Here is a 241,440-nt window from a genome sequence, read left to right as displayed (position 1 = left end):
TGTCTAGAGTTGTTACTAATCATAACTGAAATGAGGGCTACTAGCACTTTGATACAATGTAACAATATCAGGTTTGCATTAGCTGTGAATCATAACAGGTCAACTGCATTTCAAGAAACATGGCTACTCCTTACAATTAGAAACTTTTCAGTGAAACTTAACTTTCAACAGCTCACTCTTCTACTTCATGTTATGGGCAAAAGCATAAATTCCATTAGATTATTTTTGAATAATTTCCACATTGCTTGAAGCAAAACAATGGGATTTTAGGGTCATTAAATAAGCAGAAAAATTTTCATTTACAAACCTTTTTATTACTTTATGCAAAGAAGAATACAACAGAAACATGAGAAACACTATTAGTTCTCAAAGTTCAAAGGGAATGCTTTTCTACACTCTTCTATTGAAAAGGAGGAGAAAAGACTCCCCTAACTTGCCACGTATTTCTATTCTTTAAAATTTTCTTTATAGACTTTGGAGTTATGAAATATGTTGTTATTATTGTATCCATGTATGTATCTATCAGCATGCCAGTTGCTCAATAATTATTTATTTAAAATAATTATATCTTTATGCTTGATTGTACTGTGTCTTCATGAAAATCTTTTTTGTATAAAAAATGTGATTATATGTCTCCCAGTGTGAAGGTTGAATTATGTAATTTTTAAGTAAAATATCACTAAGAAGTTCATAATTATATCCACATTGTCCTGCTGTCCTATGTGAAAAATTATGATGTTGTTCAATACATAAATTGGATATTTGCTCATAATTATTGTCAAATCTTTGCAGTTAAGAATTGAATTAACCCTGATGAGGTACTTGATGACCAAACTATTTTTCCAATAAGTTTATATAACCAGGGATAACTATGATATAAAAGATTTTTAATATTATTTCTAAGAGGAGGTACGATAATAAAGGTTAATATTAAACACACAGATGTTTCATAAAAGTTATATAAAACCACACATTTATAGAAGTAAAAAATCAAAGCTTTTATCTGAGTCAGAATTTTCCTCTGCTTATGACTTAGAATAATAACCCCCTTAGTTTACAAATGATTATCATAGTCTGCAAACGTATGAGTTAGCCTTCTCTAAAATATTAAACCTTTAAACTATGCCTTTAGTTGACTCTTTCTGTTTTACCCAGCTGATTACCAAGGACTTAAGAATCTAGTGTAAATGATTTAAATTCTTAAAATCAATTCTTATTCAGAACATTTTATTCTATTTACAAGGGTAAACATTTGACTCATAAGGAGGTATAATCAAAGATTATTTGGCTTTCCTGGAGGAAAAGAGACATTTTGCAATAAAGTTTAAAGAGGAGGTTCTCAGTGATGAGAATGTTGAGGGACTAATCCACAGTTATATGCTAGACACCTACCCACCTTCCATTCCAGCCAACGGCCATGCACCATGTAACAGAGGAGAACTTGTTGAGGCATTCTCTGGTTCTGTCCTCTTCATCTGATTCTGCTTGTTCACCTGTTCCACTTTTCTCCACATTAACCTTTGTCCTACCCTCCAATATTGCAAGAGTAATATTATCCAACTCTATTAGGTTTTCCTTGTCTCCTGAAGTGAGCAAGTAACACATTCCAGAGCAAATGAATCTAAGCTCGAGAAAAAAGAGAAAGGAAGAGGCACTTCACAGTTTATACCCAAGAAATAAAATTGGAACTGCTAGTATGTCCATGATAGGACCCACAGACCTCTGTGCATATATCCAGAAAAGGCACAACAGTGTCGCTGTTTGTTCTATTTTTAGATATTTGAGGAATCTCCATACAAATATCTACATCGGTGGCACCAGTTTAAATTCTTATCAGAAGAGAAAGAGAATTACTATTTTCCTATATCCCTGCTAAGATTTGCTGTTTGTTTTCTTGGTGGTGGAAATTCTAATTGGATAAGATATCAAAGTAGTTTTCATCTGTATTTCTCTCGTGGCTAATGATATGAACACTTTTTAAAATATCTATTGGTCATTTGTGTTTTTTTTTTTTTTTTTTGAGAACTGGAGGTGTATTTTGCTAGTGTTCAATTTTTTTGCTGAGATATGTGTGTGTGTACATATATATGTATATGATGACATCATATCTATATACACATGTATGTCAATCCCCAATCAAATGTATAATTGAGACAATTTTTCTCTGATTCTGTCTCTTATTTTGATGGTTGGTTGTTCTTTGCTGTACAGAAGATTTAAATTCTATAAAGTCCCATTTATCTGTTTTAAGAAGTCCTTGTTCATGTTTATGGCATGAAATATTTGCCTTCTTTTTGTCTAGAAATTTCAGAGTTAGAGGATTTGGGTTAAGCTGTTTTATCCATTATGGAATTTTGTTCAGGATGAGACATATGAAGATAATTTCCACATAAATACCCATTGTCACGGCAGCATTTTGTAAAGAAGTTTTCTTTTTTTCAGTATTTTTTTGACACATCACTTTTCTTCTTTTCTGAAGGTAAGTAGTGACTCCATTGGGTCTTGACATTCTCTTTGTGTTGTGACATTTAATTGTCTGTCCTATTGCCCATTGTGAACCCATTTGAGCTGTTTACATGCTTTTGATTTAATTTCAGGAGGGCAGATGTGTTTAGAGATTTATCCATTTCTTTCTGATTTTTCTTTTTCTTTTTTAAGGCGATATAAGTAAGTTTGCAAGATAATTCTCCTTTAATGTATCTTGGCACTTTACTAGGGCCTGTTAGAGCAATTCTCTTCATTGCTAATCTTCTCTATTTTGGTCCTTTCTCTTATTTTGTGATTAGTATGCCTAGGGGTTTATCAAGTTCATTTATCTCTTCAAATAATTAACTTCTGGAAAGATTCTGTGAGTTGTTCATTTGATTTCCATTTTATTAAAACTTCCCCCAATCTTTAATAGTTCTTGCTGTCTGCTGTGTTTGTAGCAGGCTTGTTACTGTTTTCTGGGACCATGTGACTCATCACTAGAGTATTTGTTTCATGTCTTTCTGACTCTTTAATGGCAGTACTTACAGTTGGCAACTTTCCTTTTAGAACTGCATAAGCCATATCTCAGACACCTGAGGAAGTTATGCCATTATTGTCTATGCTTTTAAGGTTTTTAGAATGTCTTCAATGGCCCACAGTTCTTTCTGAAGTATATTGTTTTATTTCCAGCCACTTGTGTTGCTTCTGTGTGTATTCGCTGTTTTTCTCACTGCTGTGTTGATATGAAGCAACAAAAAAAGGATATCTTGTATTTTAACTTATTGTTATGATTCAGTCACTCTTGGCTGGGATGAATTACAGTGTATCTACAGTCAGCAAGCAGAGAGAGGAAGACTGATGCTCAGGTTCCTTTGTCTTTTTCTAAATATTTTAATTGTTTTATGTGCATATATGTAAATATATACAATACATGTGGTTGTCTATGGAAGATGGGCACTAGAAGAGGGCACTGGATCTCCTGGAGCTGGAGTTAAAGGTGGTTGTGAGCCACCCAATGTAGGGGGTGAAACTCTGGTATCCGGGAGAACAGTAAGCACTCTTAACCATGGGACTGTCCTTACAGGCCATCCATTTGTCTTTTCTGTTCAGTACAAGTCCTCTGCCCACAGAATGATGATATCCACACTGGAGTGGCTCTTCCACTCTCATTTAACCCAATAAAAAACACCGTCACAGACAGCAGGGAGGGGAGCTTACAAATCTCAAATGGGAAAGATTAACCTGCACACTGTGGGTTTTTTAATGTTAATTTCCTCTTTCATTCCTCTAGAATCTGGTAAGAGGGGTTATTTGATTCTTTTGTACTTTCAAACACTTGCTTGGCAGTCTACAATATAATTAATTTTAGGGAGGGTTCTATGAGCCATTATGAATAATGTATATTTCCTATGTGTTGGATGAAATATGCTATAAATATCTATTAATTACAGTTGAGTTATATTATAAATTTTGTTTTTCAGTTTTTGAGTTTATAAAACTTATCTAATGATAAGTATGAAATGTAGAAGTCTCTGACCATTACTATAATTATTATAGCAAGATTTAGCTGAAGTTTCAGTTAAGCCTTTTAGTGTTTGTCCTATGAAAAATTAGGATCCCTGAGATTCAGTGCATAAATATTTGCATTTGTTTACTTTTTAAATATGTAGTGGTCTTCATATTTCCCTGATGATTTTGTGTTTGAAATCATTTCTATCAAATATTTTAATAGTCATACCAGCTTTTTCTTGGCTTCTGTTGGCTGCATAGATATTTTCCCATCCTCTTCTCTCCATCTAAGTTTGTGCCTATCTGTGTCTCAAGGGGCCAACAATTCCCTTACTCATTTTAGAGCATCTACCATTGGTCTCAAGGAGAATATCTATGGCTCCCTCCTCCCATGTCTGACTGAGGTTGGAAGGCTGCCCCTCTAGCCCTTTCAGTTTTTTGTTTCTTAATATTCAGAAAATTTCAACATACTCTTACCATGACATGACCTAAATTATACAGCTCTGCACCTCTCTGATAATGTGGCCACATTCAAGCCTTATATACAGATTCATAGAGGTTCTTCCTGCTATAAATTTTCAACTTAAAATTATATATATATATATATATATATATATATATATATATATATATATATATTAAACTTCTCACCACTATCAGATGGTGTCACTTAGGGTTATGATACAATGAACTTCCAGGTAGACTTTTAGAAGCTGACCATAAATACAAAAAACTCAAAGAACTTAATGTCCGCCCTTTGTCATCTCAAGACCTATCTCAGAAAATGGTATTTTTTAGAAAGAGTTCTATAGGGGTTAGCAACATTTTTGTTACTCTTCAGTATTTTGAATCCGTCCTAATATTAACCATAGGTAAATCTGTCTTCTGTTGCAGAAGGAGTGTGTGTGTGTGTGTGTGTGTGTGTGTGTGTGTTTATACACCCTAATAGCACCCTAGAGAAGCATTTCTAGAGCTGGAAAGATAGCAAGTAAATCTCTAGCCTGCTCTATTGCACTTTTGTAAATATACAAAATGCCATGGCCAATAATATGTATGATCATCTCCACTCAGCTCTTTACTTTCTTCTAATAGCTTCCTTTCTTGCTCCATTTCTTTCTTTGCCTCCACTTTGTACTATGTTGCTTTTTTAAGATTACATTTGGCACTAAAATGACAGTTTGAATAAATAACAAAAAGTCATTTAGAAAGCCAGGAATGTAAAAATACTAGAAAATTCAAAGAGATATATATGCATATAGTTTCATGAAATAATTTTTTATCATTTATTTTTCTTTTTTTACACTCTAGATTTTATTATCATATAATCTGCAAATAGTGATACTTTTGTTTCTTCTTTGCCAATTTGTATCCACTTGATCTCTCAGGGTGGAAATCAACCAAATAGAAACAAAGAGAACAATACAAAGAATCAACAAAGCCAAAAGCTAGATCTTTGAGAGAATCAACAAGATAGACAAACCCTTAGCCAAACTAACTAAGGGCTCAGAGGCAGTATCCGAATTAACAAAGTCAGAAATGAAAAGGGAGACATAACAACAGAAATAGAGAAAATTCAAAAATCATCATATCCTACTATAAAAGCCTAATACTCAACAAAACTGGAAAATCTAGATGAAATAGGTGGTTTTCTAGACAAGATACCACATACCAAAGTTAAATCAAGAGCAGGTAAACTATCTAACAGGAAATATCTAAACAGATATCTTTCCATATCTCATAAGGAAATAGAAGAGGTCACTAAAAACCTCCCAACCTAAAGAAACCCAGGACGAGAGTAGATTTAGTGCAGAGTTCTACCAGACCTTTAAAGAATGGCTGATACCAATATTCCTCAAACTATTTCATAAAATGGAAACAGAAGGAACACTGCCTAATTTATTCTATGAAGCTACAATAACTCTGATACCTAAAACATACAAGGACTCAACCAAAGAAAGGGAACTTTAGACCAATCTCACTTATGAATATCAGTGCAAAAATCCTCAATAAAATTCTTGCAAGAAAAGTCCTCAATAAAATTCTTGCAAGTCGAATCCAAGAACACATCAAAACCATTATTCACCATGATCAAGTAGACCTCATCCCAGGGTTGCAAGCTTGGTTCAATATATGAAAACCTATTAATGTCATCCACTATATAAACAAACCCAGAGGGGGGAAAAATCACGTGATCATCACCTTAGATGCAGAAAAAGCTTATGACAAAATACAACATACCTTCATGGTAAGAGTATTGGAGAGATCAGGAATTCAAGACCCATACCTGAACATAATAAAAGCAATTTACTTTAAACCAACAGTCAATATCAAATAAAATGGAGAGATAGTTGAAACTATCCCACTAAAATAGGGGACAAGACAAGGATGCCCACTCTCTCCATATCTATTTAATATAGTACTCAAAGTGCTAGCTAGAACAGTAGACAACAAAAAGAAATCAAGGAAATTAATTTTTTAGAGTTACTCAACCTATATCACAAATACAAAATTTTAACTTTTAAGATACCGAAAAATAACAAATGCATATCTAAGGTCTCCATCTCAAAGATAATGCCCTGTGCTTTTAAGAGCTGTCAAACCTAAATTTCTCTGAGAATAGGATAGGTTATTTTTGTCCAGGCCTCAGCTGAAGTGTGAGTCACTTTGGTGTATGTATCTTGGGACTCCCAGGTGTCATTGTAATGGTTACCATTAATTGTCAACTTGAATAATCTGAGTGAAGAGTCTCTAGGAAACTGCCTTAACTGTGTTAACTGATACAGAAAGACACATCCACTCTAGTCAACACCATTTCATGCCCCTGCTCCTGAACTATATTTGTGGACAAAGTGGGCTGAGGAACAACACACACTCATTGGCCTCCAGTCCTGTGGATGTTTCCAGCTACTTCAAGCTCCTGTCACCTTGGCTTCCTCCATTATAATAGACCATAATCTTGAACTTTATGCCCCATAAACCCCTTCTCCCTTAAGTTATGTCTGTCCTATGCCTATCAGGAAAAGAAAGCAACAAGGCAAGAAACTAATACAGATACAATTTTCTTAAGGTTAAAAGGTAAACATATTTGAAGTATAATTGTCTTTTTAATGTTACTAATTCATTAGTCTCTTTAGTGTCCCATCAGTACATTATAGTATCAGTTTTCTTCTCAACTCAATATAAAATTGGGCCTTTTTCATTCCTGTTAAGATATAGTTATTTGCAGAGAGGGATCATGTTATATTTAAATGATTTGTCTGTCAGTCTCTGCCTAGTTCACTGCCTCGCAAATGTAGCCTTTTAAAACTTGGTTCCTTATTAACTAAGGAAGTGAAAAATCTCCGTTCAACACTTTATTTCATTTAATTTTTTAGGGGTTAGAAACAAAGTAAGATGAGGCTAATGTCCCAATAAGTATTGTTTTAAAGACTTATTTCTATGTTTTACATATGTGTGTATGTCTATGTGTGCACGGCACCTGGGTGTGAGTGCCAACAGAGGTCAGAAGATGGCATCAGATCCCCTCGAGCTGGAGTTACAGGTGGTTGTAAGACACCTAATGTGGGTGTTGGAAACCAAATGCGGGTCCTATGGAAAAGCATCAAATCCTCTTAACCATAGAACCACCTCTCCAGAAACCCCTGGTTGCACTCACTGCCGTTAAATTCACATAGCCTAGAATTTCTTTAAAAACATCTTGGAGTAATTGTCTATCACGTTGCTCCATGGACACATCTATGATGCATTGTTTTGATTGGCTTAATTGGTACAGAAGGGCCTAGCCAACTATGGGAAGTATAATCCCCAGGCAGGTGGTCCTGGATTGTATAAGAAAGCTAACTGAACATGAGTTTGAAAGCAAGCCAGAGAGTGAGCCAGCAAATGGCATTCCTCCTTATGCTTTAAATTCTAGCCTTGAGTTTGCCCCAATTCCCTCTCTACGATGAATTATAACCTGGAAATGTAAGCCAAATATTCCCTTTTCTCTCTAAATTGCTTTGGCCAGAGGGTTTTATCAGGACATCAAACTAAAACTAGAATAGTTAATACCAAAAAACTTTACAGTGTTTCCTATTTAGCTAGACATTATTTGAACATGTTTATGATCAAGAGGATTCAATTTTTATCCACATCCACCGAATGCAAGGAATATTTTAAGTTAAAAAATGAAGTTAAGTTTTAAAAAATAAACAAATGTCTTGTTATGGATAGAAACACTTCTTTGAGTTTACAAGCAGATGGAAAGAAGGCTGGTCTGGGCTGAAGTAACACATTCACACTGAGAAGAAGAGGGTATCGTCTTGCCAGGAGTTGCACATCATTTAAAGAGAAAATAGGCTCTCACAGGAAATGGCATTGGACACGTGAAAACTGATGGGCAGCAAAAGGCAATTTGAAACTCATGCTATGAAATAAATGGCAAATAGTCAAAGGACTGGCAAGGAAGATCCGAATCCCAGAGCAAGCATTAGTATCCCGTCACCTGTGAATTTGAGACCTAAACATTTTAGTTTAGATAGACATCTACAAAAAGTGTGTGCGCGCACGTGTGTGTGTGTGGGGGGGGGGGGTGGGGGGTGTTGCCTAAATGTCTGTCTGCACCACATGTGAGGTCAGCAGAGGGCATCAGATCCCCTGGAACTCTACGATCTGATAATTGTAAGTGCCCTACAGTGCTGGGAATACAATCCTCTCCCTCTCTCTTAACCATTGAGCCATTTCTGCAGTCTCCTTAACAAGTATAATTTGCATCGAAAACAAAGCGGTGGCGACGAGGCTGGAAAAATACGTAGTAACTTTAATATCTACGTGGAATTTGGGGAATAAGAGAAATCACATTGTGATAAAAATACATTTACCCTGGCCATGATCCGCTAACAGACGTGCCTCAACAAGGGCTGAGAGTGCTAAGAACTTCAAATGCACATAAACATTTGTCACCCTTGTTTACAGTCATTCTTGGGGCCTATGATGGGGACAGTGAAGCTAAGTTATGAGCACATGTAATTTACTCCATTGAAATGCCTCTGTCCTCTTTTCTCCCAACTGATAATGCAAGCTAATCTTCTTCTAGCATGTGCTGGCACAAGCAGCAGAAGCTAGCCAGTTTGCTAGTCTTTTAGCCAAACATGTGTTAGCGCCTGACTCACAGCTGCCTGCTCTGCTTGTTGCTCTCAGTAATAGTGGTGTTTCTCTAGCAGTGTAGTGAGTGGATGAGGCACTTACATTCTCTCCCTCTCCCTCTCCCTCTCCCTCTCCCTCTCCCTCTCCCTCTCCCTCTCCCTCTCCCTCTCCCTCTCCCTCTCCCTCTCCCTCTCCCTCTCCCTCTCCCTCTCCCTCTCCCTCTCCCTCTCTGTCTGCCTGTCTCTGTGTCTCTATGTCTTTGTCTTTCTCTGTGTCTCTGTCTCTCTTTCTCCCCTCCCCTCTCCTCTTCTTCCTCCTCCCTTTCTCCCTTCTTCCACACTCTCTTAAGAGTGTGTAGGTCTACTGCTATCAATAAAAGGAAATCAGACACATTTCCTCCTTTTATGAATTTGTATCCAAGACATCTTACCTCAAAAACCTGTGCCTGGGTCTAGTCTCTGAAGCTCTTTAGCAGGGCATCATCTTCCTCAGTTGCTATATCTCAGTAGGCCACACATGTCTGCTAATGTGTTACAACACATTATATAACCTATCCTATAATCCTTAAATCCTTCTTAGATCTTGTGTCTGCGTGAGAAAAGAAACCATGGGTCTGTGGTCTCTGAATCATACTATATCAAAGGTTGACAATTTGAGACAGTCACTCTAAAAGAAAACATTCAGGAAGATATTTCAAAAATACTACTAAACACTGTAAAAGTGAGATCTAAAACCAATAGAAAACAAAGATGATAAGTAAGTTGAGTGCCAAATCTTTATACCCGCATTCACATTTCAAACTGAAATTCAGTATTTACTGGGTAGGATTCACTTTAAATGCAAAACACAAAGTTGAGTGAATGGCTTACAGAAGCTGAAGTTTGTGCATCTTTCACCTTTTTGCAATACAGAGGGTCCAGAGAAGAGGGTGTGCTTTCACATCCTGAAGGGTGGGACTGAAGATTCCACCTCCTAGACAGAAAAGGCATCACTTTGCACCCTGCAGAGGATACAGGCCTAGGATTCCAATAACAACCTGAATGTTTCCAGGCTGGAGACTATCCCTGTGCCATTGAAACTCCATCTGTTACTCACAAATTAGAGTAAAATAAATAAATACATAAATAAATAAATAAATAAATAAATAAAAGGAGAGGGAGGAAGAAGAGACTGGATTAACCAGGATATGTGTGTTTGTACTTCTCAAGGCCTTTGTGGGAAGAGTGGCTGCCAGCTTCAACTCTCAAGAATGCCACAGTACAAAGTGTCTAACTGGTATTTCAAGTGAGATTTGGGGAGAGAAGCTACATAGGTAAACTCTGGGAAGCCAACCCTTCTGCAGTAACACACTTCAACAAATGTTTAAAACATGTGTTGATCCTTAACAGGAAGGAGTGATAGTTCAAAAGAGTTGTCAGACAGTTGGATAATTAGAGCCATAGAATTCAAAGAGATGGAGCTAGGGTGCAGCTGTTAGGAGCTCCTTGAAAGCGCCCAAATTCAGTTCCCAGAACCCACATGTCAACTCATTATGGCTGCAATTCCAGATCTAAGCGATTTGATGGTACTGGTCTTCCCTAAGTCATGTGTTCTTATGCACACAGCTACTCAAAGACATGTGATGAAACAAATAAAAATAAATATTAAAAAATAATTTGAAGAAAATCAACAAAAGTAAGAAAATGTCAACAAAAGCATAGAACAAATGGATATTATTACAATAAAACAAAATACTAAAATACCAGTCGTTTATAACAAGTGTATTGAAATTAATAAGAAAACTTTTAAACTAAAATTATGAGCAAAGATACTCTGGGCATGGCATGTACAAACAAAAATATAGTTAGTGTTAACTAGGCAAAGTAAACATTAAGGCAAAAATATGATAAAAGGGGATTTGTGCCAGGATTAGATGTACAACCCAAAGTCATAAACTTCTATAAATTTGAGAATATAATATCAAAACATAAACACTACAAATATAAAGAAACTGGATAAAGTTCAAATGTTAAACATGACCCTAAAATAATTGTCTCTATAAATCTATCAATATTTATATATAATACATTTGTATAGAGTGCAGTTTGTTCTTAAAATGTTGAAATATCTACAAAAAATTGTTAATTTATTTGGTCGTCTAGAAAACCTTAATAAATGTAGGCAGAGATATGATCAGACATTTTAACACTAGTTGACTAATGTTATTTCATACATGGCAGCAAAGTTCTACAGTGGCTATGATCATGAACTACAGAGCTAACCTTGTTTGCAGCCAAGGAAAGTTAAATATCTTCTATATCTGTCTGACCATCAAAGATATTAGTAAAATAATTTTTTTTTGTCTGTGCTTGAATGTTTGTGTGTGTGTATGCAGTGTATGTTCATATGTGTATGTGGATATACATGTGTGTGCAGTAGTACATGACATGTTTGAGTGTGTGTGTGTGTGTGTGTGTGTGTGTGTGTGTGTGTGTGTGTGTAGGAGGTTAGAGATCCACCTCAAGGCTCTTCTTTGGGTGTTTTTGTTTTGGTTTTTTTTTGTTTTTTTTTTTTTAAAAAAAAAAAAACTATTAGTTACCTTGGCATTCATCAAATTGGCCACATTGTGTGGCCTGTTAACTCCAGGTATCTGCTGTTTCCAAAACTCCATAGCCCCTCAAGTCCTGGGGTTACAGGTGGATTCCACTATTCTTACTTTTTCTTGGATGTTGGGATCCAAACTCAGATCCCCAAGCTTCCACAGTAGGCATCTTATTGACTCAGCCTTCTCTCCGGTCATAAAAATACTATTTTCTACATCATAAGGAATCTGGAAAACTAAATGATGAAACATAACCCAAATGTTTAGGACAAATTATAGTTTATAATATACACAAATAATATAAGTATTGTTCTAAAATTAACATGCATTTTTTTTATTTTAGAGTTGCTTTTATTATTTGATCCTTTGAAACCAAAGGCCACTTGACAAGTTTCATTCAGATACACCCAACCTGTGTGCAGTTTTCTTATCAGATAACATAAAGAGATATGCTCACCTAAATTCTATTATAGAATATCAAGATTAGTATTTTGCAGAATTATCTGAGAATATATTTTTCTCTTTCAACTAAAATAGATTTTCTCAATACAATATATTCTGATTACAATTTCCCCTCCCTCCACTTCTCCCAGTTCTTCCCTGATGTTATGTTTTATAACACAGTATAATGCAGAGGAGAGAATACCTTGGTGAGCCCATGCTGAGTTGTCCCCCTAATGAATCATGCCGTGCAACAGGGGTACTATAAAGATTTATTATGGGGGGAAAGGAGGGAAGCAGAGATATAGAAAGGGGTAGAGACAGAGAAAAGGGAAGGCAGAGAAAGATGGCGAAAGAAAGAAGAGAGAGGAAGAGAGGAAGAGACTGGGAACATTTGGGGAGAGAGAGAAAGTGAAGAAGGGAGAGAGAGAGACTGGGATAGGGAGTGCCATTCCTGGCTAGCTGGTACCTGGTGGCTATTGCTAGGTCTCTGTTGCTAGGTTCCAGGGAGGAGCCTAGTGGAATTTACTGTAAGCTAATATTTACCTCCCCTCCCATCTGGATATACTCCATTTCTATCTCTCATTAGAAAAGAGCAGGCTTCTAGACGATGAAAATAAAATATAACAAAATAAAATATAGTATGATCAAACTAAAGCCTTCACATCAAAGTTGGACAAGACAAACCAACAGATAGAAAAGAGCCCAAGAGAAGGCACAAGAATCAGAGACCCACCCATTCAGACATTCAAGAATTATATGAAAGCAATAAACTAAAAGCCTCAATCTATATGAAGAGGACCTGGTGCAGACCCATGCGGACCCTGTACATGCTGCTTTAGTCTCTGTGAGTTCATGCAAGCTGTGGTCATGTTCATTTACGGGGTTTTGTTTTCTTGGTGTCCTCTACTCTCTCTGGCTTTTACACTGGTCCTCCTCCTCTTCCTCAGGTTTTTACCGGAGCTCTGAGGGGAAGGAAAAAGTGCATACTTTTTAATGCTACTTGATTATAAACAAACAAAATATGAAGTGACATTAAATCAAAACAACTTCTTGCATTTACTTGTTTTGTATGGGCTCATGTGTGTGGAAGAGAGTATACAATGTCTTGGACTCAGTTTTCTTATTCTACCACATGGATCCCTAGGATTGAACTCAGATCATCAAGATTGGCAACCAATGCCTGAAAACTCTGAACAAGAGTATGTATATGAAGTGGGAAGGGAGAAGGGGAGATAGGGAAAATAGAGTAGGCAGACAGAACATGACAGAGAGATACATGACATGACGAGTAACTGAGAGGAATACAATACTTTAAAACCAATAGATGAAAGCAGCTATGCATACAAACAAGAAAAAAATGAAGAATTATGTTCTTATTTCCATGATAATAGAACTGAACATTCATTTTAGAAATTAAAGACTGGAGACATCGTCAAAAATTGAAAGATTTCTGTAACAAGGAGCTAGATGTTTGCCAAGTGGGGAGAGTTGCACTGAGGCAGATTTCAATTGCATGTGAATGTTTGTAGGAGCCACTTCAGAGAGTAGAGTTGAAAAAGTGCTACTGGTGTCAAAAGTCCTGGTCAAGGCAGAAATTAAAGCAATGTGATTACAAAAATCACCAGTATGATGGTTATTCTTTCTTGTCAACTTGGCTACATCTGGAATTAACTAAAATCCAAAGCAGAAGGGGCACACCTGTGAGGGATTTTTGCTTAATTTAAAGTGGGAATGTCCACTTCTAATCCTCATCTTTGATGTGGGAAGACATCCTTAATTCAGATCTTTGGACGGAGGAAGGGTCGCCTCTAATCTGACCCATACCTTCTGCTGCAAGGCTATATAAGGACATAAAAGAAGGAAGTGATTGCTGTTTGCCTGCTTGCTCTTGCTCTCACTGGCAAATCCATTTTCTTCACTGGCATTGAAGCCTGCTTCTTTAGGATTCTGGTGTATACTGAAGATCAGATGATATAGCCAGCCTTCTAGACTAAACAACTACTTGGTAATGGAAGCCATTGTTGGAGTAGCTGGACCATAGCCTGTAAATTGCACACACACACACACACACACACACACACAGAGAGAGAGAGAGAGAGAGAGAGAGAGAGAGAGAGAGAGACAGAGAGAGACAGAGAGACAGAGAGAAACAGAAACACACACAGAGAGACAAAGAAACACAGAGAGATTCTATTACTCTTAATACTCTAGAAAACCCTGACTAATACAGCCAGTAAATTGAGAAATACTATTTCTCAATTACTGAGTGTGATTATTAGATGAGAAGGAAATTAAACTTAGAGGTGGATATATTTACTGTATTTGGGGATCACAATGGGTACCAGAAAGGAAAATGTGAACAGTTGTGTAACACAGGGTCAAACTGGGAGGGAAATTAATGAAACCAGCAGGAGCATGATGGAAATGATGGTAGGTATTATATTGAAGTATAATCACATAACAATGAGCCAGAATGATTCAATGAGGAAATCTGTTGGTGCTTAAAAGGTATGTCAGGTTTTATCTCCTAATTATTAACTCACCAAGATATATCTCATTTCATACACTGTGTTTGCAATGCTGTGCTGGTACTTCTCCATCAGGAGGTAGAATCTAGGCCTTGGAACTCAGCAAAATTTTGCAATGGCCTCTTACAAAACATCACAGTGAATTACATATCCTGATTCTGGAGGCTCCTCACAAAAGTCACTGCTATACTTTGTGTATCATTGGGATTTGTCCACTCTGATTTAATTCTTGCCTTCAGAAAGACAGGAGATCAATTTTTACGGTTCTATATTTCTTCTATTAAATAAAACTCTGGGTATAATGTTGCCATAGCAGACTTCTATTATAAAAAATATACATTCAAGCATATGATTTATAACCATGATATAATCAATCCATTTTCAGAGAAGTAACGTCTGATATTAAGTCATTTATTAAACCTACAGAGATAATTTATAATGTTATAGTTTCAGTTCACTGGGTTTTAGGAAACCATGCATTCTGAAAACAAAATCCAATTTCTCTTTTTCTGTAAAATGAACATTAACCACATAATCAAAGCAATAAATTATGTGGCTGTGGGAACAGATGCTTCTCTTTCATTTGCCCATTTTTATCTTATGTTCTTGCCAAACGTAATACTTTCTATTTACTAGACACAGATTTACAAAGGAATCAGAGTAACTGTCTCATCACACTCAAGGAGGCTTAAGTGAGGAACTACAGCATCCAAGACAGTGCGAGGAGGAGATGGTGGGTAGTTAACTTCCTGTGAAGAAGTTATACATCCCTGACAGGAGTAATTTTTTCAACCCCAAGTTTTGAAGAACTAAAGACATGTCACAGAAGTGGTGTCATTTTTAGTTATCTTGGAATCTGACGAATTTGTAAACATGAGACATAATCAATTTCTCATTTGAATGTAACTTGGATTTGAAGATTTGAAATAATGATTCTTGGTTGCCTTTGCTTCTTTTCTGCATCCTTAAATTACTTACATTATATGCAATTGACTTAATGAGAACTATTCACGAATAGGGGACTTCATGGTCAAATTTCTTGGAAGACTGTTACATTCAGGAGGCAAAGCTTAGTGTTCTAGTCGAATGCCAAGAATGTATTATTTCCCATGTTATTTGGTTTGCAAGCTCTCGTGGAAGCATAATATCCTGGGTTTGCACACTGAGAACAATTGGATTTGAATATAATTAGGAAAGTTCACAGCTCAAAACAAATTGGTAAGGAAACAGTGTGACATCAGAAGCTGACTCTAATTGGCTGTGCTCTTTAGGAAGCAAAAGCAAAAACTGAAAACAGTTCAGAAATTTCAGTTGGGATGTTGGTTGGTGTCAGTTCATCTGCCTTTCTCCCAGGTGACCAGCTCAAGTTGTCCAACATGCTAGTGTTTGTTTTCCTGGGTAAGTGAACTGTGCTGCTACTTCTGAAATTGTTGCAATATTAACTCTTTATAAACTGCATGCTGTAACATCTAGCCTAAGCTTATGGGTGTATGTAATAAGAAATGCCAATTATGTTACTGACTTGTACTTCGATGTTATTTAGTGCTTTTGAGAAGTGTACATTTACCGGCAGTTACTTTTTTCTTACTAGATAGAATAACAAAATGTGACCATTTCATTGCTCATCATGTTGCTTCTAAATAACTTTGAGCTATATATTAAGATCTATGCAGTTCTTAGATGTGTAAGAATATCTTAAAAATAGAACTGTCCTGTATAGACTTACAAGTTAAAGGATGGCAAAGTTTTAACTGTTTAGCCTCAAAAGCAGATTATAAAAACTAGAGTTTTTATACACAGACTGACCCATCTACTTTTCAACCTTATGATTCAGGATCAGCTGAGTAGACCAAAGAGGCTGAGCTCAAGTTTTCTGCCTCTTGAGTAACATTCATGGCCCACAGGTAAAATGTGGGCTTAGCTCTCTTGTGTTGGGTTGTTATAAGAGGTTGGTCCAAATAATTTTCACTTAACAGGGAACCTATGAAAATCTACTTGGCAGATGTGTGATTGATGAAAGTTAATATTTTCTTCATGATATTTTAGAGTCTCTGTCTCAATTTCAGGATGAGGGATAATTGTGATCATACTGGATGTTAATAAACAAAACCAGAATATTTTCTTTACTATTGGCTACAGTGGTTGATGAATGGAGCTAAATAAGAGCCAGGAAATAATGTAGGTTATTCCAAATTACATTTTTTTTAAAAAAAAAAAAAAAAGGAAAAGCAAAATAAATCAAATCCAAGAAAATTAGCCAGGAAGTAAAAGATCCTTTGCACATTTTCAGTGTCTCTACGGAAATTCTTGTGTTGAGAGGTTTTGCTTCTTCTCATTCCTGTAATGTTTCCTTATTTCTTTATTAGTTTCTAGTATTTATAGCTTTGTTATAAAGATAAATCTAGACGTTTTCAATTTTTGCAGCAAGCAATATATCAGATTACACAAACGATATCACTTCCTCTTCAAGGTTTTCAGTGAAAAGGCTGTGGCCATTGCTTTTATCTTTTCTAAACCAGGTTGCATGGAAAAAAGGAAATTATTCCTAACATTGTTAGGACTGAAAATCTCTGCAAACTGCAAAGCTCTTCTTCAGCATTAAATAATTACATGTTATGATAAAGCCAATTCCTGTTGCCCAAAACAATGGGGGAAAGGGTGACTTTATTAATGAGTTTTATATATCCTTAAGAGGATGATGTAGTTTACAACATTCTTCGTCTTCCTACTTTTAACATAAAATTTATTTTTTGCTTAACACCAGTAGAATATTTGACAAATTTCATTTCAAATATTGAGCCATAAATTGTAGCCAGAAACAAGCAAGGCAGAGTAATGAAAGTGTTTGGATTCTTGTGGGCCGAATCATTAAGATAACTTCTTTAGTCCATTAAGTACTTCATTAAGTGTAGATTATGGTATGAAATTCAAATGGAATTTTAAACAAGAAGTAGAGAAGGAGAAAGGAAGTAAGGCACATGCAGGGGGGAGATCACACAGGATCACCACTCTGTGGAGCTGGGGAGAGTGATGTGAGTTTTCTAAGTAAGTTGTTCACAAGGTGGCATGTGACTGCAATACCAGCACTGGAAAATCCGAGACAGGGATTATGAGTTTAAAACCAGTCTGGGGTAAATGATGAGTTTATTATTAGGTTATACTATATATGGAAACATTGTATTCAAAACAAATAAATCACCAAAAGATAAAGTAAAAATAGCCAATAAATGCCATTTCCTTATAAATCAAGCGTTAACCATGAATCCCTAATTTAGTCTCTGGAGCTCTGAATTAGTGCAAGCCACCTTGTACTTTTATTGAAAAAATAGCTGTCTTGCGATGTGTTTGCCAACTTGGAGTTCAGGAGATACAAAATCTATTCTCAGCACCAAAATGGTAGCTTACTGTAACTCCAGTTCCAGAAGATGCAATTCCTCCTTCTGTCCTCTACAGGCACCAGGCTTGTACATGAGCATACATTCATACATGTAGGCAAAACACTAACAAAGATAAAAATAAAATACATTAAAAAAAAGAACTTTGAAAGAGAAAACTACCAATGAGCTAAACACATGGGCCTAGCCTCCCAGTGTAGAAACTCAAGAAGTAGTACATATGGCCCAGTCAATTTTCTTGGATTCTTCTTAGAAAACAAAGAGGTAACACAATGATTAACTTAATGCCTTACAGCTCCACATTGTCCCTGGTGATTCACAATTAACACCCTCTTTTGAAATAATAAAATGACGTGGCTCAAACAAAGCTTGTAGTTCCTATTCCTGACTCAACTGTGATTCTTAGACTTTTCTATTAATTGAATAAGCAAGTGTCTGTTTTGCATGTTTGAAAACAGAAAATGATTAGATTGTAAAATAGGCTCAATTCAGAGTGCTCTTTTCTTGGTTGTTTTCAGAAAACTCTGAAGATAACTTGTAAATATCTGGATGGGGTATTAGTTATTTATGTAGATCTTATCTGTTAAGCGTTATGTCTGATGTAAATCAACATATATTAGTTGGCTGCCTAGAGCATGCAATTATATGTCGAGAGTACAACCCTGAACAGCCCCTGTAAACCTGGTCAGAAAACCTAGAGAACATACTGTAGCAGCCAAGCCTATGGACACACACAGCAGGGCAAGCGATTCTACACCCTAGGGATTTCTAAGCTCCTAGGGAGACAAAAGAGGGATGTTTGCCCATTTTGGTTGTAGAGAAAAGAAAGAGTGAAGTTAAGAGTTCCTTAAACCATCGATAATGATCATAATCATTTAAATCCTAGAGGACAGGAATTAGTGTTTCCTGTAGACTAGAGAGTGGTCCACAGAGGGGCATAGAGCTGTAAGACTTCTGGGTTGTATGTGATAAGGAGTATGGAAGCCATTTTCTCTGGAGTCACGAAAGAGACAAAGCAAAGAAATGGCAGTGCTCAAAGTGCAGTACGTAGATGAGGTGACATAAGGAACCACTCGGGGTCAAACAAACTGGAGGGCAAGCAACTGGACAGAAAAGGACATCAGTGGCTCAAAGCACAAAGGCACAAATTTTGCAAGAATAGATATGGGAGAGTGAAGCTGAGGATGCATTAAAAAGTCCTTCATGAATTGTGTGCATGCCTATATTAATACAATTGCTGCTAATGACGTATGGTGGTTCACTGTAGAGGAGAAGAGATTGGAACAAGGTGGAGTAAATCTGCATCTGGAGTCTTATCTAGAACATGCAGATAGAGGAAATAGCTTTTCATCAGGCTTGGCATTGAAACTACATTAAATTATATATTAGAGGATCCTTAATCTAGATAGTTTACATCAAGCCATGAGAGAAATGGGATTCTCCATGAAAAGTGGAAAAAAAAAAAAAAAAAAAAAAGATTGAGGAAGGTCTGAAGACAGAATTTAAGCAGAGCACCAAAATGGAGGCAAAAGAGGTGCTCCCTTCTCCCTTCTCCCTTCTCCCTTCTCCCTTCTCCCTTCTCCCTTCTCCCTTCTCCCTTCTCCCTTCTCCCTTCTCCCTTCTCCCTTCTCCCTTCTCCCTTCTCCCTTCTCCCTTCTCCCTTCTCCCTCCCTCTCCCCCTGCCCCTCCCCCTCACCTCCCCCTTCTTTCTCCCCCTCCCCCTCCCCCCGCTTGTATAAGGTGACCTGGAAGAGACCATTTCCAGAGGAAGAGACAGACTCCAGACCAAAGAAACCATCAAAATAGCCAGAAATTGACAGATGAGACAGTCTTAAAGCATTGCATCTGATGTTAAGGAAGTGATTAAAGACTTTTTTTTTAGAAAATAATTTAGGGAGGGAGAGATGACTCAGGGGTTAAAAGTTCCTGCTGCTCTTCGTGAGGGTGCAAGCTGAGTTCCCAAGGCCTATTGAGCAGTTTGCCATCAGGGCATCTGACTCCCTCTTCGGGCCTCCATGGGCACCCACAAGCAAGTGCGTAAGTGCACATACACATAAATTAAAATGGATATCCTTTTAGAGGTTGTTATGATGGAACAATAGTAATAACAATATTGTAAATCGAGTAATAAACGGAAAGTGAGGAGGAGGCAAATAATAATCTTGTTTAAGAAACGTTTTTTAACTTTTGGGGGAGCACTTTTGAGACAGGGTTTCTCTGCGTAGCCCTGGCTATCCTGGAACCTACTGTGTAAACCAGGCTGGCCTCCAATGCAGAGATCCACCTATTTCTCCGTCCCAAGTGCTAGGGTCATAGAGAGGCGCTACGGTCCGGCATTACTTAAGAATCTTAAGCAGCATAGCAACAAGCATGCATGTGTAAGTACTTCTGTGGTTTGTGGACTCAGAATTCTTTGGTTATAGACCCGGGAATGGTAGAATTCAGTCTGGTTCCAGATGTGGGTTTTGGTTGGTTGATTGGTTGGTTGGTTGGTTGAGAATCTTCCTCACTGATTTCCACAAACTGTAACATTACAAACCTGTTTTCTTGTTATTGTTCTCACTGTTGTTCAAGCTGTGAGACTAAGCTCAGAAAATGAATCCTCTTCCCAAACAAATGATTGTGCGTATTTAACGCAGCAATGCTTGATTGATACAAACGGCTGTGAGCAGTCATGGAGAGCAGCGGAAGACACCTGCCTTGCTCCAGGTAAAAGCCCAGTGTTAAAAGTCCATCCAAATGATTCCCTTTTCCCAAGATAACAATGAGGTTTAATATTATCTTACAGACCCTTACAAGCTAAATTATTTTCACTTTAAATACCTCCACTTAATCTTGATACTCGGCTCATTGGCAGTAAACTTTGTTGCAAAACCGTACTCTTAATTATTAACGGGCCCTTATATAGTGACATTGAGAGTAGCTTTCAGCAAAATTTCAAATTATTATTGTTTTCTCTACAAACCCTACAATTATATGACTACTTCTCAAAACATGACTAAAATATTACAAATAATCTATCACTTTGATTATGTTAATTCATCCACGATGAAATAGAAAAAATATTTGTGATTGAAAAATTGTATTTGTACATTTATTTTATATACTATTTTCTATTTCTACTCTATCATGGACAAATTAAAATATTTTAAAAACTTGTGTAGTTGCAAACGTTCAAAGAGAGGGTTGGGATTACAGCAAAGACTATAGTAACTGCAAGAACATGTATGAAGTGAGTAGACAGAGGGAGATGACAAAATAAAGACTCAGTCCCACCTCAGCCTGCAAGAGCAGACTTCTGGTCTGGGAAGAGGCATCCAGAGGCCCAGTCACTGAGCATTCTGGAGGGTTCAGAAGATTGGTGACACTGTGTAGGCTCTGAGAGTTTTTGAGACTGAGAGGAAGGAGGAGGCCATGACTTAGCCACACCCAGAAACTGCTTTTCCAGATAAAAAGTGCCAGGTGGGAAATAAATGGAACCGCCTGATTTTTCAACTTCTGAGCACAATTGATAGGATTAGCTGCTCTCGGAATTCCATGAAATCTTGGGCCTGTTTTATGTCCCCCATTTTTTGTTTGTTTTGTTGTTGGGGCATGGATAAGAGTGATCTATGAATGTCTAGTATTTCTCAAACAGCAACAAAAGTCATCTAAATATTTGAGTAGCTGAGTTAATATTGATGATAGTATTTAAGCATTCTCTAAAAGTCAACTCTGCAACAGACTGATAATATAAACATTCCCTTAGTTCCAAAGACCTTTTATGCCAAAGACTTTTTAAAAATTATATTCTACCATTATGATAAATTTAATTCTCTTGGTTCTGTGTTTATTATAATTAAACATTTTATGAATATTGTACAAATTAATGAGAGATTAAAAAGGGGGAATGAAAATGTATTGCCTGACATACTGTTTCTTCACTCTACCTGTAAATATTTGATAATATACTGTTAGTCCACTCACCTATCCCCCACAGAGTGTTCTAGGTGAAAGGCAGTGGCAATGTTCTAAGGGTAGCAGGGTCTCCATCATCAGGACTAGAAGGATTCTACAGAATGCTCCAGAGAGCTTCTCTTCTCTGCCCTGGAGAGATAATACAAATATTTACATCCATAAGAGAATTACAATTATCTAATCCAGTGCTTATACATTTGCTCAGAACAAAACATTTTAAGAAGATATCAAATGTTAATAAAAATAAAACCCTATTTTTAATGATGAAATGTGTATCTACAATTGTTAAGGCAACTTTAAATGTTGTGTTAAAATATTATACTTAATATGCCATGAATTAGAACTAATTTATTTATGTTAGAATATCAATCTGAGTCATTTCCTGTAAATACAGTATTTAAGAAATTACTTGATAAGTAAAGCAGAGAGAAATACCTGCAAATATACAAATAAAATAATTAATTGTTTTTTTTTTAAAATAAGAACTGAAGAAAGATTTAGGGTAGAGGCAAGCTAATTTTCAACCAGAAAATGAAATGTTAGTAAATATAAATGACATTTTAATTCAACATCATTTATAAAATACTTTCTAAATGTCAGGAGAACTTTAACTTTTCATAAAAGTTTAGAATAAAAGTACAATATAATAGCAGGTTGTTACAGAAGAACAAATAAAACAGTTTAATAGGAAAGCTTAGACTAGACTGTAACCAAGTCACCCTGTGTAAGGTCAGCTTTAAGATTACTGAACAGCAGACATTGTCGTTCTACTGTATGGGAACATCACTTAAGATTCAAAAAGGTTTGAAGCATTTTGGAAAGCATTCTATGGGGGAAAACACTAAAAATACTTACTTAGTTTTAAAAGGTCCCTTCTAGAGACAGTTTCACGGCAGACTTCCCAGTATTGTAGCTCTTGTACAACTTGCCCTCTTACGTGATGTTCCCTGAGTTATAGACGCAGGAGCTGTGATACAGGTGTATCCAACGGGACTTGAGATCCCTTCTTGGGAGTGGAGAGATAACTCAGCAGTTACGAGCACTGGCTACTTTCCAGAAGACCCAGGCTGGATTCTCAACACCCACATGTCAGTTCACAGTTGTTTATACCTCCAGTTTCAGGGTGTCTGATACCCTTTTCTGTGCTTCATTGGCACCTAGGCAGGCATGTTGTACTCAGACAATCAGGGAGTAAAAACACTCATGCACATAAATAAAAAGAAGTAAACCTTAAAAGAGAGACTGAAGGAGAGCATTTTGATGAAGTTTGGTGAAAACTCTTATCTGTGGGTATAAGGATAAGATTTAGAATGTAATAGATCTATCAAAGTCATGGGAGAGGATTTTCTTTTAAGATCCGTGGCTTCATTAGTTGGGGAAGTTGGCTAGAGCACCAGGCTTGGTTTCTTTCCTGTTGAGTAGGTCTTCATTCCAATTAGAAAGCTACTGTTTACTGCACATTTACGAATATCTTACCAAAGTCTGATTATAAAATCGTCTCACAGAAATCTCTGTATAAATAGTAGCTGATCAATGGCTAATAGACATGTTAATGAGAAAGGAGGAGTCTCAGGGGATCACACCTCTGGCCAAGAAACTACAGGCTGCTGATAGGATGCTGAGAGAGGAGAGTTAGCCTCTCCTAGGGATGAGGGGTCTAGTTGGTTGACCAAGTGTCAGCTCTGAAAGCATGTTCACACACAACAACAAAGACTCAGCAGGTTGTATTTATATATCTGTGAAAACATGTACATATACATATATGTAACAATGATATAGATATAGATGATATAGATATAGATGATATAGATATAGATATAGATAGATATAGATATAGATGATATAGATATAGATAGGTTTAGAGTCTATAGATACATGTAACAATAATTAGGGAAGAAGAGACTACTAATTTGGGTGCGATCACTGAAAGAGTAGGAGGGAGGGGACTTGAGTGTAGTTTGAGGGGAAAAAAGGAAAGAGGAAAATGCTATTATTATATTTTAATTAAAATGCATAAAGATTTAAAAGAAGAAAAATGAAGCTGGAGTGGGTATATTGCTCCATAGTAGGGCATTGCCCTGTTATATAAGTTGGCAAATTATATCCCTCTTGGGAAGGTTGAGGGAGGAAATGAATGAGCTGACTTAGGTGGTATGACCAAGCTTCTGATACTTCCTGTTTCATATTTGTAGTTTTATTTTCTGCTTGATATTTGTAATCCCTAAGCATTGGAGGAATTCTTAGTAGTTACATTATCAACTTCTGCCCTAGATCCAGATGCTCTCATATTAAAACTCTCAATAGTAGATTAAGATTAAAGTTTGTAATCTATGTGTATTCAACAGATCCTAATGCATTTTGATTGGTTCAGTGTTAGAGGACAAAATATCGGAGCTCTTTGGAACTCTCTGAGTATTAAAGACCAAGGGGCCTGGTACTTTGAGTATTGTCCCTATAACAAACTTAATATTTACATATTAAAATGCATCCCATAGCCAATAGTATTTTCATTTATGGTTAAAAATCTTGGAGGGCATGGTTACTTTTATGAAGAACCTTTAGCAAAACAAGATAATCTCACTAAACTCATTGATTTCTTCGGTTGATATATCAAGAATCCTGTAGGAAGAAGAAATAACAATTCATATCCAGATTAATATCTTCAGTGTTATATGTGATTATGAAATCCAGGTGACTCCTGCAAGATAAATAATTTATTGCATTGTAACCGGAGTATCCAGTCTTTGGTGGAAAAAAATTTCCAATTTAAAGAATGTCTTTGTATGGATGACCTCTACTGTACAGTAAACAAACTTTTTGGAAAAAAGTGCACCAATAAGACAGGTAATATTTGTTGATCTAACTCTTTATTTTAAACCTAGATCCTACTCAGTCAATATGCATTCATTTGTTGTACATTCACTGTATTTAAATTGCTAACTTTTTAGTAATATGTCTGAGTTCAAGCAGGATATTAACATATGTTTATATTACGAATTCTGTTGTCTGTCTAACGCTGGCTGTTAAAAATAAATTGAATGTACATTCTTCTCTACTTCAGAACAGTATAAAAAGAATTGATACTTTCTCTTGCTTCACTCACTGGTCTAAACAGTATTATGTCTGCACAAGTCACTGTGGTGTGTGTATATGTATGTGTGTGTGTGTGTGTATGTACATTTGTATGTCTAATATTATAGAATTTGCTTAGTTTTTGTGGCACAAGTAAGTTTTTGCAATTTATTTTCTTTTTTCTGACTTATAGTTTTTATTCTTGGCATTTAAATACTTACATACATACATTTTTAAAAATTAATAGATTTTTATAGCATACAATGAAGAAGTTACTTTTTATTGGCTATTTTATTTACATTTCAAATGTTATCCCCTTTTCCCATTTCCCCCCCACCCAGGAACCCCTTATTCCATCCTCCTTCTTCCTGCTTCTATGAGAATGTGCCCCCACCCAAGCCCACACTCCCACCTCCCCACCCTCAAGTTCCACCATACTCGATGTCCAGCCTTCATGGGACCAAGGATCTCCTATCCAACCTATGCCCAACAAGGCCATTCCCCCCTATATATACAACTCAAGCTATGGGTCCCTCCCTATGTGCTCCCAGGCTGGTGGTTTAGACCCTGGGAGCTCTGGTTGGTTGGTATTGTTGCTCTCCTCATGGAGCCACAAATACTTTCAGCTCCTTCAGCTTCTTCTCTCTAACTCCTCCATTGGGAACCCCTTGATCAGTTCAATCGTTAGCTGTGAGCATTTGCCTCGGAACATGTCAGACTGGCAGACCTCTAAGGAGACAGCTATATCAGGCTCCTGTCAGCATACACTTCCTGGCATCCACATCAGTTTCTACCTTTGGTACACAGGATGGATACCCAGGTGGAATGGTCTCCAGGCAGCTCCTCCTTCAGTTTCTGTCCCACAATTTGACTCCATATTTGCTCCCTTGAGTATTTTGTTGCTCCTTCTAAGAAGGACTGAAGCACCCACACTTTGGTCTTCCTTTTTCATGAACTTCATGTGGTCGGTGAGTTGAATCTTGGGTATTGTAAGCTTCTGGGCTAATATTGAATTATCAGTGAATGAATACCATGTGTGTTCTTTTGTGATTTGGTTACCTCACTCAGGATGATATTTTCTAGTTCCATCCATTTACCTAAAAATTTTTCGAATTCATTGTTTTTAATAGCTAAGTAATACTCCATTGTGTAAATGTATCACGTTTTTTGTATCCATTCCTCTGTTGAAGGACATCTGGGTTCTTTCCAGCTTCTGGCTATTATAAATAAGGCTGCTATGAACATAGTGGAGCATATGTCCTTGTTATATGTTGGAGCATCTTCTGGGTATATGCCCAGGAGTGGTATAGCTGGGTCCTCAGGTAATACTATGTCCAATTTTCTGAGGGACCACCAGATTGATTTGCAAAGTGGTTGTACCATCTTGTAATCTCACCAACAATGAAGGAGTGTTCCTCTTTCTTCACATCCTCGCCAGCATCTACTATCACCTGAGTTTTTGATCTTAGCCATGCTGACTGGTATGAGGTAGAATCTCAGGGTTGTTTTGATGAAACTAATAGAAGAGAAGGTGGGGAAGAACCTTGAATACTTGGGCACAGGGAAAAAGTTCCCAAACAGAACACCAATGGCTTATGCTCTAAAACCAAAAATTGATAAATGGAACCTCATAAAATTGCAAAGTTTCTGTAAGACAAAGGACACTGTCAATAGAACAAAATGGCAACCAACAGATTGGGAAAAGATCTTTACCAATCCCACATCCAATAGAGGGCTAATATCCAATATATACAAAGAACTCAAGAAATTAGACTCCAGGCAACCAAATAACCCTACTAAAAATGGGGTACAGAGCAAGCTAAACAAAGAATTCTCAACTGAGGAAACTCGAACGGCCGAGAAGCACCTAAAGAAATTTTCAGCATCCTTAGTCATCAAGGAAATGCAATTTATTTTTTACTTGATGTTTTGATATTAGAGTTTGTTTGATTGCTTAGTTTCTATGTGACTCTATGACTTCTGTCTCTGGATATCTGTGTAATGTGCTGCTCTTAACATTTCCTGATTGTCTTTTAAAATGTCTTTAGGAGTTGTACTGATATTTTCCTTTTCATTCATGTATTGATAGTTTGTTCTCATGCACATGCATGTGCGTATTCGTGTTTGTGTGTGTGTGTGTGCACGCGCATGCACACACACAGGCGCATGAAAGCGCATGCTTTTTTATAAATTTGCCTTCCTTTTCAAGTTTCATTTTTCAATGAAAATGGCAACAAGTGCTCATCTGTGGATGAATTGCTTGTAACAAACCCCTTTTACATCAAGGTTCAGGGAATACTGAGGAAGAGAGAGGAGAAAGAATGTAAGTGCAGGAGGGTGGGATGGAGAAGTGTGAAATGCTGTCCTCTGGACAAGACTGAGCTGATACTCAGGTCAATCCACACCAGCTATGGGTGCCTGCTCAAGACTCATACAACACAAAGCCATTCAGCATCCCAGCATGGATAGGAGAGGAGTTCATGAAGCCCCACCCCTAGCACAGGAACTATTGGCATTTAGTGGTTAGTAAGGGAGAGAGAATCACCCTTGTTTAGAGATATTGGTGCTGGTAGTTTGTCCAGATCCTAGTGGATATTTCTATACCCGTTTTCCAGATAGCATTAATTTGACTCCGTGAATAAGGAAGAGTGTATGGAGTCTAGAGTAAGACACTTCGGTGCTTCTTAGGGTAACTTATAAGGGGTGGATATGCTCAAAACATATTGTAAACATGTACCAAAAGTTCAGTGAGTAAATAAAATATAATATTTTATAATTATAATAATAAAACATAATACAAAAATAAGAAAAAAATTGCCTCTGCACTCATTTAGGTCATTGGCAGCATCATTCTGTTTTCACATTAGATAAATTTGTTTTTGACAACTTTTTTTTTCAAGAGGGAAAAAGCAGGGCACAGCTGCAGTTAGGTCAAAGTAAAACCAAACTCCAACAATGTGACTAACTCAGTGTCTGACGTCTGGGATGTATTTGTATCTTCTGGCCTCCACAGAGTTTGAGAAGCTCCACACCTTTGCCACACAGCTCACCTTGTAGTCTAGTTCCAATCATACTGCTATCTTATGGTGGGCATCCCATGGTCTTAGCATTCCTAATATGCTGGGATGTCTGCTGTAACTGAGGCAGAATATCCACCAATAGATCCCTGGCTTCTCTATAGGGATTTAAACCTGCTACTTGTTGGCAAACCTCGGCTTCTCTCCATGACCCCTTCAATCTTCACACCTCCACATCAACAAAGGCTGAACTTTGACAAATGGCTTCTGGAATTCTCAACAAGACTCCATCCTAGTCACATGATGCCAAGCCTCAACTACTCTCTATGACTGTGTCATGCCTTCAAAACAAATACAAAACAAAACAAATATGTGGTAGTCTCTTACACATTACCAAGCTCAGCTGCCAGCATGACATATATAGCCTTTGCTCCCCTGAACCACAGCTTCTGTGCACTGGCCCTGAGGAAATACTTCTCAGAAGGTTTCACCTGAGTGATGCTGGTCTCTTGTTAATAACAGCTAATTTTTCAGCCCCAGAAACCAGTATCCAATGTCCTAGGAACGCTTTTCACTCCTTCAGTGGTGCTGCTCTCTTGTTGCTGCTGATTTATCAGTCCCAGCTGAACAAAACCACGGATTCTTAACTCAAAATATAACACAAAAAGGATCCAATGGCATCTTTGAAGGATCACTTCTATCTGAAACTTCACAAGCCACACTTCGTTGTCTGTATGGTTGTCAGTAGTACATGGCAAGCCCCCACAGAACAGGTCACTAAGCTCTGAGCACTCAATGGCTTTTCCAGCCCCAAATTATAATTCAATAATCTTCTACAATAATCCCACAAATACATGATCAGATCCTTCACATCAACATCCTACTCTCTGGAAACAATTTCTCTCCCAGTTTGCTTTTTGCTGCTGTAATAAATACAATAACCAAAACCAACTTGGGGAGGGAAGGGTTTATTTGGCTTATACTTTAGAGTCTATCACCAAAGAAATCTCAAAGAAGGGATATAAAAGCAGAAAACAAGAGAGTCCATGAAGGAGTTAGGCTTACTGGCTTCTCAACATACTTTCTTGGACAACCCAGAATTATTTGTCTGAGGATGGCACCATTCACAGTAGGCTGGACCTTCCCTCATCAAAGATTATTGAAGAAAGTGTCCTGTTGAGATTTGATCTGTTGCTGTGTATTGTAATGCCGAATTACCCGAAGGTCTAGACCTATATGTGACTTCTCAAGTTTAAAAGCTTTTGTAGTGCAAAACCTTGTTCCTTGATTTAAAACTATTGGCTAAATAAAATTGGCTATAGCCAATCACTGGAGGGATTAGAGGAAGATAAGTTTGGAATAACCTTGTTGTGGGAGAAAGAGAGAAGGGAGGAGGAAGAACGAAAGAGAGGAGAAAGCCACCATGAAGGGAGAGGAACCATGAGCACATGAACGGGAGAAATAACAAGTATCTGGTACACACTGGGGAGGTATCCAGGCCAGTAGTTAGAAGAGTAGTTACCCCACAGTAATTGTCAAAGCCAAATAAAATAACCGTAGTCTGAGTCTCATTTATTTGTAAGCTAGTTTGGAATCAGCTTAAATTGGTTGTATTATAGTGTCACACAAGCTTCCCTGTAGACTCTTCTGATGGGGACATTTTCTCAGCTGAAGTTCTCTTTTCCCAGAAGACTCTAGCTTGTGACAGGTTGACAGAAATTATTCATCATGAGTAGATTCAGATTATTGTAACCTCCAACATTATCTAATCAATCTCTCTTCCATCACAGAGAATTAACATTCTCTGTGAGTTTCTTTCTTCCATTCATTTTCTTTTCCCTTTCTTTTTTTTTTCTTTCTTTTTCTCCTCCAACTGAGTTTAACCTGAGTCATTTGTGTAACCATGGTCTTGGAACCATTTATTGGAGCCTCTCCTCAACATAGACCCACAACTGAAGATGATGGCCAGCACCTCCCCTGTAATCCATCATTAGCCAATAGTTCAGCAGGAGGTGTTGACCCCTGAACACCTTCCCATCCATGACTGTGTTCACAAGCTTAGTGTTTTGTAGGCTCATTGTAGACAGCAACACTCTTATGAGATCATATGTACAGGGCCATACCTTCTCCAAAGGCAACATTTCATAGCCCTTCTCCACATCTCTGGTTTGTACACTCTTCTCTCTCTTCCAAATGCTCTCTAAGCCTTAGGAGGAGGGGTATAAATGCCCTATTTAGGGATGAACACTTAACTGTCACTTACTCTCAGTGCCGCCGCAAGCAGCTGCCCATCTCTGCATTCAGTCATTAGAAAGAGCAGCTTCTAAAAATAGAGATGAGAGTGTATTTGTCTGTGGATACAAACAAACATTTGGTAATTGCTTATTTGCAGTTTTCTTTTTTCTCATACGAACATTCAATATTGTGATTTCCCCCTAAGCACTATCTTAGCTACAACCGCAGATTCTATTGTGGGATTTATAAAAGTTTAGTTCTTTCAAACTAGTCTTCTCTTCCATTCCATCACTCCTTTACTGTACAGTTCATTATGAAGGTTTTTAATTCTCAGATACCTGAGATTTCCTAGATAACTTTTTTGTTGATTTCTAGTTTAATTCTCGTGTTAGGTACCCTATTTAAAATTATCTTAATCCCTAATTAAAGTGAAAAATCCCAAGTATCCCTTGCACACTGTGCTGTGTTCTACATAAGAGCCATGCACTCATCTGAAATAGACATGAACACAGAGTACTTGACATCATAGCATAGGAAATAATTGCAACTTCAAACACTTCATAGAATTGGTAGAAGGTGGGTAAACTGGGATCAGGGGAAATAAAACAAAGCAGCAAACATTTGAGGAACAACAAATCCTTTGCTGTGCTGGATTGGAAGATGGAGAAGTGTCACAAGATCTTGTGAGAAAGAAACCAGATGCTATAAAACAAGGAAGCTCAACTGGTCTTTCAAAGAGATTAGATTTAATGCTTTGCTGTGAGGAACTTTTGTGTACTTAACAGATAAATGCAGAACTGACTTTTAAAAAAGAAAATGACACTTCTGGGGATTAGAAGAGAATGTAAAAGAAAACAAAAGTGAGAGGTCACGTGTTTAAACTTATGGGAGGTGACCCATTTCCAAGCTAACACAAGTGGGTCTGAGAATTATGAGATATCCTTTAGTGGAATTATGAATTTTAATCCTGAAGATGTGGTGACCAGCTGGCTTTGAGTGTGACACCATATCAAAAAAAAAATCACAAAGAGCAACACTTGCTAGAAAAACCTTACAGTTTAATTGAAGAACCCACAAGCTCTCAAGTTGATAAAGAACTATTCAGCACCAGTGCATTCTCATGACTGTAACGCCCACCCTCTCCGGCCTATCTCCCTTCCCTCCTTCTTCCTGCAAGTTCTTTCCACAGTTTATGGTCTTTCTTTTCCTTTCATTCTTTTAGCAATAGGGAGAAAAACTATGAACTATCACATTTCAAAAGCCAGAAAAAAAGAAGACAGAGAAAGCAGTAAATAGTTATAGGCATGAAAGAAAATCAGTCCAGCAGGGAGTGAAAATGATATTAGTTCTCTAATTACTGTTTTCCTTCCTTGTTTTAGGTTGCAAGTAGTCTTAGCTACAATCATTTGAAACATTTATTCAAATACTGACTTGATTTTTTTTTCAAGACAGTAAACTCTTAACTTAATGACCATCCTCATCCCATTTTTGCAAAATAGTATCTGGTAACATGTACACATACATTCAGAGAGGTTAAAAAGCACTTCACATGTAAAGACCATTTTCACAGAACAGAAATTTATTTAAAATTACAATGTGAACAATGGACAATCCAGGTAGCGTTGCTACCCACGTCCGACCGGCGGAATAAGGCAACGGCAACCATGTTCTTCTTCAAGCGGTTTATTCAGCTATCCCTGTACAGCGAGCTTCTTCTCTCTCTCTTCTCCTGTCTTCTCTCCCCTCCCCAGCTCCTGCAGCCCCTTATAAGCATTGCCTTAATCCTATCAGCAACTGCCATGAAGTCCCTGGTGATTGGCCATTCTCAATGATGCGAGCGAAGTGGGGTGATCGGGTAACCACACCTCTCAGTGCATACAACTCCATATATGGAGTTGTCTTTTCTCTCAAGCAATGCCTATGCCAAGCGCCACCTTGTAATGGTGAGAGCGGAGCCGCTTCCCACAAGGTAGCAGAACCCTTCCATCCTATGTGGCCTGAGGTGCAGGCCTAAAAGGTCTCTCAAGTGCATTTCATTATGGACTATTTGAGGGCTGCAGTTCCAAAAAGGCCCTAACAAACTGCCTACAATTCTCTTAGAAAACGTTCATGGCAACTGTGATCTCATCATTCTATCTAGTGCAGTCCCAGCACTCTCCACACACCCTTTGATTATTTATACTGCAGGGAAAAAATAAAAGCACCACCACCACCACCACCACCACCAACAATGACCTCTTTCTTTCCTTGGCCATCATCAGAGCACTCCCCAGTACATACACACATACACACCTACATTTTTAAGTTTGGGCAATTTTGATGGCTCCAAAGATTCCAGAAGAGTACCTGAAACTTGACAAACTATCATCAAACAAATTACATAATTATTTAATTTTTCAAAAAAAATTTGAACATTAAAATCATATGTTTATTCATAAAATAGTTATGCTTAATTTAATATAGAGAGACATGCCTTAAGCCCTGCTGCACATGGACATAAAGCTGAGTAAAGCAATTTAGTGGCTAATGTCATAAAGTAAATTAGATGTTTAGTAGGATCATGTAATTTAACCTGGTTTATTTCATATATATATATGATGTGTATGATAAAACAGATTGATATTAAGTAGATGTAAAGCTTATTACAAAATATTTAATGACTGATATGAGAAACTAATTACATGAGGACAGACTTCATTTACATATATTTTTGTGTGTCTAGTTTGATATTTGCCTTCACATTTTCTAACATTTTATTGAAATGTATATTATTTCCTAGTGGTTGTACTAGGTAGCAATAACACCAGTAACAGAATAGCGTTCCCCTTTCTTCATATCCTTGCCAGCATCTGCTGTCACCTGAGTTTTTGATCCATTATGATTGGTGTAAGGTGTTTGATTTGCATTTCCCTGATGGCTAAGGATTTTGAACATTTCTTTAGATTGTTCTTGCCATTCAGGATTTCTCAGTTGAGGATTAATTCTTTAGTTCTGTACCCCATTTTTAAATTGGGTTATTCGGGTTTCTGGAGTCTAACTTCTTGAGTTTTTTGTATGCTTGGATATTAGCCCTCTATCAGATGTAGGGTTGATAAGGATCTTTTTCAAATATCTTGGTTGTCAATTTGTCCTATTGACAGTGCCGTTTGCCTTACTGGAGCTTTTCAGGTTTTTAAATTATATTAAAAGTTTTTATATCATCAGTATATTACCAACGTCACACAAAATGAGTCTTCATTATTTAAAAATATACATATAAGTTCAGGCTGTATGCTTTATAATATTTAATCAGTCATTGAAAATTTGATCAAGCTGATAATCAGTACCAGGAAGCATACAAGTCTCTATCCACAAAACATCCAGTTTGATAAGTCAGACAAACATAACCTGAAGTCACTTTCATGGTTTGAGTATTACGTCTGCTGAGCCAACATATGTCTAGTTTTTCTTTTTTTAAAAAAAAAATTCTTTATTGGATATTTTATTTACATTTCAGATGTTATCCCCTTCCCCATTTTCCTCCCACCCAGGAATCCCCTATCCCACCCTCCTCCTTCTGCTTCTATAAGGATGTGCCCACACCGATGCCCCCACTCCCACCGCTCCACCCTCAAATTCCACCACACTCGATGTCCAGCCTTCATGGAACCAAGGATCTCCTCTCCCACCTATACCCAACAAGGCCATTCTCCCCTACACATACAGCTTGAGCCATGGGTCCCTCCCTATGTGCTCCCAGGCTGGTGGTTTAGACCCTGGGAGCTCTGGTTGCTTGGTATTGTTGCTCTCCTCATGGAGCCACAAACCCTTTCAGCTCCTTCAGCTCCTTCTCTCTAACTCCTCCATTGGGAACCCCTTGATCAGTTCAGTGGTTAGCTGTGAGCATTTGCCTCTGAGCATGTCAGACTCTGGCATACCTCTAAGGAGACAGCTATATCAGGCTCCTGTCAGCATGCACTTCCTGACATCCACATCAGCATCTACCTTTGGTGACTGCACATGGGATGGATACCCAGGTGGAGCAGTCTCTGGACAGCCCCTCCTTCAGTTTCTGTCCCACACTTTGACTCCATATTTGCTCCCTTGAGTATTTTGTTACTCCTTCTAAGAAGGACTTAAGCACCCACATTTTGATCTTCCTTCTTCATAAGCTTCATGTAGTCTGTGAGTTGAATCTTGGGTATTGCAAGTTTTGGGCTAATATCTGCTTATCAGTGAGTAAATACCATGTGTGTTCTTTTGTGATTCGGTTACCTCACTCAGGATGATATTTTCTAGTTCCATCCATTTACCTAAGAATTTTTCGAATTCATTGTTTTTAATAGCTGAGTAATACTCCATTGTGTAAATGTATCACGTTTTTTGTATCCATTCCTCTGTTGAAGGACATCTGGGTTCTTTCCAGCTTCTGGCTATTATAAATAAGGCTGCTATGTACATAGTGGAGCATATGTCCTTGTTATATGTTGGAGCATCTTCTGGGTATATGCCCAGGAGTGGTATAGCTGGGTCCTCAGGTAATACTATGTCCAATTTTCTGAGGAACTTCCAGACTGATTTCCAGAGTGGTTGTACTAGCTTGCAATCCCACCAACAATGGAGGAGTGTTCCTCTTTCTCCACATCCTTGCCAGCATCTACTATCACCTGAGTTTTTGATCTTAACCATTCTGACTGGTGTGAGGTGGAATCTTGGAGCTGTTTTGATTTGTATTTCCCTGATGACTAAGGATGCTGAACATTTCTTCAGGTGCTTCTCGGCCATTCTTTGTTTAGCTCTATACCCCATTTTTTAGTAGGGTTACTTGGTTGTCTGGTGTTGCGCGCGCCTCTCGAGTCCCCTTCGCCCGCGAAAAAGGACACGAGAGACAGTATTCGGGTAGTTACTACAAACGAGGCTTTACTCTGTATCACAGACGTGAAAAGACGAGGAAGGGCTGAAGGCACCGCTTAAATACACCCTAGAGTGACGTGTTCACTTCTGATTGGCTGTTCACTCATCACCCAATATTACGCCTCGGGATTGGCCAGTGACTTTGGCGGGCTTTCTGCCTTTGCAGCTGCACAGTTAATTGTTTACTACTGGGAGGACACGCTGCCAGCGCCATCTTGGAATGGCAGATTATACCACCGCCAACAGCGGCTTCCTACTTCTCCCCCTGTTTAAATTATTAATATGGAACAGCCTATTGCCTATCAAACGCAGTACCAATCAAGATTCGAACTCAAGCCCGATCAAGCAAACTCCATCTTGGGGGAATAAGCAATCAAGAGCTTACAGCCCGAAGATTCTCCCTTACCCTACCAGGTGCAATGGAAACAAGTCCTCTGGGTGCAAGGGCTAAGGGGATGTAAAGAGGAATTGACACCCGTCCCTGTGCAATGGAGTATAGCTCCCAGGAGTGCAAGGGCTTCCAACCTACTATTCAGGTACCACAGCTATTTAGGCAAGGGCTGGCTGGACTTAGACCTCTCATCGACCCAGTGCAATGGGCTGAACCCTTGGGGTGCATCTACTGAGGGTCTCAGTCATCGGCTACTTTCTCAGCCTAGATAGTCAAATTTCATGGAGAGATGCTTGCTCCAAGACTGCGAGTGCTTGGGCTATAGCGGCCTTGTCACGTTTTTTTGGGCTCTGAGCTTACAGACCAACCACCATGAACACTAATCCACAACATAGGGCTGCATCAAACAGGCCTATCCCCCCTTTTAAAAAGAAAGAAAGAAAAGGCAGAAGAAATTCAAAAAGTAAAATCGCCAAGGGAAACAGGGTCCATCCGCACTCCATCAAGGCTCAAAATCCAGATCTGCAATTGCTGTTGCACCTGGTCCAACTCCCCATTTCACTTCCCTTTTAAATAAGCAGAAAGATTATGGCTTTTTAATAAATGTATCATTCACAAATCTCAGAGGTGTAATACCTGGATGTGGGGTTGCTGACATGCAGCTTATTTGAACCACATCCGTGAGCTGCTCCACATGGGCTTGGAGCAAATCAACTCTCTGATTGACCAACAGAATGTCTGATATGCATCCACTTTCTGTAAAATGGTCAAATCCTCAGAAGTCTTTTCTGAGATTTGATTAACAACAGTAGCTGCTGTAACTTGATTAACCATGGCTAGGTCTAGTGATCTATTCCAGCATTGTGTTAAAAAGCACGTAACATTCTTACAATCCAAGATATCAGAATTATTCTGAACGTTGGATAACATAAAGAAAAATGGAGGGTCTACACACACCGACACCGGTTGTGCAGATATATTCCTAAACACCTTATTAATTTTAATGTTATTCAAATGGCTAGAAATATTAGATCATGTAGCCGAAACATTCTGCACTTCATGAAGCACACCATTCAACAAGACAAAGGCAGATATACCCTTTTTAACATTCTAAACAGTGGCTACAACACATAATTTAATTGTGTTGAAGCAGGATAAACTCAAGAAGATACACATGATTTAATTTAGGACTTGCATCCCTTTGAAAACAAACATCAAACAGAGGTTTAAATCCTCCTATGGTAAGCTTAAGATGAGGTTTTAGCCAAATAATATCTCTTAACAACTTTTAAAAATCACTAAGAGCAAATCAAGATTAAAAGTAAACCATTTTCTTTTGTATGTACACTCATAAGCCAGAAGATGGCATTAGATTCCCACCACAAATGGTTGTGAGCCACCATGTGGTTGCTGGGAGTTCAGCCTTTATATTTTAAAAGTCTAGCCTTTAACGGCTGAGCCATTTCTCTAGCCCCAACCTGTCTCAAATATTGAAAGACACTGTCTTTGAATCCTTTTTTGGAGTAACAAGTATTCTAAAAAAATTTTTAAAGCTCGTTATATTGGAGCAATGGCTTGTAGAAAAAACTTCTTTAGAAAAATCCAATAATACAGTATCACACAATGAATAATACACACCAAAAGATTTAACTTCTTAATTTTTTGTATTAAAGCAACAACAATATTTAAATATATAAAATGTAAAACAATTAACCATTTTCTGAAGCAATTATTTCTAACAAATATCGCTTCATAAGCTCTTAAAAATTATGAATAAATTTACTAACTGTAAATTTCTCACCTTTATCAGAAATGTAAAGGGAAGGTATAAAACATCTTTTATATCTATAAAATTCTATAAGCATTTACTGAAATGGCAGCTGGAGCAGGCAAGTTAGGCTGTATAAATCTTAAATTTGAACTTTATTTTGGATTAATTTAATAACCAATCTTTTTTAGTCCAATGAAAGTATCAGATAAAAGCCAACTTTATTCTCCAATAATTGTTAAAGGAATTAAAACAATTTGAACCATATTTTATCAGCAGGCACAGCTATACTCATGGAGGGAAGCAGGCATAATCTTAATTTCTGTAGCATAATCATAACTTTTAGCCCACAGACTGTTGTAAAGTCTTTGGGTTTTAGGTTTACCCCTCCTCACACAAGAAACAGTGAGGACAAAAGACAAATTCCCTTAAGCACATTTCTAGGGCCTGGTCTGAAGACCCAGAACAAAAGGGAATGCTTAACACCTGAGCTTCTACAGGCAGTCTGCATTGTCTTAATTCAAATGTAAATGTGCTTAACCTCTCTCTGCCTGCTCTCTGAGGCTTGGCTACATCGAATTGTGTGGTTTTGATTTTAACTTAAAACCTTAAATTTAAACTGTGAACCTTAAAAGACACGTGTTGTATCTTTTCTCTATCTAAAATTAACACCAAGTAAATTACCTTTATGCTATAAAGTTTTGCTGCCACAAAACCAAGTGTAAAATTTAATGGAAAGCTTGTAGCATTTATGACCCAGGCTGTCGGCAGATGTGCCTGAGGCCAGGGCAACCAAGTAACTCTCAATAGCTGTAAACAATAGGCAGTACTTCAGCATTTGAATATACTGGCAAGGGAACAGGCCAAGATCTAATTATGTCCCACAGTGTTATACTTATCGCCAAATGGAACTTCAGTATCAGGAGACTCAGAGCTGTAATCTTGCAACCTAGCTTCATTCTTCACAATCTGCACCAGCCGTGTAGGGACCCAAATTGAATTGTTTTCACCTGTGGAATAAGCACAAACAGCTTCCCTTCCCGGGCCACAGCAGGCCCTTAGCCAATCTTGTAGCCTCTTGTTCCTACGAGGGACAATGGCTGTACAGCATTCAGCTGTGGCATTTTCAAAGATCATCTGTTTTATCACTGGCATTGTTTGCTCTAAGCTCGCGGGGCACTCCCCGTGTGTCTGCCGGCGGTATGCCGTTTCACAGAGCAAACTGTCTCTCTCCTCTGCCTGCCTTTCGCGCCACGCTCCTTTGCTCTGGCTCTACCTTGTTGCAAGCTGCTGCAGGTAGCAGAGCGTAGACGCTTCTGCAACCGGTCTGACCCAGTCCCCGTCGCAGCGTCTCTGTTCCCACAGCCAGAGCCAAGAAGCACGGCAGGGGACCCTCGAGCCCGAGCGAGCCACTGGCACCGGGACTGAGTGACTTAAGATCTTTCTTAGTCTTATCTCAGAACGGCTATCCTTTGCACAAGCGGCTACTTCCTCCTTTATGCTCTCCTCCTTGGAGCTGCCCAGTTCTATGGAGTCAGGCTCCTTAATGCGGTGCAGGGGGGTCCCCCCGAATTCCACTCTCTCTCCACCAACCGGTGGAGGTTCCATAAGCTTAAAGAGCTCTGCAGTAGCTCTTGTTCCTTTTGAGTACTCATTCTCTCCAGGCTCTCTGGCCTGACCTCCAGACCCTTTGGCCTGATGCCGGCTAACACACTCTGGTTCTGGTATGCTAGAGTGGCCCTCTTTCTCACAACATAAATAAGTTAAAAACAAATGCAATGCAAGCAAGAGGCTAGCTAGTGGAGCGGCAGCGGTGAGTTTAAATCCGCTTGCCACAAACACCACCCCAGGCATATCTTCCAAAGGTGTACCTTGAATCCTGTAGTCTTTTAACCCGCCCGAAAACTTGGGGGCCTCCGAGTTGCCTTGAAACTCCCGGGTTTCGGCACCAGTTGTTGCGTGCGCCTCTCGAGTCCCCTTCGCCCGTGAAAAAGGACACGAGAGACAGTATTCGGGTAGTTACTACAAACGAGGCTTTACTCTGTATCACAGATGTGAAAAGACGAGGAAGGGCTGAAGGCAGGAAGAGGCACCTTTTAAATACACCCTAGAGTGACGTGTTCACTTCTGATTGGCTGTTCACTCATCACCCAATATTACGCCTCAGGATTGGCCAGTGACTTTGGTGGGCTTTCTGCCTTTGCAGCTGCGCAGTTAATTGTTTACTACTGGGAGGACACGATGCCAGCGCCATCTTGGAATGGCAGATTATACCACCGCTAACAGCGGCTTCCTACAGTCTGGAGTCTAATTTCTTGAGTTCTTTGTATATATTGGATATTAGCCCTCTTTCAGATGTAATTGGATTGGTAATGATCTTTTTCCAATCTGTTGGTTGCCGTTTTGTCCTATTAACAGTGTCCTTTGCTTTACAGAGACTTTGCAATTTTATGAGGCCCCATTTGTCAATTCTTGATCTTAGAGCATAAGCCATTGGTGTTCTGTTCAGGAACTTTTCCCCCCATGCCAAGTATTCAGGGTTTTTCCCCACCTTCTTTTCTATTAGTTTCAGTGTATTAGTTTCTGGTTTTATGTGAAGGTCCTTTTTCCACTTAGACTTGAGCTTTGTACAAAGAGATAAGAATGGATTGATTTGCATTCTTCTACATGTTGTCCTACAGTTGAACCAGCACCATTTGTTGAAAATGTTGTCCTTTTTCCACTGAACAGTTTTAGCTCCTTTTTCAAAGATCAAGTAACCATAGGTGTGTGGGTTCATTTCTGGGTCTTCAAATCTATTCCATTGATGTTCTAGTATTTATCACTATTGCTCTATAGTACACCTTGAGATCAGGGATGGTGATTTCTCCAGAAGTTCTTTTATTGTTGAGAATAGTTTTTGCTATCCTGTGGTTTTTGTTATTCCAAATGAATTTGAAAATTTGTTTTTCTAACTCTGTGAAGAATTGATTTGGTATTTTAATGAGAATTGCATTGAATCTGTAGATTGCTTTTGGCAAGATGGCCATTTTTACTATATTAATCCTGCCAATCCATGAGCATAGGAGATCTTTCCATCATCTGAGATCTTCTTTGATTTCTTTCTTCAGAGACTTGAAGTTCTTGTCATATAGATCTTTCCCTTGCTTGGTTAGATTCACACCAAGGTATTTTATATTATTTGTGATTGTTGTGAAGGGTGTCATTTCCCTAATTTCTTTCTCAGCCTGTTTATCTTTTGAGTAGAGGAAGGCTACTGATTTGTTTGAGTTGATTTTATAACCAGCCACTTTGCTGAAGTTGTTTATCAGCTGCAGGAGTTCTTTGGTGGAAGTTTTGCAGTCACTTAAGTATACTATCATATCATCTGCAAATAGTGATATTTTGACTTCTTCCTTTCCTATTTGTATCCCTTTAACTTCTTTTTGTTGTCTAATTGCTCTAGCTAGGACTTCCAGTACTACAGTGAATAGGTAGGGAGACAGTGAGCAGCCTTGTCTAGTCCCTGATTTTAGTAGGATTGCTTCAAGTTTTTCTCCTTTTTGTTTGATGTTGCCTATTGGCTTACTGTATATTGCTTTTACTATGTTTAGGTATGGGCCTTGGATTCCTGATCTTTCCAAAACTTTTACCATGAAGAGATGTTGAATTTTGTTAAATGCTTTCTCAGCATCTAGTGAGATGATCATGTGGTTTCTTTTTTTGAGTTTGTTTATATAGTGGATTACACTGATGGATTTCTGAATATTGAACCATTCCTGCATACTTAGGATAAAGCCTACTAGATCATGATGGATGATTGTTTTGATGTGTTCTTGGATTCGGTTTTCAAGAGTTTTATTGAGTATTTTTGCATTGATATTCATAAGGGAGATTGGTCTAAAGTTCTCTGTTGGGTCTTTGTAAGGTTTAGGTATGAGCATAATTGTGGCTTCATACAATGAATTAGATAGTGTTCCTTCTGTTTCTATTTTGTGGAATAGTTTGAAGAGAACTGGTATTAGGTCTTCCTTGAAGGTCTGATAGAATTCTGCACTAAAATCATCTCATCCCGGGCTTTTTTTGGTAAAAAGACTTTTAATGACTGCTGCTATTTCTTTAGGAGTTATGGAACTGTTTAGATGGTTTATCTGCTCCTGAGTTAACTTTGATACCTCGTATCTGTCTAGAAAGTTGTCCATTTCATCCAGATTTTCCAGTTTTGTTGAGTATCGGCTTTTGTAGTAGGATCTGATGATTTTTTTTAATTTCCTCAGTTTCTATTCTTATGTCTCCCTTTTCAGTTTTAATTTTATTAATTTGGATACTGTCTCTGTGCCCTCTGGTTAGTCTGGCTAAGGGTTTACCAATCTTGTTGATTTTCTCAAAAAAAAAAAAAAAAAAGAAAAAAAAACTGTTCCTGGTTTTGTTCATACTTTGTATAGTTCTCTTTGTTTCTACTTGGTTGATTTCAGCCCTGAGTTTGATTATTTCCTGCTGTCTACTCCTCTTGGGTGTATTTGCTTCTTTTTGTTCTAGAGCTTTCAGGTGTTTTGTCATGTTGCTAGGGTATGCTCTCTCCAGCTTCTTTTTGTCGACAGTTAGAGCTATGATTTTTCCCTTAGCACTGCTTTCATTGAGTCCCATAAGTTTTGGTATGACAAGCCTTCATTTTCATTAAGTTCTAAAAAGTCTTTACTTTCTTTCTTTATTTCTTCCTTGACCAAGTCATCAGTGAGTAGAGCGTTGTTCAGTTTTCACATGTATGTGGGCTTTCCATTGTTTTTGTTATTATTGAAGACCAGCCTTAGTCCATGGTGATTTAATAGGATACAAGGGATTATTTCAATATTTTTGTATCTGTTGGGGCCTGCTTTGTGACCAATTATTTGGTCTATTTTGGAGAAGTTACCATGAGGTGCTGAGAAAAAGTTTTATTCTTTTGTTTTAGGATGAAATGTTCTATAGATATCAGTTAAATCCATTTGATTCATAACTTCTGTTAGTTTCATTGTGTCTCGATTTTTCTCTTACTGATTTTAGTATTTTTTTCTTTGTTTTATGCATTTGATGCTATGATTATTATGTGACAGGAGAATTTTCTTTTCTGATCTAGTCTATTTGGAGTTTTGTAGGCTTCCTGGATGTTCATGGGCATCTCTTTCTTCAGGTTAGGGAAGTTTTCCTCTATAGTTTTGTTGAAGATATTTATTGACCCTTTACGTTGGGAATCTTCACTCCCTTCTATACCTATTATCCTTGGTCTTCTCATTGTTTCCTGGATTTCCTAGATGTTTTGGGTTAGGAGCTTTTTGCATTTTGCATTTTCTTTGACAGTTGTGTCAATGTTTTCCATGGTATCTTCTGCACATGAGATTCTCTTTTTTATCTCTTGTGTTCTGTTAGTGATCCTTGCATCTATGGCTCCTTATTTCTTTCCTGGGTTTTATATCTCCAGAGTAGTCTCCCTTTAAGATTTCGTTATTGTTTCTACTTCCATTTTTAGATCCTGGATGATTTTGTTTAATTCCTTCACCTGTTTGGTTGTGCTTTCTTGCACTTCTTTAAGGAATTTATTTTTTGTGTGTTTCCTCTTTAAGAGGTTTTACCTGTTTACCTGTGTTCTCCTGTATCCTTTAAGGGAGTTGTTTATGTCCTTCTTAAGGTCCTCTATCATCCTCATGAGAAGTGATTTTAATTCTGAATCTTGCTTTTTCTGTGTGATGGGGTATCCAGGACTTGCCACGGTAGGAGAACTGGGTTCTGATGATGCCAAGTAACTTTGGTTTCTGTTGCTTATATTCTTGTGCTTGCCTTTTGCCACCTGGTTAACTCTATTGCTACCTGCACTCACTGTCTCTGACTATAGACTGTCTTTCCAGTTATCTTGCTTATGTCAGAACTCCTCATAATCCAGATGTCTCTATGATCCTGTGATCCTGAGCTCCTAGGTAAAAGAACTCTTGGAACTAAGGCTGCCTCTGGGATCCTGAAATCCTGCTGCTCTAAGTGCAGTGGTTCCTCTAGGATGGTTTGGGATATGCTGTCTTCACAGAAGCCAGAGCACTGAGCAGATCTTGGGTGGCAGCTCTACCCCCAATCTCTAAAAACCCAGAGGAAGCAGGGATCCCAGGTGCTCTAACCTGGGCAGTATCTTAGGTAAGCAGACAGCAACATTCACACCAAACAGGGAGTAACTGGGACCCACAAGGACCCAGGAAGTCACTCCCTGCCCAGAGCACTGGTTCCTTCCAGTCTGGGCCAGAGCACTGAGCAGATCTTGGGCAGCAGCTCTGCCCCCAATCTCTAAGAACCCAGAGGAAGCAGGGATCCCAGGTGCTCTAACCTGGGCAGTATCTTAGGTAAGCAGACAGCAAGGCCTGCCCCAAACAGGGAGTAACTGGGGCCCAGAAGGACCCAGGAAGTCACTCCCCACCCTGAGCACTGGTTCCCGTTGGTCTGGGCCAGAGCACAGAACAGATCTTGGGCGGCAGCTCTGCCCCCAATCTCTAAGAACCCAGAGCTCTAACCTGAGCAACATCCTGTCTGTTCTTGAGCACTGAGCAGATTTTGGGCCCCAGTGCTTACCCCAGTAGTTACACCCACCCCACAAAGTTTGATGCAACCAAGATAATAGGAAAGACTTCAGTCAGGGACAGGGCAGGTAGCACCAAGGAGATACAGATGGCAAAAGGCAAGCACAAGAACATAAGCATCAGTAACCCAGGGGACTTGGTATCATTAGAACCTAGTTCTCCCACACTAGAAAGTCCTGAATTCCCCATATCACCAGGAAAGCAAGATTCAGATTTAAACTCACTTCTAATGATGATGATAGAGGACTTTAAGAAGGACATAAATAACACTCTCAAAGAATTTGAGGAGAACACAGGTAAACAGGTAGAAGCCCTTAAAGAGGAAACACAAAAATCCCTTAAAGAATTATAAGAGAACGGAACCAAACAGGTGAAGGAATTGAACAAAACCATCCAGGACATAAAAAATGGAAGTAGAAACAATCAAGAAATCACAAAGGGAGACTACCCTGGAGATAGAAAACCTAGGAAAGAAATCAGGAGTCATAGACACAAGTATCACCAACAGAATACAAGAGATAGAAGAGAGAATCTCAGGTGCAGAAGATACTACAGAAAATATCAACACAACTGTCAAAGAAAATGTAAAATGCAAAAAGTTCTTAACACAAAACATCCAGGAAATCTGGGACACAATGAGGAGACCAAACCTAAGAATAATAGGTATAGATGAGAGTGAAGATTCCCAACTTAAAGGGCCAATAAATATCTTTAACAAAATTATAGAAGAAAACTTCCCTAATCTAAAGAACAAGATGTCTATAAACATACAAGAAGCCTATAGAACGCCAAATAGACTAGACCAGAAAAAAAATACCTCCTGTCACATAATAATCAAAACACCAAGTGCACAAAACAAAGAAAGAATATTAAATGCAGTAAGGGAGAAAGGCCAAGTAACATATAAAGGCAGACCTATCAGAATTACACAAGACTTCTCACCAGATACTATAAAAGCTAGAGATACTGGACAGATGTCATACAGACCCTAAGAGAACACAAATGCCAGCTCAGGCTACTATACCCAGCAAAACTCTTAATTACCATAGATGGAGAAACCAAGATATTCCATGACAAAACCAAATTTACACAATATCTTTCCACAAACCCAGCATTACAAAGGATAATAACAGGAAAGCTCCAATACAAGGAGGGAAATTATACCCTGGAAAGATCAAGAAAGTAACCCTCTTCCAACAAATCCAAAAGAAGATAGCCACACAAAGATAACTTCACCTCTAATAACAAAAATAACAGGAGAAAACAATCACTGTTCCTTAATATCTCTTAACATCAATGGACTCAGTTCCCCAACTAAAAGACATAGGCTAATGGACTGGATACATAAATGGGACCCAGCATTTTGTTGCATACAGGAAACCCACCTCAGTGCAAAGAAAGACTCTACCTTTGAGTAAAAGGGTGGAAAACCATTTTTCAAGCAAATGGTCCTAAGAAACAAGCTGGAGTAGCCATTCTAAAATCTCCAGCCCGAGAACACAAAGGGGGGGACTCCTGGCTCCACCTGTATAGGTAGTTGAGGGTGGCCTTGCCAGGCATCAGTGGAAGTGGACAGCCTTGGTACCTGAAAGTTTGAATTCCCTAGTGTTGGGGAATTGCAAGAGCAGGGAGGTGGGAATGAGAGGATGGTGGGAGCACACCCTCATAGTAATTGGAGGGGGCAATGGGGTAAGGAGTTAGTCATCAGTGGAAGTGGAGGGCATAGGTGCCTGAAAGTTTGGATTCCCTGATGCTGGGAAATTTGAGAGCAGGAAGGCAAAAATGGGAGGATGGTGAAAGCACACCCTCATAGAAACTCCCAGAATTATATGGATTAGACATGATAGAGGCAGGCCACCAGAAGACTAGATTCCAGAATTCAAACAATTATCTTGATACTAAAATTTGTTTTGAGAATTGTATATTGCAGAATACATAGCCTTGGTGTATCTACTCATCAGGCAAGCTGAGCACACCTGCCCAAATGTCTGATGTCCTGGAATTCCAGCTGGATTCAGTGAAGACACAGTATCAGAGGCTTATCAATTTACTCCTCCCCCAACCCCTCTTCTAATATCTCAACACCCATAATCAGCTTGAAGAAGTTAATGAAGAGTCAGCACCCCTATTCCCTGGGCTTGGGGACTGAGGTGGTTAATATTGGGCTGTCTTTCTAGGGAAAAGTAGTGGTTTTGTTGGAACAGGGAGGATTAGCTAGGATTTATTGCATAGCCATAACTTACTGGTAGAAATATGTATAATTGTTATTAAGATGAAGTTATAATTTCTTCAATGGTACAAAATTTGCTTTGATTTCAAATTTAAGGGTTTCATTGGTACGAGCTTCTTATTACTATAAAAGTGAGATAAATATTGTTACTATCATAGGCATTGCGCCTGTATAACACATTTAGGAATACAAGGCTTAGACACAGTCCTTCTTTAACTTTTTTAACTTATTTGAGATGGTTAGCCTATGAGTTAAGGGCCTATAGCAAGTTCATGGCTTTGAGTTTATTGTTAGGCTGTTTTCTATATTTTACTTAGAAATAGCTGAGAGGAGCTAACAGACAACAGTCCAGATTGCTTTACATAAATAGTTGGTTTTCAAAACATCAGAAATCCACAGAATTGACGTTACAAACATTTCTGTAGTAATGCTCATTTTGATTAGAGACCTGTCTGCTCCTGACAGCTTCCTGTCTTGGATTCTAAGAAGAAATTGAGCATCTTTGGAGTTATTCCAATTGTGGTGAGTCAAGAATTGCCTCTTTCCATCTACAGACAAATCATTGTCCAGAAAAGGACACACTTGCAAAATAGTCGACTGATTATATCTGCTAAGACAAAGTAATCAGCCCTTAATAATTCTGCATCACTAGGTCTGTCAGATGATCCTGGGCCAGAAGGCTGAAGATCAGATGCTCCAACCTTTTGTAGTATAGGGACTGTCCAGGTGTTCAGCAGTCTCTATAAATTGGCTATGTTTTAGAAGCTATGTTTTGTGCTTCCCATAATTTCAGTTAACTCAGTCATTCTGGATTTCTGATGGGGTTGAAAACTTATAGTCTCATAGCCAATCCTTGCTATTTACTTTGAGAGAAAAGATTTGAGAGGATGGTGTTCAGCTGTCATTCATTCTAAAGCCAAGAAAAATAAAGCCTGGTTCAGAACTAAGTCTTTTATTTAGGAGACATGACAGAGGTTCTGCTTAGTCAACAAAAAGATGGACTGGGTATTAGGTCTATCTTGCACCTTACTTACATAAATTGGTATAGTTATTCTCTAACTATATTTTTAGAGAAAAGTTTTATTTTAACAGGAAGGGTCATATGTAGGAGGAGCTAAGGTGGTAGGAGTAAGGAGAGGAGGAGGAGAAGGAGAGAAGGAGCTAGGTGATGAGAGAGGGGGGGCAGACATGGAGGCAGATGTTCACATGTCTCTGCCAGTCAAAGATAGTTGATATATCTAGGTTGGGTATTAGGTTTTACTTCTGATTGATATTGAGCATTACCAAATTTATAAAGCCATTGGTTAACATTTAAAAAAATTGTATAAAAGCAAAAAGGAGAAGGGGGTATGGGATAGGGGTTTTCTATGGAGGGGAAATGGGGAAAGGGGATGGCATCTGAAATGTAACTAAAATATCCAATAAAAATTTTTAAAATAAATAAATAAATAAATAAAAGAAAAAGTAAAAAAAAAAAAAAAAAAAAAAAAGAATGCAAATGTCCAGGAGATGCTCACTGTGGAAGTAAGGTCAAGGATCTCAGAGGAAGACAAAACAGACACCAAAGCCCATGATAACTCAGAGCTTTATAGGGAAGTTGTCTTTCCCCCCTTCTTTCTATGGAATGAATATAATATGGGTCTATATAGACTAAAATAGTCTCCAATGGGTGAAAATTGCTAATTGAGAATGCAAAATACTAATTTACTTTATTAATGTATAAATGCAAAGTATAAATTATAAATATGTATATATTTTAATTTACCCTGTCTTATTTCATGTGCATGTGTGTGGATGGATAAATAGTGTATATGTGGAATTAAAGCTGTATAAGGAGCTAAGGGAAGTAGGAAGAAAAAAGTACTCATAAAATTTGTAAAAGAAAAATATAAGAAAAACGTCTGACCAACCCTTAAGTAAAGAAACTTCTCCAAAATAAAATGGAATTCATAAAAATTTCTATGAGAAAATAATATATTAAATTTACACATTTAAGTTCATTTAAATTTGTGTCAGTTATCAAAATGTAATGTAGACAAGAATAAATGAAGACAAAGTATTTATAAGAAAAACTCAGTCATAATGCTATGTACAGCCACAGTTGAAACTTATTGTCTCAAGTTTCCTAAATTACAAGTCATTTGAAATCAATTCCTTGAAATAAATTTCCAATATTTTTGAAAAATGGTGAAATAATATAAAAATGTATCTAAAGAGTTTATGAACACATGAAGATCAAAAGAACTTAAACTATTCTCTTACTGTATTCATAGAGGGCTCATCCCTGCCCTCCAATTTGGTGCCAAGGTCAAATGTAACCCAATGGTTCCCAAGGAGAGATACATCTTTACTGGCTATAAGGAAGGATGACTGTGTTGCAGCAGCAGAGGCTTGCCAGGAATCTGAGCACTGCACATTGCTCCATGAGAACTTTCAGAAAACCTGTGGCAGAGGAACAGCCCAATGTCACACCCTTAGCGGCCGACTGATGTGTGTGGGCCTAAGGCAGAGTCTCAGACAGACCGTTTTGTGGGACTGTCGGTGCAGTCTTCCTTTAGAAAGAGACTGTGTTCAGATTTGGAAAAGCTTGTTTGGAGACATTTGCATACAGGATACTCAAATCAATCAAATTCCCACCCTCAGTCAAGGCAACAGAGCCGGATTCAAGGAGGATATGGCTTCAGGTTGGTATTTAAAGAAAGAATTGAGAAACATTAAAGAGGACAATAAAAAGAGTTAACAAAAGAATATTTAATTTCTGATTCTATTTGTCATTTCTACCTTGAAGGTTATTATTCAATTTCTGTTGGGAATTAAATGTTTGTAAATCTCCATATCATGACAATGATCAAAGGGTATCAGGAAACTTGAAGCAAAGTGAACTTAATTCTTTGGCATATTGCCAATTAAAGGAAGAGGCAGGTGTAGTGGTGCATGCCTTCAATCCTAGCACTCAGGTGAGTTCCAGGAGAGCCAGAGGTACACAGTGAAACCCTATCTTGGAAATGGAGAGAGGAAAGAGAGAGAGAGAGAGAGAGAGAGAGAGAGAGAGAGAGAGAGAGAGAGAGAGAGAGAGAGAGTCAAGAGTGTGATTTAGAGTATGTTTACTTCCTCATAGTAAGTTCTAAACCCATGAGATAAAGGAGCAAATGAAACAAGAAAAATCACAGCTCTCTAGGTTCTTATATTCTCAAGTAAGGAGTTTCTCATGCCATTTTCCTCAAAACCATTGCAAAACAGGCTTGCATGCACAACACGCTCTGAGAACATTGCTTAGCAGAGAAAGCCCTGGAAACAAACACAGGGTTTAATGGAGAACCTGAAATGCAATGTGATTGCTACAAGAAGTTAGGTGTTTGTACAGAACACTGTGGACTTGAAGAACTCTCTTCTATTAAGGCAAGAGACTGATCCTTTGTCCTCCTCTGAGTGAGGATCTCTAAGGGATATGAGTGATGGCCCAGGTAATTCAGTGACCTGCTGGGTAAACACAATACCTGGAAATGTACCAGTAAAGGTAAGCTCTCAGTCAATGGTACTCACAACTGTTACAAGACTGTAGTGATAGTGCAGCAAAAATATGTTGGATGGTGAAGCAATATAAAAGTTGTTAGATTCTGGATATATGTTTGTATTCGTGAACCACATGGGAATGCATGAACAAGAGTTAAAGTTGATCCTACAGGTTTTTCAGGGCTTTTTTACTTTGTTAGTTTTTCTGATTGTTTTTGAGCTTTTTTTTTTTGTCACTAACTTCAATGATACCGTACCATTGTTATTCCTTCCAGTAATGTGGACAGTTCCTGGAAGGAAAGGCTTTAGCACAGGACAGAGATATCTAGCTCTAATACGTACATTTTTGAGTCTGCAATGTTTACTTGATATGCAAATGACCTCAAGTACTAAGTGTCAACTTTAGATGTGATTCCATGTAATCACATCCACATGAGATTAGAGTGAAAGATGAAAATTGTGTTGAAGATTACATATAGGAGGGAGAAAAGACGCACATGGGTCTTGTGTGACTCATTTAATTGATAAACAATAAAGTGATTACAAATTGATGGCTTGATGGCAGTTCTTGAATATGTTTAGTCCATAGTACACATTTGTCAGTTTGCTGTAAGTTGTAGTGTTTAACTGTATTAGTAAGTCTGGGTTTATATTTTAGAAAATCTGTATGCCTCACTAAAATCTGCTTTTTGTTGGTTGGTTGTTTGACTGATTGATTGATGTATTGATTATCATTTTATTTAATATGCTGTAGTAATATATGAATAGATGTCGGCTCTTAGTCAGAAAGATAGAAGGTTAGGGTCAAGAAGAAATGATTTTTGACCTAATCAATAGAAAACTAGAAATGTACAGTTACAAGCTGGTGCAATGCAGCATCTCTGAGGTTGGGACATGCAGCATTAGGAAGAACTTGCCTATGATTGTACAACTGTTTCTTTGCTGAGAGCTGATGAGCAAGGAGCAGAGACAGTCCAAGAAGTACAAGCATAGTCATGAGTGGATGTTTTTAGAATGAAATTCTGATCACAATGCTTTCTTTAACACTATCTGCACATGTCTGTTGCTTCTTGATTTTTATGTTGGCTTCAGTTATGTTTATTTCCTCTGAAACTGTGGGATGCCAGCAACAAGGATTGTATACCGCTATTCTCAAGTATGCCACCTGGTACCCAGTAAAAACCCAATTAATGTTTATGGAAGGAAAGATTTTGTCAATGAGAACTTCTAATTCTACAATTATGATTCCTAAGAATTTCTAGAGAATAAGATAATCAGGAGTAAAAATACTTTTTGAATCCCATTTTTACCTGATTTATGATCCTGTTGGTATGGACATTTCTTTCTCTCTTTCTTCCTTCTGTTCTTTTTTTCTTTAGATGCTATTTTTTTTTTTGCTTCATTGTACAATTGTACATGCTCTAGTGAGCAACATTAATTTATATTTTCAAGTAAGTGAATTCACAAAATAAAGCTTTTCAATATACTTGCATGATATTTCTTTACCTATCACTCATTAATTTTAAATATCAAGGGTTAAATACGTATAATACAAGTTTGTATGCATTTATCTGTATCTTCACATATTTGTCGTAAGCATTCTTAGCTTCTAGGAAATTTAGAAAACTCTTCAATAGTGAAATACTTTCTTTGTTTTCTTTCTAGATAACATGAAAAAGGACAATAAATATAAATGGCATCTAACTACTCCTTTGTATCATGGTAATATCTATAAACTATCATTTTTACCTACATTACAAAAACTGGATGTTATGATTTAAATGGTGTTGATTCTCAATGGTATGGCAGTACTAAATAATTTGTATGGCTTAAAAATAGCAGAAAATATGCAGCAAAACCATGGCATTCTTTCCAGTGATGATTATGAAGGCAACTGTTTAGCCCTTCCATCTTCTATTCTGAGAAATACATATTTACTGAAACCAAAGGTTTGGATAAATCATAAGGACATTTTGATTATACAACCTAAAAGGTTTGAAGCCAACTTTTTGTGTCGTGCCTCTAAGTGATGTCAGAGGTAGTAGTCATATATATGTTTTCATCAGGATGTAAGCATCTTCCTAGGCAGCAATAACTGTTTTAACCTTTGTTCAGAATTTCTTATCCACACACTCCCAATTAGTTGTGATAGAACAAGGATGATTTTGAGTCAAGACATTGAGCTCACAATAAGGTTCAATTTCTATTTCTGAAGAGTAAATGTTTGTTTTGAGAAACTTAGAGTCGGGGATGTTTATTCCCCTAAAGCTCCACTTTGGTCCTGTCCATTCCTGAACAATCTGGATCACAATGTGTATATAGTATTGATGCAAGATGATTCAAACATCGCACCATCAAGCCTTTAAAGAAATCATAGCAGCCTGGTACACTTTTGTACTCAGCTTGTGGAATCCCCATTGCTTTGTTTGCAGGTTCTATATGTATAACCCTAAGCTTATTTTTGTATGACCTGGGCATTTTCTTGCTTTCAGGATTCAAACAGATGCAGTCTTGTTTGGAAGTGACGGAGGCGTGTGTAGGGGATGTGGTTTGTAATGCGCAGCTGGCCCTTTACCTTAAAGCATGCTCAGCAAATGGAAATCTGTGCAATGTGAAACACTGCCGAGCAGCCATACGGTTCTTCTATCAAACTATGCCTTTTAACACTGCCCAGATGTTGGCTTTTTGTGACTGTGCTCAATCTGATATACCCTGTCAGCAATCCAAAGAAACTCTTCACAGCAAGCCCTGTGCACTGAACATAGTTCCACCCCCCACTTGCCTCAGTGTAATTCACACTTGCCGAAATGATGAATTATGCAGGTGAGTAAAAACACACATACCTTGCTTTCTTATTTCGGCACCTTATTTGTTATAGTCCAAACCTAACATCTGATCTCCTTCCATTGCTAGAGTTCCCACCATCATCCAAAATAGGGTAAATAGAGCCAGACAATTCACTTTGTGAATCTGTGGTACATGTGTGGTACCCTTTTTGAAATTCAAATGTAAAATGCAGAGCAGAGTTTTAGAATAAAGAAACTCACTATGTGGAACAGTGATAGCCTATATGTCATCTTTTTAAAGTTCATATTTGCTGTGTGTGTGTGTATGTGTGTGTGTGTGTTTGTGTGTGTGTATACACTCATACAGACAACAATATTTATGAGTTGGTTCTCTTCTTCCAACATGTGGGTCCTACGATTTGAACTCAGTTTGTCAGGATTTTTCAAATTACCTTTCATCCCTCATATATCTCACTGGTCCCCAATCAGCTCTGTAATTAGATTTTTTTCATTGTGATTATAGAATGTTTGTTGTTGTTTGATTTTTGTTCATTTTAGATAAGGTCTTTCTCTGTATACCAGGCTGGCTTTGAACTCACAATCCTCTTGCCTCAGCTCTCTGAGTACTGGATTAACAGGCATGAACAACCACACATGGCCTATTGTGTTAAAAAGGCTGTTAATTTTGGCAAGGTAACTCATTAAACTTCAGAATAAATACATTTTTTTCTCAAGCTGTGATCTGAGATGAATAAGGTAGTTTGAGTATGGTGCAGATATTCCCTGCATATTTGTGTGCCCATGACATAAAAAACGTACTCTTCCCACTTTTCCATCCTCATGTTATCTGTTATTGCCTGAGTCAGGGTTTCTAGTGCTAAAACAAAACACCATGACAAAAACATGGTTTTATTCAGCTTATACTTCCATATTGCTGTTTTTTAACTAAAGGAAGTCAGAACAAGAGCTCAAGCAGGGCAGGATCTTGGAGGCAGTAACTAGCACAGAGACCATAGAGTGGTACTGCTTACTGGCTTGCTTCCTCCAGGTTGCTCAGCCAGCTTTCTTTATAAAACCCACCAGCCCAGGGATGGCACCACTCCCCATTGATTACTAATTGAGAAAATAGCCTTATAGCTGATTCTTATGGAGGCATTTCTTCAACTGAGGCTTCTTCCTCTCTGATGACCCTATTTCAAGTGTTTTTAACTTTTATTAGCTTTCAAACCTAAAATATAAACAGAGACCCTCCTTTCTTTCTTCCTTTCTTCCTTCCTTCCTTCCTTCCTTCCTTTCTTTCTTCCTTCTTTCCTTCCTTCCTTCCTTCCTCTCTCTCTCTCTCTCTCTCTCTCTCTCTCTTTCTTTCTTGTCAGGCCAACTTTTAAATGTGGATTTTAAAACATAATCAAGACAAACAACCCTAATGGCTGAATTGCATGTTTGGAAATTAATAGACTCTAGTGTACAGTGTGGTTTTGTAGAGACAACACAACACCAACATGTCTGTAACGGACATGATCTTCATCATCCCTGAACCAGAGCAGTGTCACAGAAATTACAAATATCTGTCACTCACAGAAGAATACAAAGCATAGAGCAATAGATTGTGATTAGTAGTCAGAGGCCAGTTTTGAAAACAGGAGGAGTCATTAGTTTGTACAAATATGTGTAGTTTTCTTCTAATGCATTGAATTAAAACTTGCTCCTTTTGGATCTCTCTGCAATGCTTTGTAAATATATCATGAGACTAGAATGGGCATTAAAAAAAGATGTTTACTGTGGGCGATAAAACACACATATGCAGCAGACACACAGAGAAAAAGACCTTCTGCTAAGCAGAGTGAGGAATCCTGAAGCAAAAAAAAATACAGTCTCCCTGAGAGCTGAGATTTTTTTAAGCCTCTGAAGAGTTTTCCTCACTCAATTTAGGTTGGGTTAGTTTGAAGAAGTCTGTCATCTTGAAAAACTTCCACGGCCCCGTCTCCCTATTTATCTGCCTACCAGAGAAGGATCCTAGCCTCTCAAAAGGGAAGTGGGGAATGTTGTAATTCAGTTATAATATCAAAAACAAACAATTAAACAACCCCTTTAAGGATACAATAAAGAAGATAAGGATAGATTGAAAATGTTTTAATTTAAGGAATGCTTCCAATAAGGAGTGTTTGACCTAACTGGAGGAAATTACTGAGTTGGTCTCTTAACTTACTACCAGAGAGAACACAAAGCCATCCAACAGGCAAGATACTGCAATGGAAGTGCATGGCATCCTCTGAAGGAGTAGTGAAAGGGGAAAGCAACAGAAAAGAAAGCCAAGAAATTACACAGGGTGAGGTGCCAGGGCTTGAGTGCTACTGCAATGGAGGGCTCTTGCAGCTTTTGAGTGACATTATGGGCAGTCTACGTTCTCTGTTAAAACTTTCACTCTAGCTGCTCGCTGACAATCAAGATGTCATGTGCAGATAGTCATGCTCAGGAACCACAACTGAGCTCAGCATGGCTGGCTCTCTTTCTCTCACTGAGGTTTCTATTAGCACACGCAAGCTCATGTTTAGGGTGACTTTATCTTTCCATTTTCAGAAACACATGCTTATGTAGACAGTTTGGGGCATAGGTAAGCAATGCAGGACATGATGAATCTAGACTAAACTGCAAGGTTGTTTTTATAGGTAGTCACCACTGATCTCACACTAGGTCCTCTGCTTCAGCCTCCTAAGAGACATGGAATTACAGGTTTGTCATGGGTCCCTATGCCAGTTTTTTGTAGTTGAATTGGTGAGTGCGGGAATCCACCATCTGTGTCCAAGCTGGGTTGGACAATTGGCCTCAATAAGTCAATTAAAGGAGTCAAATTAACACTAGAAAACAAAAAGGAGACTTAGTCAACATGGTTACACTGAGAAGAGGAAAGAGTGCGTCTAGTGAAACCTCCCATCTCCAAGTATACCTTGAAGGAGGCTGACATAATATTAAAGCTTAAATAGCAGACCAAGATTTGAATGCCTACAGAGCTTCAATCAAGGTATCTCTCTGCCTATCACTGACCTTTCATTGTCTGGGCTTCAGTCTCACCCTATGAGATGATCTGACAGGTTACTAGAAATTGTGAAATTTCTTTCAGGGAGACATGTTCCCCAGCCTTAGTTCTTGCTATCAAAAAGAAAAAAATTCTCAAAATAATTTTATAAAGTCTATTCGGTATGAAAGCATGGAAACGGAATAAATTTCTCAGTGGTGGACAGTGTCTAAATGTTAGCTCCAAAATTACATGAGGTTTAAAAGTTCTTTAATAAATCTCTCAAGTAGTTCATATTGCAAAGTGTTGGGATAAAATTAGCCATAAGGGAAAATTGGTCTCAGGAAAGTAGAGTAATTTACAAAGTTTCACTATTTTGATTTTTGTTTTTCTTCTCCACACTCCCTATGTGATGCTTGAAAGTTCAAAGTTAGCTTTCCTTAATGTCTTGGAACCAACATCTCATTCTGCCCCAGGCATTTTCATTTATTTCATTAGGTAAGAAACTATCACATGTTAATGTGAAATCACTCTATCCATAGACTAAATCCAGTTCTTCACTCTGTCTTCTAGGACACACTATCAAACATTTCAGACAGAATGCTGGCCCCATGTGACTGGGAAGTGCCATGAAGATGAGACCTGCATTAGTATGTTAGGCCAACAAGACCTTACTTGTTCTGGGAGTGACAGCTGCAGGACTGCCTACCTAGGAACCTTCGGGACAGTCCTTCAAGTGCCATGTGCTTGCAGGAGCATTACACAAAATGAAGAAACATTGTGCATGATTTTCCAGCACATGCTTCATGGCAAATCATGTTTCAGTAAGTTGTCCAATTAAAAGATTGTCTTTTATCTATCTGCGTACCTACATATCATTTTCCACTATACCAAAATAAGAAAGAAAGAGAGAGAGAAACAAAGAAAGAAAGAAAAAAGAGAAAAAGAAAAAAATAATCCAGCCAACCTGAAACAAAAATGTTCATAAAAAATTTGTGTTTGCTATTTTGGTTATGTTTGGTTTTGCTTTTTATTTCTCCTGTATCAGAAAGTGATACGCTGTTTAAATTGATAAGTTAGTATTCATTATAGTTTACTGATTTAAATATGAAAAGCATAAAAGGCTTCATTTACATGCTGAACATATCAATTATTATTTGTTCTGTAAAAAAAATCAACTCCAAAACATTGGCCGAAAATCATTAACCATTTAGCTACTTAGCTGAACCGTTTTATACTCTGGCCTTGGGTGAATTGTGTTTTGTTTAGACTCCCTCAAGTACTGGCACTCACAGATACCTGAGGCTGGATTGACCAAGTGGGTATATTTAGCAAGCACTGTCAGATGGTACAGCATATTTCTCCTCTGGTGTCTCCTTCAGCAGTAAAGCCTGGTACTGTTACATGGTGAGGCAGAATTCCTAGTGACTAAAACCAAATATATAGGTATTTCTCAAGTATCTCCTGCTGTCATACTGTGAGCAGATCAAGTCATATGCCAATCTCAGGGTGACTTCAGGAGCAAACTACACAAGGTTGTGGATAGTCAAGATGGGCTCACCGGGATTGATAGATTTTTAAGTCTATGATTGAAGGTGTCCTGCTGCTGTGGTTTATTTTTCTGTCCCTTTGGGCTTTATCAAATCTGCTTATTAGCTTTTAGTACTAAGATGTAAATATATTTTAAGTTAATATTTAATTTAGGGAACTAAATTAAACTGAAATTTAGACACTGGCTTGATTGGAGATGAGTACACTGATACCACTGTCTTGAGATTCTCAAAAGTTTTGTAAAAACATCTCATAGATCAAAGTAGAGGAGCTTGGCGCTTCCTCTCATGTGTGTTTCTGTCTGCTGATATTCCCCTCTTGCCAGTGACAGGTAGTTTTCCAGAGCCAGCTGTTTCTACCTGTTACCCTCAGCCTTGCATCTGTTCATTCCAAAGGAGTTCCCTGTGTCCCTTGTTTCAGCTCCTTTTCCTTTTATACACTGACCCACGCACTTGGTCTGTGCTCTGCTGTCTGAGCATAGATCAGGCTTTTCCATTGGGCATCCACCACATCCATGCCAAAATTCTACAAGTTCTATTCATTTTAGACCTCAAGCCAACTTCTGATGATTTTTCAACATTTGCCTTATAGGCTTATTCAATAGGCAGTTCATCATGCTCAGGGATAACTCTATTCTAATGCAAGTCTGTATTCTCCTACATGATTGTATCCATGATGACCGTATTATCTTTGAGATGTCAGTACTCTGCTGGATAGTATAACCAACAGCAGAAGCTCCACACAGGATGGGTCCCTTTTACTGCAACACAGACTTTGTCAGCATTAAAAACAACCATCTAAGAAAGACTAGGTACTTTCCAGCATGTACATCTGATTTACCGTAGGGAACCAAAGTGCTTGTCACTCAGCCTCAGAACAAGGAAAGAATAAGAAGTATATAGCCTAGCCATATGGGAGTGTTTATTGTTTGATAGTGAGAGCAATGAACATCTCTTACTCACACCTGACAACAACTAATGGGACCATACATACCTTCCAGAAGTCTGGACATTATAGTCTAACTATGCATCAGAAGAAAGAACACTAGGATTATCAACCAACAGTTATACAATTGCTACCATTTACCGTCCCTCTTAACAAATATAAGGTCATTCTTGAGTTTACACAGAGAAGATATTTATACCTTTCCTAGAAAGACATCTCAAAGTTTTCCAAATTTCCATTCTGACACTAACTCAAAGTCAATTGTATGATATGTAATCCCACGTCCTGCCTTACAGTAAGCAAAGAAGGTATGAACAGCAGACTTTTCACTGCTATCTCATTTACTACAAATATCAAGTACACATACACAGAGAGAGAGAGGAGAGAGAGAGAGAGAGAGAGAGAGAGAGAGAGAGAGAGAGAGAGAAGGGAGATAGGGAGGGAACATTACTGAGTATAGAATAATGAGATCCAGCTAGAAAGCATAGGAAGCACATTGTAGTGTAGATTTACTAAATTATACCCTGGATCATGCATCTTCAAAGAACCACCTCCCATTTCTTCCATTTTGTCTTCTCCAAGGTTCTTTCTTCTTAGCCTGATTTTTCCAAAACCAGACCTCAGTTCATAGTTCTCCTTGTTTGGAGTACTATGGCTTCTTTGATGACTACGGAACTCAGATCAGACTCAGATTATCCATTTTTGAGAGACTATGTACAGTTTAACAATCACATGGTTTGGGGTTTTGCTGTTGTTTTACAACCTAATCAGGGGTTTCTTAGGCAATATAAACTCTTAAACATGTGCTAATTTTCTAATCTGTCTTCTTTTGCTTAGTTTCATGTGCCAAAAGACAAGTTCAGTTCACTTCTGGTAGAAAGGGAAATGAATTTGGTGTATTTCTAGCCAATCTCTGCCACTATATCTCCAACAAAATACATAAAGCAGCATCTCATAATGTTGATCTAATTTATTCATTATTATGCTGGGAAATACAAATTCATGTCTGAATATATCTGACACTCATAGAAGAATACAAAGCATAGAGCAATAGATTGTGAGTAGTAGTCAGAGGCCAGTTTGAAAACAGGAGGAGTCATTAGTTTGTACAAATATATGTAGTTTTCTTTCAATACATTGAATTAAAACTTGCTCCTTTTGGATCTCTCTGCAGTGCTTTGTAAATATATCATGAGACTATGTCATAGAAGAAAAAAAAAGGCCAACTATTCATCCTTGGAACTTTGTTCCCCATTGTAGTAACCATGATCTCTGGAACTCTTAAATATGTGCATGCAAAATGCTGAATAGAGCTCTGTGCTAGTTAGTTTTTGTCAACTTACCATAAGCCAGAGGCCTTTGGGAAGAGGAAACTTCAATTGAGAAAATGCCTCCATCAGATGGTCCTGTAGGCAAGTCTGTGGGACATTTTCTTGATTAATGATTGATGGGAGGGCTGAGGCTACTGTAGTACCACTCTGAGCGGGTGGCCATGGGTTGGATAAAGAACCAAGCCAGGGAGCCATGAGAGGCACACCTGTGCTCCTGCTTGACTCCCTGTCCTAACTTCTCTCAAAGGTAGACTTTTATAGAGATATACCACCCCAATAACCCTTTCTGTCCCCATTTTTTTTGATCATAGACTATATCATAGCAATATAAAGCAAACGTCTTCCACAATCACATTTTACTGCACAAACTGAATTTTGCTAGAGAAAAAAATGTGGTGAAGGTAAGGTACAAGGCAAAGCATTGCTAAGTTGCTGCTGCATCAAGGGAGACTAGTGTTTTATGGGAAATGTTTTGATTGTAAGAAGGAAAGAAAAACTCTATACCCAAAGTAAATATACATTTCAGCTACAAGGAATCCCTGACTCCTTTAAGATAGGACAATCATTTCATCAATGTACTGGTAGTCTGCCAAAATAAGGGCTCCCTACAGGTCTTTGGTGATGCTGGAAGACTTACCATTCGTCATTAGAAGGATCTCTACTAGCCAGCCTTAGAGAAAAGCAATCCATTCTGTGATACCCAGAGCTAGCTCCCATCCTTCCCACTATAGCAACATCACACTTCATCTCATGGCATAGAGAGGTTGTTAAGAGACCCTGCAGACTTACACTGTATAACCTATTAACTTCACCTTTGTATGGAGGGCATGTTGTGGTGGATGGAGTCTCCCAGAAATATCTGCCCACTTTTTACCACTAGCATACAGCCTTCCACATGCTGCTTCCCCTTCCCTTCCATGGTTACAAATTTCCATAGTTGTTCTTTTCATCTCATTGATCTAGAAATTAACCACCAACTGTAAGTTTTATGTCTAGCCACTTCTCTTTCTAGACAAAGCAAAATTGAATACCATGCGTGCCTGCAGTGAGGGCTTCTCTTTCACCCTGCTCTCTCGGGCTACCTCTGTGTTTGTGGTTTGTGGCAGATGTCCATGGACTACACCCAGTTTTCCTAGAACCAGTTACCTAATTGATCTGATAATATCCAAAGATATATTTCAAACAGCAAACAGGCTTTATGTGCACTGTGACCTTATTCCAAAGCACAAGAGGTGTGTTCTCTAGCTATCCTCATGTAGCTTACCAAAGACTGTACAGCACACTGAGAAAAACTTCCATGTATCAAGTGACTATTATATAGTAAGTAATGTATGTCTTCTAAACACATTACTTTAAAAACTATTGTTTGGGTTTTGGATTTAAAACTAGTCCATTAAATGGGCTTCCAGGTTTTACTTCTGGCTTTTTTTTTCTTTATACTTTACAAAACCATACATATTTTCAAGATTCTCTACTAAATGTTCACAGAAGGTAGTTGGGTCTCCCAATTTTATTTAGGATAAATATTCTGTTATAAATGAAGGCCCTAATAGGCCAAACACAACTCCAAGCCAAAGGGAATTAACTAACATCAAATATTTGATTCCCAAACTTGAATCACCCTCAGAAATATCTACAGAATTTCTTATATAAAACCAATCTTGTCCAGATAACGCAGACTGTAGCCAAGTTTGGGAGCCACTGATCTTCTCCATATGTGGAAAACTTCAGTCTCCTGTGTGAAGTCCAAGAGCCCCCTTTGCAAATAGTTCTCAGAGAACAAGAAAGGTCTGCATGGGCAAAAAGCCATGAAGCTCCTCTGGTGGCACACTTTGTCCAGTCCTCCCAACAACTATAGACACATAATAGTAACCCAACAGTGAACCAATAAATCCATAGAAGCAGGAACAAAACAACATATATTCTTTCTTGGTGGCTGCCCTGTCCATGAATGCAAGCGATATTTTCCCCCTGTTAGAATTAAAATTAAGATCCTCAATCTTTTATTTCATTTTAAGCTAAAAATTTTTAATTCAAGTTTTTAAGTAAAAGAATCAGGAGTTAACACACACAGGCTTCAGATGTTCACTACAATGAGAATATTGGCTGTCTTTATGTCCTAACACTGTTCTTTTGTGATCTACTTCTTTAAGTTCTGAATAGTAAAATGTATATTTCAATTTAATAATTGGATTCATTTCACCACTGCAAGTAAACCACTATCCAAACATGACTGTGTTCTTAAATTAATACATCACCTAAGCTGCCCATGTTTTCCCTGTGTCTACATGAAAATACAGATGGAAGAAGATTGTTTCCAAAGGATTTCTACACCCAGCTGGCTCTCATGAACTAGCGTGTACTTACATATTAAGTAAGGTCTTAGTCTTACAAAAAGGACCTTTCTGGCCACTCCATGCTCTAGCATTTAGTTTCATTTTATAGCCCCATTTCTTCCTCTGTCTGTCCATGCCTTCTCATAGATATCAAGATGCTAGTAAAAGTGTTTTACTTATCATGTTTGTGCGCATTCAATGGATACATGATCCATTCTTTCTTGACAGCATTCATCTGCCTCTTTCCCAGTGAAGGCTTGAATCCAGTATCCCGTTTCATCATTCAGTGCATTCGTAGACAGCCTTTTAAACCTGCCCATGTGTATGGAGTGGTGCATAACACATTGATGCATATTTTTCTGTACTGCATAAAACTGTGATCATTTTTAAAAGATAATTTAGAGACTGTGAAGATGAATTAATGAAGGCTCAAGCTCATCTTTTAAGATGTTTGTCTTAATTTTCTGTGTCATGAAATCACTGCCTGGCTGAGAAGGAGAATTGTACACTATAAATCAAACAATAAGCAATGGGAGAGACATTTCTGATTGCAATTCTGACTCTCTCTTTCTGTCTTCACTCCCTCCTTCACAAAAACACCACACACACACACACACACACACACACACACACACACATACACACACACAACTGTTTCTTACAGCCAAATATAAGGCAGTGTTCCAGGAACTTTATGTTAAGTTCTGTCTTTAAATAAACCACTTGAACTGGCCAAAACCACTGACTTTTTCTTGGTGTCTACACAAAACTTTAATTCAAGTTTAGTTTCCTTCAAATTCAGTCCAGGTGCTAAAATAGTCTTCTGGTTTTCAAGGAACATTTAACAGACTTTCTCTAGTCTATATTCATATTTATTATGTAGTCTCTAAGCATTCGAATATGTTGTATTTTCTGGATTAAAGTGGCTCCATGGTGAATTTGTAGGTCATCAAATTTGTAGACACTCACTTATAAATTTATGTTTTTCCCTTTTAGAACTCTGTGATTATTCCTCTAGGACCTTGTTTTTCATTATTTGAAAAGGCTTTGTGTGTTTTTTTTTTTTTTAAGATCAAGCATGTGTATTTTAAGTTAGCAATGAAAAGAATAATAAAAACAAACAAACCATTTCTTTAAAATGAGTTCAGTTACAAATCAATATAGAAACATATAACCATGATAAATTCTGTAAGTTTTGCCTTTTATGTATTTTAATTTATAGACTTAGAATTCCAAATGTTTCTTTGGGCTTGGACCTCAGGAGGAAAACAGTGTTTTTAACTTTTATTAGCTTTCAAACCTAAAATATAAACAGAGACTTTCCTTTCTTTCTTTCTTTCTTTCTTTCTTTCTTTCTTTTCTTTCTTCCTTCCTTCCTTCCTTCCTTCCTTCCTTCCTTCCTTCCTTCCTTCCTTTCTTTCTTTCTTGTAAGGCCAACTTTTAAACGTGGATTTTAAAACATGATCAAGACAAACAACCCTAATGGTTGAATCGTGGTTTTGGAAATTAATAGACTCTAGTGCACAGTGTGGTTTTGTAGAGGCAACACAACACCAACATGTCTGTAACGGACATGATCTTCATCATCCCTAAATCAGGGCAGTGTCACAGAAATTACATAGCTAACTCATAGGAAGAATCTGAAGCTCAGTGAACAGTAAACTTGAGGAATATGGGAATTCACAGAAAACCATAGGCTTGGGCAACTGTAGGCCACGTGTTCAACAAGGGCTAGACAGACAGACATTTATTGTATACAAAATTTTCCTCCAAATGTTAGTTTTGCCTGATACAAGGCATGCTGCCACTAGGGGACCATGTCTTAGGACTGAAGGTAGTCCCTCAGGTCTCATCTCCCCACTGTTGGGCATTTCAGCTAAGGTATCCTCACTGAGTCCTAGTAGCCTCTCACATCCCAGGTCCCCACACCCCCAGCTGTGAAATAATTACATTCACTCTCCTGGTCCTCTGGGCTTCTCTCCTGTCTCCCCCATACCTGATCCTGTTCCCCCTTTCCCCTCTTGATCCTCTCTCCCACTCAAGTCCCTCTCTCCCTCTGCCTCCCCCCAGTGATAATTTTGTTACCCCTTCTAAGTGAGATTGAAGCACCCTTACTTGGGTTTTCTTTCTTGTTTAACTTCTTGGGGTCTGCGGGATGTGTCATGGGCATTCTGTACTTTTTGACTAATATCAACTTGTCAGTGAGTACATAACACGCATGTCCTTTTGAGTTTGGGTTACCTCACTCAGGATTATATTTTCTAGTTCCATCCATTTGCCTACAAAATTCATGATATCCTTGTTTTGAATAGTATTCCATTATGTAAATGAAACACATTTTCTGTATTCATTATTTGGTTCAGGGAAATCTGGGTTGCATGAAAACAGAGCTGAAAGATCCATTGGAAACAAACCAGTCAACCCTGAATTAAGGGCCTGACCTGATTTCTCCTCAAAGTGGACTGACACCCATAAGGTTAAATAAACATTTGCTCCCCAGGTTGCTTCTGTTCATGGTGTTTATTGCAACAACATGAAAGCAGACAAAAACAGTGTGTGTGTTTGTGTGTGTGTATGTGTAGTTATTGTTCCTCTGTGTGTTTGTGTGTGTATGTGTGTGTGTGTGTTAGACTTGTTGTATTTATATTCACTAGACATATTGATCTATTCTATGTCTTTTTTGTGTCTTGACCTGTCTTTGGAATTAGAGCAATGGCAGCTTTAAAGAGGACATTCAGACATGATCCTTTCACTTCTAGTGTGTTAATAATTTGAGAAGTACTGGGTTTTAGTTTTATGAAAGTGTGGTAGAATTATGCTCTCAAGCCATCTGTACCTTGATCTTTTTCTTTTGTCTGAAGGCTTTTTGTTACTCTTTCTGTCTCCATATTTTTATGATCTGTTTAAATTGTCAATCTCCTCTTAGCTTAATTTTAATGCTTCGGATGTATCCAGAAATCCATTGATTTCTTTTAGCTTCTCAACTTAATAAAGCATACATGTTTTCAAATCCTGTTATCAATCTATCATACATGTTTTCAAATCCTGTTATAATGCTCCCTTACCAATCTATAATTTTACTAATTTGGATCTTGTCTTTCTTCATTTTGATTAATTTGGTTAAGGGTCTGCCAATTTTTTTCATAGAACTAGCTTTTAATTTCATTGAACCTTAGAATTTTGTTGTTGCTTTTGTTTTTATTTTATTAATTTTTGACTTGGTATTATTTCTTCCTATCTAGTAGCTTTGAGTTTAGTTTATCATTCATTTTTCTGAACTCTTGAGATACATCTTTAGTGCATTTATTCGTCTCCATTTGATTTTTTTAAAAATATATCTACTTAACACAACAAACTTCCCTCATAAAACTGCTTTCAGTGTGTCCTAGAGGTTTTGGCATCTTGGGTTTTTATATTCATTTATTTCCAGGAATTTTAAAAATTTCATTTTTGATTACATTGTTCTTTAGTGTTATTTAATCTCAATGAATTTTTTTAATTTTTAAATAATCCTTTACTAATGATTTTGAGCTAATTGAATCATGGTCAGGGAAGACACATGGAGATACTCCAAAAATTTTTGTATTTCCTGAGATTCACTTTATATTCCAGCATGGGATCTAGTTTATAAAAATCTCTATGGACTGCTGAGAAGAGTGCACATGGTGTGATGTGTAGTCAAAACCTTCTTTAGATATCTGTCAGCTCCATTTGATCTATGATATAATTTAACACCAAGTTCAGCACATACATGTTTAGAATTTAAATTTCTTCTTGGTTGACCATCCTGGTGATCAGAATGAAGTATCTTTTAGTGCTAGCTAAAGGAAAACTCTTAATTGAGAAAATATTTTCATAGGATTAACCTGTGGGCAAGTCTTTAAGGCATTTTCTGGATTGGTAATTGATGTGGGTGAACCTAGATCACTGTGAATACGGTCACCCCTGGCAAGTCGTTCTGGGAGGTATAAGAAAGTAGTCTGAGTAAGCCAAGAGTGGGAAAACCAGTAAACAGTAGCAGTAGCAGTAGCAACAGCAGCAGCAGCAGCAGCAGCAGCAGCTTGAGTTCCTGCCCTGACATCCTCCAATGATGGGCTATGATGTGGAAATATAAGAGAAATAAGCCATATTCTCTCTAGCTTGCTTTTGGCCATGGTGTTTAACCACAGCAATAGAAAACCTAACTATAAACATTGAATAATGACTAATGAAAAGAGGCCTTGACTATGAAAGTTAAAAGGGAGGGGTGTGTGGGTGATGTTTTGAGGAAGGAAAGGGAAAGGAGAAATGTTATATTATAATCTCAACTATAGAAACACACCCTCAAATTCAACCAGAAGAGACACTGATTGTGATTAAAAACTAATGTGGTGATACCTGTTTTGTTAAGTAAAAATAAGCTGTGATTACATCTTAGATGTACTCATTTTTAAAAAAATGCCATAAGCATGGAAAAATAAGATCTTTAAATTTCTATCTTTTTTGTTTTTTGTGTTTTTGGTTTTTTTGGTTTTTTTTGGTTTTTGTTTTGTTTTGTTTTGTTTTCCGAGACAGGGTTTCTCTGTGTAGTCCTGGCTGTCCTAGAACTCACTTTGTAGACCAGGCTGGCCTTGAACTCAGAAATCCGCCTGCCTCTGCCTCCCAAGTGCTGGGATTAAAGGCGTGCGCCACCACCGCCCGGCAATTTCTATCTTTTTTATTCTTTGAGAATTTTATACATTTATACAATTAAATGTAATCACATCCACCCACCTTTTCTGTCTTCCAACTTTCCTTGGATTTCTGCAACATGTCTACCTTCCTCCTTCCAATTACATGTGACCCCCCTCCCAGCCTTCATTTTTTTTAAAGTAACTCATTATTACTGCCCATTGGCACATGGCCATCCAACAGAGCATGGATGACTTTGATCTCAGAGTTCTCCTTGACTTTACTGTTCTAATGGATGAAAATTGAGATTCAGGCTGCAGAACCTTATCATCACTTGAGTGTCAGGACACTCCCTACAATGTTTCAGAAAATTGTGCAGAATATAGGCTTCCCATTGTAAAATTGGGCTTGGATGAGAAGTGCACCTCTCAGCTGGCTCATGGTACATGCTTTTTACATAGTATTTCACAACCTGAATAGTTGGGCATGCCGTATTTGCTATGGTAACACTTGCAGCTTTGACAAGACAATGTTGTTCTGGGGGCTGTCACCTGCATTGGGAACTTCACAATAGACAAACAGCCAAGAGAGTTTCCTCTCAAAGACTAGATCAAATTTTAAGAAAATTTACACCATTTCTTTATTTGTGTAAGAATACTTACTCTTTCTGATAACAGGGAACTATTAATTTGGAGAAAAGGGAGTCCACTCTTGCTAAGATTACCTCTTATTTGCCTTGCTTTTAAAATTATGAAAATCGTTGTAAATATTTTGTCCTTTCTCATGATAGAACATGCTTGTTTGCTTCTATTAATATATTTAAATCTACATTTCATATGTTGTTACAATAAACCTAGTATTTCCCACCTAAATGTACCTAAACTGTAGGGCAGAGCTTTGCCATCTGCAAACCCAGTGAAGTTTGCCATAATGTGCCATTATTGTTAGGTTTTGATGTATACGTTTGTGGATTTAAATTGGTGCCTCTTGGGCTTTACTTCTCAAAGTATATGCATAGAGAGCATGCTCTAAGCAACTTGAACCCAGGCTGTGTAGAGCCACAGCCTCTTTCATCTTCTTCTGAATTTTGGCTGTGAGAGGAAGCAGGTTTGCTTCCATCTTCTATCTTTGTTAATATTCCGAACAGATACTCCAAAGAATAACCTGGCACGTTTTATTTGAGGTCCTTTCAAAACTCAAAATTCTCTCAAGAGAAGATAGATGGAAGGGATAGCCAAAAGACACGTCCATTCCAGTTTGGGAAAAAATGCTGGTTTTATTTTCACCACTCGGTTTTCTTGCACACAAACGTTACCAATAAAAGCCAGCTGGTTCAAATTTTGTCTGCAGATCTGAAACCCAGTGAATTTGGCTTGGCTTCTTATTTTGCAGAAAATGTTTCACACAGCTCAAATCTGGAAATACTGAAGTATACAAACCCTCAACAGAAACAACAGGAGAACATCTGTCTCCAACCTTCACTTTTTTTCCCCAACTCTGCTCTTAAAGGCTTAGGTGTTTTTAGGGGAGAAGGAAGTCTGCCACCAAGCATGAAATGATGCATGAATCATCCATGACTACCTTGGCTGTGTGCTTATGCCAAAAAAGAAAGATTAAAGAGTTGCCACTGATGAGTGAGACAGCTCACATTTTGGCACCACTATAGAGGACAGAAACATTTAAGATCACGGAAGAATATAAAGAAACAAACCAAAACAATATTGTTGCAATTTGAACAATAACAGTCTTTATTATGTGAAGGCATTGTGCTATCTTTTCCATTTTCCTGCCTATGCTTTCATTGGCTTAATCCAGTCCCCTCATTGCCTGTAATTGGGAATGGAGTTCATGCCAAGCCTGCATAAGATAAGCAATCTTTCCTCTATACTTTCTGCACATCAGGGTTGTGTATGTGAAGTCATAAAAGCCATTTATTATAAGTGTGTGTATTCCTGGCTTAAAAGACAAGTATTCATGAGACAGCAACATAATAGCATCAGATTCTTCCCATAAAATACCACATGTGAGCATTTAATAGTTAACTACTCTGGCACCTACACTCTGGAAAATTATCTTAGATGGAGAACTTCTATGGAAAGGGGTGTTTGGTACTTAGAGAAATTAAGCCTCTTTGATGAGGCCAGTAAGAAACAAGTAAAGGAATTTTCTAGGAATCCATTGGTAATGTCAAGTAGGTTAATCTTCCATTAGTATCAGGATTTCCATATTTTCTCTTGGAGTCCTTTTCATGAGCCCATTAAAATCCTTACAACATTAGAGGGACATTGCAAGAAAATTCAAAAATCACTCTGTTACCTTGAAGGCTGTAAAGCGCTCAAACAGCTTTTATTCTTCTCGTTGGTTACTCTCAATCAGTGTTCCAACTAGATAAAACACTGTGGAATGATAGAAACTTCCATCAAGACCTGTGTAAGTTCTCAATGATGTCTCAACAGTGTGCCTCTATAACACTGACGCCCTTTCTTCATCTCTTTCTCTTCTATTCCTCTACTTAGGGTGAGAAGGGTTCTTCAGATGGTTGTTTGGTTGTTTGGTTAGTTGGTTGGTTGGTTGGTTGGTTGGTTGGTTTGGTTTGGTTTTGGGTTAGCACCAAGGCTGCCTAATTTTCCCCATTCTATAAGTTTATAAAAGTTGGGTTTCTACTTTATTGTTGCGTTGGCACCTGAGTTTGGTGGATAAAAGTCCCCAGAGGCATATGATAAGGACTTTCAAAATAGCTTAGTTATTTAAGACTCTAGAGTTCACTAGTTTCTGATGCTGTCTACTTTGGTTGGGAGGCAAGGCACTCTAACAAGTGGGAGGCCACATAAATCAGTTGACAAGGCTTGTTTCAAGGGGCAATTCACTGTACTACTCCACTGTGATGTGGTATAGGTTCTGCAAATGAAGATTTCTTTTTTCTGGTGGTGTTGTAAGTACCCAGGTCGCCATGAGTCAGCTCCTTTGTCTTCAGTCACTCTGTTTCTAGTACAGATCACAGTCTAAACCTTACAACAGCATTCTGTCTAAGCTACATGTGGTAGTTATTACCTTGAAAATGTACATGAAGCATGTGTCTACAGTCTTAATAGCTACTCCCAACACTTCTCCATGTTTACTTTGATCCAGTCAGTTTCCCTCACCGTTCCATTTCAGCATGCCTATCCTACAATGGACACATGGTCTCTTTTATTGTTTTAGTTCTTTAAATATGGCCTGAACAGAACTTTCAACTGAGTGCCATCTCCTGACTCAGTGCTGGCTTAGCTGTTGCTATCCCTTTATCTGATTATATTTCTCTACCAATTGCATTGCTTGACTCCTGTATTGAATAAACTTAAACCTAGACTGAGCAAAATGTTGAGGCCCGGCTGCCCCGTATTTGGCGGCCACTGTATCCTGGCCCAAGCTGCCGCTCCGGTCCATGGGTCAGGGTCCAGCAAGAGAGAGAGGACAGACTCGAAGAATGGAGAGAGACCAGACAGTGTGATTCAATCCCGTTTATTCTTCAGTCTCTCTTCTTCTCTCCAAGTCCCAAATCCTAAATTCCTAGTCCCTAGTTCCTAGTCCCTAGTGCCTCCAAGTTCCAAGTTACTTCTTCCAAGTTCTCTTCCAAGTGCCTGCTACCTAATGCTTAATTCCTACTCCAAGTTGTACTCCAAGTTGTACTCTCTGAAGTGTCTGATTCTCTCTCTATAGTCTGATTCTCTGATCTCTGTCTGCCTCTGCCTTTTATATCTCTCACTTCTAAGCCATGCCTTTTGGTCACACCTTTAATCATGCCCTTAGGTCTTGTCTCTAAATCTGATCTCTACACTTCTAAGTCATACTCTTAAATTACACACCTTTAATCTCACACACCCAAGGTATCTAATCCAAGATTATCAGAGTGTGCTCAGCTGTTGTAGGCTATTGTAATCCAAGTCTCATGTCAGGGTATATGGCTCAAGATGGCTGCAAAGCTGATAGCTGCTTTCTGCTAAAAGTTGGCCCCCAACACTAGACATTTTTCCCTGTCCCTCCCCTACACCCTCTGTCTTATTAAGAATTTTGACTTTACTAACTTACCATAATTAAAGGTTTCTATGACTTACAATCAATTTCTCTTTTTCTAATATTCTATTTTTGTGCCATTCATATATACATATATATGTATATGTGAATGTATATATATGCATATGTATATATACACATATATATGTGTGTGTATGATATATATATATATATATATATATTTAAATTTCCTCCTCTTTCTCTCGTCCCTCCAACCCATCCCATGACCCTTCTCAAATTCTCTCTCAAAAAAATAGAGAGAAAGAAACATGGCTTCTACTTTACACCCATACTCTACAGGATCATTTGTATGCTCTGCCGTGTTTAATTGTCATTATTGGCTAAAAAAACATTATCTTAATTTAATAAACTTGGTTTCAGAAGACTTAAAAGAAAAACAAAAATTAGTCCAAGCCAAAACATTCAGCAAATTAGAAGGAGGTCTTAAGTCCATGGTAAGACATCAGTGACTGGCCTCTCCTTATGATGTGACCTGTGTCTCTAACTCTCTTGTCTACAGTGCTATGACTTATATTTTTATTTCTAATTATCATTATATCTTTGTAAAGTTACATAAAGTAACAGGATATTTAAAAAATACAAATTACCTTGTAATGCAATCTGAAGTATTTGTGAAAAAGTACAACGTGGTTCTGACTGGAGGTGTTTGTTCTAAACCCTTAATGCTTGTATTCGTATTAAATGCCCTTTACAATCATTATTAAACATGTTCTAGAAAGAAACCTGTGGAAAGGTAACTAAAAGCCGACTGTCCACGGTTCTCATTCTCGGAACTCAAACTTCACTCATTTGCTCCATCTGAGAAGTTAGTGATACATGTGCACAGAACTTCTTACCTTTCCTGTTTTAGCTGTGGACTGTACCCTGTGAGTGTGCACGAGGCATGGGCGTGACTTAGGTTGGAGCCTTTAAGTGATAAAAGTCCAGTACTTTAAGGTTAAACAATTTACCTGAAGAGCTCCTGGGCCTCTCAGTGTACCCCATGTTTGATATAAAGACTGATTTTCTTCTTGCTTTCTTTCAAGTCTTCACCTAAATACTCATTAAGGGCCAGCTAGATGGCTTAGCACAAAAAGCGCTTGCTGCTTAGGCCTAGTGATCTGAGTTTGATTCTTATGACCCATATAAAATTGGAAGGAAAGAACTGGCTCTACAAAGTGGTGCTCTCGTTTTTATATGCACAGTGTGACTCATGTTCCTGCACACACATGCACACACACACACACATGCAAGCACACACACATACATAAATTAAAATGTTTTCCTATACAGAGAACATCAAGTCCATAAAGAATATCTTGATTGCACAAATTTTCTCTCTCATGGTGTGTATTTTGCTGTTTACATATCCTAAGTAATATTGCACTTTTACTGAGATACTGCAGTAATATTGTGCTCTTACTGAGATGCTGCATATTTGTATCTTTTTGAATCAGTACACAGGTTTTATTTTCTGTACTCACGCAAAGTTAAACTTCTGTATGTTGCATGTTTAGAAAAAATAAGGCACTGCCCTGAAAAAATATAATTTAGCATATAACTGACATGCTTCAAATAGAATCCCCTTAAATCTGACACCATGGATAGCTGAAACATTCTAGTTTTAATTGTGTTTAAATGTGCATTGTGTGTGTGTGTGTGTGTGTGTGTGTGTGTGTGTGTGTGTATTTGTGCGAGCATGGTTATGTATGGGAATGAAAAGGCATGTGAAAATCAATCAACCTTAGAAGTCATTCCTCAGACGTCATCTACCTTGTCGGGTTTGTTGTTTTGTTTTGTTTTAAGTATTTCTTTTATTATTGGTTTCCCATACAATAATCTTGAGACAAGTCAGACACTGGCATCTGAGACTTACAGGTTCACCAAGGATGGCCAGCATGAAAGTCTCAGGCATTTTCTTGTCTCTGCTTCCCCAGCACTGGAAATACATTAAGTTAGCACCACAGCTGGGTTTCTATATTGGTATTGGAGGTAGAACTCAGGTCTTTGAGACTGCACAGGAAACACTTTGCTGACTGAGCTGTGACAGCAGTTTTTAAGTTAGTTATTGCTTCTGTGCTTATTGTCACACTTGACCCTTCACCTGCTAATTGATCCCCTGATTTCAAAGTAAGAATGAATCCTAAATTTCTTACCCATATCTAGAGGTCAGTGTGGATACTGACAAACCTTTCCAAAGAAGCTCTCTTTTTGTATCCCATAGTTTGCTACACATCAGTAGCAGTGTGGAGTGAGATGGTTGATTTGTTTGGATCCAGGGACAGAGAGAATGGAATCCTGTGCAAAAGTGGCTAAGAGCAATAGAAATCATGTGGCAATTGTTTATATATATATGTGTGTTTAGTAAACAAAAAGACTTTAAATTAGTATTTACATGGAGAGACACATACTATTTTAATGTAGTGTCTTCCTGCTTCCCATTGACTGGTTAAAAAATAAGAATCTTCAATGTATATCCTATACTCACCCTTGTTGTGGATAGGACTGGCTTGCATTTTGATGCTAATTCCACTATCCAGGGAGTTGATGCAGACAAGGGGTGAATCCTCTTGTGAACCTTTTCTCTAACTTAACTGGTAAAATAAAAGCTAGAGCCAGTGACTGGGCAGTGGAAGGGAAGGTGGAGCTGAAAAGTTTGGAGGAGAAGAAGGAGATGGGACAGAGAAAGAAAGAGAGGAGAGACAGAGAGAGAGAGAGAGAGAGAGAGAGAGAGAGAACCCCAAAAGGAAGGAAGGAAAATGGAGAAAGAACAGGGTGATTCAGATTATGCGTGGCATTAAATAGCTACAGGCAGCTATGAATTTGATATAAGGGATGGATAATTACAGGCCAATTTGTAATATTTAGGTGGGTAATTTGTATTCTTATCTATAGGCTCTTTAATTATCATGTGGGCATCTTGTGAACCTCCATCAGCAGGAAGCAGGGTCAGATCTCCTGCCTTCATGCTCTTGGAGTCAGCTTACACCCCCATTCCTCATCTCCCCCACCATCTGTACCCCCATTATCTCCATCACCAGGCCAGCTATACTGTTACCCAGTCATGACGTGGAGTCTACTCTCCTGAGCACTTTAGCTGATGAGGGGATGTGCCAGTTCACCCTCTCAAGATCCCAGGGCCAGCTCTCCAGACTGCTACACAGGTAGTGAAGGACGAAGGGCATTACCGCTGCACCCAAGCTGCCCCATGACAGATGAGCGGTAGGATCAGCTCACTCAGTCCCCTGCCACCAGGGTCAGCTCCACTGGGCTGCCAGGGTGAGGCACAGGGATCATTCTCCCAGTGCTGCTGCCAGTGAGAGGTGGGCCAAGCTCTGCACAGCCCGTGGTCAGCCATGTAGTCCTTGGTGGATGCCTGACCGAGGATGTCCCCCATGTTCCCTAATGGTAATATGAGCCAAGAACATTGACCCTAGTCCTAACAGCTGTGTAGCTATGAGCCCAGACAGAACCTTCAGCAGCAGCTCTGGCTGGGACTTCTCCAGGACCTCAGGTCGCTATTCTCAACAGGACATTCCTCTCCACCCTTGAGTCTCCAGTTCCATCTCTCTTCATAATGCTTGAGTGGCTCCACTTCTCTTCCTCTCCCATCTGTCCACCTCTCAAATTGTGGTGGATCCTGATGCAGGCTGGCCACGACGCTGGTGGCTGCAGGGTAATATCCTCCAGCAAGCAGGTGCCTACGGCCTGCGTACTCAATGCGTTCGAGGGCAGGTCTGTGGGTGGCATAGCAGTCTGCAGGTCTGTCTGTCTTCCTCTTCTCACACTGCACTATATGGATGTAGGCAGGCCTCTGTATGTCTATGACCCACCCATACCATGAGGCATAAGGCAGGCCTGTGGGCATCTTTTCCCACCTGTACCTGTTGGCATGGTGGAACACAGGTCTCTGTCTTTCTTCCTCCTTCCACACCATGCTGCCTGGATTTGATTTGATTTTTTTTTTAATGTGTCCTAGGCCTAAAGCAGCTTTGACCACCAAGCCAGGCATCAAGCTAGGATGAACAAAGAACTGACAACTGCTCTGTCCTGACTGATAGAAAACCAAGACTACCAACAAGGCATCCCTTTGCCCATTGCCAGGGGGAGAGAACTTTAATTTTAACTAATGTGTTTCAGTACATTACATGAACACACACAGAGAGAGAGAGAGAGAGAGAGAGAGAGAGAGAGAGAGAGAGAGACTTGTATCATATAACTGTAGGTGATTTGCTATCTTAGAACATTTTTTTCAAACATTTTCTTCTAGCACCTTATAGTTTCTTAGTATTTAAAGGTAAACAGACATAGTGTTGCCAGGGAAATAGTTTGAGAATGCTACAAGTCTTCAAAAATACTGTGCCTTTTGAAGTCAGCTTTCTAAAAATAGATGGCAATAGATCCACTTCAGTAAAATGGCTCAGATTCTCTCAGAAGTTGCCTGATGAATGGGCACTTGAAAGAGAAGTCTGCTCTAGAAAGAGATGAGTAAATGTCAAGTGGTCCAGCAACAAATGCCATGTGTTTGATGAACAAGAAAGGAAGGGATGGAGGAAGAGATAGAGGGAGAGAGAGAGGGAGAAATAAAAAGGGAGGAAGGAAAGAAGGAAGGGAAAGAAAGGGAGGGAGGGAAGGAGAGAGAGAGGAAAGGAGGGAGGGAGGGAGGGAGGGAGGGAGGGAGGGAGGGAGAGAGGGAGAGAGGAAGGGAGGGAGGGAGGGAGGGAGGGAAGGAGAGAGGGAGGGAGGAAGGGAGGGAGAGAGGGAGGGAGGGAAGAAGGAAGAAAGGGAGGGTTATAGTAAAATAGGCAGGGAGAAGTTGTACTGAAATAGATCCATTAATTAATTATCAGGATTTTACTTTTTTAAGGGAGAAAAGCCAATGAAAATAATACATACCACAGGAAAAAAAAATATAGTTTTTGACCTAGCCACAAAGAAGCAAGCCTTTCAGAGTAGTGAGGCAAGGAGCATCTAGAACTACAATATCCTCAGAGATGCTCAAGACTTTAAGTGCCCAGAGAAACCAGCAGTAGCCCTTCAAGATAGAAAAAGCACAACAGCAAAAACTGAATTCAGATTGTGAAGTGGGAAGGAGACCGGTCAGTGTGGAGGAGCTAGAACCACGGAAGGAAAACAGTCAAGTTCCAGGTCTGGGCAGAAGGGGGCGCCAGCATGTTTAGAGACTCCTTTGTAGTATGCCATTTACCAGTGGCTCCTTGAAAAACGTGGTCTCTTTAAAACACAATGAAGTGGGTTCCTGCATCCCCAGGGATCATGGCAGTGATCACAGGACTTCGTTTATTGCCTTGCTTGTTCTTTGACTATTTGTGTCTTGCTTGTTCCTTGATTATTTGCATCTATTGTATTGCTAGTTCTCAACCTAGAACTGACCTTAATACCTGCATGTAATTAAAATGGTATAAAAGCAAAAAGGAGGAGGGGGGATGGGATAGGGGTTTCTGATGGAGAGGGAAATGGGGAAAGGGGATATTATCTGAAATGTAAATAAATAAAATATCCAATAAAAAAACTTAAATAAAAAAGAAAGAAAAACACATTAAAATAATCACTTGTGTAAAGAAGAAATCTTCAATATCTAAACATGAAGCTTCAAATTACTGTCTTCTGTCTCTCTTGCCCATATGCAAGGCTGAGTAAGTTATCCCATAAAGCAAAATCTTTTTGTCTAATTGTGGTTTGTAGGAAAAAGGTTTCCATGATTTAGTTCATCAAACATGGCAGGGACAAGGTTTTAAAGTTTTAACATTCGTACTTTCATACAAATCATTAGACTTATAAAAACAGTGGCATAGAATTGGATTGCTGTGATTCAATATAATATGAAACAAATTATAACAATTTGATAAAGCCAAAGTATAATTTTAAATACTTCAATTTTTTAAATACTTCAATTATTTTCTTTCAGATTACCCAACTCCTAATGTCAAAGACATTTCTTCATATGAAAGAAAGCATTCAAAAGAAATTGCTCTGACTGGATTCAATTCTCCCTTTAATGGTCAGTCCCTTTAATGAAAATAATGCTTAGTGTCTCTAAAATACAGTGAATTGAAAATTATTTTTTTTTTGAGATCATAATATGATCACATCATCTCGACTTCTCTATTCTTCCTCTAAATCCTCCCAAATACCCTTCCTTTTTCTCTTTCTAATTCATGCAATACATTCATTTAAGTATACATGGATATATTACTAATATAACATTCTCAGTCTGTATGTTACTTGTATGTATGTTTTCAGTATTGGCCATTTGGTATTGGGTAGCCAATCGTTGTGCCCCTTCCCGAAGACAAACATTCCCCAGCTCAAACATTCCTCAGTTGCCTATAGTTCTTCATGTAGGGTTGAAGCCTCCTGGGCTTCCATCAATCCACATTAACATGTCCAGTTAATTTCTAATCTTTTCTACCCAGGAGAACTAATCTATGTTGCTGTGTGCATGGTAGTTACCTGTGGAGTTCTCTTCTTGGGGATGCTCAGGCTAAGGTAGGTGAATGCAACTCAGAAGAGAGGGAGTGGACAAAATCAGGAACTTGGATTGAAGGTTGAATATAGCTTTATGTGGGATAAGTCTATAGACTTTCAGTCTTCTGTGTAAGGAAAATGTGACCGCAGGGGATTCGTTTTATATTGCATTGCAGGTACATATGGATTACGGGTTCCCCCCAATTATAATATTTATCAATCTATTGCCTGAATTTCCCTACAGCAAACTGAATTGTGCTGTTTCCAGTTCACTTATTTAGAAAACTGATCAACTCACATAAGTCATGTATTGTATGATTCAATTACATTTACCTGAACACATATCATTGTGGCTTCTTATACATTGAAAGGTTTTGTGCAAGTTTTAATAAATATTTACTGAAAGACACATTCAATGAGGTCTCATGCCTACCCATAAAAAAGTGCTACTGTCTGTACTCTCTGCAAATCTTTTTCCTTACCTTAGCTGTGTTCATTACCAGAATATGTTGATTTTTATAGTTTTAAATTCCCGGATTTTAAAATATTTTAACTTCTTTAATATTGAAAAATAAATAACCTGTTTACTTTTAATTGAAAAGGACAACCTCATGTGAAGTATCATGTTCACTTGCTCAATAATTATACATGTATGCATATGTATATTTAGTTTGAATAGCATATATCTTTATATGTGTTTCTCTTTGACAATTGACAACATATAAAAGCTTGCTCAGTCAACTGCACAGTGCATGTACACATATTGCTGCCCCAGAAGCAAGCTAAGAAATATAATTACAGGACTTGATAACTAGGCAGGTATTGTTAAAAAAAAAAAAAGAAAGAAAGAAAGAAAGAAAAAACCTGAAGTGGCGATGTAAACAGCTAGAACAAGAAGCCAGTAGATGGTGAATCAATGCTTTGCCTAAGAACACTCACATTTATTTATTTTTAAATGCAACAACAGTTTAAAAACTTCTTGGCTTCAATGCTTCTAAATGTTTAATTTTTTTCTAAACATTTAGTTTAACATCTATCAAAACCAATACCAAAGCAAACTGAATTCTCCAAGACTTTAAGAATTGTCCAAAAATATATTGTATGGATTCCAATGTATTTTTGAAGTCCAAATAGTTAAAATCAATATCTAAGGAGAGAATTGCACAGTTAATTGACTATCCTGTATATGGCTTAAAATATTCGAAAACACATCTCAATTATTCTGCTTGCTTTATTATTTCATGACAAGAACACTGATTTGAAAAATAAAAAACCATAGTTTGCTATCCCAGGAAAACCCATACATAGAAGGGATGGCTCTTGACCTTTACTTTTTAGCCACATACATCATACGAAGTTAACATTGGCTAAATGGGCTCAAGAGGCCTCACATACAAAAAGCCACCACACAGACAACATGTTGGAGTTCCCCATGAATTTGACATAATTTTACCTCTGTTTTTACTTGAGTAAAAGTGCACAGTTTTTCACTAGAGGACAGAAAGAGTGTTATTATTATTATACACAAAAACTTGAATTTACTCTAATATATATTTATTGATTTGATCTTTGGTTTTTGTGGCACTAGGGATTAAACTTAAATAGTCTGCTGCATGCTAGGCAAAAGCTCTACTGTTGGGTCACAGACTTGGTTGTAATGCATATATTTAAGATAAATGATTCATACTATTAAGTAAAAATTATTTTCCACATAATTTAAAACTGTGTTATGTAGTAAGAACTAGGATTTTTAAAAATTCCAAAATCAAAGGCATCACGAACAGAACAGAATAAAACATAATCAGCACCAAAACTTCCTTTACCCATGATCTAAAATTAGAGAATCCTCCTAACAGATTTCAGTCACATATACCCAACAGCCTGTATAACCATGTGGATACAAACCCTTAGTCCATTTGAGGAGTTTCACACATGTTTTATATTGTCATACTGTCTTAAAGTAAGTTTTTAAGAAACATATAGTTGAAAACTTACTTATGTGAAAATAGTCCATTAAATAAGATTATTTGGAAACCATAGTAAAATATATGATAGTCCTTAGAGAGCCTTAGAATATTCTACTCTTAAAACTTTATCCTCAGTAACTTCAGTATCCCTATCCCTCAACAAAGATGCCACCCTAAATATAAGCATGCACACTTATAAGGAGCTGACACTAGCATCTTAACAACTTCTCTTATTTCCCTATAGAATACCAAGTAAAGAAAGAGATCCTTCACCTATTGAAATGCCTGGAGGTGTCATCATTCAGTGATCACTATCAACCACAAGTCCGTGTGACTAACCAATGGAAAATTATATTTGCCAATAATCTGATTTAAGATAGATTTGACAATATTTAGCCATTATATATATATAAAAAAAAAAAACAATGCCCGGTACAGTAATACAGCATAATGATCACAGATCTGTTTTTTGTTTTCTTAAAAAAAAAATGAGTAAATACTTGTAGTGGTGTCATATGATAACATTTCCCTTAAAGGCAACAGGTGTCATGTAAAATGTGACAGTTTTGATGAAAGACTACTGGTACACATATCTTATAGGACGTATCATAATTAGTGTGTGCATTTTTCTGAACAATGTTATAGTTTCCCATTAAATTGTTAAAATTAAAATGCTAATGAGAATGTTGACTATATTTTCTATTTACATATTCTTACTTCATGTTCAATCAATAAACAAATTGGTAACATTGAACATATTTGGTTAGATGACTGCTTATAAAAATAAAACCTGACATCCTAAAAATTTTATAATTTAAATAATATTAAATTTTATTAAATTTTACTTTTTGTTTGGTGTGTTAATATCTGTAATTAGCATGAATTTAATCATCACAAAATAAAGACATACTTAAATTGCTATTTTCTGTAATTTTTCTATACTGCTACTTTGGACTGGTTTGTCATCAATATAATTGTGTTTAGAAAATATATTTGCCAATTAATGAATATACACTTTACAAATGCATATAATCATGTTGGCATTAATAGTTCAGCATCTTAAGGCTGGATAGTCACACAAAATGTAAATATTTAATAGCCCAAAGACACCATGCAAGTAATTAAAGATACATTTGCCATTGAAGGTCAGATATATTCCTCTTGCTTGGTCTTGTTTTTATTAAAGTGTCTATGTTAAATTAAACTTGAAGCCGGACGGTGGTGGCACACGCCTTTAATCTCAGCACTTGGGAGGCAGAGGCAGGTGGATTTCTGAGTTCGAGGCCAGCCTGGTCTACAGAGTGAGTTCCAGGACAGCCAGGGCTACACAGAGAAACCCTGTCTCGAAAAACAAAAAAAAAAAAAAACCAAAAAACAAAAAATTAAACTTGAACCTAACCCTTGGTTCAGTGCATTTTGGGCAACTGAAAAGCAATACTTTACATTTGAAATAAGGCAAGTAAGACTTGGTAAATCACAAATAACTGCAAAGGACTGCCCATTCAGCCTAGTGTGGGCCTGCTGCTGAGACAGTGCAGGGATTTCCATCTTCCAGCTACTGCTATTTAGTGAAGACTTGTTACTATCTGCAGAAGTGGAAGCACCTCTGCAAAGGAATGTTCTGAAAAGAATGTCAAGTTGCTTTTAGGAGTATTTTAGTTCAACAGAATTTGCTCAGGTTTTCCTGAGAAATTACCAACTAGAACTCAGAAAGGTATCTTGAGAAAAAGTTTAAGACAGAAGAGAATCGAGGATTTTTTGTCACCCCCAAAGCTGTGGCTCATATGTGCTTCTTTTTATTTTTTTAGTCTGCATCCTAGTGTCACCTTTATCAAAATTAATACAAGTTGGTGATAAGTGTATGATATCTTCTTTTTTATTTTTTAAACTAACCACAATGAGAAGCTTAGCAAACACAAGAATAAAATCTAAAGGACAGTGTCTGCAATTCTTTTAGCACCCCTATCAGACTGGTTTGCTCTTTCAGTCTCCACTGTCCTCAGAATTTAAGGTGAGAACTTCTAATGTTAAATATTTAATGGCTTTATGTCCCTGGTGGGAGCGCACACATCTCTGCACCAGGCCAAGAGCTCTGGATTTATGAATAAAAGCAGTGTTATTTTTAATATGCCCTAAGCTTGCTCAATGCCTGGGCTATTCCTGAACCTCCACGTGGCTAACACACTCTCCCCTCCAATATGATGAGTTATTATTTTCTAAAATCTATTCTTTACTTCTGTTACACCAGACTCAATAGGGGGAGTGGTGCCTTGGGGCCACTTTTCTCTGATTCTTACATGTAGCTTCTCTGTCTTTCACAGTTCTCCTGTTTGTATCTTCTTCCTTTCTTCTTCCCTGGTGATTCCTTTTCCCTGTCCTGCATTTTCTTTCCTGGAATCCTTGAAGTCGTGCCTCTGTCCACCTGTCCAGCCATTAGCCACTGGCTCTTTGTTGACCAAAGAACCAACTGTTGGCAGGGACCAAGAGTGGACATGCAAATTCCCACATAAGCACAAATCAAATCCCCACCAAGAAGTAGCTGAACTAGAAAATGTGGTACATTTACACAATGGAGTACTACTCAGCTATTAAAAACAATGAACTCATAAAATTCTTAGGCAAATGAATGGAACTGGAAAATATCATCCTGAGTAAGGTAACCCAATCACAAAAGAACACACATGGTATGCACTCACTGATAAGTGGATATTAGCCCAAAAGCTCACAATACCTAAGATACAACACTTAGACGACATGAAGCTCAAGAAGAAGGAAGAACAAAGTGTGAGTGCTTTGGTCCTTCTTAGAAGTATCAAAATACTCAACCAGAGCTCCCAGGGTCTAAACCTCCAGCCTGGAAACACAAAGGGAGGGACCCATGGCTCCACCTGTATAGGTAGTTGAGGATGGCCTTGTCAGGTATCAGTAGAAGAGGAGGGCCTTGGTTCCTGAAAGTCTGGATGCCCTAGTGTTGGGGAATGGGAGAGCAGGGAGGTGGGAATGGAGGATGGGTAGAGGCACACCCTCATAGAAGTAAGAGGAGGGGGGATGGGATAAGGGGTTTGGGGGAATGGGAGAGGGGATAACATTTGAAAAGTAAATAAATAGAATATCCAATTTAAAAAAAAACAGATAATGGAACTGGCAATTGTAGTCGAGCAGTTGAGACTTTTTGTCAACAGTTTATTATGGGGATTCCCTATAATCTTCAAGGACAAGGTATTGTGGAAGGGACCCATGGAACTTTAAAACAATAACTTCATCAAATAAAAAAAGAGGGAGGTATAAAGCCAAACACCACAAATTTATTTAAACCATACTCTTTTTATTTTAAATTTTAAAAAAATGAATGCCAGGAAACTTTCTGCTGAGTGTTTATGGCACCCTTCAACTAGGCATACATATGCCTAGGTGAAAAGGGAGGATCCACTTACAGACATATGGCATGATCCCGACCAAGTATCTAATATGGGGAAGAAAGGATGTTTGTGTTTTTTTCTGCAGGGTGCTGAAGGAGCATGGTGGCTGCCATAATGATTGGTGAGACATGGTGTTTCTGAGACAAAGAATGATGCTGACCTGTGAGCTTACTGAGTGCCCTGACAAGGGTGACTGGGAAGCTGTATTGGACATATGTTCCTGACCCACCTTTGCTTGCCTATATCCCAGATGAGACAATCTGCCTTGCCTAGAGTTTTTAGACCTTGTGGGACAAAGAATCAAAAAGAGAACTTATAATGACTTGTATTTTTCTTAAGGTGACCAGTTATTTGGACTCAATCATGTACTGGTCTAGAAATCAATCCAATATTGGAAACAACAGTCTTCATTTGGAAGGCTGAATCTGGATATTTTCAGAGACATATTTGGAAGTTAGCTGCAGTTCTCTATGATGTTATGATAGCAAGAGATAAAGTTGGGACAGGATCTGGGTTTCAAACAAGGGTTAATGCATATTTTAAGGCTCTTTTAATTGTAAAGCTAAACTTGGTTTTGTCTCTTCTACAGCATTTATTGTAAGTTATATTAACTGTATACTTTCTAATTGTGTTAGTGTGTTGAAACCTGGCATGTCTGTTACAGGGGTCTATCAACCAGCTTTTGTCTTACTGCCCTGAGTATTAGAAAACCTTGATTCGCTGAAAAATGCTTGAAAGTGCTGGAAGAAGTGAGTTAGGCTTTAAGCAGAAGCAAGAGGGTAGCAGGCTTGATTATTGCTGGTGTAACAGCTTTAATTTCATTAATTGCTAACACCACTGCTTCTGCAATAGCTTTAACACAAGGAGTTAAGACAGCTATTTTTGTTTACCATCTAGCAAAAAAAAAAATGTTACTAATGTATTGAGTGTTAGATGTTCGCATGCAGCTTAGAACAGACCACACCAGACCAAATGGTTCCAAGGGGTGGGGGTTATTCCTGAGATAGGGCAGAGATGAAGAGGAGAGAAGTAGAAGAAGAAGATGGAAGAAGAGAGCAGGGTCAGGGAGCTCTGCCTGTTTTATGTGGGCAATGACATAGCCTCTCCCAGGTAAAGGTGAGGTAGCCAGGTAAAGGGAGTGTATGGCTGTTGCCTTGGCAACGATGTGGAGGTTGCCTAGATGTGATGTCACTGGGTTTGAAGCCTGATACCAATATACCTTCCTTTTTCTTATTATAAAGAGAAGAAAAAAGGGGAGAGGAAGCCGATGGTGAAGGGGGAGTCAGGGTGCTTCTGTGTCTCTTAAGCTACTTACTGCTGTGTAGGGGCATAGTCCATTGTCAGGAGTAGCTGGCTTTCACCATCAGGGCCCACTTGATATCTGTGGACAGCAGGTGGTAATCCTGGAACAGGAAGTTCCCTTAAAATGGCATTTTTCTTGGAGGAACCAGCGAAGACCATCTTCTTTAGCTGTCAGAACATCTGGCCCCATCAGTTCTGAAGCACCACAGCTGGAATCCCGTGGGTCTTGTATGTAGAAAAGAGTGTCTTGCAGTGTAGGTAGAAGAAATGGTTGGTCCGTGATCCTAGCATATGTATCTGACAAGACCAATATGGGCAGCCCCCATAATCATCTGGCCAGTTTCTACAATAATCTTCTATCTGGTCAAAGAGAAACAAATGTAGAGAACATAATATTTAGATGGAACAACAGATATATGGATGATAGCAATTTGGATTGGTTCTTGGCATCCAGCTATGGGACAGTTTCCTGATCTTGTTTGGAAAGACTGTTTGTTATCTGTGGAGGTCTCTTGAACCTCGAATCTCCAGATGTAAGGGCTGACCAGGATGGAAACAAGCAGCAGGGGGAGGATGAGAAACCCATGTCTAGTCCAGTGAGGTCAAGCTTGGCTGCGGAGTGGAGCCTCATTTTCTGGGATTGAGGACAAGGTGGGTGATCTCTATGTCCTCTGGAGCTTAATAGAGCGTGGTCCTGTTACGGTCGACGTGTATGAAGAAGAGTCGATTTTAGGTGGAGGGATGAAAGGCTTGAGGTGAGACAGGTGGACCCAATGAGGGAGTCCCTTAAGTTTAGCAGCTCTAGGGGGTCACAGAATTGCCTTAAAAGGGCCATGCCATTTGGGAGAGAGGGGTGAGGGCCAATGATCTTGAGAGGAGAGAAAGACTTGGTCTCCAATGTTGACAGGCAGTGGACAGGAGACAGTGTGTGGTCGAGGTAGATGGTGGTCAGCAAAGTTCCACAAGAGAGAACAGAGGTGGCAAGGTAATGGGGTGAGTAGATGGTCTGGGAGAGAGAGCATTTAGGTGAAAGACCAGGAGTTAGAACTAGACGTTCATACATGACTTTAAAGGGTGAGATGAAGAGAGGCCACTTGGGGAGAGCTCGTAGCCTGAAAAGAGCCAGAGGTAAGAGTTTCACCCAATCAAGATGAAGTTCCTGTGACAGCTTGACAAGAGTGGTTTTTAAAGAGCAGTTAGTTCTTTCTACCTTACCTGAAGATTGAGGGTGGCACGGAATGTGAAAATGCCAGGGGATGCCTAGGGCCTTAGATAGAATTTGAGAAACCTGGGAACTAAATTCAGGACCATTGTCTGACTGGAGGGAAGTTGGAACACCAAATCGGGGGATGATCTCTTGGAGGAAGAGATCAGAAACTGTCTGAGCCCTTTTGTTAGTTGTGGGAAAAGCCTCTACCCAGCCTGAGAAGGTGTCCAGCAAGACCAGGAGGTACTTGGCATGTTTGACAGTGGGCATGTGGGTAAAGTCAAGTTGCCAGTCAGTTCCAGGAAGGAAACTTCTAGCCTAATGGGTAGGAAAAGGGGTGCTAGGATACCCTGAGTTGGAATCTGACAGATTTTGCAAGAAGCAGTGATAGATTTTAAGAAACTTAAGTCCTCAGGAGTAGGCTGTAGCTGGGTCTTAACAAAATAAGACAACGCTTGGCTGTTAGGATGAAAAAGTTGGTGAAGATAGGACAGAGTTTGATGAGTGTCAAGGAGTGTAGGTGGGGATGTGGGTTGCAGTGTAAGAATGTCCTGGGGAGGGTGAGATGAGTCTAAGCCCCTAAGGACCGAAGCTCTAGCTGCCTCATCAGCTCCATTGTTTCCTTTGTAGACAATAGAGTCATCCATTCTGTGGGATCTGCAGTGGACAATCCCAATGGCTGTGGGAGATGGGAGGCCTTTAGCATGGCCATAATTTGGTTTGCATTAGTTACTGATCTTCCTTTCGTAGTAAGTAACCCGTGCTCCTTCCAGATATCAGTGTGGGACAGGAGAATATGGAAAGCATATTTGGAATCTGTGTAGATGTTGAGGGATTGTCCCTGTGCCAGCTGGAAGGAATGGGTAAGTGCTATTAGTTCAGCCTGTTGGTTGGTGGTATGAGCAGGAAGGGCCTATGCCTCCACCAACTTGGTGTCTGATATTATGGTATAGCCAGCTTTCCTGGCCCCTTCATGTAGAAAGGAGCTTCTGTCTGTATACCAGGTATAGATGGCTTGAGGCAATGTGCCCTCCTGGATGTGTGAAGGATGAGGTAATAGTTCCTCTAAAGTTTCAGTGCAGGAGATAGGGAGTAGTTAGTATTAGGTCGAGGAAGAAGATTGGAAATATTAAGAAGTGGGAATGATTGAAAAGTGAAGGTGGAGTCTTCTATTAGAGCTACCTGAAGAGAAGGAACCCTGGAGGAAGGTAGAGTCTGTAAGCCTTTGTAAGTTAGGAGCTGTGACAGGTTGTGAGAAGAGAGGACAGTTATAGGTGATCCCAAAGTTAGTTTCTTTGACTCTCTAATAAGGATTTCAGCAGATGCTAAGGTATGAATGAATACAAGGTGCCCATCCCTGGATGATTAGATCTAGTCTTTTTGACAAGTATGCTACTGTTGGGGGCCAACTTTTAGCAGAAAGCAGCTATCAGCTTTGCAGCCATCTTGAGCCATATACCCTGACATGAGACTTGGATTACAATAGCCTACAACAACTGAGCACACTCTGATAACATCATGCTTTAGATACCCAGGATTTTCCTTGGGTGTGTGAGATTAAAGGTGTGTGAGATTAAAGGTGTATAACTTAAGAGTGTAATTTAGAGATAAGATTTAGAGACAAGACCTAAGGGCATGATTAAAGGTGTGACCAAAAGGCATGGCTTAGAAGTGAAACATATAAAAGGCAGAGACAGAACAGAACAGAGAACCAGACACAGCAGAGAGAAGACAGGTAGCAGGCACTTGGAAGAGAACTTGGAAGAAGTAACTTGGAACTTGGAGGGACTAGGAGCTAGGGACTAGGCACTAGGAACTCAAGACTTAGGACTTAGACTGAAGAATAAACGGGATTGAATTACACTCTGTCTGGTTTGCATTCTTCGAGTCCGTCCTCACTCTCACTCTTGCTGAACCCCGACCCACGGACCGGAGTGGCAGCTTGGGCCAGGATACAGTGGCCGCCCAAATGTGGGTTGGCCCGGGCCTCAACATTTTGCTCGGGCTGCAACATTTTTTGGTGCCCGGATGTGGGACTAGTGCGGTTCTCAACGTGCTACAGGTGCAAAAGATGGTCCCAGTTGGTGACCTAAGACTCCAAGGGCATATCCCTCTTTTTCAGTTACATAGAGGGAAAAAAGACAAGCCAGGTCAGGGAGATGCAAGGCTGGGGCCCTAAGGAGGGCCTGTTGGAGCCTTTAAAAGGGCTTAGTAACAGGTTTGAGAAAAGGTTCATGGGTGGAGCCTAATGCTGCTTCATATAAGGGGCAAGAAAGTAGGGAAAAGGAAGGAACCCAGGAACACAAAAAGCTAGCCATTCTTAGGAAGGATAAAATCTCTTCCTTTGTCGAAGGAACAGTTAGAGACTGAATCAGATTCTTTCTATCTAAGGTAATAGCCTCGTGGGTTGGGGTAATTATTAGTCCCAAATAGGTGACCTGAGGAGTAGACAGTTGTACTTTATAAGGTGAGACCCTGTAGCCTCAACTGGAAAGGAAATTTAGAAGAACAGCGATGTCAGCTTGGCTATTCTCTATAGAGTGGCTACAGAGAAGCACCTCATCTATGTAAAGTACAATCTTAGATCTAGGGAGAGATAAAGAGAGAAAGTCAGAAGCCAGGGCCTGGCCAAATAGGTGTGGGCTATCCTGGAATCCCTGAGGTAGAACAGTCTGGGTAAGTTGGGTAGAAAAGTAGGTGTCAGGATCTGTCCAGGTAAAGGCAAATATGTCCTGTGACTGGGCATCTAGAGGGATGGAGAAAAATGTATCCTTGAGATCTAGAACTGAAAACTGAGAAGTCTGTGAGGGGATAGTAGAAAGAAGTGTGTAAGGGTTAGCCACAACAGGATGGAAGGGAACTACTGCAGAATTAATGCGTCTGGGGTCTTGAACCAGTCGATAAATACCATTAGGTTTCTTAACTGCTAGTATAGGGGCTTTAAAAGGGGAAGAGGTAGGGTGAAGGAGTTTTTTCCTTAAGAGGTCAGAAATGATAGGCTTAAGTCCACTGAAGCTCTGGAGAGAGAGAGAGAGAGAGAGAGAGAGAGAGAGAGAGAGAGAGAGAGAGAGAGAGAGAGAGAGAGAGAGAGAGAATTGAGCTTGAGTGATGTACCTGGTAGAGTCCAGTAACTGGATGACAACAGGAGAATGATGTTTAGCAACAGAGGGTTTCTGGACATCCCAAACTCGGGGGTCCACCTGAGAAGCTGGTAAGGGAAATAACATGTTAGTGTTAGTAGGTTGACTGGCTAGAAGAAAGAACAGAGGAACTGCTGGCAAGCTTGGGTTTAGGCAAATTGGGGGAGCAAAGGAAATAGAGGCTCCTACCTTAGCTAAAATATCCTTTCCCAATAAGGGGACAGGACATGTAGGCACTACCAAAAAGGAATGGGTGAGATGTACAGCCCTAAAAATGCAACTAAGTGGGGGGTAGGGTCTGGTGAGGAAGGTAAGGTTGTCCTCCTACCCTGACAATAGGAAAACGCGAAGGTGAGGTGGGTCCCCAAAACTCCATCAGGACTGAGTAAGTGGCCCCAGTGTCCAAGAGGAAGGAGATGGGTCTTCTACATATCATAATAGCTACCCAAGGCTCCCTGCTAGTGATAGGCATGGTCAGGTCAAGAGAGCTCAGGCCCTGTCAGTCCTCCATAGACAATCCTATTATAAGGTCAGCTGAAGGGTTTTCTGGGAGTGATGTCCCTTTGTTCTGGGTGACATGAGGGCAATCGTCAGCCCAATGTCCCTTCTGATGGCATCTAGGACACCGTCCCCTTGGCTTGCTGGGGTTGGGGCAAACCTTCACCCAATAACATTGTTAACCACATTTATAGCTGGGGCCAGGTGGTCCCTGAGCCTTCAAAGACCAGAAGTCTTGGGTAGCAGCTGAGGCTGGTTGGATAGCCTTTGCCAGCATGTGGTATTTCTGTTTTCAGGCTTTCTCATCTTTCTCATGGTACACCTTGAAGGCCAGCGCCAAGACTTCTGCTTGTAGAGTTAGGGGCCCCCTCTCCAATTGCCTAAGTTTAGCTTTTATGTTGGGGTAGCTCTGGGGGGGGAAAAGTAGGTCATCTGAAGTTGCTTACCTTCTGGATTTTCAGGGTCCAGTTTATTATACTGCAATAAAGGCTTTGTAACACTTTCTAAAAACTGAGACAGGTTTTCCTGTTTGTCCTGGACAACCTCTTGGAGTTTCTCAAAGTTTACTGGCTTTAAGGCTGCCTTTCTTAGGCCTGCCAAAAGACATGTTATAATTCTATCTCTAGCTAAGATACCACCTGCAGATTTATAATTCTATCAAAAATCCTGATCAGAAACTGCCTCAGATACGATTGGATATGTTCTGTCTGTTTGATGAATCTGATCTGCATGCGTTTTTGCCTCTTCCCAAACTCACCTGTGTTCATCAGGAAGTAAATTGTTAGTGAGAATCATATGTACATCACGGAAAGTCAAGCTATAAGATTGAGTGATGTACTGGAACTCTTTAATAAAGGCGGAGGAGTTAGAGGTATAGGAACCCAGTCTGCTCTCTATTTGAGAAAATTCATTCAGTGAGAAAGGAACATGTACTCTGACCAGACCATCAACTCCAGTCACTTCCCTTAGAGGAAGGACAGATGCTGGTTTAGGTATCTTTGGAGAAGAAGGAATTGGAGGTTTGGCTTTGGCCTTAGAACGCATGATAGGAGGGGTAATGGTTGGTGCCAATGCAGAGTGATTAGAGTGGCCTGCAGCTGGCACAGAAGGAGGGGAGGGGTCTTGAGAGGTTGGGCTAGTAGACTAGGAGGTATCCTGGTGAGAAGAAGAAACCAAGGCAGCAGTTTGGGTCTTTGGCAGCATGGAAACTGGTCTGCGACAGAAGGGAGCCTGGGGAAGGGATCGCGGGCTCACCATCTTGACTACCAACTGCTAAGCATCCTGAGTAAACTGCTGTGAGAAGGAACCGGTTGTTCCTTGTCTTAATTCCTGCTGGTCAGGGTTGGCGCAGCACAATACATGACTTGAAACTGAAAATGGACCTCCAGACAGAGTTATTAATTTAACAGGCTGTCAAGCCAAGGACGGGTACGATTCTGCACAGAGCCTTACCAACCTAAGACAGAAGTACATTGCTTTTGATATTGCATATTTCACTATGGCTAAGAAAGGCATTCTTGTCAGAATAACCTAAGACAGACTCAGTCTTGTTTATGTGCTAAAAGGGGGAAAGATGTGGAAAGTTTTCAGAGCTGCCTGGCAGGAATCCGTCATTGGCCAAGGACAAGGAAATGGGCTGCTTGGAAAGAATCTGACAAGGGCCAAGAACAAAGAAATGGACTGCAGGCAGGAATCTGACATTAGGCTGGAACAGAGAAGTAATTTCAGGCAGAAATCTAAATCCTAGGCTAGAACAAAGAAAAAATTTCAGGCAGGAATTTAAAACTTAGGCTAGAACAAAGAAGTAATTACAGGCAAGAATCTAAACCTTAAGCTAAAATAAAGAAGTAGACTTCAGGCATGAAAATGACTTTGGGCTAGGACAGGGAAGTAGGCTCAGATATTTTAGTTATTCTGATAAGTCCTTAGAAACAGTGATCACAGGAGTGATCAAGAGACTCTGTTCATTGTCATCTGGTGGGTGTTCTTTGACTCTGTGTGTTTACAGTCTTGCTTGTTCCTTGACTATTTGCATCTATTGTATTGCTAGTTTCTCAAATTAGAATTGACCTTAATGCTTGCATGTAATTTAAACAGTATAAAAGCAAAAAAGGAGTAGGAGGGATGGGATAGAGGAATGGAAAAATGGGATAATATCTAAAATGTAAATAAATACTGAATTAAATTTTTAAAAAGAAATAGAAAAAGAAAAAAAAAGAAGTAGGTGAACTGAATGGTACTTAAATTTTCCAAGTTGTGCCCCAAATACCCCCTCTGAGGCTTCAATGTCTAATTTCCCAAGTTATTCCCTAAATGCCTCCCTGCGGAGTCAATGTCTGTTTATGTCACACTGACTGCACCCCAAGAATAAGCTAGCAGAATGCAGTCTCCGAAGTCTCCCCAGTAGATAAAACTATCGTGAAATGTATGCACTTAATCACATGTTTATAATATTCTATTGTGAAGTGTATGCACTTAATCAGATGTTTATAACACTCACAGTTTTCTACAGCCTTCTATAAAAACTACCACATGGCTTTAATAACAAAGCCTGAAGTGTTATTTAAGAAAGATTGGCACTCTTAAATATAAACATACAATTTCATAACATTATGAAATTTTTTCTGTCTCATTCATGTAATTATATTAGTATATGAAGTAGAATATATGATTTTCTGTTGAGTGTAATGAATATCTGGTATTTTCAGTTTGTTATTTCAGCAGAAATAACAAAGACATAATCTGATAAAATATTTTCTAAACCTTTTATATCTAAAAGCAGCTATAAAAATTCTCTGAAGTAAAATATCTTTTCTTAAACCTCAAGTTTGCTTTGGATTTATGCTCTCAGTGCAAATTAAGCATAGTCTTTGATTCACAAGTTAATATTTTTAAATAAAACTGGCATATGTTGTGGAGAGACACTTTTAAAAGGATGACTGTATCTTTTATTATGTTCCATAAAATTATATTGACTAAAACTCTATGTACATAGGATTGTAAGATTCAAATAGAATCAATATTAAAATATTTTAAGTTGTGGTGGTGCACATCCTTAATCTCAGCACCCAGGAGGTAGAGGAAAGCAGATCTCTGAGTTCAAGCCTAGCCTGATCTACAGAGAGAGTTCTTGGACAGCTAGGGCTACACAGAGAAATCCAGTCCCCACAAAAAGTGGAATTATGTTGAATTTTCTGAGTTATGTTATGTGATTAACTAGTTTTTCATCAACAATTTAGTGAAGCAAATACATTCATATATTTGGTAAATGCTTAATTATATGCATTGCATTCTTTTAATCTTTTAAAAAGTGTGATTGTTGCTTTTCTGCTGGAACAAAAGAATAGGTATAAAGACAGAACAATTATCCAGAAATATCAAATGCCTTAACAGTATAACTATGTTAGTGAGATTTCAGATAATATCAACTGAGTTATTATTATTATTATTTATTATTATTATTATTATTATTATTATTATTATTATTATTATTAGCTATAGAAATGGCTCAGTGGTTAATAATACTTGTAGAGGACATGGGTTAGGTTCCAAGAATAGACATAGTGATTGACAAACCTGTGTAACTCTAGTTGCTAGGGGATTCAATGCCCTCTTCTGGCCTCCAAGGTTATCTGATACACATGTGGCACATATAAATACATGTATGTATACATACAGTCATACCAACAAAATAAAATAAGTAACTTTTTAAAGGATACATGTATGTATATATGTATGTATTCTACATGAATTATATATAGTTTAATTCTAACAAAAATTGTTCACTTTTCTATTAATTTTATTTTCAGAGATGAAAATTGGGCCCATGTTCTTACATATTCTTTTTGCATTTTTAATTTTTTGTATTTTTTAATTTTTATTACTTTTTTTACAGTCCAGTCATTAATCCCCTTCTGGTCCACCCTCCCACAGTTCCTCATCCCATTCTTCCTCCTCCCTGTCTCCAAGAGAATGTACCCCGACCCTTGCCAGGCCTCCCCACTCTCTAGAGCCTCATATCTCTAGGGTGTTGGGCCTGTCTTCTCCCACTGAGGTGAGACCAGGCAGTCCTCTTTTCTATGTGTCAGAGCTCTCAGACCAGCTCTTATAATGCTTCCTGGTTAGTGGCTTAGTGTCTGAGAGATCTCAGGGATCCGGGTTAGTTGAGACTTCTGGTCTTCCTATGGGGTCTGCCCCCTCCTCAGTTTATTTCAGCCTTTCCCTAATTCAACCATAGGTGACTCCATCTTCAGACCATTGGTTGGGTTTAATTATCTGCATCTGTCTCAGTCATTGTATGGTCTCTCTGAAAACAGCCATGCTAGACTCCTGTCTGTAAGCACACCATAGCATCAGTAATAATGTCAGGCCTTGGAGCTTCCCCTTGAGATGGATCCCAAGTTGGGCCTATCACTGGACTTCCTTTTCCCAGTCTCTTTTCCATTTTTGTCCCTGCAGTTCTTTTAGACAGGAACAATTCTGGGTCAGAGTTTTTGGCTGTGGGATGACAACCCCATCCCTCTACTTGATGCCCTGTCTTTCTAATTGAGGTGGACTCTACAAGTTCCCTCTCCCCACTGTTGGGCATTTCATCTAAGGTCCCTCCTTTTGAGTCCTGAAAGTCTCTCAACTCCCAGGTCTCTAGTACTTTCTAGAGGGTCCCCCCCCTTCAAACCCTCCCCCTCAGAGGTTGCATATTTCCATTCATTCTACTGGCCCTCAGGACTTCAGTCCTGTTTCCCTCCCACCCCATACTTGATCATGTTCTCCTTCCCCCCCTCCCCTCTCCCACCCAGGTCTCTCGCCTCTGCCTCTGCCTCTGCCTCTGCCTCTGCCTCTGCCTCTGCCTCTGCCTCTGCCTCTGCCTCTGCCTCTGCCTCTGCCTCTGCCTCTGCCTCTGCCTCTGCCTCTGCCTCTGCCTCTGCCTCTGCCTCTGCCTCTGCCTCTGCCTCTGCCTCTGCCTCTGCCTCTGCCTCTGCCTCTGCCTCTGCCTCTGCCTCTGCCTCTGCCTCTGCCTCTGCCTCTGCCTCTGCCTCTGCCTCTGCCTCTGCCTCTGCCTCTGCCTCCCATGATTATTTTCTTCTCCCTCCCAAGTGTGATTGAAGCATCCTCACCTGTGCTTGTTAACCTGTGAATTTTATCTTAGGTGTTCTATACTTTTCTTTGACTAATATCCACTTATTCATGAGTACATCCCATGCATATCCTTTTGGGTCTGAGTTGCCTCACTCATGATATTTTCTAATACCATCTATTTTCCTGCAAAACTCACAATGTCCTCATTCTTAATAGCTGAAGAGTATTCCATTGTGTCGATGAACATTCTACTACTGAGTTACATACCTAACCCTTTTTATAGAACTAATGAAAATGATAATGGCTAAAGGCAGTAAGCAACTTCTCAAAGAATCATGGTTTTAGATACCTAGAATTACTAATTGAATAAAGACCTATCATATTTCATGATATTCTATTACTGGAGCCACCAATAGTTCCCACAGCTTTAATTATGAAAGATTTGTACTTGCAAAATAAATAACACTTATTTCTAAACTTCCTTTCATGAGTTTCTATCTAAATTAGTGTATACTTTTAACTATTAATTAAGTACTTTTACTTATAAGTAAACAACTTAAGCAATAAGAAATACCTATTATTTTCTCTAACAGAATCTCAAAGCCGATGTCATCAGAGGCTAAGCTTTTGTTCTCTGACAATTTTTTGGTGAAAGAGTTTAAATTTAATTCGATGGATTTAATTGAAACTGTTAATACATATGAATTAATGTGTTGAAATCGTTCTGTTCTGATCAGGATTGACCTGATCCGAAATCATCTGATAATAGCAGACATAAGTCAAAGTGTTTTAGCAAGGGCGACAGGAGCAGCTGCCACATAGGCTGTTTCAGTTGCAGAAGTCAAAATTACCTTGACCTAGAAAATAGATTAAATGGCCATAGAGTAACTGGATCAGTTTGGGTTTAGTTTTATTTTTCATTTAATTATTTAAAACCAAATAACCCACATTAGGACAGGGTTTCTCAGCCTACAAAGGAGTTTAAGGTCTGGCAATCCAGAATTTTGTTTTCTGTTTCTCAATAAATATGTTTTGCCTACTAGGAAAAGAATGTTTGTGTTTTGCACCAGCAAATGCAGTACCACTTTTAGCAAAATCTTTCAACAAACATTGGAATTCTTCATTCATCGAAAGGAGGAGGTTCTTCTGTCAACTGTCACAATGCAGAACACAAGAGTAGTGGCAGCTCACTGCTCCATGGGTTTCTCTTCATTCTGAAAGCAGCATTTCACGTAAATGTGCTAAGACTAGAGACTTGACCTACTAGCTAGATGTATTCACCACAGGAATGCTGAAAAATGAAGGGATAAATGCTTTCCAGATAGCAATAGCAAATAATATAGAACAACAAAATAAGCTTGGAAATGCTAAATCAATCATCTTACTTTGAACATTCTCAAAACTCATCTTTAATGCTTTCATTATTGGCATATTACCAAAAGTAACCTATTTTTGCATCCCTTACTTACAGTACCCCAGAATAATTCACTATGTCAAAATATCAATACATAGGTACATTGTATATTGTTTAAACATATATTTGACATATTTGAGGATATATATACACATATATATATATACATATATGTAAATATATATGTATATATATATACATATATCCTCATACATATATCATTACCATGTGTAGGGTGTTATTGTGATCTACAACTATGCTATTTGACAGTACTACAAAAGAACTACTTACACTCATCTAGTGGTAACTGAGTGCCCATTCATCAACCTCTCTTTTCCTTCTCTCTCCCAAATTTACCCAGCCCCTCATAATCACAATTATACTCTTAACTTTAATGAGATCAGCTTTTTTTCTCTCAAATTCTGCATAAAAGTAACATTGTGAGGCACATATCTGTCTGTCTCTGGCTTTATATACTTAATGATATCCAGCCCAATCAATGTGACTGTGACCACCAGAATATCATCGTTTCATGTCAGAATCATGTTCCAGTGTACATAACGTACTACATTTTCTTTATCTAGAGATTTAAACACAAATTACTTTCATTTCTTGGCTGATGGGAACAATGCTACACCAAACAGTAAAGTGTAGGGTTTTAGTGATGGTATATTTTGTTGTTGTTGTTTTTGAGAAACTAATTTCATTTCCTCTGAAAAAATCCATTTGTGATATGAAATGTATTATGTATGTGTTCTATTTTTAATGTTTCAAAGGACCTTTACTTGTTTTCCTTAATGGTCATCACCAATTTAACTACCACTATTTAGAACATGTTTGTTCCTCTTTGTCCACACACTCATGAAAACTGATATTTCATCTCTTTGATAATAGCCAACTTTTGTGGGTAACACGATGTTTCAATTAAATTTTTATTTATATTTCCCTGATGATAAAGATAATTTTATGAGCCTGTTGGGCATTTGTATGGCTTTAAAAAAACTTGCTAGTTAGATCCTTGACCTTATATTTTCTGTTATTATTTTATAATTGTGTTGTTTGAGTTCCTGATGTTAATATATATATATATATATATATATATATATATATATATATTCTAGATATTGTTGTCAAATGTTTTGTTCACAGTCCTTGAATTGTGTCTTTAATCATCTGAGTGGTTTCTTTTAAACTTTGTAATTTGATGTAGTAATATTTGCCTATTTTTGCTTTAATTTCTATGCATTGATGGTTAGATAAAATTTTAAATCAGTATATACTTAATGTAGTATGGAATCCATAGGAGGAATTTGCCTAAAGCATATGAGGTTATGAAGTATATTCTACAAACATACATAGGCCGTTCTGTGGTTCTTCAGCTTCAATCCTTATAAAATTACAAGGACAGGTGGTTAAACACATCCCTGGTCTCTACCTCCAAAATTTCTGATTTGGTTCTTCTGGAATGGGTGAGAATTTGCTTTTCTATAATATGTCAACACTCCTTCTCTGGAGGCCATTGCAAGTAGATCTCAATTCTTTATGTTCATCTTAATATTCTGACTTTTAGACTTTCTGATATCCTCACCCTTTCCCAGAAATTATGACTAAATAGATACATCATGGTCCAGAGTATTCATACATTTTTGATTCCCTGGTCCTCTGTTAGCTCTCTAAGGAGTGAAGCAGCTACTTTGCACTCCTATGGGAAGTAAAATTGTCAGTTATTTCCTGTGTACTGAAACACTATGCAGTCTTTAGTGAAAGCCAAATTCAACTTCATTCTTTGTTTTATCTTTCTGTCTGTCAGTGTACCAGCCCCATGTTGATTTGACACACAAGCTGCACATGGCTTGTTGCTGAGAAACAAGAAATAAGAAAGTCATATGCTGGAAAGTTTCTTACACTTACCTAGGTGTCATTGTTGTTCCTAATTTCTTCTTTGGACCAGAAACCATGCTAGAATCAACCAGAAGTGGGGTTCTGATGACAGGGGCCAGGGATTAGTTGTTGGGAAGTGATGCGGTCAAGATATTAAAGTTGAACTTCAGACCTATCTTTTTTATGCCCCACTCTCTCTGAGGGTCAAGGCACCTTTTTTGTTTGTGACTTTTCTTGCACCATACCTTTCACAGTTTCACTATTATAACTTTCAAATTAGAGTGACAACTTCAAGTCTACAAAAGTTGGATCATTAGTGGTACTACTATAGAACATTTAGAAAACATTTGTTCTTTTTCGAGACAATGCCTGACTTTAGACTCTGGTGCTTCCATATGTGCTTGAAAAGAAAAGCATTGAACTCAAACTTAACAATGATTGCTTTATTCTCAGACTGGAGTCAACCCGTCTCTTCAGGAATGAGTGCTGTTCCCTAGCTGGTCCTGAAGCTTGAGAATAGCATGATTTAAGGAAACAGAAATTATACATATACAGTGTCATACACGGTTTAAGATGGTCCATTCCTTTTCTTTTACATGCACACAGTGGTTCAACTAAAAATTGGGTTAAATAGTGACTACTTCAATCAAAAATTAATCAAAATAAATAAGTAAATAAGAACAAGGAAAGTCAGAAGAAGTAGGAGTTGAAAGCAAGTCAGAAGAAAGATAAAAGAAATAGAATTCCAGAATCTCAGAATTGTGAGTCCTTTTCTCTCTTTTTATCTTCTGTATTGTCTCTACTGCATAGAGAAGATAAGAGAGTTCTTATTATCACAGATATCGTAACAAATTTGAAAACATAATTTTGTCCCTGTGTGATTGTGGGGGTCTCATTATTATTTGCAAGTCATTTTTGATGACAGCCACAGCTCAGACAAGACAATCCTAAGTCAAATGATTTACCTATATTAGACTCCACTTCTGAACAAAGATAACCAATCTATTAAATCTAGCTCTCTGAACCCTCTCAACGTTAAATGTTTTGATTCTTTTTAATAAATACTCTCTGTCTATATGATGGATATTGATTCTACCGTGCACACAAAGTTTTCTTTCTTGTCAGAAATCTGGAACTCCCCTGCATCAAAAATCACTTTGCACAGATTTACATTTTAACTTCTCCACATATACATCCATGTGCATTTGTTTTCTCCCTAGTTTGTAATGGCAACTCTGCTAATACCTGTATAAATTGTGTAGGTTGGGTTATTATATAGTTATAAGCAATCATAAGCTACTAATGATTTTTAATAATAACAAAGCTGGAGCCTGCTGCTATTTTCTGTCACGACACCACAGTTTCACTATTGGTCAGTTGAGATCACTTGCCTTTGCCTAATCAAGAAGGCTCAGGTTGATAAAATGACTGACCTCTGGAAATGAAAGCCTATGACAATGAGCATGTTTACGTTTAAATTTCTCATCCAGAAGGAACATGTGTCTTTCTATTCATGTCTCATTGCTCAGTACAATTCCTATGTTTACTTAAATCAGTGAGGATGGGAAATGGACTCCGGGGAAGCCCCAGGGATAATGGGGGAATAACATGGCAGTTTAACAAAATAGGTTACATTTATTTAAGTAATTACTCACCCTGGCATTCTTCCAAGATGCATATATTTAATATACATAAGAGTTTTGTTTGGCATGTACTAAGTTTTTCCTTATTTTTTCAGATAAATAACAGTGAGCTTAGAGAGACTAAGTCATGTTTTTAAAGTGATACAGTTGATAAGGGATAGAGCTGGGATCGAAAGTAGATTTTCTGCTCAGTCCAGTCTCTACCATTTATTGCACTGAATGTGTTCCATGATCTCTCCTGGGATGAGAAAAAGACCACACTTTTAAATATAAGAAACTGATAAATAGACAAATGGTTTCCATTACCATGTCAAGATTAACCTTGGTTTGATGGCTCTGGGTTTCTTCTAGCTCTACTTAAGAAATCAATTGCCCTTGGCCCCAAAGTCGCTTCTAATAGCAAGTAATGTCCTCTCACTGGGAACAAATTAACTGTGTGCAGCTTGTGTAAACTTATCGGTAAGGACTTTAGAAAAAAATGAAAAATACGGGACCAACTGGCATGGGTCAAAGAGTTCAGTAACTTTTGAAAAATAAAAATTATGAACACAAAGTCATTACATGTATAAAACAAGATCAAGGGAAGGCGTGAGGCCAAACTTATTTGTCTTCCAGCCTTCTTTATATTAAATCAAAAACATTCTAATTTATCCCATCTCTGACTCCACTGTTGTTGGACAGGTAGTTTTACAATTGCTGGATCTCGTTTCTTTTGCATAACCTCTTGCTTTCCCATTGCTATTTGCCAGTATGAATGATTCTCTCTTTCATTTTTTTTAGTTTTATTTAATTTTATGTACATGAGCATTTTTCTGTCTATATGTATGTGTACCACATTTATGCCTTGTGTCCAAGGAAATAAGAAGAAGGCATTGGATATTCTGGTACTGAAGTTGTAGACAATTGTGAGTCGCCATTGTGGTTGCTTATTCTCTGGGAGAGCAATGACTGCTCCTCACTACCTGGCCATCTCTCCATTCTGGAGTGATGATATCTTATACTACCACTTAGAAATGCTAGTCAAACAAATTTTGAGACATTGTAATTTACCATTCTTGTGCAAGACCAGAGAATAGCAAAGACCTTGCTTCATAGAGCTGAATGTTAAGAAGCTATGATTTAATTACACAGATACCTTTGCAAGTTACCAATCATGAAGACATTAAAGCATTTGAACACTATATTCAATTTGACTTTTTATTTGGTAACCTTAATTGGACAGAACAGTAATTTCCAAATGTAATCATTTTGGTTGGAATGTAATGGTTAATTTCTACTCACTATTACAAGGTAAATTAGCCTTGATCATAGTCGTTCATTCTTGAACAATAATATAGTAGGAGTTCAGAAATGTTTTTTTTACCAAGTATAAAAACACATTTGAAGCCCCTTTTTGCATGCTTTGTTTTCAAATCCCAAATAAAATACATGTCAAATTTCAAATTTTATTTAAAATATATTTACAAATGTACATAAAACCAGGAAAGTATTTGGTTGGTTAAATTTTCTTCCATCTCTCATTAGAGCTAAAAATCATTTTACTAATTCTTTTAAAAGTCTACCTATGGAATAAATAAATACCATCCAACATTACCACAAAAATAACCTTAAAACTTTCTGGTTTTCAGAATATATAACCATGTATTAAACATAGCTTTGAATGCATTAAAATATACTACACAGTCTAGCATAAAACTAACAGGCCTTCAAACAGGTGGATAACATAATTTTCTTTTTCCTAATGTGTACCAGAAACTAAATTGCATCTTGCCTACAATTGAAACCCAACCATTCAGTTATGGTAAACTGCCTTGACAGGAAGTTTATCTTAAGACTTATGTAATCCTTGCCTCTTGTGTATCTTGATATTTAGGGAATATATTTTCTGGGGAGAACATATGGTGGAGCAATCTTTCAGGTTACCTGTTCTGACCCTGAGTTTGCATCACGGGAAGAAAATATGCTTCCAATTAAAATTGTCCTGTGGGAATCCTATTCTTTATGAATTCAGGGTGAAGAATAGCTAAGGAGTCTGGTCTGTGTCTGACAGCTGGTGCAAAGCACCTCGAATCAATAAAACTCTTATTAATTCTATCCTAAGTATTTGCTATTGGTTCATATGGACACAACTCTAAGGGATAAAAAAGCTGTAGATTTGGGAGTTTCTAATGCAGGCTATTGTAGGGAAGAATGTTAAATATTTCCACTGGCATATTCACTGATAAAAATAATGCCAACTAAATAAATAATTGCATACCAGAAATTTGTACAACAAGAATCATAAAGAAATTTAAAGATATAATTCCTCTCCTTAAGCCATTTTCTAGAAAATACATCAGACTTTGAATTAAGACTATGTAACCTGTGGCAGAGATGAGTTCCAAAATATTTAAACTCACTTTCATATCTGATCTAGCCATCCATAATAGTCCTCCCTCTTGACTGAGTCCTGCTGAGTTCTGAGTCTACAAACTGTTTTGCAGGTAAAAGTGTTCTAAGAAAATTTATATAGTTTTGTTTCTCTGCCCCAAGAGTAGTATTTAAGATTTTCCTCTGTTTTTTTTTCTGTCACCCAGAACAAAATAACACAACACAAAATCTTGCTAATTATTCACTGTTATTCACTAGTTTCCTATTGTAGGTCTCTATACTCTATTTTCCTGGTACATGTACATGGCCAATAATTGCGTGCCCCGTCACTCAGTGTTTGATGGTCAGAAGGCTATCACTAGATATAAGCACTCAGCCTGAAGCCTCCAAAACTTGGAGCTAAACTATACTCTGTATTGCTTTTTCCCCAACTTGTGCTGTGGTATTAGTTGCAGTAAAACCTGACTCCTGTAGAGATTAAAGCAGATAGAGTTCTCATTAGCAGCTAGTCAACAGGGAGAACTAAACACTGTCTTATTTATATTTGGTAAGTCCTAAGAAATTGCTATATTTATGAATATTTATAAAATAATGGTGTCATTTCACATGGTAAGGTGAGTTTCTGGTCATCTTTTTAATTTATACCATTTTATTTGGATAATACATGGACAATAGGTCAGACTCGAAAGTTTCACTCACTGATCACATTATAAGAGGTTTGGGGCTCTAATTGTAACTCCAGACTGTTTACCTAATAAATAATTCCTAGCAATATAACTTAGAAGTTTCCTATTAGCTTGAATTTACCTATCTTTCTTTCATCATTTTCTTCTGTCTTTCTGCCACAAATGCCTTCTGTGAATTTTCTAAAATGTATTGTGCCTCTATCTTACAGGGGCTCTTTGTATATGTGTTCCCCTCACAAGATAGTCTGTGCCTCTTCTTCTCTGCTTTTTCCATCTTATTCTTCATTAAGACTTCCTCTGAATCATGTCTTTAGAATGAACATAACTGGTGCTGGGTTTTGTACCATGTACTATGAAGTCCTTCACATCACCTCATAAATGTAATCTTATTTGAGAATAATTTCTATGATTTCCCGACTGCCATTTTACAGGGAACTATTAGTTATTTTACTAATTGCTCCAGCTCCAAACATATGGCCCCTATTTATCACACTTGACATAGTTGTTTTGCAATAATCCAGTTTCATCCACTCCCACACATAGATTTTTAATTTTGATAGGAGTAACGATTTTCTCAAGACAAAACGTTTGAGTTTGTAGACTAAACATTGTGATGTAATCCAGTCATGCTCAGTTACATTCAGGGATCCCTGGAAAGCACAAAAAGATAGATGCAGCTAGATAGTTACCATCACCTCTATCCGTGAGTGTGAAGGGAAGGGAAACTTTAAGCTGTAGTAGTTATCCTGCGACGATGAGGAGAACATCTAATGATGAAAGCTAACTTGCTTCCAAGATGACATTACAGAATTGTGTCATCACCCACCAGAGCACAAGGAGGCAGAACTGCTTTCTTATTGGATCTATTGATAAAGAACACAGCAGATAACTATTCCAAACCCAAAATGGCTTGACTGAAAAAAAAAAGAAGTATCTGACACTGAGTTTTGTTGGTGGGGGGCCCTCTCTGTAAGATCTTGCTAAGAATGCCTCACCGACTTCAGACCTACTCAAATGCATGTTTTTCTCTACTTGTGCAAGTCAAAGAAGGCAACCCCAAACTTAGACTATGCCACTTTCCAAGCATTAGAGTTTCCTGTCAATAAAGTTAGGGACTACAACACTGTTCTTTGTAGAAATTCTATAACTGAGGAAAAGTTTTAATTTGGATCTGTGCTCAATTGAATATTTGTTAAATTAATGAATAAAATTATGTATTCTGAATTGTCTAGTCAAATAATAGTTCTGATTTGTAGTTGAAGTTCTTCAGAGACAGGATGGCTAGCTCAGCGGTTAAGAGCACACACTTCTGTTGCAAAGGAACTAAATTTGGTTGGCAACACTCATGTGACAGTCACAACCATCTGTAACTTCGGTTCCAGAGACCTAACTCCTCTTTAGACAAAACCCGTTATCCACATGGTCCACATACATAAATGCAGCAAACAGTCATGACCAGAAACTTTTTGAAAATTTTTTCTGTTGTTTTATAGGAGAATAAACTTGTCTTCAGCTTACTGACTTGCATGTTAGACATATCTAACAGACTCCAGAAATTAGATATATCTAGGATGTTAGTAAATTTTCTTGCTGACATTCATGTCTTCACAGAGATAAAATAACATGTGAAATGAAATATGCCACATCACAGGTTTACAGAAATAAAATGGTCTTAAACTGTTGAGGATTTACCCCTACATATCTCAATATTTACTGAGAATCTTACTAACTAAAGCTTATCATAACATTCACAGATAAATAAGATGAAAATTTTAATTTATTTCTTCATTAATAAAGACTGCAGTATAACTATTATAACATAGAAATCTTTATAAGAATCAGTGTGAGTACATTGATAAATATTATATTATATATATTATAATATGATATATATTGATATAAATATATATTAATATACAATAATATGATATATAAAATATATATTGATATATCAATGATATATAATATATTATACAATATAATTGATATATAGATATGGTAGAGTCTCTGTATTTGAAAATATTAGAAAAATATTATAGGCACAATAGGCAAGTGATGAGGGAGGAGATTCTTACCAGCACATATTCCCAAAGGAAATTCTTGAACTTGTTGAGTTGCATGCAAGCCATGCAGAGGGCTCCATGGTTGCAATTTCCTCATTGTTACTCATATTGGGGTGGGCTTTATAGTGATTCATCTTCATTTGAGTCATTCCTGCTCCTGTATTTCTCTATTCATGATCTTGTTAGTTATCTCAATAAACTCATTGGTTCACTAACATGGACTTTGGTACAATCATTATATTAGCCTGGTGTAGTTTCCCAATCTAGAATAAGTAGGTATGTGTGCATGTGTGTGTGAGAGAGAGTGTGTGTGTATGTGTGCATATGTGTGTGTTTGTGTGTGTGTGATGTCTCTCTATGGAAATTCTAATATAATTTCTAACAGAGCCATGAAGAGCAAAGAAAATGTCTACATGGCTAAGGAGACTGTCAAATAATCACTAGTAATTCATTTGACAGTCGACAGTGTCTATCTACTCTCTTGCTCATCTGCCAAAAAATAAGACAAATTTACCAATATTTTGACATTTCCTGGGTCTGGGGAAATATAGTTAGTTTTTGTTTGTTGGTCAACTTGACACAAACCAGAGTCATCTAAAAAGAAAGAATATTAGCTGAAAAAAATGCCACAATCAGATTGGCCTGTAATCCAAGCCTATGGAACATTTTCTTGAACAATGCTTAATGTGGAAGGGCCTATCCCATCGCTCCATCCCTGGACTGGTAGTACTGGCTTCTACAAGAAAGAAAACTGGGCAATTGAAAAAGAGCAAGTCAATATACAGTGTTTCTTCAGGGTTTTAGTTTCTTTCTCTAGGTCCCTGCCTTAACGTCCCCTGAAGTTATTCTTGATCACATTTATCCCAGCAACAGCAAACAAAGACAGATATTGAGACGTGTGTTTGATGCATGTTTAATCAACAAAATTCTTCTAAAATTCCAAGGCAAGTTATACTTTCACAAACTCAGGAAAAGGTTTGCTTAGAATGCAGAGCTAAGTAAATGAACATTAACTGAAGATACATAATACAAGCACACCAACTGAAAAAGCACACAATTTTGTGTTTGGAGATAAGTTGTCTTTTGGAGAATTTGGCAATCATTTTAAAAACAACCCAGCCGTCACATAAAACAGAATGGAAGATGGTCTTTTATGAGCAGATAACCTCTCTGAGGGTAACTCACAGTAGAGTAAGAGGTTCTCTTCCAAGAATGAGCAATGGAAGGGATAAAAATGATGATACTTAATATTTATTGATCACTTACTGTGTCAGGCACTTTGCCAAATACACAGCATTTTTTTATAAAATCACTCCAATAGCTATATAAAAACTATTGTTTTGTGGGAGGTTTTTGTGTGCATTTTACAGGTAAAGGAAGTGACATTTAAAGACATTAGATAAATTTAACAAGGCTATATTGCATTGAGTAAAGACTGAGACTAAGAATAAACTGCTTGTCTCCAGAGCCTAAAATCAGGTGATTCCAAAGAAGCCCCATAAACAGCATGGATATATATGGTCCATGATGGTTCCTCTCTAACTGTGAAATTTGATTCCCTCTTTCTTGGGATACCTTGTTTTTCAATTCCTTTGTGTCTATTCCCACTTATGTTTTTAGTTTCATATTCATTTTGTAAACATATCAGACATCGTGGTCCTCTACATCTTAAAGTTATTCTGATTTCTTCTGTGATATTCCCATTCACAGAGCCTTATGTGCAGTAGATATGTTGTAGAATTATTGGATGAGAATTATTGGATTCTTGGGCACCCAAGAATCAGTTGTTCTATGCTTTCTTGGCCAATTATGGCTTTCTATAATGGTCTCTGCTGCAAAGAAAAGCTTCTTTGATTAGAGATGACAGCTATATTCACCAGTGGGTATAAGGATAAACATTTAGAATGCAGTTAGGAATTATGCTGGTTTAGTGGAAGTAGATAGTTCTCCTGTAAGGTCTATGATCATACTAACCTGGGGATAGTTGGCTAGTCTTCCAGTACCAGACATGCTTAGCTCCTATTGAATATGCCTTAAGTCCAATTAGACAGCCATTGTTTACTAAAATTATATGAGAGACACTTACACACATTTATAGTTATCTTTCAATGTTTATTATTGTTGTGAGTCATTAGTGTCCCAGTTCAGTGGGACTACTGGTTGCTTCCCTCCCTTGGCAGTTTCCACGGCATCTTCTGGTACTGTAAAAACTAGTTCACAAGGAAGAGGTTTCCAGCTCAGGTCCAGCTTGAATCCTTCATGCCCTGGGTCTGAAACCCATGGTGTTCAGCAATAGGAAATTACCTTCAACCTCCGAAACAAAACCAAGATCAACAGAAGTAACCTATATTGTTTTGGGTATCTCTTGGATTCCCCTAACCATATGACACTGAGCTGCATTCCACTGTGTGTATGTTCCACATTATCGTAATTCATCTACCACTTAAAGGACATTTGGATTATCTTTAATTTCTAGCTATTGTGAATAGAGCAGTAACACAGCTGAGCAAGTAAAATATGGTGTCCCTTGGGCATATATCAAGAAGTAGTATATGGATCATATGGTAGACCTATTTTTAGCTTTCCAAGAAGTCTCCATACTGATTCCCAGGGTGGCTGCATCCATTTTTAATCCTACTAACAGTGAATGAAGTTTCCTTTTCCTCTTATCCTTGTCAATATTTTGTGTCATTTCCTGTGTTGATTTTAACTATTCTAACTAGAGAAGGAGAAAACACTGAACTTCTTTTGGTTTGTTTTTTCTAATTGCTAGAGATTATGAACCATTTTTGAGGTATTTCTTGGCCATTTATATTTCTTCTGTTGAGAAGTCTCTTTTCAGAACCATAGCCTGTAATTTGAATGGATTCTTTTTTTTCTTGACATTCTTTTTCAGTGCATCATTCTTCAACATTTTCATAATCCTCTGTCAAGTGCACAGCTGGCAAAAATTCTTTCCCACTCTGTGGGCTTTCTCTTCACTACATTCCCTTAGTGGTGCAAACACTTTTCAGCTCTCTGAGGTCGCTTGTCTATCCTAAATTGCAGGGCAATTTGAGTCTTAGTCAAAGTCCGTGCCTACACCTACCTGTATCTGTAGGGTCCTGCCTAAGTTTTCTTCTAACCAATTTGGCATTTTCAGGTTTTACACCGAGATCTCTAATCGACCTGGAGATAATGGTTTTAGCAAAGGGATAGTCATAGATCTAATATTATTATTCTACTTCTGAACACCCCATTTTCCCAGCACCATTTGTTGATGATGCTGTCTTTATTGTATTGTATATATTTGGTTACTTTGTCAGTTATCAGATGGCTGCCTGTGTATTCTTTTTAAGGTCTTTTAATTTGTTTCGTTTGTCTATCTGTGTCAGTACCATATTGGTTTTCTTGCCATGACTCTGCAATGTATCAAGAAATCTAGAATGGTAATTAATCCAGCTTTACTTATTTACTTACTCAAAGTTGTTTGGCTACCCAAGAGTTTTTGTGGTTCCACATGAATTGTAGTATTTTTTGTTTGTTTCCATAAAAAATATTCTGGGGATTTTGTTGAGATTGAATTGAGTCTATAAAGGTCTTTTGGAATTGAGTCTGTAAAGGTCTTTTCGTAAAAGGTAATTTATATATATATATTATTTCTACCAGTCCATAAGTTTGAGAGCTCTTGATGTTCTTCTAGTATTTTCTCACTCTATTCATAGACTTTCCACTGTAGAGTTTTTCAGCCCCTTGGTTAAATTTATTTATAGTTATTTAATTTTCTTTGAAGCTGTGGTGAATGTGTGACCATGATCTCATTTTCAGTGTCTTTTATAAGTTGTTATTGGTGTGTAGTCACTTTGCTGAAATTGCTGATCATTTCTAGAAGTTTCCTCCTGGAATTTTGGGACATCTTATTGTAGTATCATACCATCTACAAACAGGGATAGATTGACTAATTTATTTCTTATTTTTATGCTTTTATTTTCTTTCTGTTGATTCATTCTCTCTCTCTCTCTCTCTCTCTCTCTCTCTCTCTCTCTCTCTCTCTCTCTCTCTCTCTCTCTCCAGTAGTGCTTCTTGCACTGTACTCAAAATGAATGAGGAGAGTGGGTGGTCCTTTGTTGTTCCTTATTTTAATGTGATTTCCTTGAGATTTTGTCTATATTATTGGGGTTTAATCCATCCAGTTCTACTGTCTCTAGGATATTTATTATGAAAGCATTTTCTTTTCTTCAAAGTTTGCTGCATCATCTGTTGAGATGATTATAAGTCCATTTATTTGATTTACTAAAACGGTGACCCATTCCTTACATCTAAGGGATAAAGCCAACTTGATCATAATGGGTAATCTTTTTTATATATTCCTGTGTTCTATTTGTAAGTATTTTATCAAGGACTTCAAAATCTATGTTCATCAGGGATATTGTTTTGTTGTTGTTGTATATTTACCTGGTTTTGGTAGTAAACTAATACTGGCTGCATAAAAAAAAAAAAGATTGGAAGTACTCTTTTTTATGCTTTAATTTTTATTTGAGTAATTTAAGATGTACTGTATATAAGTCTTTTTTGAAAATATGAATAAAATTGTATTCACATAAAATTATATTCATGTATCTTTCATAGAAAATATGAAAATATAATTCTGCTAGAATCCATCAAGTCTGGACTATTTTTAGTTGGATTGCCTTTTATTACTGTCTTACTCTTTACATTTGTTATGAGCGTTTTTGGTTGGTTGATCCCCTTCCTGGTTTAACTTGTGGTTTGGATGAATCTAGAAATCTATCCATTTCTTTAAAATTTTTCCAACCAAATGGAATACAGGTTTTTAAAATATTCCCTTTTAATTATATATTTCTTTGGTGTCAGTTATAATATTTCCCTGTTCATTTGATCTGTTAATTTGAATCATCTCTTTGTTCTCTTTTTCTTTCTTTTTACTTTCTTGTTTTTCTTCCTTTCTTTCTTTTTACTTGTTTTCTTTCCTTTCTTTCTTTTTTCTTTCTTTCTTTCGTTTAACTGTACCAAGAGCAATTTGATTTTGTTTAACTTCTCAAAAAGCCAGTTTATAGATAGATTGGTTCTTTTGTTTGTGGTTAGTATGATAATTTCTGCTCTGATTTTTATTATTTATTGCGATCTACTGGACTTGATTTTGTTTTGTTTTGCTTTGTTTTTTATTGTTTTTGTTCTTTTTGGTTTGTTTGTTTGTTTGTTTACCTCCAAACTCTTGAGTTACATCATTAAGTCACGTATCTGTACTCTTTTATTTTCTCATGTAGGCACACACAGGTCAACATTCTCCCCTTAAGGTAACTTTTATTACGTCTCTGGGGGCTTGTTATATTGTGTTTTAGTTTAGTTTAGTTCCACATTTAATTTTTTTTTTATCCGTTCATTGTTCTATAAAGAGTTGTTTAATCTCTATGGGTTTGTGTACTTCTTAGAAATTTATTTGTTTTCAATTTAAAGTTTTATTGCATTAGGATCAAATAAGATGTGTTTTATTTCAATTTTTATGAATTCTTATAATTTGTTTTATGCCCCAGTGTGGAGTGTATTTTGGAAAAGAACCTGTGGGCTACTAGGTAGAGTGCATATTAGTTGGTATTTTGGTAGAATATTCTATAGATATCTGTTAGGTCCATTTGGTATATGTCACTAAATTCTGATATTCCTCTTTATTTTTGTTCAGATAAGCTGTCCATTGAAGAAAGTAGAGTATTAAAATCACCTACTACTGATAAATGAATGTTATTGTGTTTTTATTTTTAATAACAAGTTTTTTAAAAATACTTATAAACTTTATTATAAATACTAGTAAATAAACAAAAATCACACATCAAAGTTAACCAGATTCATAGTTTACACAACTAAATGCACATCTATACAGTTAGAACATGTACCTGAAATGATAAATGTGAGGTATCACATTAAACTTTATAGTTTCAATGTCTAATGTGTTTTTGCAATTATCTACCACTGAAAACAATAATAATAAAATCTATGACAGAATTAGAGCTAGAAAAACAATTAGATGCATGTTCCCATTCATATCTTAGGTCCATGAGCTAGAGTCAATCCTTTTCATCCCTTGTATATAGACTTTCTTGTTCTCTTTTCTTCATGTTATATCATACTCAGGTGTACACTTGTGTATATGTGACCTTAATTAATATTGGTCTATCCATTTTCCTACTGTTTTTTAAATTCATTTTTATAAAGCTGAGCACTATATATGTGTGTGTGTGTGTGTGTGTAATTATCCATTTATCTGTTGATAGACAGTAATAGAATTTTTATGAAATAGAGTGCTAAACTACTTTATATTCTAACATATGGAATCTATTACTTTGCTTAGTCTATGGATAGAATATACACCCATCCAAAATTTGGCTTCTATGAGCTGATTCCAAGGTCAGCCAGTTCTTCTAAGGGAAGCACCTGGAAAGTACAGACCTTGCTGCTTATATTTCTTGCTCCAGGTCACAGCACTGCCCAGAGAACGGAGACTTTCTACTAAAGCTGAGTGTTAGCACTCCCTAGTAAATGGCTTTCAAACAATGATGCTTGAAGCTTCATTCCAGACAAGCTGAAGCCAAATACTGGGGCTAACATACAAATATATGTGTATTAACCTGCTCCCTCCTCAGCCTCCTTAGTTAAATCTGTCGTGCAGTTTGGAATGGGACCACATAATAAATTTGTCTGTACATCAGCAACAGAGAAACTTAATCCTGAAATACACATAACTGAAAATGTCGGACTGATAAGGTCTGGAAACCAAGTTATTAACCATATTAATAACAGATGGCATAAAAGCCTGCCTTTTCCTTAATAATACACACAGTAGTTGTTTGAATAAATGTTGCAAGGTCAAGTTCCTTGTTAACAGAAAGAAAGACTACAGAGTTTGGTTTTAACTGGCCTAGCAGAAATGAAGATAACCTAAAGAGATACTTGTATGTTTCAATCTGACTATTAGATAGCTCCAACAATGGACCAGAAGAAACGAATTTTCTGAGGAAGTTCTTGCTGGGAGAGGTAAAAGGCACAGGACAGAGGAAAAAACTGTCTCCAAGAAAGCCATGTTACAAGGTTCTTGCACCTTCTCAGCCGCTCTGGAGGATAAGATTAAATACCTAAGAATAATGGGTCGGACCACACCTTGACCAGTACCACTTACGTGCACATTTCCCTAGCCTTCTAATTAAGCCTCAATCTTAATCAGGACTCAAAATGTATACTAGAATGGATCTCTTTGTCTCTTTTCCTAATGTGGCTACATTGATTACATTCTTTCTTCTGCACTTCCTTCCAATTTAGTTGTTTTCATTGGCTTCTTGAGAATCGGTTGTTGAACTGGTTTCTCGAGGTACAGAACATGAACCCCAAGCTTGGTAGCATGAAGAGGAAGCTGGTTAGTTGCTAGCTGCAGCTCTTGCTCCTTCTGCACTTCAGGAAGATTTTGCACCACCAAGCCTAGACGTTGGTTTTACTGTCACTTGTTTCATGCTGAACAATTAACACTTTTAAGAACTTGGACAAGGTGGGTACAAGGCAAGTGAACCATAAAAATGCAAATATTTCTCTTAAATTTTTTATTTTCTCTAGTATTCTTTATATTGTTTTCCTTCCTGGGCTTTGTTTTATTTTCTGTGCTGGGAATGGAACCAGTGCATTCTAGGCAAGAGTTTAACCAAGCTCCATTCCTAGATGCTAATACTTATTTATTTGGTTCTTTCTTTTTAATATTTTTGTTTTTAAAGATATATTATATATGTATATTTAATTTACATTTATGAATACACTCTCTTCATGCACACCAGACGAGGTCATCAGCTACCATTACAGATGATTGTGAGCCACCTGTGGTTGCTGAGAATTGGGTTCAGGAACTGGAAGAGCAGCTAGTCTTAACCACAGAGCCATCCCTCCAGACCAATGCTGATATTTAATAACAATTCCTTCAATAACAATTCCTTCAGTGCACAAATACATCCATTCATATATATATATATATATATATATATATATATATATATATATGATAGTTTCTTTATTTACATTTCAAATGTTATTCCGTTTCCCTGTCTCCCCCTCTGGAAACCCCTATTCCATCCCCCTTTTCCCTGTTTCTATGAAGGTATTCCCCCATACACCCACTCATCCACTCACTCACCCACTCATACACTCCTACCTCCCCGCCCTAGCATTCCCCTACACTGAGGCATCGAGTCTTCACAGGACCAAGGGCCTCTCCTCCCATTGATGTCACCATAGCACATATTTCCATGAGAATTTCTTTACTGATTGCTCCCAGATGCTTTATTTGGTCTTCCCTCGTGGTCTAGTCCTATGGAATAAACATCTTTGGAAAGGGCTTGTAATGATACGCTCGCTCCTCAATGAAACATGAGAGGAAGTTTGGAAGGGTGTAAGTGTATACTGTCTTTTGATAATAAAAAGTCACAGGAAAAGAAAAGGCCCTGCACATACTGCAAGCTGTGTGGCGTGCAAGGCTTGAAGAGTTGCAATGAGCTTGCACTCTTAAGACCCAGTGTCTGAAAGTGAACTACACCTTAGGGTGCGAAGGGTCCTTCTAACATGAATGAGCCACTGAGTTAAACGCTGGTGGAATAGTAAATTCTGAAGATGTCTCAGATAAATGAGTTTTAAAATGTATTGTTTCAGTTTTTTTCTGCTTGCCTACAGTTTAAAATATCCTGATGTGGACCATCATGGTATAATATGTGTGTGTAAGTATATTCATTATCCAAAAAAAAAAAAAAAAAAAAAGACGGTTTTGTCTCCCTCTTCTCTTTCTTTCCCTTAGTCTATCCCCTCCCCTGCTTGTTTTCTGTGCCCCCTCCTCTTATGTCATTCTTCCCCACTCTCTTCACCTTGGGGCCCACCCCATTCAAGCACAAAATCCATATCTTCTAGTCCACAAGAGCAAAAGGATCAAGGATATTTACTGGAATCTTCCTTGTTCATTATTGTAATTCATATCTGTTTTATTCTGAGTCTTTAGTTTTTACATATTTACAACCATGAAAAGAACAACAGGTATAATTTACTCAATGCTAAATCTGTTCACTCATATTGTGAATTCCTCCTTTACAAGATATAGTATGCAGAATTATTAAAATTGAGAGCATACATGTGGAAATTAAGAGCCATATGCATACAGCTAAGAAAGTCTTTATTATATTTTATAGTAAATAAAATACTAAAAACTTAAAAAGAACATTGAATTCACTAGAAAATTACCAGATTAAATTTGTTTGCTCTGAGTTCGTGAACATGAGATTTACAAAATTTGTAATTTTCAGAAAGCAAACTTCTTTCTGCTTGTTGGTTTGTTGGGCTGGAAGATCAAACCCAGGTGCTTACACATCCTAGGTCGAGTGATCAACTACTTACCAACAGTCCTAACTATAATAGAGCAGCATTCCATCTCTATGATAAAACGTACTTCAAGTTACAGGATGCAGAATAGTCTTAACTTAGGGATAGATGTGAAGAAAGATTATTTTTATTCACATTTCAATAAAAAGTTATATTTGCCTTGTCATTCTTAAGCCTTTCTAGGTAAAACCAAAGCAAAATGTGGTATCAAAATACGTGTAGGTGAGGGGGTTTGTTTTGTTTTGGGGTTTTCCAATGAGTCATGAAATGACTGAAAGTTTTCCTGGATAGCTGAAATAGTTGAAAAAATTCTTTTTTAAAAAAATTAAGACAGTACTATTAGTTTTCACAAATATCTCAAAAACTCAGTGCTCCATGTCTCTGAGAGGGAAAAATCAATTTTGCTCAGAAATGAAGGAAGAAGCACATTTGCTGTGCTGCTGCCTCTCGGCACCCTAGTCGGCAAGAGTGATGAGCAGGGAGACGGGACTCAGGCAGACCCACACCCTAGTCTGCAAGAGTGATGAGCAGGGAGACGGGACTCAGGCAGACCCACACCCTAGTCTGCAAGAGTGATGAGCAGGGAGACAGGACTCAGGCAGACCCACAATTAGATGCTGCTTTGCTGCCTCTGTGTCATCCATATTCCAACCTGAGTCTCCAAGCACAGACTGCTTTCAATATTCTAGAAGAAAAGCATGCTGTAACAAAACCTACTGAAGAACCGTGTTACAATTTGACAATTTGGAGTCTTCCATGGAAATTTAGGTTTCTTTATCAACCTGTATGTTTCCATTCCAATGTTTCCTACTATAGACCTTCAATGACATTTTACTTCTAATCAATATCCTTCTTGTTTTCTGGTTTTCAAATTAATATTTTTACTATTTTCTAGGATGTCTATGCTATTTTATGTTAACGGATGTTTTACCTGCATATATACCTGTGTCTTGATTGCCTGACTAGTTCTGCAGAGGCCAGAAGAAGCCATTAGATTCCCTGAAACTGGAGTTATAAATGCTATTAAATCACCGTATGGGTGCTTAGAATCAAATCTACGTCCTCTAGAAGGACAGCCAGTGAGCCATATCCCCAGGCCTTGATCTTTAACGCATTAATTTTCATTATCCCTGGCAATGTTTTCTGGCACTATAGATAATATTTCTGTCATTCAACTTTAAAATAAATATTCTAAAATCAAATAAAAAATAAACAGATATAGAGTACAGTAAGTCAATGAAAACAGACTTTTCATCAGTTAAAAATTATATTAACATTCTTAAAAATCACAATAGTATTTCCTTGGGCAATTCAAAAGTAAACTAGGTATTAAAATAGACCAGGGTGTTCTTATCAGCCTACTATCATTACTGTCCCTCAGACACCAGATTAAAAACCATACAATATAGTTTCTCCATATTTAAATAACACTGTGGACTTTTTCTACAATTGATTAAATGTAAAACACAGCAAACTGGATGCACAGAACAAACATGGGAGGTATGGTGTGCTTTCAGGATGTGGCATCTTGCCATTGACCACAGCATCTTGGAGCTCAATAAAGTCATCGAAATAGTTAACAGATGTTAGCCACACTTGAAATACAAAAGTTCTATTGCTAAAAAATATGTTGGGTCAGATGAAACTTTGGCTCTTAGTCCATAACTTAACAAACTTGGCAGATGGAAAGTCGGGATCCAGGGGAAAGAAAAAAAAAAACCACAACTTCAGGGCCACACACTCTGCATTTTGCCGAGGCTCATAAACCACTAACCATGTGTACCCTGCAGTAAGGTAGCTTGAGGAGGCATTAACACAGCACTTGATACTTAGAGAAATCTGAAGTCAATTTTCAGTTCTACTCAGCTAAAAAATAAAATGATTTCTGTAAGAGCAAATGAGCAGGCTTTGTTTACCTCCAGACGTGCACCGGGGTTAATTCCCAGCATTCAGTTGAACAGATGCCTTGTCTTGTCCTCCTTCTACTTCATGATCTACCCACCCAGTGGTAATCTTTTCAAAGCATATCTCCTTCCCTTGCTCTTTTTATTAACTTCCACTTGAGAATGAATTGGCACTAATGACGCTGTGATGAACCAGGGCTGGAATGGCTCTGCTCTCTCTTAAATCATAAACTCATTCATGTCGAGCTTTGAAGGAGGCTTGTGCGACTTTAGAGTTTGTGGTTTTATTCACTGCCTTGCAAATAAACTCACCAGCTTCCATCACTTTATGGAGATTCACACCCTGGAAGAGAAAACAGAAGACACCAGGTGGGATGGGGATGAGAGTCAAGAAAAGAGAGGGGAAAAAAGGATGAAGCGAATTGTTTTAATCTCACTAGTAGTAGGTTAACTGTTTAAAATTAGGGAACATTTTGTTCATCACCAATTCACGGTCAGCATTTATTTCCATGAACTATGTAGGTTGTGTTTTAGGTCTCTCCACTTTATTAAAACATAATATGTAGAAGACACCTTTGAATAACAGTACAATTTGCAAACATATCAAATGTTTAAGACGTACAATCGTAGAATTTGAAGAAAGAGAAAATAAAGTAGTAATGGATTGGAGAAGTTTACAGTTAGAAACTAAATTGGGAAAAATGATGTTTTCATTATATGTGAAGAAACAAACTGGGTAAGTTTATATGGATTCCCCAGGAAAGATGAATGCTTTTTTTTAACCATATGCAGAATTGTGACATAGTATGAAATGGGAACCTGTAAGGCAGATAACATGAACAGTATTTAGTATAATGGCACCTACTGTGCCTGATGCTTTGTACTGTCTGATAGGAAGTCTAAGAGCAACGGAGGCTTAGGACAATCCATGAAAGATCGTAGTTAGTCTGAAGGCCAAGATCAGGGCACGTTCCTCATCTGTGGGCCTTGGAGTAACAGTGTTTTGCCCAGTACTCTTGCTGTGATGTGAGAGACACACTGTGGGAATGCCCACTATATATTTGTCTTCACACAACATCTCTCATGCCTTTGTATCTTTCTTCAACATGAACTAGAAACTGTGAGGACTAGTTCAATTAAAATTAATCTTTCCTAGTAAACTGCTACTAGCTGTTTTAAATAGTTATCAAAATCTGATTTCCTCCTAAAATGGATAAGAGTGTATTTCACAAAGCTTTCTATAACCTGTTCATCTTCATTTTTCTTTCTAAACACATTTCAGAACATCTTTGTTATTTCTCTTTTTAATAATGATCAAGAAAATATTTTGTATAACAATTCTTTTAAACATTTTTCTTTCATAATATAAACATGTTTTCAGGGTAGCACCATTCTTTTTGATTTGTGAAAATTGTTTTTGTCATGGAACATCTGAGTCAACATTTTAATTTAAATTCTTAATCCAATGTTATCTATATAGTTTCAATTGCCTTACATTTCTGAATTAAATCTATTAAGAATTTCATGGAATATTTTAGTTGTTAATGTTCCTCTAAACATTGTACAAATTCCATTTCTAACAATTATGCATTGATAATATGCTAGTATATCAAGAAAGAATTTTGTTTTGGTCTTTTTCTATTTTATTTAACAACTGATATGATTTTAAAATATTTTATTTAATCAAATCACTTATCAGATGTCTGAAAAGCAATATGAAATGTTGTGAGGTTTCACATAGATAGTATATCTATTTGTCTCCATGAAACTTACATGCTCCTGGCAACTACACTCATGAATACAAATTTCTGTATTTGTGGAGGTTCATGGAGCAAGATATGCCCAAGTGTTTAAAAAGACCAAGGAACTCCTGAGGAAAGAGTAGAAAGAATGTGCCGGAGGAGAGTTTTTGAAAGTACAATTATTTTTTTTTAATTTTATATTTTATTTACATTTAAGATGCCATCCCCTTTCCACATTTCCCCTCCCTAGAACACCCCTGTCCCATGCCCCCCCTTTCCTTTTTAGAAAGTACAATTCTGACTCATGTTTTATGTGGTAACTATAGTAAGAAGTTATGAGAGGCACTGCAGATAACGAAAAGCAAAGCAAAAGGCCTTAAAAACAGTAGCACAGTACATGTGGAGGGTGAGGAGCAGGAGAGCCATGGTACATGTGGGTAACAATGGGCAAACCAGTCACCAATACTATTTGTAATGGAGAAGGTACCAACAGGCCAGAGTGTGTTATACAGTAAGCCTTCTTTTGGAGGAAATACAAGCTCCCTGGTAGGTGTTAAAGCAGAGGCATTGTATGTGTATCCTTTCAGTACAGAGAGTCCTGTAGTAGTGATGGACTCAAATGTAATTCGTGTAGGAGGCAGTCATTCATTCAGCAGAGACAAGTCCTATAACTGCTTGCACTTGGTAACCAACTGGAACTGTGATCCATAGTGACTGTAGTGCTCCTCAACCTGCAAAATTCTTAGGGTAGCATTTGGATTTTCTGGAATTTGGCTTTGAAACCTAAAGTTACAGAACACACTGAACACTGGTTGTTAAATAAACTTAATTCAACCATCCATGTTCCAAGAAAGGTTCACTCTCTCTTCCTTTTCAGTCACTGCCTTCTAAAACAATAATTAGGCCACTGTGTAAGTAAACTACTACTTTCATAAACAGAGGATGAGCAATAAATGTTGTTGTTTTTAGACAACAGCTGTTAGTCTTTGATGCCAGGTAAAATGACAATAAATATTTATGAAGCATCTCTATGTTAAAGAGACTGTGTATTAATGAGCTATAATTGCATTTTGGCTTCAAAGGAAGATAGAAGAATAAACAATGTCCTAATACATCTCTAGGGAACATGAACAAATAAAAGTACAGAATTTGGGGAATCACCAGGATCCATAAAACTTTGCCTGGGGTGTAGACGGATTCCAGGAGTGGGCCAGTTGGCTTTGCCTTACTTTCTAGATGAAATGGGGCATGATGGAAAAGACCACTCAGAGTCACATGAGAGCAGTGAAGAAGAAAGAGGAATTATAGGTAAGTTGGATACCATGGACGCATCAGTGTAATTACAGTAAGACTGGAAAGGCAGGAGGCGAGAGAGGCAAGTTTCTTCTGTAAGCTAACTGATGCTTTTATGATTTGGGTGTCCAACCATCTCAGAATAGTTTTCTTACATTTCCTAGTTTCCCATGAAATAGAATCTCCCCTGTGCTTATAGATTTTGTTACTAAGCATAAAGAAATTACTTGCAGTAGGTGCATGCAAGATGTACATTTTCAGGTACTTGCAAAGAGGCTCTTTGAAACCCAGGATCTTACTGTCAAGTTTAATTGACCTTTGCTCTTCCATTGACTATTTGCAAGGTGTCAGGAGCCCCAGGCCAACAGAATCCCGGCCTGACTGAGGATCATTCCAGCTTCTCTGAGGATCCACACTAAAAGCAAAACTGCAAAATCAAAGCATTCTAATTGCAAAGACACGAGCTCTTGCACGTGTCTTAAATAGGCAAAGTCAAAGCGGATAATATGTGAAGACATATTTCTAAGTTCACAAAGCTTTATAACGTGGAATAAGAACACTCTTAGTAATGTTGCCACAGCAATAAACACATGCAAAGGCCCTGCAACACTTTCATTTTAGTTTCCTTCTGTACAATAATAGAGCAAATAGCAAATGTGTAATAAGACTTTGATTTCAGCTGTTTTTCAAGTTTGAGAATGTAGTTCTATTTGAACATGAAAAGAAAGCATGGGTTTTAAAGCTACGTTATAAAGAACTTACTGTGTTGAGTCCCATGCCGTTGAGCATATATATCAAATCCTCAGTGGCGACATTCCCAGAAGCACCTTTCGCATAAGGGCAGCCACCTAATCCGGATACAGCAGAGTCCACCACACTAATTCCCATCTGAAAAATAAAGCTCAACAGCTAAGGCATGTTCATGTATGAAACATGAGTCACTCATTTCTACTTAACCTGTTGTGAAGAAACAGCAAACAAAGTTTGAGCATGCTATGTGACACAGTTAGCTAGAGTCATCCCTGGAGAAACAACTCTTTTTCTAAGTTTGTCTCTTAGACCAACAAAATCTCTGCTAAAAGATCTTTGCAGCTGGGCCAGTACTACACCAAAATTTAAAAGGTAAGGTTTTTGTCTGTTTGTTTATCCCCTGTAAGAGCACCGCTGGCATGGTTAAGCTTGCGGTATAGTTAATTCATCTCTAGTTTTATATATTTTCTAATTTCCACATTTATCTTTAAAGCATTCCAACACTACAGCTCAAAATCACAGCCACAGAAGACTGAGAGTTGGATCTGGGACTTTGAGATGAGATTAGTACTTGCAAGGGTTTTTTTTTTTTTTTTTCTTACTTAATTTTTTATTGGATATTTTATTTACATTCCAGATGCTATCCCTTTTCCCCATTTCCCCCCCACCCCCAGAAAATCCGTATCCCATGCATCCTTTTCCTTTTTGCTTTTATACACTTTTTAAAAATGTTAATCAAAGGCTTTATAAGTTTGGTAATGTTCAAACAGAAGTGTAACCCAATACTCAACCTAGATATATCAACTATCTTTGACTGGTGGAGACACGTGAACATCTGCCTCGATATCCTCCCCTTTCTCTCTCTTTCTCTCTCTCATCACCTAGCTTCTCCTCTCCTTCTTCTCCTCCTCCTCTCCTTACTCCTTCTCTTTCTCTTGGTACTCCTCCCACCTTAGCTTCTCCTACATATCACCCTTCCTGTTAAAATAAAACTTTTCTCTCAAAATACAGTTAGAGCATAATTATGCCAATTTGTACCAGTGAGGTACAAGATAATCCTAATACCCAGTCCATCATTTTGTTGACTAACCAGAACCTCTGTCATCTCTCCTAACTAAAACACTTAGTTCTGAACCTGGCTTTTTTCTTGGCTTTAGAATGAATGTCAGCTAAAGACCATCCACACAAATCTTTTCTCTCAAGGTAAATAGCCAGGATTGGCTATGAGGCTATAAGTTTTCAACTCCATCAGAAATCCAGAATGGCTGAGTTAACTAAAATTATGGGAAGCACAAAGCATAGCTTCTAAAACTTAGCCAATTTATAGAGACCACTGAACACCTGGATACTCCCTATACTATAAACGTTGGAGCATCTGATCTTCAGCCTTCTGGCCCAGGATCATCTGACAGACCTTAGTGCTGCAGAATTATTAAGGGCTGATTACTCTGTCTAGGCAGATATAATCAGTCAACTATTCTGCAAGTGTGTCTTTTTCTGGACAGTAATTTGTCTGTAGATGGAAATAGGCAATTCTTGCCTAGTGGCTGTCTCACCACAACTGGAGTAACTCCAAAGATGCTCAATTTCTTCTTAGAATCCAAGACAGGAAGCTGTCAGGAGCAGACAGGTCTCTAATCAAAATGAACATTACTACAGAAATGTTTGTAACGTCAATTCTGTGGACTTCTGACGTTTTGAAAACCAACTATCCATGTAAAGTAATCTGGACTGTTGTCTGTTAACTCCACTCAGCTATTTCTAAATAAAACATAGAAAACACCTTAACAATAAACTCCAACCCATGAATTTGCTATAGGCCCTTAACTCACAGGCTAACCATCTCAAATCTGTTTTAAAAAGTTAAAGGACTGGGTCTAAGCCTTGTATTCCTAAATGTGTTATACAGGTGCAATGCCTATGAGAGTATCGATATTCATCTCACTTTTATATCAATAAGAAGCTTGTACCAATGAAAACCTTAAATTTGAAATCAAAGTAAATTTGTGCCATTTAAGAAATTATAACTTCATCTTGATAATAATTGTACAGATTTCTACCAATAGGTTATGGCTATGCAATAAATCCTAGCTAATCCTCCCTATTCCCACAAAACCACTACTTTTCCCTAGAAAGACAGCCCAATATTTACCACCTTAATTCCCAAGCCCAGGGAATAGGGGCGCTGACTCTTCATTAACTTCTTCAAGCTGATTAGGGGCGTTGAGGTATTAGAAGAGGCGGGGGAGAGTAAGTTGATAAGCCTCTGACTCTGTGTCCTCACTGCATCCAGATGGAATTCCAGGACCTCAGAGGTTTAAGCAGGTCTGCTCAGCTTTGCAAGGGGTTTGTGGGACTAATTTACCTACCTAATTCACCAAACTTTCATGGGAACAATATTTTACACATAAGACTCTGGAAGTAAAGGGTATTTAAGAGGCAAGGTGTCCGTCTCTTTCTACAGCAGTTCACAGTCCCTGCTCCATGCTAACTGCTGTGTTGCACTGCTGTGTTGCAGTTGTAATGTTTTGTGTACATTACTCACAACTCTCACTCATACAAAGACGTTCGTACCATCCTCACCTCACCAGGAGAAACCTCAGGTTTCTTGGACGAGTGCATAATCTGGTGGAGAATTTTCTGTACCCCGAGAACACCCGCTCTGCTTGTATCCACAGCCTCTGGAAGCTGCACATTTGTGTAGACTGGGTGTCTGGACTTGGGGTTTCAGATACAAAGATTTTTATGTGCTGATACTATGAAAGATATATGAACAATGATGTCAAGAAAAATCCTGGGCATCAGCTCTTGATAATATAAAAAGGGAGTTAGATGGCCCATTCCTTTGGAAAACTAACAACTTGATAATGAGGGCTGCAGAAATACTTAATCAATTCTTCACCCCTTACACTTTCCAGCCAATCTACTTAGTGGAATTTAACCCATCATCTAAAAACAGACAGAAGCATCAATAGACTTGAGTACCGAGCACCCATTACAATTACCTATAGTCCCTTAAACGTACTAGTGGTAAACATTTCCCCAAACTTAATTAAACCAGATATCTAATCTGAATGGGTCCTGCTATAACTTTGAGCTTTGCCTAGTGAGTTTCTGAAGGTGGACTCCTTATTCACCTCGCTCCTTTCAGTCTTGGGCTTGTACCTGTTTTAATTTTAGAGATGTTCTATTCTCTGAAACTCCAAGATGCTATCCATATGTGAGGACCAAACACTGATACTAGGAAAAGTCAGAGGGCCGTGGGAATATTTGAAGTTGAAGAGATTCAAGGTTGAAAAGCTTGTGAGGAGCTAAGGAGAAATAAGACATTATTTATCATCATACAGGTTGCTAGGCAGGCAGCCGCCTGCAGGTACCCATGCACATGCCAGCACATATGGATCACATATAGGCAGACACAGAAACACACATAGACCAGTGCACCAGCCTCATGGAGTTAGGCACATAGGTCTACAGACAAGACACCTCTCGAAAGTAGAGGTGATGGTCTCTGACATCAAGATCGTATTTATAGAAAACACAAACACAAAGTGACATTCTGCCAGGAATAGTTATATAATGGATTGCATTGATGTTTATTTGGTGGGGTCAATCTGGTATAAACCATTTTGTGATGATTCAAAGCCCTCCAGATGGCTACTATTAGGTATCATATCCACTACTATACAGCCACAGTAGTGCCATGTTGTCCAAACACAAACTGGACCTTACAACCTTCTGTTCCAAACACCATAGCTCTTTCACATTTCAAGGAAAGTGGCTTTAGAAAAAAAGAACTCAATTGAAGGTAAGATAGCAAACTCCAAAGCTTCTAGTATGGTGGGGAGAAGCAGCACCCGACTAGTGTGATGGGAGGATTGTAGCATCCGACTAATGTGATGGGCGTAAGGAAGCATCTGACTAGCCTGTGGATGATTCACTCTTGGGGATATTCTATGAGATTTTCCCTAGAGAGGTCTCACACACACACACACACACACACACACACACACACACACACACACTGAAATATTAAATAAATGACTAAATAAATACATAATTTTAAAAGGTAAGACTTTAGGAACTGAAAGCCAACAATAATTCCCAATAGTGGGAATTTAAATTTAAATTTTATGATGAACAATTATTATCAATATCCAGTATCCTAAAAATTCTTTTTCTTAACTTTCTATTGATTCTTTGTGAATTTCACATCGTTCACCACAATCCCACTCATCTCCCTGTCCTTTCATATCCACTCTCCACTTTTGTGACCTCCCCCTATAAATTAAATAAAATAATATAGAATTTAAAAAGTCATAGTAGTGTGTCACAGTGTGTCACACAGTCTAACCTTTTGTTCATACATTCTTACTTTCAAATGTACATTGCAATGAGTCACTGGTCTGTTTTGAGGCCTCTGGTTTCTGCTATTCTATCTACACTGGGTCATCATGTGATTCTTCTAAGATAATTTGTTTCCCTGTGTCATGGAGATTCTGCAGCTTCGGATCTGAAGGACTGGCCCTTCCATGCCCTCCTTTCAGCAGATCACAGACTGGGTAGATGTTGGGGAGGCCCAACTCAAAGTTCCAGAACTGGGCCTGGGAGGTAGCTCAACTGACCAACCTGCCAGCTCACCTGCAACTGCATCATCATGGAGAGCTCGCCAGCACTGGTCTAGCTAGTTCACCCAAATGCCACAGCTGGCAAGGGGCAGAGGCAGCTCTCCTGCTTTCATTTCCTTGGGGCTGTCTCACCTGCACCTATGCCACCAGGGCCAGCTCTACTGTGCTGCCCAGGTGAAATACAGAGTTCACTCTCCAGAGTGCTGCAGCCAATGAGGGCCAGTGCCAGCACTCAGGTCCTTATGACCTCAGGGCCAGCTCTCCCACCTGCCACAACCAGAAATTCTTTATCAAGGACATCCTGTCTTGAAATATCTAATACATCATGTGTAGATAATTAGATGATTAAAATCAAATAAATATATGTATTACATCTATGGAAACATTATCATGTTTTTATGAAGGAAATTTATAAAACAATTAAAATGTCACACAATAAGGAATTTAAATTGTGTCTATAAAATTGAATGATAAATGCTACAGAAACTTGATTAGGGGAATGAAGTTGGTGTTGAAATGGTGTGCACTATAAAGAGTCATGATACCACTTTCTTAATGTGGTATCATGTGTGTATCTTAGTGATACATACACCAACACGCTAACAATATTGGTAAGCATGTACAGTGTGGTTATTCATAATTTTTATTTCAGTTTCATAAAGCCAGGCTGCTTCTGAACTCTACTTGTAGCTGCATGTGGCCTTAAACTTCGGATCCTATTCCTTTTACCCCTCAAGTGCTGGGATTCCAAGCAAGTGCCACCCCTCCTGATTTTATGTGATGCTGGAAACGGAACTCAGAAATTCTGACCTGTAAGTAGGTCACTCTAACAACTAAACTACGTTCATAGCCCACATATAATCTTTTTCACTTTAATTCTGCTTTTTTATTTTCAGTGACTCGCAGTGCTCAGTGCAATTAAGGAGATAAAACAAAATAGTTTTGTGCAAACTGATTAGTCAGGGTACGATATTAATAAATACATGGGGATGATATTAAACAAAACCGCTGACTTTTCCAATTAACGTTATTTTACACAGACTTGTATCTTAGGAGTCTATGACTGCAAGGATGACTCACAAAATGTTCTAGGAGAGACAGACATACTCTGGGTAAAAGGTGACCTGGATGAGGTTGCTTGCCATTTTTCTAGTAATCAGATTAGCTCTGGACACAACTCTCAGGAACCTTTAACCACAGAGTGGATCCAGAATTTAAGTAAGCAATTTTAAACAGAGTCCATTCTTCATATTACCTGTGAAGAGAAATAATACAGATCCCATACTGGGCATATCAGCACTCATCTTTAATCCTAGCACTCTGAAGGAGAGGCAGGTAGATTTCTGTGAGTTTTAGACCAAATTGGTCTACATAGCAAGTTTCAGGGTAGTAAGGCTACATAGTGAGACTGTGTCTCAAAAAATCAAGTCAAAAGAAAACAAACTCCCTCAAGTATTTGAGGCCACTGAGATGGCACATCTGGTAAAGGCATTTGCCACCACCCTGATTTTGAACCCTGGTCCCACATGGTAGAAAAAAAAAATCCAAAAATTTGTTCTCTAACATGTGTGCCACAATAGATGAACTGCTCCCTCAAAATAAATGTAATTGGGGCTGAACAGATGGCTGGGGGCTAAATGTGCTTCTTATTCTTCCAAAAGACCCACATTTGGGTGCCAAGAAATCTACACTGAGAAACTCATGGCTACCTATAACTCCAGCTCCAGGAGATCAGAAGTTTGCTTCTGCAGCTTCTGGCATACAGACACGCTCACATACACATAACTGAAAATTAAAAAGTAAAATTTGAGGGGCTGGAGAAACACATCCGTGGTTAAGTTTACTGCTCTTTCAGAGGACACAGACTTCGTTGCTAACACCCAAGTCAGGTGGCTCACAGGTTGTAACTCCAGCTATAGGAGTTCCCAGACACACTCTGAACTCTGTTGGCACCTACACAGACATGGTACACAGAAATTCTCACTGACACACATTTATGAATGAATAAATAAATAAATAAATGACTGTAATAAATTTAAATACCTTAAAAAACTATTTAAGAAGATCAACATGAATTTAGAAACTGTTTGATGTCATTCCAAAGTCCTTAATTCTCAATTATATGTACTGTCTAAATAATTCTCAATTATATGTTCTGTCTAAATAAAAAAGCTTTTCAATGGGCAGTTGTGACAATCTCTATTTTCAACTTGGTGAGATCTAGAATTACCCAGTAGCCAAGCCTATGAAAGATTATGCTAATTAAGTTTATTGAGGTGGGAAAACCGACCGTGGGTGGCAACACACCATAGGTTGGTGTCCTGAACTGGATAGAAAAGGAGGAAGCGAACTGAGCTTTCATTGCTTTCCTCCCTAACTTTGAACACAATGTGATCAGCTATCTCGGCTTCCTGTGGCTATGTCTGTCTTCCCATGATGTGTGCCAAGATAAACCTTCTCTTCTGTTGCTTGTGCCAGGCATTTCCATACAGCAACAAGTAATACTGTAATGTTATCTAAATATTAGATATACTCTCTGACAATAGCCAAAAAGTAGAAACAAAGTGTTTATCTCTGGGGAGTGGATTAAAAATTGTAGTGCATATGTACAATGGAATGCTATTTATCAGAAATAAAATGGCATTGTGTCATTTGCAAAAACACAGATGGAACTGAAGATCTTTACAACAAATGAAGTAAGAAAAAAAGAAAGAAAGAAAAAAGAAAAAGGCACAGGAAGACAAATGCCACAAGTTCTCCTTATATATGTGCACCATATACAAAAGTGAGTTTCATAGGACAGGACAGTGGAATGGGGTGAGTGGGGGTCAGCTGGCTTTGATCAATGGCAGCAGGCTTCAATTAAACAGGAATTGAACTATTTCACAGTATGTGATTACAGACAATGATGGTAAATGCCACATATTAAAAAGACAGGAAAGTGATTTTTAAATTTTAAATCATAATGATGAGTGTTTGAGAAGACAGATATACATATTGTGATTTTAAAATTATACAGTGTTAGTCCATGGGTGGAGGCACCTGTCTGTAAGTTCAGCCCTCAGAAGGCAGCTCATAAACTCTTTAAACTACATAGAATGACTTATAGCAAAAGGAAAAAAACAAAAATCACAATATGTATCCACATATTAAAACATTACATAGTACCTCATAAGTACCAATTACATATATTCATATATATGTAAGACATATGTATCTTAAAACATATATGTGTGTTTAAGAATAGAAATAAATATTACATTCTTTTACTTCTCCAACGTTACTGCAGAAATTTCTAGTGGTATGTATAACAAACACATAGACAAATGGAGAACAAACTAGGAAAAAAAGCATTATTTGCTCTGTTGTTTTTTATAAGTAGAGGGAATGTGTTTATAATTTATGACTAAATTCTTATCATTATGTGTAGTTGAAAATAATGCACGCACAGACCACTTTATCTTTACTTCAGAAAAATGAGCATTGGAACACTGTCCTGTCTATCAGTAAACACAAAGCTTCACTTAGGACAAGTTCTTGATGGGTGGATGTGTACAAGGATGTGTGTGTGTGTGTGTGTGTGTGTGTGTGTGTGGTAGTAGTAGAAGAAGGAGGAGGAGGAGCAGGAGGAGGAGGAGAAGGAGGAGGAGGAGGAGGAAGAAGGAGAAAGAGGAGGAGAAGGAGAAGAAGGAGAAGAAGGAGAAGAAGGAAAAGAAGAAGAAGAAGAAGAAGAAGGAGAAGGAGAAGAAGGAGAAAGAAGGAGAAGGAGAAGAAGGAGAAGAAGGAGAAAGAAGAAGAAGAAGAAAGAAGAAGAAGAGGAGGAGGAGGAGGAGGAGGAGGAGGAGGAGGAAGAAGAAGAAGAAGAAGAAGAAGAAGAAGAAGAAGAAGAAGAAGAAGAAGAAGAAGAAGAAGAAGAAGAAGAAGAAGAAGAAGAAGAAGAAGAGGAGGAGGAGGAGGAGTAGTTAGTAATAGAGTAGTACACACCAAATAAGTACTTGACTTATTTTCATCACAGAAGCAATGTCTATCTTGAGATGAACAGCCAGCCACGTGGTGGCAGTGTAACATCAGAATCCCCCAAGTTCATGTCTTGTGTTCACAAGCCACTGTGTCCCAGTCACAGTGGATGCCTAATATGTAATACAATTCATCAACTAAACAACTTTCTTATGTTCAAAATAAATGTAAGACTAATGAGGCTTCAGAATTCACAGCTAACATATTCTTTATGTATTTGCTTACTTCTTCCTCTGACTTGAAACATTTATTAACCAAAATCATGACATAGCCAAAACTAGACATAAACTACCAGTGCTCGAGGAACTTAAGTTAAACATAAAATTTATTAACTCCTGTGTCCTGTGTGCTAAAAGGTAACCTACTGGAATCCAAAGAGAAGGAATTTTCCCAGGGTCCCAAACACAAATAAAGCAAAGCAAACTAACCAAGAATATTCAGTGGAAGCATCATTATTGTCCCCCATCCAATCTTTTCTCTTACAAATCAATAAACCCCATGGCCTCACTTCTGATTTTTCACCCACTTGAGTTCTGCAGATCTGTGAAAATTTGATATTAATAGCCCTTTCTAGAAAGTAATAAATGGGGCAAGATATATTATAAGCATAAATAAGGTATATAAGGTAAATTCTGAGGCATGCTAATTTTACAAAATACCAGATGCTCAAACCATGCAGACATACTAATTAACTATATAGACATACTAATTAAAGAAAGGTTTATCCATAAGTGGTGTTTAGACATAATCCCCAAATATATGTGTGTTTACATAATAGAAGTATAACAAGCAACTTTAAAAGCTTTCTATTCTGTTTTCAACACATCCCATGTAGTCTAAAATTTTAGTTATTGAAGTTATTAAAGTCTCAAGGTACACTTAACATTTTGGTAATGTAAATTTTTTGAAAAAACGGTCAATTCTTTTGTTCTCTAAAAACTGGCATCCTTTTAAAATCTACACAATGTTAGATTTAAAACACTATTTCTAATATTGAAAATTATTCACTTTGGATTAAAATTACCCAGGGCTAAGTGTTCATACACTAACAGGATAAAATAACAGGACTGTACTCACTAGACAAGGAGAGATGGCTTAGCAGTGAAGTTCCTCTTCCAGAATCCATGCATTTAGAGCCCAGCACCCACGTTGGTTGGCTCACAGCTGCCTGTAACTCCAGCCCAAGAGGATCTGATATCCTTTTCTGGTCTCAGGAGCACAGATGCAACACACACACACACACACACACACACAGACACACTTAAAATATATTAATTAAAAACTATCCCCATGTTCTGGTCATTTAGCTCTTCATTGTGTTCATCATAGCCAGTGTTCTCTCTAGTGGATGGCTGCAGTCACCAGTTTTATTATTTCTCTATACTAATTCAAACATCACTAATGTATCACAGCATCCTTTTCAGTAAGCCCAGATCTTACAAAGAAATGCTTCTCAACCATTTAGATTGTTAGTCCATGTTGAACTATGGTACCCCAGACAGAGAACTTGCATTTGTCATGTGAAAATGATGTCATACCATGACAGCCAGAGAAGATAAAGAATTGGCACATATGAATAATACTCAATGTTTTGGCCAACTGATATATATCAGTAATAGGATATTAGCCATTCTATGTGCAGGCACGCATGTATGCATCTACATGTAGAAATGAATATGATCATCACTAAAGCTTCCATATAACGGACATTGGATTTTGAAATAGAATTTCTTAAACTCCTCTTTTGCTCTAGAAATGTTATATCATACTTTCACTAGTCATATTAAAATACATTAGTCACATTGAAATAAAAATTAAAGAGATTAAAAGGAAAATATGTAACAAGAAATTTGACCATTTTGGTTAGACTGAGAAAATATCAAAGATATTAAGAAATGTTTATTAAAGCTTACTTTTCACAGGAATTGTACAATTCACAATGGAGAAAGCTCCAGAGGACTATGTGAAGTGGCTAATAACACATGTCCATTTGATGGATGAGGAAACTGAGGCTCTAGAAGGCAACTGGTATGTGCCACTTCACATATTTAGAATGAGACAGAGAAAGAAAGGGCCAGTTGTGCACTGGGGCTGATAGAGTGGTTCACAATCGTCATGAACTAAGGGACAGGCCCTGACAAACCCCTTCACCCTCATCCTTCTCTGACTTGAAATACCACTCTGGGATGTGGAGTGAGCTGAGAACAGAGTGCTGACAGGTAAGAAAGGCACCTTTCCTTGGGAGATTCCCTTCTTCTTAGCAATGTCTTCAAGACATTCCAGGAAAAACCCACTTGCCCCACTTCTTGTAGTTCTAGGAGGACAGCCCAAGAAAATCTCAGAAGACGGTGACACAGAGTTGTGCCCAAGGTCAGACATTCTTTGTACTATTTCTTGTAAGAGTAGAAACCAGTTCTTGTTTAAGTGTACAACAAGGAGAAAACAGTTAATAATTTATTAATGAAGACTAGTCAGTATGACACAATACTTTCAAAGAATATTTAATGGCTTTAGTTGATTTTTAAAGAAATAATAGATAAAAGAACAAGATACTCTGGTATTTATTTGCATCTCCAGACTATAATAATAGTAACTAATAATAAATATATACTATATAATTTTACATAATATGTGTTATATATAAATATATATAATATAATTGTATATTATATGTTTTATACTAACATTATATATAATATATGTTTTAATATGTAATGAAAATATAGTAATAATAACTCTGGTATATAACTGTTTTCTTTATAATAATTACATATCACAGGTACTTAGGGCAAGTGGTCCCTATTAGTGAACGTTTACTCTTTTTTTGTAATTTCCTTCTTCTGGCAGTACAATAACTACAGAAGTATTTTGATCTAATTCAGCCTCTCACTTACTGGATTCAATTCTGTCTATGATCTCTTTGAGAGTTACCTATTTTCTTTTTAAAACTGTGTCTATTGAGTGTACACAACATTGAGCTGGATGGCAGTGCTTCAGACATATACATAATGTATTTCAAGCATATCTAATTCCCTTCATATGCCTTGTCCCCTCGCTGCAGAAGCATTATCTGCTTTTTTAATTCTTGAATGAATCTCTTTATTCTTCATCCACCATCCATAGTTTCTAGTATGTTAATATAAAATGGCTAGACCAATGTCCCATCAACACAGAATTTTAATATATGCATGGCTTGAGTTAATAGACAAATATAGGTATATATACCTGAGCTTCCATATTACTAATTCCTAAGTAATAACTAAGGTTCAGGCTGCTAATAAAGACATCAGAAGCAAGAGACAGACCTGACATTAAAAAAATCTCGTATGTCAACACCAAGATGTTAGCAAATGCTACTTCCTGACTTGTACATTTAAGAGTCAAAAATAGTCCAAAGTTCTAGCTTGAGAATTTCTGTGTTCTGTGCCAGAAAGCCAGCATTTTCCTTTGTGAACACACAAAAAAATATGCATTATTTCAAATCCCTAAAGGAAAGTTACTGCAGAAAAAAGTTTGGACACCCATAATCTTTTGACCTGACTGTGTAAGAATTAGTGTCATTGTAGCTTTTCACCAAACCCTGTTTCGTCTCCTTTCAGGATCCAGCTACACAACAGTACTTAACTGGGCTTAAATGTGTGAGACTGCCTGAGCAACAGCATATGAGCAACTCAATATGAGCCATTTCTCAAACAAGTGTTTTCAGAAACTGTATGGCTTTTGCCTTTCAAATAATCAAATGTGGATGACATTGAGGCCTTCAGAAATGGAGAGCCATGAGCAAGAAGACACCCGGGTTTCTCAACGACCATGTGAACACAGAAATATACAAGCAACATAGGGTAGATAAAGCCAAACATTGTTTGGGCCATTATCCATCTTGATCTGTAGTATGATATAAAGATATCCAACTAGAACACAGTTACTAAGTTCCTAGCTACAGCTGCCTTTTGACTCATTTCTTTCTATGCCCTACATTCTTGGTCTCTTCCTTTTTTATGGTTGCTCTTTTGTTAATTGGCTAATTTTTGATTATGTTTTGTCTAGAATGCTAACTTAAGATTTTGACTTCTAAGTTATTTTGTGGTTGCCTGTTGCTATAATGCCCTTCTTTGATTACAGTTACCTTCTAATAATTGTCTCCGTGGAAAACCCTCATGGCAGTTTGCTTTGAACTACTTTGTGTGTCCATTACCCTACTTTTCACTTTTGCATAGATTGTCCCATAATGTTAATTCTATTTGTGCATGTGCACACACATGTGTGTCGTGTGTGTGTGTGTGTGTGTGTCAAAAAAAAAAGATGAGTTATATAAAGAGAACACTACAAACCAGAGTAGGAAGTTTTCCCTAAACATTTACAGTACAGTGATAAAAATTATCCACTGGTTTTCTGTCATTGACAGGATCTGAAATAAACAATGTCAGAAACATTATGGCAGAAAGGGGAAGAGCTGTCAGTAGATTTAGAAAAGATGAAGTTGGCATAAAGCCCTGCCCCTTAGTCAAGAACCCATTCACAGTGATAATGGCTGGGAGATAGTTCTTTTCAAGAGAGTGGTGCTGACTCATCAAAGGCAGGCTCCATGCTCAGGCGTAGTTGTCCAACACAAATTGGACTCCACATTTTTAGTGATTCTTTCTTTTGATTTGTTCATTTTGTTCGTTTTGAGAGAGAGAAAGAGAAGGAGGGAGGGAGGGAAGGAAGGAGGAAGGCAGGAAGAGAAAGAGAGAACCTGAAGCTGGTTGGACAGGGACAAGGGACAAGGGATGGATAGGAAATGGGTTATGAAATGGGAAAGAAAATGATTTTTAAAAGACTGTATGAAATTCTCACAGATTTAATAAAACTATTTTAAAAATAAAAGTCTGTGTGACATGTCTACCAGGCAGAGTACATGTTATGCAGAATGGTGACAAGAGTCATGGGAGAAGTTGCCAGTGGCATCTCTAAATGGCCAGAAGGAAGATCATGGAAGGTATTTAAGCTAGAAGCCATAGGTCATGTCCAGTTTAAAGAATGGTGCCATATGTAAAAAACATAACAGTTCTTATGACTAGTGACCATGGAACAGGTATGAAGATGTCAGGTAAATTAACAGAGAAAATGATTCTTTGGGGCACTGTGGGGCAGACAGATAAACGTTCATAGTGTAAAGCAGCAAGGCTGCTGGATCTCTGGAGAAAAGTAAGTGACCAAACTTGAATTGACACTTCAGAGTCCAGAAAAGATTTGACTGTCTCATTCTGACTCTCTGGCACTAACATTAGCCTCAGCCTTTCTTGACACTACTCACAATACTCCAAGAAAGGTAGACAGCTATGTAACTGTGTGAATAGCTCCTGTGGGGGACCATGGCATGCTTCTCTAATGATCTAAAAATTATCACAGTTTTACAGTCAGGTGACAGCAACCCCAACCCCACCCTCCCTTTCACCCTCCCCTCTGCCCTCCCATCTCCCCTTTCCCAACCTCACCCTCCCTTTCACCCTCCCCTCTGCCCTCCCATCTCCCCTTCCCCAACCTCACCCTCCCTTTCACCCTCCCCTCTGCCCTCCCATCTACCCTGCCCCAACCTCACCCTCCCTTTCACCCTCCCCTCTGCCCTCCCATCTACCCTCCCCCAACCTCACCCTCCCTTTCACCCTCCCCTCTGCCCTCCCATCTACCCTCCCCCACCCCCACCCAGTGCAACTGCTCAGGTGATTAGCTGAGTTTAGGAGGATTGAGCTGCTGCTCTAAGAGGCTGCAGGGACCACAACAGTTTCAGCTAAGGGCTGATTCAGAACAGGCCTTGTTTCTGGCCTGGTTCTGGTAAGAAGTAAATAACTTCCAATTCTGAAACAGATGCTGATGTGAGGCCCCCTAACACTGAAGCTTCGACCAATTGCCAATAAACATAGGCAAAAGACGGAGCAACAAAGACGGGAATTGATTAAAGGAGAAAGATCTGGAAATCCTGTGTTTTGGATAGAGGGTAAATAGTGCTACCCATATTGACAAACAAGAGCGGGCTTATGAGACTGTGCAGAGCAGCTGTCTGGAAGAAGTCAAGGCAGCAGGCAATAGATCAGCTTGAGCACCACTCTATTATACCTGCACGATATGACGTAATACCTAGAAAGTAAGTATAGGACTACAATCTATACAAACTCCCAAGTGCAAGTGTATCTGCACATGGGATAACTGGGGTTGATCCAGTTCACAATGCAACACTATATCACTATGCGTGTGAGCATGGAAAAAATAAACAATTCATTTCATTTTACATGTTCAATACCTGCTTTTCCCCCCATGGACATGAACCATATTTTCTTAAATATTCATTCTCATCAAAATGGGGTTTTGGAAACTGCTCTGTAAGTAAGTGTGTGTGTGTGTGTGTGTGTGTGTGTGTGTGTGTGTGTAATGTGAACTAAAGTTGATGACTTTTCAGTTGGGGCAGTCCTATGTCCATCTCAGATTTGAAACAGGGCAAAAAAATATTTTTGAGATCTCTTATGTAAGAACTGCAGTTCACAGTTTTATGAACAAGCAAAGAACTTCAGCCCTTAGCAAAAAGGACAGAAAGCATTATGGCAGAAAGACATAATGCTTTCTGCCATAATGCTTTCAGAAAGACAGATATAATGTCTTTCTAAACCAGAAGTGAGCCTTGAGCTTTTCAGCCCCTGAAGCAGCCCCACTTTTTTATTTATAAACTGTATCTAATTAAAGCTGTATTTGGTGCTTTCGGCTACTCAATAATCTTAGGAGAGTAGCTGCAATTTGTTATCCAACTTGCATAATTGAAGAAATTCAGACATACGATGTTTAATAATATCATGAAAATTGCTACCTGTTTGATAAGACGTAGCACTGATAGTTCAGGACTGAGTGAAAAGATAACTTCCCAGTCTCTGCTCTTGTCTTGTGGACCTCCTTCAAGAGGATTCCAGGAGCCACTAGAGGGTCTTCTTAATGCACTGCTTCCATTTACAGAAGCACAAGTTGATTACTGTTACAAAGTGCAGTCCCTAACACATCACTAAATCAATGTTCCAAGTGAACAGATATGTCTTAAATACAAATAAGCACTATACAAAGCTGAATGTGGAAGCTTACAAGAACAAAGGTTTTGAGAAACACTGGTAAGATGTGTTGGACAGTTTGCAGTAGAGCAGAAAGGGGCAGCAAGAATAAGTCTGGTAAAGAGTCTGCCTCTAAGCGGGCTTGGGGGGAAGTTCAGCTAAGGAAAAGAGTATCCTACAGATTGGGAATGGATGAATTAAAGACATAGATGATGAGTAGAAGACTTTAATCAGATTATTGCTGGACGATTCCACGGAGAATGAAGTACAGTCCTTACTCAGGAGGTCTTTTCAAAAGGTATGAGTTTTACCCTCTAAGGAATAAGACAATTGATGGTTTACCAGCCCTTGCATCACCAATAGCACTGTTTTAGTTCAGTCTCACTAGCAAGAGAGCAACAGTGACTTTAACAGTGGTTAAAGAGTGAGCTGTGTGTGACTAGAAATAATAGCTGAATAGTGCAAGGTATTGTTGGACCATTGATGGTGAGTATTTAAAACGAAACAACTGTCAAAACCCAATTTTTTAGGAATAAAATGGAAATAAACTTGTGAGTTAAAATAGTGTATGAATGAATGAACTGGGACTGTCACTAACAAACCCCTTATGGTTTGTAGCTCAAAAGCTAAGTCCAGCAGGATGCGCTCACTGGGGTAAGGTACAGAAGCCACTCCAGTGACTGAGGTGGAGTACATTCTCAAACGTTAGTACTCCCTCCATTGCTGAAATACAAAAAGATAATCTAAACCCATAGAAGGAATCACTTCCATAATGAATGAGGTCATCAACTTTGAAATAATGTCCTGCAAATACTGAGATGAGTTTGCTCCATCTATAAGTTACTTCTCTAGTGCTGTGATAAACACCATTACCAACTTGAGAGGAAATGGTTTATTTGGTTGAGATGGTCCCTGACACAGTCCACTGATCATGATAAGACACACAAGGCAGGAACCTGAAGGAAGGAACTGAAGCACAGCCATGGGGGAATGTGTCTTGTTTGCTCCTCATGTCTTGCTCAACTTTATAATAGAAACCAGGATACCTGCTTAAGGGTGGCACCTCTCCTACACCAATCATCAATCTAAAAATAGCCACAAGCAATTTGATGGAGGCATGTTTTTTCAACAGAAGTATTTCTTCCCAGACAACTCTAGCTTTTTTCAAGTTGACAAAAACCAACTGACATACTCAGAGAGACCTAATTTTGTAATTAAGTCACAAAATTGTCAAATAAATGCAATAAAATTCAAACATTAAAATATTCTGCTATTAAATCTTAAGACAACAGAATTACTCTGGTATATTCCTTCCTTAACATATGAAAATATATTAGATCAATACTAAACAAAGACACAGTGGCTTCATATAAAGACTAGATAGCACACAACCATGATATCCAGTGATGAAGAAAAAATAATGTTATCTGCTTACAAGTAACATTATGCAACTGAGCAGATTATTCTTATGTATTTAGAAATGTTCATGTATATACATATGCATATATGTATGTAATAGCAACTAATGAGAAAAAAGACCATAGATCTGAAAGAGAATGGGGAGACATACATAGGAAGGCTTGGAGGGAGAAAAGATAAAAATAATGTAATTATATTATAATCTCAAATTATATTATATTATAATCTCAAAAATAAAATAATATTCATAAAGAATAAAGTTATTGACACCATTATTTAAAAAAAAAAAAAAACATTGCTAGCTGGGCAGTGGTGGCACACACCTTTAATTCCAGTACTTGGGAGGCAGAGGCAGGCAGATTTCTGAGTACAAGGCCAGCCTGGTCTACAGAGTGAGCTGCAGGACAGCCAGGGCTATACAGAGAAACCCTGTCTCGAAAAACAAACAAACAAACAAACAAACAAAATTCATTGCCAAAGATTCTGACTTAAGACAGCAAAATTGATGTGTTTTCTGTCAAGGTTACCAAATACTTCTACATTTAAAAAACTTCAAGGTAATATCTAACAATTATTTTTATAATTTATATAACTTTAATTCTTCTAAAAAAAATACAAATGCTTCTTTAGTTAATAATGGAACCATAAGCAGACACACATTTTTAGGTCTTAATAACATATAGCTACTTCTTTATATTTGCCTTATTTAGCTTGGTCAGTTTAACAGGAAAAAAAAAAAAAAAAACTCACTCATAGATTATGGAAAAAAAAAAAAAAAACCCTAAAAAACAAAACCAGGTTGACAGCTTAATCTGGGCAAGAATACAAACTAAATATCTCAGTATCACAGCAGAACAGGAATGATGCTTTCCATATTTCAACTCCCCAAAACCAGGCCAATTGTCCCCAAGAGTTCTTTCACGCTCATTCTTTCTCTTCTCTGTAGTTCCAGGAAATTGACCAACCTCGGCAAGCTGCATTCTGCAAGCTCCTGGGTCAGAAGAGGGCTTTTATAGAATGAAGGAGCCAGAATATTGTCCTCACTCAGTGCTATTGGTGGTACCTCCCACAAAATTCTAATGTCTAAAATGTCTGATATTGACTCTGATCAGGCTGAGGGTGACCCCAGTTCCTTTCTGGAAATTCTTGATATTTCCCTCTTCTTGTCTGAGAGTCCCACTGATCACACAGTAGAACAAATGTAAGAAGCCCTGCAGGTTAGGCTGGCCAGGGCAGGCTCAGCACCTGAGGAAGAATGCCTCCTCAGATCTGTAACCCTGCTATGTTGCTGGCCTTGTTCTAATGGAAGCCAACACCCTTGTGCTTTCTTCATTGTCCGTCACACTGCTTTGCGTTTCTCCCAGCACTAGAGCCCCCTGTGTTTAGATGTTTCCTCATTTCTGGCAACATTGAAGAGCTAAGGGTTCTTTACTAGGATTGCAATCATGGATATTTTTTTTCTGCTTAGCTCTCATCAAAGTCAGATGACAGAAATGAGCAACATGAAAGGGAAACGCTCCATCATCAAGTAGGTGAGCTTTAGCCTTCCACTAATGTGGACCAGAAAGACCTGTAGCTCACCTGCAGAGATGGCATCCGTGGCTATCCTCTGAATTTATGGTTTTACCTTTTACTCAAAGTAATTCATAGTAAACATCTGTGCTTGAAGGACAACTTTTCTGCCACATTTATTTAAAAACCGATTAAAAAAAAGATTGTCCACTTATTTTCAGCTAGTATATCCTGTATTTATCAGGGCCCAATAAGATAAAATCTCATAAATTTTTAAGAAAACCGTGAAACTGGTCCTATCTTGAACCCCATGTGCCAGTTACTGAAGCCAATGCACTAACATAGAAGGTCTGAGTGTGCTGAGCCATGTCTGCCTAGCTAGAAATTATCAGAGAAATAGGGGAAGATGGTACAATATGCAGGCTCTCACAAAGGCACATGGTAAAAGTACAGAGGAAGAACTTTCTATAGGGAGATACAATTCTGAGCAATCTGAACAACACATATTTGCTATATATTTGAATGTGTGTGTGTGTGTGTGTGTGTGTGTGTGTGTGTGTGTGTGTGTGTGTGTATTCAATATAAAGCTCAACACCAGGAATAAATTAGAGTTAATGTCTCCGGTATCTTAATAGCTCTTACTTTTAAAGATTAAAACAGTACTTAGTAACCAATAATGTTGAATATTGTTTCTATCACTTAACAGATATTTGGAGTTTCTACCACATGTGCATTGGTAGCTATTATAGAATACACAATCTGTTCTGCCATATAGCTAATATTATAGTGAGAGAGAAAACACTTCAATAGTTGTCTTAGTTAGGGCTTCGATTGCTGTCATAAAACACCATGACCAAAAGCAACTTGAGGAGGAAATGGTTTATTTCTTACAATTCTCACAGGTCACACTCCATCACTGAGGGGACTCCAGGTAAGTACTGGAGGAAGAAACGGAAACAGAAGCCATGCAGAAATGCTGCTTACTGATTTGCATCATATGGTTTCCTCTGCCTACTTTCTTATACCATCCAGGTGTACGGGGTAGCACTCCTACAATGGGCTCAGCCCTCCCACATTAATGATTAATCAAGAAAATACCACACAGCCTTGCCTACAGGCCAGCCTTATGGAGGCCTTTTCTCAGGTAAGCGTTCCCCTTCTGAGATATATCCACATTTTTGTCAAGTTGACATAAAAAGACACAACAGCTAATCATCAAGATGATAAATTGATACTGGAAAATGTTTGATAAAGATGAGTTGCTATCAAGGGCACTTTTTTGATGAAGTATTTGAGTTGAGTTCTGAACAAAACCAGAGAGTAAGCTCCTAACCAATATGAAGTGACAGTATCACCTGTAAAATGAGCCAAGTCGGAACTTGTGTCTTGAAGGGGAAAGTGTTTGGTGATCTTAGAGTGTAATGAGTAAACAGCTGTGCCTGGAATCAAGGGAAACGGGGATCAACTACTGCAAAACAACCCCAGACACACAACAGAGCTGAATCTTCTGGAAAAGCATTTCTTAATGAAGTCGGTATCGTTTGTGCATCAGTGTAGAGACCCAGCTCACAAGTCTTTCATTGATAAGAATGAATATGTCAGTATCATTGTGAATGAAGCACATCACAAAGGAGTTTTCTCTTTGACAGGAGACACTATTCTGAATAAGTAAGATATGGTTACCAGGGAACTTACAATGGAGTCAAAACCCAACAGAAGACACTGACCAACAGGGCCATATTTATGTTTATTTTCACATACAATATATTTTAGATTTTTTTATAAATAATAAAAGAATTTTAAGAATATCAGAAATGAACTCACTATATTTACATGACTTCCACCTTACTTTCTGCCCCTCTGATGTTTCCCTTTCCACCTTCCCTTCTTTTGTGATTGTTAATGTAATGCATATGCATACAGAATTGTGTGAATGTATAACATACTGAGTGCATTTAGTGTTGTATATGCATACATGGGTGTAGGGTTGACCACTTGGAATTGGAAAACCATCAGGGTTCTTTTCCCTGGAAATAATCCTAGTTTTTCCTCTCTCTGCAGCCAGTAATTGACTGTAGCTCTGTGTGTAGTGCTGAAGAATTGTGAAATTCTCCCCTTTCCTTTGGATAGTTTACTAGTATAGTCATTTTACAAGTCTTTTTTACCAGGCAATCAAGTTTTTATGGATGCAGCATTCCTGTCATGTCTAGAAGACACTATGTTGCCCCAGAAATACTAGTCCTGTGGCTTTTACAATCATTCCACTCCCACATATTTTACATTACCTGAGCCTTAGGTGTATAGACTGTGTTATAGATCTTCTAATTGGGGCTGGATACTACAGTCACTTATTCTCTGAATTTTAACTGGTTGTGGACCTGTACTATAACCTCTGTCAGCTGCAAAAAGAAGCTTCTTTGATAAAGGATGAAAACCACATTTATCCACAAATATAAGGACAAATGTGTTAAAAATAGTTTTACACACACACGAAAGACAGTAGTAGTTGTTTCTACTCTAGTGTCCATGGCACCTCCCGCCATGGGTTGTTGCACCCATGTACATGGTCTACAGTACCAACCATGATTTCCCTCTTGTTGAACAGGTCTTTAGTCCAATTAGACTGCTGTTGGTAACCCTCAAGACATAAGTACCACTACAGCACCACTGAGTACCTTGTCAGTGCCGGACATGATCGTATTCCACGGGTATGTACCTGAGCAGGACTGTGGATTACTTTTCTCCTGGCAGCTTGCATAACATCTTTGGATATGACAACTAGTCTTCAAGGAAGAGGCTACCAGGTTAGTTCAGGTTGATTCCTCCAAGTCCTGTATAGTATCTTCAGTAACCAGGTCTGAACTTCAAGTTCTGGTAGTCAACCTATATTGTTTGTGGGTCTCTTGAACCAACTTAATCAAAACTTGAAGGGATGTTGCCTTTCTTGCCACTGGAGCATTTGTTATAAAATCTGTAGCTCTTATGGTAAGCATTTTCACTCTGTGTGGTGAAAGTTCACTAAAATTATAAATATATACACATATATAAATAATACATAATTTTAAGCAAGCTTATAAAATAACATTTCTCTATAGCTTTTCAAACACCCATAGCATTTTCTCTTCTTTCTCACTCTCCCTTTGTATTGCACTTCACTTCTCTAGTTTTTTCCTTTTTGTTTTAAATTGGTTATTTTCTTTATTTACATTTCAAATGTTATCTTCCTTTCTTGGTTTCTTCCCTGAAACCCCCATCCCATCCCTGTGGGGAGCCAACAGAAGGCAGTGATCATCCTTGCAGCCATCTTGAGCCATATACCCTGATAAGAGATTTGATTACAATAGCCTACAACAGCTGAGCACACTCTGATAACATCTTGTTTTAGATACCCAGGATCTTCCTTTGGGTGTGTGAGACTTAAAGCTGTGATTTAGAGCCAAAACTTAAGGGCGTGACTTAAGGTGTGATTTAGAGATAAGACCTAAGGGCATGACTTAAGGGTGTGACTTAGGCGAGTGGCTTAGAAGTGAGACATATAAAAAGCAAGAGGCAGACAGAAGAAATTATTAAGTATTAGGCACTTGAAGTAGGCACTTGTACTCGAGACAGGCACTTGGAAGGGAGCTTGGAAAGAAGCTTGGAACTTGGAGGCACTAGGGACTAGGATCTAGGATCAGGACCTGAGACTAGGAAACTTGGACTAGAAAGAGAGACTGAAGAATAAATGGGATTGAATCACACTGTCTGGTCTCCATTCCTCACTCTGTCTGTCCTCACTCTCTCTCTTGCTGAACCCCAACTGGAGCAGCCTGGGGCAGTTCGAGCTCTAACAATTTAGCCCCCAAATAGCTAACAATTTAGCCCCCAAGGCTTTTGGCAGTGCAGGTTCCAACATTGACAGCTCGACATTTTGGCCCCCAAATGTGGTGTAGAATGGTTCTCAACATTTTTGGCACCCAACGTGGGGCACCTCGGGCTGCAACATTTTTGGCCCCCTCAACACATCCCCCTCCCCTGCTTCTATGAGGGTGTTCTCCCACCCTCCCACCCACTCCTACCTTCCCTGCCCTCAAATTCCCTTATACAGGGCATTAAAACTTCATGAGAACAAGGGCCTCTCCTCCCATTGATGCCCGACAAGGCCATCCTCTGATACATAATGCAGCTGGAGCCATGGGTCCCTCCATGTGTACTCTTTGGTTGGTGGTTTAGTCCCTGAGAGCTCTGGGGGTTCTCTTTGGTTGATATTGTTGTTCTTCCTATGGGGATGCAAACCCCTTCAGCTCCTTCAATCCTTTCTCTAACTCCTCCATTGGGGACCCCATTGAGGATGCCCAATGGTTGAATGTGAGAATCTGCCTCTGTATTTGTCAAGCTTTGGCAGAGCCTCTCAGGAGACAGCTATATCAGGCTCCTGTCAGCATGCAATCTTGGCATCCACAATAGTGTGTGCCTTTGGTGACTGTATATGGGATGGATCTCCAGGTTGGGCAACCTTTGGAGGGCCTCTCCTTCAATCTCTGTTCCACACTTTGTCTCTATATTTGCCCCCATGAATATTTTGTTCCCTTTCCAAGAAGGATTGAAGCACCCACACTTTGGTCTTCCTTCTTCTTGAGCTTCATGTGGTCTATGAATTGTATCTTGGGTATTGTGAGCATTTGGGTTAATATCAACACTTACCAGTGAGTGACAACCATGTGTGTTCTTTTGTCGTTGGGTTACCTCACTCAGGATGATATTTTCTAGTTCCATCCATTTGCCTAAGAATTTCACTTTCCTCCTTCATAACACCTGCATCCTATGAACTCTTTTTCTAAAACACATTCTTACCTTCCCTTACAGTCCCTTTCTACCTTCTTGACTCCCATGGTAACTTCAGGTTATATACTCAGGTAAAGGGGTCTGGAGCTTGAATATACAAATAGAGGTGAGCATGAGTCTGCTTTCTGGGTCTGGGTTGCCTCAAGTAGGGTACCATTTTCTAGCTCTTTCTATTTATCTGCAAATTTCCTTGTTTCATTTTTTGCAACTAGATAGGATTCTACTATATATGCACACATATATAATTGTATCTGTCTACCTCACATATTCAGTATCCATTCAACTGAAGAACACCTAGGTCATTTACATTTCTGTGTTGCTGTGAAGAGAGTGGCACAAAACACGGTTGAGCAAGAGTATCTGTGGTGGAATAGAACATAGAGTCTTCTGGGCAGATGCCAAAAAGTGGTATAGCTGGGTCATATGTTGCATCTACATTTACCTTTTTGAGAATTCACACTGTTTTTTCAGAGTGGTTGCAATGGTTTGATACTCTACCAATAATGGATGACTGCTCTCCTTTCCCCTCCTTTATCACCGCCAGCTCTTGTCAGTAGTTTTTGTGATCTTAGCCATTCTGACTGAGCTGAGATGAAATCTCAGAGCAGTGTGATTACTACACCCTTCTAGATATTTCTTAGTTATTTTTATTTCTTCTTTTGAGAATTCCTTGTTCACATCTGCCACCCATCATGTAAAAACAATATTGTTCATAGTGCCATGTTTATTTAGTTTTATTTATTCATTTGAGTTGTGACACTCAAAACTTTTAATAAAAATTGTTCTTTCCTCTTGAGGATCAACCAGTGATTCTCATTGATTTGTTTTTGTTTTGTTTTGTTTTGTTTTGTTTTGCTGAGTCAGGGTCTCTCTATGTAGCCCAGGCTGACCTCAAACTCTCCCTGCCTCTGTCTGCCTAGTACTAGTGTTAGGATTTGTATCCTTGTATATGCTACCATGCCTAGCTGATTCTCAGTTGATTTTAACTTTCTTTTGTTAGAAAATAAATCCATCAGCTTAGCTACTCATTACATAGATAACAAATGATTGTTTATTAGCAAGCAAACATTTGGCCTAAAACTTCTATCACTGTATTTGTTTTGGTTTAGTTTGCTTTGTTTTAAGCAGTAACTACACTGGGTGTCTGTTCCAGATTCCTTTTCCTAGGAACATCTTTGCATTGCAAGTTACTGAATTGTCAAGGTCAGGACAGTGATCAACACCACCACTTTATACTGTGGGGGATGGAGGCTTTTGAAAGTGGTCCTTACACAGTCATCAATAGTTTTCAGAATATAAAACCAAGTGAACGTAAATAAACACCCAACAAAAAAGCACACACATTTCCTTTGACGAGTATTTCCCATGGCTATTGTTCAGGAATTCTTTTACACAAAAGTCCTGTTTGGGTTCAGTATTTTGTTCCACTTTATAAATTTTGGCAGAAAAGTTGCTCTGTGGAATCACAAAATCCCTGGGTACTCAAACAATCCTAAGTAAACGAAACAATGCTGGAAAGTTTACCATTCCAGATTCCAAGACATATTCTAGAGTCATTTTATTGGATTGTTTTCTTGGTGCTTTGGGGTTTGTTGTTGTTTGTTTGTTTGTTTGTTTGTTTAGTTCTTTTATACTCTAAGCACTAATCCTATGACCGATGCCTAACTAACAAAGATTTTCTCCCACTTTGTAGACTTCCTTCTCAATCAACCTGTTATTTCCTTTGCTGGACAGAAACTTTTTAGTTTTATGACAGTTTCATTTTTATTTGTCAATTGTTGGCCTTAATTCCCAAGTAAGTGGAGCTCTATTCAGAAAGTCCCATTTGTAACCTATATCCTGTAGTGTTTTAGAGTCTTGGGTTTCATGCTGAAACCTCTGATTGACTTGGAGTTTGTCTTTTGTGCATGTGCAAGGTGATAGACATAGATATGGATCTAATTTCTTTCTCCTACATGTGCATTGTGAACGGGAGTTTTTCTATGATCTCTTTCTCAGCATATCTGTCTTTGGTATACTGAAAGACTACTGATTTTGTAAGTTACTGTTTGGATACCATGAAACTTTGCTATAAGCATAGATTATTTACAGTTTTCAGGTGGCACTGTTGGGCTTCTTATACATAGTGTCATAGCATCTGCAAATAGGATGAGCTCACTTCTTTCCCTATTGGTACACCCTAAATTTCCCTTTCTTTTCTTTTTGCTCTAGCCAGGCTTTCAAGCACTGTATTGAAAAGCAGTGGGAATAGTATCCAGTCCTGTCTGCTTCCTGATTTTAAGGTATTGCTTTGAGTTTTTAGTCATTTAGGATGATGTTGGCTGTGAGTTTGTCAAATATAGCTTTATTTTTTACAGGATCCTCCCTCCATTTCCTATATTCTCTTCGGTGTTTATCATGAAGATTTTTTTTTTTAATTTGTCTAAATCTTTATCTGCATCTGTGGAAATGGTCATAGAATTTTAATCTTCAAGTCTACTGTATAATTTGTTTAATTTATCAATCATGTATGCTCACCCATCTCTGATTGTTGTGGGTGATTATTTTTATATATTTGGGTACTATTTTTACATGTATTTTATTGAGAATTTTTGCATACTTCACATACAAGAGTGAGTGCTGCTAAACATCTTTAGATGTCATGGGATTGTCTCTTCTGATTTTGTTAAATAATCATGCAAAGTATGAGTTTTCACTGTGGCAGTTTTCACATAGGGCTTGTTTTTGTTGTTTCTCTTCTCCCTGATCTCCATCCCCCATCACTTCCTCCCTTACATCTTGTATAGTCTTGTCCATAGAAGATATGACATATAAATGTTACTTGATTAAAGTAAACGTTTTAGGCTTCTAGTAGATTATTCTCCTAATAAAATTTTTGAATAGTTAGAATGTATTTCAAGACATGGGCTTGAGATGTAGGGCTCCATACTTCTCAAGAAAAAAAAAATCTTCTAAAACAAAGTTCTAAATGTTTAGAAGGCATGGTATCTTTTAAGAACCTGCAGAAAACGTTACACATTCTTCTTCATAATAAAAAAAAAATGGAGAGAGATACCTCACAAAATGATCTAGGTGAGACCAGTGATTGCTTGATCATCTGGCAGCATGAAGAACAGCTTCCAACACTAGGAGAGAAAATCAGGAGGAAAGACGCTTCCAAGAAAGTCTGACTTGATTTATCCATGTTCTGTGACTCAAGTATATGATATCTTCAATAGTAGCATCTTAACATCATGTTCTGCAGGATACCCAAGAGCAATGGCAAAAGGCTATGGGAAGGCTATGGAATGCCACTGGCCAACAATTCAAAAAGAAGTAATCCTGGATTCAGGATTGTCTGTTTGTTTGCTTGTTTTTCCAAGAGTATGGTGTCTAGTTGGTGTATTGTTCTTCATTGTAGATAATTCTGTTTAAACTATATTATATATGTATGTGTACATATTTAGCATGTGTGCACATTTAGGAAGAATCTACAGTAAAAGGTTTCCTTGTGGCTATTTCAAATGGCCTATATCATTAGTTATCTCTCTCCTCGTTTGCTCCTCAGCTCTGCCTTCCAATTCTCAACTCATTTAATCCCTCTTCTTCCTATTTTTTTCCACTTTTTATATCACTGTATTTTATCTGAACTTTCTTGAAAAATCTGAAAATCAGTGGGGAAAAATCTGGAAATATATTTACCCCATAACCCATCTATAACTCTTTGGGACTCATACCCCCAAAGGATTCTTGACCTCATCACAGAGACACTTGGTTATTGTAATACTCATTACAATAACCAAGAAATGAAAACAGAAATGAGTATTACAATAACCAAGAAATGAAAACAGTCTAAATTTCCATTAGCTGATGGTTGGACAGTGAAAATGTTGTCTATTGACACAATGACATATAATTCAATTCTTAAGAAAAGATGAAATTATAAAATTCAGGGGTAAATGAATGGGACTATAAACAACCATACAAGAATGCTCAGACCCAGGAAGACAAGCATCACATTTTCTGTCATGTGTGGATGTCAGCTTTGAACCTGTAGATATGTATGTTTCCACTAGAATACCCATAGAGGCTAGGAAACTAGTAAGGAGTAATGGGAGAGAGGAACCTAACACTGCTGTTTTTTAGAAAGGATACATTATGAAACTGCTTCTACACATAGAGGAGTGCTGCCCTTATGTTTGATCAAAGAAGCTTTTTTCTACACTGGCTGACTATGAAACCAGAGACTCACATGTGATCAGAGTGATAAATAGAAGTTACTCATGAGTGCTTAGTCCTAAACAGGGCATGTAGAATACCTCCTCTGAGGCTCAGGAAATGTCACAGAAAAGTATGTGAAAATAATTCAAGATTCCAAAGATTAAAAAGGAGTGTAATGAACACTGTCTTCTAGAAATGGCTATAGCTCTCAGAAACTCACAGGATTTGTAGTTACGTTCCCAAGACCCAGCCAAGACTGGACATGTCAATACTCAATCATGGATGGAGAGGGGCCCACAGAGCCCTATACCTTATGAAAAGCTATTCTTTGCATATAGTCACCTTCCTAAATGGTGTGGCCACTGATATGTTGCTCTTGCTTATGTGAACAATCTACACCCATGCCATTCAAGCAGTCCTTAACACAACATGTTACAAGAATTAAAATGAAAGGACAAGGGGTAGCTTTTAGGAAGAACAAGTTCAGTGGGACCAGAAAGGAGACAGGAAGATAATGGGACATAAATATGATCAAAGAGGTTTTTATAAAACTTATGAGAGAAAAAATAATACTAGAATAATAATTTTGATTCCTAATTGTGCTTTACTGCTTCCTTTTCTTTCTATTACTTTTTAAAAATTTCTAAAATGCTAAAACCCTACCATTATCTATGATTTTTGTAATGACATTTATGAACTTATTGAGTTTAAATGTTCATTAACAGTTCTGAGATACGTTTTGTAAGCTCTAAGTAGTCCTGAATTAGTTTTAGTTTAAACAATGTTTGATCATGGAGGGGTATTAAATTTTAAATACCTTTCTGTGTTTCTTAAGCAACATTTTCTCCTGTGATCTGTTCATTCTGATTATCCCAATATTAGATATTATCTTCTCTCTCATTCATTTTGATATAAATCTTACTTGCTGACATGGTATCCATCATCAGTAGATTCTACTTGCAACAGTTTTAACATTTGTTTCCTTAAAACTATTCCACACATTCTTTCACATACATATGCCCCATTTATATTCACATGTTGTGTCATATGATACAAGATCTGCCTGGTTTCAAAGTCATGGCAATCACCCTCTGTTGCAAGCACCACTGCCACTGCCAATGATGAAAGAAAACTATTCTATATAATGTTTTTGAGTCCTTACCTCTCTGAGGCCCCACATCCTACTTGATCGATTTATAATGAGTGAGGTAGATATTTGACTATGATTATGCCTTGCACATTTTATTATTTTGACTAATCTAGAACATTATAACCAGATGTGCATGGAGGAAATTAGTTCTAGGGGAAGCTTGACAAGAAAAAAAATACATAAAATAGTCTCAGCTGAGTGCAGTGAGTGAGACACCAAATGCCAGAGACACTGGGGCCCAGTTTGTTGAGCTGAGTTGACAATCTGCCACAATGAGTTTGTTTGGCCATTTAAATTTCCATTCCCTCTGGCATGGTAGTAAAGAACTGTGTTTCTCTTGTAGCAGTTTACAACTGGATACATGTGACAACCCTTGATCACTATCCAGTCAGGCACTCATGCTGAAGGCATGAGACTCAGCCCTGTTTCTGTCTGTCCTCTTTCTGGCTTTCATACTTAATCACTCATGAGATCTTATTACTACCACATTAAAACACGCTGTCCCCTGTGTTATTGTAATATGTTGTTGATATGCTAAAGTCTTCCATCTTATTTGTTTTGTTCTATGCTGTGTAAATATATCTTCTATGGATGTGTTAGAAGAGGTTTTCTGTTTGTTTGTTTGTTTGTTTTCGAGATAGAGGTTTTCTACAATATGAGTCTAACATGCAATCATCTACTTCCCCCTTAAAACCCTTTGTGGTTTTTAGACACCTGAAAGATGAAGTTCAAGATCATTATCAGTTAACACTGACGCCAGTTAGGATTTGGCACCAGAATATGTAACCTCACTCATTGTCTCATGTTATGTATGTTTATTCTGTAATTTGTCATTGTCCTAAACTGTATGTTTCAGCAATGCAAAATTTCTTCTGATTCTCTCACAGTGCTCTTAATTTTCTTGCTTAGAATCCCTGCCTGTATCAACGAGTTTTTCCTTAACTCAAAGCATTTGCTCCTTTCCAACGAGTGATGTGACTCCGAGGGATGAGCTCTCTGATAGGTTGTCCAAATGCCAAACTGTCATCCCTAAACATGTGGACATACAAACTACACTAAAGTGAGTTGTACTTATAAATTTATAAGCATATTGTACTTAACAATAACAATTAAACAATATGAGTCCATAAATTTGAGAAGCAGTTGGGACATGGGAGCAGTTAGATGGAGGAAAGGAAAGGACTAACAACAAAAATAGAGTTCTCCATGTACTAAAATTAAAAAAAAAAAAAGCAACTTTATCCTTTAGATTCAGTGCTGACTTCAGTAGTCGGCCTTCCACTAGAAAGGCAAATGATATTCTTGAGTGTTATTATTGATTTCAGTTATGGAGGCAACAACTGAGAGCTGGAGAATGCAGCCAACGGCAAGAAAAGCTAACAGTCCCAAATGCTGTTACTATTTCAGCTTTACAGATGAGGACAAACAGGGAACAGACAACTTTGATGGTCTGTCCAAAATAACAGAGTAAAATATTGATCTTAAATGCTCATATTTTAGAAGTCCTTCATTTAGCTATCATGTGACATGTTGCCTTTCAGAGGCTAAAACCCAGAAAAACAGTAACAGAAGGGGTAAATATCTAGTTTGTCAGAAATAATAGATATGCTTTATTTGCTTTAACTATTTATACATGTATTTCTTTATGGATTGATTTGTTTTATCTAGACATCACAAATGATTCTTGGAATTGTGGGGGGGCAATCCCTTGAATAGTATGTTTATGGTGGGTAACTCTATATGGGTCTACATTCATTGTCAGTATTTCTTCTGTAATCCCTTTTTCTGAGCTTAAATTCATGGCGGTTGTGGTTAGAATATAAAAATTTCAACACATATATTCATTCTGAAAAGAAAGATCTAGTGACAGAAAAACCAGGAAAAGACTAAAGAAAAAAAATCCAGAAACAATGGGAACAAGGAAACTTGAAAGGAAAGATGACCCCCAAAGGGAAGCAGTCTGAGTCCTGACTGAGCACAGAAGATGGGAAAGTGGGACGCTCTACTGGCCTGTTTTCTGTTGCTATGGTAATGCAATGACCAAAACCAACCTGGGGAGAGAAAGGTCTGTTTCATCTTATAACTTCCAGGTCACACTCCACCATCACTGAGGGAAGCCAGGGAAAGTTCTCAAGGCAGGAAGCAGAGGCCATGGAGGAGGCTGTTTACTGCTCTGCTCACTTCACTTACTTGTTCTACCCGGATATGGCACCAGTCACAGTGGTCTGAGCTTCCCCTCATCAATAATTAATCAAGGAATTACCCCCTGAAGACTTGCCTTCAGGCCAATTTGGTGGAGGCAGTATTTCAACTTATTATCTGTCTTCTCACATGACTTTAGCTTGTGTCAGGTTGACAGAAACTAATCAGCACAAACAAAAAGTTTGTACCATGGTCTGTTTCACTGTGGTGTAGTTTTATGCATCTTTTAGGGACTACAAGATATAAATAGCTTCTAGAAAGACTGCTGTTTGTTTAGAGACAGAGTGATTAATACATGCTCTTGCAGGTTAACATATTCATACCCCAATATATCTATACAGTGATCCTAAAGTCATTTATCAGCATTATAAGATATATGACTGCTTCTGTTATTTGATTTCTTGATTATCTGAAATGTGTAATACAATGAAGGAGAGAAGAGGAGGCTCTTGATCCAGCATGGAGGGCAAGTAGAGGGAGGGAAGGAAGGGGGATTGAGGAGACAGGGGATGAGAAAGAAGCAGTTATTTACCACTGTTTGCTGATTTTCACTGGCCAAGTGGAACCAATGTAACAGTGAACAAATTATAAAACCCACGTGTAAACAAAGAGCACAGAAATCTGCTCAGGCTCTTTCGTCAATGCAGGTACATATTCGTATTTTGGTACCATTGGGAAATAAAATGCTATTCTGTATTCAAATGCCATTAAGTTATTTACAACTAGATCTGGAAGTTTCATATTTATCATCATGAAGTTTAAAGCCAAATGTCTCTTGTTCAGGAGCACCAAAGATTAACAGATTAGAATGTTTTCCACATGTCCATTTTTATTATCAAGAGAATTTTAAAGAAGTTTTCCAGCTTCCGCAGCTGAACCAGATGTCAGGGGATTCCTGGGAGAGATGAAATTGGCAGAGTAGCCTTCTCATAACCCCAGGGTTGTTTTATCGGGGGTCAGTTTAATGTCTAAGAGCCATTTGTTGCTGAAGGCTATAAAGTTTTGGGGTCTGATCTGCCACAATTAAAAAAAAGAAAATCTGCTGACTTGCGAAACCAGCAGTATTTCTTACAACTTTTTTCACACAGCGCTGTAATTGATGCTGATGTTGGCGTAAGAACAGTAAAAGGTCTCGTTTCCACTGCATGTTTCCGGTCTCTCGTTTCAGAAACATCAGCACAGAATATTTCATCAGCCACAGATTTTGTTGTTCAAACATGTCCAAAGGGCTCTATTTACCCGGTTGGTTCCCTCACTGTGGTGCTCAAATGGGTGAAAGATCCAATGGATACTGACTAAAATAAATTTCAGGGTAAAAGAATGTTTTATTAGATTTTAATTGATAGTTTGGTTCAGAAAACCATGGACAGAAGTCCAAATGTGGTTATAATGACGTACCTTATCCTCTTTTATCTTGAACTCTTAAATTTCTGTTACTTTAATTGTGAAAACATATTTTTAAATAAATGCACATGTTTAAACATAACTAAATGAAGCTACTTCTACTCCCTGCACAGTCTGAATAAATGGAGCATTATTAATACTTTGGATTTTCCTGCAAGCTTTGTTTGGTCATTTACTCTTCTCCAGAAAATTCTAGAAATCATTTCATGTATTTCCATAAAGTGTCACACTTTGAAATATTTGAATTTTTGTCTTGTTTGAACCTTTATAGATTGGAGATACCACTTTCTATGTTCCTTTGAAGTTTCTCCTGACATGTCTTTCAGCTCATTTATTCTCTCCTTGATTATGTTCAGTTACTGATAATCCTGACTAAAGCACCTTCATTTCTGTTAGTGTGGGATTGTCTGTCTTCTAACATTTCCATTGAACTATTTCTTGGATTCTGTTTGTGTCCTCATAGTCCTATTATTTCACATATTGTCTATGTCTGCTCTGAAGCTGAGCAACGTATGAATCATATCTAAGTCTGACTTGGTGACTTTTATATTTCCATAGCTGTATTAGGATATTTACATTACGATAGCAACTATAGAATCTGCTTTTTTAAATGACACAAATTTTATAGATTTTTCAGTAAATAAAAAGATCAACTTAGTGAAAACTGTCAATTGCTAAGTTTTCCAAACCAGGAATTTAATCTTACCATTTATTTAAATCCTAGTTCCCCACATACTATCATCCTGCCTCTCATAGAAAAATCATTGCAAGACTAATGCCACTTTTTGAAATTTTCATGGCAGTATAATCATAAATTCATTACTTCTTCTTATATTGATTTTTGCTGTTAAGAATATCCATATGTCCATATACCCATATATGGAGCTGGAGAGATGGCTCAGCAGTTTCGAGCACTGGCCGCTCTTCCATAGGTCCTGAGTTTAATTCCCAACAACCACCTGGTGGCTCCCAACCATCTTCAATGTGATCTAATGCCCTCTTCTGGCATGCAGGTGTGCATGCAGATAGAGCATTCATGCATAAAATAAATAATAAATCTTAAAAAAATCCATATGATATTATGAGCTTTTATGTGCTGTTCTCATCTACTGTAATCTTGTTATATTTTCTGATTTTAACAATTTTCCTAAAATCTCTTTGGAGGTTTTGAAAATACAATTAGGATATCTGGAATGATAATTATTTTACTTTATCTTTTTCCAGTCTATGTCTTATACTTCTGTTCTGGTTAGAATCCCAATGTTAATAATCTCAATGATTCTTTAATTTTTTATTGTTTTCATTAAATTTTTTCATATTTTATATTTTGATCATATCTGCCCCCAACTACTTCCAGATCTTCTTCACTGCCATAGACATCCAATTTCATGCTCTTTCTTTCTCTCCCTTTCTCTATTAAAAACAAAACAAAAATGAAAATCATAACAAACAAAAAAGGAGTAAGACAAAAGCAACACAAAACAAAAACCAAACAACCTCCCTCCCTTGAAGTACATTTTGTGTTGGCAGCTACTTCTGGCCAAAATTGCGCTGGATTGTGGATGATATACTAGTGACACTCCATTGGAGAAAATTGATTTTCCACTCAGGTATCAATTGCAAATAAATTCTTGGTTAGGACTGAAAAGAATGCCAATGATTTTCCAAGTCATTTGAGATGATCATAAATCTGTTTCCCTTTATTGAATTGACATATTATGGTGACTGATTTCTGATTATCTCTACTGATGTATCTAAAAATGTCAAATGATTGTAAGAGTCAGAATAATAAAATGTCTTCTGAAACAGTCTTTCATAGAAACGGCTACAAAGAACAAGACCTGAACAATTTCAATATCAATAGACAGGCCAATGTGGAAGGAGAAAGCATGTCATGGCATCCCTATTCTAACAAAGAACCACAGGCAAACAGAGACTGCCGAGAGATGGAGAATTAGCTTTTCCAAGGATGAGTACCTTAAGTGGCTACCCAATACAATGGTCAGTCCTGAAATCATATGCATATAAGCAACACTTTAAATAGACTCAGCAGGTTGTATTTATATATTTATGAGTGTGTGCCTGTCCAAGAGACAGGTTGAGTGAGAAAATGGCAACCCAGGGCAAGGATACTGAGAGGGAATTGCCCTTTCAGAGGTGAAGGGGAGAGGAGGATATGGGAGAAGGAACTCTGTGTGTATGGGGGGAGCAGGAGGTGGACAGCATTTGTGATGCAAATAAATACATAAATTTAAAATAAATACATTGGTAATGAAGAGAAGAGTACAGTGCCTCATGACTGTATAAACATCACACCTCGTTGGAGTCTCTGAAGACTTCTTCTAAAGTAACCATTTTTCTTCTCAGGGTCTGGGGACATGGATCAATCAATAGAGTGGACCAGGACTTGAGTTTAGATCCCTAGTGCCACATAAACCCTAGACACAGCAATGTGCCTCTCTGTGTGACCACAGTGCTGAAGTCGAACTCAATGACCTGCAGGCTCTGAAATATTCTGTATTAGAGATACAGAGATACGTGGAGAGCAAGCAAGGGTGATAACTGAGAATAGAAGATAACAAAGAGGGATCACAGTCCTCCACCGGTGTACTCACATATATATTTGCACACCTATGTACACATATACATACATATAACATACACACAGAAAGAGACATACACATATAAAGAAGACAGGCAGAGAGAGGTGGAAGAAGGAAGGGAGGAAGAAAAAGTGAGAGAAGGAGGGAGGCAGGGAGGAATGGAGGGAGGGAGGGGCAGAAGGAAGAAAGATAGGAGGGAGGTGGGGGCAGAGGAAGGGAGGGAGGAAAACTATCTAGGAAATACTTTACGTATGTTTTATTTTTCAGTGATATAAAACAAACTTCAGATCATTACTGGGTAGAACTTCAGCTTGATTTCATTGATTTTTCTGTCATATAAATGATGTTTAGCTAATTAACACTAGACCATGCTTCATTCAGACAAGCTTCCAATAGCACTTTACAGGCCAAAAGGGGATTCCATCTCGGATCTGCTCTTTCCATGAGAAATTGATATATTCACTATACTTAGGGGGAAATGTGCCTCTAGGATATCATTCCTCACTAGTATCTTTCTACTAAATGCAGATCTCATCCCTCCTCAGAGTAGGATTTATTTTGTTTGTTTATTTATTTATTTATTGGAGAAGGAGAGTGTTGCAAATACAACCACAATATAACTCCTGCACCTAAGACTCGGGGAACATTCTGGAAAAGAAAGCAGAAATTTGCTAAGAACCAGAGGACCAAAAAGTGTCTGAGACTGTAACAAACTTGGCTATACAAGGCCTAAACCATTCTAACGCTGGTTGATATCCTAGTGTAGGTGGAGCCCCTCGAGAGGAAAGGCTACAAGCTATGAACTGCTGAGAGTAGGAGTCACTCTGCCTCAGGATGAGCTCCTGATTTGTGATCCAATACCAAGTAATTGGCCCAGAAAACATATGCAAGCCACACTGAATTGTCTAAGGCTTGTAATTTTATGTTTATTGGACTGGTATCTTGGTGCTAAAAATGATTTACTTTGTGAAAAGGTAAAATCCATGCTTTATTGGATTAATCTAATGGTTATTCTTTTAAAGTCATGCTTTCTTATAGCTGAAGCATGTACTAATATTCTGTTTTCCACATTACTTGCAAGGAGTGTTCCAATATGTCTGTGTAGAAAAGAAATAAGTACTGGAGAATTTGCTCAGTAGTTAAGAACATTGGCTGCTGGTTCAGAGGACCAGGGTTAGATTCCCAGGACCCACATGGCAATGCACATCTGTGTGTAACTGCAGCTCCATAGGGGGTCAGAGGCCCTCTGTTGACCTCACCAGTTATTACACATAGGGTACACAGACAGAGAGGCAGGCTAAAAACCTCATAAATGAGAAATAACAAAATAAGACTTTTTAAAAAAAAGATAGATACATTTACAGAACAGAAAATCTATTCTATAGGCTCTGACTTTCAATTGAAAAGAGTAAGTATGGGTTATATAAATAAATGTCTCCTTCAAGAATGCTTACATTCTTGAAGTAAAAACATTTTTTTTAAATCATGAACCTTATTTAGTTATCTATAGTTACTGTGAGAGCAAATGAAAAGGAAACGAATTTTCAAACACACCCTTTAAACCTCATTTATTTTTAACCTCATGTAATTGGAGTCTTAAAAATATTTCCCACATCCTACAGGGAAAGATTTTTCCCAAGAAACTTCTCAAGGTATTCATATGCTTAATATAAATACTTTTAATGTTTTGTTTATAAATAAGCTAAGCTTAGTTTAGAATATTTTAGCTTCATTATTTGGATAATTTTCTCATAATGTTTTTCCTAGGTTGACAAACTATTTCCAGTCCTGATTTGAATAGGTGAAAGTAATTTATGATATTAGAAGATGTCCTTACAGTACAAAGAGCAGACCTATTTAACAGTATCAGTAAAAGTTAAATTCAAAGCGGAAAGGCAGTAGTCAGAGAGTTCAGTAATTGCAAGTCATACACTCTGGAATCCCTCCCTGGAAGCAGCCAAACGTTTCCAGTTGTTTATAAATCCTTTTACTGTGGAATGGACTCTTCAGTACAAATTATTTGTGTCAACTGTGATGAATTATTGTAGGTTGTTCACTGAACTAACAATATTTACTGAATCCCTTCTGTGACAATCTTTATCCTGATACAGATAAGCCCTATGAGGCACAACCATGTTTTAAAGTATTAATTTGTACTTTTATTTATGTGTATGTGTGTGATGTGTAAGTGTAATCCATATGTGTTCAGGTGCAAGTGGTTCACCAGGACCTGGAGTTACAGATGGTTGTGAGGTGTCAAACAGAACCCAGGTCCTCTTTCAGAGCATCAAATGCTCTTGAGCACCAAGCCATCTCTCCAGCTACATCATTTTCTTCGGTAATATTTTTACTTAATTATATAAAATGTGAAAGTCATATTAATGTGCTTATGCAGTAATCAAGTTTTAACTCATTTTATAAATTTCAGTTACACTGATTTAATTTTTAAATATGTATAAACACAATAGCTGCCTACTAATGAGTTTTCATATTATTTTTCATAGTTTTGTCTAATTCTGGGGTACTATACACAATTATTCAAGAACCATGGAGATTGTAGCAGCTTGTGCAATCATGAGTTAAATTTGATTTTGTTTTGTTTTTACCAATTAAACAGTGTGGAAGCCTCAGGTGGCACCATATACTGTAATCACACACTCCAGAGGTGGAGGCAGAAGGATGAGGAATTCCAGATCATCTTTGCATATTTAAGAAGTTTAAGTCTAGCCCCTAGTAAAAGACCCAGCCTGTAGCATATTCCTGGAATTCCAACCCCGGGGAAGAAGAGATGGGTGAATCCCTGGGATTCAATGGGTAACCAGTCCCATGGTTCCTTGTGAAAGATCCTGTCTCAAAAACCAAGGTATAAATCAAGAACATGGGAGGTAGTTTGTTAGTGCCCTATTTAGGAGAATAATAATGCCACATAGAAATGTAATCCTCTCATACTTTATTTCTTCAAGACCTTTACTACACAGGGATATTTTTTGTATCTGTTGGATCATCATTGAATCTTTGGATTAAAACCAACTTAATGGTGGTACACAATGGTTTCATTGTTATATTGACTCAAATTTCCAAGTATTTCATTGAAATTTTTTGTATCTATTTCCATTACTATAAATTGCTTATCCTTTCTGTTTGTCATTATCAGTATTTTCTTTTCTTTTGGAGTTTGAGAACATTTTCTGGAAAAGATTATATTGGAGTTTGTTCTCTGGAGATCTGGTAGAATTTGGCAGTATATCTATCTGTTCCAGGAATACACTTGTGAAGTTTTTCGTTACTACTTTAGCCTCATTATTTGTCAGTGACTGTATTTGGTCATCTGTATTCTCTTGGTTCATTTAAGTAGGCCATGTGTGTTTGAAAATTCATCTGTATTCTCTTCAATTTGTTGAAATAGTCCAAAATTTTCTCTAATTATCCTACTTTCAAAACTCTGTATAATATCCTATAATTTTTTTCTCTGATTTTATTAAGTTTTCTTTTGGTTAGTTAGACCATTCATCAACTTTGTTATTTTCAAAGAACAAACTCTCTCTTGCTTGGTCTTTTGTATTATTAAGTACTTTTATTAATTTCTTTATAATTACTTTATTAATTTCTGCTCTGGTCATCATTAGTTCTCTACATCTACTGAATTCCTGTCTGGCTAGTTTTTGTCTAGTTCATTTTTTCTAAGACCAAGAGTATATCACTAGTTTGTGATTTGAGATCTTTTGTTTAAGATACCAAAACACAGATATAAAAATTTTCTACTTACAAAGCCTTCATTATGTCTCATAGATATTCATAACTCAACTTTTCACTTTAATTTGATGCTGAGATTTTTTTAAAAATTATCATTTCTCTCCTGGTTATATCACTAGCCAACCAATTATTCACAAATATGTTGTCCAATCTCTCCATTTTCTTTTTGTCTATCTATCCTTCTATCAGGATTTATTCTTACTAAGCTTTCCTGGGTGTGACTCTGTGTGTGTGTGTGTGTGTGTGTGTGTGTGTGTGTGTGTGTGTGTTTCTCTGCAGTGTTGACTTGCATGTTGGTTATTATTTTCGCATTTTTTTCTTTTAATAATGAAATGTCTTTGTTTCTTCTTCAGTTTTTAAAGTAAGTTTTCTGGGTATAGCAATGGTGATTGGAAGCCTTGATATACAGTAGTCTCTTTTTCCTTTGCCTGAAAGTTTTTGCTGATGTTTGGTGTCGCTCTGATGGATTTCTCAGGACAGCACTCACATCTCACAGCTCTCTATACTTTTCCCCTCTGCTGCACACTTAGAATTTTAACAGTAAGATGGTATGGAGGAGTCTCTCTTGGTCCTCTTTAGTAGGGGTTCTGTGTTTGACCTTTACTTACATGTCCTACCCCAGGCAATTTCCTGCCCTTTGCAGTGACTTTCTACCTCTTTATGATGTGTAGCTGTTCTGTCACCTCCTCCTTATCTTCTATAGCTGTTTCTTTCTCTTCTTGTAATATAGGGTCTCCTTTGGCCCAAAGGAAGCTTCTCATTTACCATCTTACCCCTGTATCCTTTTCTTGCTGGTACATCTATTTTACTTAGCTGCCTTAAATGTATCAAATAAATGAACAATATCTAAATGCATGTAATTACAAAATATATTTGCTGCCCAATGCTCTGAACTATGGTCTACTATAAATAAGATGCATATTAAATGTTAACATGGTTGGCGAAGGCGGCAATTGCAATGACTGTCATGAGTTTGCCAACCAACTGCACCATTATCAAGGAATTCTTGTGGAAATTCTGTGACTTGTCTCAGTATTACACAATTACACCCTTTGTAACAAGTACAAAGTGAAAAAGAGGAAGGCTTGGCTAGGTAGTAGTGGAAATTGTTTTAAATCCTCTTTGAAAACCACATAAACCAATTACATTAAGAAAAACTTGTAGTTTGGTGGCATTTTAACATGGTTTTGTAAGAGTCTACATAAAACCATGAATGCTTTTGATGTAAAAATTTGGTTAATAATTTAGTCTTTCTAAAAGAGAATAATAAACATATGGAAAGCATTATAAGGAAAGGCACACTAGCTAGAGGTCTATTAAATTTAAGGGGAAAAAAAAGCATGTAGTATTTCTTCATGAGAAATGTTGGGCTTTCTGCTTTGTTTCTATGCTAGCAATTAACATAGAAGTGCTATTTGTAGCATTGGGTCTTATTTGTTTTACCCTGCTTTACCCAATTATGAAGGCTCAAAACATTTTAATGGAGAAAAATGAGCAATTGTTTTATATTAAGTAGATTAACCAATTTGTTAAACTGGTGTTTTATTTGGGGACTTGGGGAATATGAAACAGGGTAAAACTCGGCTTTTACATAAACTTGGAGACAAGTATGTGGGGCCATGTATGTTTCTTCCATTACTAAACTGTTGTACACTCTATCACCTCATTCTCTTGCTCTATTGCTTTTGGGTAGGTATAAATATCACACACTTACATCTATAATCAGAATATTTTCTCTACATTAAAAAATCTGATAATTATGAATTATTGATGTCTACATACCCATGTGGTTCTATGAGTTACATGTTTAAGTAATTAAGAAAACACAATAAAACCTGAAAATCCAAGAAAGGTTCGTCTACCAACTGACTGGATGTGCTTTCCAGACTGAGGGGGACATTTCGTTTATGGCTCCCATTTGTTTCCTACCACTGTAGCCAAGTTTCTACTTATTACATGTCTCCTTGCCTTAATAGTAACTTCTAGTTTGGAACACTGCAAACTGTTTCTCTTCCCCTAAATGAAAACAAATGATATCCACTCTACATATACCACAAATTTTACTAGAAACCACTTCAAAGATTCCATTAAAATGCAGTATAGCCCCTGCTTCTTGAAGCCAAGGTTAGCCATGTTTCTTTCCTAATGAAGCTGAGCTCTCTTGTTTCCCCTACATTCAAACATTAAGGGTTTTTTCCCTTGCTATTTAAATTTAAACCTGCTTGTTTTATTGTTGTTACTGCCATATTTATTAAAAGGTGGGTTTAGAAATTATCTCTAGTAGGCTTCTCTTTATCCAAGAGTAGAACCCACATGTGTCTACCCAACACCATACCTGCTTGTGTTCAATGAATTTAAAATTATAAAAGACTTAAAGATTGTCTGAAATATTTATAGTTTCTAGAAAGTGGGAGCATATGTGTCTTCCTTCAGTTTTTAATATCTTACCTATCTGTATGTAACCCAAAGCCAACTTGACACGTACAGAAGAAGGGAACATCTAAGATTTTGAAGCACAAGTGTCCTTTGCCCACCTCTGCATTTGACTATTTTCTAAATTGTTCATTTACGGTGAGCTCTCAGAACTCACAACATGTTTTTAAATACACAAGTTGTTGTGACACTTTTTACCCATGTGTTTATGCTGAAGCCACAAATGAAGGTCTTAGATAATACAGAGCTGGAAGAATACCCCTGCTTTCTCAGGCCATCTTGCTTCCCTCCTGCCTTCTGCCTGCCATATTTTGAAAAGAGATTGTATATATGGAAAAAGATACAACAGAAAATATCATCACAGGTTCTTAGTTTTTTGTTAACTACCAAAGAAACTGATAAAGGCTATAATAATCACATCTTCTCTAACACACACACATACACACACACACACACACAATTTGCAAAGAGCTTAGCTTAAATTTAAAAATAACATTCCTTCAGAATAGACATATTATTAAAAAAAAACAGGTACCACTGTCTCACAATTATCTTAAAGTAATTCATTTGGTTTGTTTTCAAATTCAATGTAAAGCCAAACTTTAAACTCACATGAGTACTATGAAATATGAAATTTTATGATATATAAAGAGACATTTTCTATTTATTTTCAATTTATAGTCAAAGTCATGAAAAATAAGCATAATTATCTTTCTTGTATGGGGGTGAATTCTGTTGTTGTTGTTGTTGTATACCCTTGATTGAGAGTGTGGTCTTTTGAGTAGTCCTGGCTGCATATAGATTTTTTTTTCAAACTTGTACAGTGTCCCCAGTACAGTATTCCAATGTTCCCCTAGGTTTCAGTGCTTATCTATGAATGGGAAACTGATCAAGCTCCACCTCATCTCTCCAAACTATTTACCTCAGTATTTTTTTTATCTTCTTGAAACATACACATATTCCCTACTGGGGATTATCACTTCTTATTCTGTAGGTTAATTTTGACAAGTACATGTATTATGACATTCTGAGAAATGCATTGGGAATAAGTTGCATCACCGTACATCAAACAATGTACGCATACAAACCCAGAAAGGATCACTACATGGCCTCTTGATTCAATAAATTGATTAAAAATAGTAGAAGGTTGCACTGGTCCTCAGTATATTTTCTTAATAAGCAGCAGAAGAGAAGTAAAACAACATTTGGGCTGGGGTTACAGCTTGGTCTTAGACCATTGGCCTAGCATACATGACCCTGAATCTGATGGTCAGTATCACACACATGCAAGAAAAGAAAGGAAAGAAGGAAGGAAAGAAGGAAGGAAGGAAGGAAGGAAGGAAGGAAGGAAGGAAGGAAGGGAGGAAGGAAAAAGAAAGAAAGAAAGAAAGAAAGAAAGAAAGAAAGAAAGAAAGAAAGAAAGAAGAAAGAGAGAGAGAGAGAGAGAGTAAAGAAAGGTAGTGGGTGGGTATAAAATGCATAAAACAAAATTTTTACTTACTATGCCTGTCAATATTATTGTATAAATATATAACTACATATACAACTCTGCAATATCATTATAAGTAGTAAACATGATGTTGTGGTGTATTTTCATATAATTAGCAATACACATTTGCTACCAGGAACTTAATAGCACATGGCTAATGCATCACATTAAGACGCCATGATGGATACCAGATCTCTGGAGACAGTAGTTTTTCAGGACCAGTATCACTAGCATCTATATAATTTATCATCTGTTTAAATATTATTAAATATTTAATATAAATACAAAAACAATAAATATTATGTAGCATATGACTATAATTCTTCAGATATGCTTTCTTAGCAATTAAAATCAAAATGCATATAAAAATTGTTTAGTACCTGAACAAGCGGTATTGCCAGGCAGAGACTAAAGATTTTATTGTCTACATTCTGAAACTTCACAATATAAGCCTTTATCCCCAATGACTAAGCTAACATCCATAGAACAATAAACATGGTATATAAATAATTCACTATTCATAATTTGAAAATATAGAAATAAGGAATAAATATCAGGGTAGAGAAATGACCTTAGGAACGTGCTCTAGAACACCTAATGCGAAAAAGTGAAGCCGGACACAGAACTCTGAAGGCTTGCCCAGTACTCACTCCATTGTTCTTGAAACTAGACGTCCTAGGAAGGAAACCTTCTAAAGTTCCAATATCCAAAAATATCATGAGACAATCAAATATATAATACAAAATAAGCTCTTCCTGCTATTTCTAAACATCTGTCGATAACTGCATACTTCAAAACTATAAAATTAAGCTTTACAAACTGACCTTCACTCTTACCAAAAAACTGTAACCGTATTATCTTTAACTGTCATATTTTTAACTGTTAGGATATCAAATTAATTTATTTTTTCACAAGACTAAGAGTATTTTAAAATAAAATTATTTAAGTTTACTCTTTAGATAAATATACTCAGAATAGCACATAACAGTGATTCTTAATACTCCAACATTTTAGATAGCTTTCTTTAATGTATAATGGAATCATTTGATTAAAATAAACAAAGGTTCTATTAAAAGTGAGGTTGTGGGATCTGTGGTACAGTGCTTGCCTGACATGTGTAAGACCCAAGGGTTAATTCCTAAGAGTGCGTGCACATGCACACACAAAATGAGGTTTCAAACATTAAAAGAGCAATCAAATTATCAAAAGATCATTCATTTCATGATTACCATAGTACATGATTACCATAGTGCATCCTACCGTTTTTACTTCTCAACATATCATAGTGTTCAACTCTGTTAAACTTTATAGTTGAAGTATACAGGTATTGAAATTAGAAGCCATAGATCTAATAGAATTGATACTTTAGAAATAAAAGACCAACAACTTGACCTCCATTTCCTTAAAATATCATCTAGCATTTGTAAATATTTCCTGTGAGTATGCTATGTTTAAACATATTCATAGAATCTTAATGTAAACTATATAATACATATTATTTAACCATTACATTTGCATTTGATAAATTCATCTCACTGAAACTCTCAACATGCTCATGTCACAAGTCAGTATACACAGCTACAGCATAGCACACTGCAACTACAGATACCTGAAGAGCTGTTAGGATATTTGCCAGGGCTTGTCCATATGTGTCATGGCAGTGAACAGCAAGAGCCCCTGGAGGGATTTCTTTCATGACACTTTCCAACATCCTCTTCATGCTGCCTGGAGTACCAACTCCAACTGTGTCTCCCAACGAAATCTCATAGCAGCCCATACCATACAGTCTCTTTGAAACCTGTGGAAAGGCAAACTCGTGGTAAGACAATGAAAATAAGAAGCCACCAACCCTCTGACTCCTAAGTAATTGTCATTTGGTGTTTAAAAATACAATTATGATGAGTTTGTCTGTGGAAAACTTATGCTTTATTTTTCTTTGGTCCTCTTTTATGCTCATTAAATTGTAAGCCCCACATTAACATTTTGAATGAAATTACTATTATTATCTTGTATGTTCAAGTTTGTCTTAGAGTGCTACCTACTTCACATGTACACACCATCCACCTATCTGTTCTAGTGCAAGCTGTAATACTATAGAGATGAGGTCAATATTTCTCAACTTTAACTGAACAGAAGCACTGAAGGTCTACATTAGAGTACTCTTTCTCTGGGCATTATACCAGAGGCCAAGAGACATCAGCAGCAATTTCAGCTCTGGCACCTTTAAGAAGCTTAGTAATTGGAAGAATCACTTAACATTCCTAGCTTAAATGCTCTATCTTGTGAAGCGACACATGTGAGGTAAATGTCAAGTTCTTGTCAAGCTTAATGACCAATGCCACAATGAAAAAAGTGATGTGTCCTTATGAGGATAGCATGTAATTTTGACAGGAATTCTGGAATCAAACAAGTTTGGACTTGACTACTAGCTCTCACCTGCACTAGATCCTGGGTTGATCATGAGATTAGTCTATTGCCGCTTCAGTTACTAATTTGTTGAATATAGACAACAAACTGTCCTCATATTTTTTTCTTGAATGTTTTTTAAAGCCTTGACAGTTTACTTTCAAAACTTACAACAGTCATGACAATGTTAAGAGCATACTTGGCTGCAAAAAAAATATAATAAATAAAAGATTTTGTCATTAATTTGTTTATTAAACTTATACTTGTCCAGGGCCACCTTATTTCAGGCACTGTGTCAGGTGAGAAAGCAAATTTAACATGGCTCTTGTAATCTTGGATACAAACGAGGACCAAGTTTTGATAGTATCATGGAGATAAGCACAAATAGAGCTAAAATAAGACTTTGGACAAAGAAGCAAGTTCTACATTATGTAGTAATAGATACTGGACCCTGGTCTAGAGCTGTCAAGTGGGAGGCAGTAAGTGCATTAAGATAAAGTAAGCTTGAAAGGGGTGAGAGAGAAGGATCTGAAACATGTTTGAGAAATAAATACACACAAAGACTAGTGGGTTCCAAACCACCAATGTATGAAAGGCAAGGAGCATCTGAGAGCAAGAAAAAAAGTCAAATGTACAAGAGAAGGCCACAGAAGAGAAGAACAGAAGCATAAAGTGTGAAAAGGGGTGAGAGTCTGCAAAAGAAATCAGAGTTTCTAACAGTCATTTAAAAAAAAAAAAAAGAATGAATTAGCAAAATGTATTAGGCTATCACAAAGGATCTGCAGTAAGGTTGCCGATCATGAACTTTTAATACTTCTATCTGTCTGAGAGGCTTTAGCAGCACTCTAGTCATTATGTTAAAAAGAATAGGAGGATGAAGAAGAGGAGGAGGAGGAGAAGAGAAAGAGGAGGAGGAGGAAGAGAAGGAGGAGGAAGAAGAAGAAGAGGAGGAAGAGGAGGAGGAAGAGGAAGAGGAAGAAGAAGAAGAGGAGGAGGAAGAGGAGGAGGAGGAAGAGGAGGAGGAAGAAGAAGAGGAGGAGGAAGAGGAGGAGGAGGAAGAGGAGGAGGAGGAAGAAGAAGAGGAGGAATGTACAACTCTTCCAAGCTAGATCAGTGAAACAGGACAAAAGAAGTCTGTCATCTGCAAGAAACAAACATAGGTCTTGGATGGCCCAAAGTCAAACCCTTGAAAATATTCTTAAAAAAAAAAAAGAAGATATAGTGGTCTTTGCAGATTCATAACAGGACCTTGGAGATAAGTAAAACAATATAAAACCTAAGCTTCATCATTTCCTAGTGCATTTGCCTCTATGAGCAAGGAGCTTTTAATATAAGAGATAATGAGATAGCCTTCTTCAGAAATGTCTTCGGTGAGCTTTAGAAGTTCAGATGAGAATTCAAGGAGGAATGACTTCAGCTGGACTGAAATTCATCTACATAACTTGGGGTTTTCTAATAATATCACATTTACTGATTCAGTGTTGTATTAGAAAATTCATGAAAATGTATAACCCTAGCAAAAGTTTACTTTAACAAAATTCATCTACAAATAAGTTTCTAAACTAATTCCCAAAGAAGAGTATTTGGTATTCATTAGGACAAATTAATGGTAAGGAAAGAATTATAATAAACAGATTCAATAATCCAGTAGGCAGATTCAATAATCCACTAAGCAGATTCTTAATGACTATAATCTACTGTCATAAATTTCTATCATAACAACAACTTAGCATTATAATGAAAATCACAGATGAACAGAAACACTGAAACACATACTCTGATGTTGGTACTAAAGAATGAAAGTGCACAACTGTCTGCACTCTGATGGGAAGTGGGAGAGCATTCTTTTGGTCAAAATCATGTACAAGCACCAGACAGAACTTTTATTCTGTATGTCTGTAAGCATCCAAATTATAAGACTCAGTTATCACCTACCTTTGGGAAGGTATAGTCGATAGGTTTATGTTAAAAGGAAATGACTAGTTATGTAAACAAACATATCCTCATTGAAAATGTTTTCCAGCCATGCTTCTCTTTAGTTTCTGCTATTGAAATTAAATAAATAATAAAGAAAACTGTCTAAATTTACAAATAATATTCTTTATGGTTACCAGTATCCACAAAGACTGGAGATGTATCTTACTTCTGTGACTTTTTGTGGTGTGATGCTTCCTTCATATGGACAGCCCAGGGCACAGGACACATACCTATATTGAAAAATACAGAGCCGTATGATATGTCAATCATAACCAAGTTTACATTTTAAAAATGAATAACAAAAAATACACCAAGCAAAATTATTTTACACTTTTACTTTATCCTTCAACTAAACAAAAATTATTTAGGAGCATTTAAAGGTAATTCAACCTTTTAATCTATCAAACAATTAATACTTGATAATATTGTTTGATGATAGTGACTAAAGAACATTATATGGACATGTTTATACTATAGCAGTAGTTCTCAACTTGTGGATTATAACCTCTTTGGGGGTCAAACAAACCTTTCACAAGTTTCACCCAAGACCATCCAATATATCAAATATTTATATAACAATTCATAACAATAGCAAAATTACAGTTATGAAGTAGTAAAAGATAATTTTGTAGTTCAGGGTCACTACAGCATGAGGAACTATATTAAAGGGTTGCAGTATTAGGAAGGTTGAGAACCAATGTACTATATAGCATCGTATGAATATTCAAAGCAGAGAACACTAGTGAAATGTACATTTTTATTTAGACAGTTATAAATTCAATGTTTAAATAACCAAGTCTTTAGAATTATATAGAGCTAGCATGCAGAAATGAAGTTTCTCTCCATGCATCTATCTGAAAGTTTTTACTACAAGTAAGATATGGTCATGATTCCTTCCCAACCCCAAGACTTATCCACCACCTCAAAATTCATTTTTGTTTTTTCATGAGTTTATCTAAATTGCTCCAAATAAAAGAATATCTAATGGGGTTTAAGGTTCTGAATAAAGATAAGTTTCCTTAGCAATTTATTACTATTTAAAGATGGTGATTCCTTTCCATAATAAATTATCAAGCTTTTGACAAATCTACTGAAATTATTTGAAGTTTATCTCTGACCCCACCTCATCGAACCAGGTGGTGATGGTGCAAGCCTTTAATCTCAGCACTCAGCAGAGAGAGGCAGGGAGATCTCTGTGAGTTTGAGGCCAACATGGTCTACATAGTGAGTGCCAGGACAGATAGGACCACAGGAAAAAAAAGTTGCCTCAAAAAAAAAAAGGTAGGTAAGTAGATGAAAGAAAGAGAGAGAGAGAGAGAGAGAGAGAGAGAGAGAGAGAGAGAAGAAGAAGAAGAAGAAGAAGAAGAAGAAGAAGAAGAAGAAGAAGAAGAAGAAGAAGAAGAAGAAAGAAGAAGAAGAAGAAAAAGAAGAAGAAGAAGAAGAAGAAGAAGAAGAAGAAGAAGAAGAAGAAGAAGAAGAAGAAGAAGAAGAAGAAGAAGAAGAAGAAGAAGAAGGGAAGGAAGGAAGGAAGGAAGGAAGGAAGGAAGGAAGGAAGGAAGGAAGGAAGGAAGGAAGGAAGGAAGGCAAGCAAGCATGACCTGCTTAGTGGTCAGGAGTACAGAAATCCAAATGAGGAGACAAGAGTGGTGGAAGGTGAGTCTGGATGTCTACAATGGAAGCCAGACTTTGAGATGATTCAAAACTAGTTTGGGGTACTAAAAAATTTAGGTAAGGTCCTGAAAAATCAAATTTGTTTTATAGAAATCTAGTTTCATAAAGTTTCTGTCCAAAGGAAGGTTGGAGGTAAAAGAGAACTATTGATGTGTTTGATGAATTTAAGCTACGATTTATTAGAAAACTTGGAGTGAAGTTTCTAAGACTTTGAAATAAATCAGGTACACACTGAGTGGGCTAGTATACATGGTTTCTTTAATGTAACCCAATTTGGGGCTATCAATAGGAATAATGTGAATAAAACTTACATTTGAGAAATGAAATAGATAAGCTGGTTAACAAGCCCAGCACACAGTTCAAAGACAAAGAAGAAAAATTCAAGTCCAATTTATTGGAAACTGGGCTTGCTCTTCCAGTTCTTATGCTTTATGTAACATTTTAGATGCTAATTTGTTCAACTATTACCAAGTTATATGAGAAGGAAATGGCATAGCAATGGAGAAAGTTGTAAAACAAAGAGAAATGTCCATCCATATGCAAAAAAGTAATATGCAAAAACTAACTGATTATATTCATTCTAAGCCCCAAACATTGAGATGTGACTTAAATATAATACCTAAGGTGGCCAGTTGTATATTTCCTTTAAAATGTGCTAAATAAGGAAAATAATGCCAATAAACAACAATAAATTCAATCTATCAAAACAAGCATCTCATGCTTCCTTAGCTAGTCACTAGGTCATGACTATCTACTTGTTCCTACAGCTTAACTCTCAACATTTGTATTTTCACTCATCTCTCCCTAACGACCTTCCAAGGTATGCAACAATGGCACAAAGATTATAAAAATAATCAACCAACATCTGACTTGAATTATAAGGCCCAGTCCATGAGATGGAACCCATACCAGACTCTGCTTGGGTGACCAAGAACCTGAGACTAGAAAGCCTAGGAACCTGGAATAAAATCAAACACTACTCTTCTAACTAAAAGAATGTAGCAATAAAATGACTCTTACTGACATTCTGCTATACCCATAGATTAGTGCTTTGTTTAGCCATCATCAGAGTATCTTCCTCCTGCAGCATATGGGAAAAAATACCCACCACCAGATATTTCACAGAGAGTGAGAGACTTGGGAACACTCAGTCCTAAATGGGCTGTCTCCATCAAATCCCTCCCCTCAGAGCTCAGAGAACCTTGCAGAAGAGGATACAAAAAAAGAGTGTAAAAAACAAAGGGGATGGGGTTGGAGAGATGGCTCAGAGGTTAAGAGCACTGACTGTTCTTCCAGAGGTCCTGAGTTCAATTCCCAGCAACTACATGGTGGCTCACAACCATCTATAATGCGATCTGATGCCATCTTCTGGCATGTCTGCAGACAGCTACAGTGTACTCATATAAAACAAATAAATAAATAAAACAAAACAAAAAACACCCAAGGGCCCTCTAAATCAATATGATCCATGCACATATGAAATCACAGAGATCAAGACAACATTGACAGGGTCAGCAAAAAGCCTTTGGGTATACATTTTAGCTTTTGGTTTAATGGTTTTATAAGATTCCTGAGTGTGCAAATTGAGTGGGTCTCTGTCTATATCTGATTGTGTGTGAGTGTGTGTGTGTGTGTGTGTGTGTGTGTGTGTGTGCCCATGCACACTCAACTTTTCTTGGGTTATTTTTCTTCTGTTTGTTTCCCATTTCAATGTGCAAGTTTCTGCTTTATCGTTTTATTTTATTTTATTTTATTTTATTTTATTTTACTATTATACCTCAGAAGCCTGTCTGTTTTCTAATGAGAGACAGAACATAGGTGGAAGTGAATCCAGATAAAGGAAAGATGGGGAGGGACTGGGAGAACAGGAGAAAGGTGAAACCATAATCAGGACATATTATATGAAAAAAATATCTATTTTCAATAAAAGAAAAAAAACAAAATAAAAGTTCTAAGAAAAATCAAACTCGATAGCACATTCCTATACTCACAGGAGGCGGGGGAGAAGGGAGGGAGGCTGAGCTAGAAGGAATGCTACAGCTTAAGGTCAGCCTGGGCAACTTAGAAGAGACAGAGCTATACAGCAAGACCTTGTACCAAAATCCAAGAAAAATAAGTCAGTGTGATAGATAAAGTGACTGTCATCCAGCCTCAGCCACCTGTTTTACACTGTTAGGATACACACACTTACAGGAAGGTATGAACCTCTAAGTAAACACTGTATACATGAAAAGTAGCAGATGTTTGAGTTTTAGTTTTCTGTACCATATTTTGGTAGCTAATTATTTGTTGTTTTGTTGCAGCCCAAAGTCTAGGCTTGTGCTTAATGGCAAAACTTAAAAAGTGACTTTATAAGCAGCTTCTGCTAATAGGAAGATAAGAGTGTGTCCACCAGAGTTCCTCCGAGGGAGACTGTCCGGTGGAAACCATTTGGTAGTCGGTTGGGAGCAGCCCTGCCTGCAACTCACTGTGCATCTAACAGAGAGCTCTGAATACATAGACTCATTGCCCTTCGAAATAAGGCTGCCCCCACCTGCAAGGTCAGGACCATGATCCTTGTGGCATTTGGCCTCAGGCAGCCAGGACAGGACACACAAACTCTGCAGCATGATTTAAATAGATGGCTTGGCTAATTCAGGTTGAAGGCTGAACGTTTTTGAAGAAATGTGCTGGGCTATAAATCATTCCTTCAAGTGAAAGTTAGGAGAGACTGTCCTTCCTTTTTGGAAGTTGGGGAGTTTGCTGTTCTAAAGGCTGTGAGCTCTACAGAACTAAAGAACCAGTTGAAAAACAGTTGTGCAGCCGAACTTCTTTACAGTGAGTGTCTTTACTAAAGAAAGCGATCACAATTATCTGTGATGCAGTTTATTTGAGAAGCAAAACAGACTTGGTTTAGAATGTATTTGGTTGATATGTAAAAAGGTTAATAAAGACCACACTCATTATGGCTGGCCTCATCACCTTCTAACTAGCAGTAAATATTAGTCACTTTGTATAAACAAATTACTGAAATAAAACATTATGTCTCATAATTGTCTTTGTTTTCTGTACCTAAATAAAATCTGTTCTTTTATTATTAACTTAATTATTTGCCTAATTCTTTATTTCACTTTCATTTTTTCTAGAATGTGGAGGAGAAAGCAACAGATGCTATTCACAGATATATATTTTTGCATTTTGTAGTCTTTTAAAAATAGAAAATTAACTTAGGCTTCTAATAAAAATAGAGAACTATACTCCAAGCCTCAGGTCAGGCATAGCAGAAAAATGGCATCATGCTGGCCCTATATAGATACTTCATGCTTCATGCTTGAGAAGTGGAGCCTCGAAAATTTTCATTTTATAATACACATTTATAAGCGCATAACACGGTGTGCTATAGAAAGAGGACATGGAGTTGAAAAAGGCATACAGAGGTGAGGAGGTAAGGGGATTTGGAAAGAAAATGGGTTAATACTATAATCTAAATTCAGTGTGTGTGTATGTGGGAGTGTGTGTAATTCTCAAATCATGAATAAAATACAAAAACAAAACATAAAAATAAAGTCATATTTAAATTTAGTGAAAAGTTAGGGAAAGAAATAGATTCAAGTACTCAATTGAGAAACATACATGTTAAAATTTATATTTCTAGAGATTGATAGTCCTCTGAAAAGTCCAAAAACAAACTTCAAATTGAAACCAAGAGAGAGAGAAAGGGGGGGAGAGGGAGGGAAGGAGGGAGGGAGAAAGAGAGAGGGAGAGGGAGAGAGAGAGCACTGTGTAGCCTGTATTTGTCTACATTGCAACTCTACAATAAAATATCCACGATAATCCAGTGATTTGATTTCATGGTGAGTTTCCTTAACTATCCAGTGAGTATTACTGTTCTCAACCTTCCTGATACTGTGACCCTTCAATATAGTTCTTCACAGTGTGTTGACCCCAACCATAAAATTATTTTCATTTTTATTTCATAACTATGACTTTGCTACTATTATGAATCGTAATGAAAATATCTGATATACAGGATATCTGATATGTGACTCCTGTGAAAAAGACATTGACCCCCAAAAGAATCAAAACCCACAGGTTGAGAACCACTGGTCTAAATATTCTTCACATTTTGAAAAAGACAAAGGTGTTCATATCCCCCTTTTAGAGATAAGAAAGACAAAACTACCTTGACTTTTTAATTTGAAAGTTTATAGAACATCTCTCCTTTATATTTGATTACATAATTTGGCCTTAAGATAGACATGCTATTATTTTATGATGATGGATATGTATTATTTTGTCATCGCTTTTTTTTTTTTTTTTTTGCAAGTTCTTCATGTGAAAAATAGCTATGCTCCAAAGGCAATTCAATAGTAAACCATGGTAGAAATTTGGGAAGATAAAATACAAAAGAAAACACATAGTATATTATGGACCAAGTCTGGTTGTTCTTTAAATGACCCGCTTAATTCCAATCATTGTAAGTCCTATCCCAAAGCCAAGCATATTTTATATTGTTATTGGTTTTAAACTTGCAGTGCTGGGATCACTAAGCCAATCCTCTCTCTTATTGATTGGTGACTCGTTCTGCCTCTATGGATTTTGCTCACATCAACTAAGGGAATTATAAGGTACAGCTAAAGTCATTCCCAGCATGAATTTTATATTCATCATACATGAATAATTACATAATTGTTAGAAAACAAGCTACTGTCTTACTTCAGTAACAATGAATTTATTGCATTTTTTTGGTATAAAGGAACAATTCCAAATCTATGCTTCAACTGCTGGTCTTGAAAACAAGCAAAAACAAAGGCAGATTTTTCCACCTTCCTTTGACTCCATTACCATAATGGCCTCCACATCTTCCTGTCTCTGCTCTCCACTACTGTTTTCTAATTGTTTGCGCATGGATCTATTGCAAGAGCCCCAAGACAATTCAGAAATGACAGTACATTTCAATTCAGGCAACCATGTAAACTCCTGAAAGAGAGTTTTTGATCATCTGACATTATTTCCCCCTCTGTTCCCCTTAATGGGATCTCCTGTAATGAAAGTTAGTGATGTATATCCAAAGCAATGCAGGTTGGTTTTTTTTATGAAGTGCCAAAGAGTGACGATATGATGGGTATCTCAGATACACCTGCATTTACAGAAGCAGTTCCAGTTTACAGACACATGTGAATCTTATGCAGCAGATAACTACATCTGGATAAGTAAGTTTTAATGTCAGATTCATATGCTAGATCCCCTAGTATCAATGTATCCTCATTCCATGGGCTAGAAACATAGTAACAATTATTAATGAGATATAATTACATTAATGATTACTATAAACAAATATGGTCCAAAAGCTGTGATATATATCATTATATATTTGATATATATATATATTTTTTAAAACCACCAAGGTGGCTTATAAGTAAACTCCAAAATTAGATAAAAAATGAAATTGACTTGGGTCTTATGAGCACCCTCGCACTGGGATGTCCATGTGTCTTGCAGAGCTGATGACCTCCTCAAACCTTCCCATACTTTCTTCAATGGAGCAGTTAATATTCTTCTTGCTGAAAGATTCTGAAGCAGCACCAAAAACTGCTATCTCCGTGGCTCCGGCAGCAACCTGAAAGATACAGTTGATAGCCCAAATCAAACAAGTTTTTAGAGTCTTGTGTATGATAGCAGAAGACGAGAAGATAGACAACTCAAACGAATGCCTAGGTTCACGCATAACCTTAAAATTTAAAGCCAGGTTCTTCTCATTTTGCTACTCACACTGATATGAGATAGAGAAGCATTTTATGGTAACAAGAAAATTCCACAAACTACAATATTTTTAAGAATATGAGATGCATAAGACACAATGATGGTGCTCCAGTTAATTCTGCCTTTCATTATGTTATTCTCAAAACACTTTAACCATAATTATGGAGAAAAAAAAAACATGTGTGCCCCCACGAAAGCCTGAATTTTTATAGAGAACATTATTTTGAAACCAAAATAATATTAAAAGAGAAAAAAAACTATTTCTGGTTCTCTTTTCTTTCTATAATCCAATAGAGAATGCCTTCCCAATTTATCACTTAGATTTTGCCTCCAAATTTCACTGTAGTTCCTAATTATCTGGTCTAGTGTTGTGTACTTCCTATCAAAGCCGTGTGTTTATGTGACTATGGTGCTTGTCCACCTGCTAGTCCTTAACTCTGAAACGATAACTGAATCAACTCCACCTGTCCCCTTTTTCCTTCTGTTGTGCTTTTAGCACCAACAGTGTCTGTAGTAATATGTTTGCAATTGTCAAGCCCTCTAGATTTCTAAGATGCATCCATAAGGCTTCCTGTTAATGTCTCATTCACTGTCTGACTAGTTTTTACATGTTCTCTCTGATTGTCTGTTAATACCTCAAGAAGGAAAACATGATTTATCTTTCTTTTAACATTTAGAAAACTCTTTTGTTCCTCTGTTCAAATGTGGATATGAATTCTCTAAAATAAGTTTTCTACTTAGTAAGTAAGTATTTCTACTAAATACTTAGTCTTTGCCATTGATATTAAAACTTTGCCTACATTTTTTGTAATCTGAAAACCCTTGCAACATTATTGGACTTCTATTATGAATGCAGCACAACAAACTGGTTTGCCATTCAGTCTCAGGCAGTTGTTCAGTTAGTGAACCATGCTTTGATTACAAACTCACAGAACTCACAAGCCAACATTTATTCTATTGTTTAAAGACTGTTAGGACATTCCCCAAATATTTTCTCCAAGATGGAGACCTTCACTTCTTTGGGAAGATATCATTGCACCAATATTATTTTATTTTATAATGTTATAAAATTATGTCAAATCAAATGAAAGATAGATGTCTCTAACAGCACATACATGAAGAGGTAATGCTTTGAATAGATTCTTCCAACCTCAACTTCATGAAGCATAGTACCAAACACAGAACCTAAAATACTGATTGACATAAGGATATATAGTGTCATGCCTTTGCCATGAACATATGTAAAATACAGTACATTACATTTTTACGTAAAAGTAATGTGATTCTTCTTGTGTGTGTAGTCATTATAACTCTTATCTAAATCACATAAATCCCAAAACCACATAGAATCACAAGAAATAAATCAAGAAAGGGATAAAGAAAAAAGTCATTTCAAGCAGATGCAGTGGCAGTGATTAGTTTTAGTCTAAGAGAAGAGCCGACAGAAACAAAAAGCTCGTGGGTCTTGACCTCTACATGTCCCTATTAGTTTATAAGCAGATTAATTACATATGAAGACTAGTTGATTACCTATTGCAGCATTTTAACATTTAAAGATCTTCAAAACAATAAAGACAATTCCAGAGAAAACTTCACACTTACAGCATGCTGCAAACCCTGAAGATTAGGTATAAGGACAGGATAGCGAACTCCCGGATGCCGATGAATGCCACGCATCACTTCAGCATGGTCCGCCATCTTAAACACATAACAGTCATATGTAACACAGAGACGAGCAAGACATCAAATACATGATTGGCCTTCTGTGTAAGTTATCGCTACACATAAAACATATGCTATAAATTAATGTCTTACATAAGAGTGTTCACATGTAGATAAGGAAGACTGTCGTAAATGGATTACAGCAAGGCATGGCCTTACTAGTTCACAAAGCAGGATCTGACTAGGTGGGTGAGTGCAGAGGAACAAGATTTTCACCGTTTTCTTGTAGTCATTTGGTAATCCAAACATCAGGCACTCATGATAGTATGGAAAATTTGAAAGGCAAAACACAGTTTTTTTTTTTTTATTGTCACACAAAACTTTATGCCTAACTTTTCAGTGCACAAAATTTTACAATGTTTAAGAACATATAAATTGTATGATACCATTAAAATCATTTAACAAGTCTAGAACTAATAACCAATATTATTGGGATAGCATACATGTTCCAGTTAGTAATGGTTGAAATGTTTTATGTAGTAGCATCATATGATTGCTATATGTTCTTATATATGAAGAACTAAATAAACAGTGCTGGGAACAAAATTGAACCACACTATCAAAAGTGTATTTTATGAGTCTACAAAAAATTAAATTTGGATGAAAACTGGAAATCTACAAAGTCAAAAAATTAATTTCTTAACACAATAATGTAACACTAAGATCTCATAGGACATTACCATGTGTTATAATGAGGACTACATATGTAAACATGTGGGTGCTTCTGGGATACTTGATGTAGATAACCCTCTTTCCTGTTTTCCCTGTGAGTTGAAGCATAGACTATGTGTTCTGCCAAGTTTTGAAATATACATCTGTAATGTGCATAATAGACTGTCCATATTAAGAACTATGAAGTATATGCAACTAAAATATATGCAACTAAAATAAAATACCATGGTATAAAATGTGTATAAAGATAAGGAATTCATAAGGAATGGAAAATATACCAGACAAGCATGGAGAAAGCTGTGTTAACAGACACCAAACCCAAACTACTGCCCTCAAATAACAGTAGAAGGATAAAATTATTAATCCTCTACTCATCTTTTTATCATGATCACATATTGTTTTAATTAATAAAAGCAAATCAATAAAAATATAACTTTTTGTTTATGCACACACATACAAACCTCAAAGCTCACCCTTAGTGACACACTTCTTCCAACAAGGCCACACCTCCAATCCTTTCAAATAGTACCACTCCATAAGCATTCAAATATATGAACCTATGGGGCCACTCTTATTCAAATAACCATATAAGGGTTCGGAACAAATGTTGAACAAATGTTGGTATGAGAGTACAGAGAAGTTTAAACATAATACAGACTCTTTACTAAGAGCCTGAATGTGATATATTATAGTTTTTATAAAGATCAGCCATGATGATATTTCTGGTTTCTTCTACTTTTCCAAGTTCTTTCCCCTATTGATGAAGATATAGATTATATTCATTTCCTTGAAGCTGGGTAGGCTGTGAATGTTCTGAACCTTACTTTATAGTGGCCATTTTTTAAATGTGGTTTCTGAAAGTAGGTTGTAAAAAGAGCTAACATTTCCCCTTTAGGGAAAGACACTATGAAGAAATCAAATGACATGGAAGGGGAAATCCCAAAATCACCTATGCAGTGGCCACATCAAGAGGCAGCCCCTCATGTAGAATATACACAAAGATGAAGAGAGGAACTAAACCAACAACTAGGGTCTCCCCTTATATCTGTGAATAACGCAGCCTTCAAATGATTCTAGCCAAAAAGAGTTCAGCCATGTGGCTGTGATCCTAGACATCATGGAATAAAGACAATGTCCCCGTCATGCCCTGGTTAAACTCCCAATCCATAGACTTGGTGTAGACAATATATATTTATTTCTACCACCTACATCTCAAATAACTCCTTACATTGGAGTAAAAGAACAATTAAAAATGGATACGGTGAATTAAAAAAGAGGATGTATGTGGGGCATCAGTGAAAGTGGTCATTTGATATCATGCTAAGAATGTAAAAAAAAAAAAAAAAAAGTAGGGACCATACTCTGTGAGATGCCTTTGAATTCGGTTTATATTAGTCAAAAACTATTAATTTATCTTGAAGGCCAAATAGAAATCCACACAGAAGGTTTTCAAGTAGAGAGAAGATTGGAATAAATTCAAAATTACAAATGAATCCCAGGAAGGTATTAAAGTCAACCCATAGAGATGGGAGGCAATTCTTAGCCAAGTCTGAGAATCCAGTAAGTCATGAATGGTCTCTGCTGTAAAGACACAACACTTGGCCAAGAACTCACTAAGAAAAATTACTAAGACTAACATAAAAGATGTATTTCACTCAAAAACTTAATACATACTATTTCATAGCCTTAAAAAGAATACATTAATAGTAAAGATGCTTTAAAAAGACATTGTGGCATATTATTATCTATATATGTAAATTACATATACATTTATAGTATAATATATTATATGATATATACAGATATTATACACATATGCACATATAATACATATGCTATATAATATAATAAATATAATATATAAAAATTTAAGTCCATTCATGCATATACATATATGGTTTAGATAAATATTTTCCTATATGATCTACAATGCTCTTCCCAAGAGCCAAGGACAATATACCAAAAACTACAAACAAGCCATGAGAATCTCCCTTCAGAGTTTTAGGTCAAAGTTGTCCAAGAGGGTCCCAAAACATTGTAGGATATTGCTGTTGCCATTGGTTGCCTCCCAGAGGTTGAAGGTAAGTCCCTATTGCTGACCACACTAAACCAATCCTAAAGAGTGAGGATTCAAACTGGGATCATATCTGAAAGCATCCTTCTTAAGGATTAGCTTTCATGGTACCAGAAGGTACCATGGAAGATTTCAAAGGAGGAAAGCAAACAATGGTCCTACCTAGCTATCGTGCTTACAAACTAAAACAATAATGAGCATAGAATGATATCCCTAAGGGTAGGAATGATATCCCTAAAGGTACAATGGTGGCAAACATACTTTGGTCATAATGAACAGCCCTCTGACTTGACTTTAGGCCAGCTGAACAAGAGTGAACTCATGCCTGGTACTGGAAACCAAGCCATACGTATGAGGCTAGTGAGGCCATGGATCTTGGAGGAGTACCTCCAAATACCACTTTACTAAATCAGCATAATTCTTAATTACATTCTAAATATTTATCCTTATGCCCACAGACAAGAGTCAGTGTGACCCCTTATCAAAGACATGTCCCCTTGCTTTCTACAATGATCAGATAGAGATCGTTGTAGAAAATCACAACCAAAGTATAGAGAACAAGTGACCATGAAGTTATAATAAACCATATATAAATTGATTTTTTAAATTGTAAACATATAATTTATCCCCCAAACATTCATGACTCTATTGTATCAATTACCACATCTTGTCAGGCAGTCCAATACTGTAGTATGCAGGGTCTACAGTACTAGACATGCATTCTTTCCCATAGAGTGGGCCTCATATCCAACCAAAGGGCAATTGATAATCCCCAAAACACTCATGTTACTGTGGCAAGATACCAGTACCCTTATCTATCCAAACAGTTCAGTATTGTAGCATGCACCATCTAAAGCTAGATTTGACAATTCTTCTCCTCTAAAAACCCACAGAGCAACTTATGCCACCAAAAAAACGTTCTGGCACTTAAAAAAATATTGTCATGCAAAAAAGTAATTAACACACAGTCAAATCCTGAAGAAAAATATTTTATGAAGTGATCTCCAACATTCAACTCAGATTTAAAAAGATTATCATGCATAATTTACGATGCTTTCATAGTTTTAACATTTACATTTCTGTAACTTAATGAGTTATTTTTATCACTAAAAGTTAACATTTGTTCCCCTACCTAAGTAGAATCTTGTATCATAATTATATTTTGTGGAAGAAGGTCCTCCAATTTCATACACTCAGGAAGGAGGCTCCTTAGCAATGGGTGTTAGTGGGTCAATAGTATCTCTAGATATATCTACTTATTTCTCTCAACATACTATCTTAGTTTTTTCCAGGATACAGGCTTATACCTATGAACATATAACTGTCCTTTCTCCCTACCCACTAGCATCTTGAAGCATTTACTTTTGCTCACCATCAATCCAGAACAATATTCAAATCTCATTGAATGGAAAGTAAATAATGCTAGACACTATTGTTTAGAGCCTCTGCTGGCCAGGTCTGCCAGCGGTATTCTCTGCATGCAGGAGTACAGTAAGAAAGACAGACAGATAAGACAACGTGCAATTTCTTCAACACCTGCCATCGATTAGTGCAAAAACATAAATGATGTGCTTTCAGACTCTATAACTCAAAACTCAATATGAGCAGTAATTCCTCTTAAAGGTAACATTTGGAAACTTGGTAATGGGGAAAAAAATGAGACTCAAGTGCTTCCTGACAATCCTGGGTGAGGGTGCAGTAGGCAGCTCTGAATAGCACCATAGCCTGGGTCCTATAACCATGTCCCATTCATAGACGCCTAGCACAAACCTCATCTATCTTAGGCTCGGTAGCACAGAGGAAATCTTGGTCTGCTTGAAGAAGTAAGACACTCTTAATAAATCACAGCCTTACAATAATAAACACAGGAAATCTCTGGAAAATTGAACATCCTTTTTTTTTCCCCTACCCAATACCCTGCTTGGCTGCCAAAGCTAAAACTGTCTGACACCATATTCACAAAACTTAAGTCCAGAAGCCTTAAAACTAATTTAGTCTGGTGTATAATTTCCTGTCCTTCTTTGTTCAACTTTACCTCTGTGTGTGATGGACCTTTACAGTGCCCCCTGTGGGAGGGAATGTCCACGTGTCTCAAAATCTTCCACCACAACTTCCCCTCCTCTATCCTTGTGAAAACAAGAGATGTTAATCATAATTCATGATGTCTACAAATATTCATTTTTATATTACAAGATAAACATCACCTTCAGGAATGGATTTGTGGGTTTAAAACTGTAACACTAACGTCTTGGTGGGAAGAAATGAAAGTTTCTTTATCCAATAACATTTCCCAGTTTGGGAAGATAAACATAGCAATTATACATTAGTTATTCTTTATTAGGGTCAATGCCTTTATAACTACCTGCTTGTTCCTCCAATATTAAAAATGTCATGTTCAGAACATCATTCTAAAGTAGGGGCAAAATGTCTCTAAGCTCCCAGAATAATTTTCCTTCTGTGCCTGTGAAAATGTGTTGTCTCTCATGTATTATTCCTTTGTTTTATATTGCCACTGTTGTAATTTCTCTTGCATGGAAGCATGAGCAATTTTTAAAAATAGTAGAGTAAATTGCTTTCAATATGTTTTGTTAATAGAGTTTTGTATCCTTAATGTTTTAAACATACAGCGCTGTGGAGAGCTACAGAGGAGAGGGTAAGTCTGGGTTACTAGGTTAATAACTCACTGCCAGTCAGACATTATCAAGAAGAAGGGCTATGACAAAAGCAAGGTTACCATAGAAAGCATTGCTGTTGCTTGTAAGCTTGAAACTTGGATACAGCATGGATGCTGGAGATTTTTGTTTTAGTAAACAATGAAGGCAGAACTTTCAAGGGTGCCAGCTTACCCAATGACAACACATCAACACATGCTAATTACATGGTTCTACCAGATTGTAACTCATTTATAGATGCTCACCTGTTTCTTAAATTTCTTTTTTCTGTTGTTATTCATTTTCCAAGCAATTGTATTCCACCTCCATTCACCTTAGCATCATAATTACAGAGTTGTGCCTAGAGTCTAACAAAGAGCTCTATATAGTTTTTAATATAGAAAAAATAAAAGCATTGAGTGGGAGAATGAATAAGTGGAAAGCTTCCAACACAGAGAGAAATAAAAGCACCTTGCCAAATCATACCAGAAATGAGTAAAAATTAGGTCTCAGATTTTTCTACTTCTTCCTCAGAAAGTACAAGTTAAACAACAGACATAATGGTATTCCCAAAGTAGAGGAGGCTGGAGGACATGGAGAAGGGACGTGTGTGTGTGTGTGTGTGTGTGTGTGTGTGTGTGTGTGTGTGTGTGTATGTGTGTGTGTGTACACTTATATTTAGAATACTGGGCCATACATACATTTCTTTCTATATACCATAAGCAGATAAAATATACATTGAATCAATCTAACTATAAGTAGTATTAATGCTGGAGTATGATTAGCATCAATTTACTTCAATATATTTGTATTTCAAGTAAAATGTAACTATAACCTATAGTCTTTTCCAATGTCAAATTTGAATTTGTCTAGGATAGTTATTATGTTAATATCATTTTTCAAAAAAAAAAAATACTCTGCATTAGCAATAAAAGCCCTTAAAATCCACAGCTCTCATAGAACATTCTGTTATTCTAAGAAAATTTCATCACAATCATCTCAATTATTACGAATCTGCCACAGTAAACCAGAAGTGCCCAAGGTCCTTTTTGCCAGATTTCTTGACCACATTTTGTGTCTCCCACAGCTCACTGAACCTAGATTGCTCATCTGTAGACTCTCAATGGAGGCCAATCATCAAAATAGAATAATCCAAAAGGAAAAAATTTAAAGTCAAAAATCAAATATTTCCGAGACAAAATATACCTCTACTTGGTTTTTATCTTTTGCATAGTATTACAGACCTCTAAGATGTCAACACATAAAAGATAATTGGAGAAGGCCAAATGTTACGAGAACATCAGTTGCATGGACATAGGAAGGGATGCATTGAGAAGTGTAAGTGTTGCACTGGAGGCACGTGCTGGGAGAGTGAAATTATTAAGGCTCCTTAAATACATGTATGAAACTGTCGAAGAATTTGAAAATGCTTTCAATTAGATGCAGAAGGGTCTTTTAATTGTGACTAAAATGTTTTTGAACATTTACTTCTATTCTTCATGTCTAAACACAAAAATTTTGATAAAGATAACCAATTCAATAAAACAACATAGGATGAGATACAATGTTTCATTTATAACATTTCATCCTGGTTGCTTTTATCTGTTTAAGGACAAACCAACTATAACTTGTTAATGGAAAGGTAACCAATCAAATTAATTAGTTATATTATTGAAAAGCAGAACACATAAATTTTTCAATGGAATACATTTTAGAGGAAAGGGAATAAGTACCTAAACTAAAATGGATTATACCTCTGCTTAAACACTTAAAATCTAAGTAATGACATCGCTAGAATGCAGTCTGCTTTGCTTTTCCTTTGAAACAGTAGTAAAAGTACATTTTAGACAAGAAGTTACTATTTAATGTTGTGTAATATAATAAAGTGTTATCAACATTTTTTCAATATTTATTAAAGATTAATTGTAATCAAGCTTAAGGGCAGAAAAACAGTATCTTCTATCTATATCAACTCTGTCTAAATTTGTCCATATTTTCCTATCTTTCTGAGACAAACAAGGGAGTTTTGAAATTTTTGAATAGGTTGCAAACAGTTGTTTGCCCTGTACAACAGTATAAGTTAATCAGTGGTTTCAAAACACACACACACGGGATTGCACAGTCCTTGCCACTTCTGACACAGGAATATTGTAATTTATATCATCACTCTTGAAAAAGATGTGCTAATGCCCATTGATACAGAAATAACAGTGGTGTGGGATAGAAATGAAATTCATGCTAAGTAACACAGTAGCTACCATAGTATTCATAATACGATCTTTTCATTCAATGGGGAGAACTGCATATTTAGGTACATTTTAAGGTAACAACTTGTGATAAACAAATTTTGTATTAACGAAATGACACTAAAGTAATGCTTTTCATTTGGGGGGTGCATTGGCTTTAGTAGTTAAAAGAAGCTTTACTCTCATTCTCTTCCCTTCAAAAATAAGAGATTCTGTGGTAATAGTGTGTTAAACTAGGTCCTGCTCCTTGTGTCTTATTCTACATTGGACTCTTCACAAAGATGTTGGAGTGATTCTCAAGTGAGTGATTCTCAACCCTCATTCTCTCCTCTCTAGCTTGGACTGTGTGTTCAGACCCAGTCCGGAAGCATTAGGATCCTGCACAACAGATGTGGTGATGAAGCCTACGATCCACCTTCAACAGTTTCTCCCTAGTGTCTGCCTTAACTGAAGCAGGTCAGAATGAGCAAGGGAAGCAAGGGATGGACTGTGGAGGCAAAGACTTTTCTTCTCATTTTACAAGCACTGAAGCAACATGCTTTCCTTCACATAGCCACCTGAGTTGTTTTTTAGGTAAAACAATTTTAGAAAAGGAACTGTGCTGCAGTGAGGGAAGGATAGGAGCCAGTACTTACCAGGCCAGGGCTAAAGTAAGCGTTCTTTTACATTTAGGGGTTTTAGATTGCAGACTTTGTTCCTCTGTTGTCTGCATTTATTTTTTTTTATTTACTACTATCATAAAGCAAATACTTAAATGATTTCTAGTTCAATTTTTAAAATAAAACTGTGACAGTTGAAAAATCATGATCACAATGACAGTTCCTTTCTCACAAAGCCACACTTAAGGAAAAAAAAAAAAAGTGGTGTCTTTCTTCTTTGAAACTTGGTGGGCTTTATAACTGCCTCAGCTAATAGACAAATCAATGCTACATAGATTACAAGGCTTGGCTATAAAAGGTATATCACTTGTGGACCACTAAGCATCGTCTTAGATGTCTAGAAAGGACCACACCATGGAGGACCTCATAGAGAGTTCGGAGAACAGTTAGAATAAGTAGTGCCCAGCCAATCCCTACTGCCTAAACTATTGCAACCTTGAGTTCTGCTCTAACCATCATCCACTCCATCTTACTACTAGTCCCTAATAAGTCTCTGGAATACCTAATCGAGTCGTAACTGAATCGTTTATGTTTCAAGGACACAAGCAAAACCAAACGTTATTGTTTTAAGTCACTAAACTTATAGAATATTTCTTATGCACACAATGGAAACCTGTTTGATTCAGCTGTCAGAGATTATGTGATAATTTACAGGTGTATGAGTACATGCATGCAGAGACATTTGCATACATAAAATATATGACATGGAGTACATATTCAGTGAAAGAAACACATTTGACCCATTAAAACAATCTACAGGGTCTGTGGCTTATGCATTAAATGTTAGACTGAAAGAACAAAAGGCATCTGTTGTTTCCATGAAGGGCTACTGTTGCACTGTAGCACCAGGAAATAGGTGTTAAGTTCACTGGAATTCACACAGCACAATTTCTCTCATTTAATTGCAATTAACATGTAATATCATTTACATTATATCAATTATCATTTACTCCTGCCAAGAGAACAAATAATGACAACACAGATGTATTTGACATGTACAGAAAACCAATACGCTCATGTAAATTAATAAGCAAAATCTATATTGTCATTTAGACCCTGCTTCTAAGGAAAATATACCATTTGATTACTTCATATCAATCTTTTTTCTAGAAAGGATGATTGATGTGTTATAGCAGCAATGCCAGTTTAAAAGGGGGGGGGAGACTACCTCAATACAGTTATCCTTGGTGATTGAAATGTTTGGTTCCTAAAGCTGTTTGAATTCATTAAATAGATCTATATCTGTTACAAAAATATGTGATTACCGACTATGATAATAACAATGAATCACAGGTCACAGTAAGGCTTTGACTTCCTTGTCAGCATCTAGCAACACAATGCTAAGCAAAAAAAAAAAAAAAAAAAAAAAAAAAAAAAAAAAAAAAAAAAAAAAAAAAAAAAAGTGTGATGCATGCAAGTGCCCTTTGCAAAGACTTTGGGTTAAATGTTTCTTTCCTATAGTCTGTCAGTCTATGCTTTCCGATAACACCAGGGACTCCTGGGTAATATCAAGGACTCCTGGGTAATAAGATAAACAGAGTAACACCAGAAAATAGGAAATATGGCCTTAGTTAATTTGGCCAGGATGCCTTTGGGAAATGACATGGGTTATGTGATATAGACCATAAGCAGAGTGGACATCCCTTCATTGGACTCATCCTGAGATACTTTCTGTTGCCTGGACACATAACCATGTCCATCAGCCAGCAATTTGGAGGTACCCTGCCCCCTCTCTTTTTCTCTCCTTTCTTCTCTCTCTCTCTCTCTCTCTCTCTCTCTCTCTCTCTCTCTCTCTCTCACTTTCTCTCTTTCTCTCTCTCCCTCCCCTTCACAAAATTATTATCTACCTACCATCTTACCATCTACACTCCTTATAAAGAACATAATGACTAAAGCAGACTAGATGCAAAACATGTGGTCTCTTACATTCCACAAATGCAAACTTAAACCTGGTTTGTCAATCTAGTAACTGTACTTCCATTTCAATAAAAAATGATTTGTCCTCCACAGTAGGATGAACATATGGAACAGGGCTCCTGCTTGATGTGTACCTTGATCCTACTTTTAAGTGTTAGAGTGACTAGTAAAAAAAAAAAAAAAAAAAGAATGCTACAATCTTTCATGTACATTTTTTTCTACTCTTGTAAAGAAAACTCACTTTTATCCCTTTAGGAAGTCTTCTTATCCATGTGTTTCAATAGGTAAAACTTCATCTCATCAGGGACAAATAATATGTATAACTGACCCATTGCATTTGCTATATCTATATCTACCTAGATATAGATATAGATATACTCAAATATATATCTCAAATATATATATGATATATATCAAATATATATACATGCTTAATTTATTTTCATTTTCAAAGTAGCATTCATTTTAATCATTCATATGAATAAAAACATAAATCAAAAGAGTAAGTTAATCTCTGACACAAAAATTTAGTTCACTTTAGAAATTATGATAGTTACAATATTTTAAACAGCTTACTATTAACAGGCTCATTCCAAATGTACAGGAAATCTGTTTTTAATGTGTTTTCTTTCTCATGCTATTGTGTGTTCCATCTAAGTAAGGGGCTGCCCGGACTAATTTCAAATATTCTTATATTACATGTCACTCTAAGGAAATCTTTTTCCAGATAAGTTATAAAGAAAATGTATTTCTTAATGGCAGACATTTTATCATCTGTGATCATTTAAATTATAGGTGTAGGATCCTGTTTTATATGGCACCCTGCTACTGCGGACCTTTTCTTTAAGCTATTTGAGTTAGACAGCTCCTGCCAAAAAAAACAGTAGGAGGGAAACTGTAAAAAAGCTTTAAAATACAAAAAAAAGAAAGAAAAAGAAATAAGTGAAGAAGCAGCAATCTAAATATTAACTGGAGGACTATTCCCATGACCTGCGTCTGATGCAGAATCAGCACCAGTGAAGCACAGGACTTACAGAAAGCCAACAAGACTTCATACATTGTCTTTAGAGACAGAAATACTTCAGACAACACATAAGCAGTTGCTATACCAAATTTACGGAATGCTAATCTCAGACAGTATTTTAAAGGTCGGTACTACATGATCTTCTAGAATGAGAATGAAAGAATTTAAAAGAGAGTTTTCAAATGTAAGTGCGGTGAAATCTAAAACGGACATGCAAAGGCCAAACTACAAATGTGTGTGTGTGTGTGTGTGTGTGTGTGTGTGTGTGTGTGTGTGTATCCATAAGGCTGCCTAAGGGAAACACTCCATGTGTAATATAAGGTAGAGCAGGGCTACTGTGACTTTGAAAGATTAAAGTTTGTAATATTTGTCTTTGATTCAGGCACACTGCTCTTTTGTGGCTATGTGATTTATTTAAATCACTTTTCTCTTTAGATACATGTAACCATATGAGGCTTAAAATGAATACATACTAATAAAAGTCATGATGGAAAACATTATTGAACACTAGTCAGGAGGTAAGCCCTATGATCATGCACACACAGGAGCTATTGATGTGACTGACCCTTTGTGGTTACCCACAACATCCTGTACTGCGGGCATATGTGCTAGGGTTTCTAAGGTTCAGAGAGGTTAAATCACTTACTCAAATGCTGAAACACTGTGGATAGCGAGGGCATGATTCTAGAACCATCTCTCCTCATCACAGATGTCCTCAAGAGCTATGTGAAGCAATTCAGTCAACTTATTTAATGTTACTTTGGGTTTAAAATAGGCTCATTAATTTTCAATAGGCTAATCCCAGATTCAACTTGGGACCACATGCAGAATAAATTCTGTCATTTTATATTCCCATCACTTGATCACTTGTATTTATTTAAGCAAGGCCAGGAGGCATGATCCAGTTCCTTCCTATAGAGGCTTTTATTTTCTTTTCTCATTATTTTTTTATTATTTTATTATTCTTTTTATTTTTATTATTCTTGTCATTAGCTACAAGAGAGTAAGTGTGGCCTTTTAGAAATTGCTCTATTCTCATTCTTTCAGATGTCTCTGTGAGCATCATAGGTGGGTCTGAAGAATAGTCTATAAATCAATTTTTATTATTATAATAGTATATTATATATATTATATATAGTATAATAATATAATAGTAGTAGCATGAAGTTATGGGTATCATCTTATTAGGAGAAAATGTTTTGTATGCAACTTTTTTAAATTACTGGGAAATTATAGAATTTTGATAATATCAAGATTTAACATCTGAAATGAAATTTTAGTTAAAATTTATTATTAATATTAGCAAGACGTTTTTACTCTCCTGTTGTGATTGGTCAAGTGCTGCTATGTATTTAAATGCTAAATATTGTATCCCAAGATCTGCTTTCCCGAGGAAGAGCAAATTCTCACGCACACCAGCCTTTGTTGTGTAAACCTTGTCAAGTTATCTGATTGGTTTATAAAGATGCTGTCTCAGGGTTTCCATTCCTATGAAAAGACACCATGACCAAGGCAACACTTATAAACACAAATATTAATTAGGGCTGGCTTATGGTTTCAGAGGTTTAGTACACTATCACCATAGCAGGTAAACTTGCAGCGTCCAAGCAGAAATAGTGCTGGAGACGGAGATGAGAGTTCTGCATCTTGATGTGACAAAGGCAACCAGGAGAGACGCATCCTCAGGCAGCTAGGATGAAGCTCTCTTTCACAATAGGTAGAGCCTAAGCACAGGAGAAGACCTCCAAAGCCCAGCTCCACAGTGACTCATTTCCTCCAACAAGGCTACTCCTCGTAGCAGTACCACTCCCTATGGGCCAAGCATATTCAAACCACCACAGATGCCTATAGCCTAGGCTGGGCAGAAGAAAAGTAGGCAAAGCTGCGGTTCCTGGGCTTGGGGTATCAGGTAAAGACCATGAGGAGAGAAGAAAGGAGGAAGAAGGAAGTTGCCATGGGGTAGCATGGACCATAAGCATGGGGCCATGAGGGCTGGCCTGATGAAGCAGGTACAGTGCAAATGGAATGGATGCAAGGACTTATGGAGATTTTGGCAGGGGAAGCAGACAAGATAGCTTAAAGGGTAGATACCTGTTGAGCTGTGGTGCTTTAAAGTTTATTACAAATCTAATGGTCTCTTTGTCTTTTATTTGGAAACTAAATGGTCTAAAGTAGGGTAGAAACCCCTAATAGATACTTAAAGGCAACAAAAGAATATAGCAAACCCCTATACCTTGTGGAATCACAATAACCTCTACATTCTTCCCAGACATAATTAAATATATAAAAAGCATGAAATGAGCTGTAAACACAGCAACTTCTTTAATTCTTAAAGATGATAAAAAATCTCTTGCAGTCCCTTAAAATCAATGACAGCTGGTGAAATATTGTTGCTTCAAAAAATAATCAGGAAGCTGAGCAGTGGTGGCGCACGCCTTTAATCCCAGCACTTAGGAGGCAGAGGCAGGCGGATTTCTGAGTTTGAGGCCAGCCTGGTCTACAGAGTGAGTTCCAGGACAGCCAGGGCTACAGAGAGAAACCTTATCTCGAAAAACCAAAAAAACATATTTATATCAAGTAATCTGTTTTCCTAAGGAGGATATCTGTATACTTAATTATATGATAACAAATATACAAATAAAAGGCAGGGTTGCTTACTTACTCAAGATAATTTAAAGTAATATGTTGCCATTCTTTCAAGCTGACTGATTCACTATTCATTTCACAGTGATTTTACTGTATACCTACCTGCTATGACGTAAGCAATGAGGACGATAATTAAAAGAGACCGACATTATCTTCATGACATTTACAGAACAAATAGCAAATGATCAGAGAAAACTTATAAATATATAAAAAGTCTATGATTACAGGTAACAACAGTGACTTGAAGAAAAATCACTATCTGACGAGAAATTAGAATAACTCAGTAAAGAGTTGGTAATTACTAACCACATGGTGTTTTCTGCTACATCAAATGCATCCCAGCCGAAAGGACTCAGAGTTTTTGCCATTTCACATCATACTGCTAGAACTGCAGGAAAATACTGACATTGAGAGGTAACTAAGCAAATGTATGTATAAAGTGCCCTGTATGACAGTACCCGTGTCTAAGTGCCAGGAAAATAGGAACAAGAATCAGTTCAGGTTAGCTGAAGTTTCAGCAAAGTGAATTAATTGTATTAATAGAGCTCAGGGTGACTAGGAAAACTGGAGTCACATATACAGAGACTTGAGTGTGGATTTTCCAGGGTTTTTTGGTGAGAGGGAAAATTTTAAAGCGTTAGAGTGTGTTTCTCAGAGTTGATATTCCTGGAAGCCTATTTTAGTCGCTATAAGTAAGATATGTACGGAAGGGAAAACAATGCTTATGTATTCCACATAATGAACTGTAGTATCTCCTGGTTTTGTGGGTTGGTAATACATCTGTGGAATTGAGAGGGTAAAACAAGTATACAATATAAAGGAGATTAACCTTTTGCACATTTATTTGTGTATATTTTTGATTTGCGTGCGGTGTGGGTAGGTGTGAGGTGTGCATGAGTGTGCACATGTGCATAGGTATGGGTATGCGATCACATGCAGGAGTTAGTTCTCTCCTTCACTATGTGGATTCTGGTCATTGAACTCAGGTTGTCAGACTTGGTGCCAAGTTCCCTTACCCACCAGCCATCTTACCAGCCCCAGAGACATTTTATGAGCTTTCCTCCACTCTCTGGACTGTATATTTAAGTAACCTCCCCATAAATTTTCTTGTATTAGTACTAAGGTTGGAATGATATACTCTAAACAGTACCTACATCATCATGAAAGACTCCATCAATGGGCTAATGAGCTTGTGAGAGAGGACAGGAAATAGTTTTCTTCCTCATTCTTCTGTCTGTCATATGAGGAGGATAGAGTGTAAAAACAAAGATATGAAACTACAAGTCAAGGCTTCATAGACCACAGATCTATCAGCATCCTGATTTCTGATTTTCCAGAGTCTAGAACCAGTAGATAGACCTCTGGCATCTGAACTAGCTAAGTCTTCCATTACTGCAGCCATAACTAACCAAGACAGTAACTGATTAGGTATAAAAAGCAACCCCTTGGAGAATCCAGCACAAGATTCTGAGGAGAAGGAATCCGATAAGCTCTTGGCATAAAGCACTATGTGGTAGTACTGAGCTTGAATTTGACTCTAATGACATAGAGATGTCAGTGTTAAGTCCAGTTGAAGTTTATCAGAAAAAACAAGCCTTTTCTTCCTCAATGGAGCAACTGTTGGTGTGAGAGACACAGTAAATGGGGAGAGTTTGGGCAGGGAAGAGCAAAAAAAGTAGAGTGTCAAGGGAATCGAACTTCAAGCAGAAATGAAAACAGAAGAAAAAGAATAATTAATATGAAATCAGCTGACTAAAGAGAGCAGAGGATAATGTGAACATGGGGATGGGGTCAGAAGTAAGCAACGAAATGAAGGACAGTGTGGGGTGGGGGATTGTGAGAAGCACCTGGGTGCTTGGTCGAGCACAAGCTTGGAACCCCAGAACCTTATTGGACGGCAGGAGTTCAGCACTGCTCCCAGACCCTGGTTCTTTTCATTTAGCTTCAGCCCTCCAACAACCCCTCCCACAGAGAGGTCTATGGCCAACAGCCATGGAGGAACAGGCCTGAGGCCCTAGAAAGATTTACATACTAATGAGGTACCTGAAGGCCAGAGGGTGGAGCCAATTAAGCATTCTTCCCCAGCTCCTCCCCTCTCTCTCTCCCTCCCTATTTAACTCAGGTCTGCCCTGGATTTTGGGGGAGGTGCATCCAGATCCATCCACCATCCGCCATGACATTAAAGCCTGTAAAACCCCATGGACTTTCTCGTGTCATACGCATGCTGTGAGGAGCCGTAGAGAGGCCTTTAGTGAGCCACAGCCGCTATGCCTAACTTCCTCGTGGAGGAACTCTCAGCGTTCCCAGCCACCCAACCCACAGCTAGAGGAACTTTCAGAGCTCCCAGCAGCCTTACCCACAGGACAGGGAAGACACTCAGGGTCAGTGTGCTATGACACTGGGTTAGGAGGGATGAGGCTAAACTGGTCACTAATTACTAACTAAGCCTCAAAGACTATAATCAAGTCTCAGAATTAATGAGTTTTGTTCAGCATCTGAAATTGTGAACAACACTATAGCACCTTTTCATTTTTAATGAGACAATTGTAAATGACTTACCTTCTCTTTTGTGTGTCTCACACATTACATGCCAGCAAATGTGAATGACAGATGACAAAAACGAAGAATTACCTCTACGTTGCTCATCTGCTAATGTGAAATTCTATCGCACTTCAAGATTCTTAGGTTAGTCGAAATGTCAGCCATAAATGGTGACCTCAAGGCAGGCCCCAAAGTTGCTATTCAAGAGCTTTAACCTGTATTCGTTATTTTGGATCCTATGTTTACATATTAGCATATGAGTGCAGGTTACCTTTTAAAAATAGCTTAAAATTATATTAATTCTTAGAGAACTTCAATTAGTATATCAAAGGTTTTCCAAATCCTATCAGAATATGAACTAATAGTTTATAATATATGGAAATTATTATATCATATATATAAGATATAATAATAAATATATATATATATTTAAAATCTCACAGTGTTCACTAAACTTAAACATGTTAAAATTTATAATTATAGATTTGAATACCTGTGGTACCCATCTGGAAGACACAAAGCTGGTTACTTCTATTACAGACAGGCCAGTTTGGGAAAGTTGATTGATGAATTCAATTTTTATATCTGTAGGAACTATAACCTAAAAAAAAATCATAAAACATATTACATAAATGAATTGTAAAAAAAAAAATACTGAAACATAAAATATTACTTTCCAATTGAAAGCAAATACATTATGATTTAAAATACCAAACAGGAGTTAACACAAATATTACTTAAAATATAAAACTTATGCACCATTAAAATGTTAAGGAATTTACTATATAAAGGCAATATAAACCTACCTTTTCATTCTGCAATCCATCTCTAGGTCCAACTTCTACTATTTTCACATATTCAGGGAGTCCAGATAACGGGGATGCTTCCTAAAATGCAAGTATGAGTACAAAGAAAAAGATATCAATTGGATTGCCACACTGTAGTGGATTGAATGAGAATGTCCCTCGTGGGCTTGAATATTGAAACACTTGGTCCCCCCAGTTTCAGTGTGATTTTTGAGAGATGAAGCTTTGTTGGAGGAAACATATTAATAAAGGCTGGGAATTCACAGCCTCGTTTTACATTCAGTTCACTCTCTTTGACTCAGGGCCTGCCCCAACTCCTGCTGCTTGCTATTGTGCATCATGATGGACTATTTCCCATCTAAATATAACACCTTGGTTATTGTATTTTATTGCAGCAATAGAAAGGTAGGTATCTAATATAGTAGTTGGTACCAGAGAGTTGGCTGTTGCTATGAAGAACCATACTAGCCATGGGTGGTGATGGTGGCGATGGCGGGGGTGGGGTGGTGGCAGCAGTGGCAGCATTGGTGGTGGAGAAACGTGGAAGACTTTGGGACTAAGACCTAGAAAAGTGGTTACATGTTGAATGTAGCAATTAACGCATTATTCTAGCAGGAGCCTAAAAGACAGTGCTGAGGGCAAAGCAAATCATAGGGTCCGCTTGCAAGAAGTTTAAGAGGATGCAAAGACTTATTTTTAACAGAAACTGGGCTGTAGGCCATTTGTGTGCTATTTTGGCAACGAGTCTGGCTGTCTTTTACCCATGGCCTAAGAATTTAACTGAAGCTAAATTAAAAAGTAATAGGCTAACCTTTTGTCATAAGAAATTTCAAGACACTGTAACACTGAATCCCTGCCATGACTGTTACTGATAATGTTTATTCAGGTCTACAATGAAGCGAGAACACATGGGGCAGAAATACACCAGGATGCTTCATGTTACACCCAAGGCATGAGAGGTTTCCCGGCTCTGCACTGGAATAAAGGGGAGGGCGCCTTCAGAGAAAGAACTCATGCAACTAAGCTTCCAACCAGTGTAAGAAAACCTGAGGAAATTTTTTGAAAGCAGCTGAATTAAAATTGGGGCTGCTAACATGATTGGGGGGACCATGGCAGTGTTGTCCCCATGGCTTTGGTTTTAGAGACATAAAGTATTCTTCCTCTGTGGAAATCCAAAGTCATGGATTCTTTCTCTGTGGTTTCAGAGAACCAGTAAAGCCAGGGAGCATATGGCAGGAGAGTCCCTCCGTGAAGGTCTTTAGAAAGCCATATGCTTTGAGAAGCCATTGCATGAGGCTGAGGAGATAAAGCCTGAGCCGCAGTGAAAACCCCAAATGTTGAAGGTTTACAGGGCCATGGCCTGTATACCAAAGATGACTGCAAACAGCGAGTGCAACTATCCCCAAGAGAGATATATGCTTCAGACAATGGAGCCGGAAGGGCAGAACCATCCAAACCGTTTGACCCCAGACATGAAACTACAAGATTTGCTAGGTTTTGGTCTTGCTTTGATCCAGCAATTCCTGACTATGACCCCATTCTTCCATTCTGTATTATCATATGTTTTAACAAAGGTAATATGCTTTTAATTTAATGAGGAATTATACTTAAGACATTGCCTTGAGTCTCTAAAGAAACTTTGGACTAAATGCACTTGAGTCATGATGTGGCCGTGAACCCATGGTGCTCAGGGAGGGGAAGGTCATGGCTCAAATGAAAATGTTCCCTCTTGGCTTGGCTGTTTGAACACTTGATCAGTTGGTGGCACTGTTTAAGAAAGTTGGGAGGTGTGACCTTGCTGGAAGAATTATGTTACTAAGGACAGGCTTTGTGTATTTATGTCCAGTTTGCTATCTCTGATTATGGCTTGTAATTGGGGATATAAGCTCTCAACTTCCTGCTCCTGCCTCTACACCTGCCTCTTCTTTGTAGGTTCCTCACCACAATGGACTCATTCTCCACTGGAACTGTAAGCCCAATGAAACTCTTCCTTCTTTAAGTTTCCTTGACTATGGTGTTTTATCACAGCAATAGAAAAGTAACAAATACACTAGGTTATTTTTTATTAAGTAATTACATTCTGTTAAATAAATTCTAACTCCACAAAGTTAAAATAGTAAAAAAAAAAAAAAAAATAAGATACAACCCTGATATATCATTTATACTATTTGTAACATGGAAATAATTCATTTATTATAACTTTGTGGTAGGTATTATGATTGAAATTACAAAGGTCAATTTCTTTTGAATAATTCAATTCCATTGTTATAAATCATTAAAAATCATTGCAAACTATGTTACAGCCATTAACAACCAAAATGAAGAACTCAAAGTAAGATAGTGTCTGGAGGAAATGACATTTTAAAAAATTAAATACAAAAAGAAATAAGAAAATAAATTATTCAATATGTGGGCAAAAGAACCTAACATTTTTCAAATTAAGAAGCATAGATGTTCAATAATATAAGAAAAAAAAAGCCTGTTTGACAACCTTAACCTGAACCACAAGGAAAATTCAAATTAAAACCATACCTCAAGTCCATCTTAACAAAGTCAGAATGCCTATCAAGAAAAAAAAAATAAGTTTGGGCATAGCTGCAGGAAAATAAGAAACATTTATGTACTATTTGGTGGAATTTTAGTTAGTCCAGACACTGTGGAAACAGTATGGTGGTTTACTAAAAGGCTAAACATATAAATACCATATGTTCTGGCTAAACCACTCCTGAATACATACCCAAACGAATCAGTGCCAACTTACAATATAAATACCTACATAGCCAAACATATTGTGGCAGGCACTATTTAGAACAGCCAAGTCAGAAAATCACTCTAGGTACCCAATGACAGATGGATGGAAATAGAAAATGTGATCTGTGTATTTTATTCATCCGTAAAAAAATATGCTATTTTTCAGAAAAACAGATGCTATTCCAAATGAGCCAGCTTCACAAAGATAAATACCATGTTTTCTTGGTTATGTAAATTTAGTGGGGAGGGGTAAGGTGATAGTACTGTAAGATATGGAAGAGGGGGGTAAGGAAGATAGGAAGAGAATCAAATTCTAACATATTATATACATGTATAGAAATACCATATCATCTCACTACTTTGTACAATTCATATGCATTACTATAAAAATGGGTTTTAACCACAAAGAGTCAAGCAATAAGCCACTGCTAGCCCCTGAATTTGAATGTGGGTTCGGTCAGTACTTTGACTTATGCATAGACACCTGAGTCTATAGAGGAAAGAAAGAATGCTGTTTGCTTCTTTTCCTTCTCACACATCACAGCTTCCCAAGAAATGCTACTTACTGACTGCCACTCTCCAAACAGGACCCAAAGCTCCTAATTACCTAGCCTGCCCTACTTTCCCTCCTTTTTCCAGCTGAGACAGCAAACTGTTTAGATTCTGGAGTCTCTGGTCCTATGGACCTAGTTCAGGAGAAGTATTACATGTATTAATAAGATATTAGATAAGTAGTAATTGATAAGTATATGTATTAATAAGCATACTGGAAGATGTAAATATGCTTAATTAAAAGGTTAACATCGGGGCTGGAGAAATGGCTCAGTGGTTAAGAGCACTGACTGTTCTTCCAGAGGTCCTGAGTTCAATTCCCAGCAACCACATGGTGACTCATGACCATCTATAATGGGATCCAATGCCCTCTTCTGGTGTGTCTGAAGATAGCTACAGTGTGCTCATATATATAAAATAAATAAATCTTTTTAAAAAAGGTTAACATCTAAATAAGAAAAATTAGGCTTTCTAAATTTCATATAAAGCTTAAGTGAGATGAAAGCTATATGTATCACACTATGTAAGCATCAAAACTGACTATTTCCAAGCTGAATGTGAATAATTCATCATCATGTCTTCAAACAAGTAGATAAAATACACTTAGACATTCAGGACTTGAGCTTCCAACTATTTGGTTTTTGTCAAATACAGTCCACTCAACCAATTTACATACTGATTCTGTCCCTGTGATGACACATATATTCATGGGAGAGATGGCTACTTGTTTAAATATATATTCATATATAATTTCATATATGAGTGTATTGAGATTAGATTATTCCCACCCATTCCTCTCCCACCCAAATCCTTCTGCTCTACCCACTCCCTCTGACTTCATAACCTCTTCTGATGTAATTACTGTTGTTATACACATACATACACACAACCTACCGAATTCAACTTGTGTTATCCACATGTACAAATGTCTACATGTGACCAGCAGAATAGAATGCTCATCCATGAACAAAAACGATTCTCAGTATCCACTGGATTGTCTGTATAAGTCTTTATATAGGAGTGCAGCCTTGTGAGATTTTGTTCCATCCATGTTGGCATGTTAACTGCTGGAGCTATTGCAGATCTTGTGCAGGTGACCATCTTGTTGCAATTTCATGTATGCAACATCCTTGTCATGGTCATCTAAATTTTAGGTGTAGGGGTATTGCTATAGTTGTCCCATTTGAGAACTGAACAACACTGTCACTTACTCTCTGCATTTCGACTAGATATGGATCTCTGTACTTGTCTCTGCATTCTGAAAAAAACAACACATCGTTTTTGAGGGATGATACCTGCCATACTATGGCTATGAGTGTAAGATTTAAGAATGTAAGTTAGAAATTATAGGGGCTTGGGAATAGTAGATTCTCTTCTAGAGTCTAGCAGCCTCTTATCCCGCTCCTTGGGTTAAAACAAAAGCATATTCATATAACATAACTGGGTTTTTTAAGAAACTAAATTTCTCACCATGTTTCTGTGTGTGCGTGTTCATGCGTGTGTGTGCATGCATGTGTGCCTGTGTGTGTGTGTGTCTGTGCATATATATGTATGCATCCATGCATGTGTGTGTGTGTGTAAAACAAGGGAAGACAACAGAAATGAATGAAATTCGACATAAAAACAATAAACATATGAAGCTGAAAACAGCATTTTCAATGTAGACATTTAATAAAACATCCCACAAATCATTAAAACATGTTTGAAGCTATAAAAAAAGGGAAAATGTCAATGCACTTATGAAGCCGAGGTTGTATATACAAAGTTCTGATCTTTAAATGGCAATTATTACCTAGTTTCAAGGAAAATGTATTTTGTACATTTTCATACATATGTACATTACATAGAAACTTAATAAAACTATAAGAAAGTAGACAATGTGATCTCCAGCTTTTCACCACTGTTATCAGAGTATTATTTAGTAAGATAAAGATTAATTGTTAGTTAAAACCCAGAAAGAAATTCTTACTGGCAATATTTTCAAAATTACACTTTTTGTTTCCTTAGTATCATTGCCAATAAGATCTTTCTTAACCTGTACACAGCTAACTTTTTGATGTCACTCCCAGATTTATTTTGGAAACCATTAAAATGACTGTCATAATTTCAGACACACAAGTTATCAAATTGATTGAATTACTCAATTCATAATTTAAATTTATATTCTTCTGACAAAAATACTGTTCATCATGCTGCAGTTATACTATCTTTTTTGTATAACAATGGCCATTTAGGGAATCAAATAAAATATGTGTGTCAACCTTCTGGTTTCATAATACTGTTTCTTATGTATGATTAAACTATTCAGCCACCTACCGGATCTGTTTAAACTTTCGAGAAGTGTTTCCAATTGTAATGAAACCCACCAAAAGATTTGTGTGTAATGTTTATTTCTGATGGCTGAGACAAGTTAAGATGTGTGTTCATGTCTTTTCAGGATCACAGACATGCATAAATATGTTCAGAAAATAACAAGCAGGGTATGGTATCTGTGATACATAAAATAACAAGCAGGGTATTGTATCTGTGATACATAAGTGGGTGGGAGTTTGTTACAAAGTGCTATGTGTGAGACAAAATGTTGACACAAATGATAAATATGCTGAGAAAGAGATCATGGAATCACCTCAAAAATTACAGTATCTAGTAACAAAACTAATGAAGGATGTCAAAGACATCTATAATGAAAATCTTAAATCTCTAAATAGAGATAGTGAGAAAGATAGCTAGACATCCCATGCTCAGAAACAGGCAGTTGATATTAAGAAAGTGACAACTCAATCAACGCCATTTAATACTATCTCTATCAAAATCCACATGACATCCTTCACAGAAATAGAAAAAGAACATCCTAAGATTCATGTGGAAACCCACCCCTCCCTCCACGCCTAAAATCCTGGACAATAAACCAGAGAAAAAAAGAAAAATACTGGAACCATTACCACACCCCAAATACTGATTAAACATCTAGTGAAGACAAAACCGTATGCCACAGCTTGGCCAAAGAATACTTATTTGGATGCAGAAGTAATATTAAAGGAATAACTATGGTTTAAAAATGTCTAAAACAATGCATTAGCCATTACATCATCCGATTTCAATAATACTAGTGAAACAAGCCCTAGAAACTTCTTGAAAATGTTGTTAATGTTGGTTATATACTGTAGTCATGAAAAAGTATAGACAAACACCTTTATACATGAGCTGTTGTACAAATGCCAACAACAACCCATTTCATTATTCTTCTCTCCCATTTTCTGCTCAAAATGAGAAGAAAAAGAATATTCAGGAGAATGAATCAGGAAGATTTCAAGTTTTGAGGCCAATGGAGCAAATTAACAAAGTCCTGTTTCAACACTAAAAAAGAAAAAAAGAGGTGGGGGAGGAGGAGGGAGAAGGAGAAACAGGAAGAAGGGAAGGAGGGTGGGAAGGAGAAGGAGGAGAAAGAAGAAGGAAGAGGAGGAGGAGGAGAAGAAGGAGGAGATGACATTGAAGTTGTTTTAGGGAATGTTAACTCAGTTTTAAAGCCCTAAGCTTACCATGAACAAGACCCTGTTTTCAATTCTCAGCTTGTACCACAGGAAAAAAACAAAATCAAAGGGAATGATATTGGCAATTGGCCCAAACTTCGTGGGAAAGATTTATTGAAGTTATGGTTGTGACCCATGTAGCCTGGTGCTTAGTAAAGAGTTAACACGTGATGTATGTTGTCACTTGCTTTTAATAAAAATAACCTGAAGATGGGACGTTTCTAAATTTTAATATTTTTACAGAAAAGTTAGCATAAATGGTTTTATTGTTCATTGTAAAACATACTCATTGGTTCGAATATTTTTAACAAGATGAATCATTGACACTGAAGGTAGATTACCTTAAATAGAGTTCTTAACCACAGTCAAAATAAGTTATGGTAATTATTCAAGATCTTTTGGTAAATAGCTCAAAACCTTTGGAGATATTTTGGAGATATTATCCCATCTGCATCTTGCCAACATTTTAATTAGCCTTCAGTGCTGACCCTGTCGGCTCCACCCATCCTGTTCCACCAGGCAATGCCAACCTCAGACTGAGCCTCTGAGCTGCCACAGAGGGGAACTCGCTTCAGCAGGAAGGAAAAATGGAAACTCAGGTTCAAAGCCTGGCTGAATAATGCCACATATGAACACAGGGCCAGTTACTGACTTGCTGGAAACGGTTTATGGAAAAATGCTAATTTAAAAGGCAAATTAAACCCATTAACGATTGTGACTGGCAGTGACTGCTCAGAGGCAAGAGTACCTCTAAGAGCTCTATAAACACGCAATAATGTCGGGGAGAGTTTCTGCTTCACTCCACAGGTCTTTCTTCCAGCTTGAAAGCGTAGTTTTAAGTACAGATAGAAGAGGTTTGTTGTTTAGTCTTGTCAGTGTGAGCGTGTGAGCGTGTGAGCGTGTGTGTGTGTGTGTGTGTGTGTGTGTGTGTGTGTGTGTGTGTGTGTGTGAATACCGATGCACAGATGCCACAACATGCTATGGAAGTCAGAAGACAATCTTGGGTGTCTCTGTCTTTACCTCCAGCCTTATGAGGTTCTTTCTGCTGTCTGCTTTCATGTACTCTAGGCAAGCTGACCCACGACCTCCCAGGGATAATTCTGTCTCTTGCAGAAATGCATTATCAAGCCTGTGTTTACGTTGCTCCCACTGATTCAAACTCGCGTCCTCATAATTCCACAGCAAGTGCTTTGCCCACTTGTCAGGCTCTCCAGTACAAACTCTAACTTTCTAAATGCAGAGCCTCTTGGGATAAGGGGGATTTAGATGAACAGCTATTCAAATGACCCACAGCTTGGGCACAAGGGACCAGATCAAACCTTTATGCAACCCAGTTGCTCACTATGTCATCGTTATGGGGAGAGATACTTATTCTAAAGGCACTGTGGGTAATGTCCCAGAAAGGTTTGTTGGTCTCAAAACCTATTGGAATCTTCAGAAAGCACGTCCCATAGAATTCTCATATTTTAGAAGCCATGGAAGACACTGTGAACAGTCAAGCAGGGGAAGAAGGTTGGAGCCACGCTGAGAAAGTGATGCCCATGCCTGTGGCCCTGTAAGCACAACACTCAGCAGGGAGCTCATTTGCTCAGGCTTAAGGTTTTCAGTCAGAAACTGAGTCTTGGGCCCTTCCTCCATAACTGTTCCCCCTAAAGCTTACCCTGTCTTAGTAAACATATTTTTAAGCTGTCAGAATATACACATGAACTTATCACTGATTGATTCTTTCTTTCTCTGGAAAGCCACATATGGATTCTTTATAAGTCATAGTTATGTTTTCTTAGAAACAATTCCTTATCTGCATTCTTACAACACAGTAGCAGGCTCTCTGATTCCACTCTTGCCAAGTCTGCTCTGGGGTATGGAGCAGCCTTGCTAGTGTTTCAAATCACATCACTGCACTCTTCAACAACTCCCATAACTCTATGAGAAATCTAGCCTTTGCCATGGCTATGAATATGCCCCCATGATCTTGTGTCTTTTTGAGCACCTAACATCTTCTCCCAGTCGCTCTTCACCTGACATTGGCAGATGACACTTCCGTGACACTGAGTTCTCTGCTGTTCATGAACACTTGAACATCTGTACTTCTCTGTTCTTCTGCTACATCTCTGTGGCTCACTTCCTTAATCCTAAAATCTTGTTAGAAATCAATACAAAAGGAATAATGTATAACAAAGAAACCCCTTTCTACTCCCTCCCATCCTTAATCACTGTTGTCTAACTTTCCTAAGGAAACGAGCAGATGCCTGTTTACCTTAAATACAGTACCAAATTACACAAAGGAAATGGTTCCAGCAAAGGTCAGGGTGGTAAGCCACTGGGTTTATTTAGGTAGTTTACAATGGAACAAAGCGTACCATGGACTCTGACTTACACCAGGCAACTTCATCACTGAAAGTCCATCCCTTGAAGGCAATGGCTCACAAAAGCCGCATGCCTGGAGTCTTCCTGCTAACTCACAGGCAAAAATCTCCTCTCCCGGACATTGTTACCATTTGTATAAGTACCAGGAAGGGTCCTTGCCAATTCTGAAAACTGTAAGAGCTTCCTGGGCCTTGTAACAACAGCAACTGAAAGAATGAAGGGTCTGGTTTGGCTAAGAAGCCATTGTGGAAGGTCTAGAGGTACCATTCACAGTTGGGAAACCAAGGGATGAAAGCCAGGGCTCCTCTTACCTTCTCCTTTAAATCCAGTCTGGCAGTGGATCCTCCAATGCTATTAAGCTAATCTCGGAAATCTACTACAGACATGTACAGAGGATTTGGTCTCCAAGGTGATTCTATACCTCACCACAGTGACGGTTGATGTAGACCATAAACTATAAACTATCGTACCTAGTCAGCCTCACTTACTTCCTGTCTTCAGAGACTCCTTCCTCCCTCTGGGAGGAAATGTCTCAATGTGGAGAAAATGGCTGCTTCATTCCAGCACTCATCGACTATTAGTGTGTTGCATATGTATACCTTGTTGGTCGGTTGGTTTTTCCCCTAGAATGGAACTCATGTAGATATGCCCACTTGTTTCAGGGCACAACCACCTCTTATAATAGTCTGGCATAAAGAGGCATAAAGAAGATCCTCAGTAAACATTATAAAATAAATGTATGTATCCCACCCAGAATTCACAGATGTGCAACTGTTTAATAGTTATATAGCACAGGATGTCACTTGGATTTTAAAATAAAAATCCATTACTCACTGGGAAAGACAACTATTGCATATTGTGGGTCCAAGGTGACCCACAAGGTGAGCCTTGGGAAACACTTTGGATGAGAGCTGTGTGATATTGAAGCCTTAAAACAAGACCAGGCTGAAAATGTATTTTCCAAAGAACAGGAAGTCCTATATCTAAGTGAATATTCTCGTTTCAGTTGTGAAGGTTCTGCTAAGCAGAGTGGAGTAGACATTATAAAGGTGATAACATACCAAAATTTTCAACACTAAAGTTCTCCAATCTTACCACTCTGCAGGATCACTTGAAATCAGAGAGGGTAAATAAGAATATCTAACCTCTGGACACTGCAACATGATGCTGTTATCTGCAAATATGTCAGGCCACAGTCACAGGTTCCCAGAACAGATGCTACAGGTTGAGCATGCCCTGAGGGATGGCTGTTGTCGCAGTTGGCAGAATGGACTGTGGCATCTCTGGGCGCTCATAAACTCAACTCTTTCATTTATTCCTTTGGGACACCTTGGCGCATAGGAGGTCTCTTTCTTTGCATAACTTCTAGATGACACTGAAATAGCAATAGCTATAATATATGGCAATAAAGAACACAAGCAGGGCCAGGCGGACAGCAGCCACATCACAGCGCTCACAGAAGAAGGTAGGCTTTGAGTTAGAACAAAATGAGGGGGGTGATAAGGAAGGATGCCAAGCTACACATTATGGGAGAACAGTCAGTGCAGTGTTCTTGAATTGACTGGAGAAAAATGAGCCCAGGTGCTAACTGTTCCAAGAAGAGCCAGAAGGCAAGGATTAAATAGAGGAGCAGTAGGAAGGATAACTTAAAATATTAGGACTGCAGGTTTTAAGAGGACCCAGGAGAAAATTCTTACTCCTGGGCAAATTCAAGTTAAGGGTGGGAGGGAGTCAGGGGGATAGGAGCGACTTTGGAGATAGAATGAGGTGGCCTGAGGTACTGGTGGTTGCATTATCTCTAGCCATTAAGGACGGACAGTAGGGGAGCTGGGTCGAAACAGTGAGACTACAAATCAGGAAGTTATAGAATAACTTGGTAGCACAGATGAGAGTGCTTCAGGGGCAAGACGAGACCCTAATAATATAGGTTTTAATCCTAAAAGTAAGTCTCCTGACTCCTCGGCTTTACCCAGCAGATGTGTATCTTAGATTCTGATTTCCTCTAGAAGTTTAACTGTGTAAAATGCATACAAAGTAAGAATATTTATGAGAGGGAAATAGCCCCAAATGTAAGAAAAAGTAAGTTGTTAAATTTATTTAAAACTTACATCTCCATTAAACTCTTTTCCTACCTTCCCCAGAACAGTACTAAATATTTTCCTACAGGAAGCTGCCTCACACTTTATAAAGTTAGATTTGGTCCCCCTAATGATGCCAACATTTCGCTCTCTCCGTTTTATTTACAGGGTCTCAAGACTGAGAACTCACTTATAGACACTAATTTATTCTAAACATCCTTATAAAAGTGCCCCCCATTCTAACTTTAAATTACATTGCTGTTTTACCCACTTCCCACTAATGAGTGTCTGAACGTGAGCACCTTTGTCTCACTCACTCCCTCTAACATCCAGCCGTGGCCAAGACAGCAAAAAAACCATGCTTCAGGTTGCCTAGCAACATATCTGTGTCTCCTGGCAGAAATTGTCAGCAACTCGTTATGATTTTCAGTGACTGTTACACTGAATCTCACTGACTGGCTCCTCACCTGGCTTGGCTTTCTAACAACTGCCTTTCCTGGCCCTCCTCATTCTAATTAAAATGTGTGTTGTGTTTCCATAGCACTTTGTGTACTGCCGAGGTTGCTACCGGCTTTATTATACAGTGCTTTCCAGGTGGCCTATTTCATTTTAGACTCGCCATATCTTGAACCCCAGAGGTGTCTCTAATGTTGTAAGTGTAAACAGGCTGATGAGGGGTGGTCCAGGGGCCACTGCGTTTAAATCACTCTTAAATCATAGCATGTGTATTTTTTCATTCATTCCATGTAAATCTAAATCCAACCCTGTTTAAATGCTCTCTCCACATACTGGGAAGTAGGGGGCTACTCGATCAATTATGTTGACTGTACAAAGCACAGCTGGTGCCCATTGTAAAGACTGTGCCTAATTGTTTCCACAACTTTCTGTCCTAAGCAAGTTAACAAGAGTACACAGAGACAAATGTTTTGCAGTTTGTGGTTAGTCTAAAGGATTCCCACCTCGGTGAGGATGTGGGAGGAACCTAGAAACACCAGACATGGTACAGATTCCTTAAAGAGAACATCTGTGGGGTGTGAACAATCACTAAAGCAGCGGGTTTAGAAGGAGAGAGCAGGGCTAGCTGGAGGCAGTGGGGGTATCTAATCTTGGACATAGAGAAATGGCAAGTGATTATATTACTTAGGGGTGTGTTGGGTTACCAACTAAAGTTCCCTTTTCTGTCAGAATTTATTTAGCATGGATTTAAATTTAAGCTGCAAGTTAAAAGGCACTGTCTGAGAGAGGCTGCTGTGTATCCTGCTGTTTGAATATAACTACCCACCTACATCTGGTTGTCCAACGCAGATTAGCAACCTTGACCCTTGAAGTGTCTTTATTTTTTTTTTTTTTTACTATCAATTACATTAAATTTAATAAAGACTAAAGAAGACACAGTTAATCATATTATAACATGACTCTGGCCCTCCAAGAGCACAGAGATCCCACAGGGTCACAAAGTCAAGGTATCTACATACAATCTATGCATATGATTATGAGCAAGAACAGTCGTAAAACCTCCCATTCAACAATCCTTCATCCCAGCACGCGAACACCCTAGAGACAGAGACCCTGGCAACCTCTGCATTTCCATATGTCTAAATTTCCAGAGGAATGTTATACACAGGGTAAACTGTAGGGGAACCTGAAACAAGAGAATTGTTTCCAGCTCTGCCTTGCCCCAGATTTGATTCTTTTGTCATTTTATTTTAATTTTTTTGGTTTTTTATTGAATATTTTATTTACATTTCAGATGCCATCCCCTTTCCCCATTTCCCCTCCCTAAAAAATCCCTATTCCATACCCCCTTCTCCTTTTTGCTTTTATACAATTTTTTTTAATGTCAACTAAAGGCTTTATAAGTTTGGTAAATGCTCAATATCAATCAGAAGTGTAACCTAATACCCAATCTAGATATATCAACTATCTTGACTGGCAGAGACATGTGAGCATCTGCCTCCATGTCTGACCCCCCTCTCTCTTTCTTTCTCATCACCTAGCTCCTCCTCTCCTTCTCCTCCTCCTCTCCTTACTCCTCCTCTTCTTACTCCTCCTCTCTGTACTCCTCCCACCTTAGCTCCTCCTACATATCACCCTTCCTGTTAAAATAAAACTTTTCTCTCAAAATACAGTTAAAGCATAACTATACTAATTTAAGTCAGTAAGGTGCAAGATAGACCTAATACCCAGTCCATCATTTTGTTGACTAAGAAGAACCTCTGTCATCTCTCCTAACTAAAACACTTAGTTCTGAACCTGGCTTTTTTTTTCTTGGCTTAGAATGAATGTCAGCTGAAAACCATACTCTCAAATCTTTTCTCTGAAAGTAAATAGCAAGGATTGGCTATGGGACTATAAATTTTCAACCCCATCAGAAATCCAGAATGACTGAGTTAACTGAGATTACGGGAAGCATAAAGCATAGCTTCTAAAACATAGCCAATTTATAGAGACCGCTGAACACCTGGACAGTCCCTATACTACAGAATGTTGGAGCATCCTATCTTCAGCCTTCTGGCCCAGGATCATCTGACAGACCTAGTGATGCAGAATTATTAAGGGCTGATTACTCTGTCTTGGCAGATATAATCAGTCGACTATTCTGCAAGTGTGTCCTTTTCTGGACAGTATTTTGTCTGTAGATGGAAAGAGGCAATTCTTGTCTAGTGGCTGTCTCACCACAACTGGAGTAACTCCAAAGATGCTCAATTTCTTCTTAGAATCCTAGACAGGAAGCTGTCAGGAGCAGACAGGTCTCTAATCAAAATGAACATTACTACAGAAATGTTTGTAATGTCAATTCTGTGGACTTCTGATGTTTTGAAAACCAACTATCCATGTAAGGCTATCTGGACTGTTGTCTGTTAACTCCTCTCAGCTATTTCTAAAGGAAATATAGAAAACCTAACAATAAACTCATGAATTTGCTATAGGCCCTTAACTCACAGTCTAACTATCTCAGATAAGTTTAAAAAGTTAAAGAAGGACTAGGTCTAATCCTTGTATTCCTAAATGTGTTATACAGGTGCAACGCCTATGATAGTAACAATATTCATCTCACTTTTATATTAATAAGAAGCTCATACCAATGAAAATCTTGAATTTGAAATCAAAGTAAATTTTGTGCCATATAAGAAATTATAACTTCATCTTAATAACAATTATACATATTTCTACCAGTAAGTTATGGCTATGCAATAAATCCTAGCTAATCATCCCTGATCCACCAAAATCACTACTTTTCCCTAGAAAAACAGCCCAATATTAACCACCTCAGTCCCCAAGCCCAGGGAATAGGGACGCCGACTCTTCATTAACTTCTTCAAGCTGATTATGGGTGTTGAGATATTAGAAGAGGGGTTGGGGGAAGAATAAATTGATAAGCCTCTGACACTGTGTCTTCACTGTATCCAGCTGGAATTCCAGGACATCAGAGGTTCCAGCAGGTGTGCTCAGCTTGCCTGATGAGTAGATACACCAAGGCTATGTATTCTGCAATATACAATTCTCAAAACAAATTTTAGTATCAAGATAATTGTTTGTTTGAATTCTGGAATCTGGTCTTCTGGCTGCCTGCCTCTATTATGTCTAATCCATATAATTCTGGGAATTTCTATGAAGGTGTGCTCCCACCATCCTCCCATTTTCGCCTTCCTGCTCTCAAATTCCTCAACACTAGGGAATCCAAACTTTCAGGCACCAAGGCCCTCCACTTCCACTGATGCCTAACCCCTTACCTCCCTCCAATTACTACGAGGGTGTGCTCCCACCATCCTCTCATTCCCACCTCCCTGCTCTTGAAATTCCCCAACACTAGGGAATCCAAACTTTCAGGTACCAAGGCTGTCCACTTCCACTGATGCCTGGCAAGGCCACCCTCAACTACCTATACAGGTGGAGCCATGAGTCCCTCCTTTTGTGTTCTCGAGCTGGAGATTTTAGAATGGCTACTCCAGCTTGTTTCTTAGGACCATTTGCTTGAAAAATTGTTTTCCAGCCTTTTACTCTAAGGTAGAGTCTGTCTCTGTAGTGAGGTGGGTTTCCTGTATGCAGCAAAATGCTGGGTCCCGTTTATATATCCAGTCCATTAACCTATGTCTTTTAATTGGGGAAGTGAGTCCATTGATCTTAAGAGATATTAAGGAACAGTGATTGTTGTCTCCTGTTACTTTTGTTATTAGAGGTGAAGTTATCTTTGTGTGGCTATCTTCTTTTGGATTTGTTGGAAGAGGGTTACTTTCTTGATCTTTCTAGAGTATAATTTCCCTCCTTGTATTGGAGCTTTCCTGTTATTATCCTTTGTAATGCTGGGTTTGTGGAAAGATATTGTGTAAATTTGGTTTTGTCATAGAATATCTTGGTTTCTCCATCTATGGTAATTGAGAGTTTTGCTGGGTATAGTAGCCTGGGCTGGCATTTGTGTTCTCTTAGGGTCTGTATGACATCTGTCCAGCATCTTCTAGCTTTTATAGTATCTGATGAGAAGTCTGGTGTAATTCTGATAGGTCTGCCTTTATATGTTACTTGGTCTTTCTCCCTTACTGCATTTAATATTCTTTCTTTGTTTTGTGCACTTGGTGTTTTGATTATTATGTGACAGGAGGTATTTCTTTTCTGGTCTAGTCTATTTGGCATTCTATAGGCTTCTTGTGTTTATGGGCATCTTGTTCTTTAGATTAGGGAAGTTTTCTTCTATAATTTTGTTGAAGATATTTATTGGCCCTTTAAGTTGGGAATCTTCACTCCCATCTATACCTATTATCCTTAAGTTTGTTCTTCTCATTGTGTCCTGAATTTCCTGGATGTTTTGTGTTAAGAACTTTTTGCATTTTGCATTTTCTTTGACAGTTGTGTCAATATTTTCTATGACATTTTCTGCACCTGAGATTCTCTCTTCTATCTCTTGTATTCTTTTGGTGATACTTGTGTCTATGATTCCTGATTTCTTTCCTAGGTTTTCTATCTCCAGGGTAGTCTCCCTTTGTGATTTCTTTATTGTTTCTACTTCCATTTTTATGTCCTGGATGGTTTTGTTCAATTCCTTCACCTGTTTGGTTGTGTTCTCTTGTAAGTCTTTAAGGGATTTTTGTGTTTCCACTTTAAGGGCTTCTACCTGTTTACCTGTGTTCTCCTCAAATTCTTTGAGAGTGTTATTTATGTCCTTCTTGAAGTCCTTTATCATCATCATTAGAAGTGATTTGAAATCTGAATCTTGCTTGCCTAAGATATTGCCCGAGTTAGAGCGCCTGGGATTCCCGCTTCCTCTGGGTTCTTTGAGACTGGGGGCAGAGCTGCCACCCAAGATCTGCTCAGTGCTCTGGCCCAGACCAGAAGCTCTTTTGTCTTTTTAAATTTTGGTTTCTTTCCATTTCTTCTACGGTCTACCACCATCAAAGCTGCTACTCTTTCTAAATCCCACAAAAGCTTGTTTCAATCCTGTTACAATATGAAAGAGCCATGCATGATCTTGGTTATGGCAATGATACCACAGGGTAGCTCAGAACAAATATGGGGGCTGCAAGAAGTTCTAGATGTTTTGTGACCAATGTACCCACATTTTAACAGTTTAGAACCCTTGAAGTTTTGACTGTTCAGACCTATTAATAAAACAATCACTCTGAGGGAGAGAGAATGCTAGATTAAGGTGTGGAAAAATGTTTAGAGTTAAATTAGATTCTTTTTAAAGGGCCAAAGTTTTGTTCTTCAAAAACTTATGTAACAAATACTCATAAATAATCCTCTGCTTAACTATCCCAGTCACTCTGTCCCTGCCTGTGAAAAATTCCTTTTACATTTCCTTATTATCAAGAAAAAAAAGCTGTGGGTCTCTGTATTCATTCCCACCATCTGCCAGAGGAGACTGTCATGGTGATTGGGGTAGGCACCAATGTATGACTATAGCAGAACATCATTAGGAATCATTTTGGCCAGTCATGTTTGGCTCTACCCTAAGTCTCTAGGCCATCCAGCTTCCGGTCTCTGGACATCCAGGTATTGTCAGGCATGGATTCCTTCTCAAAGCATGAGTCTTAAGTTAGACCAGTTATTGGTTGGCCACTCCCACAATCTCTGAGCCACCATTGCCACAGTACATCTTGTAGGCAGGACAGATTGTAGGTTGAACCCAAGAAGATGGGGAGGAAGTATTGTAGGTACCAGAAGGGTCAAGAACACAAGGTGAACACAGCACACAGAACCAACTAAGCAGGGCTCATAGGTACTCATGGAGACTTAAGGAGCAATCATGGAGCCTGCATGGATCTGCACTAGGTCTCTGCATACATGTTATGGCTGTTTAGCTTATGATTTTGTGGTACTTCCAACAGTGGGAGTTAGGGCATCTGACTCTTTGCCTATTCAGGACCCTTTTTCTCCTAGCAGGTTGCCTAGTCCAGACTTTATGTGAAGGGTTGGGCCTAGTCTTGTTGCATCTTGTTATGCTGTGTTAGATTGATATCTCTGGGCGAACTTCCTTTTTCTGAAGGGAAAAAGGGGGATCAGTGGATCTGGGGAAGTGGGGGGTAGGGGAGGGACTAGAAAGAGTGGAGGGCAGGGATGTATTATTTGAGAAATGAATGAATGAATAAATAAACAAACAAACAAACGAACAAAGAGGCACCTGGAGATTTGCCATAATGATCATATGACAGAAGCTGTTGTGAACCTGGCTGGCCCAGAGTCTCCCACCACTCACACACCAGCAATCTACTATTTGAGAATGACTAAGAATGAAGCACAATCATGTTAATTCTTGAATTCTGTGGCAGGATGTAGATGTGTCTTTTTTATGATCTCTTTTCCTACCACTCAGCAAATTAGGAGGGACCTAGTGAAGAGCAGGAACACAAGGAGGAGCCTGGGTCCAAGAATGACCGCATCTTCCACATTAGATTTGAGCAGTAAATCATCTCTGCTTATTAAGATGCAGGCTTGTGTGTCACACAAATTAGATATCATGGCTAATTAAAGGTGAGCATCAATAGTGCAGTGACTAAGCATTATATTTTCAAAATCCTAAAGATCAAAGGACATTCTAAAAAACTGCTAAGAGCAATGCCTACAGCCAAAGATACCAATTCTATGCCATCTGTTAAAATTTTTTCATTTTTCCAAGATGCTTCAGTGTCTGTCATCAAGGACAAAAACATATTCACGGGCAAACTTGATTTTGCTTTTAAAGATAAATGTAACCTTTCAGGGGAAAAAATTGTTATTATCTCTTCTTCTAATTTAAAGGAAAATATATCCCTTTATTCACTAATAATCTCGTTTGTCCTCTTACGAATGAGACTGGACAGGAAGGCCTGATGGACTTTTCACAACAGAAATGTTTGCTTGAAGTAATTCAAAGCAACACTGTTGCATCATGAACAAGTTAGTACCAAACTACTGCTAAACCAAAACCACTCACTTGATCAAAGCTTTGGGTCTCCGTTCTTAAAGCCTGAAGCTCTGTTAGGGTTTTAAAGTAGGGCCAATATAATTGGAGAAGACTATAAAGCTTTACAGGAGGATGTCTTTCCAGTTTAAATACCGTCTCCAGTGGCCCTGAATAACTAGACATCATCACTGCTCTTTGCTTTTCCAAAATACCGATTCCCAGTGCATTGTGCGTTCTGTGAGTTTATGTTCTCTTTCAAGTGATACCTACAAGCTGTTCTGAAAAGCATCCAAGTCCCATCTTATAAATTCCACTGTGAGCTACAGTTCACTCCAAGTTTTTTCCACAACACCCCCATTCCACGTTATATACACACCATCAGTGCTTCCTTCCCGCCTCACATCCTAACACCTTCATTTAACCACCTCTTAATCATTTGCCTGAAAACTAAGCCTGCAGTCACTTATTGTTTCCTTCCAGATGCTGCCGTGGAATGGCTCCCAGTAGACCTCACCTAGAATTCCAGCCATGCTCATTTGGCTGTGCAGACTCTGATCCCAGCGCTCCGAAGCTTTTAAGCACTTTCTTTCCAAGAAACCTCACAGCTAACACCATTATTTCCTCACAAAACATCGAACATCTGCAGACTGAAGCATCAAAACAGCAAAAAGTTTTTGCACAATTCTTCTAAGCTTGGATGAAGACTTTATCAGCCGTCCTACGCTATAAATCAACATTCTTTGCAGTTTCTAGTGAATAAACCATAGTGGCAGATTTCAACTTCCTCTCAAAGGAATAATTAACAAACATGTACTTGCAATTACTAATTAGTTTTTATGTCTCCCAGCTAAGTGACTAAACCTCCTTTTGGAAAACGTAAGTTTTACACACCATCAGTTTTCTCTAAAGTTCAAGTTTATTCTTTGTATATACAGTTGATTTAATTGAAGAAATAAACTAAAATATTCCACTGAATTGCTTCCTTTAAGTACATACTTTGTAAAGCTTACCAAAATTATTTATTCCTAGAAGACACTGATAGAAGTAACAACAATTATAAGCAATCTATATTATCTTACAAAAATTAATTATGACTCTGGACTTATTTATCCTATAATCTCAGTAAATTAAGACTCATTTTAGGAAATAGGACAATAAGACCAAATCAAACCTGCACCTCTAAGTACCCAGCTGTTTCCTGTGTAGATCATAATGGTTTTTAGTCATGGGCTTTTCAGATTGGAGTTCTTAATATTTAGTATGCATCTAAATCTCCTGCAGAGTTAGCTAACCCAGCTTCCCGGGGTCAGTTCCAGAGATGATCATTCATTAGGTCACACTGTGTCCATGAAACTTAATTTCTAATTAGCTCACAGAGGTGATTCCAACTGTGATCAGAGTCCCACAAACTGAGAAACAGAGATGTAGCTTAAGCCAACTTTGTAAAAAATGTATGATTATGCTTAAGCAATATCCATGAACTGAAACATCGATTAAACCATACTATCAATATAATGTAGCAAAAATGAAAAATTAAGGTCCAGTGTTTACAATAATAGTAGACTCTATACCATACTTTAAGTAACACTGTTCCAACTCTTCCACTAAATGCTTCATTTTGTTTACCAGTGTGAATGAAGTCTCTTTCTTCACTTGAAATATGCCAAATGTGTCCTCTAAGAACTACACCAAATTCTTTGGCAATTTTAGAAAAATCAAGTTATTTTTAACATTTTCTACACTTCTTTCAAGTATATAATGGTATTTTAGTAGTACTAATACTAAAATATATGTATATATGTATATATATATTTATATACATGCATTATATATAATCAAATTATATATATAATTTGATTATATATATAATCAAATATATATATATTTATATATATTTATAAATATATATAAATATATATATATTTGATTATATATATATATATACAGTTTTCTGTAATATATATATATATATATATATATATATATATATATATATTACAGAAAACTGAAACACACAAAGAGACACTATTACTAATGCTAAATACTTTGCAGTGATAGAGGGAGGTTGACTATCCAGGAAAGCTCTCAGGATTAGCATCCACCATCATATATCCTACTGTCCTCAGGGTCTTTGTTCAATTCTTTGGAAAGAAAAAATTAGAGTACCAATACTCAGCTTACACAAGTTTGGTCTAATGTTAGTAAGAGTGGGACCTACTGCGTAACGTCACTTAGGAACAAATCAAGTAACTTGAAACAGTTGTTTGGCAATTTACTGAAATTATGTTTTGAAGACCAGGAAAACAGACTAAGTAATCAACTATAAGGTAAATGAAACAGGTAAGAGGGGGGCACTGTAGAGAATCTATGGTAATTGATGCCTCCAAATGCTATCTCCTATACACCTGCTTTTAAGTAGTCTATTTCAATTCTTATTGTATCAATCACATACATGAATGTTGTCAATTGTCTTAAGACATAAATTCTCAATATTAGAAAGTCTATCCTTATACGTAGCCATAAGTATCAGTGAGTATATATGTATATATATATATATATATATATATATATATGTATATATACAATATGCTAACAAATAATCTCATATTTACATGAATAAATAATAAGCAATAAATGTCTAGCCATGCAAAAAATAAACCAACTAAAGTATATAGACTTTTGACTAGTAGTCAGGATTTTTTATTAATAGCTAATAATTTGTAAATTAATTATCTACAATAGTTTTTATATGTGCTGTTAAAGCACAAATGAAAAATAGAAAAGACACAATTTATAGACCCAATAATAGCATTCCATGCCACAGCTGTAAAAGAGCACACGTGTCAGACATCCTCTGGTTTTCTGACTTTCAATTCCTGTAACTTGAAGGACCCACAGAAACTGCACATTTTATGTATGACAAATAACATTAATTTTTCACTTACATTTAATAAAATGTAATTGCTTTTAGCATAACTTGGTTTATTTATTAAATAACAATATGACTGTAATAACTGTTCTCAGTGCTTATGATGTGTTCTCCCTAACGGAACATGTCCACAGCTACATGGGGAGTTTACACACAGGAAAAACTAGTTGCTCTGCTTTGAGCAACTAAAGATCCTGACAGAAAGCTTTATGAAAACCATCAAATAGGAGCCCCTGTGAAGTAAATGATTAGGGTTATGTGTTTATTCTCTACTCCCAGTAGGTTGAGAAGTTGCTGAGCTCCTGGGCTTGCTTTCTGACCAGTGGTTCTCAACCTGTGAGTCGTGACCCCCTTCAAATGACCCTTTCACAGAGGTCACATATCAGATATCCTGCATATCAACTATTTACATTATGGTTCATAACTGTAGAAAATTACAGGTATAAAGCAGCAACAGAAAACAAGGTATGATTAGGTGTCACCACTACATGAAGGACTTTATTACAGGGTTTATACAACACTAGTTTAGACAAAGAAAGCCCAACGGTACCAGCTATCATGAGGTTCAATTTTGTTCAGAGTCCTGGATGAGCGTCAAAGTCTCCTTTGGGGAAGGAGAGGGAGGAACCTCTGCAGCATGGGAAGTCATAACCACCCCAACACACATCATTTCCAGCAATCTTCAGAGAACCATTGGAACAAGAGGGAAGAACACGAAGCCTCATGAAAGTACATTCTGAGATCCATTGATTCACGGATTTGTCAGGATGCACCTGACATGGGGTTCCTGATTCTTCTTGGTTGCAGCTGGAGACACACTGAAGACATGACATTAGGGGAGACTTTTGGACTTTCGCACAACTGTGCTTTGCCATCTTTTAATTCTCATATACTATCTGTTATATCACCTATCGTGTAATTTAGTTTCACTGTGTTGCTTTTGTGTATATAATGACAAATGAATGAAAGTTAATTATAATTAAACTTTAAAATATCACAATAATACCCACTTCCGTATCCTGTAGGTGGCTGAAATTCATGATTTCATTCTAAACGCTAAGCTTTGGGTAACCTCTTAGAACCATGGTTCTCAACTTCCCTAACGCTGCAACCTGGTGATACAGATCCTCATGTTGTAGTGACCCCCAAGCATAAAATTATTCTCTTTGCTCTTTCATAACTGTAATTTTGCTACTGTTATAAATCATAATACAAACATCTGATACACAGGATATCTGATATGCAACATCTGTGAAAGGGTCATTTGACCCCCAAAGAGGTCATAACCCGCAGTTTGAGAAACTCTGTGGAAGAACAAAGATTCAATGGTTAAAGAAAATAGATTTTTCCAACCTCTCCATGAATTTTAAGTTCTCTATATAAGAATTCTGTGATCAATATCAGGAATAAGTATAATAATATATTTCATATATATTCCAGCTTTATAATGACTGAGTCAGCTGAATTTTAGCTATCTATCGAAGAACTAATGAAAGATATATAAAATTGTCCTGTAAATCTACTTGCTCTTAATGACACAGAATAAGCCATTTCTAGGGTCAGAGTATTGTATTCAGCCATGTCTCTTCAATCAGTCTCAGGATGGAAATATTGGTTCCCAAAGTGAACTAATAATGAAAGATCAATAGCGGTTTCATCCTAAGCATTTGTAGTCAATGGGGGTTGTTTAAAAAGTAACACATCTGGCTGCTGTTTTTTAAGAAAATCTTCAATAATAACTATTCTGTAAGAGCGGAAGTCCAGAAACTTGTGACTGGGTCACTGAGAAGGACACTACCTTCTCAGTGCTAGCCCTACTTGTCAATTCACACTGCCAGGATATGACAGATGTAAAAGATGCTGTGCAGCTGGAGATGAGGTTTAAATGCAGTGCTTCCAGGTTAACAGCCTGGGAGGAGATTAATTAGCTCTCAGATCCTCTATTGCTTAATCCTGGAAGTGAGAATAACAATATGTCTTTGTAGAAATCATATATGATATTTAGAAAAGCTATTGGAATTACTTCCATTATCTGATAGAACAGTTATTATTATTATTATATAATTACAGAAGTTTGTGTCACTAATTTCTAATATTTAATGTATCTGCCATTTTATTGCATACACTCTTTGATCTGTTACATGTAATAAATCAGCTGCAAATCCACGACAAGCATGCTAAGATATACTACTCCCGTATATACATTTTGATTAGGACAACTGACATTCAATTCAATAAATCATCACTATATCTTTCCAATTAAAAGGTCAACAGCTGAATAAGTATTTCAAAGAGCAAGCAGATTGGTTCTTCTCAGTTGAGTATTTATGCAAGCTTTATGTTGCATCTTCTTTAGCTTAAGTTTTCCTTCCATATTTGCTAGAGCATACATGCAGCGGAATTATATTAAATTATATATTAAAATCATGCCATAAGGGAATGAGGGCTAAATGATAGCAGACATTCACGAATGAAGTCCTGAAGCAGTACATCTGTTTCTCTGCAGGCCTTGGAAATGCTGTTTAAACACAGACTTAAAGCTTAGGCAAACGGAGCGCCAAATTATCTTGTAGTATAACATCTAAGTGAGTCCACCACTTTCTGGACAATGTTAAGGTTAGAGCCATTCCATATCATTTTGAAAGTCAGAGAAATCTTGGCCCCTAAATCAAAACCCTCAAAGAGGAGAAATTGTGTCTAATGAAAATAAGATTCCTATTTTGACTTCAACATTAACCTATGATCAGCTTCCATTTCACAGTGAAATGAATACATATTGAGTGAAGAATTTTAAAAGCAAATGCCAGACTCTGTACACCCAGTGGGTTACAGATGGAGAAACGTGGTGGCAGAGAGCCACTCTACTTCCTTTAAAGTCCAAAAAGCATTTGGAAGGAAACCCCAGAAGAAAAGACGTCTGACAGACAAATTCTCTGGGGTTTCCAGCAGCCTTGTTTGCCAAGACTCCATTGCTTGTTAATAAAGTTCAACAAAGAGACTTTATGAACACTGATTTCTCAGAGTAAAGTATGCATTAAAGAGCTTTATAATGCACTTGAAGTTTCCTGTCATCTGTCCTTCCCCACTTCACAAATCCAAAGAATTACAACTTAGACTCACAACCAAGAGGTGCCATTTGCTGTGTGTATCATCAATGGGATACTGAGCCCAAGCCAGACCAGAGCTTAGCCTTGGCAACAAAAAAGATGCTCAACTCTTAGGATAGCACCTCAGGTTCTTCACTGTTTCTCTTCTGGCACAAGGAAGAGGAAGGGGGAGATAAAACATTATACACTGTATCAGTTAACTCAGTATAAGCACCACTATGGAGAAGGAATGAAAAACTAGACCCCAATTTTTCTGATCTTCACAACAATAGCCACAAAAGGAGAAAAGGGAAACAAACTTTGGACTTCTATTGCACTGAGACTTAAAAATAAGTAGTATGTGAAAATTAACAAAAAAAAACCTCACAAATTCTAGCTTAAAATGTACCTAGTAATACACGACGATAATAGCAATATATTTAATAATTTATAAATATATTTTCCCCACAAAGGAAAGAACAAAAGCAATTATCATTTAAACCATGGAAGTCTGCTGTACCCATCAAACACAAACTATTTGTTTCTGTAAACACTTTAATAAAGGTTTGAAAAGTTAGGTCCACTAAATAACAGAAAGAAAAATAAGACAACACTGAGACCACTAAGGAGCTCAACCCAGGCTCACAAAAATTAGACATTTAATATAGAGATATCTTAATCTATTTAACCACATGTGGTAAGAATTTCTGTGTTGATGTAAGATAATGAATGGGACTGGTAAATATGTCTCCTACAAATGGGGGCTGGCAAGAGAGGAGTTAAAGTGTGTTGCAGTACATACAAACTATGTACAGCATTAATATTCAAAAACCAAAACAGTGTCTAATCTCAGTTCAAACTAAAATCACAAAATAGAGCAAGCTTTAGAATTATCATTCTCAACTGTTTTCTTTTAGTATTCCTACCCAGTTGTAACATCTGTGACTCAGAGCAATGACCAGCATGGAAAGATATCCTATCTGTAAGGGTACAATAATGGTACTCACATATTAGCAGTAACAACATCTGTCTAAGTGGACTTGCAGCCCACTGAACAGAAAGAAAATCATGCCTGGTGCTGGAAACCTAGGCAACTAGGTAAAGCTAGTGACATCATGGATCTTAAAAAAGAACTTACTACTACCACCTTACTAGACCAGCATAATCATTCTAAAACATATTTTAATGCCTACACATAAGTATAGCTCTCACCTCCCCCCCCCACACACACACATTAGAGAAGCTTTTCTACATCAAATGCAAACCATTTATGAAAAAACACAACATCTACAACATAACTCCTGCACGTTCCGGAAATGTATCACAAGGGGGAACAAAAAGACTGTGAGACCCAGAAGGCCAAGAAGTCTACTGTCAAGCTATGTCTCCTAGAAATGGCTGCCTAGAGCAATGACAATATCAATAGACATGCTAAAGAATAAAGGGATGGGGGAATCACAGAGGGCTAGACAAATGACTATATGCAAACCAGGCAACTAATGACTGTCTAGAGAGAAGTAACCCCTCCCAAGAATGAACCCCTAATTGGTTATTCATTGCAAAGCAGTCAGACCTGAAATTGTCTACACATAAACCACAATGAAGTCAACAAATTGTACTTATGTATTTGTATACACACACACACACACACACACACACACACACTTAACAGTATTAGTGAAAATAAAAAGAGCTCATCATCAATTAAGAAAGAGTAATGGGGGAACATGGAAAGGGTCAGATAGGAGAAAGGGAATGGGAAAATAGAAGAATTATACTTTAATTGAAATATATTCTTAAAAAGAAATTACCCTCCATATTTTGTTCCATTAACTCTGTACATCCTATTCTGACCAGAAATGCATTCTTTCCTATTCAAATTTTATTTGACCTTCAAATGTACCACTTCCATAAGAACTGCTATTCCCAAGGACCTAATTTGAACAAGCTTATGGATCTATGTTTTTTAATGTAATTCCAGGGGCTGGAGAGATGGCTAAGCAACTTAAAACATTTGTTTCTCTACAAAAGATCTGAGTTTGTTTCCCGGCATCCGCAAGAGGCAGCTCACAACCATTTGTAACTCCAGCTCCAGGGAATCAGATACCCTTGCCTATAACTCAACTGGTACCTGCACTCACATGCACACATGTGTCACCATAGTGACACATGCACACATAATTAAAATTTCAAAATTGATGATAAAAAAATCTTCAATTGCAAGAAAAAAATGGAAACTGATGGCTTAAGTTCAAAGCAGAATAGAGAAGCTAGAGTTAAAAGGAACAGAGCAATGCAGAATGAAAATTTAACCTTGGAGGGCTGGAGAAATCCACTGAGAACCCTGGCTGCTCTTGCAGAAGACCCATGTTCAGTTCCCAGCATATTCACAGTAGTTCACAAGAGCCTTTAGCTGCCTGTATTGAGGAAATTTCACACCTTCTTCTGGGTTCTGTGTACAGCAAGCACTACCTGATATGCATACATACATGCATGAAGGTTAACCACCCATACACAGAAATTTAAAATAAAAACAAATCTTTAAAGATGTCGTCTTGGGACAAAAGCTCTAGCTGTATTTCCCATAAATCTTTGTTCCTCTTTCCCTAAATGGTCCTCACCATGCTGTATCAGAGAACCAGACCTCATTCTTCCTTCTATCACAACACTGCAATTACTAGAGAAGGAGGTATTTCTAGAATAGGAAAGCAAGCAGCAATTCCTTCTATGAAAACTTACAGCTACTGTATGTTAATTGCTAGGTACATTACCTCTGAGGGGTTTTGGACTGAAAGACACGTATTACTTCCTGGCAAGATATATTTGTGTAATAGTGGCACAGATGATAGAGAAAAAAACAACCAATTTCTGCTGGGTTGTAACACCCACTGCAAGGGATAAAACACATTCCTGACACTGCTAAAATGGCCAAGAACTTGAGACTAGAGATGTTAGGTGCGTAGGAGAAAACTTACTACTATTATTCTGCTAAATAAATATAAAAATAAAATAGCTCCTAATGGCATATTGCTATATGCATAGATCAGAGCATCGTTCAACCTTCATCAGAGAAGCTTCTTCTTACAATGGATTGTAATTAACACAGAGACCCACAGCTTTACAATGTGCAGGAGTAAGAGAGTTTGGCATACTCCGTTCTAAGTGGGATGTTGTAATCAAACTTGTACCCTCAAGGCTCAGGGATCCAAGTGGAAGAGAGGGCAGAGGAATTTTAAGAGTCAGAGGTGATGGAGAGCTCCAAGGAAACAGCATCTTCTAGACACCGTATTTATGAATGCATAGAGACTGTGACAGCAAATCAAGACCTGCACAGGTTCAAGCCAGACAGAGTCTGAGGACTAAGAAGGGAAATGACCATAAAGTTCTACCCAAGGAGCTATTTGCAATTGACGCCTGCTGAGAATGAGAAAACCAGTTTTCTACAAAGGAGTGTCACTGGTATATCACCACTCCAGGGCAGGCCCCATGCCTAGGAGTTGTTGACAATACAAAACAAATTCTTTGTCTGTCTGTCTAGTTGTCTTCCTTCCTTCCTTCCTTCCTTCCTTCCTTCCTTCCTTCCTTCCTCCTTTCTCTTTCTTTCTTTCTTTCTTCTTCTGCTTCTGCTTCTTCATTGTTGTTGTTATTGTTGTTTATTTGTCGGTTGTGGTTTGATCTCTCTGTGGTGGGGGGAGCAGGGAGGGAGAGAAGAAGAAACATGGAATTGGATGGATTAGAGAAGTGGGAAGATATTGGAAAAGTTTGAAAAGGGGAAAGAATATGATCAAAATATATTGTATAAAAGAGACTTTAAATTTAAAAAGAAAATGTAAAAAGAACCCACAGCTGACCCCTCTATGACTATGCAGAAATGACAGAACAGCTTTTAAGATTCCTTTTTAATACAGTGCATTAAACTCAGAGCTTTTATATACTAGGCAAGGGCTCTACCACTGAACTACCCAAAAGCCTTTTAAATTTATTTCTCTAATGGGTATATCTAATTTCTTGACATTAACATAAATTATGAATTTGTGAATAAATTAAAATTTATTCATGGGCCTGGGTAATTTTAAAAGTCTTTATGTAGAACTGATTTTTAAATAGCTTTATTTAAAAATTAATCATTTAATTAATAATTTGAGGACAAGATTCACTAATTAATATTTACATAAAAATAGCATCAAAATGAGTTATAAAAATGGTTCTACCTAACAGAAGAAATTAAACACTTTTGAGTATTAATTTTGGAATCAATTCTGATTATTTTGGAAAAGGAAGAGTGCTCAGATGGAAAGATGGCAAGCTTCTGATGCCTTAACAATTTCTTGCCAGCTAAATGATTACGAAAACCAGAAACATGGAAAAATAGAAACATCTTGAACAAGCACATCATGCTAGTTCCACATGATTGTCCACCAAGGATCCCCAAAACAAATTGTCCTGAACACAAGAGACAATTTGATGCTGAGGACAGTTAGAAGACAAGTGTGTATAAAGGCATTCTTTTATACCTACATGTTTAAGTGTAGTGCAATCAAATAGAATATTTCCAGGGATTAAATTTTCTCGGCTAGGCAGCTGGACAGGACTATTTACCTCTCCTACATAGATTCACAATTGCCAGGCTACTAGAAGGAAACGAGAATTCTAAAAGCTGCTTTTGTTCTTAGGACTTTAACCAGGCTGGCCAAAAACTTTCAAATCCAGAATCCAGTTAAAATCATCCATATATGTGATCTGATTTTGCCTTTCAAACACCACAAGTCACCTGCAAATTACCCATGACATTTCTGGGTCCGTGAAGTCTGGACTCCTGGTTGACTAGAAAAAAATAAAAAGAAATAAAACTAAAAGCTACGTGTGTAAAGGGAAGAAACAGAAAAAAGGGTCAGAGAAAGTTACAGCACAGAGTGAATAATCATAAAGCCAGAAGACTTGGAGGAGCTTGAAGCTGATGAGAAAAAAAAAAAAAAAATCCCAGCGTAGGGGGAAGGAAGGATATGAAAGCCATCTGGAATCAGAGAGAGTAAGGAATCCAGGAGCCAACAGAAATCCAAGGACAGAAAGTATTGAAGATTGAAGGGAACAGGAAATTTATTGGAAACCCAGTTGTTTTTCCTTTTTTTATCCAACGCAATTCTATTCCAGACTGAATTCTACTCTCAACCTCAGGGAGGGCAGAAGGGAAGTCAAAATTCACAGTAGTCTCTCTCCAGCCTGCACACGCAGGAGCAGGAGCCAAGAGCTCAGGAAGGACACAGGAAAGGAACCTTGATGTGAGCACAGTTGGTAGCGCTGTGGCAGCAGCAGCAGCCAGCACAGAGCTTACCAAGAAGGGGCGGGGCGAAGGGAAAACAAAGACAGCCGGGAACCAACCCAAGTGCTGCTGAGTCAGAGCTTCCAGAAGACTCAATAAACTCTTCAAGTGAATCCTCTCATGGCTATAGTGGAAACAGGCCCTCAAACTGAACGTTCTGGAAGTAGAACTTCCTGAGTTCCCAAACCTAACTCTGCTATTCGCTAGCTGCCGGCTATGAGCAGCTTATTTAATCATTGTGTGCCATACCACCCATGAAATCTACAAAACAGACTACTGTGACGATTAAATAAGCAATCAGGAAGCACCTGGAACATACTTAGCATCCAACAGTGGTAGTTATAAAAAGTGCTTGAAACACGAAGTCCATACAAAATAATATGGTTTGATTAAAGATGAGGAGGATACGGAATTATTACACATTTTTTCTTTATAAAACACCAAGAAGCACATTCCCTAATAGGATAGAAACTAAAACACAGTCCAGAGTGTCTACTCTTGTTTCTGCATGTACATGCCAGGCATGCTCACTCACTCAGGGATCAAAGTGTGATCAGATTTAACCTAAAGTTATTTGAAAAGTCACAGTGTAAGAATGGAGAAACCATTTCCTGTGGGTGTACGGAGAAGTACTTAGAACACATTGAGAAAGTACGCTGGTTTACGAAAGTGGCATTAGTAGGCTCTTCTCTATGATCCATGACCTCACTAGCAACTGGTAGGCTGGGTAGGCTTAGAGTAGAGATGAATTCCTCCCTATTGAGTCCAATTAGACAGCTGTTGGCTATCCCTAAGATGTGTCACTATTGTACTCTTGGGGATAGCTTGGTGAACTGTCGTTCGTTTTGTGGTTCCCAGGTTTTACAATAGTTGAAAAGGACTACTGATTGCTTTTCTCCCTCGGCAGCTTGCATACACAGCACCCACAGACACCGTGAGAGCCAGTCCTCAGGGGTGAAGCTTTGAGGCCAGAGCCAGCTCAATTTCTGCAAGTTTTGTATTTAAAGTATGTGGTGTGATCTGTTTTTCCCATTTCCTTTTCATGTCACCTGTATCCGACTACCCTGATTCTAGCTCTCATCAAAGAAGCTTCTTTTTGCAGTCAGAGACAATTTCAGAAATCCACAACTGATCAAAATGCAGAGACTCCTGACCATGGGCCCATCTCCTATCAACACAATCATTATACCTATGGCTCAAGGAATATCACAAGATGGGGCAGAAAGATTTTAAGAGGCAGAGGACCAGGATGTGTGCTATAATACAGTGCCTTCCCAATATGACAGGGATTCTGTACTCATGTTATCTCAGAAATACAGTCCTCTAAATACGGCCATCGCTATGGCAATACCAGTTCTTGTGCCATGACAATACGAATGAGGGACATCAAAGCCTCAAACCTAGATGAAGAGCCACAGGCAATTAATGGCGAGAGAGAGAGAGAGAGACAGAGAGAGAGAAGAGAAGAGAAGAGAAGAGAAGAGAAGAGAAGAGAAGAGAAGAGAAGAGAAGAGAAGAGAAGAGAAGGAACTTCACCAGGAACAAGACACCCGATAGGTTATCCTATCCTAAGTGGTCAGCCATAAACATATATACATATGGGCTACATTTAATGTACTCATACTCAGTCAGTTTTATTTACATATATGTATATACACAGATTTACATGCAACAATAATTAAAGTGGAGGATGTCACAAATTTTAGAAAGATTCGGAAAGGCACAGGTGTTTTCGGGAGAAAAGGAGGGCTAGAAATGATATAGTACTCAAAAATGAAATGCTCAAAAATTTTTAATTAAAAAAACGTAATAATTCATTTTTCCTAAGAGATGATGGTTCAAACTCTCAGCGTTAAAAAAAAATGAAGCAACTTTTAAAGTAAGCAAATTCTTTATTTGAGATACATTTATTTTTCCAAACATTTATTTAAATATAAAATAATAAAGCACATGAACTTCATTAAAGAATTTTGGAGTGGTGAAGATGATACTTATGGCTGAAAATAGTCTCTCTAACAGGCAATTTAAACAAAATTAAATTCAAAATTAAATTCACCTAAAGATACTGAGTAATCAAAGTACTGGGTTTTAAGAGATATTTATATCAAAATAACAGAGAATATAAAAGTAGAAAAATTTGTTAGCATAGCACATATATGTGAAAAGAGATGTAATCATACACATATATCAAAAAAAGCAACCAGTAGTGTGATGAGAAAGACAGACAGACAGACAGACAGACAGACAGACAGACAGACAGACAGAGACAGACCTAGAATATATCAAGAGTGGAAATTTCAAAGTATAAATATATTTTAAAGTTGATCAATGAGCAATACATTGGCTGTATAATTTGACATTCTGGTGTGGGGCTGCACATTAGGATGAAAATAATAACAAAATGTATATTTTACAAAACTAGAAGAAATTATTTAAAAGGTTTTCATCATAAAGAAAAGATAAATGTTTGATATGTTTGTTTATACATGTGTTTAACCATTTTAGCACTATAAATTGTATCAAAACACCATATATAACCAGTAGTTTGGGATTAGGGCTCAATAAAGAGATAAGACTAGTAATATTTGTAGTAGCTGCCATTGTGTAAAAGGCTGCAGAATAGGAGTATGCATGAAGACAAAGAGCAAAAGGAGAACAACGAAGTAAACCAAGCGTCGTGTCAACTAAGAACCTGATTAGCTTAATGTACCATTGCCTAAAAGAATCCCTTCAGGAAAGGAGTAATAATACACAGACCCAACTATGTCTATAATTTTCTCTTACTGAGTCTAATGTACAGTCTGAAACTTAAGAGTCATAAAAGGAGGGCAAATACATGAACAAATTGAGTACAGATATGCATATTGAGATCAATATGGAATTCAAAGCAATCCATAAATATCTGTGATATAAATGTTCACAGTAAGACAATAGACAAACCCAAAAAATTAGCTTTAATAATCTCAAAGATATATTTTAATTCAAAATTCTAAAAGCTACAGTTAACATACTGCAGTTTCCCGAGGGAACGTTTTTTCCCTTTAAGTAGCTCTCTAAAGATCATCACATTTCTTTACATGAGAAAGGGAAGAACTACTTATCACTTATTGAAATGCAGGAGACTGTTTTTTATATTTTTTCCCAAAAACGGAAGTATCAAGATATATATATATATAGATAAGTACCAAACCTTGGCTTTGGAGGAAACCAAGAAGAGAATTACCGAGCTTTTTGTCTACAGCCTGTTGATCAAGATAGTGTAAAGACATCTTTATTGCCTTTAAAGATTTATATTTTTATTTTATGAAGATAGATCGATGATTAGGGGCTTGCACCTGTCCCAGTTTCATTCATGTTCCCCTGATAAAATATCCTGAAAAAAATAATTTAAGAGGAAAAATGGGTCGATTTAAGCTTACAACTCTGGGTGATAGTTCATCATAGCAGAGAAGCCCCTGTGACAAATGCTTGCATCACTATAGTCAACTGCAGAGGTAAACAAATGCATTCAGGCTACTCACTTCCTTGTGCTTAGCTGCATTTCCCCACTTAGGTCATCCAGGATTTCCTTTCTAAGAGATGGTGCTGCCCACAGCAAGCTGGGTCTTTCATATCAATTAATTATTTAAGACAATAGCCCACTTGCATACAAGCTAACCCAATGTAAGAAGTCCCTCATTAAGACTCTCTTCCCTGTAATTCTAAGCTATGTCAAGGTGATAATTGAAGCTAACAATCATATTGCCCTAGTATAAAGACCAGAGTTCAGATTCCCGGGACCAACATAAATGCCACGTGGCTAAGGAGGCACCTTTGTGATCCTAATACTCAGGAGGCAGAGATAGGAGATATCTAAAGCAAGCTAACTGGGAAAACTAGCAAATTTGGTAAGCTTTAGTTTTAAGTGAGAGACCCTGCCTCAATGTATAAGTTAGAGAAAGACCAAGAATGAATAACATTTGATGTTAACCTCTAGCCTCCAAACACTTGTACACACATATACATTGTCATAGGTATACACACACTCAAATACTTTGAGCACACACATTCACGCCATACATGCATACACATATAGGCACCCATAAAAATCATGAAACCTAAAATTATAGAATCCAACAAATTAGACTCACCCCAAGTTAGACAAAGTTGAAGAAGGAATCAGTACAAAGGAATAGAAGAAGGAAATATACATCCTGAATATGGAAAGGAAAGCATAATAAATACAGAAATGTGAAATCGCCACAAGTATTTATTTATTAGAATTGCTACACACCACTAACTAGACAAATGGAAACAGTCTCAATGGATGTGGTTGAGAGTCGAAAAGAGTGTCAAAGATAATTTACTATCAGACAAGAAGGAAGACAAATAGCTGTTATTGCTTGTTAAGCTTTCCCTTCTAACTACTGAGAAATCCACATTTTGCAGTGCTGTCATGCATTTAAACTATTTATTACTATTAATTTATTTAAATTCTTTGTGTGGTATGTGTTTATATTAATATTCACTTGTAGCTATAATATTACACACACACACACACACACACATGCTGAAAGAAGCAATCATCACCTGATCTAAAAACAGGCAAATGGAGACTTGTGCATGCTAGACTATCACTCTAATTATTTTGCATTCTCAACCCCTCTTTAACACTTCGTGAGATTATTTCACTGTGTCTCCCATTGTCTCACTAAGCTGCATCCTTCTCAGCCTCCCCAGTACCTGAGCCACCAGCTTGTTGTTCTCTTTTTAAGTGTTCTTAAAATTACATATATTTATTCGTTCATTTACATATACATATATATTTACTTGTTCATTTACTTAGTATCTGTGGGCTGTGTGTGTGTCTGTCTGTCTGTCCGTCTGTCTGTCTAGAGGTCAAAAGAAATTGGTTCTCTCCTTATACCAGCTGGGTCCCAGGACTGCTTGCAGCTGCCTTTACCCACTAAGCCATCTTACTAGCCTTCAGACCAGTAGGTTTTCAATGAAGAAGAGACTGAAGTGAATAGCCATGGTTGAAGAAAAGCAGTTTCCGCTACAAGACTGGAAATGGATAAATCAGTGGAAAACAAGAAAAAGGGGAAATATATGCATAAATATGCATTGACAGTGAGTGAATAAATACATTTCATTACCATCCCATGTGGAGAGTAAATGCATACAACCACAAGTACCAAAGACAAAAAATAATAAAAAAAAAAATAGGCAGTGGAGTTAAGTGTTGCAGCTTCAGTTTTAATAAGTTATAATGCCGATCATAATTATGTTTTAGCAAGTCAAGGTTAGATGTTGACATAGTTAACAACTAGGAACAAAATACAAACAGAATATAACTGACATGTTAATTCAGTGGGGAAATTAAAAATACAAACCAGAAAAAGAAAAAAAGAAGGAAGGAAAGGGAACAAGTTAACAAGGAACATACAAAATAAATAGAAAGCAGTGGGATTGTTTCTTTTTCTAAAAATTCATCTTCAGTCCTCTCAAGTTCCTTAGGGAGCATTCTAAAGCTATGTGGTCACCAATAAATGTATAAAGTTTACATTACCCTTTCACTAAATTTAAGCAGAAATATCATCTATAGAGTGTAAAATACGTTAGCACTAAACTTTACTAGTCTGATTGATTTAAGAGATTACTTCTAACTCATAAGAATATTTTATATTTCATACATACAGTGAAATTTCACAAAGGAGGCAGGCTAGTCTGTGTATAAAATCACTCAGTAAGATGCACAGGATGCTGTGATATGCTGGGTATGGGGAAATGGAGAAAAGAGAAACAGAACTTGTTTTCTGGCCTGTTATTATTTAGCACGGCATTCTTTCACATAAAGAAGTTTCTATCAATCCCAACTGCAATTACATTAGCTCCTAACACATCTCCTGGCCCTATATGTCATTTAGCTATTGAATTCTTCAACAAATAAATGGTAAAGTTCCATGTGGTTTATTTGCAGCATTCAAATTTCATTCACATGTTTTCTTGACCAGCAAATCCTACCTGGGGGCTATGTAATGGAAAGATGATTCCCAAACAGTAACAGTAACGACAACCAGTGGATGCTGGAACTAAGACAGGACTCAACAGATAGCCTGTCCTCGTTCTCATTACATTTGAACTCTTTTAACAATTATGTATTATATACTATAATGTGCTAATCGTTGTTTTAAGACTGTTTCCCAACTATGCGATGCTTGGCTTATTCTCTGCAAAGGTGAGCAGTCATTCATTCATCTGTTTAGAAAGTATGTACTTACCATCAAAACTAATCAGACATTTTGTTGGGTGAAGTAAATCCACTGATGGGTTGTTTTCTGGTCTTGTTGAGCTTAACATATGTCAGAGAGTTATATGCTAAATAATCGCCAAATAAATAGATAACCCATATTACATACAGTAATATGGTCACTCACTGTACAGTAAGCGCAGAAGAAAAGTCAATGGGAAGAGGTTGTGAGAAAGTAACATTTAAATTGAACACTGAAGATTGAATAGAAGCTGATTAATTGATTAATCTTCTAAGATGGATGAGAAAAGCCGAGAGAACATGGTTTATAGAGACCTCAAAGAAGGCCACTGTGGCCCAAAAAAAAAAAAAAAAAAATGTGAATAGCTTAAAATGAGATGGGTAAAGGACTACTGGGAGATTCAGAGACCCCATTTGTGGTTCTGTTTGTCTATTTCTAAAAACAATGGAATTCACAGGTGGTTGTGAAACAGGGTAAACTTTACTTGAAATACAGAATTTCTCAACTGTGTATGCAGAGGGCTGAAGAGGGAAAACAAATTAACAAGAGAAAGGCAGAGTCGCATCTTATGGAGGTCACATGAAGCTATTTGAAAACGGTAGTGCTAATGAGCTTGGGACATAGATACACTTGAAAGGATTTAAAGAATAACATTCCAGGCCTCTATAATGCTTTGAAAGTAACCGAATGGAGCCTTCTGTTTGGAGCTTGTGGGGTGAGCTGTAAGGAGATCGCAACAGAAAATCTTGAAGAAAGCCCACATTACTTAGTGTATTACTAAGGGTTTTGATTGTCATGATAAAACATCATGACCAAAATCAGCTTGAGGAGGGAGGGACTTATTTTAGCTTATACTTCCATATCCTAGTCTGTTACTGAAGGAAGTTTAGGGTAGAGATTAAGGCAGAGACCAGGAGTTAGAAACAAATGCAGAGACAACAAAGATCACTGCTGGCTGGCTTGATTTTTGTGGCTTACTCAGACTACTTTCTTGTAGCACCCAGGACCACCTGCTCAGGGGTAGCTCTGCCTAGAGTAAGCTGAGCCATTCCACATCAATCATAAATAAAAAAGATCAGGCCTAGAGTAAGCTGAGCCATTCCACATCAATCATAAATAAAAAAGATCAGGCTGATCTAGAGAATACGTTTTCTAAATTGAGGGTTCCTGTCCTTACATGACTTTCAGAATGTATAAAAATTAAGTATCTGGGAGGACTTCTGTGTGCAAACCAGGGATGGTTTTCCACAGAAAGCTAGGCAGCAGAGAGAGAAAGGGAGAACATGGATGCAAGTTGGAAATGTTGAGTATCAATTTCTGTTGAGATGTCCAAGTGCAGACAAAAGCTCAGAAGAGAGAAGAAAATATAAAACCAAGAACTGGGATACAAATAATAACCAGGACAATGAGAAGAGATAAGTTGTAGGACAGACCGGCATGATGATCCAGAGAGAAGCCACTTAGCCCAGCAAGGACGCAGGGAAAAGAGACCTGGACCAGATAAATGCTTTGTAAAATATAACTGAGGGAAGAATGGAAGTGTCACAGGCAGAAGAGCCGGCAGGTGTTAAGATGACTTAGGGAGCCTTCCAGAAAAGCACACGAGTCTGAAAACTGCATCCTTATATTGCCTCAGCAGTAATTCTGGGAGCTTTCATTTTCCCCATTTCTTCCTCTTAACAGGTGAAGCAGACGCCATCCCCTGGCATCCTCCTCTTCTTCACCATCCACAAATCAGAACACTGAGGCATACACACCACTCTAAGAATCACCCAAGCGATCAGGTCATGTGATTGCATCCTGAAAAGTAAATGTTAGGGTTTGTAAGACAAACTGACAATTCACTACAGAATTCTGACAGCATTACCAGGAAGTTCAAACCAGACTACATGGAAATCAGCCGTGAAATCATGGAAGGAGACTTCACCATTGTCACCATCAGGTTTGAGCAGAGGGTCCTGGTCAACCCTTCTGTGCCTTCTTATTAGAATTACTTGTAGAAAATACCGGATTCACTGTGGCCCTTACATGTGTGCATATTGTATGTTGTGATAGTCTTCACAGCCTCGTTACCCCACCCATCAGTTTTTTCCCCGATGCTTCTCATGTCTCTAACCCTCCTCTTTCTACTCTCATTATTTACTTCCCTTCCTTGGGCAACAGAATACAGGCAATATTGGTTGTTTGGGCTCTGGCTTATTTCCAGTCATCTACGTACAAATGACTTGATCTTATTCATCTCTCTAAATAATCAACCATTGAGTAATTATGCCATATCTTCTGTATTGTATCCATCCATCTGTTGATAGGCAGCGAGCCCATTCTAGGACTCAGCTCTTGCAAAAAGCTCCAGTCATACTTTAATTAATGGGTAGCAAGCTATGTATAAAACCACCCACAAATGGTAAGTCCTACTAGCAGATCAAAGGGTTCGATTTCACATGTGGGAACAGTGAACTGAGACCACACGATAAGAAGAATACGAATAGCCACTGTCGAAACTGTTGGTGTAATATCACATAGCAAAACTAAGCTAGCCCACTGAAATAAAAATTAATGGAAACAACACTGTTCACAAGGTGAACAGGCACCTAGAATTAAAAAGGTTAATACCTAAGGCCCCACAAAGGCCTGACTCTTAACAGGATTCAACATTTAGGTATCGATCATTACTGTCATTTCGTGTTATGTTTAAAGTTTAAGCTTTTCTGCGAAAAGGGAATTTCTTTATATACGTATGCTCACTTAACTGGCACATTTATCAATAGTACATGGAATCATAAATCCACAAACACTGAGTTAGCTATTGTCTTTACGCAGCTCTCAGGAAAATGCAGGAATAATTTTATTCTGTCATGGTTTTGTTCAAGTTTGCTTAACTTTTGTTAATGCAAAAACACTGTAGGGATAGTCAGTGCTCTAACATACCATGTGATTTTAACCGTAGTATGCCTTCCTAGTGTGCCCTGGCTTCAACCTCTTTCTACCGCACAAGGTGACATGTTTGTAGTCTGTTACACAAGGAAAAAAGTGAGAACAGAGGCACCACCCTTCCAAGAACACACACAGACAGGATCACTCCTGTAAACGGCCTGGGGTAGGGAAACTGCTAGGCAGGCAAGGATGAGCCTACTGTTCACAACAGAGAGGTTGCAAGGCTTTTCAGCTACAGCCCCACACACTGACAACAGAATGGGCCTCAGGCAGGGCCCTGGCTTACAGAGGTGACACAGACAAAGGGGATGAGGGTGAGGTTGATGGGGATGGGGACGCCCTAGGCCGCGAGAGGGTACCTGCGCCGGGTCCAGCGCCACTGCCACTGAGTCTCCGCTCCAGAGATGCTCGCGGAGAAGCTGCTGGTAGTTGAGGCAGTGCTTCGCAGCAGATGGTAGATTCCCCATGGCAGTAGCCTAGGTGCTGCGGGCGGTGCTGGGTCCCGCGGCCCGAGCCGGGTGGGAGCCGGGAGCGCGTCTCGCGGGTGCCCGGGTCCGAGCTGCACTGCGGCGGCGCGGTTCCTGGGCAACGCCCAGGCAGGGGTGCAACGGGCACCTTAGTCCCGCGCTGAGACCCAGATCCCGGGTGGGAACAATTAATTGAGACAGGGTGGCACTTTTTTTCCTCTCTCTCTCCCCATAGAACACGGAGCTCATTCTCTGCAGGTGCTCACCCACCGACCCCTCGCCTGAGTCAGAGCTCTGGGACAGAACCCAGGCCTCTGATGGGAAGAAGCACAGGGCTTTCTACAGACATTCTTTCTTTCCCAGCCACAAGCCTGTAGGGTTGGCACTATGAATCTGTTTGAGTTTATGTCTCCTGTCAAAACTATTTAAAATTGCTGAGGCGTTTTGCAGTATTAAAAAGCATAAATCCTAAATTAGGGGGGATATCAGAGATAAACAGCAGACCAAGAAGTTGTCAGTAAAGCCGATGGTGCAAGATAAATGTTGAAATGCTGAATTCTTTTTCGCTGTTTTACATGTATTGATTTTAATGGTTGTCTCCTTCCCCAGTCATATGGGAGTCAGGGCTGGGATTCGGCTGTCTGCTTCGGCCTCACCACAACCCCCTTTACCATCTCCCTGGGTATGAAGAACTGTTTCTTAAAAAGAAATTGGACAATAACTAAATCCCTAAAGGTTTTCCTTTCATTCAAACAAAAACAACCTGCCAGAAATTAGAATTAATTGTAAGTTAAATAAATTTCAATTTATATAATACTCATAAAGTATTTATAAATAATATAAATAAATGTATTTATATGTTTACACATAAATATATGTTGAATTTATATATTATATATAAATTATTAGATTCATATGGTATCCTTGGATCCAGACAACCTGTGCTTCATTCCACCTGCTTCAGAAGCACGCTTAGACTGCAGCACCCCAATGCTCTTCAGTGTGGAGTCTGTAGCTTGCAGCTAGTTATACACAATCATCAAGAATAAACTTGTGCAGGGTGCCTGCAGTCTCCTGGAGACCCAGGCAGGTGTCTGTGGCCAAGACGCTAGCTGGCTCTACTATTTCCACAGTAATAGGAATCAAGAGTGCACAGGTGCACACGCTTGCACGAGTATACAATGATTAACTTCTAAAACCTAATATGAACAGACTTTGAAGAGATTCATCATTTTTTGAGAATTTCATACAAGATATTTTGAACACATTCACTCTCTGTACCCTAAATCCTCCCAACCTCCTTCTGCATCCCTTCTAGCAAAGTTTAAGATATCTTTTGGCATTATCCTTTCCCCCATCAAGTCCAGTTCATGTTGCCCATCTAGTCTTTGGAAAGGGAACTGCCCTGGTAGGTACGCGCGTGCGCAGCTGACTCTCCCTCTCCGAGCAGCTATCACATACTAAGCTATTCGGCTACTGGCGGGATTTCATAGCCACTTTCCCCACTCTACCCCAGGGTTTTGTCTGGCTGGAGTTTGTGCTGGTCTTATACATGCTGTTAACAGTTGCTATGCGTTTGTCTTTGCAATTGCCCTGTGGTACCTGGAAAACATTATTTCCTAGATGTTATCCTTCACCTGGGGTTCTTCCTGTCTTAATCCTCTCTTCCCTGAGCCCTGGGGGGTTGGAGTGTGATATGTACGTCCCATTTAGAGTTGAGCACTGAACGATCTTATTTTCTGTATACAAGCCTAAAAAGATCTAGGTAGCACAGAGCTTTGAGGCACATGATGTAATTCTCTCTCCTCACTGGGTAGGTTAACTTGGAGTCCCAACTCTGAAGAGAATGCTCTGTGGTTACATGTGTGTACAGTTTTTTGGCATCCATGAAAGTGGCTCACAACCACTAGATCGTCTAACCCCAGGGAGATCTGACTTTTCTAGCATCTGGAAACCCCTGCTGACACACATATACACATGGGTTCTTCATTTTATTTTGTCTTTTCATTTAAGAAAACATAAAATAGATTTATTCAAGTTACAAATAATAACAAAAATAAAAATAAACTTGGATTTCAAACCAAGCGTCCTGGAGCATGGCTATAATTATATTGCTTAGGAAGCCACGGTAGAAAAATGACCATGAGGTTAAGGCCAGCCGAGGCTACACAGCTCATTCCAGGCCAGCTAGATCTACAGAGAAAGAGCCTGTGTCACACCACCAAGAATAAAACAGGCTCCGAAAGCTGGTAGAGATAACATCGCTAAGCAATCACATGGATGTTTAATGCCATATTTCAAACCTGAACTCTATTTTCTTTCTACCTTATGTGACTAAGCTATTTTTGTTTCAGCGTTCTAATAATTTAAATATAAAAGATATGAACACCTACTGGAAATTAAAACGAAGCAAATTTCCTCTTTCCTTTGTGATTTTATTGATTTTAGGTAATGTCTCAAAGTACCTGTCTTCTCTTGATTTCTAGCTGTCTTTTGAGAAATTTTCTTGACTCCCTTCTCTCATTAAGCCCTCCATCCAACCAACACCCAAGCTAATCTGCCAAAAGATATTTCAAAAATCTAGAAGGCACTGCTGACATTTGGCTCCTATTTTCCTGCCATTCATATTTAGAAGATTACAATGCAACTCAGTGGGAAAGATTTAAGAATTGAGTGTTAGATCACATTTGGTCAGGAATGCTTCACAAACCAAATGGTGCAAAGAGGGTTCTTTAGCCTCTGTTTTTCTTAACTATAGAAGGTGATTATAAAAGCTCCTAATAATTGCAAAATTCAAATGAACAATATATCGTGTTCAACATACAGTCTCCAGCACTTACTACTGACTACATCTGCAGTAACAGAATAGTTTAGTTTCAGTTTTCCAACCACAACGACATTGAAATTTTGAGTTTTGCAGTTCTTTGTTGTACAGGCTATTCTATACACGATATTTTTTTCTTTAATTTTTGTTTTATATTCACAGGTGTTTTGATTGCATGACCATTTCAGAGCATCAAGTGTGCAGCACCTGCAGAAGCCAGAGAAGAGTTGGAACACCTTCCCAACTGCGCATAAAAAGAATTGTAACAGAATCATTGGATGTACCCACTAAATATCAACTGACACACAACAATCACGACTCCCAGTAGAGAACATGAGCTGCTGATGTGGCTGCTGCTGAAGATGACATTGCTGAGCATTTATCATGGACCACATACAATTCTAAGGAATTTCTGTGAATGTTGTCAATTTCATTTTTCATTTTAAACAACCTAAGCATGGAGAATGTAAGCTGCTTGCAGCACAAAGCCATTAATAAGGAAGACAGAATTCAACTTCAGTAGTTTGACTTCAGTCATTGTCTTTGTGGTGGTGATGCTGCTTTGCTGAAATCACACGCACCCAAATATATGATCTTTGAAGCATAACTTCTTTCCCATTATCTCAAACATTCAATCATTAGATGACACTTATTACAAATGTCAAATCTCTTAATATAAGGTAACTGACTCCCCTTCCCTCTTCACAAGTTGTTCAAATTGCATCAGAAACCTGGGCAGAGATTTAAATCTCAGAGACTCAGAGAGACAAATGTACATTTGACCACTGAAGGCTTCCGTTCATCTCATTACTCTGAAATCATTATGAGAATATCAATAGGGTTTTATTATTTTTATTATCAATAGGTCAGAAGGAATCATTTACATTGTTTCTAAAATTCAGGATTTACTCCATCCCTCGACACTTAAATGTTTTGCTTAAATCTCTTCACAAATAGCATCAGGGGTACATGTGAAGGACAGTGATGGTGTTTGTTCTCTTAGCAGATGCAAGACTCTGAGTGCAGTACCCAGCACTCAGTCATCATTATCATCCAGCAAAAATTCAACTTCTTCTCCCACCTCTCTATCTTAGCTACATACGGTGTCTTCATATTTCTGCACATAATAAAAATACCAACTAGCATAAATAAAGGTTTTGCCCCTGCTTGGATTGCTATACCTTTAGGAAAATGTGATTTGTTTCCCCTTCTGATCTAAAATTGTGTTTTGAATAGTTACAGGCTGATGACAGAATGTTACAAAGAATACTACCTAAGTACAGAATTTTTAAATCTAATCTTACAATCTCTATTATTTGAAATGCATAGAATATTTTATTTACTTTCATGCTTCTAAGGAACTAGATGAGAAAAGTAACAATTATAGTAATCTATACTTAACTCATAATTATCCAATGATTTCCACATACTATGCATTAGCATAAAACTTTTTCATGTGCTAATTCATGCAATCTTAGTAACAGCCACTTCATATAGGCTTCTTTAATACAGCCATTTCGGATGTGGATACTGAGAGTTAAAAATCACCAACCAAAAGTGACCAAGTGCTCAACATATCTAAAGACTCAGCTGTCTACAAACCCAGTCAGAATGAAAGCAGCCATCTCTCTAGTGATGCAGCTGTCTGCAGACTCAGTCTTGACCAACGTGATAGAGCTAACTAATGATTCAGCTGTTGTACAGATTTCCCGTGACTAAAGTGATCCATCCATCCAGTGACTCAGTCTATAGTCATGACGTAAATGATAGATCCACCCAATTATTCACTTGTCTATAGACCCAGTTATTAGGCACCAAAGCTTTGCTGCTTGCAGCTTATGTAGACTACCCTTGTAATAGAGCAGAGGAATTACTACCTGATACCATCTCCCTCATCATTTGATAGACAGATTAATTAGAACATGTCTCTCACACACAGTAGGAAAAATATATTTATCCATTTAAACTATAACATCTATGAAATTCTTGGCAGCACTGGCTATGACACTTTATGAATAAATTAATTAATGTTTAAAATAATCCCAAAGCCAATAATTCTAAAATATCATTGATATGCTTAACTTTACTTGCCTCCTTCTTCTGTCATTAACTCAAGTACCTGCCCCATGCTTTTATTTTTCAAAAGATTTATCTATGCCAGGCAATGGTGGCACACACCTTTAATCCCAACTGGGGACACTGGGGAGTCAGAGGCAGGTGGATCTCTGTGAGTTCAGGGCCAGCCTGGTCTACAGAGTGAGTCCCAGGACAGCAAAAACTACATAGAGAAAGCCTGTCTCAAAAAGTGTGTGTGTGTGTGTGTGTGTGTGTGTGTGTGTGTGTGTGTGTGTGTTCATGTTCGAGTGTTTTGCCTGTACGGGCATAAGTGCACTATGTGTGTATGTACCTAGTACCTGCAGAGCCCAGAGGAAGGAGCACAATTCCTCAGAACTGGCCATGAGAGTGCAGGAAACTGAACTCTGCTCCTCTGAGAGAGCAGCAAGTGTGCTTAAACCACAAAACTGTATCTCCAGTCCTCTCCCCATCTCCATGCTGTTTCGTATTGCTTTGAACCAGAATGGAAAGATGGCCTTGAATCAGATGGAAAGATGGGAAGTGATAGAGACATGGGAAGGAAGAAATCCTTGACCTAGAAGTCTGGATAAAGCCTCTTGCCAAGTGACAAGAGTAATCATAATCCCAGCATAGTTAACATTTGCTCAAAGACTTTCTCTTTTCTCATCTCTAAGCCTGAAGTTTACCAAGAATCTTACTACCTGATTTACCTACCATAACTACTCAGTATAGTAAAAAGACTTGTCCAGAGATCATACAACATTGGTGGGTCTGAGTTCTAGCTTATCAGATTATAATCCCATCCAAGACCAACCCCCAAGGCCACACCATAATTTCATCTACCAAAAAGAAAGGAGAAATGGGTGGATTAAAGGTTTCTCAGAAACCCTCTGAGATATAATTTGAGAGCCACAATGTTTTGTAGGAATCACACTAAGGCACATAAAACCTGTATGGAAAGTAAGGCTGGTGAGATAATCTTTAGGTAAAGCATTGACAGAACAAGGGTGAGAACTAGAGTTCAGATACCTAAAAACTTACTTAAAAGCCAGATAGGCAAGGCAGCTGCCTATATCCCAGCACTCTGTGGGGCAAAGAAAGGTCTTCAGATCAAGCTGGCTAGCTAGCCTAGCCAAAATATGCTAGCTCCAGGTTCAGTGACATACCCCACCTCAGTAAATAAACTGAAAAATGATAGAAGAAGGTAGCCAACACAGACACACCAATGCATAGTGTCCCCTCATACTTTACACACACACAGAGACAGAGAGAGAGAAAGAGAGACAGAGACAGACAGACAGAGACAGATAGACAGACAGAGACAGAGACAGACAGAGAGAGATAGAGAATAGACTATAAATACCCATATCATATATACATTCTCACACCAAATTAAACATAACTATAGTAAATAAAAAGATTAAAAATTATCTTAATAAACTGTTACTATTCTCTGAATAGCTCATACCCATTCTATTTGATGTGCTTTTTCCCCCTTAATACCTTTCCATTTTTAATAAGCTCAAACTGTGCCTCACAATGCCTCCTCCTCACAGTCTCTCCTGCATCTAAGCCAAAGATCCTGTTTCAACTGAGTTGAGGTCCTTAAAAGATTTGGGAACTTCTCGGCTTCTGAGGGTGACAATGTGGAACTGTGCTTCTGTCTCTGGCTGTTGACAATCTGTGCCATTGAGACAATACGTCCCAATTCACCTGGTCCCTTCTTAGTTAATACCTTTCCTGTCCTGCTTAGAATTAACCAAACTTAACCAAAGAGATTTATTTAATAACCAAATAAAACAAAGAGGGTAAATAGATCCTCACACTGTGGTGCTTTCTAGCTTCTGTCCAGTCTCTTCCTGCAGTGTGTGAGGCATTTGTTCTGAGAATGGATTCTCAGTTTAGCACATGATTACATCTGCAAGATGACCCTGGCAAGCCTCTTCTTTGCTTGATTTCTTCCAGATGCAACATCTCCACTATCTCCCTTTCAAAGCCAGTGAGCAGAATGCCAGCTGACAAAATGAAATGTGTCTTGAGACAAGCAGCGAGGGAGTCCTAACTCTCTCTGATCTTGGGTGCTGATGGTGGAGGATAAACCAAGCTCATTACTCTGACAGTTCTTTGTTCTACTAGCTAGTCTGGCTCCTGATTGTCCAGTGACTTCTCTGAAGCTGAGTCAAGGAAATATTTTAAGTTATGTATACATAAACAACATGATAAAGGCTGTACAGTCCTGCCACACATGGGAGAGAAAAGTCAGCACTTGGGACACAAGAGGTTCTTTTGTGTTTTTTCCCCCATGCAATACTGCAAATATACAGTTTCTATTAACTTTATTTTTTCTCTGCTACTACATTTTATTTTGCAACAAAATCAGGAGATACAAAGTTCTTACTAAAGTATCAGCTATTAAGAAGACAATGCTTGAACACATGGAGGTACAGACCTGGAATATGTAACCAGAACCCATCTGTTAAACCTGACCCAGGTAAAAATGTATTTTAAATCAATCCTACCTAGTTACATTCCAAGAGTCACATTCCAAGCTTATTGTTGCTGCTGTCATTTGCATGGAAGAGTTAATTAGTCTGCTTCACCAGCGAGCAGGAAGTCCTTAGTAAGACATGTTTGTTACTTGGTCCTCACTGGTTTTCAGTAGAATCATGGCTTAGCCAATTATAACGAAAGTTGTTTTTCTAGGAATCTAGGAATCAAAGGAAGTCCGTTAAGCTTTTATTGCACCAGAGGAAAAGATCTGATTTTATTGAGAATGCTGCTATAAATTTGTTTTAAAGTTCCACATTGGAAATAAAATTATTTAATTGTTGCTGTATTGATACAAACAGAACTTTTTTGTAAAGCACAGAAGTGTAAGATAAACAAAACCCGTGTTAAAGAGTCTGTGAAGAAGACAAACCACTGCATGGGAAACGGATGGGACACACAAACAGCCCATTAATGTGAACAGGTTCAGGAAGTGCGTCTTCTAATTAGCACTGAAAGGCTAATAAGGAATAGTGAGGTATCTGAGAACAGCAGAGAATGTCTCAGTGAGCTGGGGTCTTAGAAACTTGATGGCTGCTGAAGCCATCTGCAACCCAGTGGCTTTCAGGTTCTCTTCTTCCAGAGCTCAAGAATGAAACTCAAAAGACTTAGAGGATGGGATTTAGAGAAAAGTCTATTATTAAAAATTTACACATCAGAGCTGAAGACGGGGATGAGAGAGCATCGTTTGTGTTGGGCATAGAGATAAACCACTTATGGCTAACAAGCAGCTGGTGGCAAAAGGTGGGGGAGGTGCTTCAGTGTAAGGAAGCTCAGGAGTTCTAGAAAAAGAGTAAACTCTGGCCAGAGCTGGGCTAGGACAGGGAAGTTGGCTCAGATATTTTGGTCATCCTGATAAAGCCTTAGAATCAGTGATCACAGGAGTGTTCACAGAATTTTGTTTATTGCCTCGCTTGTTCTTCGACTACTTGTGTTTATTGTCTTGCTTGTTCCTTGACTATTTGCATCTATTGTATTGCTAGTTCCTCAACCTAGAACTGACCTTAATACCTGCATGTAATTAAAATGGTATAAAAGCAAAAAGGAAGAGGAGGGATGTGATAGGGGGGTTCTAGGGAGGGGAAATTGGGAAAAGGGAAGGCATCTGAAATGTAAATAAATAAAATATCCAGGAAAAAAGGGGAAAAAGAAACAGAAGAGAGGAAAAAGGGAAAGCTGAATGTTTCTTAGGACTCAGAAATGTGGGTAGACCCTCCCTCAAAATCCTCATGTTGGCTTCTAGAGACTGCACTAAGGGCAAAGATTTGGGGAAGAAAAGACACATTATCCCTTACAGGCATAATTATTCCTCCTATCTCTTTAAACATGAACCCTTCCTGAGAGGTAGTTCTTCAGTGATTCTGACACAGGCGGATTACTTCTTATTGAAGAAGACAAAGGCACATCTGCACCCGTGGGAGATTCCACTCATCACTGTAATAATGTGGGCATGAAACCAAACTAGGAAACATATCACTTATCTATGATTGCTTTACAATGAACCAGTGTCAATAAATAAATAACAAAAAGCTTCAGCATAAGAACATGGTGCTCACTCCTCACTTGTGATCTTGAATCTGATTTTAGAGACTCTGAATTGGTGTCAGACTGACATGGTCTTCAATGCTCCTGCTGAGGGTTCCTTTGTAATATGATAATGTTTTGCTCAAAGAGGCTTGAAAAATAAAGAAACAATTAATATTTATCTTTATTACTTTAAGTGAATTTAAAATGATTAAATTTGAAATTATATGATTGGGATTTTGAGTGTTTAGAATATGGGGAAAGGTGTTTCAATAACCTTTTTTGTGGTTGTCTTATAAATGAGGATGAAATTAATTTTAATGGCAAAGCTTATACCCTCATGACCTTTCATTTAAAATTGTCAACAAAGTATGTCCTGTTAGTGTTCACACACACACACACAACACAACACATTGAACTGTTAACTACTGAAAGACACAACATGCTTAGTGAGTTCTGCCTGGAAATTTGTTTGAAAAGTAAAACTATTATGAAATAAAACACCGCACCTTAAAATGATTCATGCTGCTATTCTCACTCTGGTGGCTGAGGTAAGAGGCTTGCAAGGTCATTGCCAGCCTAGGTTGGGCTATCCATGGAGTTTCAAGTCAGCCTGAGACAGAGTTCTGATTTTGACATATAGTAACAGAAAGCTAACAGGATCTGACTATAGGTGTGCCTGAACTTTAGGCTGGATTTGAAATGCCTCCCCAACTCCAATAAGAACCCAGAATCCCTTGCTATGTGGCACCCAGAATCCCTTGC

General features: G+C 37.7%; 2 protein-coding genes and 1 non-coding gene across 3 annotated transcripts; 1 reads left to right on the top strand and 2 right to left on the bottom strand.

Annotated features, from left to right (window-relative positions):
* Positions 1-16,031: 16,031 nt before the first annotated feature.
* On the top strand, positions 16,032-79,171 carry Gfral (GDNF family receptor alpha like). The gene is made up of 9 exons (XM_034508159.2): positions 16,032-16,053; positions 20,625-20,759; positions 24,699-24,851; positions 51,367-51,423; positions 52,194-52,524; positions 56,074-56,324; positions 76,293-76,385; positions 76,801-76,873; positions 79,064-79,171. The coding sequence occupies exons 1-9, from the start codon at positions 16,032-16,034 to the stop codon at positions 79,125-79,127; spliced, it is 1,179 nt and encodes a 392-aa protein (XP_034364050.1). The 3' UTR covers positions 79,128-79,171.
* LOC117713199 (small nucleolar RNA SNORA48) lies at positions 74,333-74,475 on the bottom strand. Its single transcript, XR_004607379.1, has one exon. It is a non-coding gene; the product is annotated as a small nucleolar RNA SNORA48 (small nucleolar RNA).
* A 33,326-nt stretch (positions 79,172-112,497) lies between the features above and the next one.
* Hmgcll1 (3-hydroxy-3-methylglutaryl-CoA lyase like 1) lies at positions 112,498-231,811 on the bottom strand. Its single transcript, XM_034508171.1, has 9 exons — positions 231,597-231,811; positions 192,062-192,142; positions 191,749-191,856; positions 174,706-174,801; positions 172,812-172,960; positions 165,857-165,920; positions 162,917-163,105; positions 118,616-118,741; positions 112,498-115,161 (listed from the first exon to the last, which is right to left on the bottom strand). Exons 1-9 carry the CDS (start codon positions 231,702-231,704, stop codon positions 115,051-115,053), a joined length of 1,032 nt encoding a protein of 343 aa, XP_034364062.1. The 5' UTR covers positions 231,705-231,811; the 3' UTR covers positions 112,498-115,050.
* Positions 231,812-241,440: the final 9,629 nt, after the last annotated feature.

Source organism: Arvicanthis niloticus, chromosome 7 (genome assembly GCF_011762505.2).
Source record: "Arvicanthis niloticus isolate mArvNil1 chromosome 7, mArvNil1.pat.X, whole genome shotgun sequence".
NCBI classification, from domain to species: Eukaryota; Metazoa; Chordata; class Mammalia; order Rodentia; family Muridae; genus Arvicanthis; species Arvicanthis niloticus.
Note: the sequence above shows the minus strand (reverse complement) of the source record. Positions and strands in the feature narration are given on the sequence as shown.

Excerpts from the sequence above, each read along its gene's own strand:
- Gfral (XM_034508159.2), top strand. The coding sequence starts at position 16,032 with ATGCTAGTGTTTGTTTTCCTGG. Across the intron at positions 51,424-52,193 it reads AACTACTCCTTTGTATCATG|GATTCAAACAGATGCAGTCT; the intron begins GTAATATCTATA and ends TCTTGCTTTCAG. Across the intron at positions 76,386-76,800 it reads ATTCAATTCTCCCTTTAATG|GAGAACTAATCTATGTTGCT; the intron begins GTCAGTCCCTTT and ends TTTTCTACCCAG.
- Hmgcll1 (XM_034508171.1), bottom strand. The coding sequence starts at position 231,704 with ATGGGGAATCTACCATCTGCTGCGAAGCACTGCCTCAACTACCAGCAG. Across the intron at positions 174,802-191,748 it reads CTTCCAGATGGGTACCACAG|ATGGCGGACCATGCTGAAGT; the intron begins GTATTCAAATCT and ends TATGTGTTTAAG. Across the intron at positions 165,921-172,811 it reads ATGGACATCCCAGTGCGAGG|GTATGTGTCCTGTGCCCTGG; the intron begins GTGCTCATAAGA and ends TTTTCAATATAG.